A 288,358-nucleotide genomic window follows, 5' to 3' on the forward strand; every position below is an offset into this window, starting at 1 on the left:
AAACAAGCAAGGTCCAAAAGACATTTCCTTATAGTTTCTTCCCCTGCAATTATATTGATGTGTGAAGCTGGGGAGATTGTGGACCACTAAAAAGATTATTGAGGGATTATTAAAAATGCAAGAGCATCTGAGAAACATCGTTGATTTTTTCCCTTACTTGAAAAGAAATTAAAAAGCAAATTAAAAAAACTCAAGCTGCATGGAAAAATTAAAATAATACACTTGCGATCTATCATTATCATGGAGGTGGGTAATCAGAGACTACATTCAGCTCCCAGTCTTCTCTTTTACAAGAATCAGAGTCACCATTGCTACCACATCCCAAATTCATGCTACTGTGATTTGACAGCAAATTTCCAATTTGAAAAAAAGTTTTACCCTTCCAAAATACAAGCTAAAGAAAGTTTGTTAATAGTCTGATGATCTAGATCAGGGGTGTCAAATTCTATTTCATTGAGGGTCACATCAGGATTGTGTATGACGTTGGAGGGCCAGGAGGGCATGGCCGGGGGTAGGCATGGTGGCCGTGACACAGGACTTGTGTCTGGGGGCACCTGTGGTGGCCAAGTGCTAAAGCAGAACTTCCCTCAGACTCTCTCTCTCTTTCATTATACTCTGTCTCCCCCCCTCCCTCCCCCTTTTTCTTCCCTCTTCATTCTAATTTCTTCTTCCTTCCCCTTTCCTTGTTTTCCCTTCCTTGCTCACTTCCCTTTTTTTCTTCTTTTCCTTTGTCTTTCCTCTTTCCGTTTCTCCTTTCCTGCCCCTTCTTGCATGCTCAAATACAAAAGGAGAAACATTTCTCCTTTTGTTTTGTTTTTAGTTTTGATAGCCCACTGCCAGCCAAAACTGGACACGGGGGTGGGGGTCGATGCCAGTCGATTTGAAATAAGAATGAAACCACCAGGAAAAGTCACCTTGCTCAGAGTTTGGCTCTTTCCTCAAGAAAAGAGTTAGAAGTCAACTCCATCGATGCGCAGGAAACAGAAAGCAAGTGTGGCAATTTGGCTTTAGTTGAATTATGTGTGTAAAAGCTGGGGAGGAAGATAATAAGCTCAGTAATATGACAAAACAGCTTCAAGGATGAGGGTGCAAGTTCAGAAAGTAGTCATAAGAACCTCAAGGGGGAAAAAAAGTCAAGGCCTGCTTAGGTTAACATTAGCTGAAAAAGCAGATTGGTACCACCAAATAGAGAGACAGAGAGACAGACAGAGAGATAAACAGACAGAATTCAAGTCAACATAGGATTCCAGAAACCTCAGCCAAGCCACAAGTCCCTTTTCTGTGACAAGTAGAATCTGTTAAAAAGGTCATGTTTAGTTACCTCTCTGGGGAATATAAACCAGAAAGGGAGTGAGGTGGGGATATGGTTTTCTGAATGGTCTCAGAAAGAAGAGGGGGAAAAAATAGTTGAGAAGCAAGTCTGGAAAAAGCTGATTGTAGAACAAAGCAAATTGCAAGGACTCCTTGAGCAGAAAGTCACAGCAGGAGGATTCAGAGGAAACCTCAGAGGAAGAAAGAAAAGGAGACTCAGCCCAGAAAAGGCAGCCAAGGGAAGTACCCAATCAAGGAAAGAAACCCTTCTGGCTATAGGGGAAAAATGACAATGGGTGCAAACTAGAAAGTGCGGTTAAAAGTTGGGGTTAGAAAAAGGCTGAATGGGAGAAAGGAAAGAAATGATGCTAAAGAGAAGACCTTGCCTTGACTAGTTGAAATCAAGACTTTGGTAAACTAAAGCTGCCTAAAGTTGAGTCTGTGTAGCCTGAAGGATCCCTTCTGTTGCCTCTCTGCCCCCAAATCAGAAGTCTTCCAGGTTCTGGAAGAGGGATTTCCTTGCAACTGGAGTTCGTTATCCAGTTCAGATTGCTTTTAACTGCTTTTCTCATTCCTGTTATCCATATTTCTTCTGTGACAGTGTCTCCCTGTGCCTTATATTTGGACTCTGCTCTTGTTGGCCACCTTCTTTTTTGAAAAAAATGCTTTCCTGACCATTTTTCTTCTTCCAATTGCTGCCTGTGTTCCCAACTATTTTCCTGTAGAACTGGCAGCCAAAACAGGGCCCCCATGCCCGTTTTGAGTCTGGACAGCCTCCTGTACTACCTTGGCAGCCAAAACAGGGCACGCAGGGGCTGCTCGTGCTTCCCCACACCCCATTTTGGGCCTGGATGACCTCCTGCACCACCCTGGCAGCCCAAATGGAGTACAGGGCCCCGTTACCTGTTTTGACTAGCAGAGGCACTGTGAGCCAGTCCTTTGCTATTTTGAGGCTGGCCCTGCAGGCCAGATCGAAGCACCTGTGTGCCAGATGCTGCCTGCAGGCCTAGAGTTTGACCCTGATCTAGATGCATCAATTGCAAAGGCATCCAAGGGAGGTCAAAGGGCAGCTGTGTCTATGAATAAGCGTCTTTTTTCGTGTCATGTGCAACACTCATGAAAAGATGGTGGGATCTCATGTAGTCATGGTCATCATTTTGCTTTTTGAAACTCCTCTATGGACACTCCTGGAATGGATATGCCTAGAAATCAGCAATATTCAAGTTAAATTTTTGGACCAGCGTTGTGCCCAAACTTGGCAACAGGGTTGTGTGAACTTCAGCTGCAGAACTGAAGATTGGCAGGCTGGCTGGGAAAGTTCTGGGAGCTGAAAAGTCAGCAATATTCAAATTAAATGTTACACGTTTTAAAGTTGTCATGTTGGAGAAACAGGGAGCTAGAACAACACAGGAAGCATGCAGTGATGTAAGATCACAGGAAGGGGGAGTCAAGGAATTTGAGTTTTAAGGATAGGGATGGGGAGACAAGGCTATGTGATCCTCCACCTTTATAATTACCCAATTAGTTAAAAGATTGAAATAAAAATAGGGTGCTTGCTGCTTCCTGCATTAATCGAGAAACAAATCTATCAAAAATACAACACAAGCATTACTGCAGGGTTAACTTTCTGACAGTTATTGGCAATATGGTCCCCATGGTATAAAAGGCTGGAGAGGGAAAAAGGTACTGTAAACATTGAGTCTTCAGTCTGGGAGGCACCACAATTACCAGGGGAACTAATCTGTGCTTGGCAGACAAAGCAGCTGGAAGGAAAACAAAAGCCTAACCAAAGATCAAATTCATCCTCTAATGTGCATGCATTTACACACACTTATCCCACGATTGTCCTTTGCTTGCTCCCATTAGTAGTGACATCTTTGCAAAAGTAATGTTTCTTTTAATGCCAAGTTAAGAATACATTGCAAAAACAAAACTGAGTCACCTTAAGATATTAATATAAAATTGGTGGCTGGTTTTGTGAACAAGGACATGAAGTAGTCTTCCCATTGTTGCTTTTTGTTGGTTTACTTGTGCAATTTTGAAGCATAACTCCCAAATAATAACACAGCCTACCATTTGAGAGGATTACAGGATATTATAGTCCATTTTTGGGCTATAGTTTATTTCTGGCCTGCCCCTAGTAATCAGTGCATCCAGAAGTTATGGATATTTTTATGGACCTTTGGATATTTTTAGGAAGAGATTTGTCTGAAATGGTGCAGGATTCCCTGCTTGAGTAGGAGGTTTGGTTAGAAAACCTCCAAGGTCCCTTCCAACTCAGTTAATTATATTCTGTTAAATCTTATATGCTACTAAAATGAATAAATCTAATCTGGATAATTCACTGGATCAGAGTTTTACTTTTCGAGCTAATAGCCTAGAACTAATATTCCAGTAGAGAGCAGTTCCCTGAGGATGTTTTTCCCGTTTCCCACTTACATTGAATCCCATGTTAGATACTTCTGTTGTTTCAGCCAAAATGAAAATGAATTAACAAATCAATCATTTGCAAAGTGACTTTATTAAAGCAATAAGAGTTGTGCATACAGTGCTGAAAAAGTAATTTAAATGAGTACAGAAACTTAAACAGTAGTGCACCTTGATAGTTATCTCAACTAAATCCTGTTTTCTCTTTTCATCAAGAGAGAATCAATTCTTAAGATCTAAGACCTATTACTTCTATCATAACCATCCTGTGCTCATGGGAAAATGTGTAGAAAGGCACTTGAAAGGATTAAGTGTGCAAAATATTTCAAATTTGAAAAGCCCTGTCTCAAGTTAGGATCTGTCTCATCCTCAAACAAGATCCTTCTGACCTTACACTTACTTTCAGTGTTTGGATGCTGTTTTGGGCATCCTCAAAAATCAAAATTAAAGTGGCCTTATTTTAAAAGGGATATTTCAACCTTGAAACATTTTGCACACTATTTGAAAGCTGTTTTAGTGTTGCTGGTAAAGGATCCTTTTGTTTCTGCACCAGATGTGTTACTCTCTCTCTCTCTTCATTCCAGTTCATCATGATGAGAGGTTTCATTGATTACCTATCAAGACAAATGACACCAAGTATTAGAATGGGTATTAGTGGACTTGGCTCCCAAAACATTCGCTCGTGACTTTAATGGTTTTGTTTTGTTTTTAACATTTCCTACATTTGAACTGACACCAAGAAAATTCATATGAACTTCTCCAACTGTTTATAGGGCAGTGCAGCTCCCAAACTCAAATCCCAAAAAAGTTCTTCAAAGCACTGGGGAGAAAACTAAAAGCCACTGAGATTGTAATAGCACTTCTGGGTTTGTGGGCCATAATATTAGAACTGTGGGCAATAGGTGGTGTATTTGCATGCCTCTCTGACTTCTGGAAGCAGAGTAGTGCACGGTTCCATAAGCCTAGTACGAAAGGGCTACATTTAGCATTATCAAATACTGAGAGCCTTGCCTGGACTAGTCTTCAACTGTCATTGTAGATAAGCAGTGAAAATTACAGGGAATTTGCACTGGCCAATGGCAGTAGTCAAGTTATGAAAGTGAAAAGGTGTTTTAATTCTACTTCCAAAGTCATATGTCCAACCCAATCATTAAGACAGAAAAATACCAAGATATTCTATACTGCCAAAATGGACCTGCCACTTTATTGTGTTATAACATATTTCTATAAACTGAGCTAAAATTCAGCAGCTTTTGCATCTTGGGTAAGAATAGGTATCATCTTAACCATTGTCTCAGCATGATCAAATGACTAAGGTCCATCCTGCAAAGCTGCATAAAACATGTGCCTAAACAAACAGCTCATGCAAACATGTATTTATAATAAAGTTAAGAATACTCACTTGGCCATCTCTAGTTTCAACAGTCTTGATTAGCAGTGTTCTCTTGGAGTGGGTATCAATTGGGATAGATTCAAGATTGGTTTCTGCAGACGCAAAGGCAATTGGTTACAACTTCCAGCATGCAATTGCCAAAATATTTGAGTTCAAAATATAGCAATGCTAATTTTTAGAGATCAGGCCCAGATAAGGCAGGATGCAAGCAATCTGGTAAATTAGGGATTTTGAGCTTCAGGTTCTATCAGCTTCAGCCATTAAGTTCATCTGTTCAGGTCATTGAATAAACAGTGATCCAAAATATCTGAAATTCACTAGCTGGTAATCTCTCTATAACTGCCAGACCATTAGTGTTTCAACTATTAGTAAGAAAAAACTAAACTGGGCTTTCTGACCATTTTTACTATATGCCATCAACATAAAGCACTGGGTTGTTGTTGTTTTTCAAAAATCCAGGTAAGCATGATATGAGGCACACTAACCTGTGAAATCCAAGCTACTTCTCTTGATCATATGCCAAAATGATACCTCCAAATGTTAAATGAAAGCCAAAAGTTCCATTTCCTGAGACAGTCAATAGCTACTTACCTCTCAGATTCAGGGAAGCAAAAGTTGGGATTGGCACATTAATTCTATATACATGTAAAAAAAAGGAAAAATTCAGAATGAGATGAGCTACGAATGACCCTACTGTCACCAGTCTTCCCCAAATTCAAACAATGCATTTTGTACCTGCTCTCCTCTCCCTCCAGCAGTTTCCTGTAAGTAGCAATTTCAATATCAAGAGCCATCTTTATATTGAGCAGCTCTTGGTAGTCTCGGAGGTGACGAGCCATTTCTTCCTTCATGTTCTGGATTTCTTCCTGAAGTCTGGCAATATTGTCTTGGTAGTTGGCAGCTTCAAGTCCAAAGGCATCTTCCATCTCACGCATCTGGCGTTCCAAAGACTCACTCTGAAATTTTTTTAAAAAGTCACAATATATTCAGCTACTGGCAAGCTCACCTTTGCTCAGATTTTAAATTTAAAAAAGTCCCTTCACCCATTTTCAGTGGTATATTAACCATTAAGCAGACTAAGTACATGCTTAGGGCACCAGGCCCAAAGGGGGCACAACAAAGTTGAGAATATGGCTTCGTTTTTACAGTATGTACAAAGGAGGGGGGCACCAGGATTTGTCAGTGCTTAGGGCACGAGTGAGCCTCCACCACTGCCCATTTCCCTTTCTTTACTGTAGCACAAGTCAACTTTTAAAAAACCTATTCATAAACGCTTCACAATAGTTAAGTTGCTGATTATTTATTAATATTCCACCTTTATTATTTTTACAAATAACTCAAAGTTGCAAACATATCCAACGCACCTTCCTCCTCCTATTTTGCCCACAACAACAACCCTTTGAAGTAGGCTGAGAGAGTCTGGTTGGCCAAATAATATTGCTATATTTTAACAATAAATAATAAGAGACAAATCCTGAAGATAACAAAAGTCACCACTTTCTTGCCGCATCTTTCACTTACAGTTCCTTTAAGAGCATCCACTTCACAGGTGAGAGACTGAATCTGTCTGCGGTATTCACTGGCCTCTTGTTTAGCCTGGCGCAGGGCATCATTGTTCCTGTTGGCTGCTTCAGACAGATCTGCAAACTAATATGCCAGATTATGAAACTGTAAATGTGCATGAATTAAAAAAAACCCACCTTTTTATCCATTCAGTGTTTTGTGAAAAGACAATAATTAGTTTGGGTTGCATCAAGACTTCTAGATGTCTCTTCACTTACTTTCAAAAATCGAAGGTGCTGTTTCTGTCAATATTGCTATGATGAATTTAAGTAACTATCTGCCTCTGAATAGTAACTGAATTCATATTAATAAGCTTTTTCCACTTAATTGGTTGAGTTCAAAAACTGTACTGTGCTATTTTATGGCACAGTATTGATTGGTATGTGGATCTAGTTAATTCAACAAACATGGTTAAAATAAGTCATGATTTAGCATAATGTGTGAGCCCAGTCTTTTATGCATGATAGAGCTGGCAAAATGATATATATAAAATTATCTTAAGCAACACTTGGGAATTATTTATCTTCTGAAGTGCCTTACCGGAATGACAAATGGTTTTGAATATTAATCAACTGGAATAGTTTATTTCCAGTTTTAAAGAAAAAAATACACTATGAATACAGAGATAAGCCAATAATGTTAGGTCCAAAAATACATCCCCAAAATGTATGTATTGGTAATTTTTAAAGTATCCTTGTTCTTTATATAGGTAAACTTACCCTCAGATTATTTAACCAAAATACAATTCAGAAATGTGTCACCTGCAGATAGGCCAAGTAAACAAAAATATCAATGGTTGACTTATCCATGGGTATGTGTAATATACCAAACCAGAGTGGCCATGATATTTATAGGAAGGTATTGTCTTCCTGCTAAGGCATGCATGGGTCACCTTTTGAATTGGTAGTATATATTACTTATCCATTATTCAATTTATCAAATAATTTGTTGGGTTGGCCCTGCCTTCATTTCAATTTGGATCCACTACTTTTTCTGATTGCTTCTACTTTTTCAGCATAAAGGGGAACATAAAAGGATGAATACAACTTTTCACATTTAGCAATAGTTAGTGTAAATATTTAATATTAGAGCTAAATCAGCAGAATCCAGTGATAGATCAATACCTTGCTTAACAAGTCACTTCTGGTGGACCAGCTGCACTTCATTAATATTCTTTGAAACATGTATATTTTAAAAAAAATACCATGTTTTAATTAGCGTGCTTTGGAAGATTACAGCCTTTACTCCTCTTTATTTTCAGAGCTTTTGTTTACAAGGCAAAAGTAATCCCTGCAGGATTTCACTAGCTTTTTAACAAAGCCAAACCCACTCATTGACTTCTCTGACATTTCTTAGCAACAGTGCAGAAGGAAAAATATTTCTATCTTGCAGCTTCAGAAGAGAAGATACAGGAAATCATTTAGATTAGTGATAGCCAATAAATTGAATTGAATTATATGAAATATTCTGGACTAGCATTAAATATAGTAATAAATATATTTGAGATTCATTTAGTAAAGAGATTCATGGCAGTCATATCAGGGCAAATTTAGGCATCAGGTTTTTCTTTTTATCCCACTAAAATCAGTAAGATCTACTTTTGAGTAGGCAAATACTGAACTAATTCTTTTAACTGAAAAATACAAGAGTTGCCCAGATTCTCTTCTAGAAATAGAAAATGCAAGGTCCTGCTTTCTAAATGGCAAGCATGAAAATGTTAGCATTGTACACTAAAAAAAAAAATAAGGCAGATTTTAAATATACCCAGGTCACTTTTAATGGTCATAATTCTTTCTAAGTTTAATGTTAGCTCTAACCTAAGTGTAGATTTAGATTATTCCAAAATGCATATTAAATGACTTGTGTGAGAGTGCACACACATTGTTGTTTGACCTTCAGTCAACAAGATAGAACTTAAAAATTGTAAGTTGATCGACTACAGAATTTTTTTTTCCTTCTTCTTAAAAGTGTTATTGAAAACCTTTTGCTTACTTTGGATTTGTACCACTCCTCAGTTTCTTGAAGGTTCTTTGAAGCCACAGATTCATACTGCTGACGTACATCACGCAGGGCAGCAGTGAGATCAGGCTTGGCAACATCCATATCAATCTGGACATGCTGATCCTGGATTTGGGCTTGCAGCTCACGGATTTCCTTCAGGGATAAATAAATACTGGTTAAGCAGCGAGCACATTTACCAAGATTATTCTTTGCCCAGATAACCTTAAAAACATGTACCTCCTCATGAAGTTTCTTCAAGAAAATAATTTCTTCTTGCAGAGTTTCAACTTTGCGTTCCAGATCCAGACGGACCAAGGAGGCATTGTCAACATCCTGAAGAAAGAAAGAATAAAATTAATTCAACAGCCAGGTGGGAAAACACCCTTGAAATGTGAATAATGCCCACAATAAACTCTGTGGTCAACTCTTTTCATGCCTGCAGCAATTACGTCTAAAAATGAGTACATTCCATTTCTTTCCAGCATACTAAACAAGTAGGAAGGAACTGACCTTTTCCAAGGAAAAAAAATATTGACAATTTGCAAAGAAGAGAAAAGGTAAGTCTTTCAGTGTTATATTTTTCCTATAGTACCATGTGCTTAACATAAATTGTTCCGTAACATTCAAACAAGGCTAAAATTAAACTACAATTATTATGTTTCAGGTTTCAGAATTGATAATATCATCTTCACTTTCTTTCATTATGTGACAGGGTGAATGTATGAAGCTGTCAGGCCTTAAAAAAAATCCATATCAGTGAATCCCAAATTATGCTTTCATTTTATACACTTTATACATACAACCACAATTGGGACCAGCAACCAGCAACTTAAGCTGGTCATCAAGCAAAGCGGTCACTAAATGGGATCTCAACTGTGCTTATGATCTTAGTTCAGCTCTCCTTTGCTTTAAGACCTGCAAAGGTTATAAATGTGAGGATTGTTTAAAAATTTATTGTTCACCACTGTTGTAACTCCCAAATGATGCAGTTGCTAAATCTGTATGCAGATGTAACACTATACTTAAACTACTATTTAGCCAGGATATCCATTTGAGGGATACTGGGAGTTATAGCTGAACCTCATCAGGAGGACAAATGACAATGGAGTCTGGAATTTTGATGTAAATTGAGGTACCACATGCCCAGGCTTGGATTTTTGCCACCGTTTTTACAATGGTCATAAAGCAAGTCTCCACAGTCATTAAGAAAACTATCAGGTTATTAAGCAAATCCAACACAGCCAATAGGCATTTTTTCTTCTTTTGTAGTGGGGGGAAAATGGGATGATGCAACTGATTGCAAATGTGAACAGGTTGCCAAGCTCCCAAAATATTTAAGTCAAATATATAAGTTAACCTGTAGTTAAATCAAAAGAAAACACAAAAAGAAATATCATGCAACACTTTGGACCTTTCTCAACAAAGTCAGCTTAAAAGCCAAATATAATAAAATACTGTTGCTCAACAGTGAAGCAAGTATAACCTTGCCCTGGCCTCCCTTGGCAGAGAGTTCCAAAGACTGAAAAAGAAGTCACTGAGAAGTCACCTTTCCTGCCAACTATATGTCAACAGACACAGTGTTGTTGCAGGATGAGAGGAGAGAAAACTCCTATAAGGCTTTAAAAAACTTAGATTTCTGTAGAGAAGGGACTCTTTTCTGATTAATTACTATGAACTTTGCTTCACATTCCATTCACGGTAGCAAATAGACTGCCCTCTACAATGTGTTTTCATTAAATGTCCGTTTTTCAGGCAAACAGGAAAACATCCAAAATGGGGAGGGGAAGAAAATGCTACAACCAAAATTGAAGCAACGTGTACGGTGAAATTATAATTTGTATCAATAACTCTGGTCTCATATAATCTTTGCAGAACTACCAGACCCTTCCACAAAACAGTTAAACTTAAGCATACAGAAACCCAAGCTTGGGCTGGGCAAAATATAAGCCAGGAGTATGACTTCACATCTTTTTCGAAGTCCATTTTCCAGCCCAATGCTCACTGAACATTTAACTATACCCATATGACTTTCTAGCAGACTGAAAGTAATCTGGATACAGTTAAATGTATTCAGTCCTTCTTGGAGGCCCCACTGTTTTTCAGTAATTAGTGATTCAAAGAAAGAAAACAGCAGGCAGCCCCAAGACTGTGCAGCTAATATTTAGCTACAAAATGCTAAATTATGATGGAACAGATTTCCTTTAAAAAAACAACTATCCACCAGTAATACGTTAAGACCAGAACGTGTTTAATGCAGTGTTTCACTAGCCCTCCCAAGGACTTCATTGTCTCACTTTGCTCCTGAAAGCAGGTGAGAAGACAACTATGGGTCCCATGAGACATTGCGTCCCATATAGAGTTAAGGAAACATCTGGAAATGCTGCCATACTGAAAAGTATTTTGCAAGCTGATTTGATTACTACAAGTAGGTCAATGTTTCCCAACCTTGATAACTTTAAGATGTTAAGGTCCAAAATTCCCCAGCCAGCAATTTAAAGCCACTAAGGCTAAAACAACCCCACTGCATCGGGTTTATGATACAGAGAAGAATATCTCTACTACAAAGCAGGCCATGTAATAACATGAAGTATTTTTTTTTCAGTGTGACATTATGGGGAAGCCTTAATCTCGTGCAATTGGAAACAGATATAAAACAATAGATTACAATCCAAATGGGGGGAAATATATTACTCAAGTTTACAGACATTAATTCAGAGGTTAGCAATCTTTACTGGCACCAGGAATAGTCATAAAATTGTGGAGTCTAAATTCAGGAAATTAATAGGATAGACTTCTTCTGATTTCAGTTGAGACAGCCCATTTTTAGGAGAGATATCAAAATCCCACTGTTTTGTAATCTTGCAATGTTTTGGAGATTTGTTTTTAAGTATATTTTTTCAGCCATCTTATTTTTATTTAATTTTATTTAATTTGTGGTTTTACAGTCTTGGTGCCCATAGAAATCACCTAATGGTATTTGAAGCAAGCCAAGGTTTGTTCACATTATATTGCCTGGTTCAAACCACACATGATGGTGGCTGAGAATTTGTGGAGCTGCATTTCAAACACGTTACGTGTTACACTAGAAAAATGCAAGAGTTTTCTTCAGGTTTTAAAGTTGTACAGATGCAACATTCAATGTTTAAAATGGCATTCAAAGGCATTTACATAATCTGAAATGTGTAAATTTAAAACTTTTCCTCAAGCTTCAGAGGTTTATCATAAAATTGAGCATTTCTTTTCCAATGTTTCAACTGAAATGAGCAACATGATTTCTCCTTGTTTGGTGGGTAATATCTGATAAACCAGGGATTTTCAGTCTGTGGCTCGGCATACTTACCAACACATCCAAGGGGAAATAAAAATTTCTGAATAGCCTAAAACACAGAATCCTGGAAGAAAACACCACAATGTGCATGGCTGGTGAGAAAACTAGCTTATGTTGCCACTTTCAAGACAACACAGTACTACTGTTGAACTTATGGAATGGAAAAGGAAGAAATGATTTTTTTTTTCAGAATGAAAAATATGAGCCTTGACACTGGAGACACCCAACACATGGAAACTAAAGCAAATCACTTTGAGAGTTTGCAGTTACCTGAATCCAATCAAGGGAGAAAAACTGGTGCCTCCAACGAGAAAGGCTGAGAGGCAAATGAACACAGTGACTACCTAATTCAAAATCTTAGCAGGGAGAGAAGGAAGTCTTGCTATATGTGGTATACGCTAATAGGGAAGGAAAAGGCCTGGGCTGGGTTATCTCCTTAGAATCAGGAAGAAAATACAGGGCGAAGTTTCCTCATTTTGGTAAAATGGCACCTTTGAGGGGCTGTTCCTGGTGCCGTGCATATCGCCAGTGTGTGGGGCTGGAGTAGATTTTGTTTTTTTGCTTTGCAAATATAAGTGTTTTATTTTATGGGGAATCACAGAATTTGTGAATCTTTGTATTAACCCATTATGCCCCATGCAGTATGAATTCAGTCACTGTGGTTTCAGTCACTATGTAAAAGTGTTGTTGGCACTTATGACTTTGGCACCATCAACTCCTAGCATATACAACTGAAGTCTTTTCCATCAACTGATTATCTGGCTTAAACATGAGGGGAAAACATTAGAACAACCTAACACTTACCCATCATTGTAGTGAAATAAACCAAAACACACAACCTACTAAATAAAAAACCCCTTTATATTCCAGTTGCTTTTAATTCTTTAGGGAAAAAAATGTCTGGTAGTTGGTCGTTGAATGTCAAGGATCCCAATGATTGCTTATTTAAGCTAAACTGCAGCCTGTACAAAGAACTAAGCTAATCAATGGATGATATGCAAATTAGCATTCAGACTTCAGACTTTTTCTTTCAGTGTTTGAAGAAAGTTTATTCTGAATGAAAAACAGCTCTGGTACCACCACCACTCGGGACATTATCTGTGAAGTTTGAACCCTAAATAAACTTTAAAAAAATCAACACCAGTTTCAGCTAGTGTCAGGTCAGCAGTTAAAAATGTTCAATGCCTGCTTATAAATTGTAATAGATAAAGTGACTAATACTTTAATTTGTGGGTTCTTAAAATGTGCTTGCATCATGACAAATTCAGTAAGAATGCAGCCTTTGGTTAAAAGTACCCCAGAATACAAAAGCTTCTGTTATTTCAGTCTCTGGCCACAAGGCAGGCTCCGCATTCCAGACTGAATCCCATAGAAACTATTAATACCTTTCAGTGGAAAGAACAGATGTTCCGTCTTTCACCCCCTACTGAACTGGGTGAGGGGGATAGATTCCATTGAACCCCCTTGGATGGCAGGCAAAATTTTTGCCAGAATTTTTAAAAATCTTGGCTCTAAAAATATCTGAGCAAACAAATATGAAGCATTAATATGTTCACAAACTAATCTAAACACAGGTCAAAACTTTAAGAGGAAAAGTAATGCTTAAAGAAATGATCTTGAAACCTTTGTACATATAATAATGAAAACCTCAGTCACCTTCCTACAAGCTGGTTATTAGCAAGTGGCAATCTCTGAGTTTTGACATTACCAAAATAATCTGATTTTAGTAGGTCTTCTCTGGATCCAGCCTATTAGAGGGAAAAAAAATCTTTCTTCCAGATAAAAGCTGCCTTTTCTGTGAACACAAGTGTATATTTATGGCACATAAATCAATATGTGGTATACAGATAATTTTCTACCCTGTAAGCTATGTCTATAATTTGAGATAGTAGGATTGAATCTAAACTTTGGAGAGTTGAAATCTTAAGGAGCATTGTCCCCTCCCTTTCAGTCTTCACAGAAACATGTGTTTGGCTGGTGTATAACAGAGAATTTCTGGATTAGAAGAGAGGCCTTTCAATGGACTAACTAAAATTCTAATAAAATTATTAGTGTATCAATACTTGCTGCACACTCAAAAATATAAGTTTATTAGAAGCAACAAACAAGTATTTATATCAAACTATAGGGAAGGCTTCCCTTCAGGCATTTTTAAGTTTCAGTCTAAGAAATTACTTGCCTACAAACTTTTTAACCGCTAGGTGGCTTCACCGTTACTTTTCCAAGAAAAGCTACAGATACTAACCTGCCTAAAAGATTGTAAAGAGTTCTCAGCATCTTCTCTCTGAAGCATCTCATCCTGAAGTCTGAAAAAATAATTCAAATATGTTCAAAATGTCAATCACAAAAAAATTAGATGTCACAGGCAGCCATACCTAAGAAAGAAAATAAGAGGGGAGCAAGAAAAAAAAGCCTTCCAATTAACAAAAAAATATTTTTGTTACGGACAATTCTTTTTCATCATGGTATGTGACTACCTCTAGAGTGAAACTGCTTGAATGGCATTATTTAATCCAACAATATCCCGGACACAAAATTGGCTGGTGTATAACAGAGAATTTTGGATCAGCAATGAAGTTTGCTAAACTGCTGATTTCCCCCACTAAAATCACTACCAAAGCTGCATCTTTTTACCAACGTAGCATTCTAGTTTATATCTTTTAATTCTAGTACCAATGAAGCCAGAACCTAGTTGTCCAGTACAAACACAAACTGAAATTTCAACAGGCAGAAAAAAATATGATTTAATGCAAGTTTACCTGAATCCTGCAGGGCTTACTCTTAAACAGCCATCAATTGCAAATCATATAAATTTATTAGAACAAATCCCATTGAGCTGAATAGGATTTATACTAAACCCCATTAGTGCAAGACTTAGTAAATCAAACTCTAGTTTAACTCAAAAAGTAATTTAATACTCATTTCTGTATAAAATCAGGAATGGGCAACTTACAAAATTTTGTTTACAAAAGTTTTTTCATCTACTATGGTCCAATTATATCATAGCTTTATATCAACTTTATATCAACTTGCTACCTTCCTAAGTTGGGCTGGTGAAAAAAATTGAGGAAGGAAATTTAAAACCAAAGAGTGAATTCTAAAACAGACTTAACATGGTTTTAGCAAAGTAAAAATAAATAATTCCCGTTCAAAAAATTTGAAGGGGAAAAAAATCCCATATTCAGCCACATGTATGATGTAACCTCACTCACTGAGGGTTTTATGTCTTCAGTATAAATGAGCTGAGACCAAAATGGTGCCTATCCATGCTACAAAGCATCAAAGTGAGGGGGGGAGGGGAACCCAAATCATTTGTTTCTGTGCTACAGACCGTGGGAAGATGACCGCCTAATGCATTCTTCTGGACAAAGAATTTTATTGTGCTTCCAATTTTTTTTAAAAAAAACTCCATAAGCTTTATTCTGGAAATGTCTTTCAACTTTTTATGCAGTTTATCTTATTTATGATGATTTGCATCAATTACTGAGAATATAAAGAAGTAATTCTTAAGTATCCACAAGCCTTTGAAAACAAAAAAAGTTTTCACAAACTTTTGAAACTAAATCTTTGGAATTAACTATTTAACCAGAGCTAACATCACGAGTTTTATTTCCAAGGGAGAACTGAAAACATATGCTGCTTAACTACAGCTGCAACTTCCTAAAAACTAAGATACTCATTTGCTGTTTCATTTGCACAGATCTAAGGGGCAGCTGTATGTTTGCACTTTTACTTTTATAAAAGAGCCTACATAAAGGATACATACTTACTTTACAATCCAGGATAGAAATATCTGTTAAACTGGTGTTTGCCTCTGCAATCAAGTTTATACATTAAAAAGGAACATACAATGCCCAGTAAATTGGGAGATAGTGAGAAAAGTCCCACTGGCTCCTTTTTCCCTTGTCCTCCATTACTTGCACACCCGTTACTACCCCCCAGCGGACACACCCATTATCTAATCGGGAGAGCATGCTCTTCTCTGGCAAATGTACTATTAACCAATAGTTTTATTATCCAGATAGTTCGTTTTTAGGAACAGAAGATACAGCCTCCTCCTAAAACTTTACTCCACTCGAGAGTGAATTCACACAAAAGGGCTTTATAATATCCTATGTCATGGCTCACAAAGAGGGATTCTTTGTAGGGTTATTGTTCGATTTTTAACCCCACTTTTATTATTTTGTAAGTAATTCAAGGCGGGAAACATACAATTTTTTTTTCTTCCCCCTTTCGCCCCATCACAACCGTGTGGGTTTAGGCTGGCCCAAAGTCACCTAGTCGGCTTTTACGCCTGTGTCGGGACTAGAATTCCAGTCTCCTGGTTTTCTAAGGCCAGCACTTTAACCCCTACACCATTCAGACGAACGGGACCTGCCCAGCAAGCTGCTCCAGGACCCGACTCGCTTCCCTGGCCACTTACTTCTCGCGCAGACGCTGGATGTCATCACCCAGGTTGTCGCGCTCCACTTCCACGCGCGCCTTCTCGTTGGTGAGCTGGTCCACTTGCCGGCGCAGCTCGCGCATCTCCTCCTCGTAGATGTCGCCCAGGCGGGAGGTGCCTTTGCCCTTGAGCTGTTCGAGCTCAGCCACCAGGATCTTGTTCTGTTGCTCGAGGAAGCGCACCTTGTCGATGTAGTTGGCGAAGCGGTCGTTGAGCTCCTGCAGCTCGGCCTTCTCGTTGGTGCGGTTCGTCTTGAACTCGGTGTTAATGGCGTCGGCGAGGGAGAAGTCGACCAGGGGATCGCCGCCGATGCGCATCGGCGGAAAGCTGCTTCGAACCCTCACGGCTTTGGAGGCATAGATGCCGCCGGGAGAGGACACCAGGCGGACGGAGCTCGGTCGGATGGCGCTACCCACCGAGTAGCGGGTGCTAGAAGTTATAGAGCGGGTGCTGCTGGGCCGGCCGCCGCCGAATATGCGGCGGTAGGAGGAAGAAGTGCTCCGGGAGCTCATCTTTAGAATCAGATGCGCTTCTCGATCACGAAGTAGCGTCGTCGACGAAGAGGCGAGGGTGGAAAGAAATTGCTCCTCCCGCGCGTGCCTCTTATACCAAACCTGGTCCCACCCTCCGGAGCGTTACCGTCGTCTAATCTAATAGGCAAATCCACCAATCGGGAATAGCGTGCACAAGAAATAGACACTTTTGATACCTAAGAGTAAAGAGCTAATTTTGTTCTCCAAAAGATACTGTCCTGTTGCTCTGTTCAATCTAGAATTAACTACACTCACCAAATATTTTAACCCCCCCCCCCCCCAAAAAAGGCAACCCAAGTGTTTTATTGAGCGAACAAATTGCGTTTAGGGTCATTAAATACTTCCGCGCTTTCCTGTTCATTAGCTCTTTCTTCCTTTGTGCGTTTATAACTTTTTGTACTTTAGATTGATTTTCTACCTCCCTGCTGACATGGGTGGAGAACCTCTGAAGCCGATCAGATAAGCCTGAAAGCCCCCCCCCACACACACACACACCCTCAAAAAAAAAAAAAACTTGATGTGTGTGGTTGCACAAACTTAGGGTGGTTTCCAGGCCGAGAATTCTCGGCAGCAGAGCGGCGAAGTGATGTCCAGTAGAAGAGAGATGGCGGAAGAAGCAGCGCTCCCTTGGAACGGTCCAAATTGTTGATGCGAAAACGGAAAGAGGCCATCGCGGAAGAAAGGAGGAGGGAGAGAAAACTAAGGCGGGGGACTCGCAGAGAGAAAGAGATGGAAAAATGGGAGGAAATGAGTTGGAAGCTCTGAGCAGGAGTGGAAAGACGAAAGATCCAAAAGACTGTTAGGCTTCCCGATGGCTGGACAAAAAATGAAACTCGTATCCGGGATCTCCCTTTGAGAAATTGAAAAAGGACGAAGAAGCGATTGGGGCTCCCTCGCTTCGCATGCACGAATTCGTCCTTTGTTGCCTGCTTCTAGGCCGAGGACGGCCTTATGTGTGCCCATTATCAGTCACTTCCATGCGGCAGCTCTTGCAGTCTTATCTTTTTTACGAGGTGCTTTTCTAATAGTGCTGCTGGTGTTACTTTTTCCACACATATTGCCTAAAGGGAAGGATGTGGTACTTGGATCTGGACCTGCTAAGTCAGGCTTTGTTCCAATCATGTTGGAACTATTAAATAATTTAATAACTATTAAATTATTTAATAACTATTAAATAAGCTGCAATGCCTGCCAAAATCAAGTAAACTGGTATGCCAGACTGGTGGGTGAAGCCACTTAAGAGTTTGTAGTATCTAACGAAATATAGTAGTCAGATCACCCTTAAAATTAGTAACAAGTTTGCAAACTTATCTGGAAGCAACAGTTGTATATCTACTACAAGATTTTATCCCATGAAACAAATTAACTTTTTTTCCCTAAATATTTAAGGAAAGGAAAAATAAACTTAAATTGCACCAAGAAAACTAAAACGTGAGTCAAATCACTTTCACACAGTTTCCTTGGGATACTTTAGAACTGCATTTGAAACTTTACACAAAGCCAATAGTTCTCTAGTTTCTAGTCTTATCTTTTTACAATATTGTACTCCAGTTCTGTAGAGCCTGTGAGGAATTCATTTCCTATAGGGGCAATGTTTGTCTCATTCCACCAAGGTCTGGCAATATACTAGTTTTATATGACTGCAACAATAGTTTTTAAGTTACTATAACTTGTGGGGGATGTTAGAATAAGCTATAAATCAATGTTTCTTACTCTCAGTAAGTTTAAGATGGGTGGACTCCAACTCCCAGAATTCCCCAACCAGATTGTGAAAGACTGCTATAAATTACCACTGAGGAACTGGCCTTTGTTTGTTTTAGCTATTCCAACAGGAAAGTATTATTTAGGGGAAACTGCAATTTCATTCCTCTGAACTCAGGCAATGATCATGGTTTCTGTTTTGCGAAGAATCCTTTCCTACCCCTACACACACACACACACACACACACACACACACACACACACTGCTTTTTCAGTTTGAAGTAAAAAAATGCATTAATTATAATTAATTGCATTAAAAGAATTCTGTTTTTATAGCTAATTTACTTTGAAGTTATAATTTGCTTTGTTTGTGCTATATAATCACAACAGAAGTGACCAGTTAGACCACGGGTGTCAAACTCAAGGCCCGGAGCCAGAGCCGGCGGCCCACATGGTGCTTAGATCTGGCCTGTAGTGCCCCCCTGGAAACAGCAAAGGACTGGCTGCGGTGCCTCTGCCAGTGAAAATGGACCGCCCCCCCAAGCTCTGTTTTCACTGGCAGAGGGTTGCTATCGGAAACAGAATTCAGGAGCCTGTTTTTGTTGGCAGAGCGCTCAGGCCACCAAAGGTGCCCATGACATGAATGACATTGAGCTGGCCATGCCCCCCTGCCCCCCCAAGGTCAAAGACAACCCTGATGCAGCCCTCAATAAAATTGAGTTTGACACTCCTGAGTTAGATGGTTGACTATTGATAACTTTATACTGTAATCATAAGCAGAAGGCACAGTGACATCATGGAATCATCATAGACATGTGAAAAAATTAATTTTTCATGATATACATGTCTTCATTTATGCTCCACTGAAATTCTAGCTATAGTCCAATTTTCCTTATTAATGGAATTCAAGCCATTAAGTTTGCACTATAATTCTTTGGGATATTTCCTTAAAACCTGACAAAAACACTTTGTTCAAGCTCCTAAAATAAAAAGGAAGGGAAAATTGCTGGAAAACTTGATTAACATGTCTCTGGACATGATAACAGCTTAGGATGCAAGTCATTTGGTTTTTATATATATATATTGCTCTGTGACAAATTAACCCATACACCATATGGACTGCTTATAATTTACCCAGGAATGCAGCTCTTCCATTTTGCTATCCCTACATTTCCTGAGTCCAGTCAGTTTTTAGAATTCCTAATCAAAGTGGCTACTGGCCACCCTGATTGTCAATGATTATTAATTAACCCTTATCTGTAAGACAGAAAGGAAGCCAAAGAATCAAATCACAGGAACCAACCCAAATAAATTGTGTTTGCTACCTAATAAATCAAGTCTTTGCTTTGGCTAATCAACTTCTTATGTTTCTATGAATCTTAGAGTTGAACTACTCTAAGCAGTATTAATGATCAAGATGTTAATCAGCAACCAAACACTTGCAGACAATAACAAAGTAACTTAAACATTTTGTGTGGGTAGAAACAGGAAGTGAGAGATTCTGAAGAAAGCTGTGTTAGTCTACATTGGTAAAAAAAAATCAGGTGCATGATACTATGTTTTCCAACTAATGTATTTTATTAAAAGGCAAACTTTTGTGAGCTGCAGCATGTTTCATCAGATGCAGAGATTAGCTACACTGTGATAAGATTTATACTGTGGGAGGGTGTGTGTGTGGAAGGGAAGAGATAATTTCATGCTTGTACGTTAATTTAAACCCTATTACTAACCAGGGGTTGCTTGACATGTGTGTGCTATAGTTATTAATTTATTTCTGCTTTCTTTCGCTCTCTTTCTTTTCTCATCGAAACTCCATAGAAAAACATGGCTCCCAGCTGCCTGCACAACTACCTCTCTGTCTTGGTTCTCTCTCCTTTGAGCTGGGCTACTGGGAGAGACATGCTTGCAACTAGCATTGGGCATCCTTCTTCCTTACCAGCCCTTTGCCTCCTTTTTTGCTTCTCTGTGCTATGCAGAGTCAAACATTTTCTGATGCTTATACAGTGAGAGGTTATCTATCCCAGGGGTCGCCAACCTTTTGGACCTCAGGGATCACCAAACTCATAATTTTAAATCCCGCAGACCACTAATATGAATTTTGACTGACGGTGCTTTGCTGACGTTGGTGGGAGAGAAAGAGAGAGTGAGAGAGATCTGATCTGATCTAACCTCGGAGGGCTGGCGGTGATGTTCGTGTTCTCTCTCTCTCTCTCTCACACACACACACACACACACACACACACCCTCCAAGGCAGCCACATTCCTTCACTAACCTGCTTTTCAGCTCCATTCTCGGGGAGAGGGGGGGTGGTATCCTGCAATCCCAAATAAAGAATGATCAGTAGGAAAATGGAGTGGGAATTTTCCTGCAGACTTTTGGGGATTTTCTCAGGGTCCCTGGGAAAATCCCCAAAAAGTCTGCAGGAAAATTCCCCACCTCATTTTCCTACCGATCGATCATTCTTTATTTGGGATCGCAGGATACCATCTCCAGCTCCATTCTCGGGACGTGGGGAGAGAGAGAGAGAGAGAGAGGCTTTTGGCTTCATGCAAGGAAAGCAGCAGAAGTAGTAGAAGTCTTTCTTTCTCTCTCCCAAACTCCACCAGAATTGAGTCTTTGCCTGTGCAGCCTGTTGGAGCAGGATGCCTTGCAGGGTCCCAAAAACTCATTTCTGGTAGAGTTTGGGGGAGAGAAAGAAATACTTTTGCTGCTTTCCTTGTGTGTAGCCAAAAGCAGAAGAAGAAAGAAGCGGAAAGAAGCAGCCTGGTGGCCAGGCCAGGTGTGTGGGGCAAGTTTCCCCCTCCCTTCACTACCTCGTGTTGTTCGCAATGCAAGAGACGTAAGCCTTGTGTTCCCGTGGGCCATGTGGGTGGCACAGCCTTGTGTTCCTGCGCAGGCTGGATTATTTGCTTTGGGGGGGGGTGCTTTGGAGGTGACATTTCTCTGCAGACCACCAAAAATTTCTCACAGACCACCAGTGGTCCACGGCTCACCGGTCATGGCTATCCTGACCAGAGAGCCTCTCCTCAGTTAAAGAGCTTGTTATGTGTTCCTGGAGCCTGCAGAACTCAAGACCAACCTTGTCCTTGCCTATCTTTACTCTGTGGCCTCTGTCCTGGTTTTTTGAAGGATAGTTTTTGAAGGAAAACTATCTTTGCACACCTTTGGCTTTCTCACTGTCTCTAGCTGGTGTGAACATAGCAACATCACTATGTTTGATGGATGGGAGGCAGCCAGATCCATGGCAATAATTAACCAATTAACTATCAAAATCAATAAGATGATAATTGATTTACAGTGGAAAAATAAAGGCTCTCTTCCCTCCCACTCTGTAAGTCTGGGCTTGCTGGAGATTAAAAAAAGTATTTTTATAAAGGTCTTAAACAATTTTCCCAGGTACAAGCCTATAGTCGAATTCTGTCTACCACGTAGATAGAGGAACACACATAACCATGCAAATAGATTTTTTTTGTTTCAGGGTCCCACAGTAGCTCAAATTGCTGCCTGGTAACTTGCATAATTCCCATTCTCACCAGTGAAGAACATTCCTGAGGTTCAAGGTCAAAGCCAATGTGGTAAATTCTGTGCTGCTGATCTTAAACCTCTGATGGTTTTAATTTGTTTCATTCTTAGTTTCAAGAAACCTCTTGCTTATCTGAAAACTGTACTTTATTCTCATTTTATTCACTTCCTGATCGTTAGGGCTAGTAACCAAGGAATGTATACAGTCAATAATACTGAATTTGCATACTGTTTTTTGGGCTGTTACCATGTAAATGTGCCAAACACTTGCAGACAGAAATGAGAAATGCACTGGAAGGAAATGACTCTAGAGGTGACAAACCCAAACTTTTTTTTTTCTTTTTAGCTTAGCTTTTAGTTGTAAGCGTTCGAAGGGAAGATGTTATTCATACCATTCAAATCATTCTACGCTCATCTTATGAGTAAATCTGTTTCCACATTTAAGGACTTTTTAGAATTCTCCAGATCTTGTGATTTTACCATTTGTTATGATCATTAAAATGTACAGAAATTACATGATCTGTTTTGGATCTATTTTGACTTTTCTGACCACAATTTAACAGACATCCTTAATTTAGAAAACCTAGGCCAAAAAGGCAAAGTTATGGCCACAATGGTACAATAAAAACATTCAGACTTTTGATAGGGCAGCTACAACAGCCATTTTGACCACAATTGCAGACATCCTTAATCTACAAAGCCCAATCTCAGCTCTGCTGATATTTTTCTGCTTTCCCATTCTAAGTGCCATGTTTTTTCAGCAACGACAGCCATGATTTTGGCTGTTGCCATAAAATGTTGTACCTGGATTTATATGGAATACCATCTCATGAAATCTCACAGATCAATTTCAGGGAACCTTTATTCTGCTTACACTGGGAACTTAATTGTTCTGTTTACCAGGGAGATCTGTATATGGACATCAATTATGTTCAGACTAATTTCCCCAGGCATTAACAAGATTCCCCAATCCCTATCTGATCCGCCTTGAAGAGCATGGTGCACAAAATGTGCAAACGTAATGCTTGCTCGGATATGGCCTGAAACGTTCTGTATATATTCAATTATTATGGCTTATGAACCCAATGTTGTATAAACATTGCCAGTAGTCATGCACTGTGTTGAATAAACCATATTTAAATAAATCATAGTTCAGCACAATGTGACAACAAGATCAGAAGCTGTTTTAATTTTAAAATAATAATGTGGCATACTGAAAAGCATTGAACCACCCTCCCACATAATTTTTATTTCCAAAAATTCTTTAGGCTCCCTATAGAATCCAAAACCTTATTAGAGTGTGAAGAAAAAAATGGTGGAAGACTTCAGTCTATTAGTAATTATGTAAATGAGCTCACCAAATTTTAAAAACGCAAATATAAGCAACAATATACTGTGTGATCAAGCAAACTGTAATTTATTCAATAAACTGGCTAACAATATCACAGTATGGTCTTATGTAATCATAGCCCTTGCGATTATCCTCAGTTTAATTAGGCTTTAAAGAGCAAATGGGTTCAGAAGATCCTGTTCTAAATTTTTTTAAGATCATAATAATTCAACTCTAATAGAAATAAGATTTTTGGGGTGGGGGTGGGGTTTGGATCCTACATCTAATACTTGGGAAAGGAGTAAGATCTAGTATATCTCAATTGTTAGATCAGGTAGATCGGTTCCCACAGAGACGCGAGACCAAAGTGAACAGTCAGCTCTTTATTTGGTATACAGTTCTGTACAGGACCTAGGAATCGCGGCAGCTCTTCATATAGAGCTAGCTCGCGGCTCGGCAGCCAATGACAGCGCTTTGAATCTCCCGCGATCGACTCAGCCAATCACGGTAGATTTTTAGCGCACCAATCATGGCCGCTTAGTCGGCCAATCAGGTTGCGGTCCATGTGGACCAATCAGAATTTAGGATTTGGAGAATGTTAATATAGAACATCAATATTAGTAACTTTAAGATACATGGGCTTCAACTCCCAGAAATTCTCAGCCATCAGGGATAGGAGTATAGTTTTCTTCCCTTGATTAACAGATTAACAGAGTTGGAAGGAACTCTTAGGTCATCTAGTCCAACCCTCTGCCCAAGCAGGAGACCCTACCCCATTTCTGACAGATGGCAGTCCAGTCTCTTCTTGAAAGCCTCCAGTGATGAAGCTCCCACAATTTCTGAAGGCAAGCTGTACCATTGGTTGATTGTTCTGTCATAAAAATTTTTAGTTCAAGATTTAATCTCTCCTTGATCAGTTTCCATCCATTATTTCTTGTCTGACCTTCAGGTGCTTTGAGAAAACAGATTGACCCCCCCCCACTCTGTGACAGCCCCTCAAATATTGAAACACTGTCCCCCCTGGTTCTTCTCTTTATTAGACTAGCCATGCTGAATTCCTTCAACCTTTCTTCATATGTTTTAGCCTCCAGTCCCCTAATAGTTTTTGTTGCTCCTCTCTGCACTCTCTAGTCCAGTGGTTGCCAACAAGTAGGCTGGGTTCATGAAAAATTTTTGGTGGTCCGCAAAGAAATGTCACCCCCCCCAAAGCAATTAATCCAGGCTGCACAGGAACACAAGGCTGTATTGCCCACATGGCCCATGGGAACATAAGGCTTGTGTCTCTTGCATTGCGAACAACAAGAGGTAGTGAGGGGAGGAGGAAAAGGATGGAGGGGGGAACCCGCCCCACGCACCTCGCCTGGCCACTGGGCTGCTTCTTTCCGCTTCTTTCTTCTTCTGCTTTTGGCTGCATGCAAGGAAAGCAGCAAAAGCATTTCTTTCTCTCCCCCAAATTCTACCAGAAATGAGTCTTTGGGATCCTGCAAGGCACCCTGTTCCAAGAGGCTGCGCCAGCACAACAAGTCTCACAAAGAATCATTTCTGGTGGAATTTGGGGGAGAGAAAGAAAGACTTCTGCTGCTTCTGCTGCTTTCCTTGCATGAAGCCAAAAGTCTCTAACAGGCTTTATTGTTAACTTGTAGCTCAGCTGTGGCTAGCAGTAGCTGAGAGAGAGAGACAGCTGATTCCATTTGACCTGTTATGGCCAGCAAGTCCTCACTCTGGTCCGCTGTTTAAGCGGGAGCCAGGGAAGTCCCTGATTGGCTGGACCATTAGATGGCTCCATATAAAAGGAGCTGTCAAACGGAACCAGCTGTCTCTCTCTCTCAGCTACTGCTGCGAGCTGCGGCTAGCCGCAACTGAGTTACAAGTTAACAATAAAGCCTGTTAGAGCTTTATACTGCCTCTGCCTCTTCTTCTAAGTGCGCCAGATATAAAACTGGTGACGAAGGTGGGATGCTGATGAACTGAGGCAATTCCTGAGGCAAAAGAGAGAGCACCACATGGCTGAAGTCACTTCAAAAAGAGCTGTCAGTAAGAGCTGTCACCAAAAAGAGCTGTCACTAAGAGAAGTCACTATCAAACGAAGATATGGCGGTGCCGCCAAATTTTCCACCTTTTCGGCCAACCTCCGAGATGTGGACATCATACATCAATAGGTTCAAATGTGTCATGGATGCTGCGAACCTTTCTGACATCCCTCCTAACAGGAAGAAAGCATATTTCCTAAGTTTCTGTGGGGCCACCATTTTCGACACCGCCACCGTGCTGCTGGCTCCTCAGACGGTCAAGGCTGCCCCCTGGGAAGAACTACAAGGGGTACTCGGTAACCACTATGCCCCAAAGCCATCGCGTATTGCCTGCCGCCATTCATTCATTCAGAAGAAGCCAAGCAGAAGGTGAGTCCATAAGTGAACACATGGCGGCTCTTTGTTCAGCCGCCCTTCAATGCGGTTTCTGAGATCATCTAGACGATATGCTGCTGGACCAGCTCGTTTGCGGGGTGAGAGACCTTTGACTTCAATGACAGCTGCTGGCTAAATGTGATCTCACCTTGAAGCGAGCCATCGAAGAAGCCCAAGCCACTGAACTATCCAACTTATTCTCAGCCAAAATACAAAAACCCAGGGTAAAACCCAGCACTGCAGTCCACTACGAAGACACCTACGGCAAAGATAATGACTTTGAAGAGGAAGAAGCAATCAATTGCCTCCAAGCACCCCAGCCGACACAGAGAAAAAGTTTTCCTGCCGACAAGAAACAACTTACACCACAGCTGATTTGCCTCAGCTGTGGAGGAAGCCATCTGAGAGCCACTTGCCATTTCCGAAATGTTGTTTGACTAAAGTGCCAGAAGAAAGGCCACATAGCTAGAATCTGCCAGGCACCTAAAAACACAATCCTGCCATCTCAACATCTCAGACAACCAAGAAACCTCAAATCCAAAGAAGAATGCTATGCCATCAACAAAGCAACCCAAGAGCTGAGTCACTAACTTATTCTTTTAATGTTAATAAAATTAATGTTGATCTTCTCTTGGGCCTCCAAGTAACTGGAGTAAATACAGTTACCCCCCACAACCTGCAGCAACTTCTTGCTGACTATTCAGAAGCTTTCAATGACAAACTGGGCTGCTACAATGGCACTCCTATTTCCCTTGACTTGGACCCTAACGTTGCTCCTATACGCCTCAAACCTCACAGAGTGCCATTGGCATTACGTGCTAAGGCCCAGCTTGACAAATTGATTTCACAAGGGTCTTGGAGCCAATTGACTTTTCTAAATGGAAAACTCCCATTGTAATACCTTTAAAAAAAGATGGCTCCATAAGAATTTGTTCTGACTACAAGTCCACAATAAACAAGGGTCTCCAACCTAATGCTTATCCTGTCCCTATCATTCAGCACCTGCTCCATTCCCTGGGAAAAAGCTCCATTTTTACCAAGCTGGATATGACCCAAGCATACCAGCAATTCCCAGTGGACAATGAGACTGCAGAGACCCAAACAATCATTACGCATAGGGGCGCTTTCAAATGTAAGCGTTTACAATTCGGTGTCAGTGTCGCCCCTGGCATATTCCAATCCATTATGGAATATTTGTTATACAATATCAAGGGTGTCATTCCGTATTTTGATGACATCCTCATTGCTGCTGACAACCCACAGGACCATTTGCACAGATTACAAAAAGTTCTCCAGTGTTTTAAATAGGCTGGGCTAAAATTGAACAGGAAAAAATGCATCTTCGCTGGTTCTCCTCCAATCAACCACTTCAGATGCTATAAGCAGAGCTTTAGACAAGATTTTCGCTTCTCATGGGTACCCTGACACCCTGGTTTCTGATAACGGGCCCCAATTCACCTCATCCTCTTTTGAATTGTTCCTGGCCCAAAGAGGAATCAGACATGCCCTAGTTTCCCCATTTATCCAGCCTCCAATGGCCTTGCAGAACAAGCTGTAAGATCTGCAAAAGACTCCCTGGGAAGGATGATGGAAGGGGACTTGTCTACCAGGGTTGCCTGGTACCTACTTACCCAACACACCACCCCAAGTGCAGCCACCAACCTCTCCCCTGCTGAACTATTAATGGGAAGGAGACTCCATACAACCCTAGACAGGCTGCACCCTAATTATGCCCCCAGACAAGGGAATTTAGGTCTGGGGAATTTAGGTCTATTCCCGAAATTACGGAGGGAATCCCTTATGGTTGCCCGGGTGAGTTGAGCAGAAAACAGGCCCCAAACCCTACAGGGTGAGATTGTTGGATGGACGGTTATGACGCCGACATGTGAACCAACTAAGAAGTCATTGGAGTGCCCCAACAGGTCCAGCTCAGAGGGAAACCGAGGCCACGGACTACGAATGGGGCAAAACCAAGGCCCCTAGCCGACTGCCTCCCGACCAGAGATCTCTCGTGGAAGACTTACCTGGGGAAGCCGTGACACCAACCAGAGACCTCTCGCCGGCATTCGGAGAGGTTCCAGCAACACCAGAAGACCTTCCACAACCAGCCGAGAATGCCCAGAGAAGAGAGCCGACACCACCCCCAAGGGGAGAATGCCAGCCCGGCAGCAGGTCCTTCCACATCGCAGCCTCCAGCAGAATTAAGGCACTCAGAGCGAGTGAGGCATCGCCCCGCCCATCTGAGTGATTACGCTTGCGCAGAGCCAAGGACTGTTACAGCCGGAAAGTCCTCACTCTGGTCCGCTGTTTAAGCAGGAGCTGGGGAAGTCCCTGATTGGCTGGACTGTTTGACAGCTCCGTATAAAAGGAGCTGTCAAACAGAATCAACTCTCTCTCTCTCTCTCTCTCTCTCTCTCTCTCAGCTGCTGCTGCGAGCCGCGGCTAGCCGCAACTGAGTTACAAGTTAACAATAAAGCCTGTTAGAGCTTTATACTGCCTCCACCTCTTCTTCTAAGTGCGCCAAATATAAAACTCCCCTCCCCCTGAGAACGGAGCTGGAGACGGTATCCTGCGATCCGAAATAAAGAACGATCGATTGGTAGGAAAACAGGGTGGGGAATTTTCCTGCAGACTTTTTTGGGGGATTTTCCCAGGGTCTCTGCTCCACAGGATTTAAAATTATGAGTTTGGTGGTCCTTGAGGTCTAAAAGGTTGGTGACCCCTGCTTTAGTCTCAACCTCTTTTTTATAGTGTGGTGACCAAAACTGGATGCAGTATTCTAGGTGTGGTCTTACTAAGGCTTTATAGACTCGCTTCACTTGATCTTGACTGAATCCCTCTGTTAATGCAATTTAGGATTACATTGGCTTTTTTAGCTGCCGCCACACATTGTTGGGTCATATTAGGTTGCTTTCATTGTATCCAGCCTACTTTACGGCTTGTATTACAACTTTCATGTGTTTCTTGCTTTCATCAATGTGTCACCATTTTTTCATAATAATGCGGGGAAGGGGTGGGGAGTCCAGAGTTTTCCAAAACATAATTAGGCTCATGTCTGAACTTGGAGCATCTGCTTTATGAAAAATCTGAACTAACATGTATAAATTTATTTGTCAATGTGCTAATTTCCCAATGACCGCAGTGCAACATTTGCTGATACACTCCATGCCCCTGCTCATCAGGTTCATCAAGGACTTGTGTGAATGGAGACATTTGTTCAGAGTCATTGAGTCAATATTATGAAATGCTGAACTATGGGCTAACTTAGTATGTTTTATCAGAACAGCAGCATATTTTCAGTTTGATCTAATTCAAAGAACTATTAATAATAGTTTAACAGGTTAATTATAAAAATGTTATACAAAGTGACAAATACAATCCCTAGGATGTGGTTGAACTCAAACTCCTGGCAGCTGAATTCAGACATATCTGGAGGATGACAGGTTACCCACTCCTGCCTTTCAAGGCTAAACCCTAAGTGACAGTGGCTACTCAGGAATCACTTTGAACTTAATGAAGCGAGAGGATGAGTCAAGAGAATAGTTGAGAGAAGACAATGAGCAGATTTACACTTCAGGTTAACCTGTAAGGTGGTTAGTTTGTTTTAAGCTTAATATATTACATGAATCCAGCTTCTGCTATTTATATAACTTGTTTTATGGCTTAGCCAGCTCACTATGGTTTGCTCAACAAGCTGTGGTTAAAATAAGCGATTGAGTTGTGTAAACTCAGCAAGATTGTACATTACCACTACTGTGCCTCTCAGTAAAGATAAGCTGTTTTAAAGGTCAGATCTGTGGTACTTGGGTTTCTATGGTGACACCGCCCAGATTACTTGCATCATCCTATAGAGATTCATAATAAATTATTTCAGGATTGTAGGCGGTTTCTTTATGAAAAATATAGCTGATGGCACTTTCCTATTGTCTTTAGAGACAGGAGAATGTAACTGTCTGTATCTGAGAGTTGGTCAAGGCCAGCTAGATGCATGAAACATTTACACAATATTGGATTGTGGTTGGATTTAAATGAAGTGTTATGTTATGGCCCAGGAAGGTTGAAGTCATGAGGTTAAAAAAAAAAGGATCTTTACCTCTTTCTTCACTTTTCCCTGCTAAAAACAAAAGCTTTCCAGTTAGCTTTGTGCAGGTGAAATATATACCTCTGGGGAGAGGAAACAGCTGTTGAGGAGGAAACCTAACTGAAAACTGTCATTTTTCAATAACTGTTTTCAATTAAATTAAGATATCAAAGGAATGCTGTTTCCACATTATAATATCTAGCGTGCACTTGAATATCTGCCAAATGTTTACAATACACAGTGCACTGAAGCAAAACCATTGTTTTCACTTTTTATTTTTCCACTTGCACAAGTGATCTGCAGGGATTTGGCTGCATCTTTGAATGCAGATCTAAAAATTATTCATTTAGGGATTAATTGATAGCTGCTTAAACATCTCCAAGAATCTCTTGCAGGTTGAGCTACATGAAATGGCTTTCTTTTTTGGATCAATTCGTTTTAAAGAATTAGAGTGCTTTCTATAGGAAATCTTGTCCAAGTGCATGTATTCCAAATGAATTCAGTCTTCGCTTCCATCATCCCTAATCATGGTCTCTGCAATTATGGAAATTGTTCAACACCTCCAAAACTTTTCTGTAGCTTTTATTTTTATTCTTTCCCATTTAATGATGATTTAGAAGAAGAAAATCTTGAAAGGACTTGGAATTATAAATGACGAATTTATTTCTTGGCAATCTTATTTTCATAGCATTATGGACCTCAGAGGAAGAACTATTTTCACAATTGAATGAATGACAAAATGTTGCTTTTGGGAGGTGGCTCATAGATTTTTCTAGCAGATGTTTTCAGATTTCTTCTTCCTCCTGTCACCAACATTGAGCATAATATTTGACATTTTTGCTAGGGGTATTAGAGATAAGTGGTGCTATTTCTGAACCCTGCAGTGAAATTGACTAATCTGGTAGTTGCTGCTGCTTCTTTGAGATGCCCAAAGCTATTTTCAAAAGGTAGCCGACTCATCCTTTTAGCTGGTCTCTAATGCCAATATGCACTGAGGCCAAATTGCCCATGCCAAGTGGGCAGCAAATTGGCTACATGTTAATATGACCTTTTCCATAGCAAAGGAAATTGCCTGCACATTTGTCATGACACACAGACCAGAGGAGTATTGCTCAACACAAATTTCTAAAATCTTCCTGTTTGCTAGCCAGCATTATATTCCCCAAAAAAGAAGTTAGAACTTTTTAAAAATTACTATTTTAAATTATCAAACTATAACACCAGCAGACAACAAAAAAAAACAGGTTTTATTGTGAAGAAAAAAACATAGGTATTTTTAAAATAATCATAATGAAAAAGGAAGTGAAAATAAGAGAGAAAGTTACACAAAAATAATTGATATTGCTATAAATTTAAGCCTTTAAATTATCATTAAATGTAAAAAGGGTCAAATATCAGATTTTTATCAGGCCTATTTTTAAAGAAAAGCAAATATAGGCCAGTTGCCTCATTGTGTAATAGCTGAGACAGGATAAGGCAATGATGTAATTCCATAAATGAGGAACTGATGAAAGAGATCAACATATATGAAGATGTAAAGTCATAAGGACTCCTCATCTATACATGGAGCCTTAAAAAGCAAACATTTTTCGTTTTGTGTTGATGTGTTTTGGTTTTATACTTTGCTCTTCTGGCCTTTGTAATTTTTTTTAATATGTCGGTGTTCAGTGAAGCCATTCACATTTGTGAATCAGATGGTCTATAAATAAATACTAAACAAGGCAAATCAAGTAAAAAGCTATTAAATAAATGATTAAATGGCAGTGAAATGCAAACAGGTGAATTCTTTTAAATAAATGCAAAAGTGGCACAATAATAGAAACAATTTCCAAATGGCTTAGTTTATTGAGGAAAGAAACAAAACTCTTTGACATATTAAGAACTAATCAGTTTATTATAGGATAATGTTATGATTTTTGATCAATATGATGAAACCTCAAGAAAAATGGTCAATGAAACCTTGTGTAGTAGAGTCCTCAATCTTTTTGCTTTGTAAACAAATCTGGAATTTTTTGAACTTATTATGAGCACTTATACAAAGTGGTGTCTAAAGATCTTGCTTTCACAGAAGGTCTTGGACAACTCACTGTGGTGAGGTTCACATGGAGGGATGGGTGTGGATGGGTCAGCCTGGCCAGGTGACTGTGGCCAGGTTGGCATGGATGGCCGGGTCAGTGTACTAGGTAGGTGTGAGCGCAGAACAAGTCAGCCTGGCCAACTGGACATGGGAACAACTAGGTGCCCAACCAGATCCTCACTGCCCTAACTGCCGGCAGACAAGCATGGAGCTAGGTGCTGTTTTGTCCTACCCTAGCACCAGAACCTCAAAGGGAGAGAAATCTGTAAAGACTGTCTGAGCTCATGCTGGAGCGCTGTGGTTGTCAATCCACCTCTTCCAGAACAATTTCTGCATAGCCCCCTTCCTTCTCCTCCAGTTGGACTGGAGGCTATGATCAGGATGGGAAGGAACCAGCTCTACCTCAACCCTAACAAAATGGAGGTTTCAGCCCACCGAGATCTCGAGAGCCGTCATGTTTTATATCTTAAAAATGTTAAACTACCATTTTATCCAACCCTCTCCTTCAGGATATTCCCTACCCTTATCCTGCTTCTGGAAAGTGAATTGAAGATCACTGAATTGCACTGCCCATTATTTTAATTTGCTTTAAATTAAATTTATGGGGCTCATGTAAAGCTCATGTAAAGCTCATGTAAAAAGCCTAGGAGCTGCTTCTACAGAAAACAGTTAGTGAAGAGCAATATTCTGGAGCAGGTCAGCTTCCATTTGTTTTAATGAAAAAAATAATAAGTTGGGAAGGGATTGAAGCCAGGATAATGTCCTATTGGTGACCACAGGTATAAATAGTCTATTAGATTGAAGGTGCTACTGTCAAATATGTCTGGATTTTTACTACATTATACACAAGGAGCATCATCTATAACCAAGATGGCCAGGAGTCTAGCACATTCAGAGAGCAACAGATTAGAGAGGGTTGATCTTGATGTACGTGGATCATATAGAGACCAATTTTTCCCTTTGTTCAGTAGCCTAGGCAACCAGCCAAAGCAGAGGGTAGCATTCAAATGGTAACAACTCCTCAGAGGATTTCCCTCTATTGTTATTTTTAAAGGCTTTACAATCCTTGGAAACAATTCTGCTCAAATCACAGGCTACATCTGGCAATTTTGAGGCAAACAATTTTTTCTTGACAAATCATCTCCAAAATAGTTTTTTGGGGGAGAGGGAGAAAAGGATGCTTAATTCAAACACCTAATTTGAAGTTTGTAATCTTTTGTTGTTACTTTATGGAAGTAAGGGTCTTTCTGGGGAGCAATGGAGATAGATCTCAAATAAATATGTACTGAATAAACACAGATGGTTACATTTGGTTTGTTTAGCTTAATTACTGCCAAAAAATCCCCCACACTAGAACAGCTGTGGCAAAGTACTAGAAAAAGCTTTTGAAGCATATCAGGCTAGGCATGCTGCAGAAAACCACAGTTTAATTGAGTAATGCAAACCTGTTGATTATTTCACTAAGCATTCTTTGTCTTGGGGTGCAATATGAACCTAACAGGAAATAAATTCACACATTCTAAACCAGAGTTCTAAACCACACATTCTGAACAATCCAGCTATGGCTTGTTGAATAAGTCACAAAACTATATTAGCACATACTGAATCACAATTAACTTAGCTTGCTGTGCACACAGCACTGCATTTACAATTCATAATGGCTGGATTCACACATTGCATTAATTCTAAAGAGTTGGAGGCCGACTCCCTTATGGTACCTTAGCCCTTGAGTGAATGGTGGGCTGACATGTGTTGGTGCCTACTGCTTGCACAAGTTGAGCTGCTCATGTGCACTCCAGCCAACCGGTTGTGTGCCCCAATTCTGAATAGGCCACAGCTCGGTAGTGGGGCCACAGCCTGGGAGTTGGGGACCCCTGCCTTAAAACATCTTATTTCTAAATGAATATATAACTGGAGACCAAAATAAAACATTTATTTAATGGTGGTTCCAAATAAAGTGATGGCAAAAACCTGATTTGAAATAATCATTTAATTCCCATTCCAGATTACTTTATAAATTGAACAAATAAGAAGTAAATAAGGATCTTAAGTTTGGGTGAGGCCACTAATTATTCAAGAAACTAGGCTTGCTACCAACAGAAAATATACAATGCAATGGGCTAGTATTTAAAAAGATTGCCTGCTTAGCATTCACATCCAGGACATTACGGGCTTATCCACATTGTGTGGTTGGTTTCCTGTGGCCAGAATAGGGGGCCAATCATTTTGTGAGGGACTGCCCTCTGCCTTATTTATTTATTTATTTATTTTCAAGGTAAAAGACTCCAAGAAAGTCTTTTCCTGCCTCTGGTGAAAGAATTCTTGCTTTGCATTTGGTACCTCAGTACAAAACTAGCAGAAAACTTGTAGAGTGCATTAATTTCAAATGTAGGATACAACTCTACTCTTAAAAAATTATAGCTTCAAGGTGAAGCAAATTGAAATTATTTACTTGAAAGCTCATGCCAGTTTGGTCTATATTGCTTAAGGCCAGAAAGCAAGAGACCAGTAGGTCAAAGCCCGCCTCAGCCCAATCCACCTCACAGGATTGTTGTGGGGAAAATAGGAAGGGGAAAGTCTATTGGATATATTCAGCACCTTGAGTAATTATTAAAATAATAAAGATGGGATATAAATGAACCCATTTGGATTAAGAACTAGGGTTAAAAAAAACTAGAGGTGGTATTCAGCACATTCTAACCAGTTCTGGAGAACTGGTAGTGGAAATTTTGAGTAGTTTGGAGAACCGGCAAATGCCAAATCTAACTGGCCCCACCAACCCCTCCCATTGAGTCCCAGCTGATCGGCTGGCTCTTCTTTGGTTGTCCTGAACAGAGCTGGAAAGCAGGTTTGTGGGGTGGGGAGGGAATGGGATTTTGCAGTAACCTTCCCCCAGGAATGGGAAGGAAATGGAGAGTTTACAATATCCTACCCCTGCCACACCCACCAAGCCATGCCATGCCCACCAAGCCACGCCCACAGAACCGGTAGTAAAAAAGTTTGAATCCCACTACTGAGAAAGACCCTGTAGTATAACAACCATAATAGAGAAAAATAACTTCAGTATTGAATAGCCCAGTATTTCTCAAGCTCAGCAGCTTTAACATACATGGACTTCAGTTCCCAGAAATCCCCGGGTAGCATGCTTCTTGGGGAATTCTGACAATCGAAGTCTGCACATCCCAAAGTTGCTGAAGTCGAGAAATTCTGGAGTAGTCATTCCCAAAAAATGTGCAAAAAAAAGTGCGCAAAATTTTAAAATACCATAACGTACTGCATATAACGTTTTACAACATTGGAATATTAATTGCAACATAATAGAGGAAAAATAAACTAAAACTTTAGACTATTAAGCTTATAATGATAATCAGTAAATAAATGCATTTTTCACAAAGCTATATTGTTATAATAAAATCAGGAACCTTAACAATTATTTTAATGTGGCTTTATCACATTTTTTTAAATAAAACATAAATACTAGCAAAAACCAACAGAGAAATGGATAAGGAAGAGAATAGGAAAAAAGATGGAAGTTCAGAAAAGTAAAAATTGTAGAAAGACAAAAATGGCTTTCAATTTTTTTTACAGAAGGTATAATTAAAACTTAAATTCAATCCTTACTTTATCATTAGTTTATAGCTTCCATTCTTCCAATCAATTTGCATTACACATTCTAATTCACAGTTGTTATCTCTAGTATTGTGTGTAACTTTCATTAAGCAACTCTTTTCAAAGAAAATTTCAACAGGGTAATTCCTTTTTTTGGCTATTAAGAACAGGCAAATTAAAATATCATGTAAGTAAATTAAAATATTATAAACCATTTTTTTCATTCAAATCAATTCTGTTCAGCTGAATGTTAATTATGTTTATGATGAGTCTTACCTTAAAAGGGTGTTGCCTGAGGAAAACTCAATAACTAAACTGTAATTAGGGAATAGTTCTGTAAAAAAGAAAACTATCACCTATAATTATGTATTTAGTTTTGATTAGTATTATGTTGCCAGCAGTTTTACCCCAAACCAGCAACTAATCTCTTTGGATTTCAGTCAGATTGCCCTAAAAGATATAAGAGATCATTTTTATAAGATACAGTAAAAGCAAGTTATGTTTTCTCTTTTTTAATTAAAAGGGGAAAATATTTTTTCTATCCTTAAAAATTTCCAGACTTAGCAGTCTTTGAGCAAAACATTGATCTCATCTGTCCATAAGCAGGATAAACATACTTATGTTGATTTAGCCCCACTTTTCTCAAAAGAGTCTCTCCATTCATTGCTCCAATACAGAAGAATAGAAGCTCTGGCCTCCTGGTCCCCTACCCCCAAAGTAATTCAAAACCATCCTGAGACATATATTTGTGACCTGTCAAGCCAAGGATGTCATCCATTCTGCTTTAACATTGACTGTTGATTAGGATTTCCCTACAATGCCCAAACAATCTGCTTTCACTAGTGAGGCACGGGAGCAGATGGCCCTGAGGCTGGGCTACAGATTTCAGGAGCTGGTTGGCCTTTAGTCCATCTTCCAATGGCAACAGTAATTTTATGTCTGCTGCCATTTTAAGTAGGAAAGTTAGCTTTGTATCTTCTGCTCTTGCCTCAGGTCAGTGCTGTGCTTTTTTCTTCTCCCACCCCATCCCCCCACATCACCAGAGGACATCTCTTTGGTTCTTAACTAGGCTCTAGGGAAGAGCAGTCAGAATTCTTCATAGAACTTTCTCAGAGTTGCTTGTTTACAAGCGTCTGCATTAAGGCATAAACTAGGGGTGGGGTATACATTTTCTCAAGGGACTACATAAGAAACTGGAACTATTGTGAAGGATAACCATAACCATAACCAATAAGTCTAGTCTACATTCCACCTGCTTGCCTGCAAGGCTGCACATTGACTGAGGCAGCAATAGGTGGCCGCCGAACCCAGTCCCCTCACACAATAACCTCCTCGCCTTCAGGTTGCTCCAGGTCAAGGACAAGAATTAAACAGGAACAGAAGACTTCCGGTTTGAAGGGCTTCGGCGACAGACAGGAATCCGCGATCATGCGCGGTTTCTGCCTGGGCTCGCCGCTGGAGCGCCCCGAACTGGCTGGTTTCAGGGCTAAGCCACCCCGTAGAGGTGGTGAAGAAGGGGGAGACTGCCAGCAGGGTCGAGGAGAGCCGCATCTCTCCTCCTCAGCTGGTCAAACTCCCTTTCCCGAAGGCGGTAGGAGCGGTGGTCAGAAATGGCCACCTCAAAGAAGTACTCAACCGGAAAAGAACATGCAGGAGGAAGTGAAAGAAGTGAAAGTTTTGGCTGAACGGGCTAAGTTGAAAAAGCAATAACTAAGGTACCCTGGAATTTAAATTTTACCAGAAATAACATCACTCCCAAAGAAGAGTCAGAAGCAGCAAAAGAAAGTGAAAAGGGAAAGGTTTGGCTTTTTTTCCCTTCTCTCTCCTTCCTTATATTGACAATTAAGAATAAGAAATTGGAAAAATCCGCTTTGGCATCAATAGGCAATTAAGCTAAAAATATAACTAAATGCCAAAGAGACAATAAAGATTTCTGGACATTAAAAACTTTTTCTTCTATAAGCAGGAAGGGAGAGAAAAAGAATAAGGCAGGATCTGGAAGAGGGAGGAGACTGCCTGGACTTTAAAAGAATCTAAAGTAAAATTTCAATAAGACTTCTAAAAGATACATTTTAACTGAAACTTTGCAACTAAATAGTAACCCCAGGAAGAGAAAGTGGAAAAAAAAGAAAGAGCAAAAAGAAACAGTTTGTGTGTATTTGGATTACTTGGTGACTTTTGGATTTTTGGCTATTATATTTGAATGCCTAAAATCAATCGGGTGGTTGTTTAAATTTTTTTACAATGGCATCACTTTTTGATGAATTGAAAATGGAACTTAAAAAGTACAAAGAAGATGCACAAGAAGGGAAGGGTTCCTTTGGCTTCGTTTTTCAATTTTTAGAAATGGAGATTTGGAACTATGAGAAACAACAAGAAAAGACTGCAAAACAAGAAGACTGGGACAAAGAAGAAGCCATCTTTAATGAACAAGTAACTCTATGTAGGGAAGAAAAAGGAAAGGGGGGAAAGAGGATGGAGAATTTAAGACTTAAAAAAAACCAAAGAAAAGAAAAATAATTTGAAAAATAAGTATAATACTGGAAAACAACAGAAAAGGGGAATACAGAAGAGGGAAGCAGAGGCAGAGAGACAAAGGGGTAAAAGGGGGAGGGAGAAGGAGAGAGGGAAGAAGGAAAGGAAAAGAAGTTACAAAGGTCCGGAGCAAGATATAAAGAAACAGGACCTATTTAGAGATAATGGGTGAAAATTTAACTGAAAGGGGAATTCTGTAAAGGTACATGAGATTGTGTTGTTATATTTGAAATAGAAATAACTTTAGAAAATTGGAAACAGCATATGATTAGAATGAGGGATAGAATGGTTAGTGTAACTTAGTGAAATGTTTGTGAATAAAGTAAATGAAATAAAATAAATGAGAAAATTGAATTAGGAAGGAATGGGAACACTTTAATTAGTCAATGTTTTATAAAACATAAGTCAAGAGGGGGGGAACTGATTATGGAAAGCTAATAATTGTTCCCATAGAGGTATGATATTTAATTGAAAGTAATGTGAAAAATCTTAAGACTTTAATGAATATTAATATTAATGATAGAATTGAATTGGAATGGAATGTTGTTTTAATTATATACATTTATAATGTTGTTGTTTTTTAAGAATACTGTGTGTAGTTTAAGAATGTACCAAACAGAATCCGAATGGAAGCTATGTATTATATTGAGTGTTATAACTTTAGGGGAAAGATATAAAGGCGTCATACTCCAATCAGTAACTACAGGATAAATTTTGTTTAATGAGGAAAGATGATAGACAATTGAAACAGGACAGACAAAAAATATAAATATAATGATTTGAATTGAGATGAAATAAATACAATAAAATTTAGGAAATTAAAAGAGGGAAGAAGCGATGTAGAAAATGTAAAATTGTAATAAGATATGGAATAGAATATAAAAATGAGCATGAACCTGAAATTGTGTCTGCACGAAGAAATGTAACCCGGGATTATGCTGCTTTCAAAAAAGATGTTTTAATTGTGTTCTTTTCTTTTTGTGAAAACTCAAATAAAATTTACAAAAAAAAAAAAAAAAAACCAGGAACAGAAATGCACTCTCTCTCCTTGCCTTCATGCAGCCACAAGCCAACTGTAGGAGTGCACGCTGACTGCACAGAGCTGGACCTGACTCAACTTCTCCTGCCCGCTTGGTGCTTTAAATTTTTTAAATTTTTGACTTCTAATTTCTAATTGATCTCACATGGTCTGGACAGGGACCCTAAACTGCCCAGGTCTGCCATAAACCGTGGTTTGTAAATTACAATGGCTGGCCTTATACAGCATACTAAGCAGAGGTGGTATTCAGCAGGTTCTGACCAGTTCTGGAGAACCGGTAGCAGAAATTTTGAGTAGTTTGAAGAACCAGCAAATACGACCACTGACTGGAGATTTTACAGTATCCTTCCCCTGCCACACCCACCAAGCCACTCCCACAGAACCAGTAGTTTAAAAGATTTAAATCCCACCACTGAGGCTAAGCCAAATCAAAACAAGTATCTAGCATGAGATATCAAGCAGGTGATAAAAATTTATCTTTCTGCTTTTTATGCTGGCATAAGACTGTGATGAACTTTTAAAAAATGTAAACAGCAATGGGAAATCAAATTCATTATGTCCATCTGTCTGACAATTTCTTTCAGCACAATAAAAATGATATTTCAACCAAAACTGAATACATCCTTTGAGCTGATGATTCAAAGGTTGCGACTGTCCAAAGCAGTATTTCTTATAATAATGCCCGATATTTTGGGGGGCTGGCTTCTTGATATGGCATCAATAAATATATAAGGATGAGATGTTCAGAAACAACTGTCTACTTACTCACTAAAAGCATTGCTTCCATTTTCAAGTACCAATCTTAATGATATGTAAAATACAGATTCTCCCTTTTACAAAATTCAGTGAAATGGGTAACTCTTCATGTCATTTACAGCTAAGGTTAGATTACCACATCCAAAACATTCTTCCTTTTTATTAGTTTTTGCCATGAATGCATAGGGCTTAGCCTGATGAAAAGTAAATACTGTATGCACTGAAAATACTCACAGCTCATGAATTACAAAAATAACATACTATTGAAAAGTAGCCTATTGGTTGAAAATCCCTACATCCTCTTAAAAACAAGACTTCATCCTGAAAACAGAGGTGACAATTGTGCAAGTTTAATATTGCAAATTGAGAACTACATAGTAGGACATCTGCAGAACACCTTTAGGACACCAGAACAACAGTTAGAAGACTATAATTGCAGCAGTAGAGCTAAAAATTTGCCTTATATGCATACTTCTTTCAAAACAAAAAAATGTTTTAAACAAGATTCAACTAATTATATTTTCCTATAGCAGGAAACAATTTCACTATAAAACATTCAGTTCTGGTATCAAATGCATACAATAAACTTTTCAGGCAGATTGTCCCCAAATATCTGTTGAGGTAGGAGCTCCTCTGAATATTGCCATTAAGTGTCCCAGGTGTCCAGCAAAGAGTAATGGAGTAATGGAGTAATGCAGATATTTTGGGAAACAATTTCACTATAAAACATTCAGTTCTGGTATCAAATGCATACAATAAACTTTTCAGGCTGATTGTCCCCAAATATCTGTTGAGGTAGGAGCTCCTCTGAATATTGCCATTAAGTGTCCCAGGTGTCCAGCAAAGAGTAATGTAGTAATGTTAGAACAGGGGTGTTAAATTGGCAGCCCATGGGGCTGGATGCATGACATGCAGGCCCATGAATGGGGAAAAGATCATGAAATGTCATGTGACAGCAATGTGATGCGGTGAGTCTGATACCTTTGTATTATAACATCTTCCCAGTTTAGGACCAGCCACACCATCTGTGTAGGTGCCCGAATGTTTTGCAATACTTCCAAACCTGTCACAAAGAATCTTACATGTTTTCGCCAACAGTGTTGATATCTTACAAAATTGCAAAGATATTGTAATCTTGATCTCATGTTCTATAAGGAAATGATGTTAAGAATGATAAAACCTTGATATCAAATAATCTCACTGAAACAGATTTCAGTTTTAATTTTTTTTATTTTTATAAAACTCACACAGTAAGCAATTATAGGTTCATGTACCTGCTATAATCCTTGAGTGGAATATGCATTTTCCCCTTGATGTTATTAGATTTCCAACTCCCATTAGCCAATTCTCAGCCTGGTTAATAGTGAGAAATGTACCTAATTATTTCTAGTAATTATTTCTAGTAATTATTTTTATACATTTGCAGCTGAGTTCATCTGTCTTTCCTCATCATGAAAAGCTGTTTCTTTGCCTGATACTGGCTCCGTTGTTGTTGTTTTTTTTAAATTACCATGGATTTAATTTTTGGGAGAGACAGTTTGGTGAAGTGATTAAGGCAACAGGTTAAAAACCAAGAGACCATGAGTTCTAGTCCTGCCTTAGACACAAAGTCAGCTGGTTGGACTTGGGCCAATCCCTCTTTCTCAGGAAGGAGGCAATGGCAACCCACTTGTGAAACCTTCTCTAAAGGTTTAGCTCTCTAGCAAGAGCTTGTTTGGGCAGTTGCCAGGAGTCAATACTTTTGAAGGCACAATAATACCTTTTTTTGGTAGGAAATTATGACTGCTTTTGGAGAGTTCTAAGTTGAGGAAGGTTAATTTATAAATAATTAATTCATGTTCATAATATCCAAGTTAGCATTTGCTATTTTTGTTGCACTGTACTTTTTTTTGTGTTAGGTTTTTCTTAAAAATATAAGAATTTTGCTTTATACATAATTGTATGCACCTCTGCGACGATCAACTAAGGAGCCATTTCAAGGAAATGGGTATCCTTCTCTAGGAAAGCATCACAGTGGATATGAGCAGTGGACAGAATAGCAATAAACTGCACTGATAATCTTGCTGGGGAAGATAAATCATGTTCATGCAGATGATACAGAATGGTAGGAGTGTGCTGGCTTTCTATAACATATAGATCAAAAGGAACTTCAAAAATATTATTTTATCCTAGACTGGACCACACGTTATGCTAAGCTTTGTTGTGTATGAACTCAATCTCTGTATTGTATAAAAGCATGACTTATGACTTATATTGTACAAAGTCACTTGATAGCACACTTTTCAAAAAAATAACATTGGAATTGTTTAATGTATAGACACAGTTCTGTGTTGCAAAATAGAGGTAAAGACTTCTAAAAATGGCAATGGCACCCAAAACTAGGCACACCCTAACTTCCTCAATACCAACCACTACTGACCTTAAATGCAAGCTACTTAATGCAAGAAGCCTCATAAATAAAATACCTGAATTCCTCCTCTTACTAAATAGAGCTAAATTCAACATTATATTTGTCTATGAAACATGGCTGAATGCATCCGTCCCTGACTCCATTACTACAGTAAGAGACTATTGTGTTTACCGATCCAATCATGAAACCTGTAGAGGAGGTGGTGTTGCTATCTTCTATAAAAGTCCCTACATCTAAAAAATATTCAAGTTACCCAGGAACTTGCTCTTTCTGAGACCATCATCTGTGAGCTGTCCTTAAATATCACATTTCGTTTCTTATGTTACAGAGCCCCTGATTATGACATCGTACATGCAAACAAGTTAACTTCACTACTAACTTGGGCATCCTCCTGCCCACACACTCTTATCTTTCTCAATCTACCTCTTATTAATTGTACCCCAAATGAATGTACAACTGAACCCATACATGCAACTTTGTATAATGCTGTAACTAATCTGGGATTTGAACAACTAGTAACCAACAATACTTGACTTACCATCTGCCTCAATCTCATTGTCTGCAACAGTTTTAATTCAATTTATGGACTACAAATAAAAGAACCCTTTTCTAACAATGACCACAGCATGATTGACTTTTCTCTCAACATACGTCCTCATAAAAATCATCATAATGATGGGATCCCAAACTATAACTTTAAAAAAGCCAACTATGATGTCATAGACACTGACCTCTCATCTCTTGATTGGCAAATTCTATTCACTGGATGCATCACCATTACAATGTCTTTTTACTTGAAGTCAAAAGAGTCATCAAACTATATGTACCACTAATAACCCCCCAAAACCAGAAAGAACAAATTACCCATAATAATAAGGAAGCTCCAACAACAACAAAATCCTTTTGGCGGAAAAACAAACCTGGCCATGTTGCCAACTTTAAAAGCCGCTACAAAAACTTGTGCCACCAGATAAAGACTGAATGCACCAATTATCACATTAAACAAGAGGAAAAACTTCTATGCATGAAATCTACCCATGCCTTCTATAATTTTGAAAACAACAAACTTAAAGACTCAAGATCCACCCCACCCCTAAAAGGACCTAACAGTAAAGAATGTAATGATGAAACCATTAAAACCAACCTCTTTAACACATTCTTCAGCTCAGTCTTTGTAAGAAGCAATGGCTCATTTCCAATATTTCATAGTTGAACCACAGACAACTACAATAGTCTAATACATATCGATTTTACAGAAGATAACATTGAAAAAGCACTACGAAATGTAAAACCATCTCTATCTATTGGAACCAACAGACTATGTTCCTACTTCTTAAAAAAGCTTTTCACTGCCATAGCAGAACCTCTAAGCATAATCTTTGAAAAATCTTTCAGGACCAGCTCCTTGTCCAACCCATGGTCACTAGCCACAGTCATCCCCATCTTTAAAAAGGGAGACCCCAGCCTAGTTGAACATTACAGACCAATTTCTTTATGTTGCGTCACCTACGAAGTCATGGAATCAATTATTAACCAATCCATTACCCTCCACTTAGAGAAAAAAAACCTACTCTCTAACAAACAATTTGGTTTCAGAAAAAAATATCCTGTAATCTGCAACTCCTACATTGCAAAAACATATGGACTACACAAATCGATCAGAGCAAAGCAATAGACGCTATTTACATAGCGTAAAGCCTTTGATTCACTGGTACACGACAAACTACTTCTAAAACTAAAACCTTATGGCATCTCTGGACACCTGCATAATTGGATAGCTGCATTCCTGTCAAACAGGAAACAAATAGTCAAAATAAGGAGCGCCCTATCAAATCCCACATCTGTCAACAGTGGTGTCCCCCAAAGCAGCATACTAGGACCAACTCTCTTTATACTTTACATAACTGACTTTGTGATCATATTAAAAGCAACTGCGTTCTTTCCGCTGATGATGTAAAACTACTAACAATATTGCTACCCTTCAAAAAGACTTTATGTATCTGTATGTTCAATTAAGTGGCAACTTCAAATCTCAACAAACAAATGCTCTGTCTTACATATTGGCAAAAAAAATCAGAAAATAAAATACAAGCTGAATGAACATGACTTTATACACGACCTCCACTCTGTCAAGGACCTTAGAGTACTCATCTCTGATGATCTAAGTGCTAAAGCCCACTGTAACAACATTGCCAAAAACATTGCATTAAGAGTTGTTAACCGGAGGGCGGAGCTTGCGTCACAGCAGTACAGCATGCGATCTTTAAGCTCTAAGATCACTGCTGATATTTCCGTTGCAGGACGGTCCCAATGGACCTAAACCATCCTGTAGAGATGGTGACTGAGGAGGGCACATCCTGTCGATCCCAGGGACATCACAAAGTTCCCGGTAGATCCAGGAGAAGCCCTTTTTTCCCGTGGTGGAGAGGCAGCCACTAAAGCTGCTGAAGCTGGGACAGCTCCGGAACGGAAGAAAGCTGGAAAGAAAGTGTGTCAGTTTGGTGAGATAATTTTCTACTTATTTTTTTCTGGAGAGAACACCCTAAAAGACTAAAAATTAAATTTAAAAGTGAAGATAAAAGTGTTCAAGTGGTGAGATTAAGCACAAATTAAACCTGAAGGTTTGTTTTTTCTTTTTATTGGAACTTTGGATTTTGTTAAAACTGTTTAACTTTTAAACTGGATTGGTCTTTCCTTTTTAAATTTTATTTTTTCCCTTCAAAATAACTCTTTGGGAAAAAAATTATTCTCTTGATTTTTCTTTTTAATAATTTTAGATTCTTTATATATTTTTTATTCCTGATTTTAATATTAGACAGCAAGGGAAAGGAAAGCGAAATAAGTAGCGCTGCCACCTGGAGGCTTGGATACATTGTTTTCCTTTCTTTCTTTCTTGTTGATACATTTGCTGTTACATTCAAGGACTATGAGCTTTGCATTGAAAAGATAGTGGGAAGAGCATGTAGATTGTTTGCAGGTGCTCTTCTGTGGAACTACTGATAGCTGGAGTCTGGATTTGAAAGAAAGATGATTGAAGTGACCTTGAAAAGAGAACTGGAAATTTTGTTTTTTGATTTAGTAAAGAGCCTTGAACATATAGTGGCAGTGCTTTGCTTGTTGACAGAATTGCATTTTCTCTTTCCTTTTTTTTCTATTCCCCCACCCCCGATTGGATTTTTATATTTGGACTTGAGTCCTTTGATGCAAGAATAAGACTACTTTTACTCCCACTCCTCCCTTTGTTTTACCTCTTTGGCAAGGGGAATATACAGATTTCTGTCTTTTTAAATCTTTTCTTAATTTTTTTTATTTTTTCATCCTTTTTCTATTTTCTATTTTTTTCCTTTTTTCCTACATAATTGTAACCAATTGGATTAAGGTATTCAAGTGCCTGAAGATTTTTCCCTTCCCTTTTTTATTTTTATCTTTTGCTTTTATTTAATTTTTTTTTACTAGAGTGACAATTGGCTGCTCTTGCTTTTTCTTTTCAATTTTTCTATTATACTTTATGATGAGCAGAAAAATACCAGCCTCGGCTTCTTCAATCCCAACTTCTTCTTCCTCACCATCTGCAGGACAATGATCAATACAGATGATATTACAACAAGAGAAGGAGAAAGAAGTGACACTGCAGATGATTATGCAAGGAATTCAAAAGATACAAGTAAAAACAGATAATATTGAAAAAAGAACGGAGAATATTGAGCAAAGAACGGAAAAGACAGATGAAAAAATAGAAAATATTCAACAGATGATGATGCAATATGAGGACAGAATTAAGAAAATTGAAGAACAAGATGTACAAAGAGATAAGAAGATTGGAGATATGGATACCTGATTGAGTGAAGTGGAAAGAGATAAGGGCAGATCTCTGCAATCATTGGGATGGGAAATTGACAGATCAGAATTCTATCTTAGATTTCAAAATATAGAAGAAGAAAAGGGTGAAAACCTTGCTGAAATGATGACAGAAATCCTGGCAGAAGCATTAGAGGTAACTAAAGAGAAGATGATGGATGGAATGGATGAGGTTTTTCGTATTTATACAAGATATGTGATGAGAAATAAACTGCCAAGTTCATATCAGATTTACTAAGAAAATAATAAAATCACAAATACTGTAGGCGGCAAGAGAAAAAACACTAAAGTACAAAGATAAAGAAATAGTGGTACTGAAACAGGTACCGAGAAGAGTGAGATAAGAAGAGAATATTTATTTTTGACCAAAGAGTTACTTAAGAGAGGAATAAATTACAGATGGCTGATACCCGAAGGTCTCATGTTTACCTGGCAGGAACAAAGACACAGAACTGATACAGTTGAAAAAGCAGAATTATTCTATCTGGAATATTTTAGAGGAAGGGAGGAAGATACAAGAAAAGAAGAGTCGTTATTTGAATTTCAAGAGGAATGTACAGCAGTAATTGAAAAAGATGAAGGAGCCGTAGGTGGTGTACCCAGAGAACAATGAGAACCATGATCTATTAGAACAACAAATCCTTCTTACAAAGTCTAAAATGGATGAGAAAAAATTGATTACAATTAATATAAATGGGCTTAATTCAGCTATTAAAAGAAGAAAAGTACTTCATAAGTTAGAGAAATTAAAATTTGATATAATCTGCCTACAAGAAGTACATATTAAAAAACAACATGATTATATATTGAAACAACAAAAATTAGGGAAATTATTTACAGCGTTAACACATTGTAAAAAGAGAGGAGTGGTGTTATACATTAGAGATACAATCCCTGCAGAACAAATATATACAGATGATGATGGAAGGATTTTGATGGTGGAGATAATGGACAATAATCTAAAGACACTTTTAATAGCAATTTGTGCTCCAAATGATAATCAAGAAGATTTTTACAGGAAATTACATAAGAAAATAATTGAACTGGACTATGCTAATATCTGTCTGATGGGAGATTTTAATGGAATAATAAATGACAAATTGGATTATAAAACACAAAAAACAGCAAAGAAAACTAGAAAGACATTGCCAAAATCCTTCTTTCGAATGGTAGATGAGATAAACTTAAACGATGCATGGAGAAAGAGAAATGCGGAAAATAAACAATATACCTTTTATTCAAATAGACATGCATCATGGTCTAGAATAGATATGATATGGATGTCAACAGAATTGCTTTCTAACATACAAGACACTGAAATAGAAGCAAGTACCTGGGCAGATCACAATCTAATAACACTTGTATGGAAAGGACAAAAAAGGAGATCTAGATGGACTTTAAATAATACGATATTAAAGGAAAAAGATTTTAAACAGAAAATTGAGAGAGAATTGACTTTTTTCTTTAAAGAAAATACAAAAGAGGATACATCATTACAGAACCTCTGGGACACGATGAAGGCTTATATAAGAGGTTTGATAATGGGCTCTACAAGGAAAAGAAATATAAAACAGAAAAAAAATCTTTAAAATATTGGAAGATGACTACAAGAAGTTGGAAAAAGAACTACAGAAATTTCCACAAAAAAGGACATTGAAATTAAAATGGACATAACTAAGCAAAAATGGGGCTAATGGAAAAAGAAGAAATAGCACAAAAAATTATAAATGCTAAGCAGAACTATTTTGAAGATGCAAATAAACCAGGAAGATGGCTAGCATATAAATTGAGAAAGGAAAGAGACTCGAGAAGAATAAATCAATTGATAAATGAACAAGGACGTGTATGCTATGGAAATGCTGAGAAGAAAAAAATTATTCAAGATTACTGTGGAAAACTGTACCATCAAGAGAATGTTCAGGAAGAAAGAATTCAACAATACTTACAGGAAGCAAATTTGCCCCAGATACCCAAAGATATTGAAACAATGTTAGAAAGTAATATAACAATGATGGAATTAACAGAAGCTTTAAAAAAAGCAAAACATTGGGAAAGCACCAGGTCCGGACAGTTTGCCAGTGGAATTTTATAAGACATTCCAGGAAACATTGAATCTTCACTTATTAGAAATTATGAATGAAGTTATGACAAAGAAGAGAATACCCGAAACATGGTCAGAAGCATATATAACACTTGTACCGAAGGAGGACACAGATCCACAGCAAGTTAAAAATTACAGACCTATATTACTATTAAATTCAGATTATAAAATTTTTGCTTCAATTCTGGCAGAAAGACTGAAAAGATACTTAAACAATTTTATTCATCCTGATCAAAATGGACTTCTGCCGAAGAGACAGATTAAAGTTAATATGAGAATAATTTTAGATACACTGGAATACATCCTGAAAAATAAATGGCTCTGATGTTTATAGATGCACAAAAAGCCTTTGATAATGTGAATTGGCGTTTTATGCTGTTACAGTTGGACCAAATGGGCTTTGGTAAAAAATTTACTGAAACAAACTGCAAAGGTTATGATAAATGGAGAGTTAACAGACTTTATAGATATAAGAAAAAGGACCAGACAAGACTGTCTACTGTCGCCTCTGTTGTTTGTGTTAACACTGGAAGTGCTGAATAGGAACATCAGAGAAGAAAAAGAAATAAAAGGAATGAAAATTTAAAAAGAAGAGTATAAATTACAAGCTTTTGCAGATGACCTGGTATTTATATTAGAGGATCCATTGGAGTCTGCACCTAAACTGATAGAAAAGATAGAAGAGTATGGGAAAGTAGCAGGTTTGAAAATAAATAAAGATAAAACAAAGATTTTAGCAAAGAACATGTTAGTAAGATGAAAGTAAGAATTGGAGGAAGTTTTGGGGATCCAGGTCACAAACAAGGTTAACTATTTAGGGATACATATAACACCAAGATGTAGCACACTTAAGGAGGACGATTATCTCAAACTTAAACAACAGATTGCAACAGATTTGATAAAATGGGAAAATTTACAATTATCACTAATTGGGAGAATATCTACAATTAAGATGAATGTATTGCCCAGAATCTTATAGTTATTCCAGACAATTCCAATCAGATTAGGGAAATAATTTTTGAAGATTTAAACAAAATAGTGCCAAAATACATTTGGCAGGGGAAGAAAGCGAGAATAAAACTTAAATTGTTACAAGATGCAAGAATAAGAGGAGGATTTGCTTTGCCCAATTGGGAACTATACTACCAAGTGACAAGTCTGATGTGGGTAAAGGAGTGGATAACATTAAGGAATTCTAGACTTTTGAATTTAGAAGGAAATGACCTGCTGTTAGGGTGGCATGCCTTCCTCTGGTATAAGGGAACTAAAACGCAGAGGTATTTTAGAAGACATTATATTCGAGAAGCATTGTTTCTAAACTAGGAGAAGATAAAAAAGCAATATTATTTAAAAATTCTGCTATGGTTATCTACTATTGAAGACTTTTCCTATCCAATAATATATAAAAAGGAACAAACAGTTAGATATGGTGAGATATTGAATGAAAAGGGTGAACTTAAATCTATGCAAGCGTTGGATGAACAAGGTGTAAAAATGAATTGGTTTTCATATTTGCAAATACAATCTAGATTTGATAAAGATGTTAAAACAGAAGGTATCTATGTTAAGTTGACTGATTTAGATAAAATTTTGACAGGTACTGATGAAAAAGTAATAAAAAAACTTTATGGACATTTGCTAGAGTTTAAATTAGAGGAAGAACAAGTAAAAGAAACGATGATTGCGTGGGGGAAAAATTTGGATATGGGATTGATTTAGATAAATGGCAAAAATTGTGGTCTCAAAATTACAAAATGACAATGTCAACTGCATATAAAGAAAATTTGTATACGATGTTTTATAGGTGGCACTTACCCCCGGTGAGAATTGCGAGGATGTTCAAGAATAAATCGGATAAATGTTGGAAATGTCATCAGATACCTGGTTCATATTACCACATGTGGTGGACATGCTCGGATGCAAAAAGATATTAGACTATAATCCACACCGTTGGAAAAAATGACAAAACAACGCATAGACTTTAAACCTGAGATATTTTTATTGGGAATTATATCAGAAATATATTGTAAAAAATTGAAATATTTGATTGTAAATATTTTAACAGCGGCTAGAATTGTATTTGCTAAGAATTGGAAAAATGAAAAAAATACCTATGCAGGAGAAAATTATTAAGAAAATCATGGACTGTGCCGAAATGAGTAAATTTACATTTGAAATTAGAGAACAAGAGGATAAACAATTTTATATGATATGGGATTTTATTTTATCAATGGTTAGATAAAATATATAACCATTGGATGAATGTATAAGATTAAATCATAATGAAAATTAGAATATCTCGTATAAAATGATGGAAAAATAGTCAAATGAATGTTTAATAATTGATATTATATAAGCACAAGCTTAGACCGATAAGGTGAGAATTTATATAACTTGTGAGTAATGGTAAAAAAAGGATAGCACAAAAGATTGTAACCAACTGACGCACTGTAAGTATAAAGAGGGCTTTATGTTTTTATGTTTTGTTTGTATGTTTGTTGCAAAAAATAAAAACTTTGGGGAAAAATTGAAAAGAGCAAAATATATATATAAAAGAATTGTTAACCTAATCCTGTGTAGCTTTTTCTCCGGTAATATTATACTATGAACTAGAGCATACTATGAACTAGAGCATACAAAACATTTGCTAGACCAATTCTTGAATACATCTCATCTGTCTGGAACCCGCATTGCATATCGGACATTAATACAATTGAGAGAGTCCAGAGATATTTCACAAGAAGAGATCTCCACTCCTCTACTCGCAACAGAATGCCTTATGCTACCAGACTTGAAATTTCAGGCTTAGATGACTTAGAACTATTCTGCCTTAGGTCCAACCTAAGCATTATTTATTATCTAATATTATCTAATATTGTCTAATATTATCTAATATTATATTATCTATTATAAATTATCTATTGCAATGTTTTACCTGTCAATGATTACTTCAGCTTCAACCACAACAATACACAAGCACACAATAGATACAAACTCAGGGTAAACCACACCAAACTCGATTGCAGGAAATACAACTTCAGCAAGAGTGGTCAATGCCTGGAATACTCTACCTGACTCTATGGTTTCTTCCCCAAATCCCCAAAACTTTAACCTTAGACTGTCTACTGTTGACCTTATCCCATTCCTAAGAGGTCTGTAAGGAGCGTGCATAAGCGCACCAATGTGCCTACCGTCCCTGTCCTAATGTTCCCTTTATTCGTATCCATTTCATGTCTTCATAATCATTTTTTATACTTATATCTGTTATCTAATACACACTTGACAAAATAAATAAATAAAATAAAATAAATAAAACTCACTTCATCTTTCATTCTACTCATAAGTAACTGCATAAAGTTTGTGCTGAAAATCTAAATCTCTTTTTGCTGTCATTATGAAAATTTTACATAATGCTGTTCTAAAGAAGAAAAACTTTTTTTGTCTTTTGAAATATCAACAGGTATTATTAATGTACTGTCAAGCCTAATTTTAGAAATATATTTGCTGGACATGTATATGTTTTAAAATAAAATATTGTAATTTTGCTTCCACTGAAGACGTGGCCTCATCCCTTCAATATTAGTCTGGACCCAATAAATGAAAATAATAATTTAAATATAAGGTACACCAATGGAAAGATCACTATCAACATATTAGTAATCCTATCAGACTTCCAGATGCTTTTTCTCTCCAATCTACCAAATTAATACAGACTGTACACTATCAAGATTCAGTGCTCATGAGCATGACAGGTGAATAAGAGCAAGAGCAAACAGAACTGCCAGCTGGAATAACAAAAATATTCCAGATTAATAGACACCAGATGCTGAAGAAGACTTCAAAGGCAGCTGTCACTGGACAGCAAATATTAGGAAACCCATTTAAAAGGTCAATCAACTGTGGAGAACTAAAATTTCATATACCAGAAAAACATTTAAAACTTCTTCTCCAAGTAAGTATTCAACCATATATTGAGAAGGCTAATAAAGGATTTGATTTGGGTGATGAAAGGTAAGGTAATATACTTTATGTAGAAAATATCATGCAGCATTTTCATGCAGCATTATACAATACACTTGGTACATTGTACATAACAGATAATAAGCAAAGTGGCAATAATGAACAAACACAGCATAAAAACCACTTGACTGAACAATTTCATCAAGGCTTTCAATAATAATGGTTTACACAACGTGGTGCATCTTTCCAGCTATTTCCCCTTCTTTTTCCCAGTATCATATATATTTGTACATACAAAGTTAACAAGCAATGAAACAATTTTACCACTAACTTCCTGTTCTGCTACTCCTTACTGCGCCTATAGGTTCTGCAAAAAAACTTAAAAAAACATTTTTGCTTAGCAAAGCCACTGCTATAAAAAGATTGAGTAAGAAACCATTTTTTCAATAATTGAGTAAAGCAATGGATTTGGAAAGCATCTAATGTTGCAGAGGAGAGTTTTAAATTGCAGTTCCAGGCAGGTTATTTTTGGGAGTAAAGGCATGTAACCTAGCAGCAGAGTTTTCAAGTTTGAAGCCTTTACACAGACCACTGATCTAGCAATTCTGGTTTTATCCACTGTCCACATGGCCCCGGCCCTCATCTTGATTGATGCTGCATTATTACACTGGGTTTTTGCTTTAATCTTGACAGTCGCAGAATCAAAAAAACAAAAACAAAAACCAACACCCTGGAAGTAAGGACAGTTTATCATTATGCCTATGGCAGTGTTTTATCCCTGCATGGTAAGGTCAGATTCTGTTGGGGTGGGAGGGGACTTGGGGGGCCCAGCTGTAGTGAGTGGGGGCAGTGATGCAAACTGGGGGGAGGTGATTTGTTGAATTCCTTCAACTATGTTAATTATGTTGAGGCTCTTCCATGACATGACTTATATAGATTTCTTATGTGTCTAAAAATGATGAGAAATTTCAAATAATAATGCCCAGAGGTTACTAGAGATTGAAGCAGTGGATTTAGTTCAGTAAATGAACATAGGATTTTTGTATTGTATCCTTTAGGAGCAAAAGGTATAGGGGGCATAAGGATGGAGGTTAGATAAAGGTTAAGTCTTATAGTCCACATGGCTTCTTTTGTCACATAAACCCTGTATCTTTTTTCTGATACAGGGTTTATGTGACAAAAGAAGTCATGTGGACTATAAGAAAATAGAAGACAGAACTGTGAATATGTTGTGTATGCAGCATTGAAATTAATTAAATGCCATCAAGCTGGGTTCAGGTCTTGAACCCAGTATGGATATATGCTTACCAACTTGATTAGTGTCTGCTAATAGTTTGTAGCTGCCAAGGACAACCTTGCTATTCATCTTCTCTTCGTCTTTCCTTTCTTTTTCTATCTTCAATCTTGCTAACCATAATCAATTTTCCAGTCTATCAAATGCTTGTATCATATGTCCAAAATATGTGAGTTTCTGCTTGCTAATTATTGCCTGAGGAAAACAACTGTCTTTATTTAGTCTCTGGCTTGATTTCTGGATAATCCAATATCCAGATTCATGCTTCTATTGTATCTCTTGCTCAATCTAAATTTCTAGCTTTCATAATGATGTATCAGTAGTAGAAAATACTTTGACTTACTATTTTAATCTTCGTTATCATTGAAATGTCTTATCCTTCATGATTTTTTTGAGGTTTGCTATTGTCTTCCTCCATATATTTAATCTAATATTTATATCTCCATCCTATTATCCTTTAATAGTGTTTAAATCTTCTAAGTCTTCTTTAATTTTGAGTAATGAAGAGATGTGATACACACATTTCAATTTGTTTGTATGTCAACCTTTGTTCCCAACTCATCCTGCTGTTCTGATATTTGCTGTATAAGTTAAACACAGATAAGCACAATATGTATTCACTATTTTTCTTGTTTAATTTTCTTAATTTAACTCATATCTGATACCAGTAAGTTATGATCTGTTCCACGGGTAGTTCTTGAGTTATGGCCATAATTGGGACATTGCTAAATGATGCAGTCATGAAGTGTAACATAATGTGATTATATTGCTTAGCAATAGCAATCCTGCTATATTTGCTTTTGGGGGGGGGGGCTTTCACTTGTTATGAATGACACTGAAAACAGGGCACATTTCTTTTCTGCTTTCTTTCAGAAAGAAGCTGCAGGCAATTTACATGCACTCCAGTTAATGAGCAGGCAGCCCTTTATCTCCTTTTCAGTTGTCCTTGTCCATTTCTCAACTTTTTTTTTCTTGGCACACCAAATAATGGTTCATCCAATCATAAAAGACCTGCTTCTTTTTAGTTTTACCCAGTCTTATCCAGGGATTTCCCTGCATCTAATTAAAGGCAAATACACTTTTCCATAATGAGATCTTCTTCTTCTTCTTTTAATCCCCACCTTGGAAATCTTAACTAAGGAGATTCCTCAGTTTTTCATATGTTGGATCCTAAATGGTCCGAAAGGAGAGCTTCCCCGATTGGTTGTGCTTTTTTATTATATAAATATTTATTATATAAATATATTTATAAATACAGGAGCGGAGTTGGCCAGGCAGCGAATCGGTAAAGGATGCAAACAGAAGCGTCGACCAACCTTTCAACCGCCTGCGGGGATTTCCAAATCGCCAACAACGCAGTCGCTCTTGCCCGGTGAGATCAAGCTCTGTCGGAGAGACCGAATAGGAACGAAAAAGCAGCGGAACAAAAGATAGTATACCGCGCGCGGCCGACCGGATGCAGTTCGGGGTTGCTTCTGCTGAAAGTGAGGACTATGTCGCCTCGGCTGCGAGTATTGGAGTTGTATAGCGGGGTCGGAGGGATGCACTATGCGCTGAAGGGTAGGTTTATCCTCCGATCAGCACAGGTATTCGAGTCCCGCCTCCTAGGCACGCTTTTCATGGCTTGGCTTCCAGGTGGGGAAGGACACCTGCTGTTTCAGGCTAAACTATAGGAACCAGTACATTGCAGAAAATGTATCTTATGCTTAATCCAGAGGGTCATGGGCGTTTAAACATTAGCCGTTCACTAGTAACCGATTTTATGCTCTGAAAAGATAATGCCAGCTGTTGCTTTGACTGCACATTTCTGACTTTTTGAATTCCTGTCTTTTTACACCAAGTGTTGATTTCTGGCAACTGCCTGGAGAGGTCCTTGCAATTTTCTTGATAAAATTTAGAAGTGGATTGTCATGCTCTCTGATTCACATGGAGGAACAGCTGCCTGAGCAGCTCAGAATCCTGAAAGGCTCCAAAGTGGCCACTCCTCTCACCTGGCTACAGCATGTGAATTCTGGAAGTTGAAATCCATTCCTCTTAACATTGCTGAGACTAAGAAAAAAAATATTCTGGGTCTCTTTGGCCATCCTTTGTTTTGGCTGTTAGAGAGTGGCACTTGACAGCTAAAATTTTCTTTTAGGTTTCAAAAAGGAATCCGAAGAATGATCTTATGGAATGCAAACAGTATGCCAAATAATTGGAGGGAATAAATCAACAATCATCACATTTTGATAGGATCCCTGTTTTATCTTTTGAACAGTCTGCTGCTGTCCTCAGCTGATCTGGAAGCAAGTGCTTTTTAGGAAGCTGGGAAATAAGGGCAGGAATCCCTCTTATGAGGAGTGGTGAAGGACTTATGTTTGCAGTGAGGGTAGAGGGAGCAGCAAGAATGAAGGTAGGGCATACATAGATTGTCATGGTGGGAGGTAATGAGGCATCTGCCCTGGAATTGTTGAGACAATATAGAAGAAGAAAAGATCCCTTCCTTATCCCATGGAAGTAACAAGAGTAGCAATTAGAAACTTCAGACCTGTGTAAGGACAGTTACTGTCATTGCTTTATTTCAATGTGGGACTTCTGTTGGGGTGACAGTTTTAGAGTGTGAGGAAAGCCTATAGCCAAGAGGGTTGGCAAGCTCTCTTTCCTGAGAGTTTAGTCTGCAAAACTCTCAGGAAGAAAAACCCCACCTTGATATTTTGAAAACATTTTAATGCTTTGCTTTCTGGGCTCATTTTAGGAATGCAGGAAATTGCCTTTCAAGTACTCAGTTGGTTTAGCCTATTGTCTACTTTGGCAGCTAGAAGCAACCACTGAGTTTTTGAGAGAGGTGACCATCTGCTGCTTGTCTTGTTACAGAACATCACTTGGGGATACTTAAGTGGTTCTTCATGCACAGCATGATAAATCACATCTATCTATCTGGATCTCAGTTCTTACTCTCTAGACAGACTTCCCCAGCCTGGTAGCTCTCTGAACTGTCAGACCTGCAATTCTTTTAAAATTTTCACCTATTTTAAAAAGATGCATGATGGTGTCTGAATGCCTTTTTGCTATTAAGTGCTGATAATGTAGCCCTATTTGTTATAAATTAAGTGATTGCTGAAACATTTAATACACCAAAAAGTGTACTGGAATTCTCTTTATAATTATTTTGATAAAGTTTATAGATTAAACTAGGTGAATTAATTTGTTTGCATGTTGAGAAATTATGTAATCTCTGTAATCACCAAATGTTCATCTGGATCTTTTGTGCTTGGTGTGGTTGTATGTTTATGCAAACAACAAAAAAGAACTCAAATATTTATACTTTTACTGTGACAAAAAGTCTGTTAAAAAGTATGGTTTGATAATAAAGATTTTAAACTAATTGCTTTAGACCACTTCATATGTTTAATAGAATACAAGCTGTACTAAAGAAATATGCAGATATATTATTAAAATATAATTGATTAATTGAATCTGAGCAGATCAATAACTTTAATATACATTAGCTCCTCTCATGTATGTATATATGAATGTGTGTGTGTATGTGTATACACACACATATACTGTAGATACATACACATTGAACTTTCGCTCAATTCATCAAAAGGTTATAAGTTGCAAAAACCAAGGTATTATGTCATAAAATAATTAACAATTATAAAATCTGTAAATCAACTTTTTTTACATCACATTCTCATCCTCTCCTTCTATCCTCCTTTCTGCTCAGGTTTCATAGTGCTGTTAACTGATCTGTTAAATTGTTGTAGTTTTTTTCTCTTAACCTTCAAAATACATATACTAAAAAATGGCCATAACACTTAACATACATATACATATTGAGGGACCATTGACAAATTCATGGCACATTGTATTTGGATGGACCAATAAACTAAAGAAAGACTGTGCATTGTCATTTAGTCAAGAATAGTCAACTTGATCTTCTTCCTAGTATATTCCCACAGAGTCAGCTAATACTCAACTTGATGTACCATTCCTGTAGACTACAATAGTCTATAGGAATTGTAGTCTATGCTAATTAGAAGATACTAGTGCATGCATTTTAGTGTACTGTATAAATTCAAAGTCAGTCATAATGTGTTTTGTTGAGTGAATTCAATTATTGTAGTTTGTAAACTATAATTTATATAGTATGAATCCAGCAAAATATGGCTTATTTAATAAACCATAGTTAACCAAATGACTGAGCATATGTTGTACGCTTAATTTGTTTGATGAAGCTGCTTTGTTAACCACACTAGATGTCAGTGTTAATTGGCGTTGATTATCCTTAAACAAAGTAGTCTGCAGTCAAAGAATACTTAGTTGAATGTGGATAACCTCAAATTTTAAACAAAGTTAGATCTTGTTAGTATTTGGATGGGAGACCACCAGGAGATCTCAAAGCTGGGAATTAGACTAGAAAACTACAAAAAAATATATTGGAAAAGGTGCCAAATCTTGTATATAATGTTGACACAAAAACTTCATGGATATGTTTGTAAAATCACCGAAAGTAAAGCGTGGCACAAAAGAAAATTTACCTTAATACAAGTAGGAAGTATGATTACGGTCATTTGTCTACAATGTACAATGTATTTATCTTAAAACTATCTAATGTCTACTTATTTCTGGTAAAGTATATATAGCATAGAGAAACTATACAAAATTTCTTGAATGTGCACAACTTCATCAGTTTAATGTTCTTCCAATTTTTAATCTTAATTATAAGTAGATCTTATGACTCTATAAGCACAGGCCAATTAACCATTACTTATTTCCAAAATAAAAAATATTAGTTTATTTGGGCACCTGGGTCTGATCCTGCTTTGGAGGAAGCCTTAAACAAACATGTGTACATACATTGGATGAGATCTCTAAAGGAGCACTGATGTTTACTTTGGAGGTGCTGCCTGCTGTGCTTCCTCCATCTCTTGATGGTACCAGCAGGTAACACAACCAGGCAGAAGATAGGCTGAAATACAGGATCATCCACCCTGCTAAAGGGCTGGTAGGCCTTGATATATATCATACCTTGCATCAATTCTGATTATCCTTTGGGCCACCCTGCAACTTGCATCTGATACTGGGTCACACTCTGCTTGGGAATAGGACTCCTATTGCTATTAGAGCCACAAATGACTAACATTGAAAAGCAGAATGTTGCTAAAGTACATGCTTAATCCCCCAAATAACCCAAAATCCCCCCCTGCAAGGTACTGCAAGGCTAAAGAAAAGTCACATTTAACTTCCTTTGGGTCCAAGGCTGGAGGGAAGTTTCCTCTGGACCAATACACCTCTGTGGGTTCAGGTTCAAAGAGGGTGACATTCTTGTCTGGGCTGCTGACAGGAAGACTATCTGATCATAATCCTCTGAACTGTGACAAAGACTGTTCAGCATTATTCATCCCCAGCCAGATGACCCATGATGTAAAAATCACTGTGCCCCCACCTTGAAAAACAATCCTTTTGTCACTTGATCAGTAGCCCTTGGCTTGAGTTTCCTTCTGACCCAATTGGTGCACAGGGGTGTTGGAAGAAATATCCTTCTGGGTTCAGTTCCAAGTGGGGGGAAAAGACACTGGAAACATGGAGGCTGTTTGGAAGGTTTAATATCGACCACATGGCCTGGAGCTCCAGAGTGAAAAGGAAGGATGATCACATGCTTCAAGGTGAAGGAGGAGATCAAGAAAAAGGGACTGAAGTGCTGAGAATGCCTGGGTTTTATACCCTCTGTTGGGATTTTAATTTGAGCTTGTATTCTGATTGGTTGTCAGACTCCCAGGGGCAACTCTGTAGGCCAGGGGTCCCCAACCACGGTCCATGCGGACCGGTGCGGTCCATGGAACAAGTCCTACCGGGCCGCTGATTTGCTGGGCGCCGCCATCTTTTTTGATGAAAAAGTGCTTCCGGTGAGCTTTTCCGGGTAGAAAGCTCACCAGAAGCACTTTTTATCAAAAAAGATAAGCGTCATCAACGCTCGATGAGCTTTTCCAGGTAGAAAGCCATTTCTACCCGGAAAAGCTCACGAGCGCTACGCCGCCATCTTTTGATGAAAAAGTGCTTCCGGTGACCTCACCGGAAGCACTTTTTCATCAAAAAGATGGCGGTGCCAGCTAATGCCGGTACCGGGCCGCGCCATAAAAAAGGTTGGGGATACCGGGCCGCAGCATAAGAAAGGTTGGGGATCACTGCTGTAGGCTGTCCTGAGTTCCAGGCTTGGTTGAGCCTTGCTGGATGATGCACTGAAAGGGCTTTTGAGCAATTGCTATAGCTTTACCTGGAGATCCTTGTTATGTAAAGTATTCTGGCCCAGGCCTTAATGGCCCACCCATTAACAAAGGTGGGGGTGAGATTAACAAAGGTGGGGGTAAGTTTCTGCTTCTGAGTTTCTATACTTTTTAGGGGAAATATTCTGCCTTTTTAATATTTCCTAGGCTATTTCAATTTTCTAGGAGAGGAGTGGGTGCTAACTTCCTACAGGGGGAATACACTACATATGACTAGTTAAGCTGTTGGGGCTGGCAGCTGAAAAGCCAGTAACAAAACACATTGACTGCATGTAACAAATAAGCATGTATATATCTAAGGAGAATTAGTTTGGTGTAGTGGTTAAAATATCAGAGCAGAAACCTGGGTGACCTTAAGCCAGTCACTTCTTCTCAGTCTTAAGAAGCAGGAATGGCAAGCCATTTCTGAAAAATTTGCCAAGAATGATCAAAGGACATATCCAAGTAATCTCTAAGAATCAGACATAACTGAATAGGGTGGGAAAGGAGAATAGTTTGGGCCTGACTTGTAAGTGAAGGACATTATCATTTTATGTTCTAAAAAGGTTGTATTGAAAAAGAAAGAAATATTAATGTCCTTTTCTCATTCCCTTTTAATCATCAACCCCATTATACTGAATTAAGGCTAAAACACAAATGCTCAAAGAAGCATTCTTGAATTAAAATATGATGAAGAGTTTGGAGGGAAGCAGAAGCAGTCAGAACAATGATTTCCCATTCCAACCTCACTGACTTTTTCAAACCAGTTGATAAACAGAAGCAAATTCCATAGAGACCCACTGGCTTCAAAAGAATAAGGTCTTCAATCTGCAATTGCCTCCATGACCTTGAAAATCTTGAAGCTCAAGTGTTTGGGCAGTTGACTGAGGAGAATAAAAAGGGATTGGTTAAAGTTTTCAGTAGTTGCAAAATAAATAAGTTGTGACTGTTTCCTTTTCTAGAAGAGCTTTACTGAGATATAAATTACCCAATTGCACTTATTTGTTTGTTTACATCACTGCTCCACAACTGATGCCTCTTATTCTGTTTGTCCTCTCCTGGAATTTTAGCAAGTGGAATACCTGCAGAAGTTGTGGCAGCTGTTGATGTGAATACGGTGGCCAATGAAGTTTATGCACACAATTTTTCTATGACACCACTGTGGTCAAAAACAATTGAGGTAAGTGAAACAATCATTTGAAATCCTTATACATTTATCTGTTTACATGTTGATGAAGCCATACTGTTTGATACTATGCTAAATAAGCAACTAATTTGTCCCCGTCCCCCCAATTTCTTATTTTATTTCTCTTGCTTTGTAAATGAGGTTGAAGAAGATTCACACTGCTGTCCCAATTAAAACAAATGGCTGGTTTCACAGAGCAGGTTGTGCTAAAATGTGATTTGCTTGTTTATGGCTTAACAAGTCATAAGGGTTCTTTCACTCAGGGTTACAACCCCCTGGCCACCAGGAGCAATTTAGTAGGGATGGGGATTGTTCTTTAAACTTGATCAGACTTCCAAAGGCAACGAGTTTGCTCTGGGTTTTGCAATTTTGAAACTACATTTGAGAATACCTACAATAGTTTAAAGATCTATAACTAAAAATAAGTAATCTGTCCTTTGTTTTATTCATGGGGACAAATTCAGTTATTATTTAGGAGATCATTGAATCTCCAAGTTTGGCTTAATGTACTGAATAAAAACTAATTGTGAATCATAGTCTAACACAAGGGTCTTCAACCTTGACAACTTTAAGACTTGTGGACTGCAACTCCCAGAATTCCTCAGCCAGCTTTGCTCAGCCTGCTTTGCCAATTTTAAGACTTGTGGACTTCTGGGAGTTGAAGTCCACAAGTCTTAAAGTTGCCAAGGTTGGAGACCCCTGGCTAGCATATTGCATGACCCTAGCCAGTTTAGGTTCACTCCAGAAAGCCTGATTAAGCAAACCAAAGCAAATAGATAGATAGATAGATAGATAGATAGATAGATAGATAGATAGATAGATAGATAGATAGATAGATAGAATAGTGTGATTGGACACACAAGGAATTTGTCTTTGGTGCATGTGCTCTCAGTGTACATAAAGGGGAAAAATGCCCCACCCCTAAAGGTTCAGTCCATAGGCAGGAATGATTTATGCAACCTGTTAAGACATTCAAAAACTACAAGGATTTATTGAAAAAGGCCATATTAGTGCATTTTGGCAACTATAGTGATTCAGGAACAAGCCTGTCTATTGAAGCTATGTTCATTCAGGCTCATATATGTTTCTTTCCCACTCTTTGCCTTGGCTCTTCTTTTGAATGTTTTTATACCAATATACTGAAAATATTACACTATAAAATATAATAAAAGAATAGGCAACATGATAGGTAAAATAAGAACAATGATCAAAAAAGGTCCCTAAAGCAGTTTATATAGGGGTTAGATAGGGGTGGGATTCAAATTTTTTAACAACCGGTTCTATGGGCGTGGCTTAGGTGGTGGCCGTGGCTTGATGGTCATGTGACTGGGTGGACATGGCTTGGTGGTCATGTTATTAGCTGGGCGTGGTCAACTCAATATCACTCACATTGAGGCACGCATCTTCTTGCCTGGCCTCTCATGACTGTGGGGATGCTGCAACAGTTCTAAGTGTGAAAAATGGTCATAAGTCACTTTTTTCAGTGCCATTGTAACTTTGAGGAGGGGGAAAAAACTCCAGAGAAGTTCCTGAGACAGGAAGTCTAGTCCTGCCAAGAATGTAATAAGAGTTAACAGAGAGGCAGTTTCTGTAAGCAACCCCAGAATGTTTCCTTCCTGCCTTCCTTACAGGATTAGGCCAGTAATTTCTTCTAACAACTGGTTCTCTGAACTGCTTAGAATGTTAACAACCGGTTCTAGCAAGTAGGTCCGAACTGGTAGAATCCCACCCCTGGGGTTAGATACACACAACCAGTTCGGTGATTGTGTGCTTTGCGTGCGTGAACAGCTTTCTAAAAACTCTTTTTTTTTTAAAACAAATTTTATTAGTTTTTACAAAACAATACACAAACAAACAAAGCATGATAACATAGAAGATCTTTTCTAAAAAAAACCAATAGAACATACAGAATAATTCCAAATTATAATATATATATTTACGTTATCTGTTCAACTTCGTATCTTATCCCAACTTCTCTTTATTTCTCCCTTTCATTCTATTATTCAAATTATATTTCTTGCTAATTAAAATTTTATTGCTTTTCAAGAACAATACACAGACAAACAAAACGTAGAACATAAAAACATAAAACATCTTTTCTGAAAGTTGCTTGATCCCGGGTTAAAACTCTTCGTACAGACACAAATTCAAAAATCATATTCATTTTATATACCATTCCATATCTTATTACCATTTTCAATTTTCTATATAGCTTCTTCCCTCTTTTATCTTTCTTAATTTTATTTTATTTATCTCATCTCAGTTCAAATCATAATACTTATCATTCTTTGTCTGTTCTATTTCCAGCTATCCATTCATCTTTTCTCTTTAAACAAACTTCTCCTGTACACTGATTGGAGTATGACACCTTTAACTCTTTCCCCTAACTTAATAACACTTAATATAACACTTAACTTATATTGGGATTCTGTTTAGTACATTCTAAAATTACACAATGTATTTTATAAAAAAAAACAAAAACATATTTATAATTATATAAGACCACTATCAATGCCATTAAAAAACTAATCATACATATTAATACTCATTTATATCTTAAGCATTTTATTCTAAATACACATATAAAAACACAATCTTATGTACCTTACAGAATCCCTTTTTCAATTAAATTTACCCATTGTCTCTAAATAAATTTTGTTTCTTTAAATCTTGCTTCCCACCATTAAGGCTTCTCATCCCTTCCTTTCTCTCTTGCTTATTCTTCTCCTTACCCTTTTTTACCCTTTGTCTCTCCTCCTCCCTTTTCTTCTTCTGCTTCCCCCCTTTCTGTTGTTTTCTAACCTTGTATCCACCTTTCACCTCATTTTTCTCTTTTTTGGTTGTTTTTTCAAGCCTTACAATCCCCTTTTTCTTTTCCTCTTTCTCCTCCTCCCCAAATAGAATCATTTGTTCATCAAAGATGGCTTCTTCTTTGTCCCAGTCGTCCTTCTGCGCAGTCAATTTTTCATAAGTACATACCGCCATTTCTAGAAATTGAAAAAGAGTGCCCAAAGTATCTTTCCCATCTCGTTCTTCTTTTTTATATTTTTGATATTCAATTTTTAATTCATCCACCAGCGATGCAATTGTAAAGAGAAATTTTTTTTCCCCAAAACAACCACTCGAGTGCTTTTAATCAAAAATAATTCCCAAGAGTTCCAAAGTCACCAAAGAGTCCAAATAAGCTATTTCTTTTAATACTTTTTTCTTTCTTCCATTTCTCTTTCTGGGGTTGCTGTTTGATCAAAAAGTTCCAATTAAAATATATCTTTTAGAAGTCTTATTAATATTCAATAGCTCTTTAAAATTCTAGGCAATCTCCTCCTTGTTTAAATTCTGTTCCAATTTTTTTTCCTCTCCCTTCCCACTTACAGCAAAAAGATTTTCCTTTAAGCGTTCAGGAATCCATACCTCCAATGTGAGTTTTCCGATTTTTCTTAAAGTTCTATCGCTGTCACGTTCGGAAGGAGAGTGAAAAAAAAAAAAGTTTTTCCTTTAATTTCCATTCGCCGCTTGACATTCTGGAAAGCGATGTATCTTTAATAAGCTTTAAATTCAGGGTACTTTCACTGTTACTTTGTCCCGGTCAGCAAAGATCACTTTCATTTCTTGACAGCTCCTCCTGCACTTTCTTTTCCGGCTGAGCTCTTCTATGTGGCGGCCATTGCTGACCGCCGCTCAGCTGCCTTTGGAAAAGGGGGTTTAGCCGGCTAGGGAAGAGAGGTGTGATGTCTCTTGACCCCGCCAGACCCCCCCTGTCTTCGCCACCTTCTACGGAGGTGGCTTAGCCCCGAAGCCAAATGGCTCGGGGCACTCGGGCAGTGAACACAGGCAGAAACCGCGCACAGTTGCGGATTCCTGCCTGCTCCGAAGCGCTGCAGACCGGAAATCCCTAAAAACTCTTATCTACTTTGTTACTAATGGGGAGCAACACAGCTAAGAAGCGGCAATCTACCCTGCAGTGCAAATCAGCTGAGAAGATATAGGTAAGTACAGCGCAGGGGTGGCGGGTGGGCCCACATCATCGCCGGAGCGACCCGGTTCTCTGCCAGCTGATCTTCGGAACTAGGGGTTCATCTGAACCGGTCCAAACCAGTAGAATCCCACCCCTGAGTTTATGTAAGTTCAAAAGACCAAAGAAACAAGGGAAAAGATGGTGACTCCAGTATAAGTTCTTAAAGTTTACCTTGCAGCTTGTTATAAGAAGCAAGAAAAGAAGACGTTGAAATAGTCCAGTTTCCTTCTCTCTCTGCAACCCTAAGGGTATCCTGCATATACCCTTATGTTTCATTAATCTCCTCTTTCTTTAGGGAATAACACTGAAAGAATTCAACAGCTTATCTTTTGATATGATTTTGATGAGTCCTCCTTGTCAGCCCTTTACAAGGTATTTACCATTATTTTCTTTTGGGGTGTTTTTCTCAACTTTTCAATGTAGACTGAGGCAGAGTCCTCAGTCAAATGCTGGCCCAAAGCTGGTTTTGGTGCCTGTCGTGTGGTCTCTCCTCTCCTAGTGCAGCACCTTAACTGCTACACTAAATTTGGCTCTTATTCTAGTTCTGTTAAACTCATATATTGATGTTCTGGTTAATAAAAAAAACCAGCCAGCTAAAATGGAAAAAGTGGAATGATTTTGTAGTAAAATTGTTTTTATGTAACATATTTGCATTTAATGAACATCATGATATCCTTCATTTCATATGAGCTGTGGTTAGAGTGTAGTACTGCAGGCTACTTCTGCTGACTGCTGGCTGCCTGCAATTTGGAGTTCAAATCCTACCAGGCTCAAGGTTGACACAGCCTTCCATTCTTCTGAGGTGGTGGGTAAAATGAAGACCCAGATTGATGGGAACAAGATGCCGACTCTGTAAACTACTTAGAGAGGGCTGTAAAGCATGGTAAAGCAGTATATAAGTGCTATTGCTATTGCTATTTCCATTATGAATGGATCTTCATTTCCACTCACTAGAGCCCTTTGTATGGATCTATGAAAGAGCATTAGTGTTGCAGCTCTCAGGCTACTGAACTAGTTCTCATCTAACATCACAGTTTGAGCTAAAGATTCTCAACATATATGCAATTGGACATCCAAATTCTGATTCAGCTCAAATAGTTGCTGTTAAGAAAATATTTTTAGAAGCAGAAGTATGAATTCTTCTCATTTTGTGCACAGAAATTAAACATATTGGCTTTTTAAATTTTACATCTTCACTTCCTCCCCACAGAATTGGTCGGCAAGGTGATATTTCTGACCCTAGGAGCAAAAGTTTTCTCTATATTTTAGATATTCTTCCAAAGTAAGTATTCAGAGTAACTGTTGTCCTCTAATATTACTGGGTAAGATTCCTGATGCCATTATGTCTAGATTTTAAAGACTATATCACTTTCCATCAGTTATAGTTTTGCACAATTTTATGGATCATAGATTTATATTCTTACAGAGTTGTCTAAGAAAACATGTTAAAAAGAACATAAAATTTTTTATTTTCTGATTAAATATTGAATATGAGAAATAGACACATAAAATCATCATGTTTTAAGAATTACAGTTTTATGCTGAGCCTGTATAGGTGCAATCTTTGCCTCTTCCTGTCTTCTTCTTGGAAAATAGAATATGGCATATGAATTTAAGTTAATTTGCCAATACAGCATTTGATTCTATTTATCTGGTCTTTTTAGTACCTATGAGCAAGATTGATACAGATTGGAAAGAGTTGTTCTCTATCATAGTCTACTGTATTTCTATTATACACATTCAATATATTGTTACAATAAATTATCAAATATAGCATATTGGTAGCTATCTTGATAACATATCTTCTATAATATGCTTGATAGCCAGCATGATATATACATGATGTTGGATTGTTTTAGGTTCTATCCAGTGATGGCAAAGCTATGATACATATGTGCGTCATGACATGTAATTTGTGACATGCCTAGAAGCCGGATTAGAATATGGTGTATTGCTGTGCAACCATTGGACCCTCTGGAAATTGTGCGAGACGATCTAAATTATAAAAGAACATCCTTGCATGTTTTTCAGAGCCTCCAAAGGCTATATGAGAGCATGACCCTCTAGCACAATTTCCAGAAGGTCCAGAGTCTTCACCACATTCTCATGTGGCTTCAACAGCTTCCAAAAAGTGGGAGAAGGTCTTGTGTGATTGGGAGAATCCAGAGATTTCTGTGTAATTTTTGGAGACTCCAGACATGAAGACTGTGGTGTGTTCTCACATGATCTCCCAATTTTCTGGAAGTCATGTGAGAAGGTTCTGCCATCACATGTCCTTTAGAGCCTCTAAAATGGCATGAGGACATATTTTTCTGCTCTTGGAGGCTGCAAGGATATGCAAGAGCATTTTTCAAAGTTTCTAGGCCTTGTTCAAATCAAAACTGCTTGGATAGGGATTTTTTTTCTGAGAGACAAAGATAAATTGAAAAATATTTATATTTATTCATTTGTTCGTTTGTTTACTTAATGTGCCACCCATTTCACCAGTCAAAGTGACTTTGTTATAAATTATTTCTCCCTCCCGCCCCCACTTCATGTGTGTGACACACTAGCAGAGTCCAATTAATTGTTTTCTGACACACTGAGCCCAAAATCTTTGCCATCATGAAAATCTAGTCTGACCCAAAGTCACCGAGACTCATGGGTGATTTACAGCCAGTCACTTTTGCCTACTCTAACCTATGTCTCAGGGTGCTTTATTAATTTCAACTATATTTCCATGCTTTCAAGAAAATCATTTCATTGAAAATGTTTTTTTTATTTAAAAAATATCTAACATGCTCATATCTCTATTCCACAAATAAAATGTCTATGTTAAAACACTTCACATGCTGACTATTTAATTATAGTTCCTTTTTCAACTCAGATGTATGATTAAGGAAATAACAAAAAAACATTTTTGTTTCTTCTATGCTTGGAACAGTCTAGCTTGAATGTATTGCATTATCTGGAATTTTTAAAAATGCATTTAATCTTTCTTGACCATATGTCTCAGTGAAACAGCAGTTTCAGTTTTAAACTGCTAAATTCTGAGACCTGGTCTTACCCAATTCTTGTCTCCTAGTGAGATAAAAGTTAATACATTTCTGATTGATTTATTTAACCTGTTGCCAGTAATTTCTGTTTTTTAATTGAAACAATGAGATTTAATCTTAGGGTAAGATGAAAAGTAACTAAGCTTAATGTTTACTTTGTTGTTCATACTTATAACTAAAGTTTAAATAAATTGTTTTGCAGGCTTACAAGGCTGCCAAAATATTTACTTTTAGAAAATGTCAAAGGTTTTGAAACATCTTCTGCCAGGTATATAAGAATTAAACATTAATGCCAATTTTTACTTTGTTGGCAAAAGAGTAAGGAACTAATAAAATTATACAATGGGTATGTTCAGACTGGAAAAAATGTAACATTGCCAATATTTGGAACATGGAAATTAACACATAATACCTTATTGTGTTTAAAAAATAATAAAAATTCATATAACTGAAGTTGCAAGATTAAACTGTTTTTAGATTAGATGTAGGGATAGTAAGGCTATATTTATATATTATATATTTAGAATTAATATTTCTATTGGAAAATTTGACGGCATCTTAGCTTTATATTTTAAGACTAGTCACTTAAAAAGGTAAGAGATTTTGTGTTTAACTTAAAACACTAACTTCTGCTTAGCAGAGTGAGGAAAAACTGCAGAGACTCCATCTGTTCCTTGCTCTCCTTTTCTACAAGTATTGAAATACTTATTTCAGGATAAATAGGATGGGCAACTAATTTTCATGAAGGTTGTACATTTCCCAGCCCAAATAACTAAGCTGAATTAATATTTTATGTTTTTCTGTAGCTTAGTGCTGTTGGAATCTCAGTCATGATTCATGAGTGTTTTATGAACTAAGATAACTGTATCTTATTGTAAAGCAAGGGTCTTCAAACTTGGCAAGTTTAAGACTTGTGGATTTCAACTCCCAGAATTCCTGAGCTAACATGCCTGGAGGAGGAATTCTGGGAGTTGAAGTCCACAAGTCTTAAAGCTGTCAAGTGTGAAGGCCCCTGTTGTAAAGGTATTAATTATACTATCAGAATCCAATAATTATGACAGTAGTAAAGAAAATGTACCATATTTTTCGGTGTATAAGATACACTCCCCCACCCCAAAAGTGAGTGGAAATGTCTGTGCATCTTATACAGCCAATGTTACTGAAGCTCTGTCCACCTGCCGGCCCCCACCCTTCGGCCTCTGCCTCCCAGCAATTTGCCTCCTTGCAGCAAACAGCCTGGTCAGCTTCAGCACAGCCTGATTAGCATAAGCTGCTGATTGTCGGTTGGATCAGTGTCCCAACGATCAGCTATTTCAGGCTGAAGGGATTGCCATCGCCTATTGCCATCTCCGTGCACCCCATTTTTGGCCTCCACATCCCGTTCTGATCCCCACTGCTTGGAACGGGCTGAAAATGGGATACATGGAGGCCAAAAATGGGGCGTGCGGAGGCCAAAAACGGAATGCGGAGGCCGAAAATGGGGCACGCAGAGGCAGCAATAGGCAATGGAAATCCCTGTAGCCTGAAACAGCTGATTGTCGGAGGCCAATCCAACTGACGATCAGCTGTTTCTGCTAAATCAGGATGTGCTATTTGCTGATTGCTACAAGGAGGCAAATTGCTGGGAGGCAGAGGCAGATTTTTTTTTCTTGTTTTCCTGCCCATAAGCTAGATGCATCTTATACTTCAGAGCATCTTATACTCCAAAAAATATGGTATTTAAACAACTTTGGATATTCATAACAGTGGAATTAATGTTTTTGTTTTATTTTCATACTACCAGGGATGAACTTATACGAACACTAAAAAAGTGTGGCTTTACATATCAAGAATTTCTGTTGTCTCCAACTTATGTGAGTAATGGCATTGTTAAAATTAGTTCAGTTCAAAATTTTCCTGTAGATTCACTTACTTTTGAGTGGTGCTGATTGTTACATATTGTTTCTGAGACTAAAATGATTCTATTATTATTCCATCAAAATTGAATTCTGCCTGTTTTCTCAGAGATGTTGATGTAGAAACATTTCTTGGAGTAAAAGAGCAACAGAGACAAATGTCGGAATTCTTTCTCATTGACCATACTGGTCAGAGTTGAAATCTAAAACAATAAGATCACCAAATTATATATACTTGGTTGCCGTATTTGAAATGAGAATGTTGGGAATCAGGAAGTATACTGATGGAAGGATTTGAGAGAAAGTTTGTTGTCAACAGATTATGATAACACAATCCAGTTATGTTTATATAATGAAATGGCATTTGTGTCTCAAACTAAAATACTTCACTATTTTGAGAGGAAGAGGGAAAAGTTATCTGTGTGTGAGAGAAAGAGAAATAGAAAGGAGAAGGGGAGGCAGGAGAAAAAGGATACATCCAATTTGTGGTGAGAAAGAAAGGGATGATTGAGTTAAGGAAAATAAAAAAATCTTGAAAATAGCAGTCTTGTAAAGAGATTTGGACTTCATGCATATATATGAACCTATCCTTTCCAATGCAGGCACTTATTCACCACATATTCCCAAACAAAGCAGGAAAGTTTTGCTTTCTCTTCCTTTATTGTGATGCAGATGACTGCTTCTCTGTTGTGATTGGTGAAAATTCAGTCTTTTTCAGAGTCCCTGGAAAGAGAGGGAGGCATTTACTTCTTCCCTTCCAGCCACCTTGCTTCTGAATGATGTTTTTCTTCACTGCTAACAGTCAAGGAGAGAAATGAACCAGGAATTTTTAAGCAGAAAAGAGGGAATTAAGGCCACAGGATTGCCTGTGTTGCTTTTCTTTTGAATTTAATCTGAAATATATTTCACAAGTATGGACATAGTGATTGGTGTGATGAACTTCCACAGAGAGATATTATGCCAGTTCTACCATTTTGTTATTGTAAGTCCTGAAATTTTGATAACTCAACCATTGTTCTGATAATCTTAACCAGGAGTGTCAATCTCACGTCATCATGGTGGCATTGTGTGTCATATTGGGACTTTTCCCCCCTTCACTAAACTGGGCATGGCCTGCATGTGACGAATCCGGCCCATGGGCCAGGAGTTTGACAACCCTGATCTAAACCATTGATATTTACTGAGTTGCTTACTTACAGATTGGGATTCCAAACTCAAGATTGAGGTACTTCCTGATTGCAAGACTCCATTCAGAGCCCTTTTCTTTTCTAGCACCTGGGAAGGTGAGACTACCTTTTCATCATTTATCACAAAAGCTACTGGTTGCAGTAATCTCAAAATTACAGTAATCTGTGAATGGAAATTTTAAAATGTTCCAGGGATATTTTATTGAAATGTGCTAAGCTGTTTAAAGAAATGAGAGAACATTGCATCTTGAAGGTGAATAATATCATGCAGACTGCTAATATGTACCTATCAAAAAAGGATTATAGTCAAGCATGTTGCTTTTCACTTATGTTGGAATTGCAATTTTCAGAAATCCCTGCAGAAGAAATGATTAAAGAGAACAGCATGCAAATTTGAGGTTCACAATTGCTTTTTCCTATTCATTTGTGTTGTATTAAATTGCTATTTAATTTGATATGAATGCACGGATTGTTCTTTCTGTAGGAATCTCCTGTTAGAAGGCATTTGGAATGATTTTTTTTCCAGAAAAGTAGTTGAAACTGTTTTAATGGAGCAATCAAACTTAGTTGTTACGAGCATATTGAAACATTGTACAAGTCAAAACCCAGTTTTGGAATTTTTACCACATGGTAATGGAGTCAGGGAGAGGTGCATTGAGCCATGTTTCACAGACAAATATAATGTTGAATTTAGCTGTATTTAGTAAGAGGAGAAATTCAGGTATTTTATTTACAAGGCTTCTTGCATTGAGTAGCTTGCATTTAAGGCCAGTTGTGGTTGGAATAGAGGTAGTTAGGGGTGTGGGTGCCTAGTTTTGAGTGATGTTGGATTGGATGAGGTGGGGTTGGATGCAGCGTTGTGGGTTGTGTGACTTTCTTTTGATGCAATCAGCTCTGTAGAATATTTCATTTGTCTTGTTGAATAAAGTACAGTTTGCTAAGTTCACACATTGCTCTAAGCAGTCTGTTATGACTTGCAACCATAGTGCTTGGTGCATAAAATGCACTAGACCCCAAAACCAAACAAATCACGAGAGAGCAGTGCATGGACCTGATCTGCATATGTTGTCATCCTTGCTAAAATAATATTGGAAATTTCCTTTGAATGTTTGTGAATATAATACTTTATCATTTGTTGCACATTTTTCTTCAAACAGATTTTGACTGATTTCCCAAGCCAGGAAACAGAGAATTCAAAGACATGTAAGGTTGCTGAAACTGTGGCAGAAGCTAGTTCTCAAGGACTTATGAAAGACCTCAGTTCTTGTCATGATGCTAATGGCAAGCAGTGCCTAGAGAAAGGGGAGTTTCTGTATAAACTTGAAACAGAGTCAGAATTGGAAAGAAAACAGCAGTGGGACAATAATCTGTCTTTACAGATGCTCAAAACTTTTCTCCAAGACGGTAAAGAAGAACTGAGTCAGTACTTCTTACCATTGAAGTCCTTGCTACGTTATGCTCTCCTCTTAGATATTGTCAAACCCACTTGCAGAAGATCTACATGTTTCACAAAAGGGTAAGATCCTCTGAATGAACCTGTTAATTCATTTGATAGTTTTTAATAAAAATGTTTTCTTTGCATCGTCTTTTTTAAAAATGTAGTCAATAAATCAAAGCACAGTTCTCCTAAATTCATTTATCCCAATCATTTAAAAGACATGCCAAGAAGAAGATTCGCAAAGGAGATTGACATATTTAATGATCTTTCCCAAGAATCGTCTATGTCTCATAAAAGAAAAGCTCTGTGGGTAGCTATTGGCAAAGATAACTGTTGTTTCATTTCATTACAGTGTTTCAGGACAATGAAGTAAGGGTAGGGAACCGAATCAGTAAAGGGTGGGAAACAAGACTTGGATTCTGTCCACTTAAATTCTCCAGATGCCCAGGAGAAGATCAGACAGCATCATGGTTGAAGAATCCCTCTTTGAAGACAACTCCTTGCTGCTTTCTTTGGCATCCATTTGTATGTGGTTTAAAGGCTGTTCAGCCTTGGAGATTTACCAATGAATTTTGTGAAATGGTTTGCAGGGGATTGCAACTAATAAATAATTGAGAAAAACAGATATGCAGTGTTGACCATCAAGCAACTTTTCATTACTATGGCAAATATGATTCAGGATGATTTTGATTCCTTTTTTTCTGTGAAATACTATTACTTTTGTATTCCAAGCCAATCTTGTAATATATAGTACATTTTACCTGCAGTTTCTGTCCTCACAAAGTGTGCCATACAGCGGAGAGATGCAGCCTCCTTTAGAGGTCCAACTCCTTTTTTCTCTCTCTTCACCCTATGACTATACAGAACAATAATTTAAACTTGCCTAGCTTTCTTTGTCTCCTTTACTGGAATCAGTGTTTGGCTCAATCTACAGTTCCTCTCTCTCTCTCTCTCCCATGTCAGCTTTTATTTTTTTGTGGGGGTATGTTTGGTTCTGTTTCCTTGATAACTGTTTCTCAGGTTCTTCTTGTCCTATAATTAACAGTAAATAACAGTCTGCAAGAAACTGCTGCATAAACGTGTTTATGCAAAAAACCCACAGTGGCTCCAGAAAAAGGATACCATTATTTTTACTGTTTCTTTCTCAAATATCACTGAACCCAGTATTGTATACATTAGTGCTGTGTACATCTGGAAAATGATTTGCAAGAAGTGTTTTGACTTTGCAAGAGCACATCATGATTCTGCTGTTCATTAAAGCAGTCTTTATTTTTTTCATGCTTTGACAGCTTACAAAAATGTACCACTTCTTGAAGAGTCATAATAACCTTTGAGTCACTCCTTCAAAGAAAGCCTGGCTGTTTTAAAGTTCAATACGTTTGTGGTCCTGAAAAGTTCAAATAACTTCTTCCACATTATTTTCAAAGCAGGCACAACCATGGGATGTATAATTGGAAAAGTTGTGGGCAGATTTATATGCTGAGTAATTTGTATGGATGCAATTGAAAACAATGAATCCAATATGCCAATAATGCACACATATCTCATTTGCAGTTCATCAATATTAAACCATGTTGATGCAGAAAAAAATATTGATAAGGGATTTGAGCCTTCCATAGTAGCCATATAAAGAGAGCATTTGATTTTATTTATGACCAAACTGGTTGAGATTGTATTCCCTGGACTACTTTAAGTTGGTGTTCAGTTAGATGCTTTTATAAGTCATTTGCAAACACAACCTCTCTACTCATCAATGGTGCAAATCTCAGAAGAATTGTAATGTATCACTCTTAATTGATTTGAAGGTATGGACACTATGTAGAAGGAACTGGTTCCGTGTTACAGATGGCAGAGGATATTCAGGTACAGTAGAACTCTTTATATTTATTTAATTTATATTGCTGCCTCTTTGCCCATGGTGACTTGTGGCAGCTTACACAATGTAAAAACATATTTAAAACAAAAAATAAAAATAAAAAACAATAAAAACTAACAAAAAGAATCAAATAAATTAGTAAAGTAGAATAGAACAAAATTTGGAAAAAAAATTAAAAAAAACCAACTCCCAACCCCTGCCCCGATGACAGCAGATCACACTAGCCATTTGATGGGCTCCATCCCTCTCTGGATTCCCCAGGCCACTGGCAAAACCAGATCTTCAGTGCCTTTCGGAAGAATGCTAGGGTGGGGGCCATTCTAATCTGGGGGGAATGAAATTCCAGAGAAAGGGAGCCACCACGGAAAAGGCCCTTCTTCTGGGTCCCACCAGGTGTTTCTCCCTCGGGTGGGACCCACAACATTCCCTGCCTCCTCACTGTAATGGGTCGAGTAGATGTGACCGGCAAGAGACATTCCCTTGGACAACCCAGATCCAAGCCATGAAGGACAATCAGCACCTTGAATTGCATCCAGAAACAAATTGGTAACCAATGCATCTCCTGCAGGAAAGGTGACACATGTGCACACCAGAGTCTGCACAAAACCATGCAGGCCACTGCATTTTGCACCAACTGGAGCTTCCAGATGCTCTCCAAGGGCAGCCCCAATTCCCACCCCCTGCCCCAGAGCGCTTTGCAATAATCAAGATGGGAAGTGACCGGGCATGAGTGACTGTGAGTAGGGACTGTTGGTCCAGGAAAGGATGTAACTGGTGCACAACCCGCAGTTGCACAAAGGCCCTCCTGGCCATGACCGCCACCTTCTCTTTGAACAGGAGTTGTGAGTCCAGGAAAACCCCTAGATTATGCACAGAGTCTGTTTGGGGTAGTGCCATCCCATCCAAGACTAAAGGTGGTAATTCTCCCTGAGCCAATGAACCCCAAACCCAAAGCGACTCCGTCTTGCAAGGGTTTAGTTTCATGGTGATATATATTCATAGTTATACCATATATATTCATGGTTTAATTTTATGGTGCAGCGTCTTGGCTTTAGTTAATTTAAAAAAAGATAGAAGTAAAGCTATCAGCAGGAAAATCATATTGAATCTCATACATGTTGCTTGACAACTAGGACTCAAGCTTCGGTGTATTATTTGTACTTTTTATAAATATATTTAAGTATATATTAATATCCTATGGAATAATTATAGGCGGTTCAAATATTTCAAAACCATTCAGATTTCTGAAAAATGTGTGTAGATAGTCGTCAGAACATAAACGCTCATTTGGCAACTGTTCAAACGTATGATGGCACTGAACAAGGTTTTTTTTAATGATTCGGCTTCTGGGTTCTGGCTGCCACATTCTCCCCATGATCACATGATCTGTGCAGTCCTGATTGCAACATTGAAGTGAGGTTGGAGCAGAATATTAATTCCCATTAAAGAAGCTGTGCTAATGATTTGGCTTGAAAATGCATAATTGCAGCAGGAGTATAGTATCTTCCCTTTGAGCGGAAAAATGAGGTCCTCATTTAACAATCCACACAATCCTCTCTTAATGTCTACTACCGCTGCACCATAGAGAGCATTTTAACATACTGCACATCTGTATGGTTTGCCAATTGCACAGTGGCAGATAGAAAAGCACTCCAGAGGGTTAATGTCATTGCCCAGAAGATCATTGGTTGCCCTCTTCCCTCTTTGGAAGAGCTTTATAGCTCCCGCTGCCTTAAGAAAGTTCAAAACATCCTCAAAGATCCATCTCATCCCGGGAACCCTTTTTTTTGAACTGTTACCATTTAGCAGATGGTACAGACTAATAAAAACCAAGAACAAATAGACTGAAAAACAGCTTCTATCCCAGGGCAATAGCTCTTTTCAATTCTGCTGTATAGTGCAGTGTTGGTGTGGTGTCGGGGGTTTCCGGTTCAATGTGTGAAGGGTGAAGGATGTGTGTTTGTGTTTATTTTCATGATCATGGTCATGATGTGCACTGAAGATGGTGTTTGATTTTGTTGTACAAGGTGCAGTGACAATAAAGTAAAGTAAACTAAACTAATGATGGCAGTTGAGCCTTCTGGAATTGCTGTCAGTTAGCTATTAATCATGTGATGATGTGCTTTATATCTATTGTTTAGAAATGGCAATTCCAGTCCCAATTGATATTGTAACCTGAGGAATACCTGTAAAACTAGTAATGAATTTGAGTGAGAAGGAAAAATTGGTTAATAAAAATTGACTATACAAAGAAATATGTATTTGAAAAGGCTTCTTTAGTTTTTCAGATTTGCATAGGCAGTGATTTTGAAATATTGTCATTATATTTTTATTTTTTTCTATACCACTCATTGACTTTTCTAGAAGGTTTTATTCCTATGATATCATTAATGTAAAGTATATCTTTTAATGTTAATAGTGCAGCTTCAATATGAAATTATCTGCAAAGTTAGTTTTCTTTTTTTAACAAAAAGTTTCAAAATCAGACTATGAAAACAAAACTGATAAAGAAAACTGCACTTGCATATTAACGTGCATGAATCACTAATAAATAAAAGCCAACTATGCATTTTAGAAATAAAATAGCATTAATAGAATCAAATAGAGGTATAAGTTATACAAAGATGGCAGTGAAAACTAAATCTGCAATGAATGAATTACAAATCAGAGGTGGACAACCTGCCCCTCTCCAAATGTTACATGATTACATTTCCCAGTATCATTTATCAGTAACTTAGCATTAGAAGAAAGTCATTTGTTTACTTCATTCTTCCCATATTAAAAAATGCAAATGTTGTTATTTGTATTGTGCAGCTGGGTCTCAGGTTATTTGTCTTTGCTTTTGTCATACCCATACGGAGTGTCAAACTCAAGGCCCCAGGGCTGATCTGGCCCACGGGATGCTGAGATCTGGCCCGCGGGGCTACCCTGGAAACAGCAAATGCCTCCTGAGCTCCATTTTTGGCTGCAAAGACCTCCTGCAATCCTCTGCCAGCAAAAACAGAGGAAATATCCCTCCCGAGCTCCGTTTTCACTGGCAGAGCTCTCGGGCCACCACAAGCACCTTCGAGATGAGTGACATTGAGCTGTCCATGCCCACCCTGGCCACTCACCCTGGCTCCTCAAGGTCAAACACAACTCTGAAGCAGCCCTCAATGAAATTGAGTTTGACACCCCTGCCCTAAAGTCATAGGGAACCAGATCAGAAGAGACCACAGAGAAGTGAAATGGGCAAAAGATTACCAGGCCACAGTTCCTCAAGCTATGTCTCTTGTGTGCATGCGTCTTGATGTTATGGGCAGTGTTTGTGGCTTGAAGCTGCTTCCATCTGTCAAAAAGCATCAGGTCCTGCAGATATCCCTGACCTAGACAGACTGTTTCAGCTCTATTCTGCTAGGATTATGGAGCCTTGCAAATCATATGATGGATGGTGAAATAGTGGATGAAAATAAGAATGCAATTCTTTAGTCATACATCATGAACAATTTGCCAAACCCTTTTCTACAGCTTGAATCCGTATTTAAATCCTTTGATGATTTGTCTGAAGATGAAAAGCTTAAAAATCTATCAATGCTTCAACTGAGGTATTTTACTCCAAGAGAAATAGCAAATCTGCATGGATTTCCCCCTGAATTTGGTATGTGTTTGGTATTTCTTAAATACAGCTATATGTAATATTTAGAAATGTGTACACTCAATCTACACAAAGCTCAATGAAAATGCTTACTGTATGGGCTACTACACAGACCTGCAAAATTGCATCCAAGCAGAGAATAATTTTCCTTTGCTTCCATTCACAAACTTGTTTTTCACACACCTCACATTCTCTTGCAGTAACAGAATTGTTTGTTTCTTCCATGCTACCAATAATTTTTAGCTTGAAAGTTGCAATATATGACAATCATTGGCAATTTCTAGGCATTGCAATTTCCTACCTACTGTTAATGTATACAGAGATAGTGAGAAAGTGCAAACTTTTTGTCATCATTTAAAACTTATAATTTTTTAAAATAAATCCAAGTTCTGTTCTATGTAAAGCTGAACTCAAGTATAGGGGTATTTTGTAATCAAAAATTCTTGGATTATAGGGAAGTATATTGTATATAGTATGCTATAAATTCTTCAACAGGCAAAAGACTTATTGAGCTTATTCTAAGTTGTTTGTCCTTATGAACTTTGAATATAATACATTTCTTCTAATGTGACCACAGATTTTAGATTCTGATTTGTAGTACATTATAAAATGTACATAATGGTCCACATGTTCTCTGTGTTTTAATTGTTTTTATATGTGAAAGAAGCACTTAAAAGAGGCAGTCATATACTCTTCCAATTGTTTTATTTTCATTAATAAAATCAGTCTCCTAAGGCTGCTGAAATAACATTGTTATGCTCAATTACGATGTCCATGCATCTGTGGCTAACTTTCAGAAAGATGACATCAGATTATTCAGAAAATGCTTCTACTGCTAATGTTTTTTCCCCAAGGCTAGCTTAGCCTTCTTCAACCTGGTGCACTTAAAATATGCATGGCTCATGCAAGCAGAGCATTATACAGATAATGGTCAGATACATCAGGAAGGCATTAAATTGAATAATGGCTGGGTCAGAATAGAAATGTAGAGAGATGTTGACACACAGGCTTGAGACAGATTTTTCTCTTTTCCAAGTGACAGATTTTGTAGAGCATACCATTTAGTACTGAGGTCATGCTGGAATCCAATTTCTCCACAGTTCAGTGGACATGAATGTAACCAGGAGGGAAAACACTTTAAATGAGGGGGTGGGGAATCATTGCTAAATGGTAGTGAAAAGGCCAGAAAGACAAGATGTTCCCTAAAATAGCAAATTTCTTAAAAGAACCACACTTTACCATGCCAAAGAATAATGCTGAATGTTTAGTGGATTAAATATCATGAAATAATCATGCTTGGTCAGAGTAATCCATATTTCATGGTTCTGATACTATTTGTATTGACAGTTATAAATACCAGGAATTATTAAAACTAAAAACCATGCAGTTCTTTCAGTTGAAGGGTTTTTCCACATTTCTGATAATGTTGTAAATTATAGAGAATACCAAGAAAATAGAATGTTTGCAGTGCAGTTCTGTATCTTTATGAAAAGCTCAAGATATTCCCAACTGAAGCTCAATTCCTATATAAAAACAACAGTGCAGTTTTCTTGGGAACAGTACAGTGGTTTGTCTTTGCTTTCTTCTGTAATATGTATTTGGATTGATTGGTTGGTTTCCCAGTCTAGTCTATAATCCTGGTGGTCTCCCCTCAAAATAGTAAGCAGATTAGCTCTTCTTAGTTTCCAAGCCACAGTTTTGCTGCTTTCTGCTGAGATGACATATGTTCACTCAGAGGCAATTAATGTTGAGTTCAGTGATTGTGCTCTCAAGTCAAAGAAGACTGCAGTTCTGTACTCACACCTTACAATATAAGTTGTTGAAGTTAACTATCTATTTATGATTAAGTCTTTCAGTGTCAAAATAATAGCAATAACTATTAATTGCCTTTGGAATTAAGATATTTTCATATTGCTGAAAAAAATAATAAGTTTTCTCTTTTAAATTTTTTTTGTTTTAGATTTTCCTGCAAATATTGCCATAAAACAGTGTTACCGTCTACTTGGAAACAGCCTCAGCGTATTTGTGGTTGCTAAATTAATTTCATTTCTCGCTGACCCTATCAATAAGTGACAATTGTTCAAGTGAACTTTCTTGGGCCATTATACTGCATCAGAATATAGATTTCTTTCTTGGAAGAGGATTGAATCTGATTACTATGGTATATTTGTATGCATCTTTGTTTATAAAATAAATAATTGTCAAATGTGTATCTGTTTTACCATTTGTGAAAATTGAGGGTCTTACTGAAAGTCCTATGTTAGTATTTTAATTTATAAATACTGGATCCTGAATTTTGAAAAAAAATAGAAATGTATATGTCATTTTAAATCTTAAACCCCGCTCAGTGGTGGAATATAAATGTTTTTAAATAAAAATTTTAGAGCAAATATTAAATTGCTTTTAATGCCTTGAAAACAGCTTTTTTATTTTTCATATCGCTTTATCACTGTTTCTCCCAATGAAATTCTAGAATTGTAGTTTCAGGATAATTTCTATGCTGAATCCAAACTGCAATTTTCAGGTTTCTTCAGGGAAAAGAGTAATTGATAAAGATGCAACTCAACTTACTTTTTGTGGAGTAAATCTATGTATCATAAAGTCTCTGCATATCAAATTCCCTAAGTTCAATTAATAGCATCTGCAATGATAAAAATAAAAAGCAGGCTTTTCAATCTCAGTATTTATGTTTAAAGTAAAGCACAAATACCTTCTGGCCTAAACACAGATTTACTGGTAGATCCAGTGTTTCATTATTACTAATATATGTGCCTCTTATGGAACTCAGAATAATGACAACTACAAAAATAACCTTTCAGTAATAAAAAAAAATCTAAATTGCCATAGTTTTTAGAGAAAAAACAGAACATCTTATGATCGAGATTTAAAAATTGATATTTATAAAGCATGATTAGATTATAGGAAATAACCATTTGTTTAGGTACACGGTTACTAAATAAATTGAATCTGGCTTTCTATATTCTTATAACCCTGATTTTTATTTTATTTATTTATTTTTGTCAATTGCTTACAAGATAATAGGTATAAGTAAAAATATAGTTATGAATAAATGGATACATATAAGAAAAAAAAAAAGAAACAATAGGACAGGGACGGTAGGCACGTTGGTGTGCTTATGCACGCCCCCTACTGACCTCTTAGGAAAGGGGTGAGGTCAATAGTAGACAGTCTAAGGTTAAAGTTTTTGGAGTTTGGGGAAGAAACCACAGAGTCAAGTAGAGTATTCCAAACATTGACCACTCTGTTGCTGAAGTCGTATTTCCTGCAATCAAGTTTGGCGCAATTAACCTTGAGTTTGTATCTATTGTTTGCTCTTGTGTTGTTATGGTTGAAGCTGAAGTATTCATTGACAGGTAGGACATTGCAATGTATCATTTTATATACTATACTTAGATCGGACCAAAGGCAGCCTAGTTCTAGGTTTTCTAGGTCTAGAATTTCGAGTCTGGTGGCATAAAGTATTCTGTAACGAGTAGAGGAGTGGAGAACTCTTCTTGTGAAATATTTCTGGACTTTCTCAACTGTGTTAATATCATATACGTAATGTGGGTTCCAGACTGATGAGCTGTATTCGAGTATTGGTCTAGCAAATGTTTTGTATGCTCTAGTTATTAGTGTAATATTACCAGAGACAAAGCTACGTAAGATTAGGTTAACAACTCTTAACACTTTTTTGGCTATGTAGTTACAGTGGCCTCTAGCACTTAGGCCATTAGAGATGAGTACTCCAAGATCCTTGAAAGAGTTTGGATCATCAACAAGGTCTTGACTATTCAGCCTGTATTTTATTTTCTGATTATTTTTGCCAATATGTAGGACAGAGCATTTATTTGTTGAGATTTGAAGTTGGCATTTGCTTGACCATTCTTTTTGAAGGGTAATAGTATTGTCTGTGGTGTTGAATAGCTTTACATCATCAGCGAAGAGAACGCAGTTGCTCTTGATATGATCACAGAGGTCATTTATGTGGAGTATGAAAAGAGTTGGTCCTAGAACACTGCCTTGGGGGACACCACCGTTGACAGGTACAGAATTTGATAGGACGCTCCCAATTTTGACCATTTGTTGTCTGTTTGACAGGAATGCTTCTATCCAGTTATGCAGGTATCCAGAGATACCGTAAGATTTTAGTTTTAGGAGTAGTTTGTCGTGTACCACTGAATCAAAGCCTTTACAGAAGTCTATGCAGATTGTGTCTATTGCTTTGCCCTGATCGAATTGTGTAGTCCATCTGTTTTTGCAGCGTAAGAGTTGCAGATTACATGATAGTTTTTTCCTGAAACCAAATTGTATTATCAGAGAGTAGGTTGTTTGTTTCTAAGTGGAAGATGATGGATTGGTTAATAATTGATTCCATGACTTTACAGGTGACCCAGCATAAAGAGATTGGTCTGTAATTTTCAACTAGGCTGGGGTCTCCCTTTTTGAAGATGGAGATGACCGTGACTTGTGACCATAGTATTGGCAAGGAGCTGGTCCTGAAAGATTTTTCAAAGATTATGCTTAGAGGTTCGGCTATGGCAGTGGATAGCTTTTTTAAGAAGTAGGCACATATTCCGTCCGGTCCAATAGATAGAGATGGTTTTAGATTGCGTAGTGCTTTTTCAACATTGTCTTCTGTAAAATTGATATGTATTAGATCATTGTAGTTGTCTGTGGTTCAACTAGGAAATACGGGGCATGATCCATTGCTGTTTACAAATACTGAGCCAAGGAATGTGTTAAAGAGGTTGGCTTTAATAGTGTCGTCGTTGCAGTCTTTACCATTAGTCCTTTCAGGGATGGGATGGACCTTGAATCTTTTAGTTTGTTGTTTACAAAATTGTAGAAAGCGCGGGTGGAATTGGTGCATAGAAGGTTTTCTTCTTGTTTTTATCTGGTGGCATAAATTTTTGTATCGGCTTTTGAAGTTGGCAACGTGACCGGATTTGTTTTTCTGCCAAAGTGATTTCTTTTTGGATTGAAGCTTCCTTATTGTTTTGTGTAATTGGTTTTTTTGGTTTTGGGAGTTGTTAATGGTACATATAGTTTGATGACTCTTTTGACTTCAAATAAAAATACGTTGTAATGGTCTTCTACAGTATTGCATCCAGTGAATAGAAATTGCCAATCAAAGGATGAGAGATTGTTGTTTATAAGATCATAGTTGGCTTTTTTGAAGTTATAATTGGGGATTCCATCGTTGTGATGATTTTTGTGTGGACATATGTTGAGACAAAAGTCAATCATGTTGTGGTCACTGTTGGAAAAGGGTTCTTTAATTTGTATTCCGTAAATTGAATTCAAACTATTGCAGAATATGAGATCGAGGCAGTTGTTAAGTCTAGTGTTGTTGGTTACTAGTTGTTCTAGTCCCAGATTTGTTACTGCATTGTAGAAGGTTGCATGTGTGGGTTCAGTTGTACATTCGTTAAGGGTCCAGTTAATGTGAGGTAGATTGAAGTCACCAAGAAAGATAAAAGCATGTGGGCAGGATGCTGTCCATGTTAGTTGTGTATTTAGCTTGTTTGTATGTTCGATGTCATAATCAGGGGCTCTGTAACATAGTAAGAACCGAAATGTGATATTTAAGGACAATTCACAGATGATGGTCTCAGGAATAGCAAACTCCTGGGATGTTTTTTAGATGTAGGGACTTTTTATAGAAGATAGCAACACCACCTCTTCTACAGATTTCATGATCTGATCGGTAAACATGATAGTCTCTTACTGTGGTAATGGAGTCACGGAGAGATGCATTGAGCCATGTTTCACAGACAAATATAATGTCGAATTTAGCCGTATTTAGTAAGAGGAGAAATTCAGGTATTTTATTTACAAGGCTTCTTGCATTGAGTAGCTTGCATTTAAGGCCAGTTGTGGTTGGAATAGAGGTAGTTAGGGGTGTGGGTGCCTAGTTTTGAGTGATGTTGGATTGGATGGGGTGGGGTTGGATGAGGAGTTGTGGGTTGTGTGACTTTCTTTTGATGCAATCAGCTCGGTAGTCTATGTATAGATCCTTTTGTCCATTGTCTAGATGGTTTTTGAGTTCTTCGCGGAGTTCATGAGAGCGGATTCTTTGCAGTATGGATAAGTCTGGTCTTGAGCGAAGTTTTTTGTGGTTGGGATTGGTTTTTGCAATGGTGTTTATTGTATGAATGAATATGTGTTTGCTGGACTCATTTTTGCATACAACTCTACAAAATCTTGGGGCCATAGAGCCATCATTGTATTTGTACCCAGGGCCATCTCTGGTTATTTCAATGATATCTTCAAGAGAGATGTTTGTTGTAATTGAGTTGCTTATGATATCGTGAACTTTGGTGATGTTGTCTGATTCGTTGGTGTCTTCGAGACCAAATAAGATGGCATTTGGACGTTTCTGTTCATGTTCCATGGTGTCTCTGATGAGTAAGGAGATATTATTTGTGGAATTATTTGAAGGGATAGTAATTGTTTGTGGCTGTGGTTTGGTGGTTATTTTTGGTTGTAGTTGTGATTGTAGTTGAGGTAGTGGTTGTGGTTGTTGTGGGATTTGATTCTGAGCTGATAGGTACTCACTTATCTGTGTTGTATTTTTTTTTCAAGAGATATTAGGCTTGCTTGTATAGTTATTTCAAAACGTGTTGCTAAACGTTCTTCTATTAAGTGAATGAGTGATTCTATGCCTTCAACTCTGTCAAGTAGGGCAATCAGTTTTTTTAGCTTAGGAGAACATGATGGACATAGATAAAAGAATGTATCTGAATTTTTAACCATATCAGCTAGGCTTTTGTTTGCGTTTAAGCAGGCAGGGTGGGCTAGATTGTCGCATAGGTGGCATTTGATCTAAATTTCGCTTTTATTGATGGTTTCAAGACACATAAAACATGTGCAGGAGTCCGGGAGGTCATTGGTAGAGATATTTTTCTTTTGGTTTAGAGTTTTTGGCTGGCATGGTCAATGGCAATAGTACACTAAACAATTACAATAGCTAGTTACCGTGTTTCTCCAACAATACGGCCTCCACCAATAGGAAGCCCCAGCATGATTTATTGGCATAAAATCAAATTAAGCCCCTCCCCCCAAATTAAGGCCCTTTTTTAAACATGCAAAATGGGGGGGGGAAATGGCGGGGGGGCTTGCCGTTAGGAAGTACTTTGTTGCATGCCTGGATATGGTGCTGCCTGCGTTGGTGGGGCACTTCATATCGGGAGACTCAGTGCTCGCGCTTTGCTCGGACAAGCGAATTGGAACATTTCGGGCGCCTCCGCCTCCTCCTCCTCGCCCATCGCAGGTGGCGGCGGCGACGGCAAGCGGCAGCGCTTCGCTGAGGGAAAAAGAAGACAGCGCAGCCGCCTTGCTTGCTTTCCTGCCTGCCCGCCCCAGCCGGCCTCAGGAGCGGCGGCGGTAGCAGCAGGCGCGCACGCTTCTGCCGGCAAAGGGAGGAGAGGCGAGGAAAGAGAAGGGAGCGCGGCAGCGGCGGCTGTCATAGTATCGTCTCATAGCGGGGCAAGGCTGGCAAGCTGAGGTGGCCACACCAGAGAGCGTCGCTGCCGACCTGGCCGTGAGGATAAAGGGGCGGGATAGAGATTCAGTCAGACGTCAGCCTCGGCTAGAGAAAAGAGCCAGCCTCTCGGAGCACGCCGGCGTCTCTCTCTCTCTGTGTGTGTGTGTGTGTATGAAAGAGCTCGCCTTGCTCGGAGCATTTGGCGAAGCACGCGAGTTTCAGTAGTCGGAGAGGGAGGCGGCGCGAAAAGGACGCAGCGGCAACGGCAGGATGCTGCAATTGGGCAAGGTCAGGACCTTGCATTGAAGCAGCCCGGGGGCACGCAGCCACCTCCTCCAGCCCACCTTGAGGATTTGCCTTTTGTTGTTGGTATACTTGCTTCAGGCGCTCCTGTCGCCGCCTTTTTTGCCTTGAGGTAAAGCGAATTATTTTAAAACCTCTGCTCATCTTACCAGGGCCACGCCGGAGCCGTGCGGGCTGGGCAGAGCCAGGAAACACCGCGGCTCGCTTTCCCGGCTCTGCCCAGCCAGCACGGCTCCTCGGCGCGCCTGGTGGGATGAGCGGAGGTTTAAAATAATTCGCTTTGCTCGGCTTCGGCGGGAAGGCGGCGACAGGAGCGCCTGAAGCTGAAATAGTCTCCTCAGGGCTCCGGTTGCAGGGAGGAGCCCTGACTGGCCGCACGTGGCTGCACCAAAGGCCGCGGCGTTGCTCTAACACCGCGGCAGCAAGGGAGAAGGGAAACCAACGGTGGCGGAAGGTCTTCCGAAGCTGTCGCCGCCCGCCCACCCGAGGATGCATGGGGGGGGGGAATTAAGTCACCCCCGAAAAGACGGCCTAGCCATTTTTTCGGGGGTCAAAAAAAATAAGGCCCGGCCTTATTATGTGAGAAACATGGTAATGTGATAGGTAGACAGTTACTTAATGAATGTTGGCAATTAATAAATGTAAATTGATATGTTAGAGAACAAATCAAAAGTAAGGTTACTTATTACTAAAAACCAATCAATCAATCAATTGGTTATTCAAATCACTCTAATCAAATAATTTGCTAAGCAACAAACAGCCTAATTTATTACAGTAATTACTAAACACACTGGTCAATTACATTCACTAAATCACTGATTTTACTAATCAGATATCCAGTAATTACACTATATGCACTAAACACTCGATCATACTAATCAATAAAACAATAAATCAATTAATCATTTGATAAAAATTAATTATTTTAAAGAAATTGATTTGGAGATATCATTATCTAATCTTTGATATAGGTCTTGAGATAGAAAGTTATAAGTTTTGAGATACTGAAAGTAATGAAGTATTATTGAGAGTCAGTAAGTTTGCTTTGCTTAGCTGTTGCTGATATCTGAGAATAGGTTTATAACCCCTAATAAACTGGCAGGAGGCCTCTTTTCCTGGGCTGGAGAAACAGCAGTTTCTTTGTGTCAAACACTCTTTCCTCTTGAAAACAATCAGTGAGCAAGGGTTTACACTCTTTCTTGTTTTGTAGATTGAGTTTTTGAGATAGTAAAGATGCAAAGATGCTGAAGGGGGGGGGATCTCTGGCCCCTTCTTCAGCAGAGATAAACAGAACAATTCACAGGGAGGCAACAGGAAACTTTTTGTTTTCCCTTGATGAATGGGATTTCAGGCCCCCTCCTAGTTAATTAAATACACTTTCAAAGTTTGTTGCTTTAAGAGAAAGAGGCACGTAGATAGTCTTGCACTGGCAATTCAAACAGTTTATATTTTTACTATGTAGACTCAGATTTGTATTGAGCATTCGCTGCTGGCTTCAATATACTTCTGCTTCTATCACAGGAAATAAAATTGCTTCCAATCTTCACAGGAGTTCAGTTATAACAAAACTACGTTACTGTCCTTTTAAAGAAGGAGTCCAGATTAGCAATTTGGTGAAGAGGCAAGAGGGAAGGAGGGGCGGCAGGGAGGAAAGCAGTCTGCTTCAAATCCTGGCTGGAAATGTCTGAAGACCGACTCACAGCTCCCGGTGCTCACCGCCCTGCAAGGATGGGATGAATCTCATTGTCTCATTGCCTTACCTTCTAGTAAGAATGGGTCAAGTCGCAGATCGTTTAGCGCTTTTGAATAGAGCGCTTTTGAATTTAGCGCTTACCGAGGAATGAGCTCTTTTCTGGAGTGCTGGTCAATGATGGGAGGAATCGGAAATCTCCGAGCACTTTTGAATTGAGCGTTTACTGAGGAATGGAGCTCTTTTCTGGCTTGCTGGCAAGTCTAGGGCATTAGGCTTTCCACCTCGCCAGCTAGACCCGCAGGGATTTGAGGGCTTGTTGCCTGGCGCTGCCCGTGCCCGCTGGAGCTCCTCATGCTGCGCTACTGCTGACGCCATCTGTCTTGCACCTTATTTGGTACTATATGAATATTCAAGAGGTCTGGTTTCTGAATAGTCATAATGTAATTGCTTTTCAGAAAAGGAAAATTTTTTAAGGTTTATAGAGAACATCAAATACTATAATAACACTTGGAATTCTGTTGATAGGGCTGTCAGCATACAGTACGTGCTTGAAAACATACTTGTTCTTCAAAACATCTGGTATAGAGTTATAGAAGTGTATATAATTAAACTCTTGTCAATGTGATAGCTTCTGTCCTTGGGAAGTAATAATATACCATCCCTCTGAAGATCTGATTATACACATATACCCTCAATTGGAAAATACTCTGGTGAAGAAATGGGAGGAATATGTTCTTTTGCCTGAAGAGAAGGCTGTGATTTGAAAATTGATTTTATCTGTAATATTTCAAAGACACAGAATGCCCCAGGTTTACTGTATCACCGTTTTTAGCCCATATTCTTGAATAAATCCAACTATAACTATCTATATTGAACATATTACTGCTGAAGGTAAATACAATATACAGAGGTATTCAGTAAATATGCTTGAAAATTGTCACAAGTTTCTATTTGCACACTAAAAAAAAGATTCCTATAATTATGTGTCTTAAAATAGATTTAATTCAGACTAAATTGATGCAATGTTAAAGATACTAGGGATTTATTGAGTAATCTGAAAATTCATTTGTCTTAACTATACTCCTATAAGATTAAAAAAGCCTTAATAAATTACAGTATTGTGGCTCAACGTCCTCCAGAAACTGTGAGGAATTCGGAAAATTCATGTGGTGAAGTCTCAGAGAAAAATCCAGACCCATGAATCCAGATTGTCTTTGTGTTAACTCATTTTCTCTCTGTGTTTCATTTTAAACTCTAATTTAAACATAGTGTTGTAGCTCCAATTCCCGAGCCTGTGCTGTTAGAGGAAGAGGACTTGGAAGATGAGGAAGAGGACCTGGGAATGCCTTCCTCCCCAGGACCTTCCTCTCTGGTAATGCCTTCCTCCCTGATAATGCCTCAGGTTTCATCAGACAGCCGAGAGGAACAGCCTGAGATTAATCAGAAGGAAGGCATATTGGAGCAGCCCCTGACAGGGAGTCAAGAGGAAGAATGTTGGCTCGATCCTAGGCAGCATTGTAGGGAGAAACGTGAGCAGCAACGTAGGAAGCGTGGGAGGGTCAGAGAGTGAGCTGAGTCACTGAGCCACACCCCACAGGGGATAACACACAGGGTGTGTTGTCGGCTGGAACTTTGTATGGGACAAAGTTTAATCTTACTTCAGATTTTCTTTGTGAATGATTTTTGTGGTCTGCCTTGTAATTGTCTGTAAGTAGCTTTTTACTTGTTATCAGTTCGGACTTGGCAGGCAGAGCGTGTTGGAATGCCAAGGACGTTATCAGTTCCAAATAATTAACTCTGTGAAGTCCGAGCCAGCTTGCCTGCCTGTGTTTGTGTGAGTTTGTACTCTTTCATCTTTTGGGAAGAAGAAAGGTGAGACAGAACACATAGTACTCAACAGAATATCAAAATAGCTGATAAGGCACAATAACATTAATACTTTTTAAAGTATATCTTTAGTATGGTATCATTTAACATACCACCAGTAAGATAAACATTTTAAAATATTTTAAAAACTATTTTTAGAACCTAGAATGAGGAAGAATACAAGAGAAAATGCTCCCGATGAAGTTCTATTGCTTATACATCTGCCATCTTTTAATTTTTATTGGTTAGCATTTTTAATCTATGCATCTCATAGAATACTGAGATTCAAGCTATTACTAAGAAAATCAAATAGTCTGTTCCTTTTTATTTTAGTTGCTCAAATTTCTAAAATATTGTTATAAATAAAAGTTGCAAAACTTGTAGAACTGTAGAAAAACTGATTTGTTTTGTTAGTGGGGAAAAGTGGTGGGGTAGAAAGATGATGTTTGCTTTCTCAGATAGAAGTTTAACTGAACTTTTAAAAGCAGACAAACCAGATTAAAACAAACAAGCTATCAACTTTGGATTCAAAGGCTCCTCTCCCTAGTATATACTCTGACTCAGTTCTTATTTATATGTTCTATCTATGTCTTCTTCCTATTTCCTTACACACCTACACGAAAATGAGATATGCTAACCTAGAACCTGCATTCAAAGAGCAGATTTGAAACCAAGCTTGCCTAATAGTCTACTTCAGCTTTCTCAATCTGTTGTGTTACATTTCACATCTTTCCCAGAAAACATGTTCACAATATGAACGTTTCACTATTCTATTTCATCAGATTATTTGTTTAACTTATAAATATATTAGATTAACAATAATGTCCCATGTACCTTTTAGTTGGAAGTGCCATCAATTTAATTTTTTAGAGGTATTTCATCACTGAGCTATAATACATTATTGTATTATACAATACAATATATGTATTAGTACCATTAAAAATCTTGTTAATATAAACTGTAGACTATTGTGAAATTAGGGGAAGGGCAGTAGCTAGATAATCTTCCACACAGAATATCTCATGCTTTATCTTGAGTATGTCTAGATAAGATTGAAGCAATCTCTGGTATAAATGAAGCCTGAAAAATTGCTGACAGTTCCACTGTACAAAATCAGATATCAATGACCTGACTTGTAATATGTTCTTGTTTTATTGTACCACAAAAACCATTATTTAATGACAATATGTGCAATGTTGATATGTTGATTTTTTTTATTCAATTCCATATTTTTAGTTGCAATATTATTGATTAAGGGTGTTTCTCAATCCTGGCAACATGAAGATATGTGGAATTCTCCTCTAGAATTCCTCAATTAGCAGCCCATCCATTTTCAGGTGGTCAGGGTTGAGAAACATTGGTGTAGACTAACCCGCACTCTTCTTCTGATACTTTGCCAATGATAACACAGCCGTCAAGCCTCTCTTACTTGTGCCTAGGCCATCTTCTAAAGATGTCAGAAATTGTTTCTGAAATTGTGAATAAAGGCTAAAGTTTAATGGAGCAAAATCTATTGTTAAATCACCTTTATTCATTGGCATACTATAATAATTTGCTTCTGCAAAGATTAAAAGGAATGAGAATGATTAAAAACTGAAAAGTTTAACAGTAGAAGTTCTTTTAAAAAAAAACTTGGAAAACATTCTTAGATATGTTTGATCTACATGCATATCGACACACAGTTTTCCACTCCAAAGATCCTTTTCTTTTTCAATTTTCTTCCTACTAACATCTCATTGTCTATCATATAATTAGGCTTCCCTAAATGTGGTAGCCTCCCTCCTTTGGCCTTGGCTCTTTCTCCCTGCAAATTTAGAGTTGTACTAGTGTTTGCCAACCAAACATTTTGGCACAAGTAAGAAGGGAAGCTTCTATCTGTTTCAACTCGTATTTGTGCTCTTCCGAAGCCCCTTGCAGTCCCTCTACCCTGTTTCTATGATATAATTTATTTTTCCATTTAAGCCCTCAGGATTTTGTTTCATGATAAATGATTTAGTTAGGAAATACATATTGGATATTATGACTTCATGATACGTTATAATCACTGGGTCTGATTAGAGATAAATGTTACAAAGCTAAATCAGAATAAGGGTAAATGCTTTCTGTCATCAGTTTTAGAAATGATCAGGAAACACTTTTGCTGTCTCTTACAATATTTTTACAGTTGTTGAATTGTAATGAAAAATGTATTTGGGAGACATGAGGGAGAGCTACATGAGGAAAACCATGCAAAAGATATATCAGCCCACAGAAGGAGAGAGGATGTGAGAAACGTTTTCTTTCCTGGTTTTCCACAGAGCAAAAGAACGGGAGAAATACTTTCAGTCCTGTAAAATTCCATTAATGTAACCCATCAATAAAAATAGAGTGAGTACCTGGATGTGCTTGTCTAAACTACCTCAAAGGGTTAATTTGAAATCTAATAATACCTTGGTTTTATTCAAATTTCTGCCTCCTTTTGAGCTGTGTTTGCTAAAGACAATCTTTCATAGATATTGATTTAAAATGATTAATAAATTGTAAATATTCTGTCTATCATTTTGTTTTCTTATAAATATTATGATTATTGTCCCATTATATTTACATCTAAAACCTCCTCTTTTTAATCAGGAATTTGTCCTCATGGTGATGAACCTAAATGAATTTCCAGTGAATAGCAGAAACATGAGGCAGGTACAAATTAGATAAAACTAAGCTGTAATTCTCAAGAGACAATATAATGATGTGCATGTACATCACACCATTAGAAAATAACCAGTATTCCAAAAGTAGTCTTGTAAAACTGTTGATTTATTTTTAAAGGTTAATTGCAAATGTGATCTAGAAATTTCTAGACAACTATTCCTTTATAACAATAAATTACCTCTAGCATTCCTAATCAAGAAGGAGAAGAAAGAATGCTGAATAAGCACCTCTATGAATATGCAAAGACATTTTCAAGAGCAAAGTACACATGACATAGAGTTAATCCTTGAAGATAATACAGATTTCACTTTACCTGACTGCACAAGTCCAGGAAGGCTGGAAGTGAGGGATGAAGTGTTTAAGCTTTCTTCCTTGGACCCTGGTGACATTATTGATAATTTTTAGAGAAAACTATGGATCTGATTCTGATGAAAAAAATAGACCCAAAAGGAACATCAATCAGGCACAGTGAGTACCGTTCTTGACATTTTGCTTGAATTCATATAGATACAGAAAAAAGTTGTCATAGGAATAGAACAAATTATGTAGCTTCATTAAATTTTTTAACAATGTATTCTTCCCTTTGACATATCAGGCCTCGTATGTCATCCGAAGGAGGCAATTTAGTCTTCTACACTGGCTCTACCAAGAATATTGAGTTCAGAACTGGATCACAGGGCAGAATAAAACTTAATGAAGAAGACCTTGCTGATGTTTTCAGTCAGGTAATGATTTGGATCTGTTCTTCATGACATTATTAATAACATTATTACTATCTAAATATAATTTTTCAATAATGCTCAAAGGTTCAGAAAACCAGATTTAAATAAGTTGACACATATGTGATGATTCATATACAATCATATGAATCATCACATGACAGAGTTCTCTTCAATCACTGAGAATTATGTTTGCTGCAATTGAGAATTGGTTATTCCTTTTCTTTCTAATTATAGATCCAAAGAAATAAAGATGAAATTCTAGAACTAAAAAGACTCACCAACACACCTCTCAATCTTTCTAGTGAAATCATCCAGCTTCAATCCCAGGTATTTTTTAATATCTCTTATGTATCATATATATTGTGCATCAAATACAAATACCACCATTTAACTATTAATTGTTTAATTTGTTGTCCTGCAAAATAGTTTTTATGTTCTGTTTGTGAATCCTACATTTTATGCCACACAAAGAGCAGCCTATGATATCTATCCATTTATATATTATTTTTATTTGCCATAGTTGATCTACAAAGAATAAAATCTATATTTAACTACTGCCAAATATGAATTGTTTGAATTAACTGTAAATTTTTAAAAGAGAATAATTCATTGCTTGTTAATGGATTAATATCTTAACTATTGGACAATTGGATGTTGGTTGGGACCAGTACTACTTTAAGAATAAGAAGGACACTTCATGTAGATGAAGAAATAGAATCTGAAGGGTAATGAAGTGTTAAAAGGATTGCATAGACCAGGGGTGTCAAACTTGATTTCATTGAGGGCTGCATCCGGGTTGTGTTTGACCTTGGGGGCCGGGTGGGTGTGGCCAGGGTGGACATAGCCAGCTTGACATCACTTGTGTCAGGGGCACCCCTCCCAGGCTTCGTTTTTGACTGTGACAGCATCCTGCAGTACCAGAGAAAACAGAGCTCGGGAAGGCCACATGCAGGCCTTGAGTTTGATACCCTTGGCATAGACTTCTCCTGGATTTGTAGAAAGCCTTCATCTTTAGTAGAGGAGAATGATCCATTTAATTATTTTGAAACATGAACACCTACAATTAATGCAGTAAAAAAAAATCTTTGTTGAATATGTGTATTTTTAAAATTCTTTTTTTCCCAATTTTTTTATTTCAATCTGCATATGCACAACAATACATTAATAGTGTGGCATCAATATATCATACATTTTAGTATAGGCAAAATTAATAATATCAATCATATCTCTCAACGCATATATTTCACATTATTTCATAATCCTTCAATGCTTATTTTCAACCTTTCAAAACTCTCTCCAAATGCCTACCACCATATCAGTTAAACATAGTAATTCCATTATTCAATTTTCTCCCTGATTTTATTTTATTTTTTAAAATAAAAACATTCTCATTTGGCAAGCAGTGTGGTTCCAGGTTTCACATCTCAATACAAACATGACCATAATTACCTGTTCATTATATTTGTTTAGTTTCATATTGCATCATCATTATTGTTAAATATTAAGCTTATCTTATCCAATTCCAATTCATGTTATATTAATACATTCTCATATCTTATTTTACAATGTTATCTAAAATTCTCATCTCATTTCTGTTGTCATTTCTCATATTACTTTTTTCTGTCACATTTGTCATTTCATCAATCCTTATCTGTAAATATAATTGTCCCCTCTGGTTAATAATTCAAGCTAACCACCTTCATTCTACCCTAATATCAATCTCCCTATCTAGTATATAACACAAATATATATATTTTTCTTAGATTTTGCATTATATTTTCTCAAACACCTTATGAATCATCTATACATTACAAAATACTATTTTCAATATATTCTTATAAATCACAACATATTACCTTGCGGAATCTCCTTCCTTATCCTTTTTTTCCCCACCCATTATCTCTCACTCTTTGGATAATGTACTTTCTTTTCATTCTTGTTTGTTTCCTATTCTTCTTTTCGTTTTCTGGTCCTCTCTCTTAATTCCCTTTTTTCCCATTCTTATTCCCCTCCATTTCTCATTCCAGTTATTAAACTTTTCTCTCTCCCTCTTTGATTTTTCTTTTGTCCTTCCTTTTTCTGCTTTTTCCCTCTCCCCTTATCCATTTTCTGAACCATTCTCCCTTTTATCATCCCATCAGACCACAAATTTTTAATTCTAATTCCTTTCCCCCCCTGTTTAAATAATTGTTGTTCATTTTGTCTTTCAATGTTGGCTTCTTCTTTATAGAACTCCCCCCCCCCTCTGGTTTATTTTGTTCTTGCTAAGTCACCATTTCTAATTTCTGTAGTACATAATTGCACATTTCAAGTTTAATTTTTATCACGTCCCTTATATCTTGCAGATCCAATCTTGACTCTTGTAAGTCCAATCTTATATCAACAAATAGTTTCTCCATTATATCTTCTCCTTTTTTCCTTTTCTTTACTCTTCTTTAATAGTTAAAATCCTCTTCTTTAATAGATATATTCAATCCCAGAGTCCAGTATATTATTTCAGCCAATATCTTTTGAATTTATTTTCAACAATCCATACTCTTGAGTCTTTGTTCAGATGGTTCTATAACAATAATAAAGTTTCTTTTATTTTCTTTTAAGTTCCAAAATCCAAACTCTTGAGAAGACCAGATACTTTTTAAAATGTACTGAACTTTTCCTATGCCATCAGGTGGCGCTCTTGAGTCTTTTTACCTTTACTTTCTTTATTGAATATAATACTTTTATTAAGTTTGCTAATTTCAATCATTAGCTATTATTTCTTTTCTTTTCAACACACTCAATTTCAGCATTTAATTATGCTCTTTAAGTGCCCACAATTCAATAGTTATCCAGTTTAATTTCTAAACCTTTGTTGTGTTAAAGTATTTTCCTTTAAATTTTCTCCTCCAAATTAATCCAATCCAAGTTTTATAAGATCCAATTTCTTTCTCTGGTCGCCGCTTCCACACACTCCCCTCCAAGATAGCCCTTTATTTTAATACTGGGGTACCTCAAAAGCGATGTCCTTTGCCTCATTCACACTCTGCTCGCTACTTCTCTGCTCCAGCACAAAGAGTGTTCTTTGTCTTCATGGTGGCCATTTTAGGACCACCGCTGCAGCTTGCCTTCGGGAAGGATTTTCCTGTCAGGGAGGGGAGTTGCGACTCCCCTTGACCCTCCAGGCAATTTCCCCCTTCTTCACCACCCCACCAGGATGGTTCTGGTCTCGATCGGGACCCTCCAATGTAAGCTCCGGTGAAACCACGCACAATTGCGGATTCCACTCTGACTCCGATGAGGAACAAACCGGAAGTCCCATGTATTTTTTAAACTCTTGAAATTCTAAAATTCTCAAAGTAGATTCTAAGTCAGTTAGAATTCAATTTACCTGAAATCTGAAAATATTCATAAAAATTGCATAAATGTAACACAGAAAATTGCATTAAAAGTTTTTTTCTATGGGACTTTGTAGATTTTTTATTAAAATTATGAAATTGGATAGAACAGAGTAATATATGATTGTGACAACAAATACCATAAATTCATGCTAATCCACATGACATTTTTTTTCTGCTGCAGATTGTGAATATTGAAGACAGACTTTATAATCTTGAGCTGGTGAGTTACATGATTTATACCTTTTATGTACTTTAGGGTTAATTAATTGCCAGAAGTAATAATCCTAAAATAATGACTTTATTTTTGCTTTATGTTTTATTCCAGACCTTCTTTAAAAAGGCCTGTAATAGCAACCCTTGCCAAAATTCTGGAACCTGCATAAACCTACTAGATGCTTTCTTTTGTCTTTGTCCCAACAATTGGCAGGTAAGGTTCTTAATATTGCAATGTATAAAATGCACTTTGCATTTTCATTTTGCATTACACAAGAGTCAATCCAGTGCAATCAATCTAATTTATAAAAGGAAATCAGAAACTAGTCAAAGGAGAGCTTTGCAACAGAACATGCAACAGAATAATGTGGTGCAGGAGATATTTGTCAATAGGGTAGACTAGGCAGAAATTATCAGTTGCCATAGATATTAAGAGAACTACAAATTGGAGGTATTGTATACCTCCAATAATACATAATTGTTCATCCTCCTTAGGCAGTGGAGTCAGAAGGAACATCTATTATCCAGGCTGTGAAATTCAGTTGCACTTCTAGTCCATTTCTGCATTCTGTCCTTGATCTCAAGCATAATTTGTCTTGGTCCAGACCAGTGGTCATATACTGTAACTTAGAGTGCATAATTCTTTCTCCAGATTTTTAGACCGATGTCTTCTTGGTCACTTGCCATTTGAGATCTTTCTCTCAGAGATGCCAGGAGTGGGATTTTTGGCGTGCAAATTTGTATTCTGCTCTTGACTTCCATAACCTTCCCTTGTATTTAATACCTGACAACTGAAAATCTGATTATTTTGAAAAGTATACCAAGGATGGTTTAGAAGGGAGCTACTTAGTGACGGAAGCCTTAGGTATTGAAAATGCATGTGCTAGCCAGCCCAAGAATTTTCAGTTGCTTACATTTGTTTGTGTTGTGATGATTCTTAATTGAAAAATATACAAGAGAGGGTCGTTTAGGGGAAAAAGTGGGAGGAGGGAGCAGAAATCATCACCCCAGGTACAAAATTACAGTTTAATTTGTGCAGACAAGCATTTTCTTTTTTAAAAAATTATGAATATATATTGGTCATCTAATATTACAGCAGCAGCTTAATTACCACACAAATGGCCCTATATATAATATATTTTTTCAGTAGAATGTACATATCTTTGTATATCTAGTATCAATTTTTTAAAGCTTATAAAATTTTTTTAAGTATCTGAGCTGATTCTCAAAAGAGTTTTTGTTTTTTTACAGTATTCCTATGCTTTGAATTAAATGAAAATACACTATACTTAAATGAATAAGGAAGGTGCAGCCACAAAACCAAGTTTTGTTTTATTCTTTATAAAGGAAGCATTACAGTGGGAAAGTTGGATATTTTATACCAATCATTTTTACCTTGACAGCTTTAAAATATATGGATTTTGACTGCCAGAATTCTGCTCGCTGGAGAATTCTTGGAAATGAAATTCACACATCAAATTTCCCAAGATTGGAAAACTCTGTACCTTTTGAAATTTTATATCATATATTGGCTTGATGCACACTTTTAATCCCCAATTTATTTGGAAAATAAACTGTACTTCTCTTTTCAGGGACCAGATTGTTCTGTTGATGTTAATGAATGCCAGATTTATGAAGGAACATTCTTAGGATGCCAGAATGGAGCAACATGTATAAATAAGCCAGGGAATTACAGGTAATTCTAATGATCTTATGGGCAGCTTTTTGTATAGTACTTTTAAGTGCCACTTTTATATGAGAGAACATCTGTCCTAGTCAAGAGAACAGATGGATAGGAAGACATCAAATAGACATAGATGCTTTTCTAGGCCTTTCATAGTAGGACAGGTTCATGTTGCAGATCTCAAACTATATAATTTTACCTTTCACCATACAGGTAGTTTTTGATTTATGACTTGATTTATGATTTATTGCTGGAAATCAGAAATTAGCATTGTTTTTTTTTTTAAAGTGTTTTTAACTCATGATCATAGAGAACTAGCTGTACATTTTTGGCTTGATTTATAGATTCACTGGACTTTTCAAGAAGTCTAAGTATGTAACACAACACTGATGCATCACATTAAAACAAAGGCCTAGACAAATACTGTACAGCATGTACAGAGTTGGTATCAGCATATGACATTTTCTCATTTGAAAGTGCTAGGACAATTCATCATTGACCACTACCTCTGTTCTCCCTTTAAGGATGTTTTAAGATCAGATTTCAGAAACTTAGTCTTGGTCTTATTTTCCCCAGTGCCCATAACAGATCTCTGAGCAGCATCAAGAGGCAACATTCACCATTCTTATACTTTCCTATCATATTGTAGAATCAATACTATGAAGCACACCAAAAAGCTGGAACAGCTATTGTCTTACGTTTCCCAGAATAACTTTGAAGTAGATCCCAAACGCTATATGGATACTAGATTTGTTGTGCTTGATCTATTGTAAGAAACAAAAAATATAGCAAGACTCAGAAGCTTAGCCCTTCTGGGAATGCTGTCATTATCTTCAAGTTGTCTATGCCATGATTCAGTGACAGAAGGATCTTTTCTATCTGGATAGACACAACTTCCCTTTCATGGGGGGATAGAACTGACTACATGGGGGGGGGGGGGAATTCAATGTATTCTGTTCTGTATGTTTATAACAAATGTCATATATTACATTACACATTGCATTCTATGGATAGCCCTTTGGATTTAATTAGTTTAGTAACTTAGTTTAGCCTTTAGACTTAGTTCATTTAGTGACCATTAGAAGTTACAACACCACTGAAAAAAGTGATTTATGATGGGTTTTTTTACACTTACGGCCAGTGCAACATCCCCATGATCATGTGATCAAAATTGAGGCACTTGGCAATTTATGAAGGTTGCAATGTCCCAAGGTCATGTGATCACCTTTTGTAAACTTCTGAGAAGCAAAGTCAATGGCGAAGCCAGAATCACTTAACTACTGTGCTACTAACTTAACAATTGTAACGATTCACTTAACAACTGTAGCAAGAAAAGTTGTAAAATGGGGCAAAACTCACTTAACACGTGTATCACTTAGCAACAGAAATTTTGGAGTCAGTTGTGGCTGTAAGTCGAGAACCACCTACATATGTACAAAAACAAAGAAAAAAATTCAACTCTTCAACACTAAATAAATGTTCTCTCTTTATTCTCTCAGCTCTACCTATTTTTATTTTCCAGAAAAGCATTTGCATTATCCTTTTTTCTCAGAGTTCACCAAAATCTGGGCGAGATCTTGTTCATTAGTCATGATTCATTTATTTTGAGTTTTGATTTAAAAAAAGCCTGGCTTATAAATCTTCCTAACAAAACCTTTTAGATGAAAAGCATTTTTTTGTTTGACATTGGAAAATTATACTTAACAATAGTTTTATCTCTATAACAATAATTTATCTCTATAAATACCAAACAGACATTTTTTTTTGTTCTTTTGTTTTAGAAAATTTCATCATAGCGTAAAAATTTTTAAGTGAAGGCAAATTTAGAGCAACATTTATTTAAGATATATTTTTTTTGGTTGGTTATTCAGAGGTTTTCAGTGCTTTCAGTTTTAAAATTAAGATCTCTTACAATAAGAAGCAATAGAACAATAGGTATACCCACTAAACTGTTTAATCCATCAGTCTCCGTTTGAAGTCTTCTAGTGAGGGATAGCTAACTGAATAAAATAATATATGAATAATAAAGGCATGTGAGTGTGTGTGTGTGTGTGTGTGTGTGAGTGTGAGAGAGAGAGAGAGAGAAAATACAGAGCAAGTAAATTATCCTATCAGTTGATCAACATCAACATATTTTATTGCTCTACTATATAGCAATAAAAGATGATGATACTGATGAACTGATGGGATAATCTATTTGCTCTGTATTCTGTTTCTCTCTCTCTCTTTCTCTCTCCCTCTCTCTCTCTCACACACAGGAGGAGGGGAGGGAGGGAGGGAGAGAGAGGGAGAGGGAGTGTCACACTGGGAGAAGTTGGAGCAACCAATAAATTGTTAAAAGCCACAAATGGGTGAAGCCCCACTTTTTTCCTCAAAATTATTTTTCTTCCTGTAATTCTTTTTCTTCTATCCCTTATTTCCACCACCACCCCTCTCCTCAACCCAGGAAGAGCGCTAAATCAATTATTAGAGGCCTAAACTGACCTTTTACAGAGGCTTTTGAATGGGTGAAGAATAGCATGAAAGTTGGCCAAAGTTTGCAAGTTCCTCTCTCTGTTTAGATAATTGTGTCAAACAGCAAGCAGCTGTGCAAGATCAAGGAAGCAAGACTTCATTAAGTTATCTTTAATCCTACATTAGGGTAAATATTGAATCTTGGAAGCTGTTCTCGGATTTCTCCATCTTCATTCATAGTAAGATAAAGATTCTTTGAATGATATAACACTTCTTTCCAGATTTCCTATAGGTTAGGTTGCTATTTATGAAATACCAGCTGACCTACTCACTATCTCTTGATTATTCCTGTTCTCTTTCATTTGTTTCACAGCCTCCCCACAATTTCTTATAAATTGCTTCAGGGATTCAAATTATTCTTACTATAAAAATGAGTTTATTAATGTTCAGTTAGAGCCAACTTCTTATAATTTTAATCAAATTATAATTTTAATCAAATTAGATCCAGCCTCTGCCTCCTCTTGTAGCTAAAGGTCCTTTCTTACTCTTTTCTGTGAGACTATCCCTCATTGATGAAGAGACAGCTGAATCTGTCTTCTCACCTCTAATAATAATATTAATTTATTATTGTGTCTAGTACTTATTTCTGTATGAAGAACCAGCCTTGTTATTTTTTTCTAAGCCTGTTCAACTTTGTCTTCATCTTTTTTCAAAACCCTAAACATGATGCAGTACTCCAAATAAGCTATCACTCATAAGAAAAATATGGTTCAACAGTAGCTATGAGAGTTCTATACAGATAATCCTCAAGATATGACTATCATGGAGCCTGCCCATTATGGTTGCATATCATGTCAGTTGTTAGGTGAAACATCCCACCTAACACTCCCTCCATTCCTACTCTTTCCAATGAAATGTTGAAAATGTGGGTCACTAAGCAGAGCATGGGGTTCCTCCTGGATGGGGGAGACCATTAGTGGCCTAATACAGGCCCTGGCCCACTATGGTCTCTCCACTTCCGATATGCCCCTTGTTCCACTTCTCACACCTTGGATTCCAACAGGTCTTTTCCCACTCTCACTGGGTTCTCCCAAGCCTTAGCCCTGATTCACTCTCCACCAGGCCAAACACCTTTCTCCTTACTTACCTTCTGAAGAACTCTGAGGCTTTCCAGGTCACTGAAATAACTTCCTTCTTTGTGGCGGCCACATGGCACAATTCCAAAAACAGTTGCCATTTTGTTTCACAAAAATGGCAGCCGAATTTGGGTCATTGCCATGCAGCCCATTCTGTTGGCCTATCATGGTCTGCACAATGCTGCAGAAACTTTCTGCAGCATTCAGAAGCTTCTGCAGCACCGTGCAGACCTTTCTAAGGCAGCAAAATGAAGCATGTTAGGATCAATCACCCTTGTGCATCCTGGGGCCATGTAGCCTGCTGTCCTTCTACAATATGAGGTCCAAAACACTTCAAACAGTAAGTAAGGGGCATGATGGATGTGTGGGGAGGAAGTCCATGTGTTGCAGGGTTCCAGTAGGGGAGAAAGAGGCAGGGGGTGCTGCAGCAACCCTGTGCTGGCTTGTAAGGGTAAATAACCAGAGAACGACTGCAGCTGTCATAACTTTTAAATTGGATCCTATGTAGCTTTTGGGGCTCTGTTGTACATAATTTGGAGCATTCATTAAATGGCTTGTTGTACCTCAAGTACTACCTATATTCAAGGGATCTCATGCAACTTATTTCTAGGTGTTGGACATAGAATAAGCATGGATATTATTCTCTGTACTTTCTCTGAAGGACTGCCATTTGAAGCATAATTTGGGCCTAGAAACTTTTGATCTTCATTATTTTATGTGCCAAAAGAATTGAAAAGTTTGAACTGGGAATTTTTCAAAGCAACAGAATGAAGAGAGCTCCAAAAGTAAAACATATGCTACCACATGTGTAGTAGTAGTAAAATAGAAGTAATGCAGAAAAAAACCTAAAAGACTGATTAAAGAATAAATCTATTGCAACACAACTTGCACTGAGTCATAGCTTCCCTAAAGTTTGTACAGTGGGTGTCGGCTTCATAAATCCCTGAGCTTTATACATACAGGACCATAAAATTACAGGTTTACAAATTGGAAAGGACTTGGAAACTGTCTTGCTCAGCTTTATCTCAGTGCAAAATATCAAATGTAGAATGTTGTTATAGCATCTCAGACAAAAGGCTATATTTAGCCTCTGCTTAAACATTTATCACAGATGAAGGCTCCTGAAAAGACTCTTGAGAACATGTAGAATAGATGATGTAATGATATTTTTACTTTTATTTGTACATATTTGAATATATTATTTCTATACATGAATATATTATTGATGGCAGACTCCACCTTCCCCACTTGCTCTCCACTTATCCATCCTCTGGTGATAATATTGATGTATTATTCTTGTTGTGTTCTTTTGTCATTGTTTATTTTATTGTTCTATTATTATACTTCTGTTTATGCTTTTTTCATATTTCTTTTAATTACTATAATATTCTTAGAGTAGCTTCTTAAGTGAGATAGGTGGCAAATATATTTAACAAATATTAATAAATTTAAACAATCATATTTTATTCTCATATAAATATATGAATATTCATACAGTTATAAATTCATGTAAATTTGTCATTATCAGCCAATGTAATAAATCAATTCATCATTGGAAAATCAATGAGATAAATGCAGGCTGTTTTATACAAGGGGACTGATCAAATTATTTCTATTCAATTTCACATACATTACCTCATAAATCCATTCCATTCCATTCCGTTACTATATCAACCTGCATTTTAAATTCATTCTTCTGCGTTTATTCCTCTGATTTTTTTAAAAAATAAAACATGTTTTTAAAAACATGTTGTTTTTAAGCTAAAGCTATATTACAATATTTGGAAACATGAAAACTGAAAGTAACTGTTTTTTGATTATTTAAAAGTGATAAAAACCATTCTACTATATGTTTTTTCAGTCATATGAAAGAGACCACATTCTAGCTGGGAAAACATTTTTGTTTCTATCAAATAGGAATTTTCTCTAAGAATATAATGTTTTATTTCAAGGTGTAAAAATGAAGAATAGAAAAAATACCAAGGCATCATGTTTAATTATGTGATGATTTGTTTAATGGCCAGAGTCAAAAACTGATCAACTGGCGTAGTTAAGTCAGGAGTGATCATGTGATGTTTCACTATAAAATTGCATCATTTAGTGATAGAGTTACTGGCCCCAACTGTGGTTGGTAAGTGAGGACTACCTGTACTGTAAACACAATTAAAAATGATGAATCTGCCTGAACCAAAATCTTACACTGAAAGGAAGGAATATTTATATGAATTCATTGTTGTTCTTTCAAAAGTTGCATCTGTACACCAGAAACATACGGACAGTACTGCACATCAGAATTTGATGATTGTCAAGGAGGATCTTCTCTTCTTTGTGGGCATGGGGTTTGTGTGGATGGAAACAGAGAACAGCACAATCAGGTAAGCAAGAGAAGCCTTGTATCAAGGGTAAACCTGCCAGGAATACTTTATTTAGATATGTGTGGAGTTATACTCAATTGCCCAAATAACTTTTTCCAAAACTTTGAGATATACAGCAATGCAGTTGCTGTACATCCAATTTCCTGGATGTAAGTCTCATTTCATTCCATTGTCCTTTCTGTTCTACTGAAGATTCCATTATCTGTGGAACTTAATCAAAATCAGCCTTAGCTAGCCTGGGAATAATAAAATTTGATTTATATTTATTTGGTTAAACATGTAGCACAGCATTTTCTTAGAATACTGTGTCAGTATCCTTCATCAACCTAAGAAAAAGCTGTAGTGGAAGAAGAAATCTTCAGTGAAGAAGGTCTCCATTAGTAGAAAGTATCTCTGCCTGATTGTGGAGGATCTCCACTCCACTTATTCCAAAATTCCCCAGATTTTCTTAGTAGCATTTGGAGAAGGTTATGCAGACTGCTGGAGGAAAGAAGGGACAGGAAATTTTGCTTTCAGAAATTGACTTCTATAAGCTTCTATCCTCCTGCGTATTCTCCAGTTCTCACCATACTTTAGCAATATTTTATATGCATATTTTTTAATTAATTCAATTTTTCCCATGTTTTTAATTGCTACAAAATGTACAGCATTCATACTTTGTTTAAAAGGTGAGTCTCCAAAATGCTTTGAGCTCTTACTCAAATATTTTACTTGTCATTGTAATAACTATACTTGCTGTTTTGCAACAGACGTGATTTCAAAGATATCACTATACTATTTGATATGTAGTAGAATCTAACTTTGTCTTCATGATTGTACTTATGTTTAAATCAGGAACCCATTTGATAGCTGCAAGTCTGAATGAGCAATTTTTATTTTACCTGCTTTTTCAGATTATAATTACATAATTTGCCAAAAATAAATCAGCTAATGTCAGATTGGTGTGTTTCTTTCTGCAAGTTTAAGGTGTATTTGTTGTTCTACCTCTATTTAGTTCATTTCATGATGTTCATTTCAGAGAAAAATATGGGTTTTCTTTTTCTAATATCAATATCTTTCAGTGCAAGTATGCACTAAGCTTTAATTGTTAGAGGAAGGAACAGAAAACCTGGGTAAATAAGATAAACTGAAATTGCATCAAGAATTTTGACATGTCAGATTCCAGAAGAATGCTTGGTAATAGTATTAGTGCTAATAGAAGTAACTCTTTTAGGAACATTTACAGTTATTTTCATGTTTACCTTATTTTAACCTGGCAGCCTAGTTATACTTGCATCTGTGATGATGGCTGGATGTCGCCTCCAGGGAGCCTTGCTTGCAATGCTGACATTGATGAATGCAGCCTTCCAAACCCACCTTGTTCAGTGAATCCTCCTGTACGGTGTATCAACATGCGAGGCTTTTATTTTTGCGATCCATGTCCAGCAGGTAAGCAATATTTCATAAATGTCCTCTTATTTGTTTCTCATGTGGTTTAGCATTGGCATTACAAGGAGTTTCATGGTGCAATCACCTTCTTTCTGAGATGCTGTTTTCAAACTTTATATTGCTTTGTTTGGGTATTCCTTTAAAAATAGCAGCTCTTTGAATGAGAATTGGAGTGGTCTAGTCTGGAGAAAAATAAGTCTCGTTTGGTCATATTCAAACATAAGACTAACCTAGCATTTTTAAAAAAAGTTATTTGATAGTTGGGAGCGGCATGGAGTATAGCTACCAAGATATTAATGAATTTGAAACAGGTAATGAAAGTTGTTAATCTTCCCCAATTGTTGTCTTTACACATTGGAATATTTTTATTGTAGTCATTGTCCACCTGTTAAACAAGTCTATATTAATTAGGTTCACCTTATATTATTGTGTGTGTGTTTGTATGTATGTGTGTTTATATATCTTTCCATCCTTCCTTTACAAATCTGGAACAAATGTATTCTTTTTAATTCCCTTTTTTTGTGTTCCATATATATAATCACCCAACACATAACTGTATTTATATGATTTAAAAAACAGTCCACTGTGTTTCCATACTGATTATTAGAGGAACAATATTTTTTTCATTTCTGAATGAAATACAACATGGTGTTATATCCTATTCCATTTGGCTTGATTGATCATCTGAATAGATTGTATCCTCTCACCAACAAGAATAGTTTTCATCCTTGATATCCATGTAGTGAATTGTTAAATGCAAAAATTATATCTAATAAATTGAAAGGTGCAATACGTTTTGAACTAGTTGTATTATATAAGCTATTCTTCCAGTTCGTACATGTAGCAAAAGCCTTGAACAGAAAGATTAACTCATAAAATAAAGTAACTTTTTTCAAGATGTTAGCATGGTCAGTATCAGAAGTTGGAATTACCAGGCATTTGTGGATTTCAATAACAGAGAGAATGATTGATTATCAGGGCTCACTAGCTTGTTCTTCTATACATCTCCAATTGAACACTCACTCAATCATTTTAGCTAGAAGAAGAATGTCAATCAATAGTACTATATGAAACAAGGGAAGTTTTTTCTTAGGAAAAGACCCATCTGGAGAACAGGTCAACCATTGAAGAAAATAAAAAAGGTTGTTGAGGACATCTTGTTCAACAGATATTGGCCAGAAATCTCTCTGATTTCTATACTTAACAATCACAATAGTGTAAGAATAATACAGACTCAGTTCAGAGAAAGGGCAAATGTCCAGGGGAAAATAATCATAGATTTCATACATCTTATAAAAAGAGAATGAAGAATGCTTAGCTTTGAGAAGAGAAAGCTGAAGGTGGGGTAGGGCTCTTCAAATACTTTGGAGGAAGTGACAGAGAAGAAATCCAAAGCTTCATTTAATCTTGCATCATTTAATAATTTGTATCATCCAAGGCAGAAAATAATGGATTTTACAGGTTAAAAGAAAGTAGATCTTGACTGACTTTTAAAAAATTATATCTAATTGTAAGTTCAAACAAATGGCTCTGGAAGTGTTCACAACACCAAGAATGGAATTTCCTTATTTGGGAATGATTGAATATCAGTTACTATACTAACACAAGATGAATTAAAAAGGAACAGTATTTAATTAAATATATTTATAACAGTATTTTAATTTTAATTTCTGCACTATGAAAGGCTTGTACTCTAAATTTAATGGCCCCTTCCAACTCTAAGATACTAAGACAAAATATAATTTAAATTAATAGGTTAACATGATGTCTGTTACTTTTCTCTTTTCACATCAAAAATTATTGTTCAAAAACTGAATAAATTAATGGTGCAAATTACATTCCTTTTTGAAGAATTTCCTTCCATAACAGCAGAAGGGGCACATATTACTGTATTTAGTTGAAGGTTACCAAATTGTTTGCATGTCTGTTTATGGAACAGTTCATCAAGCCATGTTCCTCATGGATATTACCATACTGTTCCTTTGTAATGCATCTTGTGTTAGTATAGTAACTGGTATTTTGGCAGAGACACAAGGATGTCTTGAATCTATGAAGTGCAGTATTTAATACAGTTAGAGTCATAAATTTGATTCTGTTGACCACATTTCCTCCTCATTTATATACTGCTGCAAATTAATTTAAATGGATTGTAATGATGTCAGGGCAATCTGAGCCTCTTCCTAGAATGTAGAAATTTGTGAAACAGTTTGCATTTGGCAAAGAGTTCCCTCAACACTGTTGTCTAAGGGAAGTATTTATTTTTACTTCACCATCACATGCTATCACTGCATGTGTTTACTGTTTACTGTTTTGTTTAAACCAGGCTATGAAGGTGATGGGAAAGTATGCACATTGATTAACATATGCTCAGTCGACAATGGGGGCTGCCATCCACTTGCTGTATGTAACAACATATCAGGTAATATTGAAAACAACAACACTAGGTTTGTAGGAAGGCTATATCTAGCCAGCAAACGTTTCCCTTTCTTTATATAAAATAGTGTTTCTCAGTTTTAGGAATTTGAAGATGTGTAGACCTCCAATTCCCCAAATTTCCCACATATCCTAAAGATGATAGAGGTTGAGGAAAAATGATCTTCAAGACAAGATGGTACCCAATTTTCATTCTGTATTCCAAAGCTGGCAGTTAAATCTTAACTTCCAGAGCACTGAACTGGTTCATCTGACAAACCTTACTTAGAGTGCACAGGACAGACCACATAATTGGCACAAGTGTATCCTTCAGGTGGGCCCTGAAACAAATGAAATGAGAGCCAATCTTCAGGGCTGATCTTGGAGGAGTGCTCAATGAAAAGGGAAGATTATGAAATTGAACTAGAATCCTGAAATCTCCATTCAGCCAAAAAGATACGAGGGGTTTCTCAATCTTGTCAACTTTAAAATGTGTGGACTTTTAATTCTTTTAATTTTAAAACATTGAAGTTCACACATAAAGTTGTCAAAGTTGAGAAACTCTGCCTTAATGGAACTTCTCCATTCTGATCGGAGGTTGGGGGCATCCATTTTATAATCTTTTAACTTCAATATAGAAGGAAGAGGTCTTCTATATTGGTCAATATATTCAATATAGTCTTCCAAAATATATAGAGAGATTCCAATAAAACTTTACACTCTTCATCTGATTTATACAACAAAGAAGCTTTGTACTGAGAGCTAGCCCCAAACATTGTACTATATGAAGAGGAGCAACATGCTGGTGTCTCCTAATATCCATTCAAAGTTTATGGAATACAATTCAAATTTCTTTGGGAGGGACTTCCAAATTTCAGTAACGCCTCAATTCATCTTTTTAATAAAAAATACAGTAATAATGTTATTACAGGAGCCGTGGTGGCACAATGGTTATAATGTAGTATTGCAGCTAATTCTGTCCAAGTCAGGAGTTCAATCCTGACTGACTGAAAATTGACTTCCATCCTTCCAGAGTTGGAAAAATTGTTTACTCAGATTGATGTGGGCAATATGCTGTCTCTGTAAATTGCTTAGAGGGTGCTGTAAATTGCTTAGAGCAGGGGTGGACAAACTTTTTGGCTCGGGGGCCGCATTGACTTTTAAAATTTGACAGACGGGCCGGGTCAGCATAAGATTTTTTGGGAATTGCCCCCCTTCCCCTCTTCTCCTCCTTCCTCCCCTCGGAGGCCCCCTGAGTCAGGAGTTGCTACCGCCGGCGGCTCCAGTCCCGCGTTGCCTCGGGAAGGGAAAGGCAAAAAGGAAGAGCCGCGGCGGTGCTTTGCAACGGCAGCAGCGGCACCGAGGCTCAGGCTCAGCGGCTCCTGGTTTTGCCTTTCCCTTCCCAAGGCAAAGCGGGACTGGAGCCGCGCGAGCTGCGCCGGCGGTAGCAACTCCTGACAGCCCCAGCCGGACACCTGAGTGGAGCCGGGCGGAACTGCCTGTTGCTGCTGCCGGAGCACTGCCGGTTGCCTCCTCCAAGCAGCCCGCCTGCCCGCCGGGCTTCCCCTCTGCTGTGCGGCTCGGGGCCAGGCGCGAGCGCCTGCGGGGAAAAAGGAAGCCGCAAGTTACTGGGAAGTTGCTCGGGTTTCCGGGCTTCCAGGCTTAAACTTTGCACAGGCAAAGTTTTCAGGCGGGCGTCTTCCCGCCGAGGAGCGGGAAGGGTTCCACCCGGCGGGCAGGTGGGCTGCTTGGAGGAGGCAACCCGGCGGCGCTCCGGGTTTCCCCTCCGCCACGCGGCTTGGGGTCAGGCACGAGCGCCCATGAGGAAAAAGGAAGCCTAAAGTTGCTGGGAAGTTGCTCGGGTGCTGGGAGCAGGCTTTTAAAATGCCGCCCGAGCAAAGTTTAAGCAGCCCGCCCGCCCGCCGGGCGGAACCCTTCCCGCTCCTCGGCAGGAAGACGCTCCAGCCTGCAAACTTTGCCTTTGCAAAGTTTAAGCCTGGAAGCCCCGGAAAAAAAGGGGGGATCGGCGGGGACTCACCTTCGGAGAGGTCGCACTCGAAGGTGATTTCGAACTCCCAGCCAAGGCCTTTGCAAAGTTCTTTTCTTTCCTACCCTGAGAGCGCTCCGCACTGTTTTGCAGCTTTGGGGGCCACGCGGCACAGGGCAATATGCCACGGCCAGCTATTTTTTTTCAGGGGCGGGCCGGATTGGACAGACCAACAGGCCGGATGTGGCCCGCGGGCCGTAGTTTGCCCACCCCTGGCTTAGAGGGTGCTTTATATACTATAAAGTGGTATATAAGTCTAAATCCTATTGCTATTGTTTTCATAATGTTTCATGTTAGCTAATGTGGCTACTCACTCTGGCTGGCTGGTCAGACATCTTGCCCTTTGGCATTTCCTATTACTTTCTTCTCGGTTCACAGCTCTGGTCTCTTCATTTTTTGACATAGATGCTACTGTTAACATTTAGATACTCTCAGATAATGAAAAATTGTGATGTTATTAAAATAACAGTGCCCAAAGCAAATTCAGATGAATTTGACATCCTCCTTTTTTATTTATAGGCACTGTACCTAATTGTGTTTGCCCAGATGGATACACTGGAAATGGTTATGGTTCAAATGGATGTTTTGCCCTGAGCACCATATGCCAAACACACAATCCTTGTGTAAATGGACAATGTCTTGTACGTGTTTTTAAAAGTGAATTTATGAACATAAAGTATTAAATCTTCAGTGCTGTTGTTAAACTTTGATTATATAGACTTGTACTTTCTCAGACCACATCTATCTTATCAATAGATATTCAAAATGTTACTCATCAATGTACTTTTGTTGAATGAATTATACTATATTATTATTATGCTAATGATATATTACAATGTATTATTATATTAACTTTTCTATTCTATAATATTTTTATTAGTAACTTCCCAAATATGTTGTCTAGATTAAGATATTGCATTAAGCCAAAAGTAAGCCAAACTGAGTTGTTTAGACAAGCAAAGTTATTAAGGCTTGGTGTCTGCCAACAAACCTAAAGAAATGAAAGAGCATACCGAGCTGGCCATAAGTCAGGAAAAAGCCAGGATTCTGGATTTAAACACAAACTATGATTAAATAACTCACGATACACAAACACAAACATATACACAGAATAAGAAGCAAACAAAGGTCCAGACTTTAATGTTTTGCTAGCCTTCCTCCCACTGCCACCAAATGTTCAAACATAATCCCGTCAAAATATGCAAAATATCGTATTAATTAGGGTTATATGCAAGATTGGCTGGTTCCTAAGATGTCTGAAGATTCATGACGGAGCATGTTTAAAAAAAAACCCAAGTATAGACTGAATTTAGTTCATGATAGCTCAACATGGATAGAATTACTGTATGAAAATGGGTCCTGCTGAGAAATGATTCATGTTTACAGCACTGCATTTATTTTTTGTTTGGGTTAATATTTACAGGATACAGCCTTTGGCTATAACTGTGAGTGTGATCCCGGTTGGATTGGTATCAACTGTTCAGAAAAAATTGGTGAGTGTTCCAGAAATCCATGTTACTGTGGAGGAGGCTGCATTACTGGAGTGAATGGCTACACTCGTGAATGTAAGGTAGTTGGACTGGACTGTAGCATCAAATATCCAGCAGAGTAAATGAATAACTCATTGTAATGCAATATAATGTCAATAGCAGTATTGTTAGATCTGAGGTGGATCGGTTCGAAGGAGACGCGAGACCATTCTAGTGAGTTCAGCTCTTTATTTAGAATAGGAACAGTCTGAAGAATACAAGCCGCGGCAGCCCTTCATATAGGGCTGGCTCGCGGCTCGGCGGCCAATGGCAGCGCTTTGAATCTCCCGCGATCGGCACAGCCAATCGCGGTAGATTCTTAGCGCTCCAATCACGGCCGGGGCTTCGACCAATCAGGTCGCTGTCCGTCTGGACCAATCAGTTTGCGAGGGTTTGGAGTATGCTAATACAGCACACCTCTCCCCTCTTGGTTTCGTCTGTCGGTGCGTCGTGACGTGAGTCGCGCAGGTAGGCGGGCTTCGTACCTGTCTAGTTGACCTGCGCGGCTCAGTTCTTGTTTGGTTGTCAACCAGTTCGGAGGCCTTCTCTGTCGCTCCGGTTCCCAGGGATGGAACCGCCTGGAAGGTCGGGCTGGGCTTTTCTTGGTAGCTCCCTCCCGGTCTACCCGGGCTGGTTGAGCTGCCGTCTCTGTTGTTCCCGCCGGATTTTTCCGGGCTGGTTGAACTGGCCTGGCTGCTCCTTCTCGGTGACGATTCCGGGGTTGCCTGTTCTGTTGGTTCTCGTTTACTGGTGAGTAGGACCGGTTTATTTGCGGGTTATTTGTTCTGGGTGGGGTTGTTCAGCTTGCGCTAGGGGGTCCCTCTTTCTTTAACGCTTGCCGTTTCCCCCCCTTCTAGTTTCTTGCTCGGGTGTATGGTTGTTGACTATTCTGGACCTCAGTTGGTTAATGTGCCGTTTCCAGTTTTTCCCATTGCTTGTTTCTAGTCGGTATGATACGGGGCCGATTATTTGGGTGATCGTTGCTGGTACCCAGAGTGGTTCCCCTGACAGGTTTTTTGCGTATACGGCATCACCTATGTTGAATTTTCTGTGCTTGCTGGAGGAACCCGGGGGTTTGTCAGGGGTGTATGTGGGGTGCATTCTATCTAGTGTTGATCGTAGTTTTCTGCCCATCATTAGTTCTGCCGGGCTTCTATTTGTGGTTGCGCTAGGTGTAATATGTTGGATGAGGAGCATTTTATTGATTTTATCTTGTATGTTGGTTGTTTCTATTTTCTGTATGGCTTTTTTTGTGTATTGGACCATGCGTTCCGCCCGTCCGTTCGCCGCCGGATTTGCCAGCGCGGTTAATGCATGGCGTATGCCCTGGCCTGCCAGAAATTGTTCAAACGCTAGCACGGTGAACTGGGGCCCGTTGTCCAACACTATTATATCTGGCAGGCCGTGTGTGGCAAAGAGTTTGCCCAGTTTCCTTATTACCGCCTCTGTTGTGGTTGATTTCATGGTGCTTACCTCCAGCCAGTTGGAGTAAGCATCTACTGTGATGAGGTACATGTGCCCCTTGGTTGGTCCCGCGAAATCTATGTGAATCCGAGACCATGGTCCTCTTGGTGTTTCCCACTCATGTATTGGGGCGGCGGGAGGGCTGGGTCTGGATTCTTGGCATTGTTTGCATTTGGCTACCCAGGCTTCGATCTGTTTGTCCACGCCTGGCCACCATGCATAGCTTCTGGCCAGGCTTTTCATCTTAACCATCCCTGGGTGCCCCTCATGCAGCATCCCCAATACCCTTGCTTGCAATGTTTCCGGAATTACCACTCTGTCCCCCCAAAGTATACAGCCCTTCTCGGTAAAGAGTTCAGTTTGTCTGTTTCTGAAGGGTCTGAATAGTTCGTCCCTGTCCCCTTCCGGCCATCCTTTCCCAACCCAGCTTAGGACTCGCGCCAGCCGCTTGTCTTTGTTTATTTCTCTGGCAATGTCTGGCGCGGTCACTAGTGGGTTGGGTATTGTCTCTATTTGAAGTACCTTTGTCTTGGGTGCCGGGTCGTCTTCTAGGTCGGGCAGGGGTGAGCGGCTCAGGGCGTCTGCGTGGGCGATGTCCTTTCCGGGTCGGTGAACCAGCTGGTAATTGTATGCTGACAGGAATTCAGACCACCTTGTCATTCTTGGTGATAGAATGTTCGGTGTGGCCTTATTTCCTGCCAGGATCCCTAGCAGCGGCTTGTGGTCCGTGATGATTGTGAAAGTCCTACCGTAAAGGTATTCATGGAATTTCTTGACGCCTGCGACGACTGCTAGGGCCTCTTTGTCGAGCTGGCTGTAGTTCCACTCCGGCTTTGAAAATGTCCTTGATGAGAAGGCGATGGGTGCTTCCCTCCCGTCTGGTAGCTGGTGGCTGAGGATGGCGCCGATCCCAAAAGGCGATGCGTCGCACGTTACCGTTAATGGCAGGGTCTCGCTGTACTGGATTAGTACCGCGTCAGATGTTAGCAGATTCTTTGTGTTGTTGAAAGCACTCTCCTCCCGTGCTCCCCAGGTCCAGGTGGCTGTTTTATCTAACAGCCTATGCAACGGTTCCGCCACGGTCGCCTTTTGAGGTAGGAAGACATTGTAAAAGTTTAACAGTCCCAAGAAAGTTCCGTTTTGTTTTTGGGTCATGGTGCTTCCCTTATGGCTCTCAGTTTCTTTTCTGTGGGGTGGATCCCTTGTTTGTCTAGGAGGTACCCTAGGAACTCAACCCTCTCAGCCCGTAGCTGGCACTTCCCTTTCTTGACTTTGAGTCCCGAGTCTCTGAATTTCTTCAGTACCTCCCTCAACCGGGTTTCTAGTTGCTTTTCGTTTTTCGCGGCCACCAAGACGTCGTCAAAGTAGGGCACCACCCCTCTATGCCCTGGAGGAGTCTTTCCATGAGGCTTTGGAAGACCCGGGTGCCACGCTGACTCCGAACTGGAGCGGTTGCAGCGGAAAGCCCCGGTGCGTTACGATGGTCTGGGCTTCGGCAGTTGCGGCGTCGACCGGCAGTTGCTGGTAGGCTTGTGCCAGGTCGAGTTTTGCAAAGATCCGGCCTCCCCCAGCGAGTGCAGAAGGGGTATGGGACGGGTATGCGCTTTGCTGGAGCGCGTGGTTTAGGGTGGCCTTATAGTCCCCACAAATTCTCACGGACCCATCTGGCTTGATGGGGGTGACTATGGGGGTCTCCCACCTGGCATGATCGATTGGCTCCAGTACCCCTTGCGCGATGAGCTTATCTAGCTGCTCATCGATCTTGGGCTTGAGTGCAAATGGCACTCGTCTGGGCTTGAGGCGGATTGGTGCGATGCTCAGGTCTATATTAAAAGAGATAGGGGATCCCCGGTACTTGCCTAGGCTGTCATCGAAAACTTCCCGGAAGTCCTCCACGAGCGCCGCTTCCCAGTCCGACTCTGTGGTGCGGTGGATTCCGGTTACTTCAATGCCTAGGGGTGCGAACCACTGTAATCCCAACAGGCTCGGCCGATCCCGGTCGACGATGGTCAGGGGTAGCACTTCGGTGTGGTTCTTGAAGGTGACTTTAAAATGGCCTCTGCCAACTACAGGGATGCGGTTTCCCTGGTAGTCTTTGAGGGTTAGTGTTTGGTCTTCTAATTCCTTGCGGCGGATGGAGGGAACCAGGCGCTTGATGGTGTGCCATGAGACCATGGAGAGGAAGGACCCGGAGTCCACCTCCATGTCGCATGGCTGGTCTTCTATCCCCACCGTCACGTATACCTTTCTGGCGTCGCTTGTGGAGGAATGGCCGCCGCCAACGGTCTGGTGTGTTTCCTCCCTTTGTCTTGCCTCGTTGAGCCGCCTGTTCCGACCCTCTTGGCTCCAGCTGCTCTCCGTCTGGCGGTCTCGGTATCTGGTGGGGGTGTTCTCTTGCCTCCGTGGGCTGCCGTCTCATCGCCGCGGGCTGTAGTGTTTTTTATTTCTGCACACCTTGGCGATGTGCCCCGCTTCTCGCACTGTCGGCAAACGGCATCGAGGAACCGGCAGTCCGAGCGGGGTGATCGCCTCCACAGCCGGCGCATTGGAACTTCGACTTACGACCTCGGGGTTCCCGTCGCCCTCGTGCTGCTTGCAGGCGGTGGATTTCCTCCCCCTCGTCCTCGGTTTCTGAGAAGGAGTCAATGTCGCCGTGGTGCGTGGTTGTGTCCCGGTGGTCGATCTCGGGTCGCCTTTCGGGGTTCGATGTCGTCTCGCCGGTCGCTGCTCGTGGCGCGATGCTCGATTGCCGCATCCGAGCCACTGATTTTTTGGCTGCTTCAGCCGCGGCTACCTCTGTGAGCGCATCGGCGAGGGAGATGTCGCCCTTTGCCATGATGCGGCTCTGGAGAATGGGGTCTCAGAGTCCCAGGACGATGCGGTCTTGCAGGGCCTCGTCCAGGTCAGCGAACTCGCACAGGCCACCCAGATCTCGTAGTGCCGCTATGAAGTCGCCAAGCCCCTTGCCCTCGCGCTGGTCCCACCTGTAGAAATCGTGCTGCCGGATGAGGATGGGCACGACGGGGGCGTAGTGGCTTCGTAGCAGGGGCTCGAGGTCGCCCCACTCCATGGTCTTGACGTCCTCCAGCTTGGCCAAGGCTTTGGCCATTTTAAACACCGCTGGCCCGCAGTGTGTGAGGAATACGGCCCGTTTCTTGTGGCCGTTGGCATCTTTAAGATTGCTACTCTCGAGGAACATCTGGAACCTATCGGTATAGGATTCCCAGTCCTCGGTAGCGGGATTGAAGGGTGCGGGTGGTGAGTTGATGCCGGCCATGCTGCTTGCTGCTGTGTGCCGCCTTGCCACGTGCTGGGTGGTCTTTTTGTCTCACGATCCCACCTTCGTCGCCAGTGTTAGATCTGAGGTGGATCGGTTCGAAGGAGACGCGAGACCATTCTAGTGAGTTCAGCTCTTTATTTAGAATAGGAACAGTCTGAAGAATACAAGCTGTGGCAGCCCTTCATATAGGGCTGGCTCGCGGCTCGGCGGCCAATGGCAGCGCTTTGAATCTCCCGCGATCGGCACAGCCAATCGTGGTAGATTCTTAGCGCTCCAATCACGGCCGGGGCTTCGACCAATCAGGTCGCTGTCCGTCTGGACCAATCAGTTTGCGAGGGTTTGGAGTATGCTAATACAGCACAAGTATGTAGAAGTTGTTGGTTCAATGAACCATTCCAAGGCTGGTATTCCCTAGACAAGTGTTTCTTAATCTTGGCTTCTTTAAGATGTGTGGACTTTAATCGAACTGTGTGGGGAATTCCGGGAGATCAAATCCACACATCCTTTTGCCAAGATTGGGGAACACTGCTTTAGGTAATTGGTCTCTTGTTAATGTGACTCATCACATTAGGAAGATTTAGGAAGACAAATAATCTGAACAATAAGCATCAATCTATAGGTTGAATAGCTAGTCTGGCAAAAATAATAAATCCACTCAGTGCACTTCTAGTAGAATAGGATTAAAATTTGATATAAACAAGTTTTGAGTAATTAAGGAATCTTAATATAATTTGATAGAAAAACATTTTTAAATGTAAGCTAGGCTCTTAATGTAATGGTTTCCCTGTTGTTGGGTTATTTATATCTCTTGAGTTTTTTCTTCTTCTTGCAGATATTGTAATATCATGTAAATAACATACTCAGTAAAACAAGTGAAATGGGAGCTATTTGTATATGGTAGCTTGATTGAGATATGGTTTACTCGGAATTCAGGCATAAAATACAGAATCACACATTCGTAGTTCCTATTCAGGAAGAATTTTTGACAAAAGTATTTATACTATTCGGGGCCAGGCTATTTGAGGGACAACAGCCTCATCCCACTGGGACTGCCTTGCCCCACGCTTGCTGCAGGCCCCGTCAGCTCAATTGTTATGACTGGAGAGTTCAGGAGAAGGATCTTCTCTGTTGCTGCACCTGTCCTCTGGAACAGGATCACCAACCTTTCGGACCTCAGGGACCACTAAATTCATAATTTTAAACCCCACATACCACTAATATAATTTTTAAAAGATAAATAGTATTTAGTGCAATATAAAAATGCAAATAATTTTTCTGCAGACCACCAAAATTTTCTCGCAGACCACCAATGGTCCGCAGACCACTGGTTGGTAACTGTTGCTCTGGAACATCTTGCCCCCTCCTTAAGTGAGTTTGATTCCACCCCTCCTGACCTTCCAGAAGAGCCTTAAAACCTAGATCTTCTGGATAGCTTGGTGCTCCAGTGAGGCAGTATCACAATGGAGGTAGTTATTCATCAACATGATGGCCTCCAGATATGTTGGATTATAACTTCCTGGTTTTAGTCACCAAGACAGAGTAGAAATGCTCTTCAAGGGTATTTTTTTTCCTTGCATTTGAATTAATATTCAGAAAAAATAGTTTGCACTTCAAATAGCTAACAAAATAATATGACCTATGGCCTATATTAAATATAATATTACTATTAGTGACGATAGTCACAATCATAGCCTTAATGAATGTGATGAAAATATTAAAACAGGAAGTAGTTAATTTTGTTAAGTTTTCTCCTTTCTCTCCTCTACCTCCTTCTTTCTCTCTTTAGAATGCGGTGAAGAACTGACCACTACATATGGGACAATTAATTCACCTGGCTATCCTGGCAACTACCCTCCCAACAGAGATTGTTATTGGACCATTTCAACTAATCCTGGTCTTCTTATTACGTTTGCTTTTGGCTTGTTGAGACTTGAACATCATGATAACTGTACCCAAGATTATCTTGAGGTAACAGTAATTTGAAAAATAATGGATAGCAACAACACAAAAAATGAATTTAATTTCCATCACTTAAGCTAAATAGAAAAATTTTGTATATTATAGGAAGGGCTCATACATAGCATTTAATCTTGGTTGCCATGTTCTAGCCAGAAACATGCTAAGAAAATATTAAACAGAAGTTACAAATCATATTATCAGCTTCAACCTAGAAATCCTTGTGTCATATATGAACCTAGCCAAATACATTTCAGAGGTGTAGTTTCATATCTGGAAAACTTTGCACAAAAATAGACATTTAGATCTTGTTACATTGCATAAGAAATCTAATATGTCATTATCCCATTTTTCTATTAAGCTACCAAAACAAAACAAATATACTAACTAGAACTATTCTTTGTTAAGATTAGATATCTATCCATATTGCAAACAATGAAGACACGCTGAAGTTGTTACAAGTACCTCATCAAAAATATGTCAAATGAAAACTATTTTATAGAACATGCACAACAGGTCATTCTAATGTTGAATCATTTCAAACCCAGGCATGAATCAAAAGAATCATGTGAAGGATGAGAATATTTTAGAAAACATTTAAATGTTAAGTGCTTATCTCCATTTCCAAGAAAATAAGTATTTCTCAAGCACTTCTTGAATAATATGCAACACTGACCATATAAAGAAAATAAACCTCTTATATTTAACCAGCTGCATCTTCGGAAGGGTTTATAATGTGAAATACTTTTTTTAGCATCCACTGTTATTTTTAATTTTGGTATCATGCAATTCTTTAAGGATTGCTCAATTTAATAAATATCACTAGCTTTTTATCTAGAGTTATTGTCAGTGGCAGCCAGAGAAATCTGAAGTCCAAATCCGCAGTTCTAGAGTTTGAATGTAATGGACATGGTCTTCTGTCTGAATACGATGGGAAAGAGTAGGAAGAAATATCCTTAGCTCATGAACACCCCCAAGAACAAAGGTTAGAGTCATAATTCAGGGGGAGTTTACGATGGATTTATGTGTACAACCCTTACTCAATTATTTTTTTAGTAGGCAGAAGTATGTGGATAAATGTATAGCTACAGGTATATTCTGCTTTTTCAAAAAAAAATTCAAGGCGGCAAACATAACCAATGCAACTTTCTCCTGTTTTCCCCCACAACACCATGAGGGGCTGAATCCAAAGTCTAAATCCAGCCACCTTGAATTCCTTTCTATTCTTAATTTCCATGTATTTTCCTTAATAGTCACTTGGCAAGATTCTTGTAGAGAACTTATGCTTGCAATAAATCTTTATAATACTTATTTGAACTTCCTGAATCTCCTGATTTCCTAGGCCTTTGACACTCTGGTTTCCAGTCTGGTGCCTTAACCACTAGGCCAAGTGGCTCTGCTTATTATTTTGCCTGCAGTCAATGATACAAACATTAGATCAGTTGAATAGCATCAAATAGAACAATAAGTATCTGGGTTGTTGAAATTAATTTATTATAGGCAATATGAAATACTGTAGAAAAAATAATAATAGTGAAAATAGATATGTTTTTAATGTTAGATACAGATGGTGCGTCTACATTTGACAAAGTATAACAAATACAGGATGACATGTTTTTGTTTAGATTCGAGATGGCCTCCTCTCACAAGAACCCCTCCTTGGGAAATATTGCAGTATTGGGTTACCACCTCCTCTTCAAACCACTGGTCCATATGCTTGGATACATTTTCATTCCAATGGTTTTTATAACAATAGAGGATTCCATATCACATACATAACATCACCCGGTAAGTATTTGTCCCTATCAGCCATCTTCTGGTGCCTTTCAGGTATGTTGGCAATGGAAACCCTAATTTTAAAATTCTCATCCCACAAGACTGCAGCAGGCTGAAGAAGACTATATATCATGTCTGGAGCAAAGCATATTGAGATACTCCTTATTCAGTGACTGTAAATGGGATCAGCAACCCCACTGCTATACAATGGGGTTGATAAGTGAAACATTACAGTTCTGGCTACTGTTATTAAGGATGACATTATTTGATTGCAACTTGTAACTTCTTGCTGGTATTCCCATTGACTTTGCCTATCAGAAGCTAGCTATGAAAGTCATAAATGACGAACATGTGACTGCACAATACTGTGACCTTTGTAAATGCATGCCAGTTGCTAAATGCGATCGCATGATTGTGTAGTTGCTGCCATGGCCATTGGTTTGAAGACTGGTTATATTTTTCAGTGCTATTTTGAGTAATATTTTTTAACTACTCTTCTTAATGTAGTGGATCCCAACTGTGGAGGACATTATACAGATAGTAGTGGGACCATCATGTCTCCCTACTGGCCCAATTCTTATCTGAACAACAGACAATGTATTTATATCATTCGACAGACACCCAATGAAAAAATATACTTGAATTTCACACACCTAGAGCTGGAAAGACATCCTAACTGTTCCCAGAACTATATTGAGGTAATTATTAGTTTCTATTTTTTTAAAAAATGGTGAAGGACAGTGCTTGGATTCAATGTTTTACTACCTGTTCTGTGGGCATGGCTTGGTGGGTGTGGCAGGGGAAGGATACTGTAAAATCTCCAGTCAGAGGTGGTATTTGCCGGTTCTCCAAACTACTCAAAATTTTCGCTACCGGTTCTCCAGAACAGGTCAGAACCTGCTGAATACCACCTCTGGTGAAGGACAAATTTGATGAATCTAAATCGGGGATTAGTTCTCTTTTCTCTTCTTTTCCCCAGAAATGAAAGAAAGGGGGCCTTGGGGCAATTAGCTTGCCTCAAGGGTCTAGAAGATATTATTTCCATTTCATTGTGTTCTTGACATCAACCAGCTTTCTGGGGAAATTATATCAGGGGAAAAGTTTAAAGCAAAAAACAATCCATTTTAGCCTAAGAGGTGTGACTAAATGATGTTCCTGATGATATCATGGTATCACCAGAAAGTATTGGGTTGATATTTTTGGGCAGTATATTGCAGGATTTGGAAACTGTTCAATTTAGGCTGCTTGAAGGATTTTAAGGAGTGAAATGAATGTCTTAAAATTCTCTCTGTCATCTTTTAAGTTATTTAAACAGCCCAAACACTATGGAAAAACAGAAATGTTATTGTTCATTCTGAGGAGCTATTAGAAACCTGTAAACTGTTGTTAACTATAAACTGTTTTTATTCAGTGGAAAATTTTCTAGATATTACTGAAGAGGTTTAAAACTGTGAGAGAGCAGGAAAAGTAAGCCAATCTATTCATAAAAAATATATTACAGGAACATATATACAAAGATATATGAGAGATAATCAATTTTTAGAGTGACTTTTTTGCCACTTTTCTTGTCATATTTGTTAAGTGAATCTCTAGTTGTTAAATTAGTAACATGGTTGTTAAGTGAATCTGGCTTCTCTCTTGACTTTGCTTGTCAGAGGTTGCATAAGGAATTTGTTTCCAGTGCATAAGCTCATAAGATACATATAAACACCAGTAATAGATTATAGATCATAGTTACAATCATTAATCAGAAGTTACAAACAATTGATAAATCATAAAAAACAATAGAAGATAATAGTAAAAAAGAGAAGATGAAAAAGATGAGAAATAAAACAGTGCTGTGGGAATTAAATGTTCGGCAAACTGATGGCATGGGGGAAAAAACTATCTTTGTATCTAGTTGTTTTGGCAGGCAGTGCTCTGTAGCGGTGTCTTGAGAGGAGAAGTTGAAATTTACAATGTGATCCAGCTATTTTAAGATATTCTTTAAAAAGAAACACATGGGGAACATATGACAGTTTTCCTTCAGCTAATTGGAGAAAGTTATCATATGATCTTGGCTTGAGGTAATTAAAGACAATCCCCCAGGACTTAAAGGGACCTAACTTTAAAGATGGATGAATACTTTTATTTAAGACAGTAACATTTAACAAAATGCAATAGCAATTCCTGCATAATTCTATGTATTGGGAGTTCAGTGAAAAATATAAAGAAATATTTTATTATAAGATGTTATGTAAAGGACTTACAACCATTCCTTGTAAGTAGTGATCATTTGAAGCTACAAGGCCCTGAAAAAAGTGACACTTTTCACACTTATGACCATTTCAGCATCCCCAGGGCCATGTGATCAAAATTTGGATACATGGCAACTGGTTTATATTTATGATAGCTGCACTGTCATGTGATCACATTTTGCAACCTTTTGAGAAGCAAAGTCAATGGGGAATCCAGATTCACTTAACAACTGTGCTACTAACTTAATTGCAGTGATTCACTTAACATCTGTGTCAAGGAATGGTGCAAAACTCACTTGAAACTGTCTTGCTTAGCAACATAAATTTTTGCCTCCATTGTGATCGTAAGTCAAAGACTGAGTATTTTTTCTCCTTGGGTTCCTCAAAAGATCCTGCGTTCAGACCTTTAGAGAAAAGTGCTTGAATTTTATTGAAACTATTACAAGTCTAGATTTGGTTCAGGTTATTTGCACCCCAATGCTTCAACCCATTTGGGGATTGTTGGCCCTTGACTGATCTCATGACAATTATTTCTGTGGTTGGAGTTGGTTTAGTTTGGGTTCTACTTCAGATTCTTTGAAACAGCGGTAAATGCTGCTCTTTCTTTTGAATTGTTCTGATTCTGCAGAACTTGAGAACATCTGTTTCTCCAAAGAGCTCTTGCCTACTTCATGGTTCAGCTCATATATTATTCTTTGTTTTCTCCGTGACTATTTCAGTGCTTTTACTTGTGCTTGGCAAAGCAGCATACAAAAGTATAGAAATACAACTGACTCACATTTATGATGGTTGCAGTGTCCTGGGATCATGTGATCCCCTTTTGCAACCTTCTGACAAGGGAGCAAAGACAAGGGAGAAGCCAGATTCACTTAACAACAATGTTATTAACTTTAACTACTACAGGGATTCACTTAACAATCATGGCAGGAAAAGTGGTAAAACAGGGCAAAACTCACTTTAAAAATGTCTCACTTAACAACATAAATTCCAGGCTCAGTTATGGTTTGTAGGTTGAGGACTACCTGTACTTTTTATTAAATACATATCCAAAGTCATCACAGTTCCTCAAAAAGCAAAATTCAAAGTTCTAATAAATATATTTTATTTCTTTTATATATGGAGTTGGGATAAGGGAATTTTGTTACTCCACAACTCTTAGTGGCTCTGAAGGTGGGTCACAGATTGGGTTCTTTTTTGCACTTTCTTCTTTGTAGTCTGTGCATTTTGAGTCAGCAAATTGGTTCCATATGGCTTTTTGAGTTGAAACGCTAATGTGAAGGAAATGTCCTTGGTTGTCTTTATTTAAACTTGCCTTGGGAGAAATGTTGAAAAAGATTTGTGTGAGCTAATATCTAGAAGGATATTAGCTCACATAAATAAAAAAGATGTATGTGAAGAAATATCTAGATTGTATAGATTTATTTCTTCTTTCCTTCTTTCATAAGCAGAATTCATTTCCAAAATCAGACAGAAATCTGATATAAAAATGAAAGCAGAAACATTTATTTATTTGGATTCATAATTTCCTTCTCTGGTTGTTGGCAAAATCATAGTAACATGCCCTAAACCAGATGGAACAAAAACCATTTTAATAAGGAACAATAGGTTTAATTTAGCAAGGCATTTCCTTTGTCTTCTGGGAATTAATTCCAGAGATTATAGGTTTGCCTGCTTGAATCTTGTGTGTCTTCTGGAGGTCCCTTTCACCCCCTCTAAACCTCCACACATCCTCCCGGCTGAGGACTATGAGTATAGAAAGCTAAACAAACACTTAGAAACTCAATATTTTTGCTATTTGGAAGCATAGGAACTTGATTGGGCAGAATGGAAAATAGCCTCCTTTCTTGCAAGGATCCTGAAAGACTATCTGCCAGATCATTGGGTTTTCAAATGTGGTGACTGTAGGAAACTTCTGAGAAGAGTCTCCAAGGCCACACATCTTGAAAAATCATAAATTTCTCATGGGCCTCAGAGCAATAATGCAATATTGCTCTCTGAAAGTGCTAAAGTATCTAGGATCAAATATGCAGCTGTCTATTTTAGCATGAGTGGGAGATGTTTTGGTCCTTGAAACAATAACAGTGCCTGGGAGTTCTGGCCCTTCACTCTAAAACTCCAGATAATATATTTATCTGTGCTCTAATGCAGGGGTTGCCAACCATTTGGACCTCAGGGACCACCAAACTCATAATTTTAAATCCCGAGGACCAGAGTCCATGGAAAAATCCTCCAGAAAAGTCTGCAGGAAAATCCCCCACCCCATTTTCCTACTGATCGATCATTCTTTATTTGGGATCGCAGGATACCATCTCCAGCTCCATTCTTGGGGGAGGGGGGAGAGAGGGACTTTTGGCTTCATGCAAGGAAAGCAGCAGAAGTCTTTCTTTCTTTCCTCCAAACTCCACCAGAAATGAGTCTTTGTGAGACTTGACACGCTGGCCCAGCCTCTTGGGACAGGATGCCTTGCAGGGTCCCAAAGAGTCATTTCTGATGGAGTTTGGGGGAGAGAAAGAAAGACGTTTGCTGCTTTCCTTGCATGCAGCCAAAAGCAGAAGCAGAAAGAAGCAGCCTGGTAGCCAGGTAAGGCACATGGGATGAGTGGGGCAAGTTCCCCCCTCTGCCCTTTCCTCCCTCCCCTCACTCCCTCGTGTTGTTCACAATGCAAGCGATGCAAGCCTTGTGTTCCCTCAGGCCATGTGGGCAGCGCAGCCTTATGTTCCCGTGCAGCCTGGATTAATTGCTTTGGGGGGTGCTTTGGGGATGACATTTCTCTGCGGACCACCAAAATTTTCTCGCAGACCACCAGTGGTCCCCAGCCCACTGGTTGGCGACCACTGTTCTAATGTAAACCCAATCAGAGAATAACCATTGGAAAACACTGATAATTTGCTGTTAACAATTGCAACAGTGGCTGCATTACAGGTAGTCCTCAACTTACAACAGTTCCTTTAGTGACCGTTCAAAGTTATAATGGCACTGAAAAAAGGGACTTATGACCATTTTTCACACTTATGATAATTGCAGCATCCCCATGATCACATGATTTATATTCGGACGTTTGACAACTGACTCACATTTATGATGGTTGCAGTGTCCTGGGATCATGTGATCTCCTTCTGACAAGCAAAGTCAAGGGAGAAGCCAGATTCATTTACCAACCATGTTACTAATTTAACAACTACAGAGATTCACTTAATAAATATGGCAAGAAAAGTAGTAAAATGGGCAAAAATGTCACTTAACAACCTAAATTCCAGGCTCAATTATGGTTCGTAGGTCGAGGACTACCTGTACTTTTTATTAAATACACATCCAAACTCATCAGAATTCCTCAAAAAGCACAAATTACTGATTAGATGGTACATTACTTGCACATGCTTTTGGATATGGTACGTATTAGCTGGCTCAGCAATCCTATTTGCCAGTGCTTTTGTCATGAATACAAATGATGTAACTGTTCCATAAAGTGGTCATCACAACGATGTGATAACTTCAAAAAAGGCAATTATGATCTTATAGACAACGATCTCTCATCCCTTGATTGGCAATTTCTATTCACTGGATGCAATATTGTTGAAAACCATTACAACATATTTTTACTTGAAGTCAAAAGAGTCATCAAACTATATGTACCAATAACAACTCCCAAAACCAGAAAAAACAGATTACCCATAACAATAAGGAAACTTCAATCCAAAAAGAGATCACTTTGGTGGAAAAACAAATCTGGTCAAAAAAAAGTTGCCAACTTCAAAAGCGGATACAAAAATTTATGCCACCAAATAAAGACTGAATGCACCAATTATCACGTTAAACAAGAGGAAAACCTTCTATGCACCAATTCCACCTGCGCTTTCTACAATTTTGTAAACAACAAATTAAAAGACTCAAGGTCCACCCCACCCCTGAAATGACCTAATGGCAAAGACTGCAACAACGACACCGTTAAAGCCAACCTCTTTAACACATTCTTTGGCTCAGTATTTGTAAACAGCAATGGATCATGCCCAGCATTTCCTAGTCGAATCACAGAGAACCACAATGATCTAATACATATCGATTTTACAGAAGACAATGTTGAAAAAGCACTACGCAATCTAAAACCATCTCTATCTATTGGACCGGATGGAATATGTGCCTACTTCTTAAAAAAGCTATCCACTGCCATAGCCAAACCTCTAAGCATAATCTTTGAAAAATCTTTCAGGACCAGCTCCTTGCCAAAACTATGGTCACTCGCCACGGTCATCCCCATCTTCAAAAAGGGAGACCCCAGCCTAATTGAAAATTACAGATCAATCTCTTTATGCTGCGTCACCTGTAAATTCATGGAATCAATTATTAACCAATCCATCATCCTCCACTTAGAGACAAACAACCTACTCTCTAATAAACAATTTGGTTTCAGAAAAATCTGCAACTCTTATACTGCATATATACATGACAAAACTACTCCTAAAACTAAAATCTTACGGTATCTCTAGACACCTGCATAACTGGATAGAAGCATTCCTGTCAAACAGACAACAAAGGGTCAAAATTGGGGGCGTCCTATCAAATTCTGTACCTGTCAACAGTGGCGTCCCCCAAGGCAGTGTTCTAGGACCAACTCTCTTCATACTCTACATAAATGACCTCTGTGATCATATCAAGAGCAACTGCATTCTCTTCGCTGATGATGTAAAGCTATTCAACACCACAGACAATACAGCTACCCTTCAAAAAGACCTAGACCATGTATCAGAATGGTCAAACAAACGGCAACTTCAAATCTCAACAAACAAATGCTCTGTCTTACATATTGGCAAAAATATATATATCAGAAAATAAAATACAAGCTGAATAGTCAAGACCTTGTTGATGATCCAAATTCAGTCAAGGATCTTGGAGTACTCGTCTCTAATGACCTAAGTGCTAGAGCCCACTGTAACTACATAGCCAAAAAGGCATTACGAGTTGTTAACCTAAACCTACGTAGCTTTTTCTCTGGTAATATCACACTACTAACTAGAGCATACAAAACATTTGCTAGACCAATACTTGAATACAGCTCATCAGTCTGGAACCCGCATACACGTATCTGATATTAACACAGTTGAGAAAGTCCAGAAATATTTCACAAGAAGAGTTCTCCACTTCTCTACTCGTTGTAGAATACCTTATGCTACCAGACTTGAAATTCTAGAACTAGAAAACTTTGAATTACGCCGTCTTCGGTCTGATTTAAGCATGGTATATAAAATCATACATTGCAATGTCCTACCTGTCAATGAATACTTCAGCTTCAACCATAACAACACAAGAGCACACAATAGAGACAAACTCAAGGTAAACCGCACCAAACTTGATTGCAGGAAATACGACTTCAGCAGCAGAGTGATCAATGTCTGGAATACTCTACCTGACTCTGTGGTTTCTTCCCCAAACCCCAAAAACTTTAACCTTAGACTGTCTACTATTGACCTCACCCCTTTCCTAAGCGGTCTGTAGGGGGCGTGCATAAATGCACCAAGTGCCTACCGTCCCTGTCCTATTGTTTCTTTTTATTTTTCTTATATGTATCCATTTCATGTATTCATAACTATGTTTATACTTATACCTGTTATCTTGTAAGTGATTGACAAATCAAATAAATAAATAAATAAGTGATGATAAATTGCATAAATTGCAATTCAGTGAAATAAAGGAACCAGACAGGAGAATCTGCTACAGATTTTTTAAAAAGTCAGGATGGTGGTCACAATTGTGCAATTAATTTTATGTACATCCTAGGGTTTTGATTACCATGGTTGTGGCCACCATTTTGTGTTTTTTTACTTCCTACGTCCCTGTAGATATTGCTGAGATGTTCAGAAATGTGATAATACATTCTTTGATAATGTATGGTACTATTCTAAAAGTTTGGAATTTAAAGAATGTAGCATCATCTCATTTAATAGTGTATTTCCTGTAGAAACAAATTGTAGATTTTAAAATGAGCTTACATCTGTATATTTACTGTTCTCAAGTTGCATATATTGCCTTCTCCCCAGAAAGCAGATATTTTATAAATAAAGCTTTGTAAATTTTGTCAACTCCACTAAGTTTCCACAAACGAGTGAAGTGCAAAAGGACTATAAAATTTTTTGAAAGAAGAAAAAGTTTTGAAAAGCCAGCATGGAAAATATGGAGCAATGGCAAACCAAGGATTCCAATAATTTTCATATTATTGTTCTAATATCTCATTGAGATAACTGGCTGGTGTATGTATCTGTTTGTGAGTAAAAGAAGAAACAGACATCCTGCGATCTCCAGAACTTAAAATTACATTTATTGTACTGAAAGGGCATATCACGCGTGCAAGGGCTAAATTGATTAATGATATATAAAGGCAGAGATCTCTGTAATGGTAGCTTAATATTCTGATGATATCAGCAAAGGCTGATGAAAGCTTAGTAAGTACAATAAATATAATTTTAAGTTCCAGAGATTGCAGTGTGTGTGTGTGTGTGTGTGTGTGTGTGTGTGTGTGTGATAATTGAGGTGATTAGGCTTTTTTTTTTTTTTGGGTGGATTAGATCCGAGATGGCGACACTGAGATGGCTCCCTTAATCAACAAGTTCTGTGGAAGTATACTTCCTTCTGCAATCACTTCCAGTCAAAGTAGCCTCTGGATCAAATTCAAATCTGACATTTCAGTTAATATTTCTAACTTCAGGGCCACTTATGAAGTTGGTAAGTTAAACAACCACTTAAGGTAAGGTAGCAACTTTCATAAAGTTCTAGGGCAGTGATGTCTAACATTTTCAACGTCGTGTGCCAAAAGTATGTATGTGCACGTATGCACTCATAATGCATAATGTGTGAGCCCCCCCTACCCCTGCACATGCGCGCACAACCCTCCCATACACACCCCACCCCTTGCGCATGTGCAGCAGATACTGGACTATCAGCTGGCTGGCGGGAGGCACGCGCGCATGTGCAGTAGATCTGTTCTGGGCGACGGCTCGCATGCTGGCAGAAATGGCTCTGCGTGCCACTTCCCACACACGTGCTGTAAATTCACCATCACGGTTCTAGGGTATCCACTAACTTCATGGTCAAACTATACTGTAAATTCTGTAGACTATTTTAAATGGACCCAAAATGGGAACCTTAATGATCTTTGAGAAGGTGACATATTTTTCTTTCAATTTCACCCCTTTCTGCTATTATAAAGCAGTTTAGCCTTATAATAGTTTGTTTTCTTTTTCAGGATAGCAGATATTTCAGAAGATAGTAATCTTACCACATTGCAGTCAGATTTCTCTAAGGATCTGACTGCAGTACTTTTTTTTTCATGAATCCCACTTTCCTCATTTTTATGTAGGAGATAGTAGGGATAAGGACAGGCTGTAATAGTGGCCTTCAAAAAATTCAGCAGGAAACTTGTAGATAAATTGTTCTGATTAAGTTCCAAATTTCCCCTTATAAATATAGCTGCTCCAACTTGGATATTTTTAAAAAGTAAGCACCTTTTAAAAAATCAGCCAGTTAGTCATTTCATAGACTAATCTAGCTCTACTTAATAGTGCAATAGTTCTCTTAAATAAATGTAGCATAGCGGGTAAAGGTATATGCCCCATAGCTGGTCTTTGGTGCTTGGAAATAGTGGAAATAGTGAGATTTAGAGCAGATTAAGTTTATTTCATGAGGTAAATGAATTCATGCATAGGTGAAATATTATAGTTCAATTGTAAGCAAGAGAGGCAGAGGAGAATAATCTGGAACTTGCAGTTAGACATTGCTTAATTTAAATAAAATTTCTAAATTGCAGAGACCCCATTTTACTATCTAACCCTCCTCAGTGTAAATATCAAAATGATATATTGTCTGTAACAACCTGTTCAATAGCAAGATAACTCTTGTCTTAATTAATTCATTGCTTGGAATCCTCCCTGCAAGCTGTGATTTTTGTTTTAAATATTCATCAAATAGACATAGCTTGTCCAAAGTCTAGATTGTAGTGTTAAATGATACTAAACAGCAACCTATAAACGTACTACTGTATGTGGAGTAAATACTCATATCCATGTCAGTCAACATACTTCAAATAATTTGTCAATATTAATTACTAAACTAATTCTCCATTTCTCTTGGCAGCTTGCGGTGGATCCTTGTCTGGTGAAGGGGTCATCAGATCTCCCTACTTTACCAGACCATTGCCAAAGGGCCGTATCTGTGAATGGATCATATCTGAACCTGAAGGCAATATTGTGATTCTTAACTTCATTAATTTTCATATCTATAATGTCACTGCTTGCAATTCAGATTATGTGGAGGTAAAAAAAATTTTTTAAAGGAAATTATTATGAAAATCAAACATTACAAAGGACATAGATATGACTGGCTGTGTCTCTTCAAAAAATTACTCACATTTAATTTATACATCATGAGAATCCAAAATCTCTAATGACATATAATATTTATCATGACAGAAAAGGGAAAAAATATACTCTGTTTTAATGAAATTTAAAATAATTGATTTTACGTTTTGTCACTTTGATCCTTGACTCAAAGACCAAATGTAATGCTTGACTTGGAAAATTGAAATATGTGGGGTTTTTAAAAAAATCAAGTTTAGATTGATTCCATAATTCTAACATATTTTCTTGCGCAGAAATTGGTGGGATTCATATTTTAAGAATACCTAGTTAGGACTGAAAGGCAATGCAAGTTTATATGTTATTGTAAACTGTATTCAGTAGACAGTTTAATAAATAATTACAAGAATTGTTTGGGGTTACAATTAACTTTAGGCAATGATGTCCTAGTTGATGAGGTAGAATTACTTAAGTATTTCCTAATAAAGCAAGAGGTTTGGGAATTTGCACTTCTCAAAATAATAATATGTAAAATAAAACATCTATGTTGTTTTCACAAAGTAGATTACAGCTATACACAGAGACAAAGGAACAGGCAAGTTTCAGATAAGGCAGAGGAACATGGGATCAGACAGATAACCTCAGATAGATAATACAGAGGGCAAGCAGAAATAAGGATCAATAAAACAATAAACCTTTGCTTTGTTGATTCAGCAAGGCCTTTTCCTGCGTGATGCCAGAATGTGGAATATATTAAGGCTGATAACGTTCTAAGTATGCCAGAATATAAGATTATTCTTCTGATGAATCTTTACAGTGAAGCAGAATTGAAAGAAACAGTGCTTCAGAATACAAATTAGGATTAAGGGGAAGAGAAGATGTAGGAGATGTGAAGCTGAGATTTAGGGAGGGGACAAATGGATTATAAACCTGTGCCCTGTGAGACATCTTATCTCTTTCTAATTTCCCTTGACCCTTAGTTGGTCAAGGGATTTTTTTAGAGAGTTTAAGCTTGCAACAAATCTTTATACTCATTTGAACTGCCTGAATCTCCTGATTTCCCTGGCCCTTGATAGATGTGAGGACAGGAGATTGAAACATTCACGTTTGTAGATATGCAGATTGACAATGCTTGGTAAAACTGAAGTATGGAAAATTAGAAGCATTTTGAAAGTGGAACAATAAAAAACAAAGAACAGGTTTAGTATTAAATAAGTAGAAAATAATGATAATATATACCAACATGATTAGTGAACTTAACACTTGACAGTGAAGCTGTAAATATTGTATCTGTTGTATTAGGCTCAAAAACAGTTAAAGATAGTGTGTTAAAGAAAGTAAGGTAAGATTCATTTTAGAGTGGAATACAATAACAAACATAGACAGAAGAATAAGAATATTTCTATGATACAAAGTTCAGAAAAGAAGTTACTTAGCCTGATAACAAAACGTTCAGAAACCAACCTACAAGCTTGGAGAATGAACCTCCACCCTCCAGAAAATGATTGCACAAATAGTTCCACTAAGCCAATTTTATCAAAATGCATATACAGTCACTCAACTATTCTGTATGAGAAAACAATTCTCATATAGAAAGGTGAACAAAAATGATATTAATTTTCAAAGTCTTAAAAATGTCTTTTTAAGTGAAAGGGAAATTGGCCAAAGTAATCTAAAACAGAATAGGAGACAATTTTCCTTCCCTATCCAAAGTCTTGACAGGAATAACTCCCTGTAATATGTATGCTTAGTTCTGTGGTATTTTCTTGGGATTGAACTTTTTTCTTTTGCAGATTAGAAATGGTGGCGATGCAACTTCTCCTTCTTTGGGAAAATACTGTGGGAACACTATACCACCTAGGATTCATTCAAGACATAACTCTCTTTATATAAAATTCAGAGCTTCATCTACTACAAATCTTGGCTTCATGGCTGAATACAAACCTTTTGATATAGGTAAATTCTGGTCGCTCACCAACTATTCCTTCCCCTTGAATTTGTTCCTCAATTATTAGGCAAAATGTAATAAAGCATATAAATTAAATGTACTTGAATTTAATGCTGAGTGAGAGAATGTGAGGCACTACAGATTTCACATTCTTCACCTTTAACCATGTCATTTGGGTCTTTTAATTCATCAACCACATGAGGCAAGTTTATAAGACTAAAAATTAATATGCATTAATTACACTTCTTATGTAATGCTATGCATATCTAGTTACCAGTAACTCCCACTGAGTTTAGAGAGAGATATGGCTATATCATTGGAGATTAGGAAAGATAAAATTACTGTAGTCAACCTAGATATCTGAAATGCTTTTATAGTTCCATTGTTATATTCTTTCTGATTAATATTATGGGGATTTTCTTTTCATATGCTATCGCATGTGGAGTTTGTAAAGTTTTCTTTACAACTAAGTAAAACAATTTTTGAACAATTTTGAGTTTTTCAAAGCTGTCATTTCCCATTTTAAATTGGAGTTTTGTGAAATTTCATATTCAAAATGGTTTGAAACAAAATGTTTCATGCAAGCCTGATTACTTTGAATCATATTATGAAAATGTATTATTTAAATTTCTCCTTTCCTAGTTTAGCTCGAAGGTGGATAAGACTAGATTGGAAATAAGAAATTTGTAACCTTGTTGATTTTCATTATCCAGTCATCTGGTTGATTAACCACAGTTTGTCAAATAAGTCAATATAGCATTAAGCCATAAACTATACTTCACAAATCGAATGGCTGGGTTCATATAATGTATTAAGCCAAACCAACTAAATTATATTACAACTCAGTGAAATACCTATTCAATATTTCACAAAAATGAATTCCATCTGACTAAAGCAGAAGGAGAACCTGAGATCTATACAGTCTTAGGTCTCTCTCTCTCTCTCTCTCTCTCTCTCTCTCTCTCTCTCTCTCTCTCTCTCTCTCTCTCTCTCTCTCTCTCTCTCTCTCTCTCTGTTTTTATTAAAGTATATTCTATATTGAGAACCTTTCCAGCTGAAATGCTGGTACAGGTAGTCCTCAACTTACAATCACAATTGGGATCTGTCTCACTTAGTAAAATATTCATGAAGTAAGTGGTACTCAATTTTTCAACTATTGTAATTACATAAAATCATGATTGTTAATTGAATCTGGATTTTCCATCATGTCTATCATGTTTCGAGTCATGTCAATCTCCACTTCCTTTGCCATCATGTACCATTCATGCAACAGGTTTGGAGCCCCACAGGCCAGGCAGGCAGCGTATAAGTCATCATTTAGTCCATCTTTGAACCAACAGACTAGGATATCCTCTGGCCAATCTACCCGGCCAGCCAGGTCACGAAATTCCTCGGTGTATTCTGCTACCAGGGCATACCTAGTTTCCCCCCCCCTGCCCCCTTTTTAGAACAAACTATTCAAGAGATTTCCAAGACACATCCCACTGTGGAATTTTTATGATCTTCTCATTTTCTGGTTGTGCCTCTCAGAGGTGATAGTTCCGGCCATCTGGCTTTTCTCCCTCCATTGAATCATGTGTGGGTTATACAAATTCGATATAAGATTAAATATATTCAGGTTACATTAAGAAAGGATTTCTTTATCAGCCTCCCCCTCCTTTTCTTCTTCCACTGAAGAAATGACAGATACACGGATCTGACATCACCTCTCTTTTTTTATTATTAATTGTATATGCAACATGTTGTCCAGAGTCATATTGTTTGAGTTGGGAGGTCTTACGTATCTTGAAAATAAATAAATAAATAAATAATTTTAAACATATGGTCTTAGTTTAATATCTTTTTAGAGTATACAGTTTTGCTTGTTAATATTAGCTTGCTCTTTTGTTCTTTCTATTGAATAGAATGTTGGAAAGAAATTTCATAAATTGGACCAACTTTCTCTCCATCAACAGGATTTTTTTTTTTTTTTAAAAAGTAGACAGATTGGAACTAAAATTTCTTTGGGGAGAAAGTAACAAAAAGAAAAAAGATGCAGTTTGGATATGGTCTGTATTCATCTGGGAGCTATGAGGGAAAAACAATGGAAAGGAAAATCAACCTCCATCAATTCATTCCTGTGAGAAAGAGTTGGTCAATGGAAAGATATCAATTCTTCCATACTTACCCTCTTTTCTATTCCATTCTGGTCACTTGACCCAGAAGACAAGGATTTTTAAAAGATGGGGGTGGGGGTTCAGGAAACTATGTATACAACCTTTACCTGATTTTATAGAATGTGTCTGTATTAGTGTGATGTTTTAGAGAACAAAGCAGTTTTATCTTATTTCCTCCAACTTTTTAAATATTTTTTCCCTTTTTGACAAGGAAGGCAGTGCTGGAGATCAATTAAACCATTTAGATTTTTTTTTTTAGAATTGCATTGATCTGTAGCTAATTTGAAGTAATTGTGCAGTTTACCAGGAGCTAAACCAAACTTGATGACACCCAATTAACTAAATGATTTGTAACTATAGCAGACAAAAGTTATTGGTAGTGCATAGCATTCTGGGCAAAGCAGTTAAGGCCATATCATGAATAGTTGCTTATATAACTTTCAAACAACAGAGAAATGTATTCTACATTTCCTTTCTCTGAGCATACTCAAAATTCAATGGGTCTTTCAGGAAATAGCAGGTTCCTCTAAACTGATAGCTCTGGAATAATATTTACTGAAAATCTGGCAGTTATGAATGAGTTAGGAAATGAAAGCATACCAAAACAGACAAGTAACTAAAACAAAACAGGAACAGAACAAAAACTTATCTAGAAATGCATTTCCAAAGTTGTTATACCCAAACAGAATCAGATGTCAATTTTTATTAAAATAAATGTTTATTTAGTCCTTAAACTTGGAAAAAGTTGGCCTCCTTACTTTATAATAATATGTAGTCTGAACCTGTGTGCTTTAAGGCCTATGTAACTTGGTTTCATTGGTGTGATCCATGCTATGGCTCTTGCAACAGAGGAATGCTGCTTGCAATATGGTAAATCAGAGGTAGAGAACTGTTGGTTTTCTAAATATTGCTGAAGTACAGCATCTCTCTCTTTTCACTGGCTGGGGCTGATATATATATAGCTGTCGCTCACTTATTCATCCATATTTTTTTAATTGTTTCTCTGCCTGCTCATTTTTATTCTATAATATCCTGTATTTTTCTGTCAATATCCTAGCTGGGACAATGCCATCTTTTTGCCCTTTTTTACCCTGTCTCTGCAGATGCTTCTGACTAGAGATGAATTTTACTGCAGATTGTACAAATAACTCTTAAACCAATGGTGGTTTGATCTTATTGCCCCTTTCTCTCGTCCTTTCTATGTATTAATAAGATATTGGCATGGTACTTAGTGATTCTGAAATATATCTATGTAATTGGCATCCCTGGTGTGAAAATGTTTGCCTCCTTCTTCAATCTTTACAAATCCAGTTAGGAATCATTAAATTAGTTATAACAGCAGAATCTGATCGGGATCTCTGATCCTATAGCTTTAATTGCTACATTTGGAGGTTTTGTTCAAAATGATGCTAATTCTGTAGATCTTTAATGGTATTTATATCATTAGTAAACATTTATGATGGACTAAAAAGAACAAGAGTTACTAAATCCAATCCCCTACCTAGATCAGGAATCCTCAGAGCATCCTAGACAAATGGTTACCCAACTTTGTGTACAAAAACTTCCAGTAATGCAAGCACCAACAGCTCCAGAAAACAGGCTACTCTACTGCTTCATAACTGTCATCATGAAATTTCTCCTTATTTTCTCTGTTGATTTTTCTTTGTAAAACTTCTACCCACTAGTTTTTGTCTTACCCTCAGATGAATTCTGGCCTTTGCAGCATCTCCTTAGTCATGTGATTGTGAGTTGGGAGCTAAGTACATGACTCACAATTATGATATTTTACTATCCTGTAATCACAGGATAACCATCTGTGACTTTTCTGACAGCTGACAAGCAGAGTCAGTGGAGAAGTCAGACTCAAATGCCATTGTCAACAGAAGACTACCTGTAAATCCAAATTAAATAGGATGCAAATTTAAATAGGATGCAAATTGTCTTCCCTATGGAACTATACATTTCAGTATTGGGATAGTGCTGTTATATCTCTCCTTAGCTTTGTTTCCATGCTAAACATAGTGTGGGAAATGGTTCTTTTAACTATTTTTCATAGAAGTCTGGGTCCAAGCCTTTCATCATTTTGGCTGTTTCTTATCCTTTCTAAATCCTCAGCATCCTTCTTGTACTGGACTCAGTATTCCAGGTACCCCACAGGGTAGTACAGAATTATCAATCAATTTTGTGATCTCAACTTTGTATCTTGATTAATGCTGGACTGACTACTTTTTGCAGTTATAGCACAATGCTCAATCTATGGTTTATCTGTTCAGCCCAATCCTGTACACACATACTACAACAATTTGAACTAAGTTTGATAAACCAAGTGCTTAGCCTTTAATAGTTATGAAATTATACATTCTTATTTTTGTTCATTTTCTGGTGTGCCTTATGATAACCCTTGCTGGCAATAGTCCAGTCAAACCACACTTGGCATTAGTTAAGTTATAAGTTCTTGTATTTTTTGGATCTTTTTAAATAGGATGCACAATTCTGACAGCCAAGATTGAAAAAATTGCCATTTGGAGTAAATCTTTCCAAGATTAGTGTATCTAACATGTCTTTTCCAACTAATTAGGAATCTCCTTATCATAGAGCAATCCTTTTTCATTCCTTCTTATTTCACCTTTTGAGCAATTTGGGATATATGTTTACATTTCAGATTCTAATAAGAGGGTGAAGAGGACATTTTGTACTTTAGAGCAGCGATTCCCTATCTGAGAATAATTTCCACTTACACCAGGTGTGTCAAACTCCCGGCCCATGGGCCATATGCAACACACCCTGGCCACGCCCATGCCCATGCCCAGTTTAGCGAAGGGGGAAAAGTCCCAATACATTATGTGACACCACCACGTGACATCATGAGTTTGACACCCCTGCCTTTGATGGTATCTAGATCATAAACACTTGAAAGCAGATCTGTCTTGTCCAGTAAAGGAACATGAGCTCAGGGTAGAAGATTTTACTTAAGGTTTCTTGGGTGAATGTACAATATGTGAAAATGAACACCATACTCTGCACAAAATCATCCATTGTTTGCAGTCCTCTTCCCTGAATTGGTCAGATTAAATTAATTATGTTGCCTTGTGTCAACAATGACAAGATTCCAAGTGCCAATACTTCCATTGGCTTCAGAAAAAGAATATGTTCTATGGATGCAAAAAAATTTGGAGGAAGTTACAAATAATACAAATTGCTAATTCTCCAGGAAGCTGTCAATATCCCTTGACTATGAGAGATCAGATTTTTTTTAAAAATAATCAATGATGTAAGAATTTTCATTTGGCATTTAGAATAATATATGTTTCATTTTTGGAAAGCAGATGAAAAAAATATGTCTGCCTCATTTTTCCTAGCTTTGTTGTGCAAGCATAGATCAGCAAGCAGCAACTAAATCATGTTTTAATCTTCTGTTATCTGTTTTTACTGTTTATCATCCAGTAGTGTCATTGTTTTTTCCACTGTAGAGCTAATCTGATTATTCTGACTGACTGGACTGAAAGCCAGCTAGATCTTTCCATTTTTGTATATTGAACAAACTTTGTTCATATATTATGGCGTACAATCATTCTTTTCTTTCAGTATGTAATTCATATGTTGAAAATTAACACAATAAAAGTTTTTCTATGTTTTGTTAACACCGTGAAACTTCTAAGGGGCTTTGCTGCCCAACAAAAAATGCAGAATAAAACTTAGTTTTTAATTCACATTAGGAGTGTTCAATCCAATAGCTGAATGCTGCATTACCAAAAGATTTTCCTTGCTTCAGTAAGAAGCATGGGAAACAGAGGAGTTACTGTAGTGGTTTGGATGGAACTGCAAGCAAGAAAGCTAGCCAAGAAGGATGTTCATATTTAATCATTTTGGTCATTCATATTTAATCTCGTGTAGCCCTTGTGCAATACTGAGCAAAATGCATGTTCCAGCCCACTTTCCATTGCTCCTTAGATTTCTAAATCCCTTCTTAGTTCTGTGGAAAGTTTCAAATATTTTCATCAGAAGCCAGCTGATTCTTTTTGGGAAAATAGAATGGGCAGCTAAATTCTATGCTCCCATAATTATATTCACATGTTATTATGAAAGGATTATATTATAAGAGAATAGGATGTTTCCAAATAAAACATTTATAGGGTTTTCAAGGTATCTTCATACAAAGCCTTTCATATTGATTGAACATATATAGCATTTTTCCCCCCTGCAAAATATTTAAAATAACTGGTCTTTTTCCTATAACAGTGTGATTGTCCTTCACAGCTGAACACAATTCTGAGAACAGCTGTTGCTGCTTTAAAGAATGATAGTAAGATGCTAATTCCTTTTTGGTTGTATAAGAAGCATCCTTTCAAAGTAATATCTAAAGCATTGTATTACCCCAAAACGAATCTTCCTTTTATAAGTTTCCCCTTTTTTATCATCTCTTCCTGTGTTTTCTTTTTCTTTAGGTAGGAAAAAGCAAAGTCTTTTGATCAATAGTCCTCAGAGCAATCTATCTGAAAGCATCCTGGATTTTTACAAATAACATTAAAATAGAACTGTTTGCCTTGAGGAACTCAGCTGAAATGATTTTTTTATATAAGATGGAATATTTTTTTTAAATAGCAGAATCAGAAATTAAACACTGGCAAGAGGATTTTAATTTGGTGTTGGAATTTAGTGAGATAAGCAACTCTCACATGATCACCTGTTTTTTTAAAAAAAAATATGTGCTAAAAGAGTGCCTTGAATTGTCAGGAAAGCCATATGAGTAAGAAGAGTCTTCCACTTGAGTATGATACAGCTTTTTACCAGATGTGTCATCTTCCAAGTTTTGATATGTCCTTTCAAACAAAGCATAAAATAAATTCTAGGGAAAAAACATTATTGAAATTAGAAACCAGGTTTCTTTTTGTCAACTTAGTTCATATTTGTTTAATTAAAAAGAAAAACAGCTTTTCTATAGTATGGCACTATGAAACTGAAACGATTTTTTAATGAAACCTAAGTCACTATCTCTTTTGTCCATTGCTAATGTTTCACTTAAATGTATATCTTAGTTGAGATATTAGAGGACACCATCTTTTATTTTTTTTAATTGAGAATGAAAGATAGGACTACCCCAATAGAGTAGTCAATGTCTGGAATACTCTACCTGACTCTGTGGTTTCTTCCCCAAACCCCAAAAATTTTAACCTTAGACTGTCTACTATTGACCTCACCCCTTTCCTAAGAGGTCTGTAGGGGGCGTGCATAAGTGCACCAAGTGCCTACCGTCCCTGTCCTATTGTTTCTTTTTATTTTTCTTATATGTATCCATTTCATGTATTCATAACTACCTGTTATCTTACAATCGCTTGACAAAATAAATAAAATAAAGGTGGTTTTCGGTTCTATCCTTTTAGCAAGTTCTGACATTCAATATTTATTATTACAGCTGGTCACATAGTCAACCAAATGTTTAGACTGGTTTTGGCATTTTTGCACATCCATCAAATACTTCCCAAGAATCTAAGACAGGCAGATGTTTAATTATGTTAAAGGTATGGTCACAGGATATAATTTTTTTGGTATTGCAATATCCATTATCTATATCCAGACTATTTTGTGTATCTTATCAACAATTGTTGTCTAGTGTGCTATGTGACAGATGCCTATCTGTTTGCATTCTAAAGTCCTATACGATTTAACTTCTTCATTTTCTATTACTTTATCTATTGGTGGTTCCACCAGGCAAGTGATATTTCTTGTAAATACTCCAATGCACTGTTGTTGCTACTTTGTCATGTCATTAATTGTAATCAGTCTATATGATCTTCTTGCAGCAGCTAAGGTGGTGTTCTCTCCTAGGCCTCCCCAAAAAGCACTGTCAATTCTGAGTCCCGGCAAAAAACCTTTTTTATTACATTAATGTGAATTTATTTCATTCACAGCCAGCAAACAGTCTTGTGAAGGTATACTAATGAGTTCAGACTTTTATCAATCCTGGAACGCTGCCCGGTAAACAGTTCCACACTCAATGCTGGCAGGAAAAGGCTGGATTATACAGACAAATCTCCACAAGGCTGGAACAAATGAACGAATGAGCAAGTTGATTCCTGCAAAAGCCCCCACTCCTTTTGCTTCTCTTTTAATCCTGATGGGAGGGACCATTCATTATCCACTTGTGTCCTTACTCCCACGTCGACCCTGAGTTCTTAATTGTGCCACCCTTTGACAGCTCTGCACATGTGCAGGCTGGGAACTGGTTACAGAAGCTCCCCTGCCTCACTGCTGTCCGAGCCCGAAGGCAGCTGATGACTGCCAGCCTGCCCTGGCACCATCTCTGACTCTGACACAGAACCCTCATCCAATGTGGCTTTTTGTAATTGACAGATGGAAATTTTGCCAGTGCGGATTTTGAAGTGTCGCCAAGATTTTTTTGTATTGTACCAAGTATGTAGAAAACCACTGGGCTCTAGCGACAATTTATGCAATCTTTCATCTTTGATTTTCTGAACTTAATACTTTGTGATATCTGTGATTATTATTATTTTATCAATGTACTTTTCTGTTTTTTTTTTCTAGTATGTTCACATGAATATACGACAGCCTCTGGTATGTTAACATCACCAAATTATCCAAATAACTATCCAAACAAAATGGTATGCATATACAAGATCCATGTGGCAAAGAACAAACAAATTGCTTTGAATTTCACCTATTTCTCTTTGGAGGAGGACTTCATGTGTCGGCATGATTATCTTGAAATTAGGCAAGTTGATTTCTATTTGACTATATTTATACCTCTGAATAATTAACCACTTCATTTAATGGAACTGTAAGCCAGGAGTCAAATCAATCAATCAAAATAGAGCTGTAAAGTACCGCAGAGGTCTTTCTAGTCCTACCCTCTGCTCAAATAGGGAACCTGATACTATTTTAGATAGGTGGCTGTCCAGTTTTTTCTTTTTTAAAAAAGAACTGTACAAGACTATAATTGTATTTGAAACTGTTTTATGCTGTGATTGTTTTTTTATCCTGTATCCAGGGGTGGGATTCTACCAGTTCTATCAGGTTCTATAGAACCCCTTGTTAACTTTCTAAGCAGTTCGGAGAACTGGTAGTTAGAAGCAATCTCCTTTTGTTTTTTTCCACCCTTATTACATTCTTGGCAGACAGCCCAGACTTCCTGTCTCCGGAGCGTCTGAGACTTTCTTAAAGGGGAAGGGTTGTTTTAAGATTTTTACACTGCTGTTGGGAGGAAATACTTTCCTGGACAATCAGCACTTTGAAGAAATAATTGAATAATGAAGCAAAGCTTTTAGTGACAGGCAACCAAGATGAGTGACATTCCGCAAGGCTTCTTGGCTAGCTAGAAAGATTAACATTCAAATGTGAGTTTACATACTCTTTCTGAGTTTTGGTCTAAAACTGGTTTTTGGTGAAGGTTAATTCTGTGCTTGGTGACGTTTAATCCTGTGTTTAGTGATGGGATAATTTTCCCTATTCAGCTTCAACAAGCAACAGCTACTGTTGTGATTTAATTATTTGTATTGTGTTTGAATTTTTTCCTGCCTCTATCTGGGGAGGGGGTCTTCCTCACTGCTTTAGTACTATCTGGCACTGTCCTTTTGGGGTATACTTCCAAGACGCAGGATGCAAGCTTGGTACTGCCTTTCTGGGGGGCATGTGACTTTTCCTTAAATCTGGATGATATCCTTAGGATATCTTGTGAGGTGAGTGAGACCAGCTGGTATTTTTAAGTGGTGCAAATGGATCTAAGGATTGCTTTTCCTGGGTGTGCTTTTTCTGGAGAGCGTAAATGATCTCTCTGCTAAAGGGTTTCACTTTAGGAGCAAGAGATGGCTGCTTGATAGTTATCACTGCATTTTAACTATTTTCATTCCTCAAGGTACTCTGGTACCCTACCTGATTTGTAACTCCGACTTGCAGGTATTTTTAATCTAATGATTGGTATTTAGGGCAGCTTTTTGCAAGCAAAGAAGCTTTTTGTATTTTTGTACAGGTAATCCTTGAGTTATAACAGTTCATTTAGTGACCATTCAAAGTTATAATGGCACTGAAAAAAGTGACTTATGACCATTTTCACACTTATGACCGTTGCAGCATCCCCACTGTCATGAGAGGCCAGGTGAGGAGAAGCGCCCCTTGACATGAGTGATGTCGAGTTGGCCACACCCACTTAGTCACATGACCACCAAGCCACACCCACCAACCAAGCCATGCCCACATAACCGATTGTTAAAGTCCCACCCCTGCCCGTATCCCATTGCAACTATCTTCTGGTTCTCTAGGACAGGCATATAAAAGAATTTAAGGAAGGGATTAGGAGCATTCTTCCTCAAGATCAAAATACCACAAATTTGTGAAGCCTAACTGATTTCTTCAAAAAACAAAAAGAACCAACACAGAAAAGCTAAGAATTGCATTTAATTTTTTTTAATACAGAAAGATCTTCCCCAGCAATATTTAGTCTTTTAAAAATCTGGTGCATTTACAGTTGTATTGGGCTGTTTATATAGCAGTCTTCCTTTCGTCAACTCTCTATATAATATCATCACACTTCATGCTACATTGTCCAACTGCCGTTGCTAAGAGCTTAGATAAATTCTATTGTACAACAGGCTTCCTATTCCCATCCCTAATAATCAGACAATTATTTTTTGCTGACACAAATTTTGGCAAAAACTCAAATTTATGTGAGCATGAGTGAGTAAGTGAATGAGTGAGCGAGCGAGTGAGTGTTGCCTTTGAGTCAGTTTGTCTCCTGACAACTGCCTGGACATGTCCCTGCATTTTTTATTTTTTGGCAAAATTTCAGAAGTGATTTGGTATTGCCTCCTTAGAGCCCACTATAAGGAGGCAATACCAAATCACTTACAATCACCCTAATGATAGCAAATTCTATAAACCAGTGAAGCATGTTTTTCCCATATAGGAATTAAGAATTATATTATCAGAATATTAAAAATTATTATAATAATAAAACAATACAAACTAAAATTAAATTAAAAAGTGAATAGAAAGGAGACAAAGTGCAAGAAAAAAGAGAAACAAAAGAGACAAGTAAATATTTAATAAAGGGAAAAGAAATGTATAAAAAGTGAATTCCAACCTTCCTCACAATTATAAAGAAGTTAGTGGCTCTCCATCCCTTCTAAGGTTACAAACAATTTACTGTTTCACCCCATATCCCATCTCTTATCTACAGTATAAACAAATTCATAAAACATAATCTTTTCCTGATTTCAACAGAAATTCCACAGAAGCTTGCCAGAAGTAATATATCTTGTTTTAATCCTGGTCAAATAAACCAACTTTATATTCCTTCCTTTTACTTAAACATTCTTAAATTGGTTAAGTATTGTCTAAGCAACTTTTTTTTGTCTTTGCTCAGTCAGTATATAGGGTTGCCTCTGTGTAATAGAATACATATTCCTTTGAATATGTTCAGATTCCTTCTTTAATCTGTTGCCTTGGTGTATCTAATTTGGTGTCCTTGTGTGCCTAATCACATTGGCCAAATAACTATTCTATTCCAAATAGTTGGCTGGAGTTTATAGAAATGGTATTAAAACTAGAGGTCAAAGAAGATTTTTGTTCTACTAAATAATCTTATCTATATTTTAAATTTTAAAAAATCAGCACTACAGTACAAATTGTTTTAATTTTTTCTGCTTTTATTTAATTGTCTGAATGAGTTTTTAAATTTAAAAGTGTTTAAAAAGAATTTTCTTATTACTAAAGCAACCCATTTGGTGCTTTGTACGTATAGTCTTATTGGAGATTCAAGTTTAATTATTTTCCCCTTTTTTGTATATTGATTTTTGATTAAAGAAATGGAGGTTATGAAACATCTCCTTTGCTTGGGAAGTATTGTGGCTCCTCGTTGCCTCCTGTTACCATTTCCCATGGTAATACCCTGTGGATAAAGTTTGTGAGTGATAGACTTTCAACAAGTACTGGCTTCTCAGCTTATTGGGATGGAACATCAACAGGTAAATCAAAATATAAGATGTATCACATTATTTCTCTAACAAGTAACAAGAAGAGAATATAATTGATATCGTTCATTTTTCTTGGCCATTTTCCTTGCTTTCTTTCTCTTTTTTATCATTATCACCACCACCCCTTTAACTCGTAAACCTGGCTTATTGAGATCTACGTGAGAAGCCATAATGTTCCTGATGTGGAAAAAAACTCAGGCATTTTCAGAAGCAGACTCACAGAGATAGAACACTATTCTAAGAGAGATTCAACGGTGTATGATCCTATACAGGTTAAAAATTGTGACAAAAACTAAGGCAGAAGAAAGTACTCCATTCCTGGACTGCATTTTTAATTTTCTCTCTTTGCATAATGCCATTGCTCATCATTTTAAAATATAATTGCTGTATATTTAGATTCCACAAATCTTCCAAAGGTTGCTTTGTTGGAATTTCAAATAAAGTTGATCAAGACAATTGTATAATACATAGCATTACCCCATTTCTAAGCAGACAAATGGAATTGTTGAGTTGCTTGGCTCAGGGAGAGTGACTTATACATATGCACAGAAACCCCAGTTTATCAAGCAGGATATCCATCATGGCCTTGTCATGAGGTTCTACAGACATCAAATGATTTTTCTCCATGAGACAAAGCATTTTAATGAAATAGGCTATGGGTATCTGGATTCGTCTATTATATGCTTGATAGTTTACCGCTTTAGGCCTACTACAATCATATTTAACCAGTTGGTGATATATAAATAAATAAACAGATAATAATTTATGCCACATTTTTATTATGGGAAGGTTTCCTGAATAAAAATGCTACACAATTGACCGGCAGATATCTAGAAGTTTAGACATATTTGCATCCTTACATTTCTCTCTATAAATGTCTACATGGACATTAAGAAAAATTATGTATTTTGACCTTTACGTGGAATTTCATTTCTCCAATTTCAGAAGTGGATGACAAGAAGTTATTAACATATTGAAAGTTATAAGAAGTATGGGCTTAACCTAAAAAATAATTATTACTAATTCCATTCAAAACTTTGCTAAAAGCAAATAGAGACTATGTAGTACTAGGGAAAAAATAGAGTTGGCCAATTGTCATTTAGAATTTTCTACTTATTTTCAGGTTGTGGTGCAATCCTTACAAGTTCTTCTGGAACATTCATGTCTCCCAACTACCCTATGCCCTATTACCAAAATATGAAATGTTACTGGCTGCTGAAGTCAAGTCATGGAAATGTGCTTGAAATCTATTTTGATCAGTTCCATTTAGAGTCTCATCCATCCTGTTACTTTGATTATCTTGCTGTAAGTCTTATTTTCTATGAGGAAGAATGATAATAGCTAACAATAATAGTTGAAATATCAATTTATGCAATATAAGTTTTCCACTGTGGGAGTAATCTCAGATCTATATATCTACCATGTTTCTCAGAAAATAAGGCCAGGTCTTACTTTCTTTTGACCCCCGAAAAAACAGCTAGGCCGTCTTTTCGGGGATGACTTAATTTCTCCCCCCCCTCGCATCCTTGCCCAGAGCAGCCACGCCTTGCCACCAGCTGCTCCTAACAGCCGATCATGGCGGAGTACAGAGGGCTCCCTACCCCCACCAAGCGCCTTTGCTGCAGCCCCGGGTATGATGCTGGCTGCAGGCAGGTCAGTGGGCGGACGGGCAGGCAGTGGCGTGGATGTCAGCCTTGGTGGCAGCGGGCCACTTTGCACCACTGCCGCTTCTTCCGCCACCATCGCTTTCCCTTCTGCCCTCGCTGCAGCTTATGCCATGTTCAGACTGCTGCCATTGGTCAAGACACAGAAACTGGAGTCTGTACTGGACATCGTGGCGTGGCAGTAGCGGAGAAGTGGCCCTTCCAATGGGTGGAGGAATGGATCGAGCACGGCCGCCTTTCAGCTGCTTCTCAGGCGGGGCAGCAGTGTTTCAGTCACTTCTCGGGTGGGGGAGCTGCCCCAGTAAGCTTCCATGGTTCCCACTGGCGGTGGCACTTCTCTCGCCAGTGCCGTCTCCAACAACAGTGGCAGGAGCAGTGAGACAGACCCCGCTGCCGACAAGAACCGCCTGCCCTCCCGCAGGGGCATTGCTTTGCTTGACGGTGGCTGCGTCCACAATATCCTGCAAGTCAGTGAGTCATTCGGGCTTCGGTGGGTGGAAGTGGCGGTGGGAGAGTGATGCCATCCTTCCCCCACCACGCCTCGCTTTTCTTCCCACCCTAGAGCTTCGTGTCATGGTCTCGTTTCCTGTACGGTCGGGTGCTCTTCTTTTGCTCTCCTCTTGCTCTTCAATATCTTCATTAATGACTTAGATAAGGGAATAGAAGGGGAACTTACCAAATTTGCAGATGATACTAAGCTGGCAGGAATAGCTAACACCCAAGAAGATATGCTCAAGATCCAGATGTATCTTGACAGACTAGAACACTGGGCCAAATCTAACAAAATGAAATTCAATGTAGAGAAAAGTAAAGTCCTACACTTAGGTAAGTAAAAACAAAAGTACACATATAGACTGGGTGAAACCAGGCTCAATAGCAGTAACTGTGAGAGGGATCTTGGAGTCTTAGTGGACAACGAGCTAAATATGAGCCAGCAGTGTGCAGCAGCAGCAGCCAAAAAAGCTAATGCAATCCTAAGTTGTATTAACAGAGGGATACAATCAAGATCAAGGGAGGTACTAATACCACTCTATAAAGCCTTAGTAAAACCACACCTAGAGTACTGCATCCAGTTTTGTTCACCACATTACAAAAAAGATGTTGAGACTCTAGAAAAAGTACAGAGAAGAGCAACCAGGATGATTAGGGGACTGGAGGCTAAAACATACAACGAATGGTTGCAGGTACTGGGCTTGGCTAGTCTAGTAAAGAGAAGGACCAGGGGAGACATGATAGCGGTCTTCCACTATTTGAGGGGCTGCCACAGGGAGGAAGGGGTCAAGCTATTTTCCAAGACACTCGAAGGCCAGACAAGGAATAATGGATGGAAACTGAACAAGGAGATATTTAACCTGGAAATAAGGAGAAACTTTCTGACAGTGAGAACAATCAACCAAAGGAACAGCTTGCCCTCAGAAGTTGTGGGAGCGCCATCACTTGAGACTTTCAAGAAGAGATTGGACTGCCATTTGTCAAAAATGGTGTAGGGTCTCCCGCTTGGGCGGGGGGTTGGACTAGATGACCTACAAGGTCCCTTCCAACTCTGATTATCTGTTATCTGTTCTAGCTGCCTGAACCCACCCCCATGGACCTTTTACCCCCTTTTTAAGTTTTCTTTATTCTCATTCCCTCCGTCTGTTCCCTAAGAATAAAGACTGGCTGGGCAGCTTCGTCCCCATCCCTCCCAGTAGTTTTAAAAAGGGAACCATCTATCCATTTTGCCCTTCGAGCAGAGGCAAACCTTCCAATAAAAACAGTCTGAACACGGCATAAGCAGCAGCAAGGGCAGAAGGGAAAGCGATGGCGGCGGAGGAAGTGGCAGCGGTGCAAAGTGCCCCGCCATCCCCGAAACTGACATCCACACCGCTGCCGCCTGCCCGCTGACCCGGCCTGCAACCAGCACTATACCCGGGTCTGCAGCAAAGGCGCTTGGTGGGGGGAGGGAGCCCTCCATGCTCTGCCATGATTGGCCATTAGGAGCGGCTGGTGGCAAGGCATGGCTGCCCGCAGGCCAATCCTAACAGCAAGTTCCCCCCTGCCCTTCTCCCCCACTTTGCATGTTTTAAATAGGTCTAAATTTGGGGGGAGGGGCTTAATTTCACCTCATGCCTAGAAAACATGCTGGGCCTTCCTATTGGGGGAAGCGTATTGTTGGAGAAACACGGTAGAAGAAAAAGAGTATTACCTACATCTGCCATGGGGAGATACAGAAGGAATAAAGATTTATTTTGGGCACTCTGTAACTGGCCCACATTTATGGCTATTTTCAGCATCCTGTAGTCATGTGAACATAATTTATGATGTTTTTGCATAATTTCCAGTTTTTGGCAAAAGCCATCCAGTAGCAAACAATGTGTTTGCTTAATGAAGGTCATAAAATCAGGCATGGTTACATTGTGACCCATTTTACAAATTATGATTGAAATTCTGACCTCAGCTATGATCATTAGTCTAGGACAGGAATCTCCAACCTCGGCAACTTTAAGACCTGTGGACTTCAACTCCCAGAATTCCTCAGTCAGCAAAGTTGAAGTCCACAAGTCTTAAAGTTGCCAAGGTTGGAGACCCCTGATCTAGGACTACCTCTATATCACTTCAGCTTCATTTCAATCTTGTTAGGTAAAAAGGATGTTTTTTCCTTTCAGTTATTTTCAAGATGTTAGATTTATGAATTGCTAAACTCTTGGGAAGATAGGATTATAAAAATGCCTGTAACCTTATCAGCTTGAACTCTTTAATTGCTATCAATGATGGAGCTGCCAATAATGTAAGATGTAGGATGGGAAAAAGGCTGCCTCTTCTTTTGGCATGGGGAGAATCTGCTCTCTTATCAAACCAGTCCTTTTTTTTCAATCTTAAACTTTTTCCTAGAACGAGGTCAAGATTTTCCTTGGAGCAAGGAAGTGATTCATGGCATATATTATGTATCATGTAGAGCTGTGGTGGCTCAATGTTAAAATGCAGTATTGCAGGCTAACTCTGCTCACACTGCTAGGAGTTCAATTCCTTTGATCTTGACTGGCTCATTAGCCCATTCATGATTAGGCAACATTTAAGAACATTGATTGCTGGCTGATAATAGCCTAAGTCATATTTCCAAGAAAACTACATGAACTTATCTATAAAATAATCAAAAGCAGACTTCAATCCCCAAAAAAACTTTGTTTGCCATATATTAATTTTTAAAAATATATATATTTATATATCCCAATAACTGCAGGTGTATGATGGCAACAATAGCAACAGTACCATGTTAGGCAAGTTTTGTGGTAATCAGATCCCATCCACAATACGTTCTTCTGGCAATACTATGTATATAAATCTAAATACAGGCTACTCTTTAAATGGAAGAGGTTTCCTTGCTCATTTTAAGCAAGGTAAGTTGAAATATTTTAATTAAGTCCTACCAGCTCAAATACATTTGCAGCATATTTGAATGAACATATAGAACCGTTTTAAGTGTGTGATACACTTAGGATAATAGGCAAATTATCTTGAATTGAAAAGATAAAGGAGGCCTAGCTGATCTAATTATTGTCCCACCTTTCTATTAGAAATTCAGGACAATGTAGATTTTTAAAAATTGCACTATTATCATTATAAAAATGTGTATGTGTGTGTTTGTGCGCACACATGTACACGTATGTTCAAATTAGCCTTGATTCCTGACAATTTGGCAGAAGTAATTTGCAACTGCTTTTTTCCCAGATTTAGAGAATCAACGGCGCAAAGGCCCTCAGGTAGTTTGTGTGCCTAAGGCGGGCTTAGAATTTAAAAGTGTCTTTAACTAAAAGTCTGCAGAGACTTTCAATCATCCAGGTTATGTTAAAGGTGCTTTTTCAGGAGGCAACTGGATTTTCTTGTTTTTTTCTTTTGAAGATGTTTCACTTCTCATCCAAGAAGCTTCTTCAGCTCTGACAGGATTGTGAGGAATGGAAGGATTTATTTTCTTTGCAGACAGCTGGTAATTTACATCCTTTTAGAGCATTGTTTAGACTTTTAGCTATACAATTTGGGATGGACACCCTTTGAATGGTATGGGAATAGGAATGGATTTCCAGAGGAAAAATTGCAGACTGCAGGAACCAGGAACATCACTCAGGTGATCCTGAGGACACAAGCCTCCAAGTGCTTTAAAGATCCTCTAAAAAGATGCAAATGACCAGCTGTCTGCAAGGAATATAAATCCTTCCATTCTCCACTGTTCTGTCAGAGCCGAAGAAGCTTCTTGGATGAGAAGCAAAACATCTTCAAAAAAGCAATAAAATCCAGTTGCCTCCTGAAAAAGCACCTTTAACTGCTACTTCAGACTCTCCCTCTATCATGTTAAAATGGATAAAATAGGAGATACGGTGTACTTGAAAAAAAAATCTAAATTATCCAGAATTATCCTAGTTACTACTTTATGTATGGATATTCTTTTATTTTCCACCATCTATTATTTCAGGATATTTATTCAAATCACAAAGTCCCTTGCTATTTCTCAGAAAACTTTTTCATCTGCAAACTGCCTGAAGCTACAGCATCATTTCGAGTAGTCTAGATATTGCATTCACAACCTTGTCTTTCCAAAAATGACATTTATTAAGAGCATGGAAGACAAAAAAGAATTCGTTGGAGAAGATCAATAGGTGGGATTCTTATCTGAAAATGTTTCTGATCCTTTTTTGAAAGTCATTCTTACATTAAAGGTTATTTGCATTCTCAAGGTTTATTTTGGGCTTTAGAATTCTGTACTTTATTTTAAAATTAAAATATGTACCCCTTTTTGTAAGGTTATCATATAAACACCTAACTACTGATCGAACATAATGATACCAATTGATTCTTTACATTCTTAAAACAGAAATATAGGATATAGAAAATGTATATTTTTAATTTTTTTTCTTCCAAGTTTGCCAGGGAATAATAATTGCCAACCAGTCCCAAGGCATTTTGGAGAGTTTGGACTATCCTAACAACTATCCTCCAGGTGTATATTGCAACTGGACCATCCAAACTATAACTGGTAACACCCTGAACTACAGTTTCCAAGCACTTAGCACAAAAGGCGGTGACAGATGTAAACGTGACCATTTAAAGGTATGAAATGCAAATCTTATCCTCTATTTTGAAATATAGTATTAAATATATCACTCCTAATAGAGGGAGCATCTATAGCACTCCTTTCTGTTCCTTCCAAGCCTGAAGACATTGCTCTTTCATTATTAGTTCTAATCAGGTGATAATCATTCCATTCCACTTCTAGTTTCCCAGCTTATAGTTTGAAGCATCAGGTAGAAAGTGTCACACTCAGTGGCAAGCACAGAGGTATTTCTTTGCTCCTCTGTTTAATGTTTAAGTTGATTGTGGATAACTGTTGAAAAAACAGCATTCTTATTAAAGGTTAACCCAGACTAGAAACTTTCTGCAATAAAGCTTCCTTGGTGCTTAAATTTCCAAAAGCCCATATCTGCTTGTACATCTTTCATTCTCCATTAATAATTTATTTCTAGTTAAATCCCTTAAAGATTAGGAACAATCAGACTAGTATATCATTTAATATTAAAATTTACTGTTTTTCATACTACTTGAAAATACTTGAATAACTGAGCTATTATAGCTCTCTGAGTTTATTGTACATGTTTTCACAGCTTTTTCAAGCCAAAAATGAACACTTCAGTTTGATGGCTATGATATGACGCATGCTCCCCTTTGATTTGGTTTAGGGGTTTTTTAGAGGTATCTAATTCTTTTTATTTAAGTATACTGATAAAATTCAATATGCAGTCAATGTTTTGCATTTTTTGCCAAATTTTGATGATAGAATGTCTCCAAATATTACAAAAATCGCACTGGGAGTAGCCTATAGTTTAGAAAGTACTAACTGCTCACCACTTTCTCTTGTAAAAAAAATAAGCTGTTAATCTCTATCTCAATTGTGACTTGTTATAATATGGAACAGAAAAGGCAACATTGCCTGAATTTAATTTTATCACTATTCTACAAATATTATTTTACAACATATTTTAAAACATGAAGTTTGATAATAAAATTTGACTAGTAAAATGATAATTACAGATGAAATCTGCATTGGCTCCTACATAGACTTCTGTAAAGCCTTTGATTCAGTGATACACGACAAACTACTCCTAAAAATAAAATCCTATGGTATCTCTGGACAACTGCATAACTGGATAGAAGCATTCCTGTCAAACAGACAACAAATGGCCAAAATTGGGAGGGTCCTATCAAATTCTGTACCTGTCAATAGTGGTGTCCCCCAAGGCAGTGTTCTAGGACCAACTCTCTTCATACTCTACATAAATGACCTCTGTGATCATATTAAGAGCAATTGCGTTCTTTTCGCTGATGATGTAAAGCTGTTCAATACCACAGACAATACTGCTACCCTACAAAAAGATCTTGACTATGTATCAGAATGGTCAAACAAATGGCAACTTCAAATCTCAACAAATAAATGCTCTGTCTTACATATTGGCAAAAAAAATCAGAAAATAAAATACAAGCTGAATAGTCAAGACCCAAGCTCTGTAAAGGACCTTGGAATACTCACCTCTAGTGATCTAAGTGCTAGAGCCCACTGCAACTACATAGCCAAAAAGGCATTAAGAGTTGTTAACCTAATCCTACGTAGCTTTTTCTCTGGTAATATCACACTACTAACCAGAGCATACAAAACATTTGCTAGACCAATACTCGAATACAGTTCATCAGTCTGGAACCCACATTACGTATCTGAAATTAGCACAATTGAGAAAGTCCAGAAATATTTCACAAGAAGAGTTCTCCACTCCTCTACTCATTGTAGAATACCTTATGCCACCAGACTTAAAATTCTAGAACTAGAAAACCTTGAATTACGTCGTCTTCGGTCTGATTTAAGCATGGTATATAAAATCATACATTGCAATGTCCTACCTGTCAATGAATACTTCAGCTTCAACCATAACAACACAAGAGCACACAATAGATACAAACTCAAAGTTAACCGCACCAAACTTGATTGCAGGAAATACGACTTCAGCAATAGAGTGGTCAATGTCTGGAATACTCTACCCGACTCTGTAGTTTCTTCCCCAAACCCCAAAAACTTTAACCTTAGACTGTCTACTATTGACCTCACCCCTTTCCTAAGAGGCCTGTAGGGGGCGTGCATAAGCGCACCAACGTGCCTACCGTCCCTGTCCTATTGTTTCTCTTATTCTTGTTTTATTTTTCTTATATGTACCCATTTCATGTATTCACAACTATGTATACACTTATACTTATTATCTTGTAAACAATTGGCAAATCAAATAAATAAAAATAAAAATAAATAAATTGAAGCATACTACAGAAGATCTGCTTTTTTAAGGCTTCCCAATAAGGAACTTTTATTGAATTTGTAACAGCCCACCTCTTCTTATAAATATTATATGCATTAGCTTATGCATCTGATCCTTAAATAGTTAAGACATTTAGCATCAGGCCATCTGAAGCAGAAGTAAAACCACAGTAGTAATCTACAGGATGCAAGAAGAAATGCCCTCTAATTATAATAAGCCTCAAATGACTAACAGACTGTTTTTCCATGGTGCCACCAAAGAGATCGGGGCGGGGTCTCAGACAACTAAATCCTAAAATGAATGACTAATGGCTTATTTTTAGTTGTATGTGTTTTTCAGCTCACACACATTATCATGTTAAAGCAACGTGCCTTTTTCCATTGTTGCAAGAAAACAACGACAGTCCTGCTGCTGTAAATTGTATTGCTTTATCATAGAAAGGAGAAATTTGGTCCCACTCTCAGATGTTTAAATCCCAACTGGCAGTCAGAAATCATGAGAACTATTGCTACTATATCTAGAATGCTCCAAGTTATTTATTCCTGGTTTGCCACAACTCCGGGTTTCTTTATGTACACATTTGACTCATGGAGTGAGTTCTCATCAAAGGAGAAACAATGTTAACCATGTTTAGTGATTAGGAATTGTTTTCATAGGCTTTCCCAAATAACCCCAATGCAAGGAAAGTAAGGAGAAGTAAAGGAACATCTAATAGATAACTGGCATGCTTTTGAATGATTATGTATCTATATAAATAGATGGATATAAATGAATAATCAAAGTATGAGTATATATATACATGTATACTCATCCATTGATTATCCATCCATATTCATTCATCTTTTTTTATAAAGGTTTTTTTTATTTTTAGACAAACATACACAAACAAAACATAAAAACATAAAGCCATCTTCCAATTACATACATACAGTGTGTTGATTGGTTACAGATTTTTTTGTGCTCCCTCTCCATAGTCCTCACTTACAAATATTTGTATATATTCTCATAATATCAATCAAATATTTCTAAGTATATTATTATCATTGTTAATCATTCATTTGATTGTGCTATTGTTCCTTCATGTTATGCAAGATGTTCCATATTTTTAAATTGGTTTATATCATAACAATTCATATTATCATCCTAAATCCATCCAATAATAATACATCTTTATATTATATTCTATATCATTCTATTCTCCTTATATTGTAAAATTCTACATATTTCATTACCTTATTTTATTTTCTAACCATTGATAAAATAGATCCCAAATCTTATAAAATCATTTATCTTCTTGTTCTCTAATTTCAAATGTCAATTTACTCATTTCAGCACATTCCATTATTTTCTTAATAACTTCCTCCTGCATTGGTATTTTCTCATTTTTCCAATTTTTAGCAAATACAATCCTAGCCGCTGTTAATACATTTACAATCAAATATTTCAATTCCCTACTGTACATTTCAGGTAAAATTCCCAATAAAAATATCTCTGGTTTCAAGTCTATGTGTTTCTTTGTCATTTTTTCCAACCTTGTGTGGATTTTAGTCCAATATCTTTTAGCTTCTGCGCACGTCCACCACATATGGTAATATGAACCCGGTGCCTGATGACATTTCCAAAATTTTTCAGATTTGTTCTTGAACATTCTTGCTATTCTTGTTGGGGGTAAGTGCTACCTGTAAAACATCTTATACAAGTTTTCTTTATATGCTGTTGACATTGTCATTTTATAATTTTGAGACCACAATTTTTGCCATTTCTCTAAATCAATCCCATATCCCAAAATTTTCCCCCAAGCAATCATTGTTTCTGTAACTTGTTCTTCTTCTAGTTTAATTTCTAATAAATATCCATACAATTTTTTAATCACCTTTTCATCAGTACCTGTCAAAATCTTATCTAAATCAGTCAGTTTATCATAAAAACCTTCTGTTTTAAAATCTTTATCATATCTAGAGCATATTTGCATGTATGAAAACCAGTTCATCTTTATACCTTGTTATTCTAATTCTTGCATAGATTTAAGTTCACTCTTTTCATTCAATATTTCACCATATCTAACTGTTTGTTCCTTTTTATAGTTTAAGAAAATGCTTCAATAGTCGATAACCAGACTGGAATTTTTAAATAGCATTGCTTTTTAGTCTTCTCCCGGTTTAATAACAAAGCCTCACGTATATAATGTCTTCTAAAATACCCCTGCGTTTTAGTTCCCTTGTACCATAGGAAAGCATGCCACCCCAACAACAAATCATGTCCTTCTAATGTCAATAATCTAGTATTTCTTAGTGTTATCTATTCCTTAACCCACATCAGGTTTGTTGCTTGATAATATAACTCCCAGTTAGGCAGGCCAAATCTTCCTCTTATTCTAGCATCTTGCAACAGTTTTAATTTTTTTCTTGTTTTCTTTCCCTGCCATATATACTTCAACACTATTTTATTTAAATCTTCAAAGTAGTCTTTCCCTAGCCTAATTGGAATTGTCTGAAACAAATATAAAATTCTAGGTAGTATATTCATCTTAATTGTTGATATTCTCCCTATTAGTGATAATTGTAATTTTCCCCATTTTGCCAGATCTGTCGCAATCTGTTGTTTGAGTTTAATATAGTTATTCTCTTTAAGTGTACTACATCTTGCTGTCAAATGTATCCCCAAATACTTAATCTTATTTGTGACCTGGATTTTCAAAACATCTGCCAATTTTTCCTTTTGTCTTATCAACATATTCCTTGTCAAGATCTTCATTTTATCTTTATTTATTTTCAAACCAGCTACTTTTCCATATGGTTCTATCTTTTTCTTTCTTTTTTTTAAGTAAAAGTTTTATTGATTTTAACAACAAACAAAAACACATATAACATAAAACATAACATAAAAACATCATCATCCTTCATAAATTTACAGACGGTGTATCGGTTGGTTTACCACTCCTTTTTGTGCATCCATTTCATAGTCATCATAATAATTATATTACATAATAACTCATATCATCAATCAACAATTATATATCCTAATATCATTATTAAACAATCATTTGACTATAATTTTACTAATTCATACTTAAGCGAGATAACTATAATTTAGTTAATTTATTTTATAACAAATCATAAAATCATACCAAGTCTATCTTAATAAAATATTATCAAAATATTATCAAAACCAAAAAAAAATGTATATTCATTATTTCCTAGGTTTCTAAATATTTTAATATTATATTGTATTATCTAACCATTGATAAAAAAGATCCCAAACTTCATAAAATTGTTTATCTTCTTGTTCTCTAATTTCAAATGTCAATCTACTCATTTCAGCACATTCCAATATTTTCTTAATAATTTCTTCTTCTAATGGTATTTTCTCATTCTTCCAATTTTTAGCAAATACAATCCTAGCCGCTGTTAATACATTTACAATCAAATACTTTAAGTTTTTATTATATGTATCAGGTAAGATTCCCAATAAAAAAATCTCTGGTTTCAAATCTATATGTTTCTTTGTCATTTTTTCCAACCATATGCGAATTCTAGTCCAGTATTTCCTAGCCTCCTCACAAGTCCACCACATATGGTAGTATGAGCCAGGAATCTGATGACATTTCCAGCACTTTTCAGATTTATTCTTGAACATTCTTGCTATCCTTGTCGGGGGAAAGTGCCACCTGTAAAACATCTTATACAAATTTTCTTTATATGCTGTTGACATTGTCATTTTATAATTTTGAGACCACAATTTTTGCCATTTCTCTAAATCAATCCCATATCCAAAATCTTTTCTATCTTTTCTATCAATTTAAATGCTGTTTCTAATGGATGCTCCAAAATGAAAACCAGGTCATCTGCAAATGCTTGCAGCTTAAATTCTTCCTTTTTAATTTTCATCCCTTTTGTATCTTTTTCTTTTGTAATATTTCTATTTAACACTTCCAAGGTTAACACAAACCCCAGAGGTGACAGTGAGCAGCTTTGTCTTGTCCCTTTCCTTATATCAATAGAATCTGTCAATTCTCCCTCTATCATTACCATTGCTGTTTGTTTATGATATATAGCTTCTATGGCTTGAGTAAATTTCTTACCAAAGCCCATCTGCTCCAGCTGTAATAACCTGAATCGCCAGTTCACATTGTCGAAGGCTTTCTGTGCATCTAAAAATATCAAAGCCATTTGTTTTTCAGGATGTGCCTCATAGTATTCCAAAGTGTCCAGAATTATTCTCGTATTATCTTTAATTTGTCTCTTTGACAGAAACCCATTTTGATCAGGATGAATACAATTATTCAAGTATCTTTTAAGTCTTTCTGCCAATATTGAAGCGAAGATTTTATAGTCTGAGTTTAGCAGGGAAATAAGTCTATAATTCTTAATTTGTTGTGGGTTGGCATCCTCCTTTGGGACAAGAGTGATATATGCTTCTCACCACGATTTGGGTATCCTCTTTGACATGACTTCATTCATAATTTCTAACAGTGGAAGATTCAAGGATTCCTGTAATGTGTTATAAAATTCTGCTGGAAGTCCATCCAGACCTTGTGCCTTTCCATTGTTTTCTTTCTTAAGTGCCTCAGTTAACTCCATCATCATTATGTTACTTTCTAGCATTATTTCAGTCTCTTTAGGTATCTGGGATAAATTGGCATTCTGCAAATATTGTTTAACTCTTTCGTCATCTATATTATCTTGTTCATACAATTTTCCATAGTAGTCTTATATAATCTTTTTCTTCTCTTTGTTTCCATAGCAAACTTGGCCTTGATCATCTATTAATTGCAATATTTTTCTTGATTCTCTCTCCTTTCTCAATTTATATGCTAACCATCTACCTGGTTTATTTTCATTTTCAAAGTAGTTCTGTTTCGCACTCCTAATTTTTTGTGCTAGTTATTCTTTTTCCATTAATCCCATTTTGTGTTTAATTGTATCCATTTTTACGTTAATGTCCTTTTTCTGTGGCAGTTTCTGTAACTCTTTTTCAAGTCTTTTATACTCATCCTCTAATACCTTAGAGACTTGTCTTTTCATAATATTTCTTGTATAGTCTATCAAGCCTCTGGCATAAGACTTCACTGTGTCCCATAGCTTCTGCATTGATGTATCCTCTTTTTTATTTTCTGCGAGAAAAACCCCAATTCTTTCTCCATTTTCTGTATAAAGTCTTTTTCTTTTAATATGGTATTATTTAAAGTCCATCTGGATCTTCTTTGTCCTTTCCATTTAATTGTCATTGGATTATGATCTGCTCAGGTACTTGTTTCTATGTCAATTTCTTGTATATTAGAAATCAATTCCATTTACATCCATATCATATCTATTCTAGACCATGATGAGTGTCTGTTTGAATAAAAAGTGTATTGTTTAGTTTTAGCATTTCTTTCTCTCCATGCATCTTTTAAATTTATTTCATCTGTCATTTTAAAAAAGGATTTAGGGAGAGTCTTTCTACTTTGCTTTGTTGTTTTCTGTGTTGTATAGTCCAGTTTATCATCTACTATTCCATTGAAATCTCCCATCATGAAAATATCAACATAGTCCAATTCAATTATTTTCATATGTAGTTTTCTAAAGAATTCTTCTTGATTATCATTTGGAGCGTAAATTGCTATCATATTATTGTCCATTATTTCCACCATTAAAATTCTTCCATCATCATCTGTATAAATCAATTCCGCTGGAATAGTATCTTTAATATATAAGACCACTCCTCTTTTCTAACATCGTGTCAACACAGTAAATATTTTCCCTAGCTTTGGCTGTGTCAATATTTGTTCATGTTGCTTTTTCATATGTACTTCTTATAGACAGATTATATCAAATTTTAATTTCTCTAATTTATGGAAAGTTTTCCTTTTTTTAACAGTTGAGTTAAGTCCATTTATATTAATTGTAATCAGTTTTTTTCTCTTCCATGGTTATACTTTATAAGTAGGTTTTGCAGCCCTAGTAGATCTTGGTTCTTGTTGTTCTCTAACTTCCACCTTTCCACCTACTGCGCCTTCCTGTTTTTCAATTGCTGCTTGACAGTCCTCTTGGAATTCAATTAGTGACACTTCTCTTTCTGTCATCTCCTCTTTCCCTCTGAAATATTCTGCATAAAATAATTCTGCTTTCTCAATTGAATCAATTCTGTGTCTTAGCTCCTGCCATGTAAACAATAAGCCTTCAGGTATCAGACATCTGTAATTCACCTCTTTTTAAAGTAATATTTTAGTCAAGAATCGATACTCTCTTCTCATCTCTCTCACTCTTCTGGGTACTTGTTTCAGGAGTACAATCTCCTTATCTTTATATTTCATTGTTTTCTCTCTTGCCACCTGTAATATTTGCGCTTTAATAGCTTTCTTTGTAAATCTAATGTGAACTTCTTTGACAATTTATTTCTCATTGCATATCTTGTAAAAACTTGAAAGACCTCATCTATTCCATCCATTATCTTCTCTTTAGTTATTTCCAATGCCTCAGCCAGAATTTCTATCATTATTTCTGCCAAATTTTGTCCTTTTTCTTCCTCTATATTTTGAAATCTAAGGTAGAATTCTGATCTGTCGATCTCCCATCTCAGCATCCTGCTCTTGTCTTGTTTGACCACGCTTAATCTGCCATCAATATCTCCAATCTTCTTATCTCTTTCTTTATCTTCTTCAATTTTTTGGAATCTCTCGTCATATTTTGTCATCATTTGTTGAATGTTCTCCACCTTTTCATCTGTTTTTCCTATTCTTTGTTCAATGTTCTCTGTTCTTTGTTCAATATTCTCTGTTCTCTTTTCAATATTCTCTGTTCTTGCTTGTATGTTTTGAATTCCTTATAATCATAATCATAATCATAATCATCTGTAGCATCACCTTTTCCTGTTCTTTTTCTTTTCTTGTTCAATATTCTTTTTCTTTGTGCAATATTCTCTGTTCTCTTTTCAATATTCTCTGTTCTTGCTTGTATGTTTTGAATTCCTTGCATAATCATCTGCAGTGTCACCTTTTCCTGTTCTTTTTCTTGTTGTAACATCGTCTGTATTGATCGTTGTCCTCCAGATGGTGAAGAGGAAGAAGTAGGGATTGAAGAACCAGTTGCCATTAGTTTCCTGCTCATTTCACAAAAAATTAAAAGGTTGCAAACAATTCAAAATCTTCAGGTTCTTCTAGACCTTAATCCACTCTTATGTTAAACAAGTGTAATTCCAAGTAAAAATAGCAAAGGAAAAAAGAAAACAAAGTAAAAGAAAAAATTCTTCAGGTTCTTGTACACCTTACTCCAATCAATTAATTAATTCACAAGAAAAAAACCAAAAAACACAAAAAAGAAAAAGGAAAATTGTCAGGTCAATCAATATAAAAAATGGAAGAAAAAATAAATTTCTTCAGGTTCTTCAACACCTTAATCCAATTGGTCAAAATAGAATAGGCCCAAAAATTCCATAAAAAGTCTCAGAAATACCAAAAAAACAAACAAACCCAGAAATGGAGCCACAAATAAATCCAATATAAAAAAGGAAATAAAAAAATGGAAGAGAAAAGGAAAAAAAAGAACCATTCCCTTGAAAAGAAAATGAAAACTAATAATAATAAGAAAGGTAGAGAAAAGGAAATTTTAAAAAATAGACTTTAAAAAAAGGAGACAAAAGTGAGGATTTCCGGTTTGAGCTTCTTCGGCGACAGACCGAAACTGTGTCTCTGTGCGGTTTCAATCCGTGCTCGCTGCTGGAGTGCCCTGAGCCAGCTGGTTTTGGGGCTAAGCCACCCCGTAGAGGTGGTGAAGAAGGGGGAGACTGCCTGCAGGGTTGAGGAGAGCCGCATCTCTCCTCCCCAGCTGGCCATTACTCCCTTTCCCGAAGGCAGTTGTAGCGTTGGTCAGAAATGGCCACCACAAAGAAGAACTCGACCGGAAAAGAATGTTCAGGAGGAAGATAAGAAGAGAAAGTTTTGGTTGACCAGGTCAAACAGCATAAGCAACAAATAAGGCACCCTGGAATTGAAACTATTAAAAAAAAACAATAACATTGTTCCCTAAAAAGATTTCTAAGCTGTGAAGGAGAGGGAAAAGGGAAGAGATTTGGGGTTTTTTCTCCTCTTCCTATACTGACAGCTAAGAGACTTAAGGAAGAAATTAGAAAAAAAATCCACTTTGACATTAATAGGCATTTAATGCTGAAAATAAAAGTCAAAGGGATAATAAAGATTTCTGGATAATTAAAAGCTTTTGAAAACAGGAAAGGAGAGAAAAAGAATAAAAGGGCAGGATCTGGAAGGGAGGAGACTGCCTGGAATTAAAAAGAACTTACAGCAAAATCTCAACAAGACTTCCAAAAGATACATCTTAACTGAAACATCGCAACAAAATAGTAAAACCCCAGGAAGAGAAAGAGAAAAAAGAAATAAGAAGAAACAGCTTGGGACTATTTGGATTACTTGGTGATCTCTGGATTCTTGGTTATTGCATTTGAATGACTAAAATCAATCGGGTGGTTGTTTAAAACTGTTTAAAATGGCTCCGCTTTTAGAAGAACTGAAAATGGAACTTAAAAAGTACAAAGAAGATGCACAAGAAGGGAGAGGTTCTTTTGGCTTTGTATTTCAGTTCTTAGAAATGGAGATTTGGAACTATGAGAAACAACAAGAAATGCCTACAGAACAAGAAGATTGCGACAAAGAAGAAGCCATCTTTAATGAACAATTAATCTTAGATGGGGGGAAAAAAGGAAAGGGGGGAAAGAGAATGGAAAGTTTAAGTTTGGGAAAAACAACCCAAAAAAAGAATAGAGTGAAAAATAAGTATAAAATCAGAAAGCAACAGAAGAGGGAAATGCAGAAGAGAGAATTAGAAGGAGAGAGACAAGGGGGTAAAAAGGGGAGGGAGGAGAAGGGAGAGAAGAAAGAAAGGAAAAGAAGTTATAAAGGACAGAAACAAAATATAGAGAAACAGGGCCTATTTAAAGATAATGGGTGAAAACTTAATGGAAAAAGGGATTCTGCAAAGGTACATAAGATAGTATTGTTATATTAGAAATAAAAATAATTTCAGAAAATATGAAACAATGTATGATTAAAAAGTTTGATAAAATAGCTATCATAATTCAGTGGAATGCCTGTCAATAAATAAATGTAACAAAATGAATATTTAATGATTTACAAAACATATGTGAAGAGAAATAAGGGAAACATTAATCATGGAGATGATATGTGTTTTTAAGTAAGTATGATATTTAATTGAAAAGAAATGTTAAAGATGTTAAGACTTTAAGGATTATTAATGATAGAACTGAATTGGAATGGAATGAGGGTTTATAATTACCATGTTTCTCCAACAATACGGCCTCTACCAATAGGAAGACCCAGCATGTTTTCTAGGCATAAAATCAAATTAAGCATGCAAAATAGGGGGAAGGGTGGGGGACTTGCCATTTGGAGTGCCGTTGGAGCTGCCGCCGCCGTTTGGAGTGCCGTTGGAGCTGCCGCCGCTGTTTGGAGCTTCCGCCGCCGTTTGGAGTGCCGTTGGAGCTGCTGCCGCCGCTTGGAGCTGCTGTCGCCGTTTGGAGCTGCTGCCGCCGTTTGAGTGCCATTGGAGCTGCCGCCGCTGTTTGGAGCTGCCGCCGCCGTTTGGAGTGCCGTTGGAGCTGCTGCCACCGTTTGGAACTGCCGCCGCCGTTTGGAGTGCCGCCATCACGTTTGGAGCTGCCGCTTCCACGTTTGGAGCACTGCCGCTGTTTGGAGCACCACCGCCATTTGGAGCACCGGCACCACACCAAACACGGCGGCAGCTCCAAACACGGAAGCAGCAGCTCCAAATGGTGGCGGCAGCTCCAACGGCACTCCAAACGGTGGCGGCAGCTCCAACGGCACTCCAAACGGCGGCGGTAGCTCCAACGGCACTCCAAACGGCGGCGGCAGCTCCAACGGCACTCCAAACGGCAGCGGCAGCTCCAACGGCACTCCAAACGGCAGCGGCAGCTCCAACGGCACTCCAAACGGCAGAAGGGAAAGCAACAGCGGCAGGTGCCAAAGGTCTTGGGTCTGCAGCAGAGGTGTTTGGTGGGAGTAGGGAGCTCTCTGCGCTTTGCCATGATCACCCGTTAGGAGCGGCTGGTGGCGAGGCTGCCCGCGGGGCGCTCTAGATGAGGATGAAAGGAGGGAAATTAAGTTACCCCCGAAAAGACGGCCTAGCCGTTTTTTCAGGGCTCAAAAAAAAATAAGGCCCGGCCTTATTATGTGAGAAACACAGTACATATATTCATAATCCTTTTTTTTAAAGAATATAGTGTGTATTATAAGAATGTACCAAGCAGAATTCGATTGGAAGTTATGTATTATGTATTATATTGAAGGTATATACCTATACCTTAAGGTATATATTGAAGTTTAAATAAGAGTTGAATGGATGTAATTAAAAGATATAAAGGTGTCATACTCCAATTAGTAACTACAGGAGAAAATTTGTTTAATGAGAAAAGATAATATGAAATTGAAACAGAGCAGACAAAAGTATAAATATAATGATTTGAATTGAGATGAGATAAAATAAAATTGAGAAAATTAAAAGAAGAGAAAAACTAAATAGAAAATGTAGAATAGTATAAGATATGGAATAGAACACAAAAATGAGCATGAAATTGAGTTTGTGTCTGTATAAAGAAGTCCAACCCGGGACCATGCTATTTTCAAAAAAGATGTTTTACTTGTATTTTGTGTGTGTGAAAACCCAAATAAAACTTCATTTAAAAAAAAAGGAGACAAAAGTAAATTTCAAAAGGCCAAAACCCAAATGTCCACCAAGAATAAATAGCTAATAGGGAGGGGGATAAGCCCAAAGTCAAAAAAAAGGATAAGCCCAAAGGATAAGCCCAAAGTCAAAAAAAAGAGAGCCAACTTTCTATCAATAAGAGAAAAGAGAAAAACACACTGCACCTGTATAATATCTAAGGCTTTTTGTTGGATTCCAAACAATTTTTATAACTGTCTTCTCTAGGGTCTTGTAATCTTCTTTCTGTAAATTCCAAACTTTCTTTCAACACCAGACTCCAGCCACTGATAGAAACCCAGAAGAGATCTGTAATAACCCTTTTCCATGCTCTTCCCTCTATCTTATCAAATAGGCCCAAAGTCCTTGAAGAAAAGCCTTAGTTCTTTCTCAGCTTTGTCTGTTCTCAGAAAGTGAAAGAAAAACAATGTTTCCAAGCCTCTGGGTGGCAGTGTTACATATTTTCCTCTACTTTCACTTCCCCCCTCCTTTTCAAAAACAAAAGAGTTAAAAGTATTTTAAAGAGCAAAAAATTAATTTAAAAAACTTAAGAGAAAAACTAAAAAGGAATCTCTAACATAAAGTAATATGAGAGCAAAAAAGAAAAAAGAGAAAGAGAAAAAAAAGATCGACAGGATGCACTCTTTACTGTTACCGTCTCTTCAGGACAGTTTAGGTCCAAAAGGACCGTCCAGCAATGGCGATCTTGGAGCTTCAAGATTGCACATTGTACTGCCACGACACCAGCCCCACCTTCCTCTTCATCTTTTTGTTATGTTGATGTATTCCCATTGTGTTCGTTATTTATTTTATTAGTTTCTTAGTTTACTTCTGTTTACACTCTTTTCATTTCTTCCTTTTTATTTCTCTAAGCCTCTAAAAGTTGCCCCATGGATAGATAGGCGACAAATTAATTAATTAATTAATTACATAAATAAATAAATAAATCCAGATCTACATCCAATACAATAGAGTGTTTGAAAAGGCAAGAGTTGCCACTATTTTGGGGATAGGGCTTTTAGACTTTTAATAATAAGCATAATATTGTGTAATTTTGGTTCTCTTTGAATTTGGTTGATTTATTAAAAACATTACCCAATAGATAACATCACCAGTGAGGGTGAGGGTGGGGCTGCATATATCTGTAGTTAATGCATATAATCAGTAAGCAAAGCCCACAAGTAGCAACTGGAAATAGCCTTTATGTGTTGTACATTAGATTTGCTCTATACAACATACATAATGCATAAAGGTAAAGATTTCCCCTGACCAGCCAAGGGAGCCATCATTGTCCAAAGACATTTACATGATCACATGGATAACATGACTATGTGCCGAATACGGAATACCTTCCTACCGAAGTGGGAATAATGCATACAAACTTAGTGTTTTCAATCGCATAGCCTCTTGCTGCAAAAAAAACAAAAATTTTCTTTTCACCTTTTGCTTAGAGCTAGCAGACAGAACCCTTCTTTGCTTCAGCAGCTGTTTCCAACTGGGTTGTATTTATTGGTTAAATTTATTTTCATTTCAAAAGTGTCATTCATTAAAGTTGGCATTCTTTCTTATTAGTTTGTAGACTTTTTTTCTGGGACTGGGAGTTAACATTTGACACAGTAAAAATCCAATCGATGTGTTTTATTTTTCCTTTTGATTTAGAGAACTTCACTGGCAGAACTCTATACTCTGTCAAAGCCTTATTGCAGGAAATACCACAGATAACTCCCAAGATTTCTGAAGTAAATTTGCATTTTTTGGCAGTGACTTTTTCCCCCTTTAAACCAGAATTTTTTTATAAATAATTCATGTAGTCCAATCATGTGGGTGACTGGTTTTGCTTCCTACACATTTGTCTTAGATTAACAGATTGTCCAAATGCAGCATGCCTCGTTATGTGTTCGACTAAAAATCCCATCAGTCCTAGCCAGCATTATGAGATTAGGGAATAATGTTTTAGGTTGTATAATAATAAAACAAAGAATAAAAGCTAATATTTGTTAAAACTGTACAATATACACAATATAAAAAAATATACACTAGTTGGTCATGTAAAAAATCTTCCAGCTTCAGCCCTATAGATGTATGTTAACTATGGGAATTTGCCATGAGAATGCAGTAATAGTTCTAAGGCTGAAAAACAGCCATACGTTTTTTTCAGTGCCATTGTAACTTAGAGACGTCACTAAATGAACAGTTGTAAGTCAAGGAATATCTGTTTTTAGCTTTGTTTTTCATGCCACGACACTACTTTTGGGCTCCATTTGAGATCAGGATTAAGGAAGGATGATTTCATTTGAAAGGTAGTCAGGGTTAGATAGCCAATGTGCTGGATTTGTTCCTATTAGTTTCAATTAAGATGGACTGAATAATATTATTTGGAGCACACAACTCTCCCCAGGGCATCTGGTGGCTGGAAAATAAGTAATTTCTAACTCTATATTAGTGGTATCCATGAAATAAAAGGGCTGGATTTGCACAGGTACTTTCTCAAAAAGGAGAAACAATTTTGACAGTTTTTTTTTTGGTCACCAAGTTTAATGTCTAAATTATAAATATTAGAGAAATGTCTGTTTGCCTTCTGTAGTCATTACTTTCCATCAATGCTCTCAAGCAAAATATAAAATGAGAAAGGGTTAATATCATCACTCTGATCTCCCGAAAACACTTTTCTGATTGAATATCCATCCAGATATCCAAGATAACACAGCTGTCCTTTCCTTTTCTAACCACTGCGAAATTCCAGCAAATGCATTCCACTTTAGCTCTTGTTGAGCTTTTTAATATTTACAGCTGTCTTATTTTCAGTTGAATTTAATAATGTCTTCCCTTGGGGACCAAATTGAAGTTGTGCAACATGAAATTATTGGCTGTTTGTGAAAAATAGTCTGTGCAGAAGGACTGCCAAAAGAAAAGTGATTTATGAAATTGTGACATTGGAGGTATGCCTTTCTCTCAACTGATTAAATAGAGGGAAGGAACACTTGAAGGGGAAGGTGTTTTCTGAGATAAACTATTGTCAGTACCAGATTCTTTTGGCTATCTCTTTCTATTTCTTTTCATCACCCCCACTGCAATCCTGTTCACAAACAAAATAAATCTCAAGCAAGAAGTTACAGCAGAACAGGAACATTGGTTCAAGGATACAACCCATGTTTCCAAGTACTTGGAGAGCTCTTTATGATCTGCTTTTTATTCTGACTGGAGAGGCTGTATCTTGGAATCCACAGTTGCAGTAATTGCAAATATTATTGGTGTCCTTCATTTACTCAAATGGAGGGGGAAATGCATGTACTCTTCTCCTCATATCAACAGGTCCATTGCTGGCATTTTCCCTGAAGTGGGACTATGAATTCCCCTAGCAGGTACCTGACATTATGACAAATGTTTCCTTGCTGCAAAAAATTGCTTTATGATAGTTGAAAGGCTGGGAAAACAGTGATGAAGGTACTATGAAAAGAATGGAATCAAGTAGAAGAATGGAATCAAGTAAATTCCACTTAGAGAGAGCATATACTTAATCATAATCCTTTTTACTATAATCAGATATTTAAAAAAATATAACCAGCATCTCACCTATAAATCTTTTCTGCTTCCTTTCAGCTTTTTGATGGCCCTAATACTCAGTCCACTTTGATTGGCACATTTTGTGGAGATAGTATTCTCCCATCTGGAGTGACCACGAATTCCAGTCTTCATGTGGTGTTTTTTTCTGATCAAATAGATGAGTCTACTGGATTTCAGATGCTATGGAAAGTAAATGGTAAATCATATTGATATTTTGGAAATTTGGCAGAAATGATTTCTACCCCAAATCAGCAGGAAACTATCCTCTGAGTTAAACCTGTAATGTGGTTTTTGTGTGTGTGAGAGAGAGTTGCTTTCTTTTTGTTTGAGTTTTAAATTTTTGTTTTATATTTTCATTAACCACGATCATTTTGTCTAACAATTTGACCTCAGGGCTTGGCCATAACAATTTTTGGTAAGGAAAAAAATGTGATATTCTCCGAGAGACAACTGTGCACTCTTGTAATTAGGAATACAATGATTATAGCAATGTTACATTTTAAAAATATTTAAAAAGTAGTGTTAATAGTGACAACTACTCTAGTGCAGTATAGGGTAGCGTAACATAGTATAGCATAGTGTAGCATAGCATAGCATTATATTATTATAAACTTTTTTTACAGATTTATATTAGGAGTGCCAATACATTTTTAAAAAGTCATACAAGATAGCTTTGACCGGAAATGCTCTTCTCTCATATGATTACCTCAGCTGGTTGTAAAGTGGAAAGTATTTCAGTTGATGTTGGCATTGTGGAACAAAATATTAACACTAATAGTACAATGTTCTCCTGCCCAAAACTGTTTGAAGAGTTACTATATTGGCATGATGCTATGTTGCTGGTGAAGGGAAGGGTTGTGGTGGGTGGAGGATGTCAGTTGTCAGGAAGAATACCATATTCTTCTGCCGACATTGTAACACACAAGGGATAACCCTGAAGAATCTTTCTACTTGAATTTTCGGTAGAGAATATCCATAGACAAACAAGAGAAGCTTAGCATGTATTGATGATAAATATGGCCCTGTCCTAAGATCTGAGCATATCTGAGTTTTGTTACTGGTAACAAAACTGGAGCTGTTGGAAACTTGATAACTTTGCACCCAGCTGTAATTAATACTTCCTTGCAATGTAGAAGTTTTCTCCGAGAGACAGATCCATGCTTCTCACTATCAGTTGAGGGTTATGTCCTTTTTCCATTTTAGTTTCCAGAAAAAGTACTTGTATATGGGTGGATTGGTTTGTTTATTGTTCATTTATTCCAATATTAGCAATTATATCTTTCGTTGATGTACATTTTTTTGTTATTATCACTGTGATCTATATGATAGATAAATTCTCTGTGGAAAATCACCCAGCTATCTAAAAATATTAAAATAAACAGGGAATCCAAGGATTTTGGTGCTATAACCAATGGCAAGATAACCCTAACCTTTATTGTAATTTCTTTTATTATAAAAATATTAAAAATGAAATTCTGTTGCTTGCTCTCAAAAGAAGGTATATATCTACTCATAGACATACTTCACACATATGTACATGCTATAAACATACACATACATACATACATGCATGCATTAATCACTATCCATTTTGAATACATAGCAGAAAGAGGAAACTTGAGAGTTCACAAGCTTGATACTATAGGGAACAAAACTGTGACTGAATCTGGATGTTCTGCTTCAGATACCACAAAGCTCCTCCCAGAAAGTAAAGGTCGTGAAGAGGATGTGTAGCATCTCAGACAATACTGTGGATTCTGGTCAAGCATCGCTTATATGCTATGTCCTGGATAGAAAGAAGTGAACTACCAATAAACTTTTCTGCCATCCTCACCACTCTCTCCACTGCCTTCCTGTCCGAAGCAGTAATGCTTCCAAACCAGACTGTTATGCAATTTGACAGGATGCTCTCGATTGTCCCTCTATAGAAAGTGGTAAGGACAGGGAAAGGAAGATGAACTTTTATCATGCAATGCAGAAAATACAGGCACTGCTGTGCCCACTTCATAAGTATCTCACTGTTGAGCAACCAAGTCAGCCTGCTCGTTAGCTGCGTATGGAGAACCACAGGTGAATCATTAATACTCAGAAGTGTGTAGCTGTGCCCGCCTTTTCTGAAATCAACAATGGTGTCTTTAATTTTTCCTAAGTTTAAAACAAGGCTGTTTTTGTTACACCAGTTCACTACTTCCTTGCGGTAAGCACCCTCATTGTCATCTTGAATAAGACCCACTACTGTTGTATCAAATGGAAAGTATTATGTATTGTAAAATATTTTATACTATTATCCCACAATAAGCTGGCAATTGAGCTCAGACCAATTTGAGTTTACAGATGACTTTAGCCCTTCAAATGCCTGGGAAATATGGAATGCTTCAACCTGGTATTGAAAAGTTAGTTGGAGTGTCACAAGGGGGGCACAAAATTGAAAATATTCTGTCTCTTTTAAATATTCATCTAATTTTAATTGGAAAACTATTTTTGGTAATAAACAGGTGTTAGGTAGGTATGTAGAGCTGGAAAAGTAAATTCTCTCTTGAACTTGACTCCTAAATTCCTATGGATTTTATGTAGTTTTATTTTTACAATAATATGGAAGTTACTCATATTGCATTCTTCTGGGATGCTTATTTTCAAGCCCTCGGTCTAGTCTATAGTTCTAAGAAATTCTTGGTGGTCCAAGCTGATGAAATAATTTCAAGATCAACCTAAATCAATGAAGTGCTATTACCATTTATTCATATTTGGGATCCTGGAGTCTCTGATCCTAAATTATTCAGGTTTCAAAAAATCAGCAACTCAATCTTGGAGATCGAACCCTAGAAATTGTCAGTTATTTGTAAGGCTGCAACCATCCTTTAGAGCCTGAGTACTTTCCTGGCCAAACAAGCATTAATGTGGTTTGATCAAGATGATTATCATTGGTTTACACCTGCCTTTGATGCATGTTAGGAAACATTTATGTAATTTTGCCAATGGAGCTATGGAAGGGTGATAATCAATCCTTGCAGAGAATGTGAAGATGATGTAAACAGTAATTATATTTCTGTATGTCCCCTCTGTGCCTAATCTCATTGCATTTATTAAATTTGTTCCCTGAAGCTGTACCGAGTCCCTGGCTGGCTTGATCTGTTGTATTACATTATTACACAGTATCTGAAAGTGAACTCCTTTCCAGGAAAGCCTTACAGAATGCAGTTATTTGTCATTCTGGCTAGACTGGTCACTCATTTTGTATTCAAAGGGTGGGTAAGGGGGGGAGGGGATTAAGGGATCCTGGCAACATTGAAAAGAGAAGGTTTATGGGAAGCCAGCGGCTCTGCTGAAACTCAGCAGGGAGAAAATGGAAAGGCGATAAGAGTGAAGGGCTCTGAGATGATGTCATCCCAGAGTTATACAAAGGAAAGCGGGAAGCTGATTTCTTTAATGGAGATGACATCATCCAACCAGAGAGGAGTTTCTAGACTCTTTTATTAATGTGTAACATCAGTTACATGCACACGCACGCACACACAGACAGACAGAGACAGAGAGAAAGAGAGGCATACATGAATGCGCACTTTAAAATAATGAATACATTATTTAAAATAATGTTTAAATAACAAAATATTTGACAAATTGGTTATTCTGAAGGAAGGTTTAAACAGGGTTTGGAGCTGATTTGATGATATATTGTCAAGGTATTCAGGAAAAGTGAAACAGACTCCTGACAGCAGTCTAGACCATGAGATGAAATTCGGACACTGTAAAATTCCCACCAAGAAGGGAAAGGAATGTGAAGGTGAAAAGAAAGGAGCTTTCAAAATCCACAGGCATTTTGCTCTTCAAATTCCTCTTAGGCTTTCTTGTCATCATTTGTACAATGCTGATTGATTGTATTAGTGCCTTGTGGGAAAAATAATATTTTTCTGGCACATGAAACGTTAACAAATGTATCAATGCCTAAATTTTTGCAGCTCACGGCTCACAAAACACTTTATGAATATTTGGGGGGGGGGTTGTAATTGTTCTTTCCTTCAAAAAGGAAAAAGAAAAGAAAAACAATTCTTGCTTTTAGCAATGCTGTTTGGTTACCTTTACATGTTTGTATTTTTGCTTCTGTTTTTTTCTTAATCTATCACATATTTTTTCAGCTGACCCATTTTCACCGTAGTCTTAAAAATCTGTGCAGGCATTGGTCTTTTAGCTAAACTTTGCTCCTTTGCTTAGATTCAATATTTGCTTCTGATTCTTCATGCTTCTCAACATTAACAGGAATGCTACTTTTTTGTAGGATTTAATGACAGCCAGTTTCCTTCTGCTCCCTCTTAAACCAAAGAAGGTCAAGTCATAATTACTTTAAGTGCCTTTCTTATACTCCCTTTCTTTTTTCCAAAACAAAATTGCCTTTAATTTTGCTTCAGTTTTTCATTCCAACTCTTATTAAGGGTTATCTCTGCATTTTTCTTCATGGACACTTATGCATGAACTTCAACTCACAAAATTTCCCAGCCAGCATCATAAATCTGCTGAGATTGTGAAATGCTGCTCTACACTTATAAAAAAGAAAGCCTACAAAATCATTAGAACATATTGATTAAGAAATTATTCTGCAGGAAAGGAAGTCTATATGTCCAGATAGGATATGTATACACAGCTTTTTTTGCTGTGTATGAAATGATTGTGTGACCATTGAACACTCCATGATCACTTGACTATTTCAGGAAGCACTGTTGTTTTAAAAGTTCTATAAATGGTGTCTTGTGCTGCACATGAAGTAAATTCAGTGTAAGAGAGAGATATTTCATGAATTTAATAAGATAAGCACAATTCATTTCCCCTCTTTCCCCTTCTGTTCCTCTTTTCATTTTTATCACAATCACGTGAAATTTGTATTTTAAAAAAGCTATTTTAAAAATTGGGGTAGGATTAATAAGCAGGAATAGAAAGATAACATGCAGGATAGGTTTTCTTCAGTGTTTTTTTTTTTTCCATTGCTTTCCTTAGGAAACACTGCCATTTAAAACCTAATAGACAGTATGGGAGACAGATTAATTTTCAGTTAGAAATGCAACAGTAGGGGGAAGATACAAAAGATACACTTCAGGATTTTACATGGACCCCTTTGCCATTGATTTTGGGGTGGAAAATGTTAAGTCCATTCATACATTTAACTTGGAATAAGAGGGGCTCACATTACTTTAGGCATTTAGTTGTTTTTTCTTTTCTTTTTAATACAGTATTTTGAAGTGATGGGATAGCCAAATGGGAAGATCAGTGGTGGTGAATATTTTCAAAAATTCAGAAAATCCCTAATTTGACTCTGCTGGTTTGTCAAACTCATACATCCCAAACAAAGAGACACTATTTTCTATCTACCCTCTGCCAGGGGTGGGATTGAAATTTTTTAACAACCGGTTCTGTGAGTGTGGCTTAGTTGGTGGGCATGGCTTGGTGGTCATGTGACTGGCTAGGTGTGACCAACTCAACATCACTCACATTGAGGCACGCATCTCCTCGCCTCTCATGACTGTGGGGATGCTGCAACAGTCATAAGTGTGAAATGTGGTCATAAGTCACTTTTTTCAGTGCCATTGTAACTTTGAATGGTCAATCCACACAACCAAAGTAGCAGCAAAGGAGGGGGGAAAAACTGCAGAGAAGTTCCAGAGACAGGAAGTCTAGTCCTGCCAAGAATGTAATAAGGCTTAAAGGAGAGGCAGTTTCTGTAAGCAACACCAGAATGTTTCCTTCCTGCCTTCCTTACAGGATTAGGCCAGTAATTTCTTCTAACAACCGGTTCTCCGAACTGCTTAGAATGTTAACAACCGGTTCTAGCGAATAGGTGTGAACCTGTAGAATCCCACCCTTGCCCTTTGCCCATCTAGACCAGCGGTCTCCAAACTTGGCAACTTTAAGACTTGTGGACTTCAACAGCATAGCTGGCTGGAGAATTCTGGGAGTTGAAGTCCTCTAGTCTTAAAGTTGCCAAGTTTGGGGACCCCTGATCTAGACGAACCTGAACAGTAGACTTAATAGCACCAATGAAGCTGGGCGCAAGCCTCAATTTGATAGAATAACAAGGTTGGAAGGGACCGTGGAGGTCTTCTGATCCAATACCCTGCTCAAGCAGGAAACATATACCATTCTTGATAAATGGCTGTCCAATCTCACCTGAAAACCTCCAGTAAAGGAGCACCCATAACTTCTGAAGGCAAGTCAGTTCTCACTGACAGGAAATTTCTCCTTAATTCCAGGTAGCATCTCCCTTTATTGATCTTCCATCCAATACTTCTTGTCCTGCCCTCAGTTCAAATCCCTTTTCTCTGTAAGAGCCCCTCAAATACTGGAAGACAGCTATCATTTTTAACTGTAATCCTTGTTTCCATTAGATTATGCATAACTAGTTTTCTCAATTGTTCATCATGTGGTTTAGCCTCCGGTCCCCAAATTATCTTTGTTGCTTTTCTCTGTGCTTTTTGTAGGGTCTCAGCATTGTTTTGTATCGAGGTGACCACAACAGGACCAATATTCAAAGTGTGGCCTCACTAGTACAGTATAAAGCAATACTTTCATGTCAGGTGATCTTGATACAATCTTCATACTTGATAACTCTTAAATGCCACTGCTTCCACTCAGAAAGAATATCTTGTGCCATTCCCTGAGGCCCATGAGCCTTAGAGTAATAGCATGATTGTCCACATAGCTCAGTGCTCCCCAGGATCTGCTTCATGTCACTTATCTTGATGCTATGTTCTCTTTCTGTTGACAGGCTCCTGAGGCCTACCAGAGGTTGTTCTGGGGTCTTGAAGTGTCTTCTGAGAATATTCTTCCGTGGTTTCTGCAGCCTAAGAAAACCATTTTGCAAATCATTTCTCTATCTTGGGCAATTTTCAGAGGGTCCAGAGACCATGCAAGAACACCCTCCATATTTGCATAGCTCCATCAGTCTGTGAAAATTGTTGAAGATATGGTGTGTTGTTGGCGAATACTGGTGTGTCGTGCAAAACATTGTTGCATGTTATCTTTACCACATCTATCATAGGCTTGCCATCCTAGTATAGATACTTCTCTGATTAGCTTAATGTTAGGTTTGCTGTAATTTGACATGCAACTTGATATACATGCATACAGTACTTTACTTTAAAAGAAGTCAGAGTTTATTGGAGCAAATGTATCCAGTGTAAATATTGGTCAGGGTTTTTGAAAATCATCATTTATTATGCCTTTAGTCCAATCCCTGCGCTCAAGCAGGAAGCCCTACACTATTTCATAAAAATGGTTGCCCAATCTCTTCTTAGAAACCTCCAGTGTTGGAGTGCCCACAACCTTTTCAAATCAGTATGTTGCACATCTTGGCTTACAAAAGCCAAGATGCCACAGGAAGATACTGTCACCTCTGAGTCATCAGCTTCTTGGTCCTTTTATTTGTTTAAATTTCTAAACAATTTTGCATAGATAAGCACGCAGCAGTCATACTTAAAATGAATTTTGGAAGTCATTAAAAGAGAAACCAATTCTCAAGTTTCATCAGGGGTTTTAGACTCACATCCCAAACTTTCTTGCCTAGACTCAAGTATTATTTTGCCCTGCAACCTTTTCCAAATCCCATAGTCTTTTGAAGTGAATTAAAGTTCACTGACAGATCCAAATCACTCTTTATATCTTTCTTATAGTCTTATGTGTCTGTGTCAACTTTTTAAAAATTTGTCTCCTTTGTTGCAACAAATGGCAAGAACTCTTCTTTGTTTAATAGCAGCAAAATCAGATCTTCCTTTCTCCCTGCAGCCAAAAATATCTCTAATCCCACCTTCTGATTTGGCAGATAAATATCAGTAGAGCAAATATTTTCTAACTAATTTTTACAGAGTGTGTATCATTTCCTCTATGAAGGGAAATTTTGTTATGGTGTCATGATATGATTAGGCTACCATCTGGCTTCATTTTCCTGTCTTTCATATCCATTTGTTTCAAAAATAAGAGCTATTCCTGAACTCGACAGGAACTGTTTAAGAGCACCTGCTGAAAACAATCATGGATATGTATTATATATATGAACTATATATGTATGGTATGTACAACTAGCCTTCCACTCAACCTGATTCTGCTTGTGAGAATGTAATAATTTATTGTACTCAATATTTTATTTGGGGAGCTTCTGTTGGATTAAATGTGTTAAATGTGACCACTTTCTGCCTGGCCTTGGTTTTTGCTGGTATGATAGGTTTTCTTGGTCTGGCTGGTTTAGCCAGTAGATTTCTAGGTCCCTTCCTTTTCTGCTTCTTTCTATTCTTTCCAACTCAATGGAATATCTATGGAGATTCTCAGTCATCCAGGTCATGGTTGTCCCCCCAAAAAATGATGTTCTTGAAAGGTGCTTTTCAAGAGGCAACTGAACTTTCTGGTTTTTCTTTGAAGATATTTCAATTCACATCCAAGAAGCTTCTTCAGCTCTGACTGGAGGAGAAGTGAAATGTCTTCAAAGCAAAATCAGAAAATCCAGTTGCCTCTTGAAAAGGCACATTCGGGAAAACTCAGTGGAACGTAAGAAGGAAACTAAGTAAAGCAGTTTAGAACTCTGTCAGCCTGTCAACAGGGATATTTTTCAAAATCTGAATAGAACTAAACCAGACTTGCTGTTGGGGAAAAGCCCACCAAAAATGAGATCAAGTTTGGAAATGATCAGGGCATGCAGAGAAAAACATTCCAAAACAACCACAAACCAATGGACTCTACTGGAACATGCAGTTGGGAAATGATTCAGAACGTTGCTGAATTTTCCATTCTAAGGCCACTTCTGTCTTTGCTTCTAATCATGTGTCCCAAAATGGAGTGCTTTAAACAGGGTTGAAATGACCTCCAGAAGTCATCATTGTATGATTTCATTACCTCATGTGGCTCTTCTACAGACAGATGTTTCTGCCAGTAGATCTTGGAGTTAGCTGTCAGAAAATGGCTTCAGCAGCCAAGGGTGATTTCAATTGTCAGAATGGCTTTTTCTTTTATTCATCCTAATTGCCTCCAGGCAGGAAGAAGGTGGATTTAAATTACTTGTTCAACAATACAGCTATAAATACAACATAATTTCAGACAGATTCTCCTTTTTTTAATCAGTGCACATCAAGTTGATGAAAGCTGATTTGCTTTAAACATTATTTCAGAAGAAATAAGGATTATAGAGATATCTTCATGAATGTTATGTGGAGGTGTTAGAAGATGGCAGAGGATAGAAGTCCCTGTCTTTCATCAGATTCAGGATCTTGTCAGGCAGCTTATAAATAACGGTCATTTTTAAACTAAAACTAAAATGGGTCTAGGACAATTGGTGCAGCCACTTCACCTCAGCCTCCCCACTGTGTTTACCTCTCCCTGGCCACACTTCGCGGCTGCTTCATCCCAGCCCCTCTAACTCACTGTGACCCTTCCTTCCTGGAAGCCCCTTCCACACACCAAAGCATCTTCTCCTGTGCTTTACCCCAAGGGATTCACCATGGTACAAATTGCTCTGCCCTGATTTGCTGTATGGGACAATTAGCCACAAGGGACAGGTCCTGGGATGCAGATGCTGCACTGCCACACAAACGCCTCCCTCTCAGGGGTGGGATTCTACTGGTTCAGACCGGTTCGGGTGAACTGGATTTTAAAGTTACATCTGGTTTGCCAAAACAGTATTTCAACCCACCAGCTAGCCCCTCCCACCCTCTCCTCCCCTCCCAGGAGTCTCCATGCAATGGAGGTAAGTGCAGGGGCCCGGAGGAGGCACCCAGACCCTTAGGAGGGTGAAAAATGGCCCTCCCGGAAAAACCAGAAGTCACGAAATGGGCCTGTTTCTGGCTTCCGGTGGGCCTCCAGAGCCTGGGGGAGGCTGTTTTCTCCCTCCAGAGTCCTGGGGGAAGCCTCCAGGCCCTTAGGAGAGTGAAAACAGCCTCCCACAGGCTCTGGAGCCCCACCCGAAGTGAAAAACAGGAAATCACCATAGGCTATGCCCACCATGGCCACGCCCACCCAGCAACCGGGCAGCAAACCAGTTGCTGGGATTTTTGAATCCCACCCCTGCTTCTGCTCTCACTCCCTCTCCCTCTTGAGGAAAGACTCCAGGCAATCTGGCTATGCCTCAGGCCCTGAGGATGCAAGGCAGGCCCACCCCCACCAGGAGACTGTGACTTTGCAAAGGCAGTTCTCACCTGGCCAGCCTGGCCTTGGCTCCTGGTGTTGGGACCCACATCTGCTTTTGCTGTCACTTCCCACTGAGGCACCAGCTCCCTTGAGAGGAACACTTTTCCCATGTACATGACAGAGATGCAATCATTACACAATGGGCGCCTTGCTGCATTGCACATGGTCTTGCCATGGACATATGCCCTCCACATATCACCAAGGATGACACCCTGGGCACATCATTCCAAGCAACAAAAATCTTAAATTTGCAATCCACACGGACAGCCTGGATAAGGGGAGGGAGATAATGCCAGTGACAGACCAGCCCTGTTTTTCAAGCCACTTTCTCAATGTCTCACTTTTTCTACTTCCCTGAACTGCCCTGAGTTGACCCAGCCAACTTCTCATGACCACTGCAGTTCCAAAGATGAGTTAGGCTAACGGAGCCTTCCAAGATGCATTGGCCTTTCATTGACCTGGGTTGGGCAGTTGTGCAGCCAATTGTCCCATTCCAAACTCAATTACAGTAGGAGATTCAAAGATAAAAGGTAGATAAAGGTAGATAAGTAATTTTGCTAAAGACACAAACAACTGCAATAAGCTGAAAAGTGGTCTCTTCAAAAGCTAAACATCATTGTATATGTATGCTTCTAGTATTTGAACCCAGAGCAAAAACCATTTATTTGTTGTCCAGCCTTCACAATATTTTAATGGTTTTTCTTATGTCAATTAAATATGAAGGAAGGCATTAGGAATAGCAGACCCAAAGTTAAAAAGGTCAAAATGGCAATCATGTGTGATTATACTCTTAAGTGTGCACAAAGTGTAAATAAACCCTGTCTCTGACACATATACAAAGTAGGCAGGGCTTCATGACACTTTCATTACCATAATCTCGACATGGCAATTTTTTTTGAGTTTAAAGATTGCAAAGCATGAACTTCTAGAGAAGTTTTAGCTTGATGGGAAATTGTGCAACAGAAAGCATCAAGAGTAGCAGAAATACATGTGCACAATTACACACATTTATTCATTAATCTTCAGAATCATAGCTTGAAGCATTTCTTTAGTTTTATCAGTTCATTCCGTTAACTTTTATTTTAAAAAAAATTAATGATAATCTTTAAAAATATATTTCAATAAAATTGGGATCTCATTTCATCTGAGAAAAAAAACTTCTCTATAATCTGAAGGGTTAGCACACAAGACTTGCCAAACACAATTTGCTGCAATTATATGTCACAATTTTTCCACCCACCTATTTCAAATATCAGTAAACCCCATTTTCTTGCTAACAGGATGGAGTCAATGGAGGACGTTTGGATAGAAATGCCTATATTTACACTGAAACATTCCCAGTTCTTTCCCAGAACTGCAGTGCATTGCTGCCAGAATATTCACAGTGGTTTCCTATGGAACTAAGCCACAAAAAATGTAGTTTGTTGAGAGAAGTTGCATAAGTTCCAAGATCCAAACATTTATGTTTTGCTGTGAATATTCATTTAAATGCTGCTGGGCTTCCATGGGTAGATACAGATAAATTTCAGGGGCATCCTTATGCTAGTCTTTGTAATAAACAGGAAATGAATTGAACTCCTGGAGTGAGCAGCGAGTTACCCTGCAGTACTGCATTCTAACCACTGCATCATGAAGGTTTATTTGATGCCTCCCAGACAAATTGCAACAGCTGAGCGCTATCACCAAAAGTCTATTTTCATATTCCCATCAACCGAGTTGATTTCTAGTAGGATATATGATAATATGACCAATGAAATAAGTTTAAACTGCATGTAAGTTCATATAGGAGAATAAAGGCCTTTACGTATGTTTACCCCAAGTAGAATGTCATCATGAATTTTATTGATTAGTGACTTGAACAAAGAAACAAATTTACACCTGATAAAAATGGTGTAGGATTGTAGGCAAAATGGTTGGCATGAAGTAAAACAGTGATACATTTTGCAGCAAGCAGTTCTCAAACATTCTGGTCTCAAGACCTTTTTACATACTTAAAAATGACTAAGGATCTCAGAGAATTTTGATTTATGTGGGTTATATCTATCAATATCTACTATACAGTATTAAAAATTAAAAATGAAATATTTTAAAATATTTGACTTCATGAACCACCTGAAATGGTTTTTGCCTCCAGGGCTTCCCATACCATACTATGAGAACTGCTGTTCTCAGATAATATGCAATGGAGTGTGGTGGTCTCTCATGAATAAATACACTGAGACAGTTGTCTTGAAGCCAGATTGGGATGAGAGCACAAAGCAGACTCTGACACCCTCTTTTATTAGAAGCAATCTTTGTTAACGTAGCAATTTTTGTTAGTGTCTTTCACAAACGCATTACATCACACAAAATGCACTGCTCATTCACATAGGCATACAAAGCTGCAAAGTTTAAGTTTGCTACAATTCTGGGTAAGAAATGGCAACATTCTGACCTTGTTCCTTGCTTCGTGTTACAGTCAACTACCAGAAGGCCCTTGCACGTTGTCCTTGCACATACGCAAAGAACAAATAATAATTCCCACATCTCCTCTGTTTTTCTTTTTTTAAGAGACAGGGAGTGTTTAGTCCCAATAACAGCCTTTGTCAGGCGCGTAGGCAAGAGTGCTGTGCATGCTGATGTTACCCATGGCGTTCGTGACTTCTTCGACCATCACAAACATCTTGTCCTCGTATGGATCGTCACAGGTTGGCTCTCCCATCTCATCTTCGGATGGCAGTGGTTCATATGTGTTAGTTATTTGTTGATTCCAGAGAGCCATTACCTGCGCAGTGGCTTTTTTCTCAGCCAAAAGGGATAAACTGTTAGAAATAGTGCGTACAAAGATAGGTAATACACAAGGCAATATAATACATCCCGCAGCAATCATACCAATAAGCGCTACAATAGCTTGCAGACCAGGCAATTTTGGCAACCAGGATCCAAACATGTCTCTAAAATCAAGACCATTCCATGTTTGTACAGGTACATGCGCAATCTTAATCATTCTATCAGTAATTTGTTGAATAACTTTTCCACTATCATCTACCTCAATACAACAATTACTAAGGTTAAACTTTCCACACACTCCTCCTTCTTTAGCATGAAGATAATCTAAAGCCAAGCGATTTTGCATGATATATGTTCTAGACAATGCACTTTCTTTAGCTAGCGTTTTCAAAGCAAGAGCAGTTTCATTGGTTATAATTTCTAATACAGCTTGCAACCTTATAATTCTATTGAGCATGTATATAGGGGTGTACCAGTAGTTGTAAACAGTGGTGGCCCCCACGTTAGTCCCGGACACCTTTTGAAAGAGATATTTCTTTTCCTGTAGATAAGATCTTTGCCAGCTGTGTGAGCCGCAGGTGACTCCTGCAGCGTCGTTAGGACCTTGACCTTTGTTGATGGCAAAGCAAGCATCAAAACACACAGAAGTGTTGGTACCCCCCCCCGAGTGACATTATGGGTTATGTACCCATTTTTTGCTTGACTGGTTGAGAACATTGAGGCAAGGTCAGAGCTGGATCCTCCTTTGTAGGCATAGATATACAGTGAGGTGGTGATGGGCCCCACAGCCTTTGGTTCGTAGCATTGGATACCTTGTTTGGTGTAGCATCGTGCGTATTGAGTGTTGTTATGCAGACAAGGAGAGACCATCGTGGAGTTGCACTCAGGCTTCAAAGTATGATAGATCAGGATGGATTGGGTCTTCGTTCCGCTGTGAGTAGTTTTGATGCAGGCATCGCAGGAAGATGGGGTGGCTGTTGTATCGGCAGGAACGATGTGGAAACCCAGGAAGCAAATGATGAATGCAGCGGGCAGCTTCATGATGCTGATGTAGGCAAGGCTGGTTTGGGTAGAAAAGGCCTTACTTGTCGTCCGGGGACCCAGATGGTGTTGTTGTTGTAGGAAACAGCCGCGTACCCTCGTCCCCAGGTTATAAGTTCAGCAGGTCCATGCCATGTGGGATCTGGCAGCTGTCGAAAGTATACCGTTGGTCTGGGTTCAGGATGAGGCGAAGAAGCGAAATGACGTGATGCCGCCGTGCATGGGGGGGATCCGGACTCATTGAGGAAGTTAAGAGTAAATAAACAAACATTTAATGCATTCTGGAGTCCTGGCAACCCTGTGACTGTCTTAAATTTGAATTTAAACTGTCTGGCCAAGGCTTTTTTGTTTTGATGAAAATAGCTATGACCGTCCCAGGGTGTTTGTTGTGAAAGAATCATGCAAGAGGTGGCGCTGTCTGCGGTTGCAGCTGCGGCTGCCGCATCAGCCATATCATTGCCCTCTTGCAAAGGGCCAGGAAATGGCTGATGACTGCGGATATGAGCAACATAGTAGAGATGAGAGCGATTAACAAGCAAGGTTTGTAAGGCAAGAAATTGTTGTAATAAGTCGGGCTGTAACAGCGGGGAGAGATAAGCATAGGCAATGTTCTTGATTAAGTAAACAACATACAAGCTATCTAAAATTAAGTTAAAAGGTTGGTGTTTGAATTCAGCGAACGCAATGATAGCAGCAGCCAATTCAGAGCGTTCGCAGACTTTTGAGGAGAGGTTATTTTGTTTTCCAATCGCTATCTATTTTCCAAACACACGCCCATATTTTTTTTCCTCCGTCGGCGTAGACAGTAATTGCCGAAGAGATAGGGCCGGGTGCTTCTTTTGTAGCCAATTCAAAGGGAACAGTTTTTAACAGAGTTAGTCTCCCATCAGGAGGGGGATGGCATGAGATTTTCACTGGCCAGTCCCCCAGCACTGACTGGAGAGATTCAGAGTTGATCAGCAGGGTATCCCAATCTGACAGGGACATGGGGACATATAGTACACTTGGCTCTATCCCAGCCAGGGATTTGCTGCGTTGGCGACTCTTACTAATCAGCACGGTGTATAAAGAAGCTTTTGTACTAAGAGATTTTTTAGGAGTGTGAGGAAGATGTATCCATTCTAAGATAAGGAGGTTGTTAGTATGCTGAGACTGTTGGGTTAATACAGCAGTAGGTAAGGAGGGGGTATTAAGCAAGATTAAGGAAATAGGAGCATTGTTGTGACATTGGTCGACCCACCTTTTCTGCATAATGTGCTGTATGTCCAGGGTGATTTTTAATTGATGATCTGTAAGGGTAATTTTATCCCCTGGAGTGGTTCCTCCCTTTAACATATCAAACAGGGGGCTGAGCATGTGTGTAGTGATGCCAAAATAGGGACGGGTCCAATTAATAGCCTCTAAATATTGTTGTAATTGTACGAGGGATGTCTACACAATGGCATCACTTGTGGATGGACTGAAACTTGTATATCAAAAATATGAAAAAGAAAAGCAAGAAGGGAAAGATGTCCTTGGCACTCTTTTCCAATTTTTACAAATGATGGTTTGTACATGTAAAGCTGAATGAGCAACAGAACGACTGGGACAAAGAAGAAGCCATCTTTGATGAACAAGTGACTTTGGTTGGGGAAGGAAAAAAGAAAGAGAAAGAGGAGGAGGAGAAGACTTTAAGGCCTGGAAAAACAACCCAAAAGCAAGGGAGAAAGAAAGAGATGAGAAGCCTTAATGGTGGGGAGCAAGATGCAAAGAAGCAAAAGTTCTCCAGAGATAATGGAGAAATTCCACTGAAAAAGGGATTCCAGAAAGGCACACAAGACCGAACTTCTACACCTGCATCCAGAGAAAACTGGAAACAACATGCAATTCAAAATGTGACAAAACACTCAGTATAATCTAGTGAAATCTTTGCTAAAAAAGGGGGAGTACTGTAATGAAACAATGATTTAAGACATGGGATGTGGGGGGGGGAAACAATTTTGGAAAGCATAAGTGTTCTCACAAAGGCATGATATCTAATGGAAAGGGGTAAAATATTTAAGACATAAATGATTGTCAACATCAATGATTAGACTATGTTATCCCAGCGAAACTTTTTGTGAAATGAGAGACCTGAAGTAGGAGAAGGGGGAACACTACAATGAAATAATGATCTATAATATGTGATGTGGTTTAACTGAAAAGCAATGCACCAAATGTTCAAGACACAAATGAACATCAACACTAATGAATAAACCTGTATTGGTTTTAACAATACTGCATAATTTCAGAACGCACCAGACAGAATCCCAATGCAAGTTATGTGTTCTATATTAAGTATTATAAATATAGGGGAAAGAGATAAAGGCATCACACTCCATTCAGTGCACAGGAGAAGTTTTTCTTCAAAGAAGAAAGACAAATGGATAGCTGGAAACAGAACAGACAAAGAATGACAAACACTATGATTCGAATTGAGAGGAGATAAACAAAATAAAATTGAGAAAATTTAAAAGAGAGGAGAAGTTATGTAGAAAATTGAAAATGCCAATAAGATATGGAATGGTATGCAAAATGAATATGAATTTGAATTTGTGTCTGTACCAAGAGTTTTGACCCGGGACTAAGCAACTTTCAGAAAAGAGATTTTTTATGCTTTTATGTTTTGTGTTTCTGTGTATTTATGTTTTGTATGTCTTTAAAAATTAATAAAACTTGTTAAAAAAAAAAGAAAGGTTAATGGCTGAGAGTTTTGAGGAAGGATAAAGCAGATCGGGAACCACAGAGATTCCTTTGAGGAGGGCATGAGGGTGAGTCATTCTAGCTGCAAGATTAGCAGGTACATCTGAATAAAATTGAATTTTTATAATATTTGTATAATCCTGATCAATAATCCCTGGAATCACAAAAAACCTTTCATAGAAGCTGAGGAATGAGGCAAGGCCAACTCTTCCGAAAAAGAGCAGCACCTCCCTCTGGGGCCCGGCATTGGGATTTGAAATCGCCAGGCTTCCCACGATTGAAACAATTCCCAGTAGGTTTAAGACCCTTTTGCAAAGCTACAGCCAAGGTCTCCATGTTATAAAATTGCAAACTTACTACAGCACAAGCTTTAATCAAATCTGCCAAGGTTGCCTCCCCGCGCGACCAAAGGCTGCAAATTTATTGCCTGCTGCTCCACAGTTGCAAACTGCCCTGCCCCATAGATTTGATCAGGTATATACAAACCCCCTAAATTATTTCCTTTGTTAATTGCTTCTCTTTGATATTCTGCATTATCAACTTGCCTCTGAACGGGAAACAATTGCATGGAGTCAATCTCCCCCCCCCTCCAGCTGTCCTGTTTGAAAAGCTGCTTGCATAGCTGCTTCAACTCTCCCAGCATGGGGTGTATTTATTTTAGGATTTCCCACCTTGACATCTCCTGATGGATTTTTAGGAGCTGTTGGGGGAGATTTACTGATCTCATTTGCCTCCGAGGGGGGGGGCAGTCGGTTTAAAAGACACAGGCGTCACAGCAGGGGGCAAGAGTTGTACAGCAGAATTCACATAGGGAGGGGGTGCAGAAAGGGGGGGCAAGTAGGGGTTGCTCTAGAAAGGAGATAGCCTCAAAAACCACCCTCCAAGCAATTAATATAGATGAAGGGGCTCTAGGACTTTCATGAAAGTATTTCCCAATCTCCTTCCATACTGTAGTTTTGATACTGCCTTTAGCCGGATAAGAAGGGCAGTGTTGCCAAATGTATTCTAGGAGTTCCTCAATAGAGGTTTTTGTGAGGGGGGCATGAAGGGAGTCCCCCTTTTTAAAGGTAAAAAATTTTCGTTTGGTTAATTCTCTTAGTTTCTCAATGTGCAATTTCTGGTCCTGAGAGAATCCTCCACCCATACTCACGAGGGATCCACGGCGATCGCCTGCGACCGAATCAGGGATGAGGTATACCAAGGCTATGCCAGCCGATGAGTATGGATGGTCCAAAGACGTACCACCTCGCAGATGATCACGTCGGGGTCACCATTTGTGGTGGTCTCTCATGAATAAATACACCGAGACAGTTGTCTTGAAGCCAGATCTGGATGAGAGCACAAAGCAGACTCTGACACCCTCTTTTATTAGAAGCAATCTTTGTTAACGTAGCAATTTTTGTTAGTGTCTTTCACAAACGCATTACATCACACAAAATGCACTGCTCATTCACATAGGCATACAAAGCTGCAAAGTTTAAGTTTGCTACAATTCTGGGTAAGAAATGGCAACATTCTGACCTTGTTCCTTGCTTCGTGTTACAGTCAACTACCAGAAGGCCCGTTGTCCTTGCACGTACGCAAAGAACAAATAATAATTCCCACAATGGAGTATATTTATATCATGTGACTACGATAATTTTAATTAGCTACCAACAAAAGATGGAGTATGCATAATGATATTCTTTCTCAATTCTGCATGAGAAGTTGCTTCATGTAGGTAATGCATAGCACAAGAGACATTATAAGGAGCTAAAAATCACCTTTTCAAGATAAGAACCAAAGGAAAAATTATGCCCAAATTTAAGATTCTTGATGCAAATGGAATCAGTGATGGAAACATCCATAGATTTTGCAGAGACCACTATCCTGAATCTTGTTTTAAAAAAAAAGAAGCCAAAGCAAAAACGAAAGAGAGAATATACTCTTTTGAAAGGGTACATGAGCAGAGTGGTATTTTACCAAACGTATAGTATAAAACTAGCAATTTTTTAAAAAAACTTCAGAACCAGAGGGAACTTTGATTTTACAAAATGAAAAGAATAATAAAAATTTTTAGTTTAGCAACTATGTTAATTAAGGAAGGCAATCCAATCACTTTGTATGTTAAAAAAAAGTTAAGAGTAATAAATGTTTTTATAGTTTTCCTTAAAGACCTCCAACATATTCAAATATATTACTGTTAACACAAACTATTAAATGAACTATTGCACATCTCTATATCACAACGTTTTTTTCACAATACAAATAAAGTGCTTTAAGTGTTTACGAACAGGGTAACTTTATAGATAGAATATTGATGCCAGAATGATTTTTAAAAATCAGTATTATTAAGGCAGAAAGGATATGTGAATTGTTATTGTGTAAGGACATATCTTTGAAGTGAAGTTTTAAACACTTCAAATGCTAACAAAATGTAGTAAATAATTAGAATAATACAAGGAAATTAGTTTTGCTAGTACAAATAACAGAAACATAAAAGCTCCACATTAAATATAGCTAATGCTATACAAACTGCTGTGATTTAGTTTCAGTAACTTTCTTCTTTTATAACTCTCAAGTTCTACGAAAAACAAATTCTTATTTTTACACCCAACATTTGTATTTGATTGTATTCTGCTGAAAATTGATCTCCAGATGTCTGCAAGCTTGCTTCCCCTGTGGAGAAGGCATCTGTTTCTCTTCCTCATTCTCCAGATGTACTGGATGGATCTAAAATTTCATTTGCAAGTACTGCATTTTTTAATATAAGCCAATTCATGGAGAGTTGTGGTAGTTTTGAGGAGGAAAAGGGTAGCTATCAACAATTCTCCATTATTCAGCAGCCTCCCTTAGTCACTAAATTCACATTAATGAGATGTATTGTACTAACTGCTGTTCAGGTAACCCACAGTTCCTGGAACTGGGACCTAATGGACCTGTGACTAGATTTTAAAAATAAGGGAAAACATATTCAACCCAACTTTGAAAATCCCTTTCCTAAGTCAATTCCAATCTTGGACATGGGGCCAAGAAGGAGGGGTACCTAGGACTGGATAGAAAGTGCTTTGGGAATTTTTTCCTCTGAAGCTCCTGGATGAATCTAGCCCATTTTTGAACTTGAATTGTTTTACTTGACTTCTCCAAACCCCACAAATGTGGACTTGTTTCCACTCTACATTTCAAAGAGGTATCCTGCTGAGAGACACATAAGAATACAGCATAATAGAGTTGGAAGGGACATTAAAAATCTTTTAGTCCAATCCCCTACTCAAGCAAGAGGTCTTATACCTTTCCAGAAATATCTCTTCTTAAAAACCACCAGTAATGCAGCACCCACAATTTCTGAAGGCAAGCCATCCATTGGTTAATTGTTCTGTGGTCTATTTTGATAAATGACTTATTGAAGCCCAGATATACTATGTCCACAGCATTTCCCTGGTCTGTTAATATAGTCACTTGTCTAAACTGTGAATCCCAACTGTTTCTTCTAGCATTTTTAAAAGAGTCTGGATAAATGATTGTTCAATCTCTTTTTAAAAAGAGTCTGGACAACCATTTGTCTGAAATTATATAGGGTATCCTGCTGGAGCAGGGGGTTGGAAGACATCCAATGTTATTCTTTCATTGGGGGTGAAGAAACAACAACAAAAAAGAAACTTTCAAACTTTTATTTACAATTGTGAAAAGAAAAAAGAAAAAAAACCTCAAAACTTGAATATCATTTATCCTGGAGAAAACTTAGATTTCTTATTATATGTTATATTTTTTATTATATGCTAACCTTTGACTTTATATTTGATATATGTTAGCTGCTGAAAAGCAAATCCATTTTAAAAACTTTCTTTTTTGAAATATTAAATGCTGATGTGTTAAACTCTAGGACCAATACAGCATGAAAGTCAAAGAAGATAACAATAAAACACTAGCAGAGACAATTGAATGTAGAAGTTAAGATTAAGCCTAGAAACCAGGAGACTGAATTCTAGTTCCACTTTAGGCATAAAAGTCAGCTGGGTGACTTTAGGCCAGTCTTTCTCAGCCCAAATTGCCTCAAAGGTTTGTTGTTATGGGGAAAATAAAAGGAGAAGGTATTATTATGTGTGTTTGCCATAAAACAAAGAGGGTGTAATTGGGAGGAAAATGCTTAAATAAATGTATACATTTTTTGCATAAGCCAGCTGTCCCAAAATTGGTCCCAGTTATGTACTGTTTTATAGTTCCTCATCATCTCCTACTCTGACTGGGGAAGATAGGAATTCTAATTGCACATATCTGAAGAATGTCATGCTGGAAAAGGCAGTGCTAAAACGTGGATTGGAGTTTTAGGCATGGATTTGCATAAACCATGCATATTTCTTGAAGAACAGCTGTATATTGTGAAAACGACATAACCTAAGTCATTGGGTCTCATATCATATCTCATTCATTAGAAATTGAGAAGAAGTCATGTCCTCCCAGGAACTCTTCTCTATGCTTTTCCAGACAGAGTCAATGATTCATGCCTGCTTAATGAATCAGCTTTGGACATTTGTTAGCAGAGCATGAATCGCAAGCATTTCTTTAAACGTTTGAATTTTAAAAAAAGTTTGTCTCTCAAGAAACCATCTTTGAAATAAATACAGTCAAAATACAGATATTTTTCCTTCTTGTGTAAAAAAAAAACAGCAGACGGGCATTAATAATGACTCACTGAAAATATAGTAAAGTAAGGAGATAGGAACCCACAAAATAGGGAATGTTACTGGTATATTTACACAGCATAGCAGCGTTCAACTGACTATTCTGGAATTTGGTGTGGAATATAGTTCAAGTTGCAACCATAATGTTCTGGAAGTAAGTGCTTTTCTTTCAATATGATAATCAACAAGAACTGTAGGTCTTGAATGGCCATGGTATTAAAAAAAATGCTTTGTTTGTATTGTTTTAGTTCAGTATTAGTTTTATATTCTGAATACATTTTTGTTTTAAAAAGTTGCCCATGGGTTCAGATATATGATTAATGTTATAACTATTTAATGGTTTTTATTTTTGGGCCACGACCTGGCTCTCTCAACAGAATTCATAGAGAAAGTAAAAAAAAGTTGGTAGTTATGCTACAATCAGGATCAGAGAGTTCTCTATAGCTACTATCTTGACATTTTTCTACACTTCCTTTCCCCTGCTGAACTCACACTTCACTTTTGATTCCCACCATAAATGTATTTCTTGTTGTAATGTCCTTTCAGGACTCCAGAGTTTATAGATCGTGAGATTTTTCCAAATGATACTGCCTATCGTTCTTTTCCATTGTGCAATGCTTGGTTGTGGCATTCTGCCACTTTTTCATTCTTGTCCAAGACCAAGCAAAAGATTTTAGAGAGCTCTTTATTGACACATAAGGTTAAATATCAAATGCAATAACATTTCTGGGATTATTTTCCTTGATTTGACATGACTTATGCATAGATATGTGTAATGGTCATAATAGCTAATACCTGTACGTTGTAGTTCATCTTATATTGTTCATGTTTTCCTGCACTGAAGTTACATGATTTCATAATAATATTTTGCAACCTTAAATTGAACTAAATTATGTTAATGCAAGTATTAATATTAATTCTTACTTTTGTACCTAATTTTTTTTTAATTCATTTACATCAATCTCCTGCTACCAAGATCCAGACATTTTCATTTTAATGGGGTTTCCTTGTTTAGAATAGAATTCTTTATTGGCCAAGTGTAATTGGACACACAAGGAATTTGTCTTGGTGCAAATGCTCTCAGTGTACATAAAAGAAAAGATACATTCGTCAAGAATCATAAGGTACAACGCTTAATGATAGTCATAGGGTACAATAAGCAATCAAATCATACTAGGAACAGTCAATATAAATCATAAGGATACAAGTGATAAAGTTACAGTCATACACTCACAAGTGAGAGAGGATGGGTGATAAGGAGTGATGAGAAGATTAATAGTAATAGTAGTGCAGACTTTGTTGGACAGTGTTGAGGAAATTATTTGTTTAGCAGAGTGATGGCATTTGGGAAAAAACTGTCCTTGTGTCTAGTTGTTCTGGTGTGCAGTGCTCTTTTACTGAGCAAACCTCAATACTATGTTGGGTTTTTCAGCAAACCATCATCAAAAATACAACGGCTTATTTGTAATCACGATGTACAAAACCAGCCATTTTGAATCCAAGGTTCTTAGTCTCATATCTCAAAATATATTTGGTTATCTATATACTCAATATTTGGGGAAATGATGATCAGGATATCTTGAATGAGAAAAAGGAAGGAGGCTTGCTATGAGGCTGCTTTAACAAGTCAGACTACAACAATCCTCGACTTATGAAGACAATTGAGCCCAAAATTTCTGTTGCTAAGCAAGACAGTTGTTAAATATCCCATTTTGTGGCCTTTCTTGCCATGGTTGTTAAATGAATCACTACAGTTGTTAAATTAGTAACATGGTTGTTAAGTAAATCTGTTTTTCCCAGTGGTGGTATTCAGCCAGTTCGCACCGGATCAGGCGAACCGGTAGCAAGAATTTGGTGTGGGTCACCAAACCGGTAGTAAGTTCTGGCTGGCCAGACACCCCACCTGGTCGCCCTCCTGCCTGATGCTCGCTCACCCCACCTGCCTGCCTGACATTCGCCTAAGGTATTTCTTTCTCTTTTTTTCCCTCCCGACAATCAGCTGTAGATACCATCAGCTGTGCCGGGATTCCCCTTGCTGACGCCCAGGAAGGCAAAAAATGGTTGGGGGCTGCAAAAAAAGCCATGCCCACCCAGTCACATGGCCACGCCCACCAAGCCTCACCCACAGAACCGGTAGTAAAAGATTTTGAATCCCACCACTGGTTTTTCCCGTTGACTTTGTCAAAAGAATAGAATAAAGCAGAGAAGAGCAGAACATTCTTTATTTTCCAAGTTCCATTGGACACATAATAAAGTTTCCTCTGGTATATAAGTTCTCAGTATACATAAGTAAGCAAAATAGTGATAAATCATAAATCATAAGATGCAATGATGTAATAAGATACAACCAACAAGTGATAGTCATAAGATACCAATAAGAGTAGGTAATATGAAATGTGAGAAGGATATGAGTCAGTTGCCAAGCGTCTGAATTTTGACTATGGGGATACTGCAATAGTTGTATGTGTGAAAAGTCACATTTTCAGTACTATTGTAACTTCAAACCATCACTAAATGAACTGTTGTAAGTCGAAGACTAACTGTATTGATTCATATAGATTGGTATTATTAAGAGAGATAATTCCTATCATGTGCTATATGATCACAACATGTATAAAACATACAGCCTATTAACTAGCATAGGGTCCATCAATATGGACCCAAAATGATTGAGAACAAAAACCTAAGAAGTGAAATGAAAAATCCTATAGCAAGTTGAAAATAGGTGCAGAAAATCCTGATACATTAGAAGCACCATAAATTTGGGCAGTACAAAAATTTACAGTGCTTTTGTAAGATTTTTAAAAATCTAGAAAGAAAGATCTATTTCAATTGCTTAGGTGTTGTGGGGTTCATGAATCTATGGTTAAGATTTCCAAATAATTTCCCCAACCAGCAGTTGTGTCATTTGTGGGCTTCTTGCTGAATTGGGCAGTCATGAACATCACATTTCACAGTAAGAGACTTTCAAGATAACAGCATCTAGGAGTTTAGTCCAGAAAAAATTCCCACAAACACAATACTCCTGCAAGTGCAAATCCACCAAGGTGCCCTTGCACACCAATTTTACTGACAGTGTGAAATCTGTGATATCTGTCACAATTGCTTTTATGTGATTGCTTGACAACAGTTTCAACCCTCTGCTATTTCACAATGTTCATTGCTGCAATATCAAGATGACAATGCCATTTAGAAAGTAGAGGCATCTTTTTGCAACACACCCTGTTAAATGCATTCATTTATTTTATGTCTTCAAAGCAGATCTGATGAGACTGCAATGCTGGAAAACAATGAAACCTTGTATTTGCTTCTCCTAAACCCTCTTATTTTCTCCGAGGAAGGAAAGAGAGCCTTCTCATCTCAGAAGGGCTCCATCCTCTTTGCTAAAACATGTGTTGTGAGGATGGCCAGCCACATAATGCAGCCTTTTTAGTTGATCATAACACTGAATTGTTGGCTCAGCTGCTGCAAAAGGGATGCTAGCAAACCAGAAGCAAATGGCAAAAACAGATAAAACCCTCAGGCTTTGTGGGTCTCCTCTGGATCCTTTGCAAATCAGCTGAACACTTTTTCATTTGATTTGGGCATATGACACTTATGCATGGACCACACCCTGAAATATATTCCAGCTTCCTTTTTACTGTGGAGTTTTTTTTTTTTTTTAAAAAAATAGATTCATGTGGTAACAATTGGCTTTTCCACTTACAGCCAAAATTCACTTCAAAAAAAAAGAAGTTACAGAAACATTTTGGCCTTGTTTCTGTTCCTGCCTTTATGAAAGGAACTGATTAGCTGAACTGGCATGCAGAGAACAGAGAGGACTTCCAAACTACTCTTGACATGCTTGTCTTATAACTGTCCAAATTTGAATCATACAAAGGACAATTGTGAAACTGGCTGGAGCACTAAACAAATGAAAAGCAAGCTGGAAAATGGCCATGGACCAGTGGTGGGATTCAAAATTTTTTTACTACCAGTTCTGTGGTGTGGTTTGGCTTGGTGGGTGTGGCTTGGTGGGCATGGCAGGGGAAGGATACTGTAAAATCTCCATTCCCATCCCACTCCAGGGGAAGGATACTGTAAAATCCCCATTCTCTCCCCACCCCAGTAACCTGCTTTCCAGCTCCTTTCTCCTGTGCAGGGCAACAAAAGAAGACCCAGCCAATCAGCTGGGACTTGGAAGGCAGAGACTAGATGGTGGCAGGGCCAAACAGAGGTGGTATTCCGAACTACTCAAAGTTTCTGCTACCGGTTCTCCGAACTACTCAAAATTTCTGCTACCGGTTCTCCGAACTACTCAAAGTTTCTGCTACCGGTTCTCAGAACTACTTAAAGTTCTCCAGAACTGATGAGAACCTACTGAATACCACTTCTGCCATGGACATGATCAATATATTCACCAGTTCTCCAAACCACTCAAAATTTCTGCTACTGCTTCTCCAGAACTGGTGAGAACCTGCTGAATACCACCTCTACCATGGACATGACCAATATTTTCAATGGCTGAGATACTGCATATGTAAATATTCTTGTGATATGGCAAATGGAGGAAGCATTCATATTTGGCCATGAAATCCAGCAACTCAAATCCTGCTATAGAGCAGGCCTTTCTTAAAAATTATAATAAACTCATTGCGAGGTATTTTCCAGATTGGAAAATAGTTTTGTTCTTATTTCCTTTTTTTTTAAAAAAAAACAAACTTTATTGATTATACAACCAAAATGTCAAACAAACACATACACAACACACAGGGGGAAAAAGGAAAAAGGAAAAAGGAAAAAAAATGATTAAAAACTAGCAATTCTATTATCGACAGTCTATGGTTCCTTGTTTGTTATCAATATTGGTGATATATTTACAAATACATCTTATTGCGAATATATAATTACTACCTCTTTTACATTTTACATTGTTTACTAATATATTTTCTATTTTTGTTCTATCCAGTCATACCAGCATTCCCATCTTCTATAATATTCTGATGTTTCTTTTTCCTTAAGTGCTAAGGTTAACCTATCCATCTCTGCACAGGCTGTTATCTTCTGAATGACCATTTCCTCTGTTGGAATATCTGCTTGTTTCCAACACTGTGCAAAGGTTATTCTGGCTGCAGTAAGAATGTGCAGTATTATATATTTGACTTTTTTAGAAATTTGTCTATTAAATATCCCCAATAAGAAGAATTCTGGTTTTAATTCAATTTGCTCTGCCGTTATTTCCTCTAACCGTTTTTTTATTCTATGCCAGGTCTTCAGTGCAGGACCACCACATGTGAAAGAATGTTCCGTGTTTCTTTTTACATTTCCAGAAATTTGGATTCATGTTAGGAGACATTTTCGCTATTCTCAAGGGTGAGAGATGCCATCTATAAAACATTTTATAGGCATTTTCTTTATATGTTGCTGATTTTGTAATTTTATTATTCCTTGTCCAGACCTTTTCCCATTCTAATAATGTAATGCTACATCCTATGTTTCTACTACAAGCTATCATGTTGCCTTTGACTACTTCCTCTTCTAATTCCATCTCTAATAAATAATTATAAAATTTAGTTATATATTTTTTAATCTGGACCTAATAGGATTTTATCTAATTGTTGTGCCTTAGCATAAATTCCAAAAATTTTCTTGTTTTGTTTTGTTCTTATTTCTAACCAACTTTAAGGTTTATTTTTGCCAATAACTCCATGTCAGTTTGAGCATGATGTCTAGAACTCTGTTTAAAAATGTTCTTGCCTGAGAGGAGTTGAGAATAAATACAGTGTAGAAAAACCCATGTTGGGAAATAATTTTGGTAAGTTGGCTTCTCCAGGACTGAGCCACATATATCTGTTCTGCTAAGCATCTTTTGGGAAGTCTTGCAGTCTGCTAGTATGTGAAAACTTTATGTATTAAATGACTTTGCTAGGAATGGTTCCCTGTTTCTGCTGTAATTGCAGATGTGGGGCAGATGTGTTCTAATCAATTCCCATTATGAATCTTAAAGAGCAGGTCTGAACTTGTTGAAGTAGGATAGCTTTGTTAAGGCCAGGGGTGGGATTCTACCAGTTCGCACCGATTCTCTAGAACCGGTTGTTAACATTCTAAGCAGTTCAGAGAAGTGGTTGTTAAAAGAAATTACTGGCCTAATCCTGTAAGGAAGGCAGGAAGGAAACGTTCTGGTGTTGCTTACAGAAACTGCCTCTCCGTTAACCCTTATTAAATTCTTGGCAGGACTAGACTTCCTGTCTCAGGAACGTCTCTGGAGTTTTTCCCCCCTCCTTTGTTGTTACTTTGCTTGTGTGGAGTGACCATTCAAAGTTACAATGGCACTGAAAAAAGTGACTTATGACAGTTTTTCACACTGTTGCAGTATCCCCACAGTCATGAGTGGCCAGGCAAGGAGATGCATGCCTCGATGTGAGTGATATTGAGTTGGCCATGCCCAGCCAGTCACATGACCATCAAGCCACACCCACCAACTAGGCCATGCCCACAGAACCGGTTGTTAAAAAATTTGAATCCCACCCCTGTTTAAGGCCCCACTGTTCTGCACTATAGGTCAACATTGGCACTATTTTTGGCTTGAATATTTTCAGTATAAGTTAAAATCGGTTTGACTCTGACTGTTTATACAGAAGAAAATTATTGAGGGTCTAGTGGTTAAGGCAACAGAGTAAAAATCAGGTGATTGTGAGTTCTAGTCCCAATTCATTATTGACTCTTGATGAATGTATTTTTTCTTTTATGTACACTGAGAGCATTTGCACCAAGACAAATTCTTTGTGTGTCCAATCACACTTGGTCAATAAAGAATTCCATTCTATCTATAAATAATTCTATTTTAGCCATGAAAGCCAACTGGCTAACCTTGGGCCTCCATGGCTACCAGGACTGTTCATCCATATAAACAATACAGGTTAAATTTTAGGTGGATGGGAAGTTTCTATTACATTTCCCCTACATAAAAAGGGTGATGAATGTGACATCCAAAAGTATAGGTTGATAAACCTTATAGGAATTTTGGCTAAAATGCACACAAAACATCTTTTAAGCAAAATAGAAAACTGGTTAAATGGGGGGGAAATCTTACTGAAGGAACAAACTGGATTCAGATTACAACATTCTATAATAGACAATCATTTTACACACAAATGAAGACAAATATATGTGTCGCAGAATAATCAGAGTTATTAGAGGCTTAGCAGCTTCATATGTTGTTGCTCTCCCAGATTATCAAACATTTTGCAATGTTCAGTATCTGACAAGGTGCTGAATGAATTAATCATGTCTATCTCAAAGAGTTCTTCAGCAAATTGACTTGCTGTGGGAGGTCGAGATGGTTTATTCAGGCAATTTCTGCTCAAGGACTGTGGTGATAGAACAACCTTGGACTTACCAACTTTTATGTTCCTACAATTAAACTTTAAAGTAAAAGCACTCTTATTTTCAAGATGAGTTATTAATAGGTTTCTGTTACAATAGCTTTATTTTGAATTTATCTTTAACACTATGTTTTCTAGATTCATCCAAATATTAGGGGAAAATGTGGAGATGTGTGTGGTATATTTATCAGTTCAGTAAAACTGTTTCAGAGAATTTGTAAATGGAGACGTAAATAATGGGGAGAGCATCTCCAAGGACTAATTGCTGTGCTTGCCATTCCCAGCTCTCTTGGCAAGTGTAGGTAGATCTCCTGAAGCCCACCTTTTATTAGTCTTCTATTTTCTTGCAGGAATCGTCCAGGATCTAAAGCCTGGTAAATAAATCTTTTCCTCTGTCTGTTATCAATCAGGCTTCTTGAAGTACTATGAAATCAACATTAAAGAGGAATTCCACCAGGTTTTCATCTGTGACTATTCTTCCAGACAGCAAAATTCTAAGACAATAACTGGATAGGCTTCTTGTGCTTAATATTACTGGGGATAACAGGAAGGATGTGGTGTTTGGGTTGAAACACATGAATTTTTCAGTCATTCAGTGATCCAAATCCTTCAGTGTCAAAACAATAACAACGCCATACTTGTTTGAAATTTGTTTATCTTCACCACTGCCTTGATGTTGTATAAGCAACTATGTCTTTTGATACGAGCAGCAATTTGGGTGCGGTACTTTTGCAGGTTGGCAATCCAGAATAGTGTCAATGTCTAGGAGGGATAGCTTACTGCTATATAATGATGAATGTTATGCCTCAGATTCTCTCCTTAGACCATTTTGAAATGCTATGATCAGCTGTGGCCTAGTTGTGGATTTAGAGCTTGTATCTATTTTTAAATTGAACTTAGTAAGAAGGCTTCCTTATAACTCAGTTCTATTTCAAGACAATCATCAGTTAGTAGCTCAACATGATCTGCAGCAACTTCTTGCTTCTTTTTATTTATTCAGATTAACAGAGTTGTAAGGGACCTTGTAGGCCATCTAGTCCAACCCCCCACCCGAGCAGGAGACCCTACCCCATTTCTGACGAATGGCAGTCCAATCTGTTCTTGAAATCCTCCAGTGATGGTGCTCCCACAACTTCCAAGGGCAAGCTGTTCAATTGGTTGATTGTTCTCACTGTCAGAAAGTTTCTCCTTATTTCCAGGTTAAATCTCTCCTTGTTCAGTTTCCATCCTTTATTCCTTGTCTGGCCTTCAGGTGCCAGACCTGTTGACCGCTTCCTTTCTGTGGCAGCCCCTAAAATACTGGAAGACTGCTATCATGTCTCCCCTGGTCCTTCTCTTCACTAGACTAGCCATGCCCAGTTCCTGTAACTGTTCTTCATATGTTTTAGTCTCCAGCCCCCTAATGATCCTGGTTTTATTTATTTTATTTATTTATTTTTATTTATCAACCTCTATTTTATTTCTTTTACTTACATTTTCTATATGGTGTGTTATTTTATCAGGGAGCAGAGGAGGTAAGATGGAAACTATTCCAAAGGATCCTTTGTTTTTATATTCCATCACTGTATTCCATTTTGAAATAGGTGGATGGTATCTCAAAGCAGGCATCATTTTCTTGGATAGTGGAGATGACCAGCTTTATTGGAGGTGGTTTCTAATAGTTCCCTCAGGTTAACTAATATTTTTGTAATACCAAATTTTATAAGACTCACCTGTTCAGTATCTGATAGAATACTGAATAAGTTAATCAAGTTGGTCCTTGAAGGATTATCAAAAAACTTCATCACTGGAATTTTCAAGAAGAGATTGGACAATCCTTTGTTCAGAATGGAATAGTCTCTTCTGCCTAAACAGGGGTTGGACTAGAACAGGGGTCCCTAACCACCGGTCCCGCGGACCGGTCCCGGTCCGCAGAACAACTCCTACCGGTCCGCTGGCTTGCTGGGCGCCGCCATCTTTTTCATGAAAAAGTGCTTCCGGTGAGCTTTTCCGGGTAGAAAGCTCACCGGAAGCACGTTTTCATCAAAAAGATGGCGGCGCATTTTTCTGGTGAGCTTTTCCGGTAGAAAACCATTTCTACCCAGAAAAGCTCACCGAAAGCTGGCCGCCATCTTTTGATGAAAACGTGCTTCCGGTGAGGTCACCGGAAGCACTTTTTCATCAAAAAGATGGCGGCGCCAGCTGATGCCGGTACCGGGCGCGGTGCCCAGCTGATGCCGGTACCGGGCCGCGGCGTCAAAAGGTTGGGGATCACTGGACTAGAAGACTCTTCCAACTCTGTTATTCTATTAAAACTGACTTGCCATGGGAGATCCAGGTGGCTTATTCAGGCTATCTCTGCTCAAGGATGGTGGTGATAGAACAACCTTGCAGTTATTAACTTTTATGTTACCTCAATTAAATTTTAAAATAGAAGAACTCCTATTTCCAAGATGAATTATTAAGGGACTGACTTCCCCTGTGGGGAAAGCCTATAATGGGAAGAATTCAAACTTGTGTTAAAAAAAAAAAAGCTTGCTGGCAATCATAAGATGTTTGATAGAAAGAAGAGTACATTTAGAGTCTGTCCTGGATGGGAGCTATTCAGTCTTTTCCAAAACAATCAATTGCCTTTTGCAGTGGAGAACCTGGCTGAGGGAAAGAATTGCTGCATTTTGGATCCTCATTTTGCTCTATTTAGTCATATGACTTTCAACAAAATCAGATCAGTTGACAAATCAAAATAATAATTATTTTGGATTTGCATGCTTTCATATAGTACTTCCTGGGAAGAGTGAGAACTTGCTTTGCGTGCTTCTCTGGATGCAGTCTTTGACCTCTTAGCATATTCCTCACTCTCTTTTTAGATTCAAAATTAGAAGTCACCCTTTCACCATCATTATTTACGCTTGAATCACAGTTGCCTTTGCATGATTTTATTTTAGTTGACTTACTAGTATTTGGATGAGTATCTTAATCTAAATAAAAGGCTTTTGTGCCCATGTTGTTAACAGTAATCAGGAGTTCAAAAATTGGCAATGCCACCACCTGGCATTATTTGTTTATTAAATCAGTGATATTTGTTTTTTAAGTCTCGTTCCTTTGTTGCGTAAGCCTGCAGAAGTTGGACAAATGACTGCATGTGAACCAAAAAGGGAAAGCTTCTTTCAGGGTTAGAGGCAGAAAAATCTAAAACCTGGGAGCTCTCTAGTTGTGAATTCCATTGCAGGGAATCATATCTATTTAAGAGGTTTTCATGAAATGTTGGAGAAAGATGGTTACTTTGGCAAGTAGCTATTCATCTTTTAGGAATCTGTCAACTGAGCTTTTCATCAGTAGTAATGTCTGAGATTCAGAATATGCACGCTGCCTCTTTGTCCTTTTCTTCATGGAAGAGATGATGAAAATACCAGTCTGCAGTAAAAATGATAGAAATATAGGTTTCCAGCAGGAGAGTAAAAGAAAAGAAAGTAAAATGGAATAAAATAGGAATAAATAGAAATTAAAAAACTAGTTAAAGATTTAAGAGTAGCTTTAGAGGGAGCTCTTATCAAGAGAGGTTACTTCTTATGCCATCTCTAGTCCCTTGTGCAATTTTCTAGATAATAAGATTATTCATCTGGGCAATGATCCTGGTAAGAAAAGTTAGTTTTTCTCAAACTTAGCAACTTTAACATATGTGGACTTCTATTCCCAGCATGCTGGCTGGGGAATTTGGGGAGTTGAAATTCATATATCTTAATGTTGCCAATTGAGAAACACTAGTCTACATAGATGCACTGTTATCTTTTGTTCGTGCTTTTGATTCAAATAAATAACTTTTTACCAAGGTTTTTAATATAGGTTTGTAGCGGTTTGGCTATTTTTTTAATGAGTTCCATGGCATACAGAGAAAAGCTTACTTTTTAAATCAATCAGTCATAAAAGATAGAGATTTACAGAAAAACTTAAAGGAGGTGTTTTCCAGTTCACACAAAGATAAAAAGGATTTCTGATTTCTGTTACTATAGCTATTATAATAAAAATAGTTCTAAGCTTATCCGCCCTGTTTCTTGATCTAATCTTTTTTAGGGCTGACTTTGTGTAGCAAGAAAGAAGTCTAAAAATATAGAATTGCATACTTCCCCTCCTGAGCAGAAGAAGGAATACTGGGTTTCATTTGGTCTGATTCTTGGATTATGTTATATGTAAAAGAATTGTGTTTTTAAAAATAATTCGTAGTGTCTTTGTTAAGTAAGTCAGCCACAGATTCTGGCTTGTTTAAAAAAACTAAAATGTCTTTGAAACAACAAATTCTGATTTTCAGCAGTTAGGCATAGTGAAATATAATCTAGGCATTTCTCCTTCTAGAGAAGTTCTAGAATTTTGCACAAGCTTATCCCCAAAGGATGGAAAGGATGGGAAAGAAAAAGACCTACCTGATCTCGCCTACCAAAAACTGGACAACCACTAGAGGGCAGCAGAAACATGTCCTAAACTCTAATTTTTTTCTAACATTTGGTCCTCATATCAGTTTTTACAGATGAGATTTTGAAATCTTGAAGAAAGACTTGTATGAAATTAATCTGAAAAATACACATTAAAACAAGCTGGGTATTAATCTCTTGTATGCAGCCAACATTTTTATTTTGTTAAGTACCTCTTGTATCCATGGATTCTCTTCAAAGAACAGAAACACTGATTCCATTTCCTTAAAGGAGGTATAATGTTAGCAGCAATAAAATTCATATTAATATTCATAACTATATTCATAACATGTTTCAAACCTGATAGAGCAGCAAATCTATTAAGTCTAAAGGGTATTTCTTTTTTCCAAAAATCAAAATGTTCTTAGTTTCTCAGATTTCTAAATGAGTTTAATAAGCAGTTAACTAAACTGAAGTAAAATCCCATAATTTCTATGCACTTTGGGGGGAAAAGGGTGATTGAATGTCTAGGGTTGTTGTTGTTTTTTTACATCCTGCATGAATCAAAGAAATGGAATTAAAGGGGCTGTGCTGTTCTTTCCACTGAGAATTTTCCTTGGGAAAATATGGGGATTCTGTTTTGTTTAATTTAAAAAGGAAGGGCATGACAGGGCGTACCATTTCAGATGTGATAACTACATTCACACAGAATGAATTGAAATAAATACAGCCGATAATTTAGTTATCTAGGATTAAGGAGACAGGTTCTGAAAATTAGACATATTTAGCTACACTATAAAGTTTGTAAACTGTGAACGGTAAATGTTTAGAAAGAAGACCCAGGAGTTTAAATTTATATGGTGCAAATAATATACATTTAGGCACATATTTAGCTTTTATCATGCATATCATTTTGGCAAATTATGAAAAAATTATTGAATGATAAAAGTAGCATGAAAATAAATTATAAATACAAGTAGTCCTCAACTAGCAACCACAATTGAGCCTAAAATTTATATTGTAAAGTGAAAAAATTGTTGAGTGAATTTGTCCCATTTTACTTTTCTTGCCACTTCGTTAAGTGAATCATTGCAGTTGTTAAATTAGTAACATGGTTGTTAAGCGACTCTGGGTTATCCATTCACTTGTCAGAAGGTCACAAAATAACTCCTGACCACTGCAACCATCATAAATATGAATCAGTTGTCAAGCATCTGAATGAAAATCATGTTACCATTGGGGTGCTGTAGTGGTCATAAGTGTTTAAAATGGTCATAAGTCACTATTTTCATTGCTGTTGTAACTTCAAATGGTCACTAAATGAACTGTTATAAGTTGAGAACTACCTGCATTTTCAGTTGTCATGTGCATGGTGTGCATTTGAGCAAAATATTATCAAAGATACTTTACTTCACAAAAATTCGGGATGTGTAGGCACATGGTTGCAACTTTCCAGTGTTGTTTTGTTGTAATAGCACAGCCCCCACCGCCACATCACTCGCATCTGCCTGTATGGTAAATGGGTTGTTGGGATCTGGATGCTTCAGTGCAGGTTCATTGGCAAATAACCATTTTAGTTCATCAAAAGCCTTTTTACAACTATGAGACCAGGGTAACTATTGACCTGGTTTTGATTTTCCTAAGCAACCATTGGTTAATGGCAATGCAATAGTTGCAAATTGGGGTATGAACTGCCGATAAAAGTTAGCAAACCCCAGGAAGCTCTCTAATTGTTTTCTGGTAGTAGGGGTTTGCCATTCCAATAAAATTATTCAAACAGAACAAAACTGAGCTATTTGGGAGAAAGAGGCATTTGCAGTTCGATGGGCATTGCTGACATGGGGGCATCTATTGGAGGGAGGTCTACATCCATTTGTAAAGCCAGCTGGACATTATGGGTTTCTAAAAACTCACATCTCGTGAAGAGACAGTTTCGGTGGCCTGCAATGAGATCGGAAATTGAAAAATATGTAAAAGAATGTTCCATCTGTGAAACTACAAAGCCACATCCCGGAAAACTCTTAGGTTTACTACAAGCAGTTGCTGAAACTACACAACCATGGCAAGATATAGGGATGGATTTTATCGTGGAACTGCCAAATAACCATGGGTATACTGTAATATGGACAATTATTGATTTGTTCTCAAAACAGGCCCACTTCATACCATGTGTTGGACTTCCGTCAGCTCGACGATTAGCCAACCTGTTTATAAAGAACATATATAGACTGCATGGCATTCCCAGATGGATAATATCCAATAGAGGGGTACAATTCACTGCATGGTTTTGGAGGGAATTTATACAGTTAATTGGGTCTTCCCAAGGCTTAAGCATGGCTTACCATCCGTGTACTAATGGAACATTAGAAAGAGCCAACGCAGTGATAGAATGTTATATAACATATCAACAAAGTAACTGGGTTGAGCTGCTACTGTTTGCAGAGATGGCATACAATAACACTGTGCATAGTAGTACTGGATACACTCCTTTTCACATAGTACATGGAATGGAATTTGTGCCTATACCTGAGTGGCCCCATACCGCTTGGGAGTCTACCACAGTGTTGAAATGGATTGAAAATGTGCAAGACAAATGGAAATCAGTACAAAAGGCATTAAGCAAAGCAGCCGAAGAATATAAAAAGCAGGCTGACAAGAAACCAGCTGATCATGTACCTTTTGTTGTAGGAGATTGGGTATATCTATCTACCAAATATATAAATTTAGGCTTGCCATGTAAGAAGTTGGGTCCAAAATATATTGGCCCATTTCCCGTGGTGCAAGTGATAAATCCTGTCACTATAAAACTTCAACTGCCATCAAGATTCAAATGAGTACATCCTGTTTTTCATAGTAATCTCCTCAAACCAGCAGATAGATTAAGACTGGAACCGTGACTGAAAACCCCAGGGCCTGTGAGGGATGACCATTACAAAATAGAGAACATCCTGGATTCACGTAGATGTAGGGGGATTTTACAGTATCTCGTGAAATGGAAGGGTACCCTATGGCAGATGCATCCTAAGTGCAACATACAGATGTAGTGGCTCCACGGTTGCAGAGATTATATCATCACAAACATCCCACAAAGGCGGGTGGGAGGGCAGAAACGACTAACAATACATCTGCTAATTCATTCTCTTATCTTGCAGGCAGATCCATGGTAGAGGGGGGCTGCATGTCGGGCTCTGGGAATTTACTCACGTCTGGCACTCGCTCGGAGCCTGATACATCACTGGGGTTGCGGGACTGATGGATGTGTGGACAACTGTTGTTTATGCTGAATTGTTGAGACAGCTAGACAGCTGAGAGGCACATGGACACTAATCAGTCATCAAGCTTATTTCAAGACCACGTGTTGATGTAAACTATGATCTGGGGCTTTGGGGATATCAGTTGATGGGGGTTTATGATCCTGATTCAGATAGATGCGGGGGAATGGGAGGTAGGTAAGGATACAGAAGGTTAGATCTCACGGGGAGAGAAAAGAATGTAAATAAAAATTAGGCAGTGACAAATAGGCATGGGGAGGAGGCGCAGGAGTACATAATGCAGCAGCGGATGCCAGGTTGTTAGCTGGGAGGGACTAAAGCACAGCATAAAAGGCACTGAGGGGCAGATGCTTTCAACGCTGACTTTAATCGGGAAATACCATTTTTGCTTATCAGGATTGGAAATGCTGTAATAAATTTCACCATATCAATTGTGAGTAGGGTGATTTATTAGCGAGATACTCCAGTACCCAGTTGAAGCTGAAAGGTACTGTATGCCCCTCTGCACCCAGAAGGCTTACTTGAGGCCCAGTAGGCAAAAATTTTTTTAAAAAATGCCTACTGGGCCTCAGGGGAGCCTCCTGGGTGAAGCAGTACAACAGCGAGGGGGCGGGGATCAGCTGTGCTGTGTGATTTAGATTAGCTGGAAAGCAAGAATTCTGACATTTCCTGTTTTCTAGCTAATCTAAATTGCGCGGCACAGCTGATCTTCAGAAAACAGCTGATCAATGGGAGAAAAAAAGGAAATACCTTGATCTTTAGAGCAAACCAGTTCACTCCCAGTTGATCAGAGTTACCAGTTCGCCTGAACTGGGCCGAACCAGTAGAATATCACCCCTGTGCCCCTATTTAACTCTATCTATCTTCCTGTGTATCTGCATCTCTATTTATCCATCTAACTAACTCTATCTTTCATTCTTTCTTTCTGTCTGTCTATTTATCTGTCTATCTATCTATCTATCTATCTATCTATCTATCTATCTATCTATCTATCTATCTATCATCTATCTATCTACCGTGTTTCTCAAATAATAAGGCTGGGTCTTCTTTTTTTTTGAGCCCCCCAAAAATGGCTAGGTCGTCTTTTCGGGGGTGACTTAATTCCCCCCCTTGCATCTTTGGGCGGGCAGGCGTCGACAGCTTGGATGTTGACCTCAGCGTTGGTGGGGCACTTCGTATCGGGGTCAAAGCAGGCAGCACCATATCCGGGTGTGCAACAAAAGTACTTCCTAACGGCAAGTCCCCCCCATTTTGCATGTTTTAATATAGGCCTTAATTTGGGGGGAGGGGCTTAATTTCATTTCATGCCTATAAAACATGCTGGGACTTCCTATTGGGAGAGGCCATATTATTGGAGAAACAGGGTATCTATCTATCTATCTATTACAATGCTAGCTTTTTCTAGCCCTGATGAGGATGACTAGGGTCCTGGGTTTTAAGTTTAGCAATAGCAATAACTAAAATGCTAACCCAACCCAATGCCTCCAAATATTAAGATAGTATGATTGTTGTCAACTGCATTAGGATGGGCAACAAGGAGTTGGTACTTCCATTTGTCTAAGCCACAATGAGTTTTAAAAAGATAGAATTTCATGACCCTAGTCTTAGCCTGGTTTAAGTTGATCCAGATTTTGTTAAGGTAAAATAGATGCTTCACATACCATTCTAAGTCAAAACTAGAAAGGCTATTTTATGGCTTTATTATATAATTAGGTGATGAAGGTGAGCCAGAATTAGATCTCATTTTGCTTGCTCTGATGAGTACAGAGCAATGTACTAATTCTGAAGGATATGAATGCACATTGCCATCTTCAATCTTCAATCTGCTCCAGATCAAAGTAGGCTTTTCCAATTTCTACCAGCACAAGTGGGCCATGTAGTTTGTCTCCTCAACTCCTCATTTTCTTGAAAGTAATATTTCTATTACAATTGGCTTTCTTGTATGAACTGTGGTGGACCCAATGTCTTCCATCCAGTCACTAATTGCTTCTCTTCACAGCTATTTCACCCTCGGATAATAGATTGGGAAAACACGAAGACTATCTTTGCTGTTGTTTTTGACAAATGTATCCTTTTAATTTTTCTTCTTCTTGTCAAATTGATCCCATGGAAATTACCTAGGAGTAGAGAAATGATAGGAGCTTGGTGAAGGACACAAGAGGCTTAGGAAAGACCAGGGGTGGAATTCTACTGGTTCGGCCTGGTTCAGGTGAACTGGTATCTCCGAGGATCAGCTGTGAGCGAACCATTTCGCTCCAACAATCAGCTGTGTGGCACAGAGGATTGCTGCGCGCCAGCTGTTTAACATACAGAGATTTCGAAAGAAGGTCAGTAGAAAATGCTCTGCGCATGCGCAAAGTGCATGTTTGGCACATGCATGCATCACGAGACCAGTTGTTTCTCTGGGAAAGACTTGCAAGAAGGAAAGAAAAAAATGGCGGATGAAAGGATCCTTGGGGGGAGGGAGACATCATGTAAGTGAAAACAAGGAATCAAGAGCTGGCAGAACAGAAGAACTGGAATGAAGCTGACAACTATTTGCCAGTTTGCTCAAGTGGCAACAAGAATGGTGAAAGGATGATGTTTTCCATACATTGCTGGTGCAAATGATATATTGTGATGCCCCCATCGGAGCCTGAATCTGTAGAGGAGGATGAGCCAGAGCTAGAGCTGATGTAGATCAAGAGGGTGGCTTCATTGGCTTCAAAGGAATATGGGGAGGAGCAGGCCAAGGCAGCCCAGGGCCCCTCAAGATTGGGACGGCTTGTTAACAGGGGGGAATGGGGGCAGGATGATCAAGAGAGGGCAAGCAGTGGGCAGAAGGAATTGCAGAGCTCAGGAGATGAGCAAGGACCACCCCCTCCTGATCGCTGAGCATGGAGAGTGGAGAGAAAGCAGGAACAGTGCAGAACAAACCCAATGACTTGGGAAGAGACCACCCCACCCCTTCTTCACAAGGCACACCTGTGGATTGAGATTTAAGGAAACGCTATGGGGAGCGGCATTTGTCAGAAACAAACACTGAATTGGTAGAGTTTGGTGTGCTGGTACTGACATTTGGAGTTTGCAGGACTGTTTGCTGCTTCCTGACTTTTGGACTCAGTACTTTGTTCCTGACTTTGTGGATTCATTTCCCTGTTCCTTTGTTTTGCTGGACTTGGCAGAGCCAGAGGCTGCCATGTATGTGTGCATGCACACTTTGTTCTGGGGCTTGCCCAGTACGTGGGAGCATTTGAGGAGACATTTGGAGCATTAAATGGGAGTTTGAACTCTCAGCTGGCTATGTGACCTTCGTGCCTTATCCCGAGTCATCACATATATCCTCAAAGACCCAACCAAGAAAAAGAGACCAACTAGTCAGCATTATTGTAAAAAATGGAAATCCAAATACAGATTTTTGAAGTCAGCTAAATTTTCCATCATTATGAACATGGAAAACACGCTGCTTAAGGCTGCCATGTGGAAGAGATCATAATCAGAAGCTGAATAGCTGAAATCAAAATTCACCCTCATCCAAAATATTCCTCCTTTTAGTAATCCAAATATGACCATTCACTAATCAAGACGGGAACCAAAGGTTTGTGGGTTTGTTTGTAAATGATTTCAATTTTAATATTCTCCATCTGACTGTGACAATCACTAACACATAAACAAACATACACACATACATACAAACACCAGAAATGTTATTTAACCCTGAAGGATAATTAAGATTAGAAAGGATTTTTTTTAAAAAAGATATTGTTGTTATACGTAGTTTTTGTTTAACAGCCACAATTGGGATTGGCAACATGGTCATTAAGTGAAACAGTTGCTAACTGAAACTGAAACTGTCCTTATGAAATTATTCCAGTTTTCCTTTGTTTTACAGACCTGTGAAAGTTGTAAATGCAAGAACTAGCTGCAAGTTACTTTTTCATCAATATTATAACTGAACATTCATTGTATGAGGCAGTCACTAAACAAGCACTACTTATATTTTCTTAAAATTGTATTATTTTAAGATGGCAATTGCTGCTATTCTTATTCATTTAGAAAAAAGGGAGCAGTAGTAATATTCATGCTAACTTCAGTTTGTTCATTCAAGAAATCTCACTTGGAAAAATAACCAAATTAATTTATCTTCTGAATAATTTGTTCATATTATTTTGCAGACTCCTGATCTACAGTAACAATTTTCAGAGGCTTTAAAAACAGGTCAAAAATATGAAGTACTTTCACCGGAAACTGTTTTCTCATTTCCTTGTTTTTTTTTCCAGCAGCAATAAAGTGTCCAGAGAATAGAGTTTGCAAAACTATAATGTTCTGCTGATTTCTGACATGCAGGGATCATTTGATTCAAGTTCCTCTTAAAACCTCTCTATAATATCTCTTGTTAACAGAATTATACCTCAGAGAAATGCCATATTCAATAAATTTCCAAGATCTGAAAAATCTTGCGCTTTCCCACATAGGAGCTCAAGAAAAAGTAAATGTTTATTGCAGCAAATTAGCATCTGCCTAATATTTTTATTTAGTAGGGATAGAATATAAAAAATACCTAAGTTTTAGAATAGCAAAATTAAATCTGTATAACCAGTTGTAAAAAAATGTTGATTTGTGGCAATAGAAAAAGAGCCATCCACATCTATCTCTTTGCAAAATGCTATATATTTTCATGTTATAGTGAGCCTTTCTGGATAACTGATTATTCAGTCAAGAAAGCATGCATGTGGGGCATTTTTATTATTGTTGTTCTTGTTGTTATAGAATTTTTTTTATTATTTATTATTATTATTGCAGAGTTTCTCAACCTCAATACTTTAAAATGTGTGGACTTTAACTCCCAGAATTCTAGGAAAAAATGATAGGGAAACATTGATCTATTATATCAAACAAATAACTTTGTAAAACATTTGTAGAAAACATAGTTTTCCTATAATTGAACACTTAATGAGTTTGAAGACAGTTTTTAACCAATTGTCTTTCAAATTTTGCTTGCAATGGCTGCATTGATTGTTAAACTTTTTTTGATAATGAAATCCAGATTGTTCTGAGTGACTAACCTTTAGTGGGAATTGTTTGAAATGTCTTCAGCCTCAAGGTCAATATTTTAACAGAGGAAAGCAAGCTTAATCTTGGAGTTGGCAAATAGAGAGTTAGGGAAGAATGGAAAGACACTCATAGCAGTGGAAAAAAACTTCCCTTTTATGTATGTTGCATCCTTTTACAAATGTTTTCCATCTGTTCTTCCTTAGTGAGTTTACAGGACTTGGCTAGATTGAAGAGGCTTTTTAAAATGATGGAGAATTGGCATTTTCAAGGAAATGCTTTTTTTCTTAGCTATCAATAAACCTTTGCAAGTGTCAGATAATGATAGAACAAACACAATTGTAAGCAAGCCACTCATTTCAGCCATTGCATCTTAGTTTGACCATTAACTTCATACAGTTTGTTCAAAACATATTCAGGGTACATTTCTAAAATTTAACATTTCTACCATGCCTGGAAAACACTGCTACTCTCCAAATATGCGTACAATTTACTAATACATAGAGTGGGGAAAATGACTGGTTTACTCCAACATTCCTATTTAAAAATGTTTCTAAATTTTTATAAATCAGGACAACATGTAATTATTTAGACATTTTTAGTTTTAATTAATACATGGTTAATAATATTTCAATTGCAGTTACTTTAACTATAAAGTTTGCACAAATATATTTGGAAAATGCATACATCTGAATAATTTCTAATTACATTCATAACCAACACTACTGTATAATATTTGCACTAAAATAAATATTACTTTATTATTGTTGCTAAAGATACAAGATGATGTTTAAGCAAGATTCTGAATAATAAATAAGGACTTTAAATAGTCTAAAATACAAGAAAAAGAAAGGAAAGGGAATGTAATTTTTTTAAAAAACAAAACAAAAAACAATTTAGTCAGGACAACATGTAATTATTTATTTATTAAATCAGGACAACATGTAATTATTTAGACATTTTTAGTTTTAATTAATACATGGTTAATAATATTTCAATTGCAGTTACTTTAACTATAAAGTTTGCACAAATATATTTGGAAAATGCATACATCTGAATAATTTCTAATTACATTCATAACCAACACTACTGTATAATATTTGCACTAAAATAAATATTACTTTATTATTGTTGCTAAAGATACAAGATGATGTTTAAGCAAGATTCTGAATAATAAATAAGGACTTTAAATAGTCTAAAATACAAGAAAAAGAAAGGAAAGGGAATGTAATTTTTTTAAAAAACAAAACAAAAAACAATTTAGTCAGAAACATGCTAGGGGAAATAAAGTTTTTATCTCATTAAAAAAGGAAAAGTATCAGGGTAAGAAAAATGATTTTCATAAACTGGACACTGAACATCCTTTATCTTTAATAAACACAGAAAAAGTAGTTTCACACATTGCAGTAAGGCATTTTTGCTTAAATTCTTAAAATATGGTTTATTGAATCAGTGACTGTTGACTAGTGTAACCATCTTTTCTAAACCATGCTATAAGCCATTTCTCTTCAACTAATCTGAATCAGTCTGAAAGCAAATCCACACTTCTAAAAAGTCCTTATTACTGTATTGATGGTGTTTGGGAGCAGAAGTAACTTATTTCTGGAACAGCTGCAGGATTATTTCCTTCCTTCCCATTTTTGACTGTTACAATGAATAGGCATAGCTGCAATTACTCATATTTTGCAAAAATGGGTCTGTCCTGAGTTTAGTTATTTATTAATCAAATTTATATAGCCAAAGGGGATTCTGGGCAGTGCACAATAATAAATAAAACAACCAATAAAACAGATAAATACATAAAAACTACAATAATAGCAACAGCACTTAGACTTATATATCACTTCATAGTGTTTTACAGCCCTCTCTAAGCGGTTTACAGAGTTAGCATATTGCCCCCAACAATTTGGGTCCTCATTTTACCCACTTCGGAAGGATGGAAGGCTGAGTCAACCTTGAGCTTGGTTAGATTTGAACTGCTAAATTGCAGGCAACTGGCAGTCAGCAGAAGTTGCCTGCAGTACTGCACTCTAACCACTGTACCACCATGGCTCATATAATAAATAACATAATAAATAACATAAAAACAAAACTGCTAACCCTGAGCAATGGTACATCAAAATAAAACTCGTTTCATTGGAGCCTAGCTTTATAAAAAAAAAGTCAAAAGAATGTGGAAAATCTAATTTCAAAGGGAAAGGATGTTCCACAAGGTGGACATCACAGCAGAGAATACACATCTCCTGGGTTCCAACAAATGTAGGTCCCTCACTGATAATAACTGCAATATACCTTTTCTGCAAGAACTAATAGAAAATAAGAACTGTGATAGTCAACCATGTTAAAACAGATGGGACTACTGAACAGGGAACTGCCAAACAATTTTAGCCAGCATCAAATGCATTGTTAATATGAAAATACTTTAAGGAGAATCTCCTGCTAGCCTTTAAAACACAGGTAGGCTGGTACTACATTTGCAAGTAATGCATTTATAAAATATATTTCAAATACTTATAAAATATTGGGGTTGTTTATGGGACAACTAAACTATGTAATTCTAAAGTTGTATTGACTCTTTTGGCCTACAGGTTTTTGATGGTCCAAATAGGGAAGCTCAACTTCTTGGAAAAGTCTGTGGGTGTGCAGCAATCTTCTTATTTCACATCTATCCTAAATACCATGTTTGTGCGGTTTCGCTCTGACTCATCTATACATCCCCAAGGCTTTTAAGCCTGCTTCACTGAAGGCAAGTTTCTCAGTGATATAAAATCCCTGCTAGACTAATATCCTTGGCCAAAAAGGCATTTAAGCATTGCGGCTTTGGATTAATTTAGGACAATAATAACAATTAAAAGTTGTTGTTTTTGCTGGAAGTTTCAAATACAACAGGACATAACTCTGTGAGGAAAAGCAGCTGAAGTATAGTTTGCCCAATTGCACATCTTAAAAAGATGTAAATGAGAGTCAGTTTGGTGTAATGGTCAAAGCACCAACTAGAATCCAACAGATGGTAAGTTTCAGACCCACCTTAGACACAAAATTAGCCAAATGACCTTGGGCCAGTCACTTTCTCTCAATCCTAGGAAGGCAGCAATGGGAAACTACTTCTGAAAAATTTTGCCAAGAAAACTGTAGGGGCTAGTCTGGGCAGTCACCAGGAACACTGACTCTTATGTGCACACACACACACACACACACACACACACACACACACACACACACACTAATCTCTAAGAAATCAATTCATTTTCGAGGTGGTATTCAGCAGATTCTGACCAGTTCTGGAGAACCGGTAGCAGAAATTTTGAGTAGTTTGGAGAACCTTCAAATCCCACCTCTGACTGGCCCGCCCCCATCTATTCTCTGTCTCCCGAATCCCAGCTGATCGGCTGGGTCTTCTTTCGTTGCCCTGAACAAGAGAATGGAGCTGGAAAGCAGGTTAGTGGAGGAGGGAATCGGGATTTTGCAGTATCCTTCCCCTGCCATGCCCACCAAGCCACGCCAACAGAACAGATAGTAAAATTGAATCTCATTATCCATTCCCCCTCTTCTGAACTATCACAAATGTTGGCCTGTCCATGCCAACTAACAGCAGCTCCTTGAGTCTCCCATGTATTCATAGCAGTTGGCTGGGGAATTGCTCTAGGGACTATCTGAAAAGAACTAGGATTGTTAAAAAAGAAAAACAATGGGATAAATAATTGGTGCAGTTCAAAACATTTTCTTGAAAATACTTTATTAACATCCATAATTTCCCAGGAAACAAAATGTGTCAATTTAAAAAAAGATAGATCCTAGAAAGAGTGCTATTCAGAAACGTTCTATACAAAGCACCCCACACCTTGTAGTACTTCAATTTCTATGTTACATTTCATGTTCTAAACATTTATTTATATTGTTTTCAGTTTTTAAAACATATGTTAAGGGAATTACATTAAAGTAGGCATCAGGAAAATTCTGCATAAATTCTGCATATCTGTAAAATATATTTAAAAGCCTCCACTGGGAAATATTTACGATTAAAAATATATGTTCAGAAAATTAATATGAAGCCTATATACCCTTAAATTTTCATTGTAAAAAAGTGCAGGAATCAAATAGAAGCTGATTCTGTTTAATGTTTTTCTTAAAAAAAAAAAAAAAACACCACTGCAGGGCTTATTCAAACCAGATTGGTACCAACCAGGTACTTTTCCAATTATATATTGATTTTGTGACTCACTTTCTAGATACACACTTTTCTCTGTAAAGTTTTAAGTTGAGAATGATGGATTCTAGTAGATTTTTATCTATGTTGTAATCTTTTGGCTATACTGTGTCAACTCACCCCTTTTGAGTTCTATACTATAACTCTTTAATTTCATTCACTCTAACAATTGCATATTTCTTATTACTCCAAAGTTTGTGGAAGTGTCTTAGAGGCTGATTCAGTTGGTGGAGCCATTTTTTCTCCTCCGTATCCAGTAATACACCCAAATAATCAGAACTGTGGCTGGATTATTTGAGCTCAAGAACCATGTAAGTTAATAAATTCATATTTCCCTGCTGAGAAAGCAAAATGACTAATATCCTCTCCTCTTCTGTAAAAACAATGCAGAATTCCTCCTTTTCTTATCTGCAGGAAATTCTGCATCCTGTTAGATGGGAAATATCAGTGATGCTTATATCTTAATCTCTTCTTATGGGGATTTAATGTGAAAAGATTTAACAATCTGGTGCAAAATGAGATAAAGTGTTTAGTCTTGATTTTTCAGCATTAAACACAATAGACCATAAAGAAAGCTGTAACCTAAAGGAAACCATTGTACAAACTAGTCCTGCTGGCATAAGAAAAATGGACATGCAAACTGGAAATTAAATTTACAGTTGAGGTAGTCCTCTCATTTAGCAACTGTTCAGAGTTATGACAGACCTCTCAAATGGTACTTAGGACATGGTTTCAAAAGTATGAACATTGCAGTGCCACTGCCCATCCTTACAACCAATCAAAGGGTTATCCCTATCCATCCCGCCAGGTTCTCCAAAGCCAACCATTTGCTTCTGTTGACAGCTTTAGGCCCCCTTGCCTGGCTGAATAGCCATCTTGGGAGAGGATAAATGTGGGCAGGTGGAACCCTTGGGAGGCTATTGGATAGTTGATGGAAAGTAGGACTTGTCCTACAGGCTGTAACTGCCCTCTGTATAGTGATTGCTCAGCTGGCCATCTTAGGTCCTCTTGCCTGGCTGAATAAACAGCTAGGGATTAGGATGAGTTACAGGCAACACCAAGGATCGGGAAACAGAGCACCAAGTGCCTCAAACGTGGGGAAGGACTTGGGAGGCACCCTGTAGCCCACTTAACAATCAATACATTTGTTTAATAATTGCATTTAGTGAGAATAGGATAATGGCCATTGCGATGTACAACCCTTGTGGTCATAAGTTGAGGACCACCTATATATATTTAGTCTTTTAATTTTAGTTTCTCATATCTGGAGTTTACTCTAGTCATATCTAGTCTAAGAGACTGGCCAGGATCATGAAGTGTGCTAAGTCAGAGGTCCCCAACATATGTCACAAGTATATTGTGGATGCCTGTGCAGTGCTGTAATATAGGTTAACAAACTATATGGTGACACTAAAAACTTTTTGGTAGCTTAGACATTATGGTAAAAGTACTGCTCCTCTTAGTGAACATTGGATGAACAATTTCTTAGCCCACACTGGAATTTGTAATTTGAAAATCGGTAGATCATAATTACAAGACCTATTAACTTTGCATAAATTTAATGGAGAAGGATTCACTTTATTATAGAGCACAACATTACTGCTTAAATTCAACTATTTATTGGAATAGTTCCTAGCTGACCCTATTTTTTAACTGTAATACAGCTGGTTTGGGTATCCAAATCATAATTAGGCATAGCATTAGAACATTAATACAATATGACAAGAAGGTTTGCATATCCCTTGTTTCCCTTTTACCTAATGATTATTATTCTCCGTGTTGTTATAGTTGTTGATGTTGTTGAAAGCAAATTATAATTCCAGTTTGCACAAAACTAGAGGAAATTTCTCTTTTTCAAACCTGGTTGGTGATATTTAATGAAACACCAGTTTGTAATATGCATCTTCGTAAGGAATATATAACTGAGAAAGAAGTAAGACCATTTATGGTTAAGATTAGGGGCAAAGCAGAGGTGGAATTCTGCCAGTTCGGACCAGTTCTATAGAACCGGTTGTTACGATTCTGCACAGTTTGGAGAACCGGCAAATCGCACCACTGGCTGGCTCCTCCCCTTCCCACCTGCCCCACCCAGGAGGCTTTCCTGAGGCCCAGGTGGTATTCAGGGGGTTGGGGGAAGGAGAAGTGGCCTGAGAGCAGAGCTGAACCTTCCTTAGGATTGAAGCTTCTATTTTTCAGTGCAGACTCAGGCAGCAAATTGCAGAAAGGTAGATCTGGGAGTGAAGCTGTGATTCTGCAAGCAGCTCAATCTGCCTGCCTGCTTTGCCTGATTTTGGGTAAAAGTTGCTCTTTTTTTAAAATAAAAAAATTCAATCTTTACATATATATATTTACAATATTTTCATACAAGCCATACCCAGCCAGTCACATGACCACCAAGCCACACCCACAAATTAGGCCATGCCCACAGAACCGGTTGTTAAGAAATTTGAATCCCACCCCGGTGCAAAGGGAGATTATTGCAATTCCTGGAGGTAGCTTATTTTTTTCTGAAATGCTTAATATCTTGTTCTAAAAGGAAATAGGTGCAACATTCTTCTATCAGCTTTGTAGCACTTTCTGATATATCTAGTGTGTTGAGTTAAATAATTTTGTTCAGATTCTTATTGTCTGTTTGGCTTTGGGAAATAATAATGAGAAATATGCATTGCTTTTCCAACTCCAGGAAACTCAAAATTTACAAAAATGTTATAAGATTGTCAAGAATACAGAAAAGGGCCAGGCAAATATGCAGTCCTGTGAAGGATAGACATTCCTTTATTAAAGAAAATAGCCTAGGGCTCAAATATAAAATATATTTTATTGAGGAAAAGGAAAACTTAGATACAGAAAGGAAAGAAAACTAAATTGTACATAGAGAATTCCAAATAAAAATCAAGACATTACATTTTAGCTTCCTGGGAAGATATGGTGAAGATTTTAATCCAAGAAAGTTATAAAGATAAATTTGGAAAATTGAATTTTATTATAAGTTTTTGGCATGAACTATAAAAGATAGACAGCTTTTTGTGAGAAACAGCTATATTTTGGCTATCAGGTTATTGCAGGTCATAACAAAAATGAGTGAACACTTTAGAAACTGGACGCTAGAGGAAATAAATATTTTAAGCAGAAAAAAAAATTCAAGCCTATTTTTGATGCCGGTTAATACTGAAACTTACAAACTGACATAAAATGTTATAACATTGGAAATGTTAAAAGAGAAGAAGAACAGAGCCAGAAATTAGTAACTATAATATCAACACTGTCAGTAATTCTGTCTCCTTCTATAGATTTACTAGAATCGGATTATATCTAAGACTGTATCTGAGAGATGTGGAACAAATTTTATCTGGCAAAACAGAGAAAGTATTGAAAATAGAAGTACAAATATAGGCCCAGAAAATGATTTGGAGAAGAATGATTTATGGATATGCAACAGAAATTGGATTTTTTAATTTTTTTAAAAATGACCTGGAAAATATTTTCACATTGGAACTATAAAAAGAGGCTTGATAAAGCTTTGATGAAATCTTTGGGATGGGATAAAGAGGAATGGAAGAGAAATCAAATCCTAGAACATTTTATTTATTTATTTAGCATATGGCATGTGTTAGCCAGGGATCACTGAGGTGGCTGGCTGCCTCTCTGAAAGGAATTTTTTGGGGCAGTGTTATCTTTACCCGTGGGAAACCTGAATGCCGGTAGGCTTTCAGGGGAGGCTTCTTTCTTGTCCCTACATGGTTTATTCGCTTACGGGAATTGAACCACCGAGCTACTGAGCTCAGTGGTGCACTGGCCCAGAGTCACCATGTGAGCCACCGTGGCCCCAAGAACAATATTTTATTGAATTAAAAATTAAGACTGTTAGAAATAAACTGAAAAAAAGTTAGTTTATTTGATCAAAGTTAAAATAAGATTGTTTTTTGCTGTGTTCTAGTAATCCTTTTTTTGCTGATACTGATGTTTTATAAATAAGAGATGAGATATAGATGGATAGCAACAGCACTTAGAACTTATATACCACTCCATAGTGCTTCACAGCCCTGTCTACGTGTCAGCCTATTGTCCCCAACAATCTGAGTCCTCATTTTACTGTCCTTGAAAGGATGGAAGGCTGAGTCAACCTTGAGCCAGTCAGGACTCCTGGCAGTTGATAGAGTCGGCCTGCAACACTGCATTCTAATCACTGCACCACCACAGCTCTTTTAAGTAGAAGAGGGGTGAAAAGTTATTAAATTGGTTTACACTTCTCATGGCCAAGGTTTAATGTTATTTTCTTATATATTTATTTTCTTTTTATTATTTTATTTTATTTTATTCTTCTTTTGTTTTTATACTTTATTTTTTTCTCACTTTCCTACACTGTTTATTATTTTTCTGTACTTTTTCTCTAAGTTTAGTTTGTATTAGTTTTTACTATTGTAATTAAAATCCTTAATAAAAATTATATTTTAAAAAATCAAGAACAAATTGCAAATCACATATCACATACTGCTTGACTGACATCTTCGTTTTCAAAACGCAACCATCTAAAAGAGCGCCATGCTTAGATATTGTCTTTTACTGTTTTTCCCTCTAAAGGTAAAAAATTATCATTGTTAGAGGAATTTTAGATAAATTTCATCAAACTTTAATTAAGTAAATTACTTTTTAAATTCTAGAGCTATAGGCAACAAATCAGAAACGTATTTAGTGCATGAATTCACTTTCACACCAATTCTATGTTCAATGATAAAGGGATTAAAAATTATTTTAGTTGTATATAAAATTGTTTAGGACAGCTTAGACTTCATATCAAATTTATATTTAAAAGAAAAAATATCATCTATGGTATATTCAGGCTTCTCAACATTTAATCAACTTATAGATATTCTTGGAAGATTTTTTTTATTGTAATACAGGAGTATCACTTAATGTGGAATTTGGTAACTTCTGATATATTGATGGATGATTACATGCTTTTAAAGTAGATCATTTCATGTTAAATAAGGCTTTCAAAATTACTATTGATTATGGTAATATGTGATTTACATAAATGGAAGCTGTAGACCAGTTTCTTAAAGATTTGCCTAACACCCGATTAGCTGCATGGAATAGAATGCTTGAACTAGATATGACTTTGGTCTGATCCACAGCAGATCCTTGTTCATGATTAATCTGTTCTATCCAAATTATACGGATAGATAATAACAAGAATGAAAGTTTCATTCAGTCATCTCTAAAATGCAATGTTAGTACCATTCTTTTTCAACAGTTAACCACGTTACATGATATCATTCACTGATTTTGACATTGAAAATGATATGCATAGCTTCAGCATTGATTATGTAGAAATTTGGGAAGGGGATAATTCCAGTGCTCCTTTGCAAGGTATGAGAAATGTACAGTACTGGTTGCCTATAACTTTTAAACAGAGATTTTATTTGTTTAGAACAGAATTCGTTAAGAGATCATGATACTTTAAAATGGGATGGAAAATGATGGACTCTTTATGACTTGTGGACTTCAACTCCTAGAATTCCTGAGCCAGCCATGCTGTATATATTAATCATAGTTCATTTTGAATACTTAGTGGAAAAATTATGGACATATTTCAAGGTTTTCTGCACAGTTTGATGCAGCAGTACTAAATTGGTAAAAGGTGTGATCTGGACAGGTGAGATTTGTGAGCGATGCAGGCAGTCTATAAATCTGATACATAAAAATAAATAACAAACTCTGGAGATTATACTTCTAAGATGGGAGGAACGAAGCCACTTATTTCCTACAACTAGGATTTTCTATTATAAGCCATAATGTTCAAACAATATTTGCTTTTGCTAAGATGAATTCCATGCTTGACTAAGAGTCATCCCATTTATCCTACTGGGGTTATTTTCTCCATTTCCATATCTTACTTTGTCTCATCTTCTGCTTCCCCTGAAAGCTTGTGGGGGTACCTTCCATATGGAGAGAGGAGCCTTCAATAGCCCAAGTTTTCCTGAACCTTATCCATTGACTATTGAATGTATCTGGAATCTTCTGAGCTCCCCTGGCAACCGGCTCCAGCTGTCTTACACATAAATCAATTGTTCAAAGAGTTATTGTGTGGCATTCGGAAAAGACTGAGCTGAAGTCTTCACTCCAGTCCGTGTTTCCAGCGGGAAAACAGACCGTTCCTATTGGCTGATGCCGTTAGACAGCCGGCTATAAAAGGGAGCTGTCAAACGGCATCAGCTGTTGTCTGCTGGCTGGCTACCTTGTTAGCGTGGCAGCTGCGGCAACCCTTTATTGCTACAATAAAGTAAAAGCTGAAGTTTGCTCTGTGTTTGCCTCAGGTTATTCCGCCGCTCCACAACACTGGCGACGAGGACGGGATACCTATAAGAGGCAACCAGGCAAAGAATCGCTGAGCAAAGTCACTACAAAAAGAGCCGAAGTCACTACCGAGCTGAATGTCACTTTAAGAGCTACTGTCACTATTTGCGAGCGCGAATTTCAACTTCGAAAGATCCGGCACCGCTGAGTCGAGATGACTTTGAACCCTGCATTCCCGCCTTTTAGACCAACAGCGGGAACATGGGAGTCCTACAGAAACCGATTTGACTGTTTCCTAGATGCCATAGACCTTGCTGACATTTCCGACCATAGGAAAAAGTCCTACTTTTTAAGTTTTTGCGGAGCCACAGTGTTTGATACTGCTATGGCATTATTGGCTCCACGTTCAATTAAGACTGTTCCATGGGAAGAATTGCAGAAAATTCTTTCCAACCACTATTCCCCTAAGCCATCCCAAATTGCCAGGCGTCATGCTTTTAGGAGACGGATTCAGGCTGAGGGAGAGACTATTAGTGGGTACATGGCTGCCCTATGAACAGCTGCCTTGCATTGTGGGTTTAGAGACTATCTGGAAGACATGTTATTAGACCAACTAGTTTGTGGAGTCAGGGATTTAAGGCTACAAAGGTGTCTATTGGCTAAACGAGACTTAACCCTGACAATAGCTATTGAAGAGTCTCAAGCTGCTGAACTATCTGCACTTTCAACAGCAGAAATTCAGGGAAATCCAATTAGCCAGGGCAGCTCAGCCATCCATTACGATGAAGCCTCCTCAGAAGAAGGCTATGAAGAGGCTAATGATGTAAATCGCCCCAGGCAGCAAAAAACCAGTCAAGGGAAAAACAGGCCAAACCCCAATCTACCTCCATGGCATCAGCCCATTTGTCTAAGCTGTGGGGGAAACCACCTCAGGGTATCCTGTAAGTTCAGGAATGCCATTTGTCTAAAATGCCAAAGGAAGGGTCATTTAGCCAGGATCTGTCAAGCAGGAAAGACTTTTGCCCAAAAGCCTCAGACAACCCAACATTTCCAAAAACAAGTTGAAGACTGTTTTACCTGCTATCAAGCCAAACTGACTAACAAAAGCTCTAACAAAATTAGTGTTTTTGTTTCTATAGAAGGGAAACCTTGCAAGATGGAGGTTGACACAGGCTCAGCACTGTCCATCATCTCATGGAGCACCTTGAAACAACTACTTCCCGGAATGGCTAAGAAGAAGCTTCACGGCTGCCAGTTAACCCTACGCGACTACCAAGGCAGAACCATCCCAGTCATTGGAAAAGGCAAGTTTTTTGTACAATTTCAAAATTTTAAAGGTCACTTGCCTTTAGTGGTAGTGGATGGTGCCCTCCCTAGCCTGTTGGGGTTAGACTGGTTCCCTGCCCTTGGCCTCCATATAAGCGGAATCCACTCTATTACAAATGCTGAAGTGGACACCTTGTTTAATGACTATGCTGATGTGTTCAGCGAGGGGCTGGGCTGTTATTCAGGAACCCCAATATCTTTCAACTTGGACACTCAGGCAGTACCAATCCGTTTAAAGCCTCGAAGAGTACCTTTTGCAATCCGCCCCAAATTAGACATGGAGCTTGACAAATTAATTAAACAAGGTGTATTAGAGCCTGTGGACTTCGCAAAATGGGAAACCCCAATAGTGACACCCCTGAAGAAAGACGGGAGCGTAAGAATCTGCACGGATTACAAGACGTCATTGAACAAATATTTACAAATCAGCGCCTATCCAGTCCCTGTTATCCAGCACCTACTACATTCTTTTGAGCCAGGAACCATTTTCGCTAAATTAGACATGTCACAGGCCTATCAACAGTTCCCTGTTGATGACACAGCCACTGAACTACAAACTATTGTAACGCACAGGGGCACTTTCAAATGTAGCCACCTCCAATTTGGCATAAGTGTAGCCCCAGGAATTTTCCAATCCTTAATAGAAAGACTTCTTCAAGGATTACCGGGCGTAATTCCGTATTTTGATGACATTTTAATATCTGCCCCTGACAAGCCTCAGTTACTGCAAAGAGTCACAGGAGTCCTCGATTGTTTCAGACAGCATGGTCTTAAGTTAAAGAAAGACAAGTGCACTATTGCCACCCCACAGGTAAAATTTTGGGGATACAGAATTGACGCCTCTGGTATTCACCCAATCAAATCCAAAGTAAGGGCTATTCACGAGGCACCCATGCCAACTAACAAAACTGAGCTCCAGGCCTTTTTAGGACTTCTTAACTTTTACGCTTCATTTTTGCCTCATCAAGCTTCCGTTGCAGAGCCTCTGCACAGACTCTTGGACAAGCAATCCCCCTGGCACTGGGGACCTAGGGAAGCCCATGCCTTCCATGCTGTCAAATCATCACTTACATCCAATGCTGTCCTGATACAATTAATGAACATTTACCTTTAGTTTTAGCAGCAGATGCTTTTTGGCATAGGTGCTGTTTTAAGTCATAGACTGCCTAACGGTTCTGAGGCACCCATTGCCTTTTTCTCCAGAACTTTTTCCCCAGCTGAGCGCAACTACAGCCAAATTGACAAGGAGGCTTTGGCTGCAGTTGCTTCTGTCAAAAAATTCCATGAGTTTCTATATGGACACTATTTCGAGTTGATCACGGATCACAAGCCTCTGTTAGGCCTTCTGTCTGGTGAAAGACAAACTCCTCAGATTTTGTCTCCAAGAATGACCAGGTGGACCTTATTTCTGGCTGCCTATTCCTATACACTGGTTCATCGACCTGGCAAGAGTCTATGCCACGCTGATGCTCTTAGTCGCTGCCCCCTGCCTGTTCCTGTGGAGGATCCTGCACCAACTAATGCTGTTTTCCAGATCAACAATCTCAAACTCCCCATCACTGCCCTCGACATCACTGCCCACTCTTCCAGGGACAAGGTAATCGGCCAAGTTCTTGACTGGGTGGGAAGGGGGTGGCCAGCAATTCCTTATGCCCCCGAATTCGCGCCTTTCAAAATTCACCAGCAAGAACTATCTTCTTTGCAAGGCTGTTTACTTTGGGGAACAAGGGTAGTTATCCCTTCCAAGTTGCAAGACTCAGTTTTAAAGGTCCTGCATGAGGGCCATACCGGCATTGTCAGGATGAAGGCCCTGGCTCGCAGTTATGTATGGTGGCCAGGCATGGATGCTCAGATTACAAGTTGGGTGAATGCTTGTCAGCCATGCCAAGCTACCAGACCTGCTCCACCCACATCCACTCCAGGCAGGTGGGAAGATTCTGTGGCCCCTTGGTCCTGGGTGCATATTGATCTGGCTGGCCCCATTCATGGGCGTACATTCCTGGTGATGGTTGATTCTTTTTCTAAATTGGTAGAACTGACCTTGATGACCACCACAACTTCAGAAGCTGTCACTAAGGCTCTATCAAGGATATTCGCTACCCATGGCCTCCCTGACACCATCGTGTCTGATAACGGCCCCCAGTTTACTTCCTGTGAGTTTGAGGTCTTCCTAGCCAACCTAGGAATAAGGCACGCACTTACAGCTCCTTTTCATCCTGCCAGTAATGGCCTGGCTGAAAGGGCAGTCAGATCAGTTAAGGAGGCCCTGGCAAGGTTTGGGCCTATAGATTGGCACTCTAGGCTCGCTAAGTATCTCCTGACCCAGCACACAACTCCCTGTGCCACCACTAATAGGTCTCCGGCTGAACCTCTCATGGGTAGACGTCTGAGGACCACCCTAGACAGACTCCATCCGCATTATGCCCCTGTCACACCCCTAGGGTCAAAAAGCTAGGCAAGGGAGTTCACTGAGAATGACCAGGTCTATGTCCGGAACTACGTGGGACACCCTTTGTGGATGCCTGGGCAAATTGTGGCGGTAACTGGTCCTAAGTCTTACAGGGTCCAACTGCAAGATGGGTGCATCTGGAGCCACCATATCGATCAGCTTAGAAGGCGTTGGAGTGCGTCTGCAGATGGCCCTCAAGACATTCCTGCAACAGAGAAACCGCCGGCGCCCAAAGAAACTCCCCTCGGATCTGACAGGAACGCAAGCCTACCGGAACAGCCATCTGTCCCTCGCCCAGAAACGCCTCAAGCCGAGACGCCAGCTTCGTCGGCACCAGAAGTTGCCCAGCAAGTAGAAAAGTTCCTTCCAGCAGCAGCTTCTTCAGGACTTAGAAGATCTGGCCCCCTGCGCAGGCGCCCGGGTTATCTGAAGGACTACGCATGCTCTGTTCTGGGGTAAAGGAGTGTGGCGTTCGGAAAAGACTGAGCTGAAGTCTTCACTCCGGTCCGTGTTTCCAGCGGGAACACAGACTGTTCCTATTGGCTGATGCCGTTTGACAGCCGGCTATAAAAGGGAGCTGTCAACGGCATCAGCTGTTGTCTGCCAGCTGGCTACCTTGTTAGCGCGGCAGCCGTGGCAACCCTTTATTGCTATAATAAAGTAAAAGCTGAAGTTCACTCTGTGTTTGCCTCAGGTTATTCCACCACTCCACAAGATATTGTTTAATCTTTTAATGGAGCAGCAGGAAGGAAATGCTGGGTTTAGAAGAATGTAATTACTGGCATGTAGAACAGTACCCATATATATATATTACAAAGTTACAACTGCCTCATTTGTTAATACTGGTCTCTTTTTCCCCTGCTGCTATTGTAACTCTGAATGATTGTTAAATGAATGTTGTCAGGACTAGCTATATGAAATGTCATATGGCCATGTATATATTTTGTTGAAGATGGAAGAAAATATGAGAATCCAAATATGGTGCACATTAATTCTAGAAAAAGTTTTCCAGTTTTACTTTATTCAAAACTGGTTGCCACCCTGAGACTTCCGGTTTGTCGGCTTCGCTAGCGGCAGGGATTTGCGATCCTTGCGCAATCCCTGTCGCGCTGGCCGCTTTGGTGCCTCCGATCCATGGATCTGGAGGCTAAGGCTGCCACGAAGAGGCAGCCGAAGATAGGAGGGATCCGGACAGGGAGTTGGGGTTTTCGCAGACCCCTTCCCCACCCGGCTTAACCCTCTTTTCTCAAGGCGGTGGAGCGGCGGTCAGCAATGGCCACCACAAAGAAGCTGACAGCTGGACAAGATTGTGCTGGAGGAAGAAGGAGAAAGTTTTGAAGCGAAAGTTTTTTGGCTGAACTGGGACTATAAGATACAAGTAATATCCTGAAAATTCTGATTTTTTGAAAGATACTTTGTTTCTATAAGAAATTTACAAGTGGCGAGTGAAAGTGTTTAAAGAGAAAGTTTACTCTCCTTCCACATGGATTTAACAAATGGATATTGAAAATCCTGCTATTTTATAGAAGGTAAAAATTTAAAGCTTTCTGTTATAAGTGGGAAGGGAGAGGACAAAAGGAAAATTTTTATTAAGATTTTGTTGGAGGAGATGCCTGGAAGATTTTGAGATTGGAAGTTAATTGTAATAAGACTTTAAAATACAGATTGGGTTTTTTTTCCCTTGCCAATTGATATTACCCCAGGAAGAAAAAGTGTGAAGAACTTTGTGTTCTGTTTGGATTGTTTGATGACTTTGGGATTTTGGGGAATTGTTTCAAGCTTTGAATTATCTTGGTTGTTTTAAAAAGAAGAAGAAGAGAAAAAAGAAGAAGAAAAGGTTTATAATGGCTTTATCTGTTGATGAACTGAGAGAGGAATATGGTAAAAAAAAAAGAAGGTAAAGACGGTGTGAGAGAAATTTTTTGCTTTTTAGAAATGGCGCTTGCCACTTATCAACAAACACAACAATTAATGGAGGATGAAGAAGAAGAAGAAGAAGAAGAAGAAGAAGAAGAAGAAGAAGAAGAAGAAGAAGAAGAAGAAGAAGAAGAAGAAGAAGAGGAAGAGGAAGAAGAAGAAGAAGAAGAAGAAGAAGAAGAAGAAGAAGAAGAAGAAGAAGAAGAAGAAGAAGAAGAAGCCATCTATAATGAGTCTACAAAGCTGATCAAGAAAGGAAGGAAAAAGAGAGGAAGGAAAAAGGACATAAGACTTAAAAAAAACATCCAAGAAAGAGAAAAATAAGATGCAAAATCAATACAATGTTAGAAAGCAAAAGAAAAGAGAAATGCAACAGAGGGGGGGAGCGAAGGGGGCTAAAAAAACTAGATGGGACAAAATAGGAAGGAAGAAGGGGAAAAAAGCCACAAAGGTATGAAACAAGATGTGGAAAAGAAATCTTTTTTAGGGATAATGGGTAATGTATAATTTTGTTCCAAAATGTTTCTGCAAGGTACATGATAGTATTGTAGTATTTGTATTAGAAATAGAAAATTAGAATTTTATAAGGCTTAAGTAAAGATTAAAACATTAAAGGTTTAATAATGATAGATTTTAAGATTTAATAAAATACCCTGTTTCTCCAACAATACGGCCTCCCCCAATAGGAAGTCCCAGCATGTTTTATAGGCATGAAATGAAATTAAGCCCCTCCCCCCCAAATTAAGCCCTATATTAAAATATGCAAAATGGGGGGGAATGATGGGGGGGGCTTGCCATTAGGAAGTACTTTTGTTGCACACCCAGATATGGTGCTGCCTGCATTGACCCCGATATGAAGTGCCCCACCAACGCCGAGGTCAACATCCAAGCCGTCGCTGCCCGCCCGCCCGCCCGCCCAAAGATGCAAGGGGGGGAATTAAGTCACCCCCGAAAAGACAGCCTAGCCATTTTTTCGGGGCTCAAAAAAAAGTAAGACCCGGCCTTATTATATGAGAAACACGGTATTAAAAGGAATGTTTAAAATATTTAGTTTAAGTATAGAGTTTAATTGACTATTGTGTGGATGTTTGTATGAATTTATTATTATGGTATTTGTTTTTGAAATAGATAATTGGAATGCTATGAGATTTAATGTTTAATTATATATTTAATTACTTTATGGATTTACTATTTTAGTAAGTAGAATGTACTAAGCAGAATTAGATAGGGAATTAGGTGTTACCTTAAATGTTAATTTAGGGGAGCGATGGAAAGGCATCATACTTCGATTAGTGATTTCAGGGGAAATATTTTTTTTCTAATATGAATGAGATAAATGGATAATTGGAAAAGAATGGACAAAAGATACAAATATAATGATTTAAATTAAGATGAAATAAATAAAATAGAACTAAGAAGAGTGGAAAGCGGGGAGAAGTTATAATGAAGATATAGAAGGGTAATAAGATAGGTAATGGCATATAAACTGAACATGAATTTAATTGAAGTCCATACAAAGAGAGATAATCCGGTGCCAAGCTACTTTTTAAAAAGAAGTTTTATGTTTTTGTGTTTTGTGTGTGTATGTTTGATTGAGATTTAATAAAACCTTGGGAGAGAGCGAGAGGAATATTTGTAAACAAGGCAGAGGGAAATATGAATATGATGAGTATAAAATGGATAAATATAGAAGAAATGTAATTGAATAAGAGCAAAGAGAAATAATGAGAAATCTGCTAAAAAAATATTTAAGTGGAAATGGGATATATTAGAATTGTATGGTATAAAACAATGTTTTATCTGCCTTGTAAAAATTTATAATGGAAAGAGGTTTAATGTCTTTAATGTCTAATGATGCTTTGTTTGTCTGTAAAATTAATAAAATTTGTTTAAAAAAACAACAACACTGGTTGCCACCCTTAAAAATACAATATTATTTCGATACAGAAATTCTAGAGTTTGCTTAGTATCGCTTATAAGATATAATTATTAAACTGTGATATGTATATATTGGGAGTTTTATTTCTTTGTCAACAACTCAGCCTTGATTCCTGGTGATTTCAAGGACAAAGGTTTATTTCAAGATCTATTTTCAACCCTACTTTTCAGAAGTGGTTTGCCTTTGACACCTGTACAATTTCCGTGACTAAGGAACTCTCCTCCTAGTCCAGGGCTATAACCATTAGACAAACTGGCTCTCGTTTTTAATTAGCTATGCTAAGCTAGTATATTAAAGAGCAATCCTTCCCTCACACCAGGATCTATTCAACAATTTTCAATAAAGAATACAGGTAGTCCTTGTACAACTAAGCCCAAAATTTCTGTTGTTAAATGAGACATTTGTTAAGTGAGTTTTCCCACATTTTACAACATTTCTTGCCACAATTGTTACGTGAATCATTGCAGTTGATATGTTGTTACTGTAGTTGTTAAGTGAATCTGCTTCCCCATTGATTTTGCTTGTCAAAGGGTTGCAAGAGGTGATCACATGACCTTGTCTGAACCAGTTGCTAAGCATCTGAATTTTGATCACATGATGATAGGGATGCTACAAAAGTCATAAGTATGAAAAATGGTAATGAGTCACTTTTTTCAGTGCCGTTGTAACTTTGAACTATCACTAAATGAACTGTTGTAAGTCATGGACTACCTGTATTCTGAACATGCACAGAGAAATCTTTAGAAAGACAGTTTCATAAGGTACAACTCTTAATGATAATCATAGGGTAAAAACAAGCCACCAAATCATACTAGGAAACAGTCAATATAAATTGTAAGGATCCAAGCAACAAATTTACAATCATACAATCACAGGTGGGAGGGGATGGGTGGTAAGGAGTGATGAGAAGATTAATAGTAATAGTAATGCAGACTGACTAAATAGTTGGACAGTGTTGAGGGAATTATTTGTTTAGCAGAGTGATAGCATTCAGGAAAAAACTGTTCTTGTGTCTAGTTGTTCTGATGTGCAGTGCTCTATAGAGTCATTTTGAGGGTAGGAGTTGAAACAATTCGTGTCTAGGATGTGAGGGGTCTGTAAATATTTTCACAGCCCTCTTTTTGACTCGTGCAGTGTACAGGTCCTCAATGGAAGGCAGGTTGGTAGTAATTGTTTTTTGTGCAGTCCTAATTACTCTCTGAAGTCTCTCTTGTTGGATTGCAGAATATATCCAGACAGTTATAGAGGTGCAGATGATAGACTCAATAATTCCTCTGTAGAACTGAATCAGCAGCTCCTTGGGCAGTTTGAGCTTTCTGAGTTGGCGCAGAAAGAACATTCCTTGTTGTGCTTTGTTGTAGATCCCATGAACATTAGTGTACATAGGAAGAAGAGAAACAAATTGGGTAACTATTAAACTGGAACTCTTTTTCTTTCTCCTGATTTGGTGGCAGGTGCCTGTGGAGTCTCCTAACAGCTGGTGAAGCACCTTTTTCCCCCTGTTCTCACCAGATTGGCCTTCAAAGTACAGAAATTTTGTAGATTGCACTTGGCTTATCAGAGCACAAGACTCAATAGGGGAGCTCAACCTCCTGACTTCGGACATGGAATCTCATGGTTCATGAAGTGATGATAAATTTGTCTTCAGATATGGTGAGGCATACTTGCATGTTTATAAAGTGAGATAAAGTGCAATGTTATGTAATCTCAACAATGCTCAAATAAAAATGTATCCCTGCCTACTGATGCATAAATTCCTGTCCAGTTATAGAATATCATTAAAATAAAGATCAATCAACTATCAGTTCTTGGATATATTGCTCCTTGTGGAATGTATAAATGACTTCCACTGTTAAAATGGTGTCTCAAAGAAGATTTGTTTATGCACAACAATAACAGTTGCAATTAATATTTTGCTGCTGGGCATCTGACTTCACATCTGTCAAAAAAAATAGTAAGAGAACACCTGTCTGATCTTGATGAACACAAAACACCGAGGCCTGATGGATTACATCCCAGAGTTTTAAAGGAGCTGGCAGAGGTCATCTCAGAACCACTGCACCATATCTTTCAAAAATCCTGGAGCACCGGGGAACTACCAGAGGATTGGAAAAGAACTGATGTGGTTCCCATCTTCAAAAAAGGAAAAAAACAGAAGAAACTACAGACTAATCAGCCTAACATCAATACCCAGAAAGATACTGGAAAAGATAATAAAAAAACAGATTTGCCAATATCTAGAAACACATAAAATAATAACTAGCAGTCAGCACAGGTTTGTTAAAAACAGATCATGCCAAACCAATCTTATTTCATTCTTCAACATAGTGACTAAATTAGTAGACCAGCGAAATACTGTGGACATGATATATTTAGATTTCAGCAAGGCATTTGACAAAGTAGACCACAACCTACTTCTTAGTAAGCTAGAAAAAAGTGGAATAGACCACTAGATGGACTTGCAACTGGCTGACAAACCGTACTCAATGAGTAGATCTTAATGGGTCTAAGTCTACATGGAGGGAAGTAAGCAGTGGGATGCCACAAGGCTCTGTCTTAGGCCCAGTACTCTTCAATATTTTCATGAATGAATTAGATGAAGGAATAGAAGGGGAACTTACCAAATTTGCAGATGATACTAAGCTGGCAGGAATAGCTAACACCCAAGAAGATAGGCTCAAGATCCAGATGGATCTTGACAGACTAGAACATTGGGCCATATCTAACAAAATGAAATTCAGTGTAGAAAAAAGTAAAGTCCTACACTTAGGCAAGAAAAACCAAAAGTACACATAGAGATTGGGTGAAACCAGGCTCAATAGCAGTAACTGAGAGTGGGATCTTGGAGTCTTAGTGGACAACCAGCAAAATATGAGCCAGCAATGTTCAGCAGCAGCCAAAAAAAGCTAATGCGATCCTAAATTGCATTAACAGAAGAATACAATCAAGATCAAGTGAGGTACTAATACCACATCTTAGTAAGACCATACCTAGAATACTGCATCCAGTTTTGTTCACCACATTATAAAGAGATGTTGAGACTCTAGAAAAAGTACAGAGAAGAGCAACCAGGATGATTAGGGGACTAGAGACTAAAACATATGAAGAATGGTTATAGGAACTGGGCATGGCTAGTCTAATGAAAAGGACCAGGGGAGACATGATAGCAGTCTTCCAATATTTGAGGGGCTGCCACAGGGAGGAAGGGGTCAAGCTACTTTCTAAAGCACCTGTAGGCCAGACGAGGAATAATGGATGGAAACTGAACAAGGAGAGATTTAACCTGGAAATAAGGAGAAACTTTCTGACAGTGAGAACAATCAACCAATGAAACAGCTTGCCCTTGGAAGTTGTAGGAGAGCCATCAGTTGAGACTTTCAAGAAGAGATTGGACTGCCATTTGTCAGAAATGGTGTAGGGTGTCCCACTTGGATGGGGGATTGGACTAGATGACTTATAAGGTCCCTTCCAACTCTGATTATCTGTTATCTTCTGACAAGTTTGTGAATTCCAGCTTTCCAAACATTTCAGCTTTCCAAACAAACCCTCATTCAAATCTCTAGTAGAGGGACACCTTACTGGGCAAACTTATCTCTTTAATGTAGATCAAAATGGAGCTAAATGACGATTAGAAATGCAGTCAATAGACATGAAGACATATATGTAAATTTTTATTGCAGTTTTTCAATCTAGCTTTTTCCTTCACTCTTTCTGAATCAGTGAATACCTGATTGTTCTTTATGACCCTAAAGACATTGATCTGTGCTATAATAATTCTCTGTAGCCTTAGATCATCTGCTTCCTGGCACTTTACCTTCATTCTTTCCATTATAATCATGGTAAAAAAAATCACCTTCTCCCAAAATGTTACCCATTTAGCATGAAAATCTGCAAATGAGCAGTGATCTACTTTGAGAATGTGTCCCAAGTTTATTGAATTAAGTTTTGTTAAAGTTCTCTAAATTTTAGTAATATATTTCTAATTTATCACATGAGAGATGGTTTGTGTTAGCAGGTTTGTTGTGAATGAAAACTCTTTACTTACAAACATAATATATATATCAATACTTTATAAAATTTTTGTTTATCCCTTGGATCAACTTATGTGCTGACATATTTGCATCCTTGCAATGAGGTGCTAGTTGAATTCCACAGATCTTTGGAATAACAGACACTTTACCTCCACATTAGTTTATTAAAATAAGATTTCACTGTATGTTTTTTAAATTATTGCTCATGGATCATGCCTTAACAAATTTCTCTCCTTGACTCTATTCACCATTTATTTTTCAGCTTAGAAATGGATCAGATTTCTCTGCTCCACCACACTAGAGTACCAGAGAACAGAAATGGGCACTTTTGTGATAACAATACCTTCCCTCTAATATTCACCACTAATAACCAGTTATTTATCCACTTCAATTCTGGGAGCACTAATGGAAGCCAGGGTTTCAAACTGACATATGAGGCAAAAGCCTTGGTGAGTATTAGAACGTAATATAAATAAAGGCTGTGGATTGATGTCAACAAATCAGTGAAATTTTAAATCAGACATTCTCATACAATGACTCAGGACCATAACTTGACAAAAACAATCAGCCTACTGGATCAACCTTTCTCAGCCTGGTATCTTCTAGATCAGTGGTTCCCAACCTTTTTTTTTGCCCCGTACCCCTAAAGAAATTTCACTCGAACCTCGCACCCCCTGAAATTTAGACTTTAGGAACTACTGAACGCGTTAAATATATGGTAGGATTGAATCTTTTCAGCTATGTATGTGACGGCCACTAAATAACGATACTTAACTCTGAAATGAAAACAAAGTTAATCCATTGCATAATAAATAAAAATGCCAACATATAGCCAATATCCTATTATTTACCTGGACTTTTCTCGCACCCCCTGGAATATCATCTCGCACCCCCGGGGGGTGTGAGCACCCCAGGTTGGGAACCCCTGTTCTAGATGTTTCGGGACCACAGCTCCTAGAATTACCAGTCAGCATGTGAATTAGAAACTCGGGCAGGTGACATTTCAACATAACTAGAATAATGTGTTATTACTTTTCTTTAATTTGAATGGATTTGGATGACGTTGGAAAGTCAACTAATAAAAGTGAGCCAGATTGTGATGCTTCCTTATGTCATAACTAATTAAATGCTTCTGAGAAGTCAGGGTACGAACATATTCCCTTACTGTCATTCCCTAGCAATTGTTATTATCTACCTTATTACCACTGGGCATGAAGTTTCCATTTTGGTTTAAAGGCTAACAGATATTTATAGATTTATGCTGCGTTAATATTTCTAAAGGGCTCTGAACTAGCAGTCAAACTGAATCTTGTGGTTATACTTTCTTTTAAGCCCCAATAAGTTATCATAAGACCAACAAACAGCACATTATAGCTGAAATATTGGGATTCAACTTCCATCTAGACATTTTAAAGATTTATCTTAAGAAACATTATTTAGTGGGTCAAAAATTATTTTATTTATCCATTCAATTTGTATATCATCTCAATCTCTGATTGGCACAGTTAAAACACAATGCAAAAAAAATTAAAAGAAATAGAAATAGCAGCCAAGAGAGTTAGAGGCCATCAGATACAGATAATCAGAGTTGGAAGGGACCTTGTAGGTCATCTAGTCCAACCCCCCACCCCAGCGGGAGACCCTACACCATTTCTGACAAATGGCAGTCCAATCTCTTCTTGAAAGTCTCAACTGATGGCGCTCCCACAACTTCCAAGGGCAAGCTGTTCCATTGGTTGATTGTTCTCACTGTCAGAAAGTTTCTCCTTATTTCCAGGTTAAATCTCTCCTTGTTCAGTTTCCATCCATTATTCCTTGTCTGGCCTACAGGAGCTTTAGAAAATAGCTTGACCCCTTCCTCCCTGTGGTAGCCCCTCAAATATTGGAAGACGGCTATCATGTCTCCCCTGGTCCTTCTCTTTACTAGACTAGCCAAGCCCAGTTCCTGCAACCGTTCATTGTATGTTTTAGCCTCCAGTCCCCTAATCATCCTGGTTGCTCTTCTCTGTACTTTTTCTAGAGTCTCAACATCTTTTTTATAAGTGGTGACCAAAACTGGATGCAGTTCTCTAGGTGTGGTCTTACTAAGGCTTTTTAGAGTGGTATTAGTACTTCCCTTGATCTTGACTGTATCCCTCTGTTAATACAACTTAGGATTGCATTAGCTTTTTTGGCGGCGGCTGCACACTGCTGGCTCATATTTAGCTGGTTGTCCACTAAGACTCCAAGATCCCTCTCACAGCTACTGCTATTGAGCCTGGTTTCACCCAGTTTATATGTGTACTTTTGGTTTTTCTTGCCTAAGTGTATGACTTTACTTAGGCAGAATCAGAATCAGAATCAATATAGCCCAGAAAAGTGCTCTTCAAACATTTGGGGCCCAGAAGCTAAAATATATTGGACAAAAATATACACATGGTTGGAAAAAAATCATCAAAGAACACATAGAAACCTGAAATATTTTTATTTCAAGAATATTTTGAACCTGAGATATTTTTATAAAAATAAACTCCCAGTAAAAAAATTCCCAGTAAAGAAAAAATATATTTAATCATTCAGGTATTAACAACAGCTAGAATTGTATTTGCTCAGAATTGGAAAAGCAATAAGATACCGATAGAGGGAAAAGTAATTGAGAAAATATTTGAATGTGCAGAAATGAATAGGTTAACATTGACAAAGAAAAAGAAGAAATGGAATATTATATGGTGTGGAATTTATTTTATCAATGGTTAGAAAATAGAACAAATTAAAGTGAACAAGATAGTTATATAAAGCAATAAGATAAGATTGTTAAAAATAGATATATTAGATAATATTTACAAGAAAATGTGATTATTGTTATATTGGTAAGCAAAGCATTAAATTGTAAGCACAAGAAATATGTACCTAGTCAACACATCGTTGAAATGGAATGGAATTATTGTATATATAAAATAAAATAAAAAAAATTGGGGGGGGGAACATTTAGGGCCCAGGCCCACATACATAACAGGTCTCCAAGGCCTTCCAAATGCATCCTTCTGCCATACTTTTCAAATACTGATACATGTGCCATTTATGACAATTTTTCTCTTGGTATTTTAATAATTTTGGTGTTTTATAATTTAATTATGTCAGTTAGGTAATATCCAGAACATACCTAACAGTAAATAAATAAAAAAATCCTTCACCCATTTGTAAAAAAAGGCTCCTTTTGATGGATAGAGTACACCGATCCTGTTTCACATATCAAAATTAGTCTTCCTAAGACATCATATAATGTTCCAGATTGCTTCAGGGAAGCCACACATGATGAAAGAAATGCAAAATAAATAAATAAATGAAAGGTGGAAAAATGATAAACTGTCTCGCTTATATTAGGAGAAGAATGTAAATTCAGTTTACTGAGTTTTATACAGTATGGTCTAATTTTGGCTTGAGGAATTCAGAAAAGGATGCATTATCCATGGTCTCTGCCACAACTTCATTCTAACGCAGGGAGACTGTTCACATTCTGTAGGCTCCTGCTTGATCGTTCTCTTCCAGTTGGCAGGCCAGGTTATAGGAAGTCCATGAAACAGTTAGAAATTGTAGGTAGAGTTTGCCATTCTAATTGTGTACAGATTGCAACCTTTATTGTAGTGCCTTTATTGTACTATAGTACAAAGCAGCCTCAGATAGTATGACCAAAGTGAACTGTACTGGGAGTCTATGTTTGGAAAATCCCGGGTCACAGAGAACATTGAATCCTATTCAGTAGATTATTTGTGTTTCTTTACTTGCTAGTTTACTTTACTTTACTTTACTTTATTGTCATTGCACCTCGTACAACGAAATCAAACCTCATCTTCAATGCACATCATGACCATGAAAATAAACACAAACACACATCCTTCACACTCCACACTTTGAACTGAAACCCCCGACACCGCACCAACACTGCACTATACAGTAGAATTCAAAAGAGCTACTGCCCTGGGATCGAAGCTGTTTTTCAGCCTATTTGTCCTTGTTTTTATTATTCTGTACCATCTGCCCGATGGTAATAGTTTTTTAAAAATGCTATCATGTGGAGGAAATGTTTACATCACTCAAGACAATCAATTTGGATTTATCTCTTTACCCAACTATCCTGGAAATCATCCATTTTTTGCTGATTGCACCTGGACCATACCTGCGCTTTATGGGGTGGCTGTAGAGCTGCAGTTTGAAGATATATTTAATATTCTGCCTTCACCAAGTATTTACACAATTATTAGATTAGCTTTAATTACATTTTATAAGGCTTGTTGTAATCAAGTTTTATGAAAACATTCCTTACTATTTTATGTCCCTTAAAAAGGTTACAAAATATGCAGTGTGACAACTTACATTTTGAATTTATGTCCATCTACATATCTAGTAGCACAGTAGTTGAATATATGTCCATCTATATATCAATTTCTGTTGATTTCATAGAGTGTTCCCTATGGTTTTCTTGACAACACATGAAGGTGATTTGAAATTCATTATTATTGTTGTTGTTGTTATTGCTGTTATTGTTTTATTTTTATTAAATACATATACCGACAATCTTGCTCTTTTAGGTGCCTCTGGACCGCAATCCATCAGTTAGAAATATTAGTGAAACTTGCTCAATATGGTACTGGGATATGGTTAAAGATTTTTTATTCTGTAACTGATTTAGTCCTCAGGTGACCCAAATATTATTAATTGCGGACATTGATGTGCCTCAATTTTGTGTCTTCCAAAATTAAATGAACTATTTCTCTGATATATTGTGTGCAAAAGTGTATAATGTGGTCTTCTTTTAGTTGAACATTATATTATCTTGAATTATGAGATGGGGCTGATTGCACAGCTAAGCTCATCATTAAACTATGTGGGACCTCTATGCTGGGCATTCAGAAATCTTCTGGTTCTTCCCTATATACAAGATTCCAATCAAATAGTCTGGAGAGACGGTCTGGATTCAAAATATTCAAGAGGTACTATGTACATGTAATCCTTGCATAAGATTTTACTGATCCCAAAGTCTAAGGGTATAAGGACAAATCCATGAACTGGTTTTTAAGATTGCAATAAATCATCTTACTAACGTTCTCAAATCCTTTGAAATACACCAACTAATGAAAGTGATTTCTGCATCATCATTCCACTGTATTGAAGCTTAGTATTTCAGAATGTTATTAGGTATGAGATTTTTAAAGAAGTGTTTAAAATGAGACTACTCTTTTGAGGCATATTTCAAAAATAGTTGCATAAATATTAACATTTATGCTTCTAAAAATAGAAAATACTAGAATAATGCAATTATAAAATCACTAAAAATTTGGGCTGAATGGAGGAAGACAAAATGATACCAATGATTTTTAGAAATTCTTCAGCACCTAAGGTGATGAATGTTCTTCTTAGCTGCTACTTTAGAGGAAATGCTGCAAATACAGTTTTGCATCATTTCCGCTGAAGTGAACACCAGGAGGCTTCCTCATTCCTTGGAATAATCACTGTCAAGCAGTCACCAACTGATTTCAATCAAAAGCAAGATTAAAGAGGCTTTTCTTTAATAAGAATAAATACAGGAGATAAATCTCAGTAACCAGATTACTTCTACTTTAAAACTCAATTTATTTCTCAGTGTGTTAGGATGGATAATTTTTTTTTTCAATTTTTCTTTAATGACTTTTCTGAATTGGTGAGAACATTCTTCATTTTCCTGGTCATTGTGAAATGCATATGTGAAATTCTTTCATGCTCTTAACATATAATTATATCCAGATGTATTCCTTCCTGTTCCTGGTTTCCTCCATCTATCATGTCTTTCTTCTTTGGAGATGATTGAAAGGGGGATTTCCATCACTCCATCTAATCATTCTTCCATGTCCCGGCCAGTTAACTTTGCAATCCCAAGAAATAGTGAAGGTGCTTGTGTGGCACAAAAGCACCGCAAAGAATAAAAGACTAGGGAATGCACTGAAGTGCTCTGAAAAGCATTACTATAGATCAAAAGATATAGAATCCAACATATTTATATCTGAAAAGTCAGTGGTAGATGATGATGATGATGATGATGATGATGATGATGATGATGATGATGATAATCCTTCAAGTCAGTCCAGACATTTGGTCACTGCATGAGCAAGTCCCTACAGTTTTCTTGGCAAGATTTTTGGAAATGGTTTATCACTTCCTACTTAGAGCCGAGAGTGAGTGACTGGCCCTAGATCAGCTCTCTAATTTAATGCCTAAAACAGGATTAGAATTAGATCTTCCTGATTCTAGCTTGGTGCCTTAACCACCACATTGTCAATCTAGATCTTAATCTTTCTCTCTATAGCAGGGGTTCCCAACCTGGGGTGCTCACACCCCCTGGGGGTGTGAGACGATATTCCAGGGGGTGCGAGAAAAGTCCAGGTAAATAATAGGATATTGGCTATATGTTGGCATTTTTATTTATTATGCAATGGATTAACTTTGTTTTCATTTTAGAGTTAAGTATCGTTATTTAGTGGCCGTCACATACATAGCTGAAAAGATTCAATCCTACCATATATTTAACGAGTTCAGTAGTTCCTAAAGTCTAAATTTCAGGGGGTGCGAGGTTCAAGTGAAATTTCTTTAGGGGTGCGGGCGAAAAAAAGGTTGGGAACCACTGCTCTATAGTATAGTACAGTCATGCTGAAACACATTTTGTCCTTTTACATTGGAAGGAAATGTAGGACAGGTTCTATGATTGATTAGCAGACATCTTTGTTTCTTTCAGCAGCATGGGGTGGCACACTGACAGGACAAAATGGACTCATTGAAAGTATTGGGTTTCCAGATAATGTGAATGGTTTCTCCATGGGCCTGAGAATCATTATGTTACCATTAATTTTGAAGCACTAGATATTCGGCACTTGGTAGAATGCACAAAAGACTACTTGGTAATTCGAGAAAATGGACTGACAAGTATGTGAGTCAATATGATCTCTGTTTCTCTCATGCCCTACTGGATAATGAAAAGGCATATTTGAGCTATGGCCAACATTACATGGATTTCTGGTTGTGCAATAGAAATACTGTTCAATCTCTTTTTCCCTGGGCACACTTTATATCTGTTAAGAAGAGTACTCAAACCTACTTGAGTAGATATAGCGTCGCACAGGGAGGTAGAGCAGGATAATGGAATCTCTTCCACTGTGAGATAGCTTTTTAATGGCAGATACAATTAGATACAGCCCATTGTCTCTCACCATATCTAGAATTCAAATGCTTACTTTTTTTTAAATGACTTTGCTGATGCTTATTTTCTTAGCCTACATCTACCCATCCTCCATCCCCTGAAAACTATTCCCAACTGCTACTTGAATGATGCCATCAAACGTTACACATGGCTGCATGTCATTTTGTCTAAGATACTCTTTGGAAACTTTTAAAGTTCTGGGGAGATAAATGTTTTAAATCTCCTCTTAAGTGATAACAATGAAGAAGTTAACTTTTCCATAGAAAACTATTGCATAGACTATACTTTGCCATAAAAGTTGCAGAAAGTATTGTTGGCATTAAGCTTATCCATGAAATGACAACTACTACTCCAATGCCTTCTCTTTCTGCTACTTTAGGCTCTCTAAGCCTATCCTCAACCTACTTTATTAACTTTGTTTCCTTCCGATATTCTGTGATTTGCTGTGAGGTCACCAGTAAAAGAGATCTCAGGTTCACACAACCAAACCCTGATTGAAATAGAAATGCTTCTAGGTTCATGTTAGATCGGGTACAGACGAGACGCGAGACCAGTGAACTTTAAGCTCTTTATTAAAAGTTAAGACCTGTACAAGATCTTGGAGCCACGGCAGCCCTTCATATAGGGATTGCTCGCGGCTCGGCGGCCAATGACAGGGCTTTGAATCTCCCGCGATCAGCTCGGCCAATCACGGTTGATTCTTAGCACGCCAATCACAGCCGTTCAGTTGACCAATTGGGTCACGGTCTGTGTGGACCAATCAGTATTCAGTATTTGGAGTATGCTGATATAGAACAGTTCAGAAGGAAACTTGATAATCATTTGTTCCTAAGTTGCTGTTTCATTATGGAAAAAACACACAAATATAGATAGAACTTACAATAGTTCATTTAGTGACCATTCGAAGTTACAGTGGCACTGAAAAAAGTTACTTACAGAGTTTTTCACACTTACAACTTGCAGCAACCATTGCAGCATCCCCATGGTCTTGTGATCAAAATTCAGATGATTCATATGTATGACCGTTGCAGCATCCCAGGGTCATGTGATCAGTTTTGTAACCTTGAGAAAGCAAAGTCAATGGGAAAGCTAGATTCATTTAACAACTGTATTACTAGCTTAACAATTGCAACAATTCACTTAACAAGTGTGGTAAGAAAAGTTGTAAAATGGGGCCAAACTCATTTAATAACATAAATGTTGGGCTCAGTTGTGGTCATAAGTTAAGGACTATCTGTATACCAGAGAGAGAAATTCAATATTGAGAGTTTTTTTCTTCTCCTATAAGCCAGGATTAATTTAATCATGAACTCAATCATTGTCACTTTATTTAGGCCTCTCTATATTTGTAGCAAATGTCCAATTGCTTTCTTTTACTTTCTCTTGTACATTTTAGGGGACTTAGTAGGTAGATACTGTGATACTACTATTCTTGCTGTTGTGGACACTGCTAGTAACTTGGCCTATATCAAATTTGTCACTGATAAATTCATCAATCCCCAGGCTTCAGGCTGCATTTTGATGTCAGTGCTGACAGTAAAATATAATCTCTTTTCACATTTCTACACATATCAGAACATTTTTATATGCAAAGCTTCATTTGCTGCAGGAAAGGGATAAAGTACAGTTTGGGAAATTCTGAATTTGTGTGCCATTTGATTATTATTTTTTGTTTCATAATAATGACTATACACTCCTGAAATGTAATTACGAGCTACTGCCAAAAATCAAATAAAGAGTAAGTTGTATATTGTAGTAGATACAGCAATATAAGGTGAACTGAGTTTTCCAATGTAGCTTTTAAATGAAGTGAAGAGAACAATTTCACTATTCCTTGTTTTCTGTCCTGAGCATCATTCTTCGTTTTATTTAAAAAACAAACAAACCCAAAGCCAAAAAACCTGACAAGTGAGGACATCTCTTTTTTAACATCATTCCAGAGTGTGGAGGTGAACTTAGTGGTACCCTCCCATCTACCCAAATCTGTGTTTTGAACTATTTTGCAGTAAGTATATTATTTAGAATTTGAAAAAAAGTGTATACTATGAAAACCAGCTGTGACAAAAGAGAACATGAAAAATTAAAACATTGGAAATAACACAAAAACCATTTCTTTGTAAGCCAAGATGATTTACTATTTTGAATGGAAAAGCATATTTGTGTACATTTCAAAACACGCCTTTTAAAAATACTTGTGTAAACATTAAAATAAGGTTCTACAATGTGAACAATCTTTTCTAGAGGAATACTTTCTGCGCTTGCTTGATTCATTGATTGATTGTAGGTTCAAATGGTATTGGTGAAAAAAAGTACAGAGTCATCCAAACTCTGTGGTACAGTGACACCTGGCACTCAAGTTGAGCCTTCTGGCAACAAGATAATGGTAGTTATGGTAACAAATCAAGATGACTCAGAGGCCTGCCTCAAAATTACATATACTTCTAATGAAAATGCAAGTAACAGTAAAACATATAAATGTTATAAATGATCATGTATTATATTATTTTGGTTTTATTTTAGAAATAGATATGCCATGCATGCGCTCAGACAGTTTTGCCATTTTTTTCCATTTCAAATAGGATTGACACATGAATTTAAATAGTAAATTCAGAATGAATTTAAATGGTAACACCTCTGACAATTTTTCCAGTTCTCTCTAGAAACCTAATCCTTTTGCAGAGTTTGAGGAAAAATGGGACATAGGTGTAGTATGGAAAGGAGTTTATGATTTATCAATGATTTTTAGAATTTAGTAATCTATGAAAAATGCTGATCTTCAATACAAATGGAAAAAGTGAGCAGCCTACGGTCATCCAGCAGGCTTTGGGTCTAAGATGGAACCAGAATTCATAGTCTCCCAGGTTCTACCAGGATGCCCTTAATCACTATATCAAACTGGCTTTGTAATATAATTATATTCTATTTATTAATACTGATCATTTTTTGTATTATTAAGTTGTTAGAAAGTTATAAATATTTCCTTGAAAGGTTAGCGTGGAAGAAGACACAATTTGACATTATTAAAGCAAATACATATATAAATGAGATTAATATCTGAGAAGATGTTCTATATATTGTGACTCCCATCCTTAGGAGAATTCTAAATCAGGACCGATGTTGGAAATACCCTTTCTCCATCTTATCCTCAAAATCAGATAAGCTGTCAGAAAAGCCCCAAAGGAAGTCATGCTGTTGAAGGCAAGAAAAGCTGCACTTATACTACTTCAACAATACTTAGTTACATAATTTATAATCAGGCATGGTGGATATAGGCAAAAGGCCAATTTCTTCTGATTGGTTTCAGTAGAAGTTAATTTGATGAGGGAAAGAACCAACTTGGAAAAGACAGAAAAAGTGAAAGCAGGTATCTCTTGTAAAAATAAGTGAGGATTAGGGCCATGCAAATAAACATCTGGCCTCTTTTTGTGTGCTCCATCTTCAACACACATAAAAAGGTATGGAGCTTTGTGTGATTGTAGCTAGAATTTTGATTTTTTTTTTACATCCTACTTACACCATATGATCTTCTACAAGTATGTGTAAGGCTGATAAAATTATAGAAACTCTTAATATAACATTTCCAAAACAATTGAATAATCTAAAGAAGAATCGCTTTTCTTTCATCATTCATTAACTACATAAATAAATGTTTCAAGTTATTTTCTTCAACATTAAAAATAAGGAAAAGGGAGGAGTTCCGGTTTGGGTTTTTTCAGCAACAGACCGAAATCTGCGATCGTGCACGGTTTCGATCTGTGCTCACCGCTGGAGCGCCCCAATCTTTTGGATTTGGGGCTGAAGCTACCCCGTAGAGGTGGTGAAGAGGGGGGAGATTGCTAGCCGAGGGAAGGGGAGCCACATCTCTCCTCCTTGGCTGGTCTAAACTCCCTTTCCCGAAGGCAGTTGCAGCGGTGGTCAGAAATGGCACCTCAAAGAAGAACCCGACTGGATAAGATTGTGCAGGAGGAAGACAAAGAGGAAAGCAGGACAGACTGGGCTAAACAACAGAGAACATCTAAGCAAGGTACCCTGAATCTAAAAGTACTTAGAGGGATACTTCTGAAAGAAGATCTTTAAGCGGCAAAGGAGAGAGTAAAGGAGGTTAAAAACCCTTTTTTAAACCTTTATATTGACAATTACAAATGGTATGGAAAGAAATTTATATTAATCTATTTTGACACTAACTTTACGCTGAAATCTAAGTGTCAAAATGAGAATAAAGATTTTTCTTTGGTCATTTTAAAGCCCTAAAAAGGAGAAGAGTGGAGGCAAAAGGGTGGAACTTGGAATAATGAAAAAATGGAGTGCCACCTGGAAAAATAAAGAGGATTAACAGCGAAACTTTGAAAAGACTCCCGAGGATACATTGTAACTGAAATCTTATTAAAAGATACAGTAACCCACAGAAAGGAAAAGTAAAGGAAAGAAACAAGAAGGAACAATCTGGGATCATTTGGTGATATAAAAAAAAGTTTTTGGCATTGTTTTTTTCTTTTGTTTTCTGTTTTTACTTAAAGTCAATCCGGTGGTTGTTCAAAAGTGTTTAAAATGGCATCACTCCTGGAGGAATTGAAGATGAGTCTTTAAAAACAGAAAGAAGATGCAGAAAGGGGAGGAAGATCCTTTGACTTCATATTTGAATTTTTTGAAATGGAGATCCTGAACTATGAAAAGCAGAAGGAAAAGCTTCAAGAGCAAGAAGAAGGGTGGGACAAAGAAGAAGCCATTTTCAATGATCAAATAATGCAAAGTGTGGTAATAAGGGGAAAAGGGGGGAAAGGAGTTAAAAGTTTGAGATCAAAGGGAATAGCCAAAAAGAAAAATAGTCTGAAAAAGAAGTATAACAGCAAGGAGAAGCAGAAAAGAAAACTACAGAAGGGAAAATTAGAGAGAGAAGGGTATAAAAAAGGGGATGAGAAAAGGTGGGGGGAGATAGAAAGGGAGAGAACTTATGAGGGACAAAAGCAGGAAATAAAGAAAAAGGGGAAATGTACTAGGATTAAAGGTATTTGCTCAGCTAGAAAACACAGAGACAATGGTTAAATTAAGTTAAAAGTGAGGATTCTGCAAAGGTACAAAAGATAGTGTTGTGACAGTAGAATACTGTAATGAGTTAGAAATGAAATAAATAAATAATTGATGAGATAAAACTGTCTTCTTTTGTAATGGTATGTTTATTTATAATTAATGCAATAATAAGAGAGGGAAACATTGTAATTGTTTCTAAAGATTGATAAAATATTGAAAAGAAATGTGAAAGATTTATAAGGAAATTTATACCAGTTACTAGAATGAATTTGAATAATTATTTTGCTTATTAATAGTAAATAACTTATAAGATAAAACTGTATGACTATCCAATGGTATGCTTATGAAATTGTAAAGAAGACAGACGAAAGAATAAGTATAATGAATAAAAAGATATAGAAATTTAGGTAAACGACATACAATTGAATAAGAAGAAAATGATATAACCATAAAAGAAAATTAAGAGAATTAAAGGGAGAAATAGTGAGAAGTTGGAAAAAGAGTAATAAGATATGAAGTTGAATACATAAGATGAATATGCATATGAAATTGTGTCTGTATGGAAATGTGATAACCCGGAACCATGCTGTACCCAAATAAGATGCTTTATTTGCTTTGTTAAAACTAAATAAAACTTTATTTTAAAAAAAAAAAGGAAAAGGGCTACCTGAATTAAGACAGTCTTTTCTTAGATTACGAAATTATCTGGCCATCTTAGAAATAAATGGAAAATATTTTCCAACCATTTAATTGGGTAATTATGGTGATTTATGGGGCCATTGGTATCAAAAATACTGACTAGAGCTGCAGTAGTAGACTGGTGTCTACCCCAATAAGGAAAAGTGCTGAATGCATGGTAGTTTTGGGGGGTTTCCTTGAGTTCATACTATAATTGCATTTGTCTGATAACAATTCCCTTCTTCCCCATTTTTTCTTCTTCTGTGTATGGTGGGCTTTTGTTTTCAGACAATGGCAATCTTACTTCTCCTGGTTATGATGGCACAAACAATTATACTGATAACTTGAACTGTGAATGGATCATCCAAAATCCACAGCCATCCACCACAACTATATACTTTTCTATAGAAGACTTCCATTTCGAACAACATATAAATTGCCAGAATGCTTACATAGACATTCAACAAGGTATATTATGGCTGTTTAGAACCTTTTGTATAACTGGTTGTTCATGATTGTACATAAATGTATCTGTTTAGAAATAGAAATGAAAGGTTATAACTTTGCATAGATAGATACAAAATCAAGGTTCATGATGGATTTCATATGTTTACTCTAAGGTTTAGGAACCAGTTGCAATGCAAAACACATTGCAATGTGTTTTGTGTTTTCTTACTCTTTTAATGTTTCAGCCTTAAAAAAAAGATATCTACCTCTACTTAAAAACAAATCAATTTCCTATTCTGTGTGATCAACAGACTATTAGTTAAAGCTATTGTTGGAATCAAGTAAAGTTCAAACAAACCACAGTTGTTGGAATTTGAAAGTATTTTCACTTTTTTATTATATCCAGTCTCCTTTGATGGAAGAATGAAAAAAAGAGGAGGAATAATTGCAATTGATCATAATCTGAATATGGAACAGTAGTTACTCATAAATTAAATATTAACCCTTTGCGGATTGGCTTACAACCACTTCAATAAGAAACTTTGCCTTTCAAAGATGTGTTGATCTATCTTGATATGGCAAAGTGCTTCTCAGGGAAAAGACAATCCATATAACCTCTTAAATGTTTATTTGCAGGAATAACTCGAATGGCTTCAAATTTCTCTTTGCATCATGTTTTTATATAGAAGACAGTGATGGAGAGCTTTTGTACAGACTGTGTGGACTCAGGCCATCTCTAGAGCTGTTGTTCTAGCAGCTTCTCAAATTTGTGTCCAATTTTTGAGTAATGCTGAAAATACAAACAAAGGATTCATTATCTTCCAGTAAGATAAATGGGGCATTCATGAGACATTTTGTTATCTATATATTCTAGTGCAGATTATTCAATCTGGATTGCAAAAATCTAAGTAACCACAATGTGAATATACTCTTATTGCTGCCATCTAGCAGTCATCTGGATTTTGGCAACTCAGCCTATAAGTAGCAATGTGGATAAATTTGAGGGGAAGAAATTAAAATATATAAGGCCTTTAAGAATTTGGATCCCTATATGAATACTTACTTCTTCATAAATTTGATAATGCATTTTAGCTGTCTTCAGCAATTTGCTTCAGATGCTATTCTACCTGAAGTAAGATAGGTGAGAAAATCATCTGCTATAATATTTTGTTCCTATTTGTGGAACATTATGCTCAGGCAGCATGACATAGGAACTAATTTATTATATTTTATGAATAGATAAAGACAAGAGTATGTATTGTGTTCAATGTGATTGGAATAGACATGTACACAAAATATAGATCTCTATATAGCAATTATGTCTTTTTTTAAAACTCCATATGAGCCTGAAAATAAGGCATGACTTCTTTAAAGAATTGTGTTAAAGACATAGCAATTTTAATGAACCACTTCCTTAGAACAATTACAATTATTCCATTGTAATAGATCTCAATAAATTGGAGGCAAGAATCCTATTTCTAAATGGCTAAGTTAAGGAACATTTTTTATTTCATCAAAAGTATCAATAATTCCTTTATAGAAGTTTTACTTATTGTAAATCCATCTTGCATATGAAGAACTACTATTTTAATTCTTTTACCCTTTAATTGTACCTTTATTTACAGGCAATTAGTATTATTTTAAAATTGTGTTGCTACCAGGGATTCTTTGGTCTTTCAGAATAATGCTGATAACACTGTCAAGCACTTACTGAAAAGCAGAAATAGACAGCAGAATTTCATATTCAGGAACCTGAATATGAAATTGTAGCACCTAATGGTTTACAATAGACATTTTATTTCTTTTTGTGTATGTTCCTTGTTTTATGGATTCCTGTAACATCCACACAATCTACAAAAACTCTCTGAATATTTATTAATTTTTTAAAAAATATCGTATTCAAAATTTAAATTTAAAATTTTCAAAATAAGAATTGTTTTCAAGAAAAAATATACATGATCAATAATTACTAAATAGATGAAGACAGTTGACTTTTCTGTTAATATTACTAGAGTTTATAAAGAATTGTACATTTATTATTTAATTATAAAACTTATTGGCATTATTATGCATTACAGTCTTTTATTTGTCTGCATAACTAAAAACCGCTCTGTGATTCAATCATTCCTTATTCTTACAGGATGTGGTGGCATACTTCATAAAGAAAATGGTACCATAACTTTTCCCTATTGGCAAGAAATCTTTCCCAATAACACCAGGTATACATGGACAGTAATTACCCATAAGAACAAACATCTCTCAATTTATTTGGTGCAGTTTAGAATATGGTTACATTTAGAATATGATGGAGAATCTGCAATTTTGCAATTTACTCTCCACTTTACAACTGGGATTGTACATTTTGTCTTGGATCATACTTTCAATGCCAAAATTAATCCAGGAATATCTAGAGCAGCAGTAAAATGTTCTTTTGGGGACCTTGACTTTTTCTTCCCTTGCAATTGAGTAACTGCTAGCATAACTTTATTTGGGAACAATGATTTCATATCAGATTTTGTATTGTTCTAAAGAAAATTCATATAGAAAATTTCATGGGTTGAAAGAACTCAAAACATGTTGCCATTTTTATATATTCATCTGAAAGTCAACTGTTGTTTCTTTCTTTCATTTAATATCTGAACATTTTCAAAATAAAAATATTTATTTTATTAACTATTATATATATATTTGTATATAAAGCATTTCATTTGAAGCATCGGGATGTTCACGATTCCTAAAAGCTGTTAGTTTTTTTAAAGAATTTGCCAAACTTTGCTCATCATTGTACAAAACTGTACAATGGTCAGATTGTACAAAACTACATAGCTCCCACTTGTTGCTAAAGGGCAAACATAATTTATCAAACTGTAGGAAGTCATGAGGAACTGAGTAACTATGTTTTGCTTAAAAAATGAAGGCTGAAATGGCATTTGCTATTTCATTCTTTGAAACTATACTCACATAGCCAAGTCATTTTAAATGTTTTTATAAATGGTGATGAAGATTTTAATTTAAATTTCTATTTTAAACATAAATATGTTGTCAACAATTTTTCCTGTGCCACAAGAGTATATTCAAAATGTGATGTATCTGAATTTTAAAATAATGATGTGTTAATGTATATTTATATACTGTTCAGCTCTCAAGACAGTGGGTGGTTTACAATAATAAGGTCAAACAGAATAAACCAAAGAATTCATAAGTATATCATTTAAGAAATAGCTGGAGCACATAACTTTACAAGGTGGGTGTAGATCGTACTGTAAGTATTTGGGAAGTATTTGGGATTTTTAAGCCTAAGAAGCAGCTTCTCATTTCTTGTCCACTTCTTCTATGGTATAGAATTTCTCACAGAATTTGTCTTCCCAAGAAGCTGTTATAGAGTTAGGAAGTGAAGCTTCAAGCAAGAAATTATTTACACCCCGTTGCTATCAATTACACAGAATTACTGGTGCTAAAATATAACACTATTATAAACCAAATTAAAAATCAGTAACTCTTTAAAAAAAGAATTGGGTATTCTATATTTGGTTATGATATACCGTAGTAATTAAGGTTGGCTTAGAAACAGGGAGACTTATGTCCAAATCCATCCTCAGACATCTAACTTACCTCAGGTTTATTATGAGAAAAAAATGGAGGAGGTAATAGTATGTTGCCTTGAGTTCCTGGAAGGAAGACAGGCTATAAATCTCACAACATATAGGATTAGTATTTTAAAATCCGTTATTAAGTTTTGTCAATTTGTTGTCAACCATTTTAGCATTTATTTGTGTGTATTTGAGTGTGCATGGTATTTTTTTTCTCTTGTATTCTATTTTAAATTACTATGATTTCTGTATTTTATGTGATGACCGTGACCAAATAAAGATTTGAAGTTGAAGTTTAGAAAAGCAGATAGTAAATAGATGGTACCAAGATGGAGGATTCCAACATATATTTGCTTCCTGACTTTAAAAATAAATACAAAGGACAGAGATTTTTAACTGGCCAATGGTTCAAGATGTACATGCCCTGCACTGATATATAAAATGCCACATGAACCTAAAGGAACCAGGTATAAAGTTTCCCTACTGTGGGCATTGGTGAACCACAGCTATGAAAAAGATTTAGATTTTGTGACAACCGATATATTTTGATATATTCAATATCATTCTGTTGAATACCACTTAGGTGAGTAGGTAAAGTCTTTATTTATTGTAATCTCATTTATATCTAGGGATCAGAATATAAGTCAGTGCCAATGAAAATGAGTCTACTGCTTTACATATATGTTAACACTTTGTCCTCCAGGTACTGAGAAGAACAAATACAGAACAGGAAGATACCATATTAGCTGTTGGGTGTGGAAACTCAGCTCCAGGGCCTGCAGTTATTCCAGGAAATGTGGTGACTATAGTGTTTCAATCACAGGACATTTCAGTGGGTTTTCTGTGTCATTTATAAGCAGTAAGTAATTTGTGCAGTGATATTTTCTAAATCCCTCTGCCCTTATATCAGGATATCTGACATAAGTAGATGTCATAACATTTACATAATTTCATCATAATACACATCATTATTTGATTTCTTATTCCATGACATCCATGAGTCCAGTAATATTGAAAGATTGATCTTTGAGCTTTCTCTTTCTGTTCTGATTTCAGTTTTTATCTTTGTTTTAATTCTCCCCAGGGCTGCTGGTCATTGTTGTTAGCCATCCAGTTGTGTCCAATTCTTGGCCACTCTATGGATCCGCAATCTCTATGCCTCTATGTCTGACATCACTTTATTCAGATCCGTCATGGACATCTTAGTGTCATCCTTTATTGTATTCAGCTAACAGGTACTAGAGTGGTCCCTTCTCTCTTTTTCCGCTGATCACTCCTAGCATGACTGATTTTTTGATGATTCAGCTCTCATTACACGGTCAAAGTATGATAGCTTTTGTTTGGTAGGGTGGTAGTTAATTAGTTGGGTTGTCTTGGGCTCCTATTTAGTTCTTCCCTAACAGATAAGAAGAATTCTGACACCTGTCATTTTTCTATTTCTGTTTGAAGGTCCAATTCCAAAGCATCATACTTGTTTGAAATAAATGGAGAATTTGTTTTACTTACAAATTCTTTTCTTACAAAGTGTTCTATCTTTGCTTGTTTGGTTGATTTCTGTAAAGCAAGAGAGCCTGGGCTGATGACATTCATTCCTTTTCTTTTTCCCATATCATTCAAACCCATAAAAAGTACCTTATCTGTACTTTTACCTTCACATTCATCTCATACAAAATAGCACTAGCAGCAATAGCACTTATATACCAATTCACGGTGCTTTACAGCCCTCTCTGAATGGTTTACAGAGTCAGCATATTGCCCCAACAATCTGGCTCCTCATTTTACCGACCTTGGAAGGATGGAAGGTTGAATCAACCTTGAACCAATGAGACTCAGAAGTAGCCTGCAGTACTGCATTCTCACCACTGTACCACCATATAAGCTGAATTTAAAATAAAGTCCCATTAAAAATTGCTAAAAACTAATATAGTTAAATTGGAAGGAGCTGCAAGAAACATGTGTTATTGATAGCTCTGCCTGTTTCTCCCCTAAAGATTATTCATATAAATATTGTTTAAATGTTCTAGAAAGCTGCATGGTTAAATAAGAAACAAAACTAGGTTGAGATCCTGCTATTTTTGCTGTTGGCTATTGAGTGGTTCCACTGTGAAACCCTAGGGAAAATAAAATGCACGTGTCAGGGCCTTTCAATTATTTTCCTCTTAGGATCATAGCTATGAATTGAGATATTGACCTGATGTATAGATGCAGGCTTATTGCATAATTGGTCTATGTTAATATGGTAATTCTGGGTCAAATTATATCATGTGAAATCAAGTCCAGGAGGGTTTGGATGTCCAGAGCACCTGATAATAATTTAGTAGATATGTCATAAAGAAATCAGTAAGTTCTCTGTGTTTCAGTAATGCATAATTATATGCATTTAATCTGATACTTCCAGCTATATATGAATGTGGCTACTCATTAAATCTAGCACAAAGACATGATAAAGACCGGCTTAAGTTTCTGTTCCCAAAACTGACTGACACATGATGTTGGATCCTAGGTTATAGGCAGTGATGGGATTAAAAAAAAATTACTACTGGTTCTGTGGGCATGGCTTGGTGGATGTGGCTTGGTGGGCGTGGCAGGGAAAGGATACTGTAAAATCTCCATTCCCACACCAGTCCAGGGGAAGGATACTGCAAAATCTCCATTCCCTCCCCATTCCTGGGGGAAGGTTACTGCAAAATCCCCATTCCCTCCCCACCCCACTAACCTGCTTTCCTGCTCCGTTCTCCTGTGCAGGGCAACAAAAGAAGACCCAGCCAATCAGCTGGGACTCGGGAGGCAGAGAATAGATGGAGGCAAGGCCAGTCAGAGGTGGCATTTGCTGGTTCTCTCTACTCAAAATTTCCGCTACCGGATCTCCAGAACTGGTCAGAACCTGCTGAATACCATCTCTGGTTATAGGTATATTGGAAGTTTCATACAAAGAGTCTGCTGAAAATTTCTGCAGGACCTTTATGAAATCTGCTCAGATTCTTCCATAACTTGTGCTGTGCCAGGCTGTGCTGGTTAGACAGTATATAGTGTGCTGATTAGACAGTATATAGTTAGTTTGGGAATGAGAACTGTCCTCTTAAGGGAATGCTTCATGGGAAATGTAGTTAATGCCTCTTGGGAGATGTAGTTCATGTCACGTGGTCACATCTGTAATCCTGAGTAGTCACTGAATTGACCTCTGAAGATAACCATCTTTTCACACTATGAAGACGACAATGCAAAGAATGGGCATTAGATGAATCTCAGCATAACTGTGAGTTATACCTTGAGGATGCCTGATATAATCCAATAAAGTAACTTTGTATGGAAGCCTTTGTAATGTTGAACTGCTTATCTCAGGAACTCTGGGACAAGATTGCCTGGGACAAGAAACAGGCTGCTTCAATGCTGCACAAACAAAACTATTTTTCTTACTGAGGCATCCTGTTTTTCAAAGAAAAGGCAATTCCTGTGTCTTTGATGGCCTTCTGAAATACATAAAGCAGCAGGCAGCAACAAAGCAACTTTGCTTTGCCCATTAGATGTGGTGAGGCAAATTATCTTATAAAGAAATGCTTTTCTTGAGCCTTCTTAAAAGCATAACTGAATTTGCCTGTCGCTCTCTGTATCAGGGATGGGCAACTTGAAAACCCAAGATCAGTTTCAGTACAGCTAAGAGTATTTATTTCTTCATCACGTAGCAAATTACCAAAGTTATAATAGCCATAGATTATAAGAACTGTACAATATTGCTAATTAAGCCAAAATGTAACAGTAATGGGACATTGCCCAGTCATATACTGTTCTCAATTGCATCCCTGGTGGATGATTTATATAACACAACTGAAGGCAATCTGAGTTATCTAATACAATAAGCAACTTTTTTCCCCCTTAGCCTCATTTTAATGTCATTGGAAACTAATTTTATATTCAAAGCAGTCCCCATTTTTTTACTAAAACAGGATGTTCAAATTTGTTATTCCAAAAGACATAAATAACTGATACCAACATCAACTTTGTTCATTATCTCTGAAAGTTATAGCTAGAAAGCCACTGTTAATTCATCTAGAATACATAAATGCATAACATTATAAAAGGGACTCCCAAATTTGAATGTCCTTGTCCTTAAAAAAAAAAAAGTAAAGAAAACTTTCCTTGCATTAAAGAATACAGTAAATATTCCAATAAGTTTATTTCAACTTAGTATTCTTCTGAAACTATTAGTTGTCTCCATGCAAGATTTTTTTTCCTGGCAAATTAAGTAAAATCCCAGCTTTCTACTCTAGCAGGCTTGGTGAATGAATGAGTAAATAGGGAGACCTGAGCATAGCAAACACACCAGTCATCTGCTCTTGAGTCAAATGATTCCTATTGCCTCATGACAGAATGAAGTTGCTGATACAGATTCATGTGAGACTCCTCTTCAATTGTCTAGTCCATGTATCTCAGTAAGAAGTAGAAACAGAAAAGGAGATCCTTTTTTTGTTGTTTTGTTTTTATCCTTTGAGTCACTCTTGGCAACTGCCTGGGAAATTCCAGGCAACTCCTTGCAGTTTTCTTGACAAGATTTTGGAAATGGTTTCCATTGCCTCCTACCTAACTCTGAAAAAGAGTAACTGCTTCAAGGGTTACCCAGTTAGCTTTGGGTCAAAGGCAGGACTAGAACTCGTTGTCTCCTGGTTTCTAATCTGATGCCTTAGCCATACATCAAAATGGCTCTTCTTATTCCATTAGGTAGACTTAATTACAATAATATTTAAAATTCTTGGCAACGAAGAGCAAACTTAAGCATTGTTTCATTGGACAACATTTGTGTAAATAATAAACAATCAAACTTGGAACAAACCATCACATTCCAGACATTGTCTGGAACCATTTTAAATCAGCCATGGTTTGGCAGAACCAAAACCCACAGTACTTAGTGGTCCAAAATTTCAGCTGAAACAAAATTGGATGGGGAAAGTAAGAAAAGCTGGTATATATAATCATTCTTTCCCAACAGCATCTACCAATGTGATATATCTCATTGGTTTGTTTCTCTGTTATCTTCCTAGGAGCCAGTAAGATAATGGAGTACAGAGGATGTTGAGCAGAAGAGCAGAATGAAACACACTAGTCTTACTCTTCCCATTATTTTTTATCATTTTTCTCATTTTCCCTGCTGAAGCCTTTCAGTTTAGAACAGCCTGTTTGTGCTGTTCAGAGTTGATTGGAAATTGGGAGCTTCATGGAATATGTAGTTAATGCCTCATGGGAAATGTAGTTCGTCATGTGGTCACATCTGTAATCCTGATTGGTCACTGAATTGACCCTTGATTGGGTTTGGGGGATACCAGGTGACCACAGTCAGATTGCAACACCAGAGGTAGCAAGCAACATACCTCACCTGACGCACATGGCTCATCACTTTACTGACTCTAGATCTGGTAGCCGAGACTCTGCTTTTGTTGGGAGTAGATGCACCTGATGCTTTCATTCACAATGAAGTAGTCAAAGGCCCGAAAGTCTCCCCATTTGCCTTCAAGACAGCACTAGGATGGGGAATCACAGGGATAGTCTGCGTCAATTGGCTGCAGGCCCTATTCCAGGCAAATGTCTTTGCAACATCCATTCCAATGGTTCTCTGGCACCCTTTGGAACCATTGGAAGCAAGGATACCTGTCCACCCTACAAGGCCACCATAAGTAACCAGCAGACTTTCACCAAGAAGCTCTATACCAGACCGATCACCGACCTAGTGTTGCTGCGGAGAAAGGCTGACCTCAAAGATTGAACTTCAAGCTTTGCATGCTTTGCATCTACCTCATTGCATTGTTTGATGCTATACTACTATTTACTATCTTAGTTGTTTACTTTAGTTAATAGTTAGTTGGTAGTGGAATTTATAATTCCAGGCAGGGAGTGTTCAGACAGTATATAGTTGATTGGGAATTGGGAGCTGTCCCCTGAAGGGAATGCCTCATGGGGAATGTAGTTAATGCCTCATGGGAAATGTAGTTCATGTCATGTGGTCACATCTGTAATCCTGATTGGTCACAGAATTGACCCTTGGTTGGGTTTGGGGGAGTTTCCTTTATTCTTGCTTGGACTCCAGCATCGTGCTGGTGTCTTTCCCTTTGCTCCATCATTATGGGATGAAGATAACGATATTTTCACACTATGAAGACAACTATGCAAAGATTGGACGTTAGATGAATCTCAACATAACTGTGAGTTATACTTTGAGGATATCTATTACAATCCAATAAAGAAACTTTGTATGGAAGCCTTCGTAGAGTTTATCTAACTGTCTTTATATTCAGCCAGGAAGTTAAAGACAGAACACTGTTCATTCTGTACATAGACCAAAGCAGCCTTATTTTGGTCTCTGCACCAACCCAAATGTGGGAAACATGTATGTTTTGGTTCCAGCTTTAAAGCATCTGAAAGAATGGTTGTTGAATACAATGATTAGCACGTCCATGCACTTTCCCCCCTAATTTAAAAAAAAAATCTTTTTAGATTTGAAATTCCACCATCAAAACCAGAAATTTTGGCTTTGTGTAGTTTATTAGTTTTCTTCTTTTAAATATTTTTTCAGTACAATTAATTGCTTTTTCAGAATCCTCTTTTCTTGCAGGTTCTGGGGCAAATCTAACAGCATCATCTGGTCATAGTTTCTCCTAATTTCCCTGGTCAATATGAAACAACTTGAACTGCAATTTTTTTTAAAGGCAGGATCATCTAAGGATGTTTTAATCCCAAACTTTGAAAATTTTGACCTGCAGTGTAAGTGGCCAAGATTTTAATTTTACATTTCACTATTTAATATGTGAAGATGAATGATACGATATACTGAATAATTTCATTTTTAAGAATCAAGTTGCATCATGATTCTTTGTGATGTAATATTTTAACTGTATGCAAGTGAACAAAAAGAATTGTGATGAAAAGATATGCAAGATCATACCAAATTATTCTTCATAGTATTTTATCCATATGCAATCACCCAGGTGTCAACCCACGCCATAATTTTCATTAAATAATGGTAGTTCAATCTATTAAATATTTTTACGTTAAGTAATTTAAAAGGATTTTCTCACAGCCTAGCTGGGGAACCTATTTATTTTATATTATTTTTGTTTGGGAATAATACTGATTACAGGGGGTGGGGAGGTCACAAATATGTGTACATGTGTGTGTGATTTGTAAAAAAAAGGTATATAACTATGCAAGCATTGGTATATATCGGTGAGCGAGTGTGTATTTAAAATACTCTTAGAAAACAAATTCTAAGTAATAAGTTTAATGGAACTTACTCGTAGATCAGTTCATCAAAAGTCTAGCATTTTCAAATGAATTATAAATTGATTAATTCTCTAAAAATGAAGATATTGCTTTATATCCTTAATATTGTTATTTATTGTGTCCTTTCTGCAGTTGTGACTAGACCATCAGCTTTAATTATTATCTGTGTTGCAAGATTTGGTTACTTAGTAGTATCCTAGTCCAAAATATTTGAGCTCCCTCTACTATGAAGGATATTTTCAGGGAACATAATTCTTCTCTGAAAATAAGTACAAAGAGGAAGAGAGCTTGCTAAAAAGTAAGCATTTTTTAGCACATGTCTTTTTATTTTGGAATTCCAAAATAACTGTTCATTAATTTATCTCTATGCACAAAGAAAGATCTCCCCCCTTTCAAGTGTTACAGAAGAAATAAAAAATCACCCCCTTCTTAGGAAGTCTTCCATACCAGGAGTTTTATTTGTTTTCCAATACATTGTTCTTTCTTTGTTAGTTCTCCAAGCTAAATGACTTCTTTAAAAATCTCATTTATATCACGTTATTTTAGCTTTCCCCAAGCTAATGCTCTATGGATGTGAGAAATAGCTCCTACAATTCCCAGTATGATTAAAAGCACAAAAAATATCCACACTTCCTGACTTTATTCTGAAAAGGTCATTTCAAGCTGGGTTTGGTTAAAATGAAAACCATTTTGAGCCTTGAAGGCTAAACCACTTTCTCTTTAATTAATGAATATTTGAGGCAGTAAACCATGATTTGAGGCAAGAAAGATTCACCAATGTGTTTTATTCTCTGTTGCATCATGGTTTTAAAATGCTTAAGATCCATTTTCAACAACGCTACTTGTGACTGTTCTACTGAAAACACTGGATCACAAGTTAGTTGTATGACTAATTTCTGTGGCAAGCAACTATTAGAAATCTTGGCATTCAAATAAAAGACTGAGTTTCTGAAAAAATTATTGAGTGAATGTTACTTATTTAGTAATATTCTTCTGTTTTCTTAAATGATGTTTCTGAGTTCTTTGATCTCTTTCTATCTTACACATTTTATGTCCATGTATTAAAAATGGACATTGAAGACAAACATATAGATCTAGTAGATTGTATGAACACACACAAATTTTAAAAAATAACATCTCCAAAAATGTTCTTGAAATCTGTTACACATTACAGAAAATATTGATACACTTTTCTCTTTAAAATCTTCCTTGTTAAGTAATAATGAACTTCATTGTTAAAGTCTGATGTAGTCTATTTTTAAGTTGCAACTTCATTAAATGGTAAACCTAAAGCAGAGGTTTTAACAATTTTAATCTAACATAGTGGTATTACAGTTAATGTTACTGAAGTAATCATTGACTTATATTGATTATTCTGAATATAGAAAGAGAATCAACAAAAGACTCTTTCTTACTGATCCGACAATGGATAAGTAACACAAAATTCCAACACTCTGCTAGCCCAGCATTTGTACTTAATGGGGCATTACAAAAATAGAGTGGAGCTCCTTGTAAATTCGAGAATGCATTTTTCCAGGCTGACTTCATCCCATTAACTTCTAACTGTTTAAAATTATATGATGAACAATTCATTCTATAATTTTTTAAAAAAGAATATCAATTCTGAGACTTTAGTAAATGTTATTAACCTGCCACAAATGCTTTGCATATGTAGGCGCAAGCCAAAACATTCACCTTAACTTGCATTCACAAAACAAGATTATAATAACAATGGTTAACTGTACTTGAACACAAGTTCCATAGGTAAATTTCCTGAATAATCCCCATATGAGTCTTTAAAACAGTGATGACACGAGTCTGTTTTCTTAATTTCTGTTTTGGAGTACATGTGGTTTGTGGGGTGGTATTTTAAAGGCAATAGCAAAGTAGGATAGGTGAAACATTTTGCTTTCTCTTTCATCCCAGAAATAGACTAGGGTCACCAGATCTGGGCTTCAAAAAAGCGCCTGTGTGCACTTTTGGCACACCACAACAAAAAGGTCCGCCATCACTGTTCTAGTCCAACCCTCTGGTTTTTTCTTTTTTTCTTCTTCTTTCTCTTTATTCTCTACCTCCTTATATAATTGGTTATCTAGTGGTTTTTGCATGGAATCCAGTTATATAGGTCTTTAGTACTTATTATTTAGACTTATATACTGCTTTACAATGCTTTACAGCCCTCTCTAAGTATTTTACAGAGTCAGCATCTTGCCCCCAACAATCTGGGTTATCATTTTACCCACCTTGGAAGGATAGAAGGCTGAGTCAACCTTGAGCCTGGTGAAATTTGAACTGCCAAATTGCAGGCAATCAGCAGTCAGCAGAAGTAGCCTGCAGTTCTGCATTCTAACCACTGTGCCACCATGGCTTACATTGGCTTTAGGATTGTCCCCCCCACCTCAATTTTAGTTTTGATTTTAGCTTAATTTTAGGTGAGAAGTAAACAATTCAGAGTGGAAATAAGCTTAGTGGAGATTGTGAAGCTAATTTGAAGATTCTGTAGCAGTCTTTCTCAAACTTGACCACTTGAAGATGTCAAGATTGAGAAACACTGCTATTTAGCCAAAGATAAAAAATGTTTGTACTTTTCAGCTAATGGTGATTTCTCAGGCAACGTTCTTATTATTTATTTTATCTGTGCCTAAATGTCAGTCTTGACTTCAACTGACAGCAATTGGTCCAAAGTACAATCAGAGCTCATGATCTCGAGTTTTCCAATCCAGTGCCTTTAACCACTACACCAAACTAGCTCTCCCCTTAATGCAGGTAAAAATATATAAGAGCCAGTTTGGTCTAATGATTAAGGTATCAGGCTAGAAAGTGGAAGCCACGAAAGCCAGCTGGGTGGACATGGGTCAGTTTCTGTCTTTCAGCTCAATTCACCTTACAGAGTTGTAGTTATGGAGAAAATAGGAGGATGTCTTGGGTATGTTTGCTCTTTTGAGTTATTTGAGTTAAAAATAATACAGGAGGGATATAAACAAACAAACAAACAAACAAATGGTTTCATTTGAGTCTCGTAACAGATGGGGGAACTTCTATTTCATTTATTAAGTAAGCAGGATATTAGAAAATGCATTTTCTTTTATAAAAAGCCACTGCCTATGAACATAAACAATCTTTGTTCAAAGTAAGTCACCTTGATAGCTACTGGCTTGATTGAATCACAACACAGGGTGACAATATTCATTTACACTTGAAAAAGTCTTTCATAACTCACTCAAATTGGTTGCTGCTATTTGACCTTTGATTTTATGACATTTGTGAAGTATGACTAGAAGCTTTTTATTAAATTGGTTTTCCCCTCCAAAGCAGATTCTAGCAATTAACATTGTTTCCAATCAGCTTTATTTTTCACAAGACAAAAAGGGGCTGATGTGTGCATATTTGCTTGCTTATTAAGAATTCTGTTCTCCTATTTTCTGAGTTTAAGTCATTTAATTCCAAGCAGTCCAAAGTGAACTGTCTTCGGTAGACAACTCCATCCTATTATACTGAAAATGGAGACAGAAAACTGGGATAGCCATTGTCCTTAAAAGAGTTTTTGCAAATGTTTGTGACTAATGTGATGACTCCTCTTTAGAACTTGGGTAGTTGTGGGTTTCAGCCATTTGTCAAGAGGGCCAAAGTGTCAGTTGCCAAGTCAAGATTATACAATTGCTGAGTTGTAAAGTAGGGAATAAAGCTTTGTCTTGGACTTGGCAAGTCATTATGAGAAATGAAAAAGAAGCTTGTTTGAATGTACTATGGCTTCTGCTGTTGTAAATTGTTAAGTGGATCTTGAAGCAAAGGACATTAACTTTCACCCCAAAAATTCATGCAACTAGAAAATTATTCAGTTGTGCCTCTTTTGAAAAGTTAAAATCTGCTACTGCCTTCAGTTGAACCACTGATTGCAAATAAAGACATTCCCAGAAACCATATAAATAAGAAGGGAAGAAGGAAGTATTCACCAGCAAACCCTTTTAAAAAATGGTCATTTCATTCCACATGAAGCTATGTTATTTTTCCAACTCTTAAGGAAAGTCTTCTTTTGCTCCATCTCTAACTAAATCTTGGTGGATCGGAACATAAACCATGCAAATACAGCCTCTTACAAATACAGTACATATGTCCCAGGGAGAATTTTTGCATTAGGCTTCTTTATAGCATTTTCTTATCTACTGAAAACTTTTTAATTTTCACAGATTTTCAGTTTACAATTTATTTCTTGTATGTTTGTATGTAAATGATGGGATTTCTTCTTAATTGTTAGTATGATTTGTTATATTATATGTGGATCACCTTTTTGTAACTTAGATACTTTTATTGTTCATTGTACTTCATTTCTAAAAGCTTATCTGAAGCACTTGTTTGTTGGTTTAACTGGAAAGGCAAAATAAAGGGATGCTGTAATTAAGATGTTAGACAAAGATTCAACCTCCCTGTAGATATGATATTTATAGGTTGGTATTATCAGTTGCTCATTCTAGTCTAGTTTGTTTCATGGCTGTTTTGAGGATTATCAGTATTTCTGCAGGGAAGGCAGAATATATATATGTGTGTGTATATAGGTCATATATATATGACATATATATGACATATATATATGACATATATATGACATATATATATATATATATATATATATATATATATATATATATATATATATAACATATATATATGTCATATATATATATATATATGTCATATATATATATATGTCATATATATATATATATATATATATATATATATATATATATATATATATATATATATATATCATATATATATGTCATATATATATATATATATATATATATATATATATATATATATATGTCATATATATATATGTCATATATATATGTCATATATATATATATATATATATGTCATATATATATATGTCATATATATATATGTCATATATATATGTCATATATATATATATATATATATATATATATATATATATATATGTATGTATGTATGTATGTATGTATGTATGTATGTATGTATGTATACAGGTCATAGCATCAACTTCAATGGCACCAAAACCCTAGCCACTATAGAAAACCCCAGCCACAGAATCATCAGAGAAGCCATAGAGATTGAAAAAAGACCAGAAAGCATGAACAAAAGAGATGATTCCACCAGACTGTCAATCATTTGGAAGCCTGCACTCACAAACAAAAAAATCTCCACACCACAAGCCAGGCAAACACCTGGGCACAAACAGATCCCCCCTGATACCTCCAGCTCAAACACACCCCAACCAGGCACCCAGATGAAACCCAGCTTCCTAACTAATGATAGCCGTCCATTTACCCAGAGCCAAGCTGCACTAAACGCCTCCAATAAAGTAACACAATGTTGCCAACCAATCAAGATACAAAAAGAGCCAAAAAACAGACAGAAGATATTAGAAACACCAATCAAGCAGAACACAGCAAACTCCAAGACAGACCAAACACAGACCAAGACTCCCAACCAATCAGGATGAAGAAAAAACCATTCTGTCACAGCAGTAGGCTTGTTTGTGTTTTGATCTTTTCTCAGGAGATTAAAGCATAAGATCCAGGATATCTCCACAACAAAACTCACAAGGCCATCACACAGCCCATTATACCAACATCAACTCCATCAACCAATCAAGAGGCAGCAGCACAGCCAACCAGCCCAGCACACCAGCCCCCCCACCAGTATTTATAGAGAGATGGAAGCTCCAATCACACACTGCTTGCACTGGCACAAAGCTGAAAGCACCAGCCTGAGGATGGCGAGTGGGACCTCACCGAAACATTGCCAAGATACTCTTAATCTTACATGGGAAAAGACTCGAACACACCTAGACCTACATACCTGTACCCGTAAAAATCTACAAAAACAAATATCATAGCAGAAACCAATGTCCTTTCCAAAGGATTCAACTTTGCAGTCACCCCCAAACGCATCCACACTGAAAACATTATATGCGGAGTTGAAGCTAGCCTAACCAAAATCAACCCAGATGCAGCCAACAAAATCAGACTTGAAGTCACCAACATCCTCTGCTCCAGCAACCCACCCAGAAGCAACCTACACAAAGAACAAAAAGCACTCACCAACCTGAGGAAAGACAGCAACATAGTCATTCTCCCAGCAGACAAAGGCAACACCACAGTCGTAATGAACACATCGGACTACCACTCCAAACTATCCAACCTACTCCAAGACCCCACTTACAAACCTCTAAATACTGACCCCACCACCTACCTAGAAAAAACCACCAAATCCAAAATAAAAGCGTCTCCGATCAGTGAAGAGATCCAGCAGAGAATCATCCCCAGAGAAAAATCATCCAGATGCCCTAAGCTCTATGGCCTCCCCAAGATACATAAAGAAGGAATACCACTCAGACCCATAGTCAGCTCCATAGGCTCACCTCTACAAAATCTTGCCAAATTTCTCGCCAAACAACTCCAGCCCTACACAGAATCCATCACCTCACAAGTACAAAACTCCTTCCATTTCATAGAAACAATAAAGAAACAAAACCTACAACCCAGCGACCTACTCGTGAGCTTCGATGTCATATCCCTCTTCACCCAAGTACCCGAACACACACACACACACACACACACACACACACACACATATATATTTGTTTTCTTAAGTTTTCGCGGGTACTTACATGTATGGCCTTCGGCTTTGTTCGGGTATTTTCCCACGTCATTGTAGTTGTTCTTTTAAAGTTGTAGCAACGTTTCAGCAGAATCTCATCTGCCATCCTCAGGCTTCTGTATTGTGTCCGTCTGTGAGTCAGACTTTTACAGTGGTTTCAGATTTAAATTTGAGTCTGCAATCAAGCAGAACACAGCAAACTCCGAGACCAATAAACACAGACCAAGACTCCCAACCAATCAGGATGAAGAAAAAACCATTCTGGCACAGCAATAGGCTGCCCCAAATTTAAATCTGAAACCACTGTAAAAGTCTGACTCACAGACGGACACAATACAGAAGCCTGAGGATGGCAGATGAGATTCTGCTGAAACGTTGCTACAACTTTAAAAGAACAACTACAATGACGTGGGAAAATACCCGAACAAAGCCGAAGGCTAGGTGACGTTTCGACGAAGTCTCATTCATCATCTTCAAGCTTGTGTCTTCGGCTTTGTGCTTCTCAGAGTAATGTGAGCTTTCAGCTGCTTCTTCCTTTTAACTGCTGGTGGGGGTGTGACTTGATTGGGTGGGGGCTTGGCTGTTTTCTGATTGGGTGGGGGTGTGTTCCCATTGGTTGGGGGTTTGGCTGTGTTCTGATTGGCTAGGGGTGTGTTCTGTTCAGGTGGGGGCTTGGTTGTGCTCAGGTTAGTCTTAGTTGTTGGGGGATTTGAGCTGGTGAGCTGTCATCCTGCTGTTTGGCTTCGCGTTCATGGTCATGCCGCATCTTCATTGTGGGCGTCAGTTCGCTTCATGTATGGGTCGGAGGGGTTTGAAGCGGGTTAAATCTTGGTGGATCAGAACATAAATCATGCAAATACAGTCTCTTGCAAATACAGTACATATGTCCCAGGGAGAATTTTTGCATTAGCCTTCTTTATAGCATTTTCTCATCTACTGAAAACTTTTTAATTTTCACAGATTTTCAGTTTACAATTTATTTCTTGTATGTTTGTATATAAATGATGGAATTTCTTCTTAATTGTTAGTATGATTTGTTATATTATATGTGGATCACCTTTTTGTAACTTAGATACTTTTATTGTTCATTGTACTTCATTTCTAAAAGCTTATCTGAAGCACTTGAAAAGGAAGAAGCAGCTGCAAGCTCACATTACTCTGAGAAGCAAAAAGCCAAAGACACAAGCCTGAAGATGATGAATGAGACTTCATCGAAACGTTGCCTAGATACTTCCAATTTTACGCGGGAGAAAACCTGAATAACCAAAGATCCACATACAAACCTCAGAAAACACACACATATATATATGTATATATATATATGTATATATACACATACATACATATACATACATACATACATACATACATACATACATATATACTGTATATATATATACTGTATATGTGTGTGTATATATATATTTGTGTGTGTGTGTGTGTGTGTGTGTGTGAAGTTTTCGCGGGTACTTACATGTATGTTATTCAGCTTTGTTCGGGTATTTTCCCATGTCATTATAGTTGTGCTTTTAAAGTTGTAGCAATGTTTCGGCAGAATCTCATCTGCCATCATCAGACTTCTGTATTGTGTTCGTCTGGAGAAGCCTGATGAGATTCTGCTGAAACATTGCTACAACTTTAAAAGCACAACTATAATGACGTGGGAAAATACCCGAACAAAGCTGAATACCATACATGTAAGTACCCGTGAAAACTTAAGAAAACACACACACACACACATATATATAACAGAATTATAAATACCTCTATGAAGTTCTATCACAAAAAAGTTAAGTTGATTTAATAATACATTATTCATGGCTAAATTTTTCACATTCATTTTAATATAACTGATGCACAGTTTAAAAAGAGAACAAACTGTGGTGCCTTTAAGATTAATCAATTTTATTACATCATGAATCAATCCCATAATCAGGTCCACAGATAACTTCATTTAAAACTATTAATGGTTAATGTCTTTTTGTTTATGCCTTCAAGTCACTTCTGACAACTTCATATTTCTTGGGAAATTATAACAGTCATAATTTTTCACTTCTCTCTTTTCATCAAAGCTTGTGATGGCACTTTTAAAGTTTTCAGGGGCAAAATTAAAAGCTCTACGTTTTCATTCATGGAGTATCATCACAATATGAATTGTTCACCCAGAAGTGGTATTCAGCAGGTTCTGACCAGTTCTGGAGAACCAGTAGTGGAAATTTTGAGTAGTTCGGAGAACCAGCAAATACCACCTCTGACTGGAGATTTTACAGTATCCTTCCCCTGCCCTGCCCACCAAGCCCACCACAGAACCGGTAGTAAAAAATTTCTGAATCCCACCATGTTTACACCATGTTTAGTCAAAAGTCAACACCATGTTTAGTCAAAAGGTGTCGAGGTCCTAGTTGCACCTCTTTCATTCTGGTTCTGCCACAGATCATTCACAAAATTGATCAATACTGTCTCTGTTCTAGCTTCAATCTGAAAGTCAACTCAAAAGGCTCTAAATTTCTAAGTTTCTTCAGAATCTTTGTAGGTGTAACCAAACTACCTTCTCATTACCAAATCATCACAAGGAGAAGGTTGAAGATAGGATTGAAGTTGCTCAATACGTTCTTCTATCTCAGGTATATGCCATGGAATTAAGTGTTGAATTACATATTAAATCATCATATTCAGGTCAGAGGAAACTCATTTGACGATCTTGCTGAAATGATGTTGCTGAAAAGCTTCATATTCAAGGAACATTTATTAGATCTAAGCCAAATTTTTAGATTTTGCTTCCATGAAATAATGTTTATTCATAATTTAAAAATTAATTCTGAGTAACATTAATGGAACTGTTTTCAATCCAGCCTTTCTGTAATACATTAATATAAAAAATAATTAGCTGAAAGTAACCATCTATCAAAACAGCCTTAATCTTCTATTAATTTAGAGTTTAGAGAAAGCAGTAGTTCTTAACTGATCCTTAAGAATCTGTAAAGGAAACACACCAGATCGGATGACATAAAAAGCCTTTGTGGTGTAGTAGAACATAGTATTTCACTGAGTCATTGTAACTCAGCCCTTCCCCACACCCACAGTTAGTAGCTGTTTTTAATTTCTATCAAACTGAAACAGAAGATAGCTTTCTAAACTTGTAATTTTTGCCAGACCATTTTCTCACAGATATTAACTTTTTTGTGGGCGTTATTAAGCATTTTTGAATTTGGTGAGGCTTGAAAATATAGAATAAGGTTCTTCTTTTGCCGTGTGACTCAATTGTATTCCCTCCACGTGTGTTAAGGATACAACTTCCAGACTTTTTAGCCATCATGTGAGGACCAAGTGTATTTTGACATACAAAATAAATGAACTATAATCATGATTAAATTGTTGCAACATCACCTAATCAACAACAGTTTGAGATTCTTTGTTGAACCATTTGTTTCTTAACTGCATTTTTTTATTTAAAAAGTCTGCTTAAATCTAAAATGGTTAAATCAAAACCTGGCATGTCAGTTTGAAACAAATCTGCAAAAGAAATCCTAAAAGCTTTTATTAGTAGTACAACATATGTTTAACAGGTCTGAAATGAAATTATTTACTAAATTATAAGCCATGTGTTATTTAGTGACTGGAATATATTAGCAAAACAAAATTGAATAATCTGATTGAAGTATTCTGTTTAATGTTTTTGGTGATTCAGATGAACTCTTGGAAGAGAAAAAACAGAAATGGCAGTTATTGGTAGTAATCTAAACACTGTTATGAAGAAGACTCTCATCTTCATTAAGATCTTAACACAAACTATCTTACTTGAAATAATTATCTATGTTTCCCTCTGATACATTTTACTGGGAGATTAATCATTTTAAATTTGAAAGTAAATGTGCACTAGGAGTCTGTCCCTTTGTTTCTCATAACATAATGAAAACATTTTTATTTTAAACATCTCTGTTAGTAAATAAACATTTGCAGACGTTTCCATTGAAACATATGTAGGAAGAAAAAAGTGTCTTTCAGGCTTCTATTTCTAGAACGAAGAACCAAGTTATCCTAAGCATGATTTTATATTATAAAAATGTGCAATCTATGTCAAAAGAGATACCATAAGTTGCAAATAATATATCACAGTTAAGCTGTCATTTCAGAATTTTGCTTCATAAGATTTGGTCTACAGTTTGTTGCATTTGTGGTATAATTTTTACATATTTTTTCTGGATGTGTATCAACATATATGTATATAACTATTTTATTGTTTCCTATCTTGGACATAATCACCCAGAATTGACTGAAAGTCTGGTGGTCTAATATATAAAAAACAATCAATCAATCAATCTGAAAAGCTCTGCAAAGAAATATGTCTGGTCATGTACTGGCTCCCTGCTTATACTTTTCAGATGGTAAATGGATAAAAAGGTACAAATTTTGTCTGTAATAAATTTCTGCATCACATTATATCTACAATCTTAAAATGAAATGGTGTACTTATCTTAAAGAAATATTCACTTAAAGATATTTCTTTAAGATGGTTTGTGGAATAAATCAAAATTGGTGGGATTTATATACTGTACTAAGGTAAAAGCCATGGTTTTATACAGTTGGATTCACAGAACAATACAAGCCAAAACCAGGCAAACCATATTATGTTGAAATACAATATATAAAACCTACCATAAAATTAAGACTACTTATGTTTAAAATTCTAAAATATCATTTTTTGTAGTAACTCTTTCTAGTTGTTCATTTACTTGTTAGATGTGCCACCCAGGGGTGGGATTCAAATTTCTTAACAACTGGTTCTGTGGGCATGGCCTAATTTGTGGGTGTGGCTTGGCTGGGCATGGCTTGGTGGTCACATGACTGGCTGGGCATGGCTTGTATATAAATATTGTAAATGTTTATGTAAATATTGAATTTTTTATATAAAAAAGAGCAACTTTTACCCAAAATCAAGCAAAGCAAGCAGGCAGATGAGTTGCTCACAAAATCAGATTCACTCAGAGATCTACCTTTCTGCAATCTGCTGCCTGAGTCTGTCACATAAAATTTGCTTGCAAGCAAACTCATAAAATTTGCTAGCAAAGAAACTCATGAAATTAACTCACAACACAGTATGTATGTAAATATTGAGTTTTTTTATATAAAAAAGACCAATTTTTACCCAAAATCCAGGCAAAGCAGGCTGGCAGATTGAGTTGCTTGCAGAATCACAGATTCACTCAGATATGTACCTTTCTACAATCTGCTGCCTGAGTCTGTACTGAAAAATAGAAGCTTCAATCCTAAGAAAGGTTGAGCTCTGCTCTCAGGCCACTTCTCCCCCTCCCAACCCCCTGAATATCACCCCTGACTGGGCCTCAGGGAAGCCTCCTGGGTGAAGGCAAAGCAGTAAACAGCTATTTAGATTAGCTAGAAAAAAGAAATCTGACAATTTCCTGATTTCTAGCTAATTTAAATCTCCCAGCACAGCTGATAGTTGGAACAGCCGATTGTCGGGAAGGAAAAATAGCAACTTACCAAAAATTAGGCGAAGGCACAATGCAGGTGAGTTGTGTGCATGCTAATTAAGGAGTGACTGGGTGGGGCAGGATGGGGCTAGCCAGTGGCATACTTTGCCGGTTCTTTGAACTGCGCAGAATCATAACAACTGGTTCTATAGAACCAGTCCCACCAGGTAGAATCCCACCACTGGTGCCACCCTCCTTTTCACTAGGCATTCAGAGTGGGATGCATGGCATACTTCCCCCATTTTCCATACCACCACTACTCTTTGGAGTCAGTTGAGTTGAGAGAATGTGAGTGGCTCAGTCTGTGAACTTCTAATGGCTAAGGATGGGTATCAGTCTCCCTGTCCTAGGCCAAACTTAGTCCCTCATTAGATATAATTGGTTTTCTGTTTCTTATGCTTCTACTCCAGTTAGTGATGGAGTTCAATGATAAAAGTTGTCCCTGCATTATTATTATTTTTTTTTGGTATTGTTGTTTGCCTCTTCTTGCTTATCTGTTGGGAATAAAAATGATTTTTTTTAATTTGTTTGAATTTTCTTTTAATATTTTGGAGTTTTTTGAAACTTCTGTAATGATGAGGTGCAGATAACATGTGAGAAGCAAGAACTATTTAGACAAAATAATCTGCTTATACTTGACATACTTGCTGATTTTCTTCCCAAATATCTGTTTATAATTACAATAATCTCTAGGTATAATGAAGAGATGAAATAGTCTTCAGACTTTGTAATGGGGAAGTTTCTTTAAATGTAATTTTTTTTTTTATTGTTCATCTCTTTATAAATCGTGGTGCCTTTCCTACCAATGCTATGTCTGGAAAATATACCGCAAATTACAAACCCCTCCTCCCATTTTTTACTTGGAACCAGACTAGTCACTCTTGCTCTAAAACTGGCAATGCAGCATACACAAGCTATATTTAAGTCAATATCCCAATGCTTATTCTTGGGTTTCTAACTATTTTCCATCAGTTTCCAACAAGTTAATAATTAGGAATTATTCCATTACATGATGAAAGCAATATTCCTGCTTTAGTTGTTGCTACTTGGAATTTAAAGTGAACTAGGCCCTCCTATTTAAACATTCCAACACAAAGATACACAATACTTTAGTAGTACCCATCTCATCTTAAAACAGGCAAGTTTTGCATTTTCCAAAGCTATACACTGATTTTGGACTATGCCCTGTTTTCGACTTCCTGTAGGTGTTAATTTTTCACCAATAAATTGTTTGTATTATTATTTTATGGGGAAAAAACAGTAGGTTGAAGGTCAAAGTAATAGATATGTATAAGGAATGCATAAAATGCATAAAATATAAGGAATGCATAAAATGTATAAAGTAGTATGCAGATATGTATTAATGTATAATAGGTATGTGTTGTGACTCTGGGATTTGAATCTGGTCCGTTGGCAGATGTGAGCTCGAGTGAAGAGGATCTGGCAGTGAGATTTGAGCCTGCATTGTTGTTTAAGTTTAATATAATTATTCTCTTTTAATGTGCTACATCTTGCTGTCAAATGTATCCCCAGATACTTAACCTTATTCGTAACTTGAATTTTCAGCAGGTCTGCCAGTTCTTCTCTTTGTCTCAGTAGCATGTTCTTTGTCAAAATCTTTGTTTTGTCTTTATTTATTTTCAAACCAGCCACCTCACCATATATCTCTATCTTTTCCAATAACTTTGGAGCTGTTTCTAACGGATCTTCCAAAATAAAGACTAAGTCATCAGCAAAAGCTTGCAGTTTAAATTCTTCCTTTTTAATTTTCATTCCTTTTATGCTTTTATCATCTCTAATATTTCTATTCAACACTTCCAAAGTCAATACAAATAGCAAAGGGGATAGGGGACATCCTTGTCTTGTGCCTTTTCTTATATTAATAAAATCTGTAAGTTCTCCCTCCATCATTACCTTTGCTGTCTGTTTATTGTATATGGCTTCTATTGCTTGGACAAATTTTCTGGCAAAACCCATCTGTTCCAATAGTAATAACATAAACCTCCAGTTCACGTTGTCAAATGCCTTTTGAGCATCTAGAAATATCAAAGCCATTTGCTTTTCAGGATGTGCCTCATAATATTCCAAGGTATCCAAGATTACTCTCATATTATCTCTAATTTGTCTCTTTGGCAGAAATCCATTTTGATCTGGGTGAATAAAATTATTTAAGTATTTTTTTAAGTCTTTCTGCTAAAATTGAAGCAAAAATTTTATAGTCTGCATTTAATAGAGAAATAGGTCTATAGTTCTTAATTTGCAGTGGATCAGCCTCTTCTTTTGGAATAAGTGTAATATAAGCCTCTGACCATGTTTTAGGTATCATCTTCTTTGACATAGCTTCATTCATAACTTCAAGCAATGGAATGCTCAATGATTCTTGAAATGTTTTATAGAATTCTGCCGGAAGCCCGTCTGGACCGGTGCTTTCCCATTATTTTGTTTCTTAAGTGCTTCAGTTAATTCCATCATTGTTATGTTGCTTTCTAGCATTTCTTCAATCTCTTTAGGCATCTTCGGTAGGTTAGCATTCTGTAAATACTGTTTAACTTTTTCTTCATCAATATTCTCTTGTTTATATAGTTGTCCATAAAAATCTCGAACAATTTCCTTTTTCTCCTTGTTACCATAACAAACTTGGCCTTGATCATCTATTAACTTCAATATTTTTCTTGATTCTTTCTCTTTTCTCAATTTATATGCTAGCCATCTACCTGGTTTGTTTGCGTCTTCAAAATAATTCTGTTTAGCATTTCTAATTTTCTGCACCAATTCTTCTTTCTCTATTAATTCCATTTTATGTTTAGTTATATCCAACTTCAATTTAATTTCCTTTTTCTGTGGCATTTTCTGTAATTCTTTTTCAAGTCTTTTATATTCCTCTTCCAAGGTCTTAGTGGCTTGCCTTTTCCTAATGTTCTTTCTTCTTGTATAATCTATTATCAAACCTCTAACATATGCCTTCATTGTATCCCAAACATTCTGCAATGAAGTATCTTTTTTTATTTTCCCTAAAGAAAAAAACAAATTCTTTCTCCATCCATTGTGTAAAATCTTTTTCCTTTAAAATAGTATTGTTTAACGTCCATCTCGATCTTTTTTTTGTCCCTTCCATTTAATTGTCATTGGGCTATGATCTGCCCAAGTACTTGTTTCAATATTTGTTTCTTGAATATTAGATATTAATTCTGATGAGATCCAAATCATATCCATTCTGGACCATGATAAATGTCTATTTGAATAAAAAGTAAATTGTTTAGCTTTAACATTTCTTTCTCTCCAAATATCTTTTAAGGTTAATTCATCTGTCATTTTAAAAAAAGCTTTAGGGAGAGTCTTTCTATTTTGCTTTGTTGTTGTTGCTATATAATCCAGTTTATTGTCCACAATTCCATTAAAGTCTCCCATCATAATTATATTAACATAGTCCAGTCCAGTTATTTTCATGTGTAATTTTTATAAAATTCTTCTTGTTTATCATTCGGAGCATAAATTGCAATCAAGAGTATTTTTATGTTATTGTCCATTATTTCCACCATTAATACTCTTCCATCTTCATCCGTATAGATCAATTTTGCTGGGATGACCTCTTTAATGTATAGAACCACTCCTCTTTTCTTACATTGAGTCAAAGAAGTAAATATTTTCCCTAATTTTGGTTGTACTAACAGTTGTTCATGTTGCTTTTTAATATGTACTTCTTGTAAACAAATTATATCAAATTTTAATTTCTCTAATTTATGAAAAGTTTTCCTTCTTTTAACAGCTGAATTAAGTCCATTTATATTCATTGTAATCAATTTTTTTCCCTCCATGATTATGCTTTATATTTAGGTCTAACAGCTCTCGTGGATCTCACTTCACGCTGTTCTTTCCTATCCACCTGTCCACCTACTGCACCTTCCTCTTCTTCAATCTCCAATTGTTCCTCTTGAAACTCAATTAATGAGACCTCTTTCTCTGCCTCTGCTTCTCTCCTTCCAAAAAATTCTGCATAGAAAAGTTTTGCTTTCTCAATTGAATCAATTCTATGTCTCTGTTCTTGCCACGTAAACATTAATCCTTCTGGAATCAGCCATCTATAATTCACTTCTTTATCCAATAACATTTTGGTCAGGAATCGATACTCTCTTCTCATCTCTCTCACTCTTCTGGGTATTTGTTTTAAAACCATAATCTCTTTGCCTTTGTATTTCAATATCTTCTCTCTTACAACTTGTAGTATTTGTGTTTTGGTGGATTTTTTGGTAAATCTAATATGAACTTCCCTTGGTAGTTTATTTCTCATCGCATATCTTGTAAAGACTCGATATACCTCATCTATTCCATCCATCATCTTTTCCTCTGTAATTTCCAACGCCTCCGCCAAAATTTCTATCATTATCGCAGCCAAGTTTTCTCCTTTTTCTTCTTCTATATTTTGAAATCTGAGATAGAATTCTGACCTCTCCATCTCCCACCTCAACATCCCATTTTTATCTTGTTCAACCACTGTTAATCTGCTATCAATATTTCCAATCTTCTCCTCTCTTTGTGCACCTTCTTCCTCAATTTTTGGAATCTCTCCTCATACTTCGTCATCATTTGTTGAATATTTTCAATTTTTTCATCAGTCTTCCCTGTTCTTTCTTCAATATTCTCTATTCTTTGTTCAATGGCATCTGATTTTATCTTGAGATCTTGGATTCCTTGCATAATCATCTGTAAAGTCACTTTTTCTTGTTCTTTATCTTGCTTCAACATTGTCTGAATCAGGCGTTGTCCAGCTGGTGGGGAGGCAGAGGTAGAAGTAGAAACGCCAGAAGATATGGGTTTTCTGCTCATTTTGATGCTTCAAGACCTTCAAATTCTTTTTAGCTTTTAATCCAACTGGTAGAATAGCCAATTATAATCCAAAATGGAAAAATCCAATAATAAAAAGCCCAATAAAAAAAAAGGAGAAAAAGAAGAAGAAAATCTTCAGGTTCTTCTAGACCCTAATCCAATTATGAAGTAGTCCAAAGTGAAAAATGAAAAATAGAAAAATAGAAGGAAGCAAAAGAAAACCAACCCCCCCCAAAAAATAATAATAATCTTCAATCCAATTGGGAAGTCTCAATAATAAAAAAGAAAAGGCAGAGTAGTCCAAAAATATAAATGAAAAAAGAAGAAGGAATCCCAGTAAAAAAAAAAAAAAGGAGAAGAAAAGAAAAATAAAGAAAAAAAAATTCTGAGGCTATCCCTTTAAAATAAAAAGCAAAAATAAGAATATTACTAAAATTAAAGTTTACAAGGAGGCTGGTGAGTAAGGGTACACGACTGAAAAAAGATAACGAAAAAAAAAAAAAAAAACACTGCACTCTATTTATTTGTCCAAGGCTCTTATTATGACTCTCTTCTCAACAAGCTTCAAGGCCAAGCCTCAAGTGTTGAAATATTGATAAGAGTCCAGGAGAACACCTGTAATAATATTTTAGCACGCTCTCCCTCTATCTTATCAAATTGTAATGTCCTTGAGAAGTAGTCTTTTCATAGTTCTTTTCCAGTTCAAATGAAATATTTTCAAGCCTCTAGTTGGCAGTGTTACAAAGTTTCTTAATCCACTCCCCCCCACACCAGCCAAAAAAACATTTATTTTTTTTTAAAATTAAGCAAAAAGAGAAAGTATTAACATATATATATATATAAAGAAAAAAAAGACAATAGCCAAAGGGAGCCTCTATCTTAAAAAAATCAAAAGGAGCAAATATATATAAGAGAAAATTCAGTCCAGTTAACTATAACGTCACGCTGAAATTCCAAAAAAAAAAAAGTAAGAAATAGAAAAAAAATCCAAGCCTCAATTTGACATCTCTTTAAAAACGCCGCTCATACAGTTTTTGTCAAAAAAAAATCTCACAGATTTCTTCTTATATCCAGAGTGTCCTTTCAAAACTCAGCTAATTAGCAAAAAAAAAAAAGTTTCTCACCCAGCCGACACACTTTCACTCTCAGCTCTTCCTTCACCGGAGCTGTCCCGACTTCAGCAGCTATGGGGCTGCCTCTCCGCCGCCAGCAATAGGACTTCTTCCGGATCGAACCAGGGACTTTGCGATGTCCCTGGGATCCAGGAAATGTGCCCTACACAGTCACCGTCTCTACGGGACGGTTTAGGTCCGTTAGAACCGACCTGGGGCGAAAATATCAGCTGTGATCTCGGAGCCCCGAGATTACAGCTGTATCGCCGAAACTAAGCTCCGCCTTCTCTGCATTGTTGAGTGATTTTGAGGGTAGCCAGGATGAGGAAGTGGACTTAGCTGAGAGACGAACCTAATTTATTGGAGGTGTCGGAATCTTCTACCTCCCCCGAGTCTCCCTCTCTGATTACGCAGCAGCCGGTGGCAGATAATCAGGAAAATGTGCAAGAGGTTTCAGGAGAGGAGGAGGACTTTGAGGGATCCTGGCTTGATGTGAGAAATAGACGGAGATTGAGACGGCAATCTCAATTGGGAAAGAGGCATCAAGCCAATGATTAATTAATGAGACTAACACGCCCCCTTAGGGGATAAAAGGAAACGGATTGGCTTGAGAAATTTGCCAGAAGCAAAGTGTCTTGTTAGAGCGAAAGTACTGTGAAGATTATCTGAGGCATTGTGATTTATAGGCACTTCAGGATTGCCAAACAGATTTCAGAACTACTGCTGAGGACTGGAAGAACCTCAGCCGTTATCTTTGTTGGGGTTTGTTTTTGGTTGCTTATATTTTTGGAACTTTAGTATTTTGATTGCTCACCTGTGGATACAGGTGAGACATAACAGGTATGTGTAATAAATATATAACAGAAGTACCATGACAGAAAGAATTGGGAGTTCTGGAAAGTGAATGGCAGTTTATGGAGCACAACATAGCCTGTAACATAGCCTGTCCTAGTCTCAAAAGTTTATTCGGCATGCATAACCTCAACATCCTCCTACTCCAGCTCTTCAAGACACTTACTTGGACTCTTACTAATCTAATTGGCTGCTCTGTGTAGGGGTTTTTTTTTTTTAACTTCATGAGTAAATCCAGTTAAACAAACTGTGTGGGACTATCCTTGCACTATTTCATTTTAAAAAATAAGTAGTAGAATTGTGATTCCCCCAAACCGTGACCTGGCTGCTTTATGCCAATAGCCTTATGGGTTATATTATGAGCTGGCCAAGTACGTAGCTTTAGTGCAGGGGTTCTCCAATCTTGGCAACTTTAAGACTTGTGGACTTCAACTCCCAGATTCCTCAGCCAGCTTTGCCAAGGTTGGAGACCCCTGACTTAGTGGAATGCTTAGGCTGCTTAAGGAGTCCTAGTACAGCGAATTAATTAAACTTAATTAAATCTTAAATTATATTGGGTTATAATTCAATATATGTTTATCACTTTATTTGCGCTTCAATAGAAGATGGGCGATGAAAAAGATGATGCTGTTTCTACAAATCTATGTACACCTCTGACTGCATTCTTGGAATTGTGTATTGCTTATGACTTAGCAAAGAGAATCTATGAGGGGTATTTCCCAACATTTAAATAATACAGATTTTTGTGCTAGTCATTCAAAATGGTCTTTTGTAATATTTGAACTCTAGCCTTAAAAAATTTTTTAAAGACATTTGAAGTCTGTTAAGAATCCAGATGTATTTGTGTCCATGGAGCTAATTTGGAACTGCTGCTCCACCCTTTTCCTATTATAAATAAATTACTTTTGAAAGTCACATTTCCAGATGCTCATTCTCTGTGGGTTCCGCCCTAACGTTTCCCTCTTCACTGCAGCATCTCAAGAGAGCCCCCTGCTGTAGTATATTCAGCCTAAAAATGTGTGGACTTCAACTTCTACAATTTCCCATCCTGCTTGGGGAATTTTGGGAGCTGAAGTCCACACATCTTCAAATTGCCAAGGTTTAGAAATTCTGCTCAGAGTCTTGTTTTTTTTCAAGTTTCTTCGTGGTCTTGTGCAAATCCTTTCTAAATTGAATCTCTATCTGTTTTTTGTATACATGTGAAGGAACAAACTTGACTAATGCTATGCAGTTCATCCTATCAATATCATAACATTTCAAAGGAGTGTTATGAAAACACACACACACACACACTTCAAGCATAAATCTTTACTTCTAACAATGATTTCAGGCCTTTTTTATTCCTAGGACACTCTTGGAATATTAATAATGAAAGATGAATGCTGCCCGGTAATTTGTTTGGAAGTGTGCCCAGAAAACAACAAAGATAAATCGACAGAATAGTATTGTGGGAGGATAGAGTAATAGGCAGCAATCTTAACCTGTTTACTTTCAATTAAATGATTTGAATGTTTTTGTCCCTCTTGGCAGCTATTTTCCACCAGCCTTACCAAATATACCAGACAAGGAACATGACCAGATGAGCTACCTCTATTTTACTGTGAAGCAACATTAAGTAATCTTTATTGATCTTTATTTATTGATTAAAGCACTGTAGGCCAGACAAGGAATAAGGGATGGAAACTGAACAAGGAGAGATTTAACCTGGAAATAAGGAGAAATTTTCTGACAATGAGAACAGTCAACCAATGGAACAGCTTGCCATCAGAAGTTGTGGGAATGCCATCACTTGAGACTTTCAAGAAGAGATTGGACTGCCATCTGTAAGAAATGGTGTAGGGTCTTCCGCTTGGGCGAGGGGTTGGATTAGATGACCTTCAAGGTCCCTTCCAACTCTGATTATCTATTATCTGTTATCTGATTAGCCCTTGGACGATATCAAGTGCAAAGTTCCACAAACAAATTATTATTAAATTTTGATAAAAGCAATTTAAAATGGAATTGGAATAAAATATGATTTAAAATGAAATTTGAATAAAAAAGTACATTAACATAATCATGCAAGTCTAAAAATACTTCTCTACTGCCACCACCACCCCGCTTCCCCCCAAGTTCCTTTACCACCTCAAAATTAAGGGGAGGTCCCTCCTGAGCCTCTTGCTGTGTCTGCATTTCTGGTGCGGGCCCAGCTGCCTTTTATCTGACCAGTCCCTTGGCTGTTTTCCTCTACCCCAATCTCACAAGATCATTCCCACAAACCATTGAATTTTCAGAAAATAATCTAACATGCTATCAAGTTTCTAAATCTATTTACCAGCCAGAAAATATAGGAAAACCTCTGTAAAGAGCACAACATTCCTGTAAAGCAAAAGGAATGTCTTTGTTTTTAACTTTACACAGTCATTTAATTGGATCTTATCTAACCTCCTATGGTGAATAAAAATTACCTGCAGTCAATCAGGTATAATACTGCAACCAAGGAAGTGTTCTTCCTCTGGCTTAATATTTTGATAACTATCACAGCATTGTTTTTCTTAAATAAAATCTCTATTTCAGTTCTGCGATAAAATGAAAAATGTGGATATGAAATAGTTTTGCCCAGGCTGTTTTCAATTTTGTGCCTTATTTAAACAGCTATGGTTAAAGTATGGCTTACTGCAATAGTGAACCCAGCAATTGCTTGAAATATATCCCTGATTTGGATTATGAAAAAAAATATCAGCTCATAAGTATACCTATATGACTATAATTTTATGTTAAAGTCTATTCATTTAAGTTCCTGCATAGAAATGTAACAGCTTAATTTGCAACAATTCTATAGACAAATCCCAGGAATTTATAGGAATTCTAGTCCAAAAACAAAGAAACAGCTCCTCCTACTGTTCAAAGAGAGAAACTGTCTTGGAAGATAGAAGCTGTACTCAAAATTCTATATATTTTTCCATTTATTATTCATGAATTCTGGTTTATTTGGCTAAGGGATCTTATGCTGAACACCAGCTATCTCACTTCATGTTATAAGGAAATATAAGGAAATACCGATTGTGTTTTCTTTTAACATTGATATATTTTATGACTGCTATGAAAAAATCCTATTTTCTGTTGCTTTCTGTTCCCCAATAAATCAGATGATTGCTGTCTGTAGTTGATCTTGTGGTTGGGTAGGAACTTTGATTTGACTTCTATTTTTGTGCTACCACCAAGCCCAGCCCAACTTTGGCCAAAGTAGATGTGGTAGACCAAATTGCATTTGTGGCCTTAATTAATGGCCTAAAAAGTACATTGCAAGCAGAAGGATCATGCCCAGATTGATGAATTTTACCAATATTTCTTTTTAATTGGCCATACCTAAAGGGGCTGCCCTCCATATGTTAATTATTTGCCCCCACTCTAATTCTGTCTTGATTCTGGGAATTAAACCTATTTGCATTGGTATTAAAAAGATTCCATTGCAACATACAATTGAATCCTTTTTGGGTCCACAGCAAATGTTGGTCCTAGATTCAAATTAGCATTGCTATTGGAAACAGAAAGTTACACCTTCCACGCCTGATCCCAATTAGAATTAGGTTATTCATGCAGTTCTTAATTCTTTGGACAATGTCCCACCAAGTCACGCTCTAGGAGAGAGATGAAGACAGAGTGGTTCTTAGGGGCCCTCCTGATACTTAAAAATAAATAAATCAGAACTTGCTCATCAGTTCATGCCTGAAGAGGCTTTGTTGCGACTGTGATAAATAAAACTACTGTGTCTAATAAAACTACTGCATAAATTTTAAAATAGAATGAAGGAATTTGATAAGGTAGTGATGTGTGTTCTGTCAGGCAAAACTTGGTAAATCAAAAAAATTGAATCAATTGAGAAATTCTTATTAATTCAGCCTTGACAATCCCATTGTTGCTAACAGAATCTTTATATATGTATTTTAAAGGTCAGAAATGGTAGTGACATAAGTTCACCACTGCTTGGTAAATATTGTGGAAACACTTTACCCAATCCTATATTTCCTAAAAACCATGTTATATATCCATGTTTCAAAAGCGATCACCTACTTTCCTATATGAAATTACTTGGACTTCATCTCCATCTGGTACTAAAAATGTTTTAAGTTCTGTCAATCAAACAATAAATTAATCCATCTGGCCGCCACTTAGACTTGTAGGGGCAGCTAACAAGCTAAACACAAATCAAAAACAAATGGAAATGATTGTTTAAGGCTTAAATTAAAATATAATCTACAAAATATTAAAATAACATCCACAGGGAAGATGCATAATTCTTCAAATTTAGACTAGAGTGGGGCTCTCATGAAAAAGAACAAGTAAATGTTTAGCAGTAACTTATTTTCTCTGTTCCTAGCCTGTGGTGGTTTGTTATATGGAGAGTCTGATTCAGTTGCCAGTCCACAATACCCAGTTTCTTACCAGAATCAAACTGACTGTGAATGGACAATTAAAGCACTGCAAAGAAGGGTTGTTACTGTTACATCAGCATTAATGATCCTGGGGACTGTACTAGTGATCACTTGAAACTCTATAATGGTAGTATGGATGGATGGATCCATATCCATTGGACCATATTGTGGACTGGTAGATTCTTCTTTTTCTGAATTTTTAGTGAAAGCCAGTTTGGTATACTAATTAAGGTATCAGAATAGAAACTGGAAGACTAAGAGTTCTAGTCCTGCTTTAGGCACAAAGCCAACTTGGTTACCTTTGTTAGATCTTTATTAGAACATTTAGTATTACATTGCAAATATTGAAAGAACAATGGAAAAGCTAAATATGTAAGTGCTAGTAGAAACATGGTGAAAGAATAATTTCCTTTATTCTTTATATAAATGATAGACAAAATAATGTCTTCAAAATATGTAAAGTGTCATAATTCATCTTCAGAAATACCAATGATTCTGTCTCAAAGTGACATAACTTCTATGCTAGAAGTCATGCTTTAAACCAAAATAGATTTCTGAACATCTCTCCAAGAACCAAGCTGTACAATCCAATACATGTTTATTCAAACCTAAGACCTTTTGCATATTACTTGGCCTGCTCCTTTGAAAGTCTTTTATTATTATGGCTTAAATAACAACAGATAAATATCATTATCAAAATAAAAAAGGAATCTAAATAACTCAGAACACTTGCTTTTAGTTGTATTTTAGTTTAGTTTATCTTTTAAACTAAAATAGGTTGTAACGTGGTGGTTTTTTTTTGGACACTTTGGGTTCAACATATTGGAAAAAGGTTACCAAGAGATGGCACAAACTTTTCTGTATTACAGTCCCTTTCATTGCATATCTATTTCCTTGAATGATTCCATATGTACTGGCTTCGTTTCGGATTGATGGCAGATTTGGATTCAAACTGATGCTTAGTTTGGAGCAGAAAAATAAATAAACCAGAGGATGCATTTATCTTTTACTGGCTTCTTTAGCTAAAGTGGTTCCATCCCTTATCATGTAAAACCAAACATGTCCACAGGATTGTAAAATTCAAAAAATACTTCTGTAAATCACAGGTTTTGTAGTGACATCTAGTGGAAACGTTGTTAAAATTATTTTAGAATGAGTTTTTATTGTGCTTGGTCTTATTCATGGCCATTGCAGTTTTAAAACTATAGTTTATAACTTTGTGTGATCAGTGATTCACCTAATTGTGGCTTATTCAACAATCCCCTGCAGTTTTGAAGGTTAAACTGTTGTTAAATATTGCAGGATTTTATTTTAATATTTTATTTCCTATTAACAGCAGCATTTATATAAACTTGTATCAGAATGACACAAAGTGTTGTGATATGCTGCAAACTGTTTAGTATCTCTGTCCAACAATACAAAAGGAGTGTTATTGCACCAGGACCTTGCTTCCAAAATTTTATGTCCCCATCAATATCTGGATGTTGCTGCATATTAAATATGAGTGATGACTTAACAGGGCTTAACCTTTAATGCTATTTAATACAGTACTATTTATTTATTTTAGAAAATTTATATTGTTCCCTATTCGCATATGAAGACTCAAGGCAGCTTATAGGAATATAAAAACCTTATAGAAAGTCAGCACCTATCTCCCTCTTAGAAGAATGAAATTTTTGAGGAATATTAAAAAAGGCAGAATATTATATTTCCCCAAAGCAAGAAATGGAGAAACATGTTTTTTAGAGACAGGAAGCTAGTAATGCACAAAATTGCAAGGCAGAAAGCTAGTAATTCATAAGATTGTAAACTTTCAATATTATTATGTGATTTATATAAAGCATCTGTATTTTTATGTGGCCTAGAACAATTCCTCTTCACTAAGTGCGGCCCAAGTAAGTGAAAACCCATGCCCCAGACTATCAAAAAATTGTAATAAAAGCATAGCATAGCTTAATATAATATAGAAATTCTGCTATTTATTAACTGATAGCAGCTTTCTAGATCCTAAGATTCTCTTCAAGCCCTATAATACAAATGCTAGAATTTTTATGTGGTTTCATTACTCTGCTAGCATAGCTCTTTATTAATTAAGTAAAAATAGCAGAAGATAAGGGAAAACTAGGCTGGGCCTAGTTTTTTCTTTTTCCTATCTCCTATGCCAGGGGTCTGCAACCTTAAACACTCAAAGAGCCATTTGGACCCGTTTCCCACAGAAAAGAAAACACAGGAAGCCACAAAACCTGAATGGGCGTGACGAACTCGACATCACTCCCTCTCACCCAGTCACATGACTCCCAGCCACACCTACCCAGCAGGTCATTAGGGCAGAGAACCAGTTGTTAAAAAACACCCAGAACCACAAAACCCTTTTGACATCTCTCTCCCTTTCCCACTCTTTCCCCCCCTTCTATCTCCCTCCCTTCCCCTCTCTCTGTATCTCTCTCTCTCCCCCTCTCTGAGTCTGTCTCTCTCCTCTTCTATCTCCCCCCTCTCTTTATCTCTCTTCTATCTCTCTCTCCCCCTTCTCTCCCCCTCTGTATCTCTCTGTCTCTCTCCCCCTCTATATATATTTCTCTCTCTCTGTGTCTGTCTCTTTGTGTGTATGTGTATGTGTGTGTGTGTGTGTGTGTATCTGTGTATGTATGTATGTATGTGTATGTATGTATGTATATATGTATACACACACACACACACACACACACACACACACACACACACACATATCCTTTCTCTCTCAGAAAGCCAAAGCTGGGCCAAACTGGCGAGCTCTCCTTGGGGCTCTTCACTACTTTTCTTTCTTCTTGGCAACTTTTTGAAAATCCAGGCTGGCTGAGGAACGAGCGCGAGCCATGGCAGAGGCTTCCTTTCTGGTGACCCTCCTCCTCCTCCCTCTCCTTCTCTTCACGCAACCTCCTGGCCGGCTGGAGGTGAAGGAGGGTTACCCAAAGAGAAGTCTCCACCATGGCTCGCGCTTGTTCCTCAGCCAGCCCGGATTTCCAAAAAGTTGTCAAGAAGAAAGAAAAGGAGTAGCGAAGAACCCCAACGAGAGCTTGCTGGCTTGACCCAGCCTCGGCTTTCAGAGAAAGAGAGAGAAAAGAGACACAGAGAAAGAGAGAGAGAGATACAGAGAGAGGGGGAGACCAGCTGATGGAAGAGCATCATTGGTGAAAAGCCTGACCCCCAGGGTGGGCATGCAGGGTTTGGTGGGGCCAGCCCCCTTTTCCTGTCCTGAGCTTCTTTACTCCTCCAGCGGAGCAATGTTGCCACCGGCTTTCATTGAAAAGTGTCTTCCTGGCGGCAAAAGTCTCCCATGCAAGTTTTAAAGCCACAACCGAGCGCTGCCAGCCCATCCTCCTTTCCGTCGTCCCCTCCTCCTGGATCCCATTCCCACCCCGCCAGCCCTTGTGTTAGCGAGGCAGGGTTGGGTCAGTGTCTCAGGGCAGAGAGCAGGTTGCGCGTCTCCCTAAGACACTAAGGCATGCCAGCACCAATAAGGGCAGGAAGGAGCTCCAGCAAAAGTGAGGCACTGGAAAATCAGCCCTGGCCACTTCTTCATCCCCCCACCGTCCCCCTTACCTTCTCAGGCCAGGCAAGGAGTAACTGGGAGGAGAGGCCGAGGGGCAGGGCCAGCCAATGGTGGGATCACCCAACAAGAAACCACAGCAGAGGGCCCAAAGAGCCCCATGCGGCTCTGGAGCCATGGGTTGCAGATACCTGTCCTATGCTATCTCAATACTGAATGGAACTGAAAGAAGTTTCTGTAGCACATGTTGACCCATGCTTGAAATTTAGAAGAATCAGCAAAACTTTCTGCTAGGGAATCCACATTTAATTAATCATTGAAAAGCTTTGGATTAGAAACCATAATAATTTAATTGAAACAATCTTGTAGAAAAAATATGATGAAAAATAGTTTATGGAACATTTTCTCATTTTTATGATACAAATATCGCTCCATTTACAGCAATGTCAGATCAAGTATTCATCAAATTCTACGCAGATTATGTAACTCACTCATCAAGATTTAGACTGACCTGGACCAACTGATATAATTTTCTCATTAAAAACACTCACCACTTTCTGAAGAGAATTCCCAGAATACAAGCTGGTTGGTATTAGTAATAAAAATAGTAATAAAATTATTTGGAAACAATGAAGTTGATAGTTGTTAAGAATTATTTCAAAGAAATGCATAAACCTTGTTTTTTCTTAGAAAATGCACCAAATATTGTCATTATTATTCATCATTATTATATATTATTCATCATTCATCATTATTATATATTATTCATCATTATTATCATCATTATTCTCATCTTTCATATTACTTATCTCAACTTATGACTATAACTTTGTTGCTTATCGCTATTGTTGTACGTACATTGAGACTTATGCAAATTCCTTGTGTGTCTAATCATACTTGACCAATAAAGAATTCAATTCTATTCAATTGTATTCTAAAAAAATAGAAGATAAGACTTTGAAGCAAGTTGTTCTCTAGTAAAGCTTTTCCATATATACTTAAATAACACGGGAGGGAGCAAACTATCTATAGCAGTCACTTTAACATTAACTAGACTAGTTTGAGCTTTCCTACAATTTCTAAAGTAATTAAAATCATGATTTAAAGTTGGAATGTTTCAGACCACAAACACAACTTTGCAATTTAATTTTAGAATTTAAATTTTATATACAAGATAGATACAGACTTCAACGGATAATAAGAACTGCAGAGAAAACAATTGCTACCTTCCCTTGAGAACCTGTATACTGCACGAGTCAAAAAGAGGGCTCTGAAAATATCTACAGACCCCTCACATCCTGGACATAAATTGTTTCAACTCCTTCCCTCAAAATGACGCTATAGGGCACTGCACATCAGAACAAATAGACACAAGGACAGCTTCCCCCCGAATGCCATCGCTCTGCTAAACTAATTCCCACAACACTGTCAAATTATTTACTAAGGCTGTATTACTATTATTCTTCTCATCCTTCCTAGTACCTATCTCTTTCTACGTATGACTATAATCGTGTTGCTTGTATCTTTACAATTTATATTGTTTTGTTTTCTAGTATGATTTGATTGCTTTTTAGTAACTATGACTATCACTGTGTTGTATCTTATGATTTTTTAATGGATGTATGTTATTTTTTTTTATGTACACTGAGAGCATATACACCAAAGACAAATTCCTTGTGTGTCCAATCACACTTGGCCAATAAAGAATTCTATTCTATTCTTTAAAAAAAAAGTAGTTCAGGATCACCATAAGAGCCTTTCTAGATGGCAACATTGGGTGACCTTAAAAAGCTGAAAGGTAAAAACCTAGGCTGTATGTGGAGACCATTAGGAACTCGTAAGGACTATTGGCTAAACTAGAAAATTAAAAGAAAATCAGAAAACAGTAAAATAACTTATTGCTATCAAGGAAGTACTAGTCCCAACACATTTGGATAACATCAGGTTATTTTGTTTTTCTAATACTTTTTAATATTTCTAATAAGGAAGTATATTATTGTAAGATAGCATAATGAATATTTTGTTGATAGGTTATGATTATAGGTCTGAACTATACAACAATGAAATTGCTTGAAGTATAGATGCAGCTGAAGAAAATTATTTTTAAAAAATTAGTTTATGTACTACAAATCACAAATTGTATAACAATGATAGCATCTTTCTTGGTCCTTGATGTAATACAAACATTTCTCCTAATTACTTCAGCTCAACTAAAGGTATAGATAGATATTCACTATCAGAATTCTATGTTTTTTTTAAACATTCCATATCCATGCAATAAAAAAATCTCATTTCTTAAGTTTTTTCCATTTTCAAAATATTTTCCATATGAAGATTTCTAATCAAACGCTCTCTGGACTCAATAAATTAGTCCTCTGAAACATGGTTTAAAACAATTTAGTACTATTGAACAATTAATATTTAGTAAAGAGTGACATATACCAACTGCTGCCTGTTCCTTGAATAGGAGCCATGAGTCCAGGATGCTTTTGCCATTGTCACTATACTGAATATCCAACTCTAACATCCTTGTTTTGCCATTGTCCCATACAGAAACCTATTGCTTTATCTGGGCGTCTGGTATCATTTTCACATTTTGGTCACCGTGCTGGGAATTTATACATAGAGTACAGTCATGGCATCCTTTGCTTATCCTTCCCAGATATATTCTCCTGCCATACCCCAGGGCACTTTGGGGTAGCACACCCTTTCCATTGGCCTAGGAAGTACTACTTTCTGATTAAAATTATTTTGGGTGTTATGTTTTAAACACAAAAATGTGAAACACTAGAATTTTCAGTGTCCTATTTTTTGTCATTTTAAAGCTGGAGTTGTGAGCTAGAAATTACCCACATGACACAAGCCATCAAAAAGTTATATTTTGTTTTTATTCTTATTTTAGTTGCACCAGATATGCCGAAAGTTCACAAGTTTGACTATCTTGGAATAAGTAGACTGTGCTTAAAGATTAAGCCCCAGTATCATATTGACTTAATTTTAAAGAGAAGAATTTATAGAATTGGGCAATAAGTAATCACAGCTTACAGTATTCCTTTACTCTTATAATATACATTTGGACACTAGAAGTGAGAATTTTGCCTCTTTTTTTTGCACCAGATGCCATGGCAGTACAGTATACTTTTCTTAATTATGTCTGTCAGTGCTTGAGGATATAATAAATCAGTTGGTTTTTTATTTACATTTGGTTGAATAAATATTCAACCAAAATGTAAAACATAAAGCTAGAAACTATGACTGATTCTAAACAATACATTAGCAAAAGAAAATTTAAAGTTCGCTAAGTAAATGAATTGTGATTTTTTGCAGCAGTGCTTTGAAGAAAAGTTTTCTGCCCTACAAATCAAGTTATCAGGCAAAAATGAATGCCAATAAGAAATGATCTTTATATAAGCTTGTTTATTCAATGAAATACATATGCTTAAATTGAATGGAATGTAAGTAGTAGAGTGTGTGGTTTACATTCTGCCTTGTATAAATCAGCTGAAATGATAATCAATACTAGAACTAATTATGTAGATGTTGACTTATAAAAGGAAGTCCTGACTTAGCAATCTTTTAGACTGTTTTGAGTATCAGCAAGCATATGGAAAGGGGATGATGGGGAGAGATCAAAACTAAATCCAAATATCATATGGAGGCCAAAAAGATATTTTAAAACTATCCATACTACATTTTTAAGGAATTCTGTTCTTTTAAAATAAGAGAATTTTAAAATAATAAAGCATAGGATGAAGAGGGTCCTTCTCACAAAATGTGATAAAGTGTAAATCTGGCTCTGAGAATAAAGAAAAGAATAATGAATAATTAAGGGAGGAGTTTCAGAAAAGACTGCTCAATCTTGGGAGAGAAGAAAGTATGAGAAAGAAACTCAACATCATATTGATTTATTTCAAGCAAAATGGAATAGCAAGATACTCTGACTGGTTTTCTGTTATTATACCTTTAACACTGAAATTCCTGAAATCCCTTTAGCTCTTTTGTCTTGATCTGGCCCGTTGAAAGTTTAGTTTAGAATAGAATAGAATAGAATTCTTTATTGGCCAAGTGTGATTGGACACACAAAGAATTTGCCTTGGTGCAAATGCTTTCAGTATACATAAAAGAAAAGATACATTTGTCAAAAATCATCAGGTACAACAGTGATCCCCAACCTTTTTTATGTCAAGGCCCGGTGCACCGGCATCAGCTGGGCGCCGCGCCCGGTACCGGCATCAACTGGCGCCACCATCTTTTGATGAAAAAGTGCTTCCGTGACCTCACTGGAAGCACTTTTCATCAAAAAGATGGCGGCGTAGCTGCTGTGAGCTTTTCCGGGTAGAAATGGCTTTCTACCCGGAAAGCTCACCGGAAGCACTTTTTATCAAAAAGATGGCGGCGCCCAGCAATCAGCGGCCCGGTAAGACTTGTTCCACGGACCGGTCTCGGTCCGCGGACCGGTGGTTGGGGACCCCTGAGGTACAACACTTAATGATAGTCATAGGGTACAATAAGCAATCAAATCATACTAGGAAACAGTCAATATAGATCATAAGGATACAAGCAATAAAGTCACATAGTCACAGTCACAAGTGGGAGGGATGGGTGATAAGAAATGATGAGATTAACAGTAATAGTAGTGCAGACTTTGTAAATAGTTGAACAGCGATGAGGGAATTATTTGTTTAGCAGTTTTTTTGAGAAAAAACTGTTCTTGTGTCTAGTAGTTCTGGTGTGCAGTGCTCTAGAACCTCGCATTGAGGGAAGGAGTTGAAACAGTTTATGTCCAGGATGTGAGGGGTCTGTAGATATTTTCACAGCCCTCTTTTTGACTCATGCAGTATACAGGTCCTCGATGGAATGCAGGTTGGTAGTAATTATTTTTTCTGCAGTCCTAATTATCCTCTGAAGTCTGTGTCTGTCCTGTTGGGTGCAGAACTAAGTTTACTTTAGCTTACTTAATGTCATTGCACCTCGTACAATGAAATTAAATGCCATCTTCAGTGTACATTATGACTATGAAAATAAACACAAACACACATCCTTCACATTCTATACACTGAATTGAAAACCCCTGATATTGCATTAATATTGCACTAGACAATAGAATTCAATAGTTACTGCCCTGGGATAGGAACTGTTTTTCAGCCTATTTGTCTTGGGTTTTATTGTCCTGTATTGTCTGCCAGATGGTAATAGTTCAAAAAAGGGGTGTCCAGGATGAGATGGATCTTTGAGAATATTTTGAACTTTATTAAGGTAATGGGACCAATATCTTCCAAAGAGGGGAGAGAGCAACCAATGATATTCTGGGCAATGACGTTAACCCTCTGGAGTGCTGTCCTATCTGCTGCTGTGCAATTGGCAAACCAAACACTGGTGCAGTTAGTTAAAATACTCTCTTATAGTGCAGTGATAGGTCACCAGCAATTTTGGAATAGCAAGCATCCCAGAACTAGTAGTAATAACATTTGCATCCCACCTTTAGCTTCCTAGCATTATCCCCACAATAGCACTGTGAGATAGTTGGGATAATTTTGACTGGCCATAAATCAGTGAATTTCACAATAGAGCAAGGAGAGTTTTGAGTTTTTCCTGGTTCTCCCTGAATCATCATGCTACCTCTTCCAACCCGCATGCAGAGCTACTGAATACAAACGTTGACTCA

The 288,358-nt window shown here is 37.5% G+C and overlaps 4 protein-coding genes and 1 pseudogene across 6 annotated transcripts; 4 read left to right on the top strand and 1 right to left on the bottom strand.

Annotated features, from left to right (window-relative positions):
* Nucleotides 1-3,813: 3,813 nt before the first annotated feature.
* Nucleotides 3,814-17,900, bottom strand: VIM (vimentin). Its single transcript, XM_026686212.2, has 9 exons — nucleotides 16,447-17,900; nucleotides 14,269-14,329; nucleotides 8,933-9,028; nucleotides 8,687-8,848; nucleotides 6,653-6,778; nucleotides 5,867-6,087; nucleotides 5,723-5,766; nucleotides 5,141-5,223; nucleotides 3,814-4,352 (listed from the first exon to the last, which is right to left on the bottom strand). Exons 1-9 carry the CDS (start codon nucleotides 16,977-16,979, stop codon nucleotides 4,314-4,316), a joined length of 1,365 nt encoding a protein of 454 aa, XP_026541997.1. The 5' UTR covers nucleotides 16,980-17,900; the 3' UTR covers nucleotides 3,814-4,313.
* A 37,038-nt stretch (nucleotides 17,901-54,938) lies between these two features.
* TRDMT1 (tRNA aspartic acid methyltransferase 1) lies at nucleotides 54,939-80,873 on the top strand. Of its 2 annotated transcripts, XM_026686208.2 has the most exons (11): nucleotides 54,939-55,239; nucleotides 60,998-61,107; nucleotides 65,424-65,500; nucleotides 66,339-66,410; nucleotides 68,366-68,431; nucleotides 69,947-70,016; nucleotides 71,258-71,341; nucleotides 72,403-72,761; nucleotides 74,489-74,546; nucleotides 78,067-78,196; nucleotides 80,154-80,873. In XM_026686208.2, exons 1-11 carry the CDS (start codon nucleotides 55,173-55,175, stop codon nucleotides 80,264-80,266), a joined length of 1,206 nt encoding a protein of 401 aa, XP_026541993.1. In that variant the 5' UTR covers nucleotides 54,939-55,172; the 3' UTR covers nucleotides 80,267-80,873. The 2 variants fall into 2 exon arrangements, with proteins under 2 accessions (XP_026541993.1, XP_087801428.1); XM_087945302.1 differs by lacking the exons at nucleotides 78,067-78,196; nucleotides 80,154-80,873 and adding an exon at nucleotides 77,374-78,057.
* On the top strand, nucleotides 80,225-171,138 carry CUBN (cubilin). 2 transcript variants are annotated; one of them, XM_087945300.1, is made up of 25 exons: nucleotides 80,275-80,354; nucleotides 92,155-92,697; nucleotides 92,825-92,954; nucleotides 93,186-93,278; nucleotides 96,510-96,548; nucleotides 96,654-96,755; nucleotides 98,134-98,237; nucleotides 104,064-104,190; nucleotides 105,450-105,618; nucleotides 107,942-108,037; nucleotides 110,597-110,718; nucleotides 111,501-111,570; nucleotides 118,137-118,318; nucleotides 119,932-120,094; nucleotides 120,590-120,780; nucleotides 128,877-129,033; nucleotides 130,441-130,619; nucleotides 132,455-132,617; nucleotides 141,309-141,495; nucleotides 144,582-144,742; nucleotides 145,875-146,056; nucleotides 149,636-149,792; nucleotides 151,310-151,497; nucleotides 168,074-168,233; nucleotides 169,641-171,138. In XM_087945300.1, the coding sequence occupies exons 2-25, from the start codon at nucleotides 92,579-92,581 to the stop codon at nucleotides 169,769-169,771; spliced, it is 3,372 nt and encodes a 1,123-aa protein (XP_087801426.1). In that variant the 5' UTR covers nucleotides 80,275-80,354; nucleotides 92,155-92,578; the 3' UTR covers nucleotides 169,772-171,138. The 2 variants fall into 2 exon arrangements, with proteins under 2 accessions (XP_087801427.1, XP_087801426.1); XM_087945301.1 differs by lacking the exon at nucleotides 92,155-92,697 and having other exon boundaries at nucleotides 80,225-80,354.
* Nucleotides 171,139-231,871: 60,733 nt separating this feature from the next.
* LOC148128846 (cubilin-like) lies at nucleotides 231,872-236,600 on the top strand (annotated as a pseudogene).
* A 4,499-nt stretch (nucleotides 236,601-241,099) lies between these two features.
* Nucleotides 241,100-245,790, top strand: LOC148128847 (cubilin-like). The gene is given in 4 exon segments (XM_087945864.1): nucleotides 241,100-241,262; nucleotides 244,777-244,983; nucleotides 245,649-245,684; nucleotides 245,687-245,790. Coding segments are annotated over 4 exon segments (510 nt in total).
* Nucleotides 245,791-288,358: the final 42,568 nt, after the last annotated feature.

Source organism: Notechis scutatus, chromosome Z (genome assembly GCF_049901735.1).
Source record: "Notechis scutatus isolate UNSWTSFEM ecotype Mainland chromosome Z, rNotScu1.2, whole genome shotgun sequence".
Classification (NCBI taxonomy): Eukaryota; Metazoa; Chordata; class Lepidosauria; order Squamata; family Elapidae; genus Notechis; species Notechis scutatus.

Bases quoted from the DNA above. Each gene is read 5' to 3' on its own strand.
- VIM (XM_026686212.2), bottom strand. From the start codon at position 16,979: ATGAGCTCCCGGAGCACTTCTTCCTCCTACCGCCGCATATTCGGCGGC. The intron at 5,224-5,722 runs GTAAGTAGCTAT...TTGCGTCTGCAG, and splicing joins TGCTTCCCTGAATCTGAGAG to AAACCAATCTTGAATCTATC. The intron at 4,353-5,140 runs GTGAGTATTCTT...TTGTCTTGATAG, and splicing joins TTGAAACTAGAGATGGCCAA to GTAATCAATGAAACCTCTCA.
- CUBN (XM_087945300.1), top strand. From the start codon at position 92,579: ATGAAGTGTTTAAGCTTTCTTCCTTGGACCCTGGTGACATTATTGATA. The intron at 92,955-93,185 runs GTAATGATTTGG...TTCTAATTATAG, and splicing joins TTGCTGATGTTTTCAGTCAG to ATCCAAAGAAATAAAGATGA. The intron at 130,620-132,454 runs GTAAAAAAAATT...TTTCTTTTGCAG, and splicing joins GCAATTCAGATTATGTGGAG to ATTAGAAATGGTGGCGATGC.
- TRDMT1 (XM_026686208.2), top strand. From the start codon at position 55,173: ATGTCGCCTCGGCTGCGAGTATTGGAGTTGTATAGCGGGGTCGGAGGG. The intron at 66,411-68,365 runs GTAAGTATTCAG...ATTGTTTTGCAG, and splicing joins ATTTTAGATATTCTTCCAAA to GCTTACAAGGCTGCCAAAAT. The intron at 71,342-72,402 runs GTGAGACTACCT...TTCTTCAAACAG, and splicing joins CTTTTCTAGCACCTGGGAAG to ATTTTGACTGATTTCCCAAG.